Below are 288,358 nucleotides of genomic sequence, written 5' to 3'. Positions count from 1 at the left end.
GTTCTTAGTTTTATTTTTATTCTTCATTTATTTTTGTTAAAGCTGATTTACAATGTGGTGCCAATTTCTGCTGTACAGCACAGTGACCCAGTCATATCTATATATACATTCTTTTTCTCATACTATCTTCCATCGTGTTCTTTCTCAAGAGATTGTATGTAGTTCCCTGTGCTGTACAGCAGGACCTCATTGCTTATCCATCCTAAACATTGTAGTTTGCATCTACTAACCCCAAACTCCCCATCCATCCCACTCCCTCCTCCCTCCTCCTTGGAGACCACAAGTCTGTTCTCTCTTTTTTTCCAGTGGTCACTGAATCTTGCTTTTAGCAGGCAGATTCCATCCAGAGATGGCTCCATGTCAGTGACTCTCAGAGTGGCTCCAAGGCTGGCAGCAGCCACATCGATTGCAAAGCTACATTCCTCTCTCAGCTGATGAGTCTTATTTTTTATTTTACTTTTCTTAAAGCAGATATCAGCAGCTTAGCCCCCAAGAAGCCCAGGCTGCATCAGTGGTCTGGGAAAGGATTCGCTGGGCGCCGTGTTTCCCTCAGTTCCCTCTGGGAGCCCAGGCTGCACCCAGCCTGACCTGGCAAGGGGTCTCCCATTCACTGTCAGCACTTGGGGCAAGGCTTCCCTGCTTCCTCCGTCTTTGGGACACACTGTTGGCAGCCTGCCTTTGGGCAATGCCAAGGCACATGCTGGCTGGAGCAGCCAGAATCATTGTCTCTCCCACCCCCGAGCAGGCCAGGGCTGTCATTATTCCTGTTTGGCAGACATATTATTTACGAGCTGCTAAACTAGGTTGAAGAATAATAACAGCAGGATAACAGAACTACAGGCTACTGGTTTTGTCTGTGCCCAACTTAAATTAAGCAGTTGCAAAAGATAATTGGAGACATAAAGGCCCAGACGTAGAGTCAGCTTGTAATGTGGCAGGAGAGATTTGTAGTCTTTGTTCACAGAACACATACAAAACTATCCAAGGCTGCCCATAAAATTAGGAGATTCTTGTCACACATGGCTCCCAAAAGTCACTAGAACTACTTTATACACAGCTCGTAGACAAGCAGGTAGACGGTTCTATAAATCTCATAGTAACTGTTGAGTTCTTCTCTTTTTTTCTCTCTCTTTCCTTGGCATGGAGGAGTCTACATGCCCAAATGCAGTGGTTCTAAGGTGGTCTCTAGCATCCACATCATCTGCATTAAAATGCAGATTCTTAGGCTCCACCTCAGATCTCCTGCTGCACCAGGAACTCTGGGAGAGACTCTGCATATATATTTGGCCACAGCATGTGGAATTTCCTGGGCCAGGGATCAAACATGCGCCACAGCAGTCACAATGCCTGATCCTTAACTTGCCGAGTCACCAGGGGACTCTGAGGCTCTGCAATATTTTAACAAGCCCTCCAGGAGATTCTGATCCCCATTCAAGTTTGAGACCCATTTGCAGTAATGTACACAGTGGAGCACCACAATTTCACCTTCCAGGAATTGTGTACATTTTGAATTCAGAACGCGTTAAGTCCTCAGCCAGGCACAGCCCTACCTGGTCTCCACACAGTCTCCTCACACCAGCCTTGAATCTTTCCTCTCCCAGGAACCTCTGTCATCACCTGGGCTCCCAGACCACTGGGTCCTGAATGCTGGCACCATTTATGGCCCCTCCCTCAGCATAGACACCCCCAAAAGATGGATGGAATAGGCAAGCAGTCCCCAACTGATCATTTCCTAATTTTCCCCGATTTTGTGACATAAAGGCCCAGACATAGAGTCAGCTTGTAATGTGGCAGGAGACCTCCACAGAAGGTAGCGTCTGTGGAGGTCATATCAGAAATGTCCCAGCACCATGAAGCTGAGCCCCACTGTATCAGGAAGACCATGGCACTGCTCTCAGGAGCTTTGTCACAGTTACCAGGGCTATACTCTGAAGGAACATCACAACTGACCTATCACATGATGGTGAGCCTCTATGAAACATGCATTTTATTTCTGCCTATTAAAACAGGTGATTAAAGCATTTTTAAATTCATGAACCTTTTAAATGAAGAAGGTAGTAATGGTATCAGTTAATCTGAGGCCAGTTTTTTTTTTTTTTTTGAACCACCTAATAGCTTCCTAAACATCAAGCATTTCCATGAAGCTAGCCAGTTAATTATAGGCTTTATGAGTAAGTGCTTCCACAGACTTCTCAAAGGGATAGCCAGGATCCTTATATAATATAGGGTTGGGATGATCCATATTGGAGCCTGTATGCTCACCCTTTTATCTTGATGCACAAAGGTGACCTGAAGAGGATGCAATGAGGGGTTACATGCTTTGGGGAGCCAACCTGGCTCAAGGATGAGGTAGCCAATTGAATGTTGGGAACGTAGATGCCACCGCTGGCTCTACTCACCATGGGCCACTACAGGGCATGCTCTGATGGTATCTGGTGATATGGTGACACTCCGAAGCCACCCCCTCCTCCCAGGCAGGTGAGTAACATCAAGACTCATCATCTAATAACTTGGCTTGGCTGTTATTACCCCTCTTCAAAGGAGAGTAAGGCCGCAGAGGGCAGACTGTCAGCACGAGGCCTGGAGGCTGGTCCAGCAGCAGCACCTGCAGTGAGGCTATGTGCACACACGCCAGCCTCTCCTCTCCCTGAGCTGCAGCTCAGGATCCCCAAGGTCCCCTCCAGTTTACCAAGTCCCTCTGCTCCCTAAGACTTTCTCATTGAAGACAGATGCTCAGAACCTAAGTGGAAACAGTCAAGGAAGAAATGATCAGGGAGGAAGTGGGGGATGGGAGCTGGACCAGATGGGGGCTCTGCACCCAGGCAGCTGGAGTTGTGCTCACACCCCAGTCACCTGGTTCAGCATAGCACATGTAGCACTTGGGCAAAGATCATGGGCAGGGCCCCCACGTGGTGGTTGAGCTGCTCTTGGCACCTGGCAGCCGGGAGACAGAGGCTCGGGAACTGCCCATGAGTCGACCAGTGTGCTGCCTCTGACACTAGGGGATTACATATGCCTCTGACAACCTGACGGAGCCCAGACCCTCCTCCCAGGAAAAAACACCTGTCCAAGGGTTTCCTGGTCCTTGCATGAAGAACCCTGAGGAGCACAGCTGCTGTCCCTGTGTCAACAGAGGCAGCAGAGGCATCCAGGGAGGGGGAGTAAGCCCAACTGGGAAGCTCAGGGAAGGTGGAAGACCTGAAAGGCTGGGTCTGGCTGGGGCAGAGCTGACAGGACAACCTCAGCCTCTTCATCTCTGGAAATGACCAACATCTATGTGGCAGGGTACAGGTGAGAATCATGCAGGAATAAACACAAAAGCAGCTTAGCATCCACACGACAAATTGAATTTTGATTCCCTTCAGTCTTCCTACCTGGTATGGGGCTTTGGCAGGGCCACTGCAGCCACCCCTCATTCATCAAACATCTGGGAGGCCCCTGACTGCCTACATATGGGTGGTATGGTTGTTGGGCCACAAAGCCAGATCCTGGCCTTCCAGAGGCTTCTGGCTCAGCAGATAGACATAACAGGTAAACTGGTATCCCTCCTAGAAAGAGGAACTGCAGGGCAATCCCTCCAACTGGGACTAACCAAAGACAGCAGGGCCAAGGGCAGGGAGGGTGGAGGGGAAAGGCATGCGGACAGCTGGGCCAGGAACACCTTAGTGAAGCCGTCTCAAGGACAGCAGATTGCCAGCCTGGGTTAGGGCTGAGCACCCACTGGGGTGGGACCCCTCCCCACTTCTCCCTCCCCGCAACTGGCTCCCTCCTGGATCTCCCCAGCCACAGACCTACCAGCCAACATGTCAGTGCAGCAGCCCCCTTAGTTTCCCATCCCCTTCTAGACCAGCCCAGCCCAAGTTACTATAAACCCATGGGCCCTCTGCGCAGAACTGTCCTCACAACACACAACTATAGCTGACCTCCTCCTCCACAAGCCTGTCCCCACCCTGGAGAGAAGGAAGCCACACTCTCCTCCACAACACATTTCTTTCAGCAGAACATCATCCTTATCATCTAAGGCTTTATTTTTACTATTTCATTATTATTATTATTATTATTATTTTTTTTTTGGCTGGGCCCTCAACACAAGGAAGTTCCTGGGTCAGGACTAAACTGGCACCACAGCATTGAGCCGTTGCAGGACACCACCAGATTCTTAACACGCCGGGCCACCAGGGAACTCCCTAAGCCTTTACTTTCCTACTTTAAATTATTAGACACACACACACACACACACACACACACATCCCTTGGGGGTGGATGACAATACATATTTGTCACGCATTATGAAGCAGATACGCAGGACAGATGTAACAGGAACCAGTAAAAGAGTGTGTTCTCAACAGGCTGCAGCAAAATTGCTGCTTCCTAGGCCCAGGCAAGGCAGTGTTCCTCATTCTTTAAGGGGCTCCAGGGTAAGGAGGTTTCTGCAACCAGCTCTGTCCGGCTCAGCCCTTGGCACCTGGTGCACCTTATTTGTCATAGACTGAAGCCTGTTATCTGGCCCTTTCCTCCTGGGACCCACTCTCCCCACAAAGGAAGGCTTGAGACCCAGGACTTCCATGTCCCCACCACTGGTATTACATCAGCGGGGGGGACCCTAACCTACAACGCCTCTTGCTCCAGAAACACCTGCCAGGGTTGGGGGCAGGGGGACATGGGGGTGATGCCTTTCATTGGGTTTGACAGGAAGTTGGAAGAGAAATGACCACCTTGTTACTGACGTGTCCACTGTGATTTTAACCATGGGACTTCAAAATGTCCTGTGGATAGTATATCTGAGCCAACAGTACTCAAGGGCTGATTAATCAGGGTAAATCAACAGCATGACATTTTCCATCCAGCCCACCACGTCTACCTCAATGTCTTACTTTCTATTTACTAGAGACAAGTATCTGCCAGATCAATGTATTTACAATAAATTGATTGTTTTGTCTGCAATTAATTTACAGATTATCTGCAAGTTTTCCTTACAGAAAAACTTTGAGAGACCTCTGGATAAGAAACATCTATTCGAAAGTATACACAATAATTAGTTGCTATGTGATACAAGGATATTTATTTCAATTCCACTTTAATTCTAAGACAAAATGTCCAAGTTCCTCTACTCCTCCACAAGCATCTAATCCTCAGTGGAAATATATACCATGAATATAAGGGATCATAAAATATGATGAAAGGGTGGTAGTGTATCAGTCTCTTAGCTGCCTGTAATGAGAGCTGAAAGAAAAAAGAGCTGAGTGTGAAGGCCACGGGCACCTTCGCATGCAGTTACTCAACCCGCCTTGTAAATACACAGAGCCAAACACACACACTGCCCGACAGGGAGCAATTCCCATGGCTACACTCACGAGGCTGGCAATGCCATTCATACGGGCACCCCTGGAATCTTTCCTTTCAGCCCAGATTATTCAAAAAAGCACGGTGGGGACCAAGATGGAACTCTTAAGAGGTGTTTTGTAGGAAATCAGAGGCAGTCTTCTGGCTGTGTGAGCTTCAACTCTAGAAATAGATACACAAAGTCCTGAGCCTTGCCCTCTCTCGCCAGAATGTGTCTCCTTCCACTGTTGCTCTGTCAGCAGTAGGTCCATTCCTGTTCCATAGAAAACATCAGATGCAAGTGAGAGCGAAGCCACCTGAAGCCAGGACCCGAAGAACCAGATGCTGAGGATGCCCGGCTGCCATGCCTTCACCACCACCGCACAGGCAGGCCACAGCCCCTGAGCCGCTGCAACTCTCAACCCGTGAAAGAAAGGCTTTCCTGCCTGTAAGAAAGGGTTTGGACTGGATTAATTCATTTGAGGAATACTGAGTGAGCGCCCAATGCGTGAAAGGCTTCAGGCCAGGCAGGCTCCATGGGGAGGAGAGATGGCTAAAAGCAGTAGGACCAGCTCTGAGGTGCTCTCCTGATACATAAACAATGTGCTGGACATAGGGAAGTGGGCAAGGGGACCCCAGGAGCTCCACCTCAGTCCCCATCAGCTGCCCTGAGAAGTGAGGGGGGGGTATCTGTCCATGTGCAGCTGTAACCCACCCACAGAGATTCATCAGTGGGCTGGGAGGCTCTGGGCTAGATGTGCACAGACGGTCCCCAGCCTCAGGGGATGTGTACCCCTTCAGAGACTCCTGATGACAGCACTCTCCACATTCGGAGCCCACAACCTCTCTCTGGAAGTCTGCCGTCCTGGTGCCTTGCCCTGCTGATCACACGGGTCCACCTCTGTGAGACCATGGCCGGAAAGGGGGTTGGGGGGCAGGGCAGGGTGAAGGAGGAAGGAAGAGAAAAGGCAATACTGGCAGGAATTAGAGGATGATATCTACCAGAGATTTGGAGCTGGGAACCACTGATGCTGTCATCCACCTGGCAGACAAAGTTGCTGGCTGAGGGCCAAGAGCCACAGGTATCTATGGCTGTGGAAAGCTGATTCTTTCAGCAAATACTGTTGGAGATTCAGGCAAATAAGACCGAGGGTCCATCCTCAAGGAGCTCACTGAGCAATGGATTCACAATGACTTCTTAAGAACACCAGTAATAAACCAGGAAGAAATGAGGTATGGTCCTCTCCAGTGAAACCCTGGATGGGAAACTGATGTAGCCCAGACTCATTTGTTGGGCCTTTTTTTTTTTCCTTTTTGTCTTTTTGCCTTTTCTAGGGCCACACCTGCCACATATGGAGGTTCCCAGGCTAGGGGTCTAATCAGAGCCACAGCTGCCGGCCTACGCAAGAGCCACAGCAACACCAGATCCGAACTGCATCTGCAACCTACACCACAGCTCACAGCAATGCCGGATCCTTAACCCACTGAGCAAGGCCAGGGATCGAACCCGAAACCTCACAGTTCCTAGTTGGATTCATTAACCACTGAGCCACGACGGAAATTCCTATTGGGCTTCTTAAATGATACTGGGAAATACAGCCACCATATTGGGCTATATTTTCCAATGATATTAAGCTATCTTTCTATCCAGGTAAGTCAGGGAAAACAAGCAACCTGAGAACTCAAAAATCAACACCCAAAAGCAACTTGGTGAAGGCTGAGGCCATGACTTGGGCACGCGTATACTTCACTAACGGGTTAAGTGGACGGACATAAGAAAGGGAAAACCTAGAAAGTCTCCAGAGAAACATAAAATGGTCATGTACTGTAAGTCCATGCCCTACAAGTGTCCTTTTTCAGTAAAGAAAACTGAGCAGTGACCTGACCCCAAACTATCAGAGGAAGAAAAGCCCAAGACTAAGCAGCAGGAAAAATATGACTCTGTTTGCCAGATAAAATAGGAAATATCTGCAGCTGGATTACCTCTGCGTCAGTCACAAAGGGTCAGTCTACTCGGCACGTAACCGAGTTTCTCAGCTTCAACTGAGTCCCTTCATCCAAATTAAGCCATCTTGTTTCTGATTCATAAAATACTGTTTCACAGTAAAGTGAGTCACTTCATTACTACCTAATGTAACATAAATTACATTTATATTCATCTACAACAATTTCCTAATTACAAGGAAACAAAGTTCTAAGTGAATTTTAAATTTAAAAAATATTTGTAACAACTACAAACGATGACATGATTTTTTCCTCCAAAGTCATTTCTGCAACAGAAGAGAAATAATCTGCTTTAATCTGATCCCTAACTTCTAATGGTTTATGGGTCTCTAGAATTGATCAATCATTTAGCTTTGGATGCACAGCTGAGATGCAGCAGGAGGCCCTCTGGGCATAGGTAAGTGACAGATGGAAAGGGCACTTCTCAGCACTGGTGGAAGACACTAGTACAGAACAAGAGACCACATACTGCAGCAATGGCACTAGCTCAGGGTTTGATCACACAATTATCCTTTGTAGGACCTTCGGCAAAACATCTGGGTCTTTTCAAATGGGATTGAGCAGGTTAACTGTCACTCAGGAATCAGAGTCTTTCTGAAAGACTAAGAAATACCTCTAGGAGTTCCCTGGTGGCTCAGTGGGTTAAGGATCTGCCATTATCACTGATGTGGCCCGGGTTCAATTCCTGGCCTGAGAAGTACTGCATGCTGCCAAGTGTGGCCGGAAAAAAAAAAAAAATTATCTAAAATGTACCGTGATCTTCGGGAAATGTATTACAAACTTTGAACATGGTTTCTCAGCAGTACATGACAAGTCATGGGCTCCATGGCAGCCATACGCTGTGACATTTACTTTGATTATCTAAGACTTAAGAGACCTTGTAGGTAATGACAGGATAACTAATGATAAAATAATGATGAACTGCCTTTGTATCTTATGAGTCTACATCAACCTAAAAGGCAGTATATAGCAGTGGATATTTACAATCTTTATTGGTAGTTGAGCTAGTATAAATTATAACATCAAAATTTGTAAGACGTGTTAAAAGAACACAAAGTCACACTGTCACATTAATACAAATTGATGATACAAATCCGATTTTCTTTTATCTTTGAAACCCAACTACATGGGATGTGGAAATTTTTTTATCAAGTAGATAATCTGTTTTATCAATAGCTGGTAAGTCATTTTTGTAAATTGTCTTTCAGCTGAAAAAACAATACACTACTTACATCATATTGGAAGAGGAAAGACCTCAAGATTTCCAAGCAATGCAGCTATTTTTCACATTTGAACTCCCTTGCTGATCATTAGGAATAGTTTCAAATGTCCCATTCTTGGCTTTCACTTGTGCCAAACCCCAGACAAGTCTGTAATGAGGTTACAGTTGCAAAACATCGGATTTCTGCATGGGGTGCTAGCTGGCCTGTCCTCCCTTCTTCTTAGCACACCATCATTCATTAGTCTGAGGTCTCTCCTGAATCAAGCTGTGCTTATGATATATAGAGGAAATAGGAAATCAAAGTTATTCTGCTTCTAGTTCTTACAAGCTAATAAACTACCTCAAATTCATTGTTTAACTGAATTTACTGTTCTGTGTGATGCTGTGGTCCAAAACGTTGAGGTGGACACGGCCCCAAAAGGATCAGAGCTGGATCACACTCAAGAATGGGATAGAGGGAGTTCCCATCGTGGCTCTGTGCAAACGAATCTGACTAGCATCCACGAGAACACAGGTTCGATCCCTGGCCTCGCTCAGTGGGTTAAGGAACCAGTGTTGCTGTGAGCTGTGGTGTAGGTCACAGACGTGGCTCAGATCTAGCATTGCTGTGGCTGTGGCTGGAAGCTACAGCTCTGATTCGACCCCTAGCCTGGGAACCTCCATGTGCCGAGGGTGTGGCCCTAAAAAGAAAAAAAAAAAAAAAAAAGTAATAGAATAGCTACAGAGTTTCCTGGTGGCTTAGCAGGTTAAGGATCTAGTGTCACAGCTAGGGTGTGGGCTGCTGCTGTGGCGTGCGTTTAATCCCTGGCCAAGGGAACCTCTGCATGCTGTGAGTGTGGCCAAAAAATAAAAAAGAGAGAGAGAATGGAATAATCTTTTGTTGGTGGGTGTTTGCAGAATGCATTAAAAGGGGTGGGGGGCTTCCTTATCTGATCTAAAATAGTGCTGTTAACTATCTCACCTTCTTACACAATTCCCAATTATCTAAAATGCTGATGAATGAGATTTCTCTTTTTCTTTACCAAATAGCTAGTAAGTATTAAAGTTAAGAGAGACTAGAAATAAAAGACAATTCCAATATATTTTAAATCAGATTTAAGGTTTTGTGTTTTTTTTTTTTAATTCAAATTGACCCAAAGCAAAACTTACATTACAAAGGAAGAACAAAATACATTACGATATAATGCACTAGGAGTTACAGGAAAGCTAAATTTGTGTGCACAGGGCCTCATCCCAACCACATTCTGGGCTGATGAACAATTCTGCAGGAGAGTTAGAATCTCAGTTTTTGTATGGTCCACTCTGGTGATTAAACTACACATTCTTGTCTCTCAGGGTGTGCATCTGACAAAGCAAGCTAGACTCCCTCACGCTCCAGATGTGTACTCTGGCTACTGCCAGAACACTGAATTCTCCAGCGGAAATGCTGTTCCAAGCATGACTGATAATGAATTAAAAAAAAAAACAAAATAGTCAAATCCTCCAAACTAACAAGCACAGATTATTCTGTAGTAAATAGTTTAGAAATATGGGAATTAAATAATCTAAAAAAACTCTTACTCTGCTGTACATTTATAAACACAAATATTTACACACACGCACATACACACACACACACAATCTTCTGTTTTCAAAAGATGAGGTTTGCAGTTCGTTAATGACCATAATCTTTTATGAGCTGGTTTCTTTGGTGTACTTGCCAAATATATTTTCATAAAGGTTTAGTAGTAGGCTTAAATAAATTTCAAAAGAAACATAGAAGGATCAGTGACAAATTTGATACTATTCTGAACATTTCAGTCAAGGTTCTGGAAAAACCAATCCACTAATTTTTCTGAACATACTTGTTCTCATTTTGTGACCACAGAATGCTTCTCTGTCAAACTCAAATGCAGACCTGCACATTCGCCCTGTGTTCCACCATTTACCAATTTTGAGACATTTTAATTATTGTTAAATATGATATGCGATTGGGATTTTATTAACAGCAAAAATAAAACATCCTTTTTAAACTTCCAGATCAAACCTCAAACAATAAATAATGAAATTATACAATTCTTCATTAAATAGAAATTTTGATTCCAAGAAGAATTCTCATAATTTTTTTTCTGAAGTCACAGCAGCAATACAGAACAAAGAATTTACCTTCTTCTGATCTTTTATTTGGAATTCCCTGACAAACTCAATGGCTTGGTTTGGAAACCTCTGAACGGCTGGGGAAAGAAAATCATTTTAAACTAACTGACTAAATTAATAGATACATGAGGAAATAAGCCCTGTGCAAAGATATCATAACATCACTGCTCAGAATGCAGGACCCCACGTGCCTCCCATCTCCACGCCTTCCTGGGCCTGGAGTTGCAGGGAAAAGTAACATTCAATTCATTTCTTGCTATGGCATGTCCCTGGTGCCGAGAAGGTGTATTAGCTCAGACCTGGGTATTGGTTTACAGAATGAGAACACAGCTCAGTTCCTAGCTTCACAGCAGCCTCTCTCTCAGAAGATAACATTTTGTAGATCTTTTTAATGGGGAAAGAGACGACCACCCATCACATTCAGGTTCCAGTTTGGGGTGGTCACAACAGCAGCCACACTCTCAGCAGCTCTCTGCAATGGTCTGCATATCCCATCCATGACCCCCTCCCCCATGCCATCCTCTTTCTGAAGCTGTCTGTTTTGCAGAAACTGGCACCCAGCTCAGGCCCAGCAAACCAGACACTCTGATGCCGCAGCTACTCTGCACTCCCAGGGAACAAACTTTGTGCTTGAGAAAGTATCGCTGCTGGCTCTGAAAAAGGGTAAGCCAGAGTAGACTCCAAATTCTGCTTAGTTGTACTTTTCACGTGAAATATCAAGTTTATAGTTAGTGACTTAAAACTAGAAATTCACATAAGAGAAGCCCTTCATCTTGTAAACTTCTGATAACAAATTTATTACTAGTGTTAAATATTCTGAAATTTCCCAAAGCACTAAGAATAATACTGGGGTATTTTTCAAGTTTCTTCTGAAACTAATATGATGACAAATCAAGCACAGAACTCATTTCCAAGGACAACACCATAGACCCCCTACTGCCTCTGGAACCACTGTTATCGACACTTTATCATATCTCTGGTTACACTGCAAACACCTGCCAATCAACCCAGAACGTAACTGTTTTGAAGAGCTTCACCATGTTTAATCTTAAAATAGATAGGAAATGCTTAATTAGCATATCAGGAATTAACCAGACTTACAAATGTGCACCCACTAGAAATTTTACCCTTTAGAAATTTTATTTTAACTGGAAAGGAAAAAACACCACGAAACCACCCCCAATTATTTAACCATTAAAGCCAAATGATTTAACAATATTTGGGGCTATTTTTAGGAAATACTCTACCACCAGGATCTGAAATTTTCTGCTATAAAGTAAAGTAAAAGACAAAGCTTAAAATAGAAACTGCAATGGACATACTATGGTTCTGCAATTAAAATTAAAGTGGCGGTTCCTGTTCTCACAGGCATCAAAGCCGGTTGTGGAATGAGGAACAATAAGTGAAATAATGGATAAAATACACCAGAAAGAGTATTGCACTAGAGGCACTGTTTTAAAAACAGAATACACTGGCTTTATAAAGTTATTTTCTTTCCCATTAATTTTTTAAAAGCACAATTCAACTAGAGACAGAAAATGAGACCCAACGTCTCTGGGTAGTGTACTACAGTTGTTAAAAAATAAGTTAAAAACAAGAGCACACCAACAGGAAAGCAGAGGTACTGGATTTATGTCATCCGAAAGCTACATTAATTAGGAAAAGAACAGTTTGAAACAGCCAATTTGTACTCATTAAAAATGAATGAGGTGACAGCATTACTTAAAAAATTTCTTAGGGCATTTTTCAGTAGAACCCAGGACCCCCTGGGTGAAACTGTGCCTCCAAACTTTAACAAGTGCTCTGCTGGTTTAAAATATCGTGCCCACCGATGAAACCATAAATCTGGAAAGGGTAAATTCTCCAACCCAAACCCGTTTGTGTCATTTTGAAAAAAACAATTTTTTTTAAATGCAATATTGTATAGAAAGCTTGGACCTCTTAAACTTGGACCAAGAAACCAAATTAAGACCTTCAAGCATGTGGGGTGAGTGTGTGTGTGTGTGTGTGTGTGTGTGTGTGTGTGTGTGTGTGTGTGTGTGTGTGTGTATAAAAATCCCTCCCCTACAATGAAAACCAACCAAACAAAAAAAAAACCTAAAAGTGTATACCTGCTTTCTGACTTCACAGCAAATCAGAAATTGCATAGGATATACTTTGTGCAAGGCAAAAAGCCTTTTAAAGTATCTGGAATATAACTCCTAATCTTGCTCACAGTTCTGTGTATATCAGATATCATCAAATTTGTGTTTTAAGTAGTCTTTCATGACCTTGGCAATTGGTAGTTCATCAAGTAGCTTGAGGTTTTGAAGGCCTATACACTGTCGAATTTTAATTCTGCACAGGTCCTGCAAGTTTCTGGGCTGTCCTAAAGAGACAGAAAAAAGAGAATGTTACAAAGTTGCAAATCACAATATTTAAGGTAGGTTTTTTTAGTTTCTGAAAAGAATAGTTTATTTCGCTGGGAAGTGTCTCTCTGTGGACTTTCTGTGCAAAGGATCAGAGACTCTCACGAGAAGGGCGTGTCCTGGGTCCCTTCTTCGTTGGCACGTCTCACTGAATCCTCTTCCTATCCCTAGGATGGTTAATGTTTTCACCTCCATTTTATGTAGGGACACTAAGGGTCAGGGATTTTAGTTAACTGCTCAATGTCTGATGACCAATTAAAGCTTTCTATTATAAGACTAAAAGCAGTTCTTCTCATTCTAAGCCTGATGCCCTTACTGTTACAATGACAAGGTCCGCCCTTGTCCTTGCCCTTCATAGGTCTTTAATGTGCTGAGGAGCCTTCGGGAGCAGATCACCCCTCTGGGCCTCGGTTCCTCCATCTGAGACGTGAGGGAACTGAGGAGATGCTTTCTAACAGGGCTCCTCTTATCAACTCCCCATCAAGGGCACAGAACACAATCCTGAGGAGCTTTCCCAAACGACGGCTGCCCGCTTGCTCACCAGGATTCTGAACAGCAGAACCTTGGCCGTGGGAGGAGGAAGTAGACTGGGAGGGCGGAGTGGAGGTGGAAAAAGCACCCCAAGCTATTGTGAATCTATGTCTCCTCGAACCTCATATCCTGACCATCTGCCAATAAAAACCTCTGCCATAACCCAACTCAAAAGAATGTAATTTCTTGTACATATGAATATAGTCTTTTATCAAAACAATACAGATGACCACAAACACAAGTGAAAATTCTTTACAACGGTGCCTCAGAAGGATTTGGATTCATATAAATACTACTTTCATATTAAATGGTAACAACACAAGCTAACATATGTTGAATGTGTACTCTGTACCATACAGCCTTATAAGCTCCTGACATATGCTGACTTGTTTAACCCTTTTACGAGGGAAGTGCTTTGATCATCACCTTCATTTTACAGACTGCTTGCATCTCAAGATGAAGTAACATGTTCTAAGTCACGCAGAATGCCTGCTTGAGTGGTTCTCAAACTTCCTGGTCCCCAAACCTCTTTATATTTTACCTTATCAGAAGTTAAAACAAATTTCAGAAATACTTATAAATTCATTTAAAAATAATAAAGATAAACCTATTTATATTAATGTAAATAATGCTGTTATGAAAGTAACTGTATTTTAAAAAATAAATCAAGGGAAAAATGGCATTCTTTCACATTTCTGCAAAGCTTATAAAAGTCTGACTTTACAGAAGATAGCTGAATTCTCATATCCGCTCCTGCATTCAACCTCTTGTGATGAAACACATCATCTAGTGCCTGCAGAAGTCCATTTACTCTCAGGAAAGAAGGAATGTGGAAAAGACAAGCAATGTCTTAGTGTTATTATGGAAATCACTTTGACCTCAATATCCTGAAAGAGTACGGTTAACTCCAGGGGTCCCCAGGTTATACTACTATGCTTAGGACTTTATCCTTTATTTGTTTACTGTTATCACCATTATTCAAAATTGTCTTTTTTTTTGGCTTTGTAGGGTCACACTTGTGGCATATGGAGGTTCCCAGGCAAGGGGTCAAATCGGAGCTATAGCCATCGGCCTACACCACAGCCACAGAAATGCAGGATCCAAGCTGCGCCTGCGACCTACACGACAGCTCAAGGCAACACCGGATCCTTAACTCACTGATCGAGGCCAGGGATGGAACCCAAAACCTCATGGTTACTAGTCAGATTCGTTCCTGCTGCACCACAAAGGGAACACCAAAATTAGGTCATTCTTTATATATGGAAAGGGAACCTTAAAATCCAGACCTCTGCTCAGTAAGGGCTATATGTGCTTTCCAAGGGGTACTTAATACATGGTCTCTTAAGAGACTCAGCTGAAGCTACTGCTTTCTGGCAAAGGTCAGTAAGCTAGGGACACGTGCATATCCACTATGTTTGCACAGGAGTCCATGCACACCCTGGCTGCAGCACACACCCATGAAGCTCCCGGCAAGGTCACTGTGTAGTTCTTCGAGAAAAGGGCCCTTCATTAGGGGAGATGAGGTCAAGCTCCCCATCAGATACTCCAAGCTCTTCTCTACAGTCCTTGACAAGGCTATGATTTTACACTTATTTGGTGATTATTTATTAATGCTTGTCTTCCTCGCATGTTACAAGAGGGCAAAATGCCTGCCAATGTAAAAGCCCAAGGCCTGACACAATAGCCAACAAGTACTAGTTGAACAAATGAGTGCTTAATAGGCTTGTCCTTAAAGGATAAAACAGTCAACTCACTGCAAAACACACCCATGTCAACAGCAAATCATTTTCTAATCTGTTTTGAATTATTTTTCATCACCATTCCTGGGCTACCTTTAGGAAGAGAATAAATTATCACTGTCATTTTTCAATAAATGCTAACAGTATTTGATCTGCAAATAGAAACCAGAATATGAATTAGATTTGATTCTTCTTTTCTTAAAGAATTTGATTTTCCTAATAGATGGCAGATTCTTTTCAAGTATATTATTAATAAAAAGAACGACCACAATGTATTTGGGCAAAAAACAGATGAGATAAAATTGACATGTATGAGTATACACGTGACTTAAATGGAAACACATCATCCCACAATGTGGAAAAATTAGATTACTGGAATTTGCTGAGCTAAGGTAGAAAAAATGGAGACAAAAGGTTCCAACCCGGGGGGCGGGGTAGTCTTCTGATGGTTGTGTTTTATGGCCGATTACACTCTCCAAAAATGAGCATAGTATTCCCTGTGTGCCCTGTGCTCACTTTTACAGTGTGACTGGACACCCCATCATTAAGAGATGGATCTAGGTACCTCTCCTTGAAACTGGGTGGGCTCATGACCAATGTGGAACTCAGAAATCATAGCTTTCACCTGGCTCTTGGAACATTTGCTCTCAGGATACCGCTGTCACGCCATGAAGAAGTCCCCAAGCAGTCTACAAAAGGTAACTGAGGCCACTGCCTGTCAGTCCAGGCTGAGCTCCCAGCCAATGCCCACACCCATGCCAGCCAGCCAGCCATGAACGTGAGCCACTCTCAAAGTGAGGAGGCCCTAGTCAAGCAGTTCCAGGTGACACTGCTTCGGACAGAGCAATAAAAGAATCAACTATTATTCTTTTAAATCACTACATTTTGCAGCATTAGATACCTGAGTGACATTCTGTGATGTGGAAGTATGTTCTTGCCATTAAAAAAAATTTTTTTAAATAGGTGGTTTTGTCACCAGGACCAGGCAGAGGGAAGGTCTTTGAGGAGACTGTTGGTCAGGCCTTAAAGGAGTTTTCTTAAAATGTTACTAGAAGCTAGAGGAAAGGGAAGACTTTTAATATTGGTAAAGTCTGGCAATCCTATCACCAGGGGTAACAGGAGAACAGGAAATGCCCTAAGGATCTAATAAGAAGGCTCCCAGGCTGAATACTGCAAGTGCCACTGGCTCTCCTCATTAGCTATGATAAAATGCAAGAGGGCCAAGATGAGCTAGCAACTTTAATTCAGGGGATGCAGCCACAGATATACTCCCATCCTCAGAAGTTACCTGTGCGTGAGCCTTTCCCAGGGACAAACACACTTTCTATGCCTCAATATTGGAAAGTTTTACTCCATTTGCTACTCCGTTTTATTCTTAAGCAGTGTGTTGTGGCAGTCTTTATTAAACATTAGTTTTAGGAGAATCTGATCTTGTAAAGATGTCTTGACCATGTGTAATTCCTGTTTGCAGAAAGATCTTGAATGGTAAAAGCCAGCAGAGTGGTTAAAAAGCATCAAGTCGGTGTGTGTCTGACTGCTGCCCCAGCACTTTTGATCCGTATGATCTTCTTGAGCTACTTACTTATTATTAGCCTCCTGCCTCAGTGTCCTCATTTATGAACTGAGTATAACACCACCTATAATAGTTCTTACAAGCATAAAAAGAGTTAGTTTTGGTAAAGTGCTTTCAATAGTACCAGGGAGTATTTTGTAAATAAACGTTAGAATAGTCATTTTAAATACTTTACACTGATTTTACATAGGACAATTAATGTTTGCTTCGCCTCAGAAAAGTAGAGGGCTCCTTCTTGGAAGGTGAAGTCTTCATCTTCCTGGCATTAAGATGGTAAGAAAACCAGTTGACTTCTTAATGGTAAAGGAGTAACTGGTAATCTACTCCTGGGAAATGGTCCTGGGCAAATTGATGGAAATCATGTTCTGGGAGTTGCTGCATGGCCTGAAGTAGGCAGAGATGTAAGAACTTTGAATAAAAAGCTGTGCAGTGATAAAGTGAGGGGTGTTATTAATACAACTGCTCCATAAATAGGCAGGCAACTCCTTACCTAGCAGCACTTAGCAAAAAGCAGGCTATAAGGTAAAAAGTAATAAAGACTACTCAGAATGATGACTGTTATTTCTAAGACTATCTAAAGAGCTATTTTTTTTTCAGGAACATCACTCTAGGGATAGAAGTTATGATTCAATGACTATCACATAGTAAATGACTAACTTCTCTGTTTTTGCATGTTTGGGGAACTTTATATAGTGAGTTGGAAGGTACAGGGTTTGTAGGATTCAGTTAACTTTTTTTTTTTGCTGCACCTGTGACAACGCCGGATCCTTAACGTACTGTGCCGCAGGAGAACTCCTAGTTAACTTCTTTTGAGATGAAAGCATGTAGATTTGAGGTCAACTCTTTGAAATCTCATAATAATTTAAAATAAAGGAGTTCCCGTCGTGGCGCAGTGGTTAACGAATCCAACTAGGAACCATGAGGTTGCGGGTTCGGTCCCTGCCCTTGCTCAGTGGGTTAACGATCCGGCGTTGCCGTGAGCTGTGGTGTAGGTTGCAGACGCGGCTCGGATCCCATGTTGCTGTGGCTCTGGCGTAGACCGGTGGCTACAGCTCCGATTCAACCCCTAGCCTGGGAACCTCCATATGCCGCGGGAGCGGCCCAAGAAATAGCAACAACAACAACAACAACAAAAAGACAAAAGACAAAAAAAAAAAAAAAATTAAAAAATAAATAAATAAAATAAAGCATAACTTCGCGAAAAAAAAAAGTTATGATTCAGATAGAAGGTCAGGCATACCTCATATTGGTGCTTTGCAGACATTGCATATTTTACAAACTGAAGGTCTGTAGCAACCCTGCAGGTAGCAAGTCCATTGGTGCCATTTTCCCAATAGCATTTGCTCACTTCATGTCTCTGCGTCACATTTTGGTAATTCTTGCAATATTTCAAACTTTTTCGTTATTATTATGTTATTATGGTGATTTTTTTTTTGAAGTTACTATCAACTGCTGAAAGCTCAGTTGATGATTACTATTTTCTAGCAATAAAGTATTTTTAAATTAAGGTACACACACTGGTTTTTTTTAAGACATAATGCTACAGCACACTTGATAGACTACAATAGAGTATAAACATAGCTTTTCTATGCACTGGGAAACCAAGCAATTTGCATGACTCCCTTTACAGCAATATTCACTTTAGTGTGGTGGTCTGGAACAGAAACTGCGGTATCTCCCAGGTGTGCCTGTACTTATTTTCTTGTCAACACATCACTCAAAAGTATTTACTGAGCACCTACTACATACCTAAAAATGCTCTGTCCCAAAGATTAAAGGGGCAAAGGTAAGAAGGAGGCTGCAGCAGATGAAAAGGCAGAGAAAGAGAATGAAGGGAATGAAAGCAGAAAATCAACACACATATTCATGCTGTTTACTAGGCGTTTTGGAAGACTACTCCTTTCCTGTTAAATAGCAATCCTGTCAACAGGATTATAGTAGGGGAGACATGGGGGACATCTCACATGAAAAAGTATAATTTAAGGAATTATAAACACTATGGGGGATGGAGAAACACTACAAGCTATTATTCAGGCTAATGAACTACAATGGGATTACATAACACTTCAAAGGGTTCTTAGTCTTTCCATTTGGTAAAGAAGCCCATCATTAGTAATAATTGGGCTGGTATAAAATAGGAAATCAATTTGCTTTTGAAGGGCTTGGTCTAGTATAAATTACAAAACCAGTGCAGCAGCCCCATTTAGAAAATTAGTTATCCCAAACAACCTCCTTTTGACAGCACTGTCGCTGCATTTCTGATAGGCTAAACTTCTTCATATTGTACCTCTTTATCTTCAGTCAACATCTGGAATGGTCTCCCAATACCTCTTTGTTGTATCTCAGCTACCCAGTTTAAAATTCTACCATAAACACATTTTATTCCTTTTTTGCCCTTGCCTCTGAATTCCCTCCACAGGGACTTCGTATGAAATGCATTAAATTTTACAGAACGAAGGTAGTTGCTCACTCACCCTAAAATAAATATCACGGTATTGCAAAATAAAAGGCTACTTACTCTTAAGACTCAGGCTCCACAGGTATACAAGGTAGGCCTTGTCGACATTTGCCCAGTTGTTACATTTTCTTCACAGGCAAAATGTACAGCTTTGTATAACTTTGACCTGTATTTCCCATTTGCACTAAGCCAAACAAAATACATACTACTTCCTAACAAAGGAGAGCAATCCCTAGAAGCCTACATAAAACACAGAAAGTAATACAAATATTATGGGGAAACTAGAGAATAAAGTAATAAACTGTTCATATCAAAGAACCTTAAAATGTGGTGTAATTTGACTTAAAACTGTGCAACACTTATTTACTTTTAGTACTTGGGATTTTAATACTTGGGACTAAAAAAAAAAAAACCTAGTAAGATTATAATTTATAATGTAGATGTCTAGCAAAACCCCTAATTAGAAGAAAAATCAATAATCAAAAAAATAACCTTAGTTAAAATGTGTTACGCAAACTAATTTTTTAAAGTTACACTAACGCAATTTTGGTAAGTCACACTAAAAGGCGGGGGGGGGGGGATCAAAGAAATTGATTTAAGGAGCCTTTGAAAAGAACACAGGAGTAAGGGACCTGATGTAGAGAGGTTGTTTTCTGTGACCATCTGCTTACATAACTGCCACTGCACTGGATTTAGCTGAGAAAGCCACTTTCTCAAAACTTCACTTTCTCAAAATCTTTGAGTCATGATTTATATTCTTACTTAAAGTGTGAAACTTTGTAGCTAAAATATACTATGTGACTCTATTACTCTAATTTAAATGAAAACATATTTCACTTACTGCAGTGTTTATAAAATAGCATTTTTTTTTTTGCCTTTTCTAGGGCCGCTCCCACGGCATATGGATGTTCCCAGGCTAGGGGTCAAATCAGAGCTGTAGCCGCCGGCCCACGCCAGAGCCACAGCCACGCGTAGTGCAACCTACACCACAGCTCATGGCAACACCGGATGCTTAACCCACTGAGCAAGGCCAGGGACTGAACCCGCAACCTCCTGGTCCCTAGTCAGATTCGTTAACCACTGAGCCATGACAGGAACTCCCTAAAATAGCATTTTTAAATGCCTGTAACTAATGTTCTACAAAACAACAATCTTAAGTACTTGACAGATTATGTCTCCACAAAGCAGTTTACATAACTCATTCCTATGTGCCTAATCTCTCCCCTCCTTTTTGGGGGGGGGGGGGCGCACACCTGCAGCATATGGAAGTTCCCAGGCTAAGGGTCAAATGAGAGCTAGAGCTGCTGGCTTATGCCATAGCCATGGCAAAGCCAGATCCAGGTGGCATCTACAACCTACACCACAGTTCATGGCAACGCCAGATCCTTAACCCACTGAGCAAGGCCAGGGATTGAACCCGCATCCTCATGGATACTAGTCAGGTTCTTAACCCACTGAGCCACAATGGGAACTCCCCTAATTTTTTTCTCTTTGAAATATGAGCCCTTTATTTTTAAAGTCCTTTTACTAATTAATCATTTAATTGTTTAAAAGTTTTTAAATAAAATATTTAAAAATTATATTGAAACTTAAATTATTAAAGTTATTTAAAATTTAAACAACTCCTTTTATTAATTCCTTAAAACATACAAATTGAAATACAACCCAGTATACAACTGCCTTTTATATATATCACTGAAGCAACTGAGTGGTTACTTCAAGTCTTTGAAAAGCATCTACTAGAAACACATTTCACTGCGTTAACTCAGACTCCTTGGATATTAAACACAAACCCAATTGGCATAGTCTCTGCCTTAAGAATAATTTATACAAGAACTTGCCATGCTATGTGAAAATAAAAATAAAAAATAAGGTGGTTAGTGAACAAAGTGCTTAATTTACTTGAGAACTCCTGGGCACCTGTGATGTGCTACTGTGCAGGGTGAACCTCGGAAACTGGGATCCACGCCGTTTACCTCCAGAATATGTGACAGAATGACAATTTTATAGACACACTTCAGGAATCACTGATCTCTACAAATCCCAAGTAGTAAATATGCTGGCACAGGCCAAACAGTAATTTAAAACATTCCATTTTATCCATAGACTGAAACTGCAAAGATATGTTAGAGACATATCAATTCTAAAACACGAGACTAACGGTGTCCTCAAAATTCTGGATGTAGAAATTGTACATATATCACCATGTCTCAACTTTTTAGTTTTAGGACCTCTCTACACTCTTAAAATTGGATGGCCTCAAAGAATTTCTGTGTATGTGTTTTATATCTATCTATGTTTACAATATCTAGAAGTTAAAACTAGCGATTTTAAATTTATGCATTGATTCACTGAAAAATAATAAGTTCATCGCCAGTTGAAATAAATTTTTATGGGAATAAAAAGCTGCTTTCCAAAACAAGAAAGATTCCATGAGAAGAGTGTCATTGGTTTATATCTTTGAAATATCTCTTCAGAAAAGACACCTGGATTCAGAGAGCTGTTTCTGCAAACCACCTGTTGTAATAATATGCTGTCCTGACTGAGATCGCTGAAGGAAATCCAGACTTACATATGTAATTGGGAAAGGAGAGGATATTTTAATGGCCTTTTTAGATAATTGTGGATCTTTTCTAATACTTCACCAAAACTCAACAAGTGGTATTTTTTTTTTTTTAAGGTTAGATGCAGTATTGAATCTAAAACCAAATCAATGAACTTTTTGTATTCTTCTCACATTAAAATCCACTGGTCTGTAGTTATTGTTGTAGTGCAAAGGGTCGGTGGCATTTCTTCAGTGCTGGGGCTCAGGTTTGATCCCTGGCCCAGCACAGTGGGTTAAGGATCCGGCATTGCTACAGCTGCAGTGTAGGTTGCAACTGCAGCTCGGATATAATCCCTGGCCTGGGAACTCCATATGCCATGAGGTGGCCAAAAAAATTAAAAAAAAAAAAATACATAAAATCAATTGGTCTCTCTCTGCCCTTAGATCTCTTACCAATGTATGACTTTGTGACATTATGCATTAGTCATTTGGAAAACACCAGTTACCTAGGTTATGCAGATCTTCCAAACGCTGACCCAATTCACTATATGATATCAAAAAATCACTTTTTTAAATATCTCTATTGATCTGAGGAAAGTCTTCACATATTGGGAAACTATCACTGTCCCAGTGGCAAATATAAGCTTTTCAAAATTTTAATTTTCACTTGAAAGCTCAAATTTTATGACTTACCATAAAATTGTTTTCCTTAGGGTGACAAGTGAACTTTATTCATTTTTAAGAAAATGTCTGTCTGGAGTTCCCGTCGTGGCGCAGTGGTTAACGAATCCAACTAGGAACCATGAGGTTGCGGGTTCGGTCCCTGCCCTTGCTCAGTGGGTTAACGATCCGGCGTTGCCATGAGCTGTGGTGTAGGTTGCAGACTCAGCTCGGATCCCACGTTGCTGTGGCTCTGGCGTAGGCCAGTGGCTACAGCTCCGATTCAACACCTAGCCTGGGAACCTCCATAAGCCGTGGGAGCGGCCCAAAGAAATAGCAAAAAGACAAACAAAAAAAAAAAAAAAAAAAAAAAGAAAATGTCTGCCAAATACCAAAGACTAAATAGCTATAGTTTGTTAGTCCATCTTTCAGGTAAAAATGGTGTTCTGTCAAAAAAAAGCTGCTGATTCAGCTTACACAAATCACCAAAGTACTTTTCCTCAATTCAAATTGCAGCACTTTGGTACATAGGAAGAATACTTTCAATTTCCATTCCACAGAATATTAAAAAGGTACATACTCAAACAGATAAGATGAAAAAAATTAAACAGGAGGACTTCCTATCGTGGCACAGCAGAAACGAATCCAACTAGGAACCATGAGGTGGCAGGTTCGATCCCTGGCCTCGCTCAGTGGGTTAAGGATCCAGTGTTGCCGTGAGCTGTGGTGTAGGTTGCAGGCACGGCTCAGATCTGGCATTGCTGTGGCTGTGGCTGTGGCTGTGGCTGGTGGCTATAGCTCCAATTCGACCCCTAGCCTGGGAACCTCCACATGCCACAGTGTAGCCCTAAAAAAGACAAAAAAAAAAAAAAAAAAAATTAAATCAAAGCTATCCCTAAGCGGAACTGGAACATGCTTTACTGAGACTGCCCTGTGGTAAAGGGTACAACTATTAGTACACAGTGGGCCACTGCCTTGAATCCTGCTGAAGTGTCTGACCCATCACCACTCTGACACCATTGGTGCAAAAAGTCGGTGCGGTGAAAAAGGCAAATAACATCTTCACATCACGATGAAATTAGGTTTGACCTCATGGGTACATAAAACTGTCTTGAGGACCCTCAAGAGTCCACACGGTTCTCCATGAATCCAAAGATAAAAGAAAATCACAAGCAGTAGGATATTCCCCCTTTAAGAGTGGGTACTGGCAAACATTTTTTAAATGACTACAGTCTAATTCCCCCATTTTTCAGAGGAGGAAACAGATACCAGAGGCAGGTGGAGGCTAAGCGCCTTGCACGAATATTAGGCAAGTCAGATACGAGGTCAAGAGCCCACTAGCTGCCCTCTCCACCACTAGATTAGCTGATTTAACAGCACCCACAACACAGGCACAGCTGGGAAGTCTTCAGACAATGTAAAGGAGATGGTGCCTCTGAATCCAAGTGGGTAGAATGCTACTCAGCCCAAGGGACCATGGATAGGATGTTTTTCACATTGTAAGTAAAAAAATGACAAAAATCATGAATACACTTCTGGTTTCAGCTCCAACATATAAAGGACCTGAAGTCATCACTCCACGCCCTACGAGAAGAATAAGCTTAACAAACTCAAAATCAATGACTTAGGCCCATCAATAAACTAACACTGCAGGCAAAACCTCCACCACAAAATCTGGAGTGAAAAACAAACTGAGAATCACAGCTGAAATCTGTGCACCTGGAGCAGAAGCTACTGGAGCCATAAACTGGTAGGAATGGTAATTTTGCTAACTGCCAAGAGCTGAGTGTGGACTAGCCTGGGAGTGAGAGCCATGGTTTTATGAAGCCACCATAAGTTCTCAGTTTGACTTTCTGGAACCCCACCAGGTTCTCACAGTGAAAAGCCAATAAAGACCCTTTTATGGCTCACCCTCATGGGGGAGGGTGAGAATATCCACCTGACAGACACCCAGAGACTACCCAGAGACTTCCTAACAAAGGCCTGTTCTCAAGGCGAAGAGACTTTACTGAAGTCTTAACCCACCCAGAGAATAAACATTTCTCTGACTCCAGCCACCACAGCCCTGCTATCTCACCAAAGTGTGAGTGTTCAAGGTGGAAGGTAGGGCAGGGAAGAGGGCAAAAGTGCTTCCTCTTGGAATTTCTCTTTCTTAAAAGATTTTCATATTCTGAATAACTCTTTAAGGAAATCTACATAGTGGGGCAGGGAAATGATAAGGGACAAAGAGCAGTAGATTACCATCTGATCACTCTGGGGGACATCCATTATCCTTTAGCCCTTTCCTCCGGGTAAGCTTTATTTATGAAATAGTTGCACTTCTTTGAACAACATTTTCTTGTGCTCACCCTCTTCTTGTGCATAAATGTTCTCTTTTGAATCAGGAAGCTTTCCTACAATTTCCTGCTCTTTATTTTCAGCTAGAGGATTTTAGCCCATTCTTATATGCCAGAGCTTCCATGATCCTCTTAGTTCCATCATTGCGTTCATGCAAACGCTACCGACAAATTATTCTACTTAACTAACTGCATGCCTTTGCAGGACCCTCAGAGTGTATCTCCAATAGACCACCATCAAAGGACCTCCATCATTCTCCATCAATGGACATACATCAATGGACTTCCATCAAAGGATATCCATCATCCTCTATCAAGGGACCTCTATCGTCCTCCATCAAGGGACCTCCATCATCCTTCATCAAGGGAGCTCCATCAAGAGACCTCCATTAGAATGCCCACTGCTATCTGCTCTCACCACCACTTCTGTCGTCAGTCATGTCTTCACTGTTCTCTCTGTTGATGTCCCTTTAGTTTATACTCTTTTTTTCAAGTAAAAGAACTAAAAAAACAAAAACTGGCTTCTCTAAGCAGAAACACCTTTCATTCTCCAAGGTGATCCTCATTCTCCAGGTATGACCATGGCTCCTACTGGCTGCATTTATTGTTCCAGGGCACAAATGAGCTGCTCCTTCAGCTGACTGGCTTTCTGGAGGAGACCACATTGAGCTCTGGCTATTTTAGAAGAGGTTTCTAGAAGTCTCTCTGTAGAGTAAGAACAGCTCTTTGAGGCTTCTCCCTCTGCTTGAGATCAACAAAGCATCCACAGATACCACTTTAAAGCTAAGCCACTTGACCTGCTGTGTTTTTACGGAAAGTTTTTACGGCAGTTTTTCTAAAAAGCCACAGTAGCTTTTAGATTCTAGGATGATGACTATCTTGAGCTCTTCCAATTTAAATAATTTGCTAGGCCCGGGGTAAAGATGACCAAGTGGCATTTCTGCTGTCCTCACAGCTCAGAGGTCTGAGTTCTCAGGTGCAAATCCACACACTCTGTGCCTGGAGAGCTGCGGGGTTTGCTGGGCAGCATCAGAGACCAGGAGGCGCTCCGAGATTTGACTTGATGCACCCTGCACCACCCAACCTTCTTTCACTCTGGTTTTTAAGAGACAGCCAGGACAGAGCTCCAAAGAGCATCTGCTACAGTCAGTCCTCCTAGCACAGAATTATTCACTAAGAAAAGAAAATCTAAGAAATAATACACAGGTGAATCAGAAGCACTTAATCTGCTTTTGATAGAAAACAGCACTGATGGCAGAGTCAAGAAGTAACAAATTAGACTGCAGCATCTGAAGACAAAGGATAACCTCCAAGGACAGCCTTCCAAGGACAGATGGTGCCTCATTTCTGAAAAGCACCCCAACCAAGTCTGCTCAGCCACTATCCTTTATGGAAGCAATCAGCCAACCCACACTTACTGAGGACCTACTAGGTGCATGGCTCTGCTCTATATGTAGTGAAGAACTCAAACACAAAGAGGCAGTCACATCCATTTTTCTATCTGCCCTAATTTTAAAGGTACATGTGGAGTTCCTTGGTGGCACAGTGCGTTAAGAATAAGGCATTGTTAACTGCTGTGGCTCTAGTTGCTGCTGTGGTGCAGGTTCAATCCCTGGCCTGGTAACTTCCACATGCCCTGGGCACAATGGGAAGGGGAGAGAAGGGAAATAATACAACACACGCGTCGCTACACATGGTGGGTTGGACACTTCCTGGCTTAAAAAAAAGTGCCTGTTTGCACAAAAACAGGTCAGTTACAATGTCCTGTGTGGGCCAGGGACAGTGGCACTATATTTTCCACTGATAGTTAATTTTTTCCTTACAACAATTGCTACAACCCTTACAACCCTTAACCTGCATTACTCAGATATGTAAGTAAATAACACTGCTGTTCCATTTCATGTGTCCCACACTGTAATGAAGTAGAAAAGCAACAATAAAATATGAGCAAGAGCTTAGCCATAGAGCGCAAATTCTAGCTCACTTTCATAGCTATGGATGCCAATATCCAAAATCCTCCTTCTAATTCCTCAATCTTAATTCCACAAAAGCCTGGAAATACTATGCTTATGAATAGCAGGAAGTGCCTTGTTCTAACATCGATCTTTGTTAATTTAAAAAATTCTCCTGTTTCTTTTTCTCCATTTCTTCTCTCACCCCACCCTATCTACTCTCATTACTTCTAGTAACACAACTGTTTTTTTATGAAATCTTGTGATGTGGAGCCTTCTTTTCATTTTACTTACCAGGTAGGGCTAACAGGAATCATTCATGTCTGGCCATTTTAAGTTGTAAAACACCTTAAGCTCCTCAGAAGATGCAATTGAAAAAAAAAAAAAAGTAGTAATAGTAATAATTAAATTACATACTTGTGACTTCCTGTAAGAAATCCAAACACGGTCGACTACTTCCAGAAATGCTTATTGAAACAGCCAGTGGGGTCTGTCCTTCATAGTTCCTTGTGTTCGTGTCCGCTCCATAATTATATAACATCCGCGCACAAAGCACGTCATCCCTAAGGGCAGACAGATGTAATGGCGTCTGTCCATCTTCTAAGCGACCCAAGTTTGTGTCTGCTCCTCTTTGAAGGAACATTCGGCAATAAGAGTGATTGCTTTTGATCACAGCGTATCGCAACAGGAAACCGTTCTGAATGTCGATATTGGCATTGTGGTCCAGGAGGATCTTCACACAGCTCGACCTCTCCCGGATAATGGCAAGCTGAAGCGGTGTTGTGCCTTTATCACTGAGTGGGTCGACCTCAGCCTTGAACTCCAGGAGGAGTCGGACGAATGAGTCCCTACCATAGTGGGCTGCCACATGCAGGGGGGTCCAGCCATCATTGCTTTTGGCATTAATGATGTCGCTCCTGTATTCGGATTCCAACATGAGGCGTGCAATCCGGGCCCGGCCATGCATGGCTGCGTAGTGAAGAGCAGTGAAGCCTCCGATTAAGTCCTTCACTGTGGGATCAGCTAGAGTGAGAACCAAATGGAAAAACATTAGCAGACTCTGTGACAAAGCAATGAACTCTGCCATGGGATGGCACATCTTAGCCGACTCTTGTTCGAAATGTGAAATGATGAAACAGTATAATGAATACCACGTACTTCTCAGCTTAACCCAAGCAGAGTTTTAATGGAAAATAAATTTTACTAGAGAGTTATCAAAGCTGGGTTAACAGGATGAACATGACTTACAAAGTGTTTAGAAGATGTACACAAAAAACAGAGTCCAGATCACCACATCCCTTCTCTTTGCTAATTGAACCAACTGCCCTTGGCTTCCCAACTCCCTCATCTCTGTACTGTTTCATGCTTCTCTTCTGTTTTGAACTTTTTATTTTATTTTCTCTTGTGCTTCTTCTTGGTCTTAAAGAGAAGCATGTGTAGCAACATCTGCTGCTCTAAATTACGGATGTACTGCGGTCTGGCAGACTGTGTTGTTTTAGGCTGTATTAGTTTAAAAAAAAAAAGTTTTTCTGTGGTCTGTAAAAATTCCAAAGCTTGTAAGATATATGCTAAGTGATCTTGATAAATTATGTTTTCATAAGATAAAAGTCTATTCTGAATTCTTCATTTTACAAGAATCTTGGTAAGAGTTAAGCAGCACACATTGTGTGAAAAGTTGGGAGAAACCTCAGCACTGTGTAAATATTATTTTCTAAAACACTTTCAAAACTCTCTCCTAAATTGACAGATCTCTTGAAGAAAGAAAAGAAATAAAAGAGAGAAAGAAACAAAAATGATTTATCAGCTATGTTACTCCTCAAGTCACAGAAATTTTGTCACCTGCCCCCAATCTTTCCTGAAGCCAGGGGTCAGTTCTGCACACAACTCATCCTACTGGCCTTCCTGAGCAGGGGCAGAAAAGGGGGAAGAACCCTCAGAGGATGCAGGTCACTTCCTGGAGGCCAGCAATTCCATGTGAAGATAACTGGGCAGACCTAACTACCTAGGATTAAAATGCTTTCTCCTGGAGTTCCCATCATGGTGCAGCAGAAATGAATCCTACTAGGAACCATGAGGTTGCAGGTTAGATCCCTGGCCTTGCTCATCGGGTTAAGGATCCGGCGTTGCCATGAGCTGTGATGTAGGTCACAGACACGGCTTGGCTCTGGTGTTGCTGTGGCTGTGGTGTAGGCCAGCAGCTACAGCTCCTATTAGACCCCTAGCCTGGGAACCTCCATATGCCACAGGTGCACCCCTAAAAAGACAAAAATAAAATACAATAAAATGCTTTCTTCTCATAAGAGTCATCCTTAATTTTTCATTTGTTCATAAAAAAAAAATTCATGCATGTTCTACAAACAAACAAATGAGACGCCTCCAAAATTATATGATCAAACACTCATGGACTATTTAGTACAGTGTTGCTTAGTTCTAAAACATTTTATGAAATCAAATTTTATGAAGTCTGCTCTCTTAGCAAAACCTATGAGGCATAAAACTATATGTAAAATAGTAATAAAACTGTGGAGAATACAAATTTCAATTAAGATGTAGTTGAAACAAACCTGTAAAAAGTTAACACTTTTTTAGGTAAGCTGTATCAGTTGAATTTCTAAAATCATTTAATATAAACTTACATTACACAGTAGCAATATTAATTTTATCTGCTTAAAGAAAATCAGGGTATCACATCTGCACTGGTCTTCAACTAAAAGAAAAATATACAGCACATATTCACTATGTGACAAAAAAAAAAAAAAATAGGCAAGAACATTTAAACAAAGCACACTGCTGCCACCTACTGGCAAGGCATAAACATGAGCTACTAATATTCCCATTTTGACAGACGCTGCTCAGATACCACATTTACCTAAAAGTAGACTAATTAAACACAGGCATGGCATCTAAAAGACATCTATTCAAACGAAACTGCAAATCTTGCCAAGACAGCATTTCTAATCTATATATGACCAATCAACTGCTTTCCAGACATTCTCTCTTAATCTGCTAGTGAAATTTAAGAATACCTTCTTCTCCTACCTTTCATCCACTGGGGGTGCCTTTAAAGGTGTCAGTAAGCAGTCTGTGTGCATCCTACACTCATTCTATTTGATAGTAAAATTAAAATTATGTTACATGAAATTGCACTTGCATCTTTGGTTTTCCACTTTAGGCCCTTTTTAGATTCTACTTACATCTGGATGCTCTACTGAGCTAGGAAAAACAAAGATTTAACAAATAAAGCATGGTCTAAGTTTAAAATGCATTAACCGAGTACACACGGGAAACACAGTACAGAAGGAAGACTGTCGGTTAACAACACATAAAATCTGTATAGTTACTTTCCTTGAGGAATTAACAAAGGGGAAACACAAGTAAAGATGAAAAAATTATTAATTTAAAAATTATTATTAGCCAATGCAATAAGAAAAAGATCTTACTTATAATAGTAGCAAAACACCTAGATATAAATTCTGTCAGGATCACACAAGGCACATGAGTCCTTGTTTGACTGAACTGTCGTCACTTCACCTGTTGTCTGCTCAAATTCCTTCATCAGGAACCCCCTCCTGAACTCTAACATGGTAGCCCCGTCAACCTCATTAACTTCATCCACTTTGGCGAGCTTTCTCCCCCTAGGTGCAACCTATTTAATACAAATTGTAGCAGTTTCAAAAAACTCATTTAAATCTATTGAAAAGTTTGAAAGTATATAAATAAAAGCAAAGAAACATTCTATAACAATGTGGTTTCTTTCTTTCCGATGGCTTTTTTGAGGTACAATAAAACTGACCCATTTTAAGGGTACAGGTTGATGATCTTGGATAAATTGTATAGAGCCATGTAACTACTGCCATGGTCAAAATATTTCCATCCATCTCAAAAAGTTCCTTCCCGCCTCTTTCTAGTCAATTTTCTGCCCAGACTCTGGGCCTCAGGCAACCACTAATGTTTGGTCTTTCTAGAATTTCATATAAGTGGAATCATACAGCGTATGTAGGATTTTGCGTTTGACTTATTTCACCCATCATGATGTTTTTGAAATTGATCCACATTACTGTTCATCAGAAAGTTCATCCTTTTACACTGCTGAACAGTATTCCATAGTATGAGTTTACAACTATTTATTTATATAGTCCCTAGCATATGGACAAAGGGTTATCCCCAGTTTGAGGCTATAATGAATAAGGCTACTGTGAATATTCATATACAAGTCTGTTGGTGGATACATTTTCATTTCACTTGGGAAAATATCTAGGAGAGAACTGCTGGGTCGATGTGCATTTAACTTCCTAAAAAAGTGCCAAACTGTTTTTAGTAAGTGACTATAAAAGATTACATTCCCACCAGCAGTATATGAAAATTCCAAATGTTCCACATCTTCACTAATATTTGTTATCAGTAATTTGAATTTTAACCAATTCTGAGTACAAAGTGGTAACTGACTGGGATTTTAACTTACATTTCCCTGATGACTAGTGATACCAGGCTTATTCATACGTTTTCTTTTGTGAAGTGTCTGTTGAAACCATTTACCCATTCTCATTGTATTGTTTTCTCATTATTGAGTTTAAAACTTAATTGTGTACATACTGGACACAAGCCCTTTTGTCAGATACATTTTGTAAATATTTTCTCCTAATTTATTGCTTGCCTTTTCATTTTCTCTACTGTGTCTTCTGAAGAGTAAAAGTTTTATATTTTGATCAAGTTTTCAATTTTTCCTTCTATGGTTTGTGCTTTTTGTGTCCTGCTTAAGGAACCTTTGCCCAATGCAACATCACATAGATTTTGTTTTCTTCTAGAAGTTTTATACTTTTAACTCTTTGACTTAGGGCAATGATCCATTGCTAGCTGATTCTATGTACAGCATGAGATCAAGTCAAGGTTCATTATTTTCCATATAAATATCCAGTTGTTCCTGCACAATCTGTTTAAAAGACTCTTTTCCTCAATGATTTATCCTGCTGCCTTTGCCAAAAATCAATTTACAAGTGTGGGTCTATTTCTGAACTCTATTCTGTTCCACTGATCTAAAGGTATATACATACACCAATACCAGATTGTCTTGATTACTGCAGCATTATTGTAGGTTTTTATAAGAGGTGGTATACAACTTCAAACCTCCTTTAAAATTGTTTTGGCCAACAAATTTTAGAACTAACAAACCAATTTCTTCAAACAAGCCTGCTAGAAGCTTGACTGGAACTCTACCAACGCTAAACATGTAAATCTCTAAAATTATCTAAATAATGTTTATTCTTCCAAACCATGAACACAGAATACCTATTTATTTAGGTGTTCTTTAATTTCCCTCAGCAATGTTTTGTACTTTTGAGTGTTCAAGTATTGCACACCAGTAGTTACTTTTATTACTATATTTTGAGTTTTGATGCTATCATAATGAATTGTTTTCACATTTTCCAAATGTAAACTGCTGGTATAGAGAAATAAAATTGAATTTCACCTATTTTCCTGTGTATTCATAACCTAAACTCACTTTTTAGTTCTAGCACCTTTTTTTGCTTACGATTTTCTAAAACCACAATTATGTTCTCTGCAAATAAAGACAGCTTTACTTCTACCTTTCCAATTTTAGTACTCTTACTTGAACAACAGAACGCTGAATAAATGTAGTAAATGCATACACCCTTGTCTAGTTCCTGATCTTAGAGGGAAAGCGTTTAGCAGTTCACCATTTACTATGATGTAAGTTATAGTTTTTTACAGGGTATGTAAGTTCTCTTCTGCTTCTGGTCTGCTGAAAGTCTTTATAATGAATGTGTATATTATATTGCCACATGCACTTTCTGCATCAACTGAGTAATCATTTGGTATTTACTTTTATTCTATTAATAAGGTAAATTACTCATCAGGTTGATTTTTCAGATGTTAAACCTTGTATTCCTGGGATAAACACTTGGCCTTGAAGTAATATCCTTTTTTATATAACAATGGAAGGCATTTTACAGTATCTTAAGGATTTTTCTATCTACTGCCATGAGAGATACTGGTCTGTGGTTTTCATTTCTTGCAGTGTCTGCATTTAATTTGAAACTTTATATAACAAGTTTCAAAGTATTTCCTCAAAGAGCAAGAGCAGTGTTGTTATTGTTTATTCCTTTAATATTTGAAATAATTCAACAGAGATGGCAGCTGGGCCTGAAGGGTATTTTTAGTGGAAACTTTTAATTATACAAAGAAGTATTTCTTATATTTAAGGCTATTAAATTGTTCTTTTTTCCTTGGATCAGTTTTAGCAGTCTGTGCTTTCAAGGAATCTGTCCATTTCTTCTAAATGACAGAAAGGTGTTCATTACATTCCTTACTATCCTTTTAACATCTATAGGATCATTTTTTTCCATACCTGATATTGGTTATGCGTCTTTTCTCTTGTTTTCATCATCAGTCTAGCTAGAGATTTACCAATTGTTGATCTTTTCAAAGAACCAGCTTTTTCTTGTTTCATCAATTTTCTCCATTCTCAATTCTGCTGATTTCTTCTATTATTTCATTCCTATTTTTACTTTTGCTTTAATTTTAGCAGTATATAGAAACTGCTCCCATATAGCCTCCTTTCCTCTCCCTTCCTTTGTGCTATTACTGCCATATATATTACATCTTTATATAAGTCCAACAACAGTTTTACAATTATTATTTTATGTTGTTGTCTATTAGGAGATGAAAAGGAGGAAAACATATTTATATTGTCTATGACAGGATTCTCAGGTGGCCCCTCCCATAATCCCTGCCTCTTCATGTTCATGCCATGAGTATGAGCAGGATCCATGACTTCCTTCTAACCGAGAGAATCTGGCCAAGGTGATGGGATAACACTGCTGAGGTTACAGTATGACACATGAGACTCTATCATGCTAGCAGACACATGACAGCAGCTCTCCTTGCTGCCTTGAGGAGCTAAGGAGCCTTGGTGGGAAAGGCTCCTGCAGGGACAAGAATCTGCAGGTTATCTCTAGGAATACAGCCAACCTCCAGCCAATAGCCAACAAGAAGCTGAGGCCCTCAGTCCTGTACACTCATGGGAATTAATCTGCTAACCACCTGAGTGAGCCCAGAAGCAGATTCTTCTCCAGTCAAACCCACAGATGAAAACAGTCTGGCCAACACCTTACAATTGTGAGGTAATAAATATGTGTTGTATTAAATTGTTTGTGTAATCTGTATTGTTGAACAGCAAAAGAAAATGAATACACTGTTTTTTTACACACATAAGTACCTTTACCAGGGCTCTCTATTTGTTCTGTGAATTTGGATTACACATGGTCCTTTTCTTTCAGCCCAAAAGACTTCTTTTAGTACGTCTTACTGTAAGGTAGGTCTGAGAGCAATAAATTCCATGCATTCATCTGGAGATATATTTATATTGCCTTCATTTTTGATGGACAGTTTTGTTGGATATAAAAATTCTTGGTTGATGTTTGTTTTCAGCAATTAGAAGATGTCATCTCACTGCTTTCTGGCCACTATTTATTCTTAATGAGAAATCAGCTGTTAATCTTATCATGAAGGATCCACTATATATGAGTCACCTCTCTAGGTGCTTTCAAGATTTTCCCTTTGTTTTATTAGCTTTCCACAGTTTGACTATTATGTCTCTTAGATGAATGTATCCTACCTGGAGTTCACTGAACTGCTCAGATGTATAGTCTGGAAGTTTTCAACAACCATGGGAAATTTTTGGCCTTTCTTCAATTTTTTTTTTTTTTTTTTTTTCCTGTCCCTTTCTTTCTCTCCCCTCTCCTTTCTGGCTCCCATTAGAAATCATGCATAGTTGGTATGTTCAATAACATTGCTTAACCACAACCTCTAACCAGTTACTGGTCAAACGTAAATTATTTTGGCCATAAGATGTCCCAGGTATCTTGGTGTTGTTGATATTTTAGAAGTTCTTTTTTCTACATATTCCTCAGACTGGATAATGCTTGCTGATAAATGTTCAAGGTCACCAATTCCTTCTTCCAGCTCAAATCTGCTATTAAGCAATGAATTCTTCATTTTAGTTATTGAGCTTTCAACTGTAAATTTTCCACTTATATATAAATACATATTCTCATTTATATATATTAAAATATGTATGTATTCTCTATTGATCTCTCTTTGATGCCTCATCATCACATGGTTTTGTTTAACTTTTTGAACATGGTTTTCTTAGTTCTTTGCATGCATTTATAATAGCTTTTCTTAAGTTTCACTAAGTCTAACATCTGGGTCCCTTCAGAGACACTTTCTATTAGCTCACTCTATTTCCTGTGTAGGAGAAATATGTTCCAATTTCTTAGTATGTCTCATGATTTTACTAAGAATTACAGATTTTAGATTATATGATAGTAACCCTGGATTTTGATCCTCACCTCTTCCAGGTGGGCTGCTCTTGCAATCTGCTTTAATGAACTGCCTAGACTAATTCTACAGTCTGTCTCCCTTGCATATGCAGCCATTTAAGTCTCTGCTCAGTTGTTATTATTAAAGCCTGGCTTCTGGAGGCTGCTCCAAGGAATAACATGTTTGGCCAAGATAACTTATGTTTGACCAATGACTGGTCAAAGGTCATGCTAACACATTTTCAGCCAACAAGGTTTCCATGCTTTGCCAAGGAGATCTGCAAATAGGTTAAGACACACCTTTAATAATCAGGTAATTTACAAGTATGTCCCACCTCTCATTTTCTGACCTCATGTTGAGTCAGGGATGAGTCCTCTCTGGTCTTTCTTAGGCATGCATATGCCCCCTAAATTCCCAGAAATAGGTAGGTAGCAGCTTATCAAAGCCCACATAGCTGTCTCATTTGCCAGATCTCCTTTTAAATGTGTGGCTGCTCTGCTGCTTGCCCCAACCAGTATCACAGCCTTGGTCAAGCAATTGTGCTGCTGACCTTTCTAGATTGTTTGTCACCTAAGTCAAGACCATGGTTATTTTCAACAATGCTCCAGTCATGGGGCATTTTCCACTAGGCTCCAAAATCAGGTCAGTCCCTTCCAGTGGCAAGGATGATTCCAGTCTTCATGATAATGTTTCACAGAGATTGTTAAGCAGTTAAGTGGGAACAGCCACTTTGGGCTCAATTTCTTCTTTTTCAAGTTTCTTAAGATAAAAACTTTAAATGATTTAAGATCATTCTTCTTTTCTACTCAAACAATTAAAGCTGTAAGTTCCTCTCTAAGCACTGCTCTAGTATACCCCACAAATTTTGATAAATTGTATTTTTACTATAATTCAATTCAAAATCTGCTTGATTTCCAAACATCTGAGGCTATCCTAGATATCTTATTTTTGTTGATTTCTAGTAGAATTCTATTGCAGTTAGGGAACATACCCTTAAGATTTCAGCCTTTTTAAATTTACAAACACTTACTTTATTGCCACTATGTGATTTATCCTAGTGTCCATATCATGCACACATAAAAAGAATGTATATTCTCAAGTATTGGGTTCAATTTTCAACATGTTTGACAATGTTTTTCAGATTTTCTCCAATTATTGACTTTTAAAAATCTAGTTGTTCTATCAATTGCTGACAGATGTTAAAATATCAAACATTCAAGACTGTGAAACTGTCCATTTCTCCCTTTAATTGTCAGTTTCTTGCTCACATATTTTGAAGCTCTCTTTCCTGGTGTATGCACATTTTATGATTGTTACTCCTCTTAATGAGCCACCCCATCTGTCAATGTGAAATGTCTCTTTTTTGTTCTAGTAAGTCTATGTCTTGAAATCTATTTCATATGATATTAATGTAGCCACTTGGGCCTTCACATGCTTGCCATTTGTGTGCTATATCGCCTTCCATTCACCAACTTTCAATGTACCTATACCTTTATACTTAAAAGTATATCTTTGGAGGTAGCACATAACTGAGTTTTGTCTGTATACCTTTCTGATAACTTCTAGCTTTTATTTGGAAAGTTTAGTCCACTAATATTTAATGTAACTATTCATATAGTTGAGTTCAGATTTACCATCTTATTGTTTTCCACCTGTCTCCTTTCTTGTTCCTCTTCTTCCCTTTACTAACCAACCCCCCCCCCCCCTTTGGTACTATTAGAACATTTTTTTGGCATTCCATTTGACTACTTAGTTATACTTCCTTGTATTATCCTTTTCTTTATAGGTTTCTCCAAAGATTGGAATATATACACTAACCTGGTCAAAAATATTACCAGTATTTGTATAGAGGTTACAATATGTTTCCCACTTGCTTAAAAGCTCAAGTACTTTTGGACATTATAAAGTCCAAAAAGCAAGAAAATCAGAATTTTACAAAATATATGTATAAGCATTGTACTCTATTTGCTATTTATATGATTACTCTCTTAAAAGTCTCAGAAAGCATCAAATGTAATTAGCCAAGTTACACAGGCACAGGCACTGCTTGGAGGCCTTAAAAAAACAACAAAACAAACAAAAAACAGTTATGCATTGTGCCATTAAGTATTATCATAGAAAGAAAAAGCAAAAGTGATGGAGGAAAAAAAATCTAGATTAAAAACCTAAAACTTGACCAATAATTCACCACAGAACAAAGAGCTGGAAAGCCAGATAGTACAATATTCCCAAAGATTCCCCCCAAGAAATACTACTTTTTCATTAATGAAAAACTGAAAATTTAGGAAAGCAGTAAGGCAAAAAACAGCATTCCCTAATACTACTGTCAACATTGATAACAAGCTTTCAACTTCCTCTCTATACACTTTTAAAACTATACATAACTGGGGAGTTCCCACCGTGGTGCAGCAGAAATGAATCTGACTAGGAACCATGAGGTTGTGGGTTCGATCCCTGGCCTCACTCAGTGGGTTAAGGATATAGCGTTGCCGTGAGCTGTGGTGTAGGTGCAGACGTGGCTCGGATCTGGCGTTGCTGTGGCTCTGGCGTAGGACAGCAGCTGTAGCTCCAATTAGACCCCTAGTCTGGGAACCTCCACACGCTGTGGGTGCGGCCCTAAAAAGACAAAAAACAAAAAAAAACTATACATAATTGTAATCATAGTCTAATTACTTAACTCTTCCTCTATATTTGGGCACTGAAAATACCTCTATCTAAAAAATTATATATAATAAGGGGTAAAATTTCATACAGAAAAGAAATGCTGCACTTAAGACTGCTTCCTTGGAATAAATTAATAGAAGTAAGTTTATTGGCAAAGAGATTCCCCATTTCTAAGGATCTAACACATACTACTAAACTTCCCACAAGTGCTTTCATAAATTTCTACCATCAATGTCCTTGTTCCATCACATTTGGGATTACCATGTGCAAAATCTTTCACTTCCGAAAAGCTAAAAATAAATTCTCACCATTCTGCTATGGATTCCCTTGATTAATCCCTTATCTCTCTTATTTGTTTTCTTGTTTCACCAAGAGGATTTTACCTACTGTACCAAGAAGAGACCTGAGATTCTTTTCTCAGGTTCCTCTGAGGATCAGCTTTATGGATTTAACTTCTACAGTTTCAAGTCACTGTCCTCCAGGTCAGTCTGCATAAACAAAGAATCTGAAGATAAATAAACACACCAGCTAATGTAGAGTCTCTTAATGTTACTTTTCTTGCAATGTCCAGTATGGTCTTTGAATTTTCAGAAAAATTTGAAATGGGAAAAAGAATATAATAATAATTGTGGATTTTTTTTTTAATTCCCATTCTCATAGTAGAGATTCTTCTTCTAAACTCCAACAGCAAGCTAACCTGGTCAGAAAGACTACAAGGATTTGGACGGGGTGCTATTAATATTATATGCATCACATTGTGTTTAGAAACACTAATATTTTTGGACATTATAAAACCCTAAGTTTTCATCATTTTGAAGCAGGATGTTTGGAAGTAAAGCAGTAAAAACATATGTATCTGCACAAGGCAACATTTTATATCTGTGAGGTGTAAGTTGGTGGCTACTGGTCACATGTGGCTACTGAGCATGTGAAACATGACCAGTGTGACTGCAGAACTGAGTTTTTTGTTTAATTCTAATGTAAACACAAGCATACCTCATTTTATTGCACTACAGAGATACTAACTGTATCTTTTACAAATTGAGAGTCTGTGAGAACCCTGCCTTGAGCAAGTCTATCAGTGCCATTTTCCAACAGCATTTGCTCACTTCATGTCTCTGTATCACATTTGGATAATTCTCCAAATATTTCAAACTTTTTTATATTATATGTGTTATGCTGATCAATGACCTATGCTATTACTATTTTAACCACAAGTACGCCCATAAGAAAGGAAACTTAATCAATAAAAATTTGTGTCCTGATGGCTCCACCTACCGGCAGTCCCCTACCTCTCTTGCTCTCCTTGGGCTTTCCAATTCTCTGAGACACAACAATGTTGAAATAAGCCCAGTTAATAACCCTACAATGTCTTTAACTGTTCAAATGAAGAGTCCCATGCTTCTTACTTTAACAAAAGCTAGAGAAGATGAAACTTAGTGAGAAAGGCATGTTGAAAACTGAGATAGGCCAAAAGCTAGGTTTCTTGTGCAGAATAGCTAGCCAAGTTGTGAATGCAAAGAAAAAGCTCTTGAAGGAAAGGAAAAGTGCTCTCCAGTGAACACAGGAATAAAAAAGCAGAATGGCTTTATTATTGATATGGAGAAAGTTTTAGTGATCTGTATAGAAGATCAAACCAGCCACAACATGGCCTTTAGCCAAAGCCTAATTCAGAGTAAGGCCCTAACTCTCTTCAGTTCTACAAAGGCTGAGGTAGGTGAAGAAACTTCAGAAGAAAAGTATGAAACCAGCTGAGGTTGATTCATGAGGTTTCAGGAAAGAAGCCAGCTCCATAATATCAAAAAGCAAAGCAAAGCACCCAATGATGGGTAGAAGCTGTAGCATGTTATCCGGAAAACCTAGCTAAGATCATTAATGAGGGTGGCTACATGAAACAACAATGTTTTGATGTGATGGCAACAGCCTTAGATTGGAAAAAGATACTACCTAGGACTCTCATAGCTACAGAAGAGAAGTCAGTGCCTGACTTCAAAACTGCCAAGGACAGGCTGCCTCTCTTGTTAAGGTCTAATGCAGCTGGTGACTTTAAGTTGAGGCCAGTGCTTATTTACCATTTCCAAACTCTTAGGGCCCTTAAGAATTATGCTAAATCTATTTTGCCTGTGCTCTATAAATGGAACAGAAAAGCCTGGATGACAGCACATTTCTTTATAACATGGTTTACTGAACCTATGAAACCCACGGATGAGACCTAATGTTCAAAAGATTCCTTTCAAAATATTTCTGCCCATTGACAGTGCCCCTGATAGAACCCTGATGGAAATGGACAATGAGATGAATGTTGTTTTCATGCCTGCTAACACAATATCCATTCTGCAGCCCACAGATCAAGAAGTCATTTCAACTATGAAGTCTTATTATTGAAGAAATACATTTCCTAAAGCTATGGCTGCCATAGATTATGATTCCTCTAACAGATTTGGGCAAAGCAAATTGAAAGCTTTTTCTAAAGGATTCACCACTCTATACACCACTAAGAACATCTGTGATTCATGGGAAGAGGTCAAAATATCAATATTCACGAGAGCTTAGAAGAAGTCAATCCCAATCTTCATCTTCATTCTGAGGTTCAAGACGTCAGTGCAGAAAGTAACTGCAGATTACTTAGCAAGAGAACTAGAATGAGAAGTGGAGCCTGAAGATATGACTGAATTACTTCAATCTCATGATAAAACTTTAACAGATGAGGAGTTGATTCTTATGGATGAGCAAAGAAAATCGTTTCTTGGGATGGAATCTACTACTGGTAAAGATGCTGTGTAGGCTGTTGACATGACAACAAAGAGTTAAGAATATGACATCAACTTAGTTGACAAAGCAGCAGCAAGGTTTGATAGAGGTGACTCCAATTCTGAAAGCACTTCTGCTGTGGGTAAAATGCTAGCAAACGCATCACATGTTACAGAGAAATCATTCATGAAAGGAAGAGTCTATTGATGTGACAAATATCCATTTTTGTCATATTTCAAGAAATTGCCACAGCCACTGCACTCTTCAACAACCCCCACAATAATTAGTCAGCAACTATCCACACAAGGCAAGACCCTCCACCAGCAAAAAGATTATGACTCACTAAAAGCTCAATGATGGTTAGCAACTTTTTAGCAATAAAGCTTTCTTTTTTTTTGCTTTTTAGGGCAACACTCGCAGCATATGGAGATAGGCTAGGGATCTAACTAGAGCTAGAGCCACCAGCCTACGCCACAGCCACAGCCACAGCAACACCAGACCCGAGCTGCATCTGCGACCTACACCACAGCTCACAGCAACTCCAGATCTTTAACCCACTGAGCAAGGCCAGGGATGGAACCTGCCTCATGGTTCCTAGTCGGATTCACTTCCGCTGTACCATGACAGGAACTCAAGCAACAAAGTATTTTTAATTAATGTACGTACGTTGTTTCTTTAGACATAATGCTACTTCACATTTCCTAGACTACAGTGTAGGGCAAACATAACTTTTATATGCACTGGGAAACCAAAAATTTCATGTGACTCCCTCTGTGGCGCTGTCTGCTTTATCGTGGTGGTTTGGAACTGAACCCACAGTATCTCTGAGGTTCGCCTGCTGCCCCCGTGCTACAGACAGCACAGGTTTAGAGTAAACTAAGAGAGCCTCCCTTTTTTTCCTTTTGGAATATAGACTGTATTAGCGATTTAAGTCAAACGTGCTCATTTTCTCAAAGAAACTGGATTTCTCCCATAGCAGCAGCACATATGGCTTCACACAGCTGTTCCCCAACCAGGCTTCCTCTGTGGTCACACGGCAGCCACCACAGCAGTCACAGTCCACCTCTTAAATCTGAGTGTTGATGATTCTGTGTGATCCCTCATTGGTGGTTTGACTGTGAAGGTGTACAGATTTAACTGAAAGATCTGATCCTTTAATGTCCTTGAGATTAAAAATTCCTGGTAGGGTAGGTGACTTATACTAAATATCTATGTTTTCTCTTTTTCCTTTAAATTGCTTTGGCTAACTTTCCCATGCTCATTCAGTAAATGACAATTCTTTTCATCCTGATCCTCAACCCCCAAGCCTCAGTTATTCTTGATTTCCTTCACTCTCACCTCACAGCCAATCTATCAGCACATTTTGTCTCCACTTTCAAAACAGATCCAGAATCCGACCACACATCCATTGCTATTGTGCAGACCATGCAGCAAGGATCTCACCTGGATTGTGCCAAAACTTCCAGGCAGCTTCTCCTAGCTCTTCTCTGCTCCTCCATGATCTGTCCTGAGTCCTCAGGGTAGCCAGAGTGCACCCTTAAGTAAGTTTGCATCGCTCCTCAGTTGAGGGGTAGTCAACGGCTCCCCATTCTCTCAGAATAAAGTCCAAAGCCTTTTCTGCATCTTCTGGGAGCTACAGAACATGAGCTGACTCTCTTTACTGAGGTGTGCCCCCTCTCCTATCATTCTGTGCCAGCTACGGTCTTTCTGGCTTTTTCTAGAAAGTACTAAGCATGTTCCTAGAGTTTTTACAGCACTTGCTATTTCCTTCTCTTTAATGCTTTTCTCCCAGATGGTCGCACGGTTTGGTCTTCATTTCTTTCAGGCCTCAGAGCTAACATGTCACATTAGAGGTCTTCCCTGAACACTTCATTTACAACAGAAGCCTGTACTTCTTTATCCCTTCTCTGTTTCTTTCTTCTTCACCACCTGATACTGTATGTTTACTGTCAATTTCTTCCATTTAGAAATGTAAGTGCCACCACAGCAGGACTTTGTTACTGTATTCCCAGTACTCAGAACAGTGCCTGGCACATAGGAGGTGCTCAAGAAATGGGGTACAGATGAGACTGCTGTCCTGACCAGGCAAAAGGGCCTGAGGTCCTGGGCCCCCTTGCTAAATAAGCTCACATACAGTAATCAGTGAGCTTTCCAAAGCACACATCTGTTTCTCTCACTCCTGTCAAGTGGCTCACGACTGTCCCCAGAAAAAAATGGATAGGCCCCAATCACACTGAATTTTTTTCGTTTTCTAAAACCAAGTATGTTCCTCTTCTTCTTCAACCCTTTTCTCAGTGTCTTCTGTGTCCTTTCAGCATCTTTCCAGAGCCCCATACCTGCCTCCCTCTTCAAGACCTCAAAGCAAACCATGCTTCCCTATCAAGCCTTCCTTGCCACTCCCGCCAACTCCATCCCGCCAAGAGTGGGTGCTAATCTGTGCATAGTGCTCAGCTCACTCTGTTGGACTGCATTGTTTTCTGACAGAATTATGATTAAGACAATGGCTTTGGATCCTCGCTCGAAGATTTATGAGGTGAATGACCTTGAGCAAATTACTTACCATTGTGTGGCTCAGTTTTCTCAGTGGAAAAAGATACTACTTATCCTCATAGAGCAGTTGTGAGGAATTAGGCTTATACTAAATGCTCAACTAATCTTGGCCATAAATCTGCCCACCCACTAGACTATGAAGTGCCAGAAGGCCAGCACAATGCTCATGTCTGTACTTCAGGGCCTGGCCAGAGCCTGGCTTATCTTAGGTGCTCAACAAGTACTTTCTGAATAAATATACAAATAAGTGACTGCTGGCTACTTCATTCTCATCTAACTATCTACATGAATTCTCTCTACATCCTGCACAGAGGTGGGAGAGGGAACAGCAAGGGGGTAAGGAAAGCGAACCTTTGTTTTTTGCGCATTTCTTCACTCACCATCCTGTATCTGAATCTCTGACTTCATTGCATCTTAATGTCCATCACAAAATATGCTTATTAACAGGAGGGGACAACCTCACTTGAAGTTTAGAAACTCTTAAAGAAACTGTGGTTTACAGAAAAGAGCAGGCATGATGAATTCAGGTACTTTTCTAATCCCATCATAAGCTGATCTATTTTCAATCAGTATTTTCAAGTTAAAAAAGGGGGGGGGGATTAGCCTTGTCTCTCTAAGGCTAGGGAACAATTACCCTAAATAACTGGTGATGGTTTCCTATTTTTCTCTCTCCCTCTCTCTCTGAGAACAGGACAAAAGTGAGTTCTATCCTCATGAAGACTAACTAGGGACACAGACATCAAATAGAATACTACAAAGATAATTATGCTTGCGAAAGAAACTACAATACAGAGGTATAGAGCACAATAAAATCATATGATGAAGGATCTGACCAAGTCCGGATGGTGAGGGGCAACTTCCAGGAGGAAGGGGTGGGGGGAGGTGAGGGAGAAGCAGGTATGAGCAAGGCAGAGGCGGAAGCAGCAGTGAGTGCCTGACCCAGGCGGGTCCTGGGCAGGCACCTCTGAGCTCAGCGACTATGAAAGAATACAGAGGGGCTATGGCTCAAAGATGAAGCTAGAAAGATGTCCCAGAGGAGTGGATGCTACAGGGCCATGTAAGTCACATTAAGGACTGAATATTACCCCAAGGGTGATGGGAAGCCACCCATGGGCTATAAAAGGAAGTATTTTAATTCTCACTTTGAACAGATGACTTCATTTAGAGACTGGCTGGGAGGGGGCAGGACTGGAAGCAGGGAAGGCAGAGACATCATGACAGTCCTGGTGAGGAACGAACTTTCTGTGCCCAAAGGTGGGGCATGCCTCCAACGAAAGGGAGTGGAAGGATCTGACAACCATTCAGGAGGAGGGATTCTAGATTTTTGATACAACAGTAGTAAGCTGTGGTGCTATTTACTACAAAAGAACACAGTCAAAGCAGCAGCTCATACTGTGCTGTGAACCCCAAGCATGGAAAGGCTGACCAGGTAGCTGGGTATCCTGTTCTGGAGACTGAAAGCCAGGCCTAGACTAAACACAAAGCACGTGGAAGCATTACACATGGCCAAGGCAAGCAGAGGTTTCCTCTCCTACTAATGGTTCCTAAATGATATATGATGGGCTATTAAAAAATACTCCCTAAATCTCTTATTCTTGTAGGGTAAAGAAGCACATAAAAGGTGCTATATAATAAATGAAAGTCTTCTGCAAAATATGTAATTTTGTTGTTTTAAAATTTTATATGGAAATGTAAAGTGCTAAGGCTAGCCAAGACATCCTTAAAGAATGAGAGGATACATGCTCCCCCAGATATTAAAACTTATTGGAGAACAATTTACAACAATATTATACCAGCAGACAACAGAACTGATGGAGCCATGCATATATAAATATTGTGTATCTGAGTTGGTATGACAGAGCAATAAGGAAAGAAGGGATGGCTGAGGTTACCTTTATGTATGAAATAGCCACCCACCTCATGTTACACACAACCAATTCTGGATAAAGTCCTAAATACCACAAGACTTTTTAGAAGAAAACACAGGCAAATAATGACCCTGTGGTATGATGTACCAGATACAAAAAGCACAAGCCATAAGCCAAAAGAAAAATACAATTCACCTACATTAAAACGCAGACTTCTGTCCCCCAAACAAACACAGCAAGAATGTGAAAAAGCTGCAAACTGGAAGACTGTAGCAACATATATAAACAGCTCCTACAAGTGGTAAGAAAAAGACAAGCCAAGCAGTTTAGTCTTGCAATGCTTTGCTATTCATATATCATTGGGGGGGGGGGGGCAAAAAAAAAAAAAAGAGGCAAGCAGATCACCCAGAGGAAGTGCAAAGCACCTAGTGATACACGCCTGGGCATCCTCCCACCCCATAAGGACAGAGCCATCAACAGCCTTCTTTAAAGGACAATTTGTCAATGTCCATCAAAAACAAACAAACAAAATTAACATCCCTTTGAAGGGGTAACTGTATCACTGAACTCCTAGGAATTATCCAAGAGATAAACTCTCATCTGTAAAAAGATCAGTCAAGGATTCTCTATAATTCTGTTTGAAGAAGCAGGAAAATGAAAAATCAGAATGTCCAACGACAGGGAATAAATTTAAATAAATCACACCCATAAAATGGAATTTGAGATACAGTCATGAACTATCACTTAGCTAGTGTTTTGTGAAAAAAAAAGAAAATCCAGATGTAGAGCAGACCACGGACAAAAGGGAAGCAGGCTAGAAGAAGGATGGAAAAAAATCACACACTTCTAGCACAAACCATGGCTGCAGGGACAGTGACCGCCTCCAGGAAGGAGCTGAGGCTGGAATCCAAGGGGCAGCGGCTCCCCTCACTGAACAGTCTGCACCATCCCCTTATGCTCTGTTTCTGACCACACTCATTTGTGCATGGATTACCTTCTCAACACACTATCTCCTGTGGAGAAAACTGCAGCCACTCTCAAAAAATACAAAGGATGGTTTAAATAAACAGTCATCCATACTAATAAAGCCTATATCCAGCAGTTGTAAAGAAGACAGTAAATCCATATGTATTATTATTGAAAAGGGACAAGGTTTCTTTTTCATGTAACGAAAAGGTTTCAAAACTGGTTCTGGCGATGCATGCTCAACTCTGAATATGCAAAAAGAGGACACTTTAAATGAACTGTAAAGTATGTGAATTCTATCTCAATAAAAGATGTTAAAAATATCTACACATACATACACACACATACACACACACACACACACACACACACACAGAGAAAGGGGGAGAGGGTGAAGATATAGGGTTCAGCAAACTGGGGCCCTGAGACCAAACCTGGCATGCCATTGGTTTTTATGAATAAAGTTTTATCAGCACACTGCCACACTCATTGGTTCACATTAAATAAGGCTGCCTTCATACCACAAGGGCAGAGTAGTTAATGACAGAAACAGGGAGGATTCGCAAAGTCTAAGATACTTAACTATCTGGCTTTTTACAGAAAAAGTTTGCTAACCACTGATATTAAGAAAATCTTAAGTTATATAGCTGAGCAAAAAAATAACACTTGCAGAATAATATGGTCAGCATGATTTCATTTATATTCTAAAACTGCATATCACACAGAAAGACATATTTTCTATGGGTACATAAGGAAATGATCTAGAAAGATAAGGACCAAGCCAAACTCACACCCATGGGTTACTTCTGGGCAGGGGTAGGCAGATAAGGACTGGGAGCTGGCCAAAGGGGATTTGGGCATTATTTGTAATTTATTTGAAAATGTGTATTATTTGAAGAAGACAAGTTCATGTATTACCAGAGTAATGGAACATTAAAAAAAAATGTTTTACAAGCAAGGCTGGCACAAGTAGAAAGTAACATGATGAGGTGGAATTAAAAAACATGAGTTCTTATCTTGGTCTTAATTTTACTGAACATTGCCGGAATTTTAAGTATTCTGATCTGACACCCACCTATGAGTTTTTTTCAGGTCTTTCTCCTGGTATTCTTCTTGGTTTCCCCCTCCTTACCTTCAGGGCTGAGGTTTTCAAGCTTCAAGGTGAACCGAGGTGTGAGCAAGGGAAGACCCACACCTCACTACACACACTACAAAGGAGCGCAGGTCAGCGAATGGCAAGGTCCTGTCCACAGCCAACTATTTCGGGGCATGCTTCCTATTTCAGGGTCATTCAGATGTGTGCTGATTCCTGATCTCAGGACTAGCGGACTTCTATGTTTTCTGTACTTCAAGTTAAGTTTGCAATTAAGCTGGACTAGTCTTGATAAAGTACACTTTAGAAATGAAACTAAATGATTGTTAATAAGCAATCCAGGCCCTAGAATGGTACATAATGGAACCTGAGTCCCAACCAGGATGTTTTACACCTTAATTTACAAGAATAATATGAGTACAAATGATAAAATACACTTGTTCATCTTTAAGAAAATAAATTAAATGGATACCCAACTGGAGAAAAAAGTAAATTAGTTTAAGATAATGATTAGTTATTATTAATTATGGGAGGGGATTGTTTTTCAAGGCAAAAATATAAAATGTGAAGTGCATTTTTCAAACTGTATATATTTAACACAAAATTAGACCTCTGATAACCAATCTTATAGGATACCTAGAAACCATGTACAATTCTGGAAAAGCCAAGTATTCTAAACAGCAATAAAAGCACCTAAATTTTTTTTTTTAAGTGATAGAGTCAAAAGATAGGGTGTCATTACAGCCACGATATTTAAAGGGGCCTGCACGTGCCCTGTCTGCTTGAGCAATTCTAACAGGGGAAACTTGAGCAACACTCTAATTACCAATACCACAGCCACTTCTGCTTCTGAAACGAAGCAATTGGACAACCTGAAGAAAGGCTGCTTTTAGTTGAATAATCTGGGAAAATCTGGCTGTACATAAACTAGAATTATAGGAGGAAAAAAGCATATTAACAAGTTTTTTAGACAATTTGGTTTCAAACAAAACTCAACATGATGATAATCTTCACAAAGGAGAGAGAATAAGAAATTGAGTATGAATAAGAAGTATTAAAAATTGTATAAATATGCACACTTATATTTTAAACTAAACAGAATTTCATTTTAAGTTTCTTCTTAGGGAAAAAAAGATTTTGCTCCTAGTACACTCACCTCCATGTTCTAGAAATACTCGAACACATCTTTCCTTTCCTCTTGCTGCAGAGAAATGAAGCAGGGTCCAGCCATTAGCATCCCGGCCATTGGGGGAATAGCCTTGTTCTAACATCTTTCGTACTGTGTGGACATCCCCGGCAGCCACTGCAGCCTGGATCTGCAACTCTTCCTGAAGTTCAGGGTTCCTTCGACAATGGTGGTGTAACATCCTAGCTGAGTCCACTTTTTACAAAGGATTCATTAGGTTACAGGGATCAGCCTTGAAGGGTAGGGAGAATATATAATAAAAAGGAGAATTTAGAATACTTAACCACTGATAGTGTACTCATTAAATATCACAGAACTTTCCACTGCTAAATCATGTAAACCCTAGTGGCAACAGTTCATATTAGTACAATTAATTAACATGTATCTGTTATAACCAAAACTTTCAGGCATTTCTCTAAGATTATACAAGATTTCAAAAAGAGAGTGAGGCATAAAGTGCTAAATAGCCAAAAACAGAATACGTCTTCTACGGCTTTTTGTAAACACAAAGATCAATGAACACCACATTTATTTTAGATAAAATGGAAGGTGATTCTGGGCAGCTAAAGATGGAGACAAGAGAGGAAGCAAGTGAGCACTTGTCTTAGGGGTTCAGGTTGACCTGATGCACACACAGAGGAAATTCAAATTATAAACCTTTCAAGGACTCTACCACTATCAGTGAGCAGATATCGAGTATCAATTGGACAATTCGTAGACTAGGAAGACGAAAGAACTTCAACCCATGGGAAGCTGTTTAAAATTCTTAAAAAAGCAAAAAAACTTTAGGTTGAGGAGTTCCCGTCATGGCGCAGTGGTTAACAAATCCGACTAGGAACCATGAGGTTGCGGGTTTGATCCCTGCCCTTGCTCAGTGGGTTAAGGATCCGGTGTTGCCGTGAGCTGTGGTGTAGGTTGCATACGCGGCTTGGATCCCAAGTTGCTGTGGCTCTGGCCTAGGCTGGTGGCTATGGCTCAGATTAGACCCCTAGCCTGGGAATCTCCATATGTCGAGGAAACGGCCCTTGAAAAGGCAAAAAGACAAAAAAAAAAAAAAAGGGAAAAAAAAAAAAAAAACCATAACACTTTAGGTTGGTACCCTCAAGTATTTGAACAATATTTTATTTTTAGCCCCAAGGGCGGGGGGAGTGGGAAGGCTTTAATTAGAGAAAAGTTTGTAGATTATATTTCCTTTCCTTTTGTTTTTATCTGTTTGTCTTTCTATCCTCCCCCACTTTATGTGATCCGGTACATGATTTACTACTCTTTTACTGCCTCACTTTCCTAGTTTCAGTTTTCCAAAAGTTTTATTCTACAAATAATCAACAGCAAGATCATACAAAATGTTTAAAACTAATGAAATCTAATCAACCTGTTGATTAGTCACATAAAAAAAAAGCATACTGAATTCCCACACTAATAAGTCACAAAAGAGGTGTGTACCCAAACACAATATAAAATGAGATCTCCTTCACACAAAAAGGAAAAGTCCAAAATGAACTAGTGAAAAGTTACATTTTATATATAAAAAAACTTTTTTAGTGCATGTTTAAGCTTTGAAATACATACAGAAGCTTAAACTAACATGCTTCTAGGTAGCCACTCCATCTGGGCCAACTTTAAGGAACAGTTTAAACTCACCTCCTAATTAGTAGCTTCCACTTCTAAAAATAAAAAAAAAAAAATTATGTGAAAGTCCTTTAAAGACATTCTGGTCCCATATGTAGGTTAGACATCTTGGGATAATCTTGTTACCAATAATAATTTACCTTGTAAAACTTCTTGTCAAAGACTGCACAAAGGTCAACTTAAGCCTCTATCTTAGGTCATATTATCACAGCTTAATGGTATAGTCAAATATCCTACCTTGTTTTATACACAGAAAATAGTTATTAACAAACTCCTAATTATCAGTACTAAGTAATATAATTTAAATCAGGCTACTGCTACAAAGAGCTATTTCCTCAGAGAAAATTGGGAAATGAGAAAATTTCCTGGCAATTTGTTTTCTTAATAAACATGATTTCTCCTTACTCTCCACTTAATTACTTTTTCAACTGACACTAAAATTAAGTCTCTTGTCTTAGAAATTTTAAAACCAAGAATCCTCTTGGAGTGGTTTTTGCTCGATTTTAACATTGTAAGGGAAAATGAAGATCATTAGAAGGAATTAACAGAAACTACTACCATATACTAAAACAACCATCTTTAACAATTTTTTTTTTAATGAGATGATTACATTGGCACTTAAACAAGGTATACCGTCCAAGAAAAAAAGATTCAAACAATATCAAAACAAACCTGGATTTTCTTTTAGCAAGTGCTGTATTTAGTGATCTGAAGAAGAAAAATAAAAGCTAACTGGGTTCTCCCCTAGCACAGCACAGATGACCCGTGACCCTCACTTACCTTACAGAAGAATGCCCCTTCTCCTGATACATAGATTGCCTAATAACCATTGTGCACATACAGCATCGTGAGCAGGGGGTTCAGAGTGTGTGCAGATTCTGGTGGCAATGAGCTCTTTCCAAACCTAAAAACGCATGAAATAACAATCATCAGAACTGCCCCCCACAAAATAAAGAACTATAGCTGTTTGAATCGTCTGCCTTCTGAAGAGCTTAGAGTACTTTACAACATACTTATAGAGCAAAGAAAAGAACTCACATCAATTCTTAGAGAAAATGATCTCAATACCTACATTAATCTCCAAGATAGTACAGGATATGTTTTATTTTCAGGAAGTTTTTTTCTAAAAACACAGTTTTTTGTTTTTATCTAATGAATAAAGAAAATAACAAATCACACGTTTAGAATTTGGATGTAAACATAAATTCTTTTTGCTCTACTCAAAACATACTTTCAGAACTAAACTCCTTTTTTTTTTTCTGAATGGCTGCACCCACAGCAATATGGAAGTTTCAGGCCAGGGACTAAATCTGAGCTGCAACTGCAGCTTACGCCACAGCCACAGCAACGTCAGATCCTTTAACTCACTGCACCAAGCTGGAGATTGAACCCACACCTGCAGCCAGCTTTATGTCTTATTAAATGCTGGTTCTTCATATATGCAAAAGGTATCATGTTAATAATTTTGAAATTTTTATTTATTTATGCATACACCAAACCAGGTAAAAGATTAACAATAGTTTTGCCAGGTTGTCCATATGGAATTCTGAAAAAGTTCTCTACAACTAAAAAAGATCTTTCTCCATGTCAATTAAATACTAGATCTGTGAATTCCATCAAAGTTAAGAAAACATGAAAAGTAACTTCCACACATCACACCAAAAAACCTTCTAGGAATTACTCACTCGGAGAACTGTCACCCCACCCCAGTGGGGTGGGTATGCTAAGGCCTCTATCACTTAAACAAGGAAAGGCCAGGCTGCCTGGCAATGTGATGAGCTATGGGGAAAGTGGCTGTCACAGGTGGTGGCAGCAGCAGGAACAGAGGTTTCAAACAATCCAAATTAGTAGTTTACTTTGACCCTTTCCTCTTTCTACACCTTATTTTTTTCCTTGTTAGACTTCTTCAAGGAAGGCCAAAGACTTCGCCAACATGCCCCTGGAAGTAAATATCTGGTTTACAACTCTGCCTATCACTTTCTAAATAAATCATCGAGGCATGATCAAAACGACTCGTACATGGCAAGCTGTAAAAAATGCAGAACTATCCTTACAGAAATGGCTGATTCTAAGGCTGGGGCAGGAAATATACAAGATGAGCCTGGAGCATTTTGCAATGCCAAAAAGGAAGGAAGTGCTCCAAGAAAAATGCAATGATGGGGTATATCAAAAGGACACAGGAGCCAACTAAAAGAGCTCTCAGTAGCCAAGATGGAACAACTAGGATGACAAGATAAAAATACTATTGGATTCTAACCCAAAGAATAGAATAAATATCAGTAAGTCTATATTGGTACAAATAACTGATTAGATAAACAAAAGAGGAAGAAAAAACAAATCTCCCGTGCAGAATTCTAAATAATTTGTGTAGATTCTCCCCCTCAAGGAGGTGGAACCAACTCCCCTCTCCTTAATTGCGACTTCCTTCCAAAGAGGACAGTATGGTGGGGCGTGGGAGGGAAGAGCCACTTTACAGAGGGAAACTTGCTTCAGCCAGGTGGTCACGGCCAATACCAAGAGTGCCAAGCCATGCTGTTAGTCTGATGTGATTCGAATGGCAATTTACCTCTGTGATCTTTCTTCCCAGAACCCCAGTCTAAAACTTAGGAAAATAGCAGACTAATTTCAACTGAGGGATTCTACAAAATACCTGACCAGTATCCTTCAAAATGTCAAGGTCATCAAAAACAAGGAAACAAAGAAGTCTAAGAGACTGTGACAGCCAAGAGGAACGCAAGGAGACAGGATGACTAAATGGAATGTGATGTCCTGGATAGTACCCTAGAACAGAAAAAAAGACATTCAGTAAAAGCTAAAGAAATTGGAAGACAGTACCAGGTTTTAGTTAATAAGAAGGTTCGTTACTGGCTCATTATTGGTGGCAAATGTGTCTGTTACTATAAGATGCTAATTAGGGGAGGTGAATGTGGGATATAGGGGAATTCTGTATTATCTCTGCATCGTTTCCATAAATCTAAAACTCCACTGAAATAAAAAAATGCAAATCAACAACGAGCCTCTGGCATGTCCACAGAGGAACATGTGATTATTTTCCACATGAGCTATACCTTCGTTTCAAGAATGAATGCCACTGGATACCTGATTTTTAATAAGTCATCCTTGGCACCCCACCTCCCAAGAAAGGGGAGATTACCCTCCAAGGTCTCAAACCTTTAAGAATCCTCATTCTTGTTGTGGTGGCCGTTCACATACCCAGTGCCACTTCCATGCAGGCAGTGGGAGTGATGGGGAGGACTTGTGAGGTGGTGTTCAGAAGGATATGAAACGGTATTAGTTTATTAAGAACTTCAAGAAAAGCTTTGTGTTAACAGTCAAAGTGACTCAATTATTTCTGTCAGAAGGATGCACAGGAGTTCTCTGGTGGCCTAGCCGTTAAGTATCTGGCATTGTCACTGCTATGGCTTGAGTCACTGCTGTTGTGCAGGTTTGATTCATGTCCTGGGAACTTCTGCACGCCACAGGTGCGGCCATAAAATAAAATAACATAAAAAAGAAAGCTGCACAAATAATGGTAACTTGTGATCATCTCACATGGGCTGTTTCAATCAGATAAATGAAAGTCTGAATGCCTGGCATGTGTGTGGTATGCTGGCAGGCTTCGGCCACTGGCATTACTCCTGCATACAACTTTACTAGAGTTCTGCATACTTCAAATGAATCAAATCATCCTATAATGGTTAAGATCACTTTTCTCTGTTCTGACAATACCAAACACTGTAAATAACAACCATAGATTTAAGCCAAAAAGAGCACTCTTTATGTTTTGGTGTTTATGGGAAAAACCGCATGGACACACACACCAGGCATACATGATCCCTGTTAGCTGCACAGCTTAAATTAGGAAAGACAATGACTTATTACCAAAATGTCCTAATAGTCCAAAGCATCAGACTAATAATTAATTTTATGGTGGTGTAATTTTATGAGAGATTGCACAATAGAGTATGACCATCTGCATGTGTATAGAGGGAAAAAGACCACTGAACTTAGAAAGTAAATATAATATCCACTGGTAAAGGTACCTATTAAAAACTACAGAGGAAGTCCAGAGAAGAGAATGGAAAAAAGTCTATTTCCCCTCAAGAAATGCAAGTTTGAAAATGTGATAGTTCATGGAAATCACCAATAAAATAAAAGAATATGGCAAAGGAAGCAGTTTTCTAAGTAAACATATGTACAATGCAAAGTTGGCTCAGAATGACTAAAACTCTGAGGGTGCAGTCTTTAGAAATTCCATTTTAGGTTTCAGTCAGAAAAAAGAAAAACATACTAACAAGGAAGACTTCAGAATTATACATCTAAATGAGCTGCTTCCCCAATATATATCACTTTTATATAAGATTTTACTGGCCAATGTTGATAGCGTGTTTAAATTTTACGAATTCATCTTTTCTACTCTACATGGGGTCAAAAGAAAACAATCTAGGCCTCCAAGGTTTTATACTGTTGACCATATTAGAAACTATAAATTCAGGAATTAAAACATTGCCATCTAATTTCCATAGAGATGCCAAGTGAACCTCATTAAGTTAAAACAAAAGCTTCTTGCTTCACATAATTAAAAGAAATCTATATTCATAATGAATAAAAGTTATAAAACAAAATATATTTAAGACCTGTTTAAAATTATGTAAGTTTCACCAAACTTGCCCTATGTCCCCAGTTTCCTTTGGCACAAATGATTACTCATTAATGGCTTTTTGAATATTATTTCCACTAAAAGGCCACACTTTTTTTGATGAAGTGATTCAAATCTGAACTGTGCTCTCAGACTTCACACACACTAGAAACAAGATAACAGTTTGCTCCTGAGAAAAAGAAATAGGCATTTCTTTGCAGAATAAACAGAGATACAGGCTGGAAAGGAACTAAAATCAACTCCAAGGATACTGGCTCTGAGAAAACCAAAAACCCCAATAGCTCACAAGTCCTAAAAGGGACTCTGGATGCAGAAACAATACCAGGACCAAAGCGTGCCACCTGGATGAGGAGGCTGATGAGGTCTTCTTGTGTGACCAAGAGCCTGGGACCCAAAATAAGGTAAAACTGTCTTCTAATATCACTCAAGATAGCAGCACAGTGTTTATATTCCCAAACAAGTAAGGATGTTCACATTCTCTCCAAGGTACTGGGGCTCTGTACAACATAAAGATCTATTATCATGCAGAACTTGTCTGTAAGTCTCCTAAGCTCCAGCAGAAAGACCAACGATTTTCATGAAACATGGACAAGGCAAGAAAGGCAATTTTGTAATTCACTTACCCAGACCCAACTCAAAGCTTAAATCACAATAATTATAAATGATGAAGTCTTGCCAATCTTTCTCTTATTAACCCATGTCTGGCTTTACCATCTTAGCAGCCTCATATCAGTACCTAGAAAGTCTATGAGAAAGGAGATAAGCTTTCCACGTAGGGTGTACCTTCTGTTGAGAATGAACTGAAAGGCTTGAAGTCAAGTATTAGAAACTGCCTGACTTTAAACTCTTGGGGGATAGTACACACTTCTGTATTACCTAAGCTAAAAGTGAACAAGATAAAGATATTGTCTGTGTCATAATATAATTGTGAATGGCATCATTTTAGGTATGAAGAAAGTAAGTATTGGCCATAACATACTCAAAATACATCATTTCAACCAAAACTGGTGATTCTCCCAATGCGATTATAAACCTTACTTGGTTACCAAATAAATCAGGTGTTTTCTGATTTTTTTTTCTTTCAAAACCATGTGACTGATAATAGAATTACCACAAAGTTAGCTACCAGACTGAAAAAGATTAACTAACTGGCCATGTTGGTAAGAAAGTACTCATATATTTTAAACATTTGACATAATCTAGACCAAATACTCTCAATCATGCTAATATTAGGAGCAGATGTGGACAATTTACATACATTCCCTACTCTCAGAAAAACCATTAAAAGCTGAGAGGGTCAATGAAATACATTTAAGCAATGAAAATGAACTGATTGGAAACCAGAGGGAAGCAGTGTTTTCTCAGCACAGATGATAACACCTCTCAGAAAATGAAAACATGCTAAAGTTCAACTTAAAGCAGAAAAATATTTAACTGAAAAGACCTGAATAGAAAATACATAATTCCTTTTTACTTTAAAAACATACTTCCAGTATTTCAGCATTTTTTAAAAAGTTCCAAAGTAATCATTAGGCATTTCTCTGGTGATTCATATATTTCAATAATAAAAATCGCCTTCTGCCTAGCATTTACTGAAATGAAGTGGACCCTACATACACATGCAAAGGGTGCCCTAAATGTTCACCAGGAAACAGTCCTTGGTAGATTCTGATTCTAAATCCCATTTGGTAGCAGACACCCTCCTTTTGCTGTCCATTGCTGGGTTTCAAGAAGATACAAACCCTCAGGGCCCCTTAAAAGTATCTTTAGCTGTACCTTGACAATTAGAAGAATCAGGAAAGACATTAATTTCTTTTACTAGAAGGCAGAAAGTCCACCTGAACAGAGTAAGGCAAAGATTTCCTAACTTCTGCTATTTTAAGTACTTCTTTGTACCTAAAATTCCCTAAACAATCTGAGACATTAAAATAACTCTGAGATTAACAAGTCACTTTATACTCCTGTTATTGGATGCTAGAGAAGTTATTCACTTGGCTAATTTCTGAATTAACTCCTACATAATTTCCCTGATTATACCCCCTCTTCAGGATTTACATGAATGTCCTAAACTTACCTTTAGCTCATTTTCAAAGACAGCAACAAAATACAGCAGCAGAAATCTGATCACATGAATTAGATGCCTACATTTCAATCTAACCAATTCTCTGTAAGGATTTTGAAATGAGAAATCTTATGAAGAGTGCAAAAATAAAACCCTAGATTCTAAATACACCAAAACAGTCTTTGGTTTTTAAATTCCTGAGTGTCAAATGATTAACAAGATACTGCATAAAGTTTTATAAGTTCTAGGAAACCCAAAATATAACAAATACGGTTGATCTTTTTATAAGAATTTCAGAGCCCATCCACATCTGTCACAAGAAATACACAAAAGAGTTAATTATACATAAGTGCTTCAGAAGGGAGTATTGCTTTCGTACTATTCATACTACTTAGGTACACAGATTCATTTTTTCTAGAAAAAAAATTGGCATTATTTTCTGAAACTCTTAAGTTTCAAGTTATTACTGTATCTTCCTCTACCTAAACCTTCACCAGTTAGATAACTCAAAAGACTTTCTGGTAGAGGTAGAGAAAAGGTTATAGGAAAGTATACAGGGAAAGCAGAAAATTGTAGTTTAATTAAAAAGCAGAGTCATTCAGAATTAACAAGCAATTAACCAGGAATTGAGGAATTCCTATGAGAGTAAGAGGGGCAGGGAAACCACAAAAAGGTCTCAAAGTCTCTGAGCAGGGTACACGGTTCAGTGTACCGAAAGAAAATGCAAAACACGAAAACACTGTGCAGAGCAAAAGGGATAAAATACGTTCCTGGGAAAAAGAAGTTATTAAAATGTTAAAGATCAGGGCATAGGCAGTGTTTCTGGTTTTGCCTGGAAACTGGGGGCCAGGAAAGGGTTGCATTCCCAGGTAACCATCCCGAAAATAAAGCACTGCTTAATGAGGTAGGGGCCAAGAATAAACAATGGGGGAGGGGAGGAGTGGCTTATTACCTTTATGGAGGATGCTGGTCAGAGGCTCTCTGCTGCTTCTCTGGTGGTAGACCCTTCCTGCCCTCTCGCCTCCTCAAGCCAGCTCAAACCTGGAGATCAGAAAGCAGAAAGCTGTGCAGAGCCCCGGGGCGAGGAGGAGGGGGATCTGAGGAGGGGAGAGCAGAGGAAGAGAGTGGTAAAGGCAGGCAGGAAGAAGCAGGGATTCTCCTCCCTCCCAGGCCAGCCCCCTTCCCCTCCGGGAGGTAACTGACTTTACCTGTCTCCTCAGCTGCTGCTTCTCTTCCTCCTTTCAGCCTCCTCCACACTCACCAACTTCTCCATTGAAGAAACAGCCCAGGCAGGGCCGGACGCGGCTGTTCCTGGTCCTCCTCGGTGCCTCACGGCCCCAGTCCGGCCAGCATCCACACAGCCGAGCCGACCTGAGGCGGCGGTGCTGGCCGCCGGGCAGCCTCGGGGCAGGGGTGCAGGGAGGAAGTCCCGGCTCGGGTGGGGGGGCAGTCCCGGTCTGAAGGCTCAGAGCAGGGGGCTGCCGCGCTCCGGGCCGGAGGCTCCCAGCCACTGGGGGGCACAGGAGGTCTCGGGGCAGCGAGGTCCCGGGTCATACAGGGTCCCAAGTGCCAGCCGCGGGGGCTCCAGGCAGGGGGCTTTCGGGATGCACTTTGCACTGGGCCACCCCCGCCCCCTCCCTCCAGCACTTTGGGGTCACTGGGATGGGACCAAGCCTTCAGCAGCCAATCAGCGGCCGCACTGGAGCCTGAGCCCGGAGCCGTAAACCAGGTCCGGAGTGGGTGGGGGTGGGGGGTGGGGACAACTTGGTTGGTTGGTTGCTTCCTTCTCTCCTCCTACCCCCAGCAGCCCCCACCCCTTGCCTGCCGTAAAGCCGCCTGCGCATTCGCGACAGTTAGGGGAGGCGTGCCGATTGGGGCTAGGACTCCTCTCGGATTGGCCTCACTCACTTCCCCTTCTGAGGCTTCCAATGCTCCGCCCCTGGCGGAGGGACTCCAGGCGGTTGCTAAGAAACGCGGTGCGCCGCACAGGGCCTCTGCGCATGCGGGAGAAGGCAACGCCGGGTTCTCTCCGCGAACTACGGTGGCCCGGAAGGGGCCGGTGCTCACGCGAATGGCGGTGCGGAGTCAGGGTGGCTCGAGCTGGTTCCCTGCAGGTAATTGGCAGCGGCCGCTAACTTTGGCGGCGCGGGAGGCGTGTGTGCGACCTACTGAGAGGCTGTCTCTGGGCTTAGGCTTAGGCTTAGAAAGGCGGCAGTCTCCAGGAGGCGAGGAGAGGGGAGCCTTGTCCCACCGCCCTCTTCAGCGCTTCTCAGACGCGGGTGCCGGGCCTTGGCAGGTCTTTCGGCCCCCGGGGCTCCGTTAGTTCCCAGGATGGCGTTCCTCGCCTGGCGAAGAAAGAGAGTCCTGTGGGCTGGCGGTGTCGCTTCAAGGGTTTGCCTGGAAGGGTGAAGTCCCTCAGGAATTCCTGTGGCTGAAAGGGAGAGAGGGGAAAATACGGGAGATGGCCATGTTTATTAAGTGCTTCTTTTCATTGAGCAGGTATTTACCGACCGGGCACTGTTGTAGCCGTTAGGGAGACCTCGGTGAACGAGGTAGATGCAATCACTCATCATCGTGGAGTTTTCACTTTACCAAGGGAGACTGACAAACACGAAACTATTTATCAGGTAGAGATAGGCTATGTAAAGGGAAGCGGAATGGGGTGGAGATTGGCTAAGATGTGATGGCTGTTTTGATAATAAAGGTCCCTGAGAATGTGGCATTTGAATAGTGATCTGAATGAGGAGATGCCAGCCATGCCAAGATCCGGGGTCGGGTGGGTTGGGGAGGATTTTGCAGGCGGAGACATCAAAAGTGCAAAACCTCTGATGCTAGAATAACTTTTGCTGTGGACAGAAACTGCAAGAAAGAGAACCAGGTAGTCCAGCATCATAGGAGGGATAATGGTTTGTGGTGAAGTTGGGGTTGATGGTGAAGCGGCGCGACAGTCTCCAGATCTTGTAGGACCTTGTAGCGGGTGGTAAGGTGGTAGAAAAATGATCATAACTCTATGTTTTGAAAAGATCACTGGCTGCTGGAGAAAGCTGTAGCTGAGAGTGGGGTTATAGAAAGACTGTTGTGATAGTCCAGGCAAGAGTTGACTTTGTTTTAAACTAAGTCACCCAATTCACCAGACCTTTGGCTACCATCAGTGTCCTCAAAGAAAGGCCTAATTATATAAAGGAGGTACTATTTCAACATATCAACTCCTTTTATGTAACTAAAATATACTAAGATGTTTTGTGGCAGGTGGCGGGGGAAGTCACTGAAAACACTTTAAAAAGGGCCCTGGTATTTTCTTTTTCATTATCATTCATTCATTATCATTCATTCACCAAGAACTCTCATTTTGGTGTCTTCTACATGAGCTGCCTGTTGGCTTAGGTGGGCAACCCCGGCTCAGTCCTGCCCAGGGAAGATCATAGTCAAATGTGGGGAAACCAAACTAGAAAGTAGTTACAGACAATGCAGTGAGACAAACACTGCAGTATAGGGTGAGAGAGCACTTGGCAGGGCCCTCTAATCCTGACTTGGATGTGTGGAAGGCTTCCCAGACTGGAGGTTTCCAAGTTGAAGGTTGAAAGAGTGGGAGGGGGAAAGGTTGAGTGTGATTTAGAAAGACTGAGCTAAGCAAAGCTTGGGGGTCCTACAGTGCAGGGTTTCTGAGGCCCTCAGAGGAAGCCTGGAGCTTAGTTTGTGAGGCATAGAGTTGAGAGGATCCCAAGGGTCAGACACTGAAGGGCCTGCTAAGTCATGTTCAGGGGGTTAGACTTTATCCTAATGAAAGTGGAGATGTTTGTAGGAAGGAGCTGGATTAGGGTGGACCAAGAAACAACCACTTAGCCAGGACTCTGTGGCAGTTGTCCTAGGAGGAAGTGGTATGCTGTAATAGTGATGGTGAGGATGGAGAGAAATAAGGTAAGGAAGGGTCTGGCGAGATAGTCAGGTTTCTTGCTTATAAGACAGGAGATACGGGTGCCATAAACTGAGAGCGCAGGTTTGAGAAGCCACAGAAAGAGTTGAGCTTCTACAGAAGATGCTGTGGAAATTCCAAGTGGCACCCTCCACTGACGTTTAGATACTTGACCATGGAGCCCAAAAGAGAGTGAAACTCAAACTGTGGGTTCTGGGGTTGTTAGCATGGAAATATTAATTAAAGACAGTGAGAGTCCATGAAGTTGCTCTAAGTAGAGAGAGGATATAGAGGGCTGAATCCTTCAAGGTCCTGACATTTAGGAGACTGTAGTTGGCTCTCTGTATTCATGGTATCCGTGCCCATGGATTCAACCAACCTCGAATCAAACATATTTGTAAAAAGAAAAACGTTCCAGGAGTTCCTGCTGTGGTGCAGTGGGTTAAAGGATCCGGCATTGCATAGGTCGCACCTGAAGCTCAAATTCAACCCCTGGCCCAGGAACTTCCTCAAGTGTAGCCATTTAAAGGAAGAAAGAGAGAGAGAGAGGGAGAAAGGGAGGGAAAGGAAAGTATTCCAGAAATTTCTAAAAAGCAAAACTCAAATTTGTCACTAGCACAGCAACTATTTACTTAGCATTTACATTGTATTAGGTATTGTAAGTAAGCTAGAGTTGATTTAAAGTATGGGGAGGATGTGCTTACTTTACATGCAGAAACAGTGCCATTTGATAGAAGAGACTTGGGCATCCACAGATTTTGGTATCAGGAGAGGTCCTAGAATCAGTCTCTTACCCAGAGATGACCATGAGAGGAGGAGGGTCCAGCAAAAGTGTCTTTGAGAAGGAACCTCCAGAAAGGAAGAAGGAACTCCAAGGGTAAAGGACTTGGCAAGGATTAGTGTGTGTTTAGGAAAAGACAAAACTATTTTTAATGGAAGGACCACACAGTTATTATCTGTGTGAACCTGTGCCTGTTTCCCTTTAAAGAATATGGCCAGCAATTCTACTGATAAAATTGTAAGCAGAGGCCCCTTTTAAGGAAAAAAGTTAGACTTGCAGGGGGAGAGGAATGAAAAGATGGCTTATAAAGTGAGAACCCTCATGCAGGATAGAGAGGGCATTGAAATAGCCGGCATTGATAATCAAATTAATATTCACATCTGGCGAGCCCTAACATTCCCTTGCTCTGTGTAAGGCTTTTCAGAAAATACAAATGCTTAAAAGAACACCCTTGCTAAATATTTACCTAGATTAGGGAAAAAAAAAAAAAAGTTCTGTTTTATTAAGACGCAGGCTGCAAATTATACAAGAGAAGTTTTTAATCACTTCTGGTGGTTTCTTTAAATCAAATGCATCCAGAAAGTAGAGTATCTAACTGTACATTCAAACAAATATATGCCAAACTCTGCAAGCAGTTTCCAAAGGGTTTTCAACAAGAATCTGAAACACTGATGCTCTATTTGGAGGTAACTCTTCCTAAAGTAAGTGTTTTTAAAAGCTCCCACATATTTGTGGATGTACAATTTCCAATTTTTAAAAAAATCAGCTACTTTATTCTGTTATATTTCTCAGCAATCATATTTCATAATTTTGAATTTCTAAATTTCTCTTTCTCAAAGTATGTAGCTGAATTGTAATTAGAAACCAGTTACATCCAGGCATATTAAATGGTATTATATATCAGCAACTCCTGATATTTTATTCTGCCATGATTTATTACAAAAACAAAATAACATCACAGAAAGTTTGGAAGACAACTTATAAAGACCTCAGTACAACTACCACCTTTAATTTTGCACATTCCTTTTTGTCTTCAAACATTTCACATAGTTCCAACAACACTTGTGCTGTGAATTTCTAGACTTTACCTGTACATTCTGTCTGAAGTAATTACTACTTCCTTCTTAGGAACCTGAATTGATACCTGATATCTCTACTATTGGGTTCTGGAATTGCATAGAGGCTTTTGGAATCATCTAATCTGGTGATTTTCAAGTTTTCTTAGCTGTGGAACTCCATAGTAAAAAGATCTATTGTAAGTGGTATCTTGTATAAATATAATTTATAAGTTCAGCTTTCTAACATTTAGTGATTATAGAGTCAGGAAATCTTGAATTCCAAAAAGAAGGAATAAAGATGTAAATGATTATGGAGAACATGTTCAGTTTTACAGCAGCCTCATCACCAATGCAGTTCAGATAGTGTTTGCTAAATGCTGCTTCAACTAAGACATGAAGGTCTGTAAGTTTCCTAATGAGAAGCTGGTGTCTGAGTTGTGTCCTAATTCCCAGCTCTTCCATTGCTCTGGCCATTTATTTTTCACTTGAAATCTTTTGTTCAGGTTGCAACAATTTTTAAGATTACTGAGAGATGTAGTTATATCACCACCAGGGAACATTGTATTACCACACTTTGACAGAATGTGCTACTAAACAATTCTAAACTACTTTATTGGTACTATCAAATTTGACAATTTTTAAATTTATAACTTTTCGCTGATTTAAAAACAGTTTAGATTGCACATCGTTTTTTAACAAGTTAAAATTGATTAGATGTCACCAGACATACGTCATTTATCCTTCCTTTAGGTGATACCGCATTCACACAAATGGAAACACTAATTTTATAACATATAAATAAGGTAATTCAGGATCAATATTTATGATGTTTTAGTTCATAAAACCGTGAGTCAACTAGAATAGAGTTTATACCCCTCGAAGAGGCCTTGATGGTTAGAAAAATGCTCAGCATTCCCCCGCAGCAACTCTGACTAACTAGGTGCCCAGGACGCAGGGATTCAGTGTGACTGAGATCAGAAAGCACTGTGCGGGAGGCTGTGTCTCAGCCCTTAAAGCACTGGCGGTGGGGATGGTAGTGGCCTTTAAAGCATGCCGTGGTGGGGGTGCTGGTGGTGGAGAGAATGAGCAGCTTATGCACAGGATGACACCAGACACCATTCTCAGGAGAGCTGGGGGAATGGGGGAGGATTGGGACCTGGGTTGTGTAAACAAGGCCATCAGGCATGCAGTCCCATCATCTGTCTGCCTTTTAGCCTAACCTTGGTCAGCGGGACCTGGGAGGAAAGGGGGGTGGGGCTGGATAGAGAATCCACTTTAGACTTTGGCCCCACAGTCCCAGCAAAACAATGCTGAAGAAAGGAAGCTAACTACTGGCTCTCGGGCTTGCTTGTACCCCTGATCCTGCTAATTTAAAGAATTTTTTTCCCCTAAGGGTAGTTTTAATTTGCACTGTATTGTGACTTCATTGTGTGTAGCTTGAGCACATTGTTGTGTGTGGAATTCAGTAAAGGCTGAATGAGCTCCAAACACCAGCCCTGCTGTGGATATTACTGTATTCACAGGTTTTGACAAGAAATGGTTATTGTATTTTAAAATTCAGTTGTTAAAATTACACAGCAGTTAGAAAAACTTTGAGATCAAAAAAGTACTAAAATCAACTTTGGAACTGATTTTAGGATTATTTTAGATATACACACTGCTAATTAACCCTAAATGGATGAAGTTAATCTCTGAGCACTTGACTGAAACAGAATATTCAGCCATGAACACATTAAGTAAATATTTATTAATCTCTCCTGGGAAGAGGTGATGAATCAGACACCTCTTAAGGCATTACACTCTAGGTAAGAGACTTACACATCATTACACAGATAATTTAAAGTACAATTATGAAGTCTCTTAACAAATAACAACTTCGTGTTGGAATACCCTTTCTTAATCAGACGAGAAGTAAATCTGAGACTTTGGGAAAAGAAAAAAAAGAAAAAAGTACAGTTGTGACACATTCCGTAAGACCAGTGGTTCCTGGAGACAAGAGTATCTAAAGAGGACCTAATCTTGCTGGAGAAAGTCATGTTAGTTTCAGGTGAACAGCGTAAGAGTTTCCATGTTTGTAGATACCGCAGAATGATCATCCCAGTAAGTCTAATTAACACAAGTTTTTTTCTTTTCCTGAGAACTTTTAAGATCTACTCCCTTAGCAACTTTCAAATGGACAATACAGTATTATTAACTATAGTCACCAGGTGGGACATTACATCTATGGCTTATTTCTTTTATAACTGGAAGATTATACCTTTTGACCACCATCACTCATTTTGCCCACACTCCACCCCTGGCCTCTAGCAAGCACCAGTCTGTTCTTTGTATCCATGAATTTGGGTTTTTAGATTTCATGTATCAGTGAGATCTTGTAAGTTGTCTTTAACTTTTTTCACTTAGCATCAATGCCCTCAAGGTCCATGCATCCATGTTGTCACAAGTGACAAGATTTGGCGGGTTTCTTTTTTATGGCTAAAAAAAAAATCTATAGATAGAGACCCTTAGGTTGCTTCCATGTCTTGACTATTGTGAATAATGCTGCAGTGAACACAGGGGTGTACATATCTTTTCAAGTTAGTGTTTTCATTTCCTTTGGATAAATACCCAGAAGTGGAATTGCTGGATCATATGAAAGTTTTATTTTTAATTTTTTGAGGGCCCTCAATACTGTTTTCCATAATGGCTACACCAATTTACATTTCCACCAACAGCACAGGAGGGTTCCCTTTTTTCCACATCCTCACCAACACTTGTTATTTCTTGTCTTTTTGATAAATAGCCAATCTAATAGGTATGAAGTGGTATCTCACTGTGGTTTTTGACTTGCATTTTCCTGATGATTAATGATTATCTTTTCATATACCTATTGGCCCCCTGTATGTCTTCTTTGGAAAGATGTTTATTCAGATCTTCTGTCAATTTTTTATTAATCAGTTTTTTGTTTAAGTTTTTTAAAATTTTTCATTTGTTTTGCTAATAATTTATATGAGTTATTTTATATATTTTGGCTATTAACCCCTTATCAGATATGTGGTTTACAAATATTTTCTCCCATTTTGTAGGCTGCCTTTGCATTTTGCTGCTTGTTTCCTTTACTGTGCAATATATTGAAACAACCTAAGTGTACACTGATGGATAAATGGATAAAGAAAATAACAAGAACATCAAGTTCATAGATACAGAGAACAGGTTGGTGTTTGGTAGAGACTGGGGGACTGGGGAGAGCAAATGAGTTAAAGGGATAAAAAGTTAAGCTTCTCATTATAAAATAAATAAGTCCTGGAGATATTATTATACAACATAGTGATTATGGCTAATAAGAGAGCAGGTCTTAAAAGTTCCCATCACCAAAAAAAATTTTGAAACTATGATAACAGATGTTAACTGGATTTATTGCAGTGGTTATTTTGCTATGTATATATAGAGAAGGTCATTACATTGTACACCTGAAACTAATGTTATATAGCCATTATACCTCAATTAAAAGAAGAATCTGGTCACCAGTGTCTTCTATTTATGCCTTTCTTGCCACCCCCTTAAAAAATGGAGGAGGAGCATTGTTTTTTTCTCAAAATAAATCATGTTCATTCATGTTTTAACCAGTTTGATACCATAAATAGAAGTGTAAAGGAAGTATGATGTCATTTTAACAGGGCCAGCTGGGGCACAGCAAACACTGACAGGTGTGCACTGGGGATTATTATGGAGACAATCACATTTAACTTAACCCTCCCAATGTCATTATGCCCCTTGAGCATGGAAGGGGACGGAGGCTTAGATGGTAGCTCGCTCCAAATTGGCCCTGATGTGGTAGAAACATGTGACTCTTGATCCCAGATCCCGAGCAGAAAAACACTTTTTCAGTATGGCCTTAATCATACATTTTAATTCTTTTTATTTATTTTTTATTTTATTCAAACTCTATTACAGTTTTCTGGGCTTGGCCTTTTTTCTTTTTTTGTTTTTGTTTTTGTTTTGGCTGTGCCTGCAGCATGTGGAAGTTTCTGGGCTAGGGATCAAACTTGAGCCACATCGGTGACAATGCTGGACGTTGTCATGACAATGCTCATTCTTAACCTGATGAGCCACCAGGGAACGCTACGTTTTCTATGTTTTAAGTCTTTATCTCTGACTTAATTTTCAGGCTTTTTCGTCATGCTTTAAAAACAAAAAAAAACATCCTGACCTGTATTGGAGTCCTGACAACAAGAGAGTTTAATAGAAGGACAATTTATAGATTTGAGGCAGGGTTTTAGCAGTAACCTGGAAACTTGTTAGAAATAAGAATTGGGAGCCCCACCCCAGAACTACTGTATCCGTCACTCCTGGGGTAAGGCCTGCAGTCTGCTTTTACATGCGTTTCACGTGATTCTGAGGCAGCTAAAATCTGTTTTAAGGAAATGAGCAATGGATGATGTATCCTGGGGCCTGCTAACTGCCAGTACCTGCTCTAGGCCTGAAGGTAAGTGGAAGGAGCAGTTCCTAGAACTGGAAAGAACTGCTTGCCTTTCTCCCTCCCTCTCCTCACTCCCAGTCTCAGAGGCCCTGAGGAACAGGAGGAGTAGAACTAGCAGGGACCAGCAGGGAGAAGGAGGGTTCCTTATGTTCCAGTGCTGTCACTTGGGCAGGGAGATGCTCTTGAAATCAGAGTTAACCAGCCAAGATGGCCCTGGTGGTAGACAAGGATGAGGGAAACCTGTCCTTTCAGCCTTTCCTAACCTTGGCCCTGCCGTCCAGTCCTCCCCTCTCCCTACTCCACCCCCATTCCAGCCCCAACTTTCTGTGAGCCTAACTAGACCCATTTTAATTTTTGGACAAAGCAAATGCCTTCTTACTTGGGAGGAACTGAAATCTTAGAAGCAGGCTTTGTTTAGAGTGCCTCAACTTCTGTCCCAAGAATCACAACTTTCTCATTAAAGGAGAAAGAGATTAAGGCTGTGGTCAGATTTGAACCTTTTGTTGCATTAGGCCACAGCCAAATATTGAGATTCTTGTCACTTAGCACACTGTTAGCTTTTCATAGAAAACCAATTTTTTACTTTTTATATTGACCATGAAATATTTTTCTGTATTCTGAGTTTAATGTAGAGGTTATATAAAGAAAACTTCCTGAAAGAAGTGTCTTTTTTTTTTTTTTTTTTACATACAAATGAGGAGTAAATTACTAGCCACTTGGGTTTTTTTATATATATAATTTTTAAATTAAGTTATGGGAGAATGTTTTCTAATGAATAGGCTATACACTTAAAAGTTCTACCTGTTTCCTAGGAATATTCTTTTTTCTTTTTTGGCCGCCCCATTGTCATATGGCGTTTCCAGGCCAGGGCTCAGGTCTGAGCTACAGTTGCCACTTAAGCCACAGCTGTGGCAATACTGAATCCTTAACCCACTGTGCTGGGAAGGGGAATCGAACCTGTGTCCCATCACTCCCAAGATGCTACTGATCCCATTGTGCCACAGCATAAACTCCAGGAATATTTTTTAAAGAAGTATTTTTAAAACATTTTTAAACAGTATTCTCAGTTTTCAGTTTAGAAATTTTTAAAATCAAAGTTCTGATATGTTCACACTTTCTCTATGCCTTTTTTTTTTTTTTTTTCTTTTTAGGGCCACACCTACAGCATATAGGTTCCCTGGCTATGGGTCGAAGAGAGCTACAGCCATTGGCCTGCGCCAAAGCCACAGCAACGCCAGATCCAAGCCGTGTCTGTGACCTACACCACAGGTTTTAATTTGCATTTCACTAATGGCTAATATGGTTGAACATCTTTTTATGTCCTTACTTGTATATCCTCTTTAGTGAACATATCTGTTCATGTCTTTAGCCCATTTCCTAATTGAATTATTAACATTATTTTAATGTTGAGTTTTGGGAGTTCTTTATATATTCGAGATTCTGGTCCATTGTCAAATATTTTCCCTCAGTCGGTAGCTTGTCTTTTTATCCTTTTGTAGGGTCTTTCATGGAGCAAAAGTGTTGCATTTTGTTGAGGTCCAGTTTATCAGTTTTTACTTTTATGGACTGTGCTTTTTGGGCCAAGTCTAAGAACTCTGCCTAACCTTAGATCCCAAAGATTTCCCCTGCTTTCTTTTTTTAAAAGCTTAATTGTTAAGTACTAAGCCCGTGATCCATCTTGAATTAACTGTTGTAAAAGGTTGAAATTATTTTAAATGACATTAAATCAAGGTCTTAGTCACTCATATTTTATACTGCCTTTAAATTATTGGTGAACTGATATCAAAGTATGATCAGCGGATCATTTGGCTTTTCACCCTGGGTTTGATGTCACTACTAAAAGTAAGTTAATGTAAAAATCCATCAAATTGGGCATACTGATGAATGCTTCAACCTTTGGTTGCTGAATATCTTTTGAAAAAAATCAGTCTTAGTTTGTACTGGGAAGTTGCATAGTTGGGAAGTTGTATAGTAATTAACTCTGATTTTAGAGTTTATGCAGCACTTAGAAATACTAATCTGAGGATTAGTATTCTCTTTGACAGTATTATGGGAGTATATATAAAAACTTAAAGATTAGGGTGTGTGAGTTAGGAAGTTTACTGGAGAGCTGATACTCAGTCATTGTTCTGAAGCAACAGAGGAAATTTGAGGAGAAGCTCAGGCTCTTAAATTAGACTTTCTGGGTTCAGATTCTGCCTGTGCCACTTACCTGGCTCTGTAACTATCTCTTTGCGCCTGAGTTTTTTTTTATTGTAAAATGGGTATGGTGACTAAGTACCCACCTCTTTCAGTTGTGAAACTATTACTTAAAACAGTTTCTAATACATAATGGACACTAAACAAAATTTAGCAATTATTATTCCTAAATCATCAATATATGTAAAGATGGGTGGAAAGTATATTTTGTATATTAAGACACACATGGTTCTGTTAGGATTTGACTGCAAAATTCCAATAGTTTATTGCCTTCAAACAATAAAAGAGAGTCTTCAAACAAGTTTTGTGCTTGTAATGGGCACTCCCTTGGGTTCCCTGATTCGGGAGTTCACTCTTCTCTGCCAGGAGGCGTTTGCTGAAAAACTTCTGAGAAGCACTGCTCATTCGCTTGTCCTAATTAAGTCTCCTAATATTTGTGCCCTTTCCAGGCTAGACATAGCTCACTCGTTTATCCCCAGTAGCTGGCTCCACAGCCTCTCAGCATTCTGAACATCCTTCCCCAGACACTTTGCTTTGTTGGCGTCTCTTAAGAGCGTGATGTTCCAGGCATATGCCTTCCTCCAGACCAGCTCGGAACCTTGTAGCAGCCCCTGCAGGAAAAAGTGTGGTTGGTTAATCCCCTAGTCCATCTTTTCAGGGTCTGTCCTTGTCTTTAGTGCTGTAATTGCTTTAAAACAACACCTGCATTGCTCAGTTCTCAGTGGGCTGCGTTAGACATTTGTTTCAATGCAGTCTTCTTTGGCATTACTATCTTAAAAAAAACCTTGTAATTAGGAATGGGATATGTTAAGTTGAAGCAGCTTAGCACCAATTGTCTTCATTCATTTGTTATCTGACATTTGTAACCCCTAGTTGATGCTTTTGTTTTTTCCTCTGTCTGTAAAGCATCATTTTGACTCTGTATCTTAAAGTTGATAACTTTTCAATCTGCTCTCTCACAACTACTCTTATCAAGATCCTGTGTCCTACCATGATAGAAAATAGCCCATCCTCCTCGCCATCCCTTCTTCCCCTATGCTTGTTTGTTTATTTATTTATTGGCATTAAATTTAGTTTTGTATGCTGAAATGATTGGACCATTTGAAATGGCCCTTTTTGTAGGTTGAAAATGATTGAAATAGCAATTTTATTGTCATTTGTGTTAAATTTTAAGGATTTAAGATTTATGGAAATATTAGTATTTTCAGTAATATTGAAATAAAAATAATTACAGAGTTGAGCATATGATACTAATTAAAACCCAATTAGGTTTTCTGATTAGTTTTAAAATAAAAAGTATTGGAAGTTCCCATTGTGGCTCAGCTGTAATGAACCCGACTAGTAACCATGAGAATGCAGGTTTGATCCCCGGCCTTGCTCAGTGGGTTAAGGATTCTGCGTTGCCTTGAGCTACCACGGCTTGGATCTGGTATTGATGTGGCTATGGCGTAGGCCAGCAGCTACAGCTTCAATTCAACCCCTAACCTGGGAATTTCCATGTGCTGTGGGTATGGCCCTAAAAAGACCAAAAAAAAAAAAAAAAGTATTGTCATAGATTATTTTATATATTAAAGTGTTGGTAGTTTTATTGGGAAGAAATATTGTAACAATGTAAAGTAAAATAAGTACAGTGGAATTAGTCCAATTTCTGATGTGTGGCAGACAAAATATACCAAACAATTAAGGAGATGATTTTATTCAAGCTGTTGCAGCAGGGAGAATTTATTAATGGAAATCTCTCAAAGAAGGAAAATGTGAGGTTTTATAAAACCAGGTAGTTAGTAAGGGTGAAAGTTGTTCCTATCTGGAAATATGGTCAACTCTCTTAGAACACAGAAGGCTGGGTGCTTAACTATGGCTGCTTTCTGGGAGCACAGGGCTCAGGTAAATTTTAACACTGTCTGATGGAACACGGTTTCCGATACTTAGTTATGTTCATAAATCATGTGAGATAGACACCCCAGTGTGAAGATGGAAGTCACTGAAAACAGAAGTTTCATTCATGACTCTAAATTAAAATCGTAGTTTCCTTAGTATTTATTTCTGCACTAGAGGACTAAAACAGGTCAGCTTTGTCTTGTAGGAGTGACCAGGAATAGGAATTCCTCAGAGGCTAAGCAGAGGGAAGAAACCAGGAGAGGGAGGTTGGAAAACCAAGGGCAGGCCAGTGGGCGCTATAGTAAGAGTGAGACCCATGTAAGCGACAGCCTCCCTCAGAGGCCTCTTGTGAGGAGGGAAGGAAGTTCAAGATGGGCATCTATAAATGAGTCAGGATAGGGGAGGGAAGTCCATGGATTTTGTTAAAGGAGAAATTTTAAGAGGACAAAATTATAACACATATAAAATGAACATGTTTTAGTGATTTTATTTAATTCATTAACTAATGAAAGAACTAGGCAAATGTCACAACCATTTTAAAGGAAAAGCTGAGGAGCTGAGAATTTATATAAAGGAATGTTGAAAGCAACACTGTCTTTTCCCACTGCAGAGAGGGCTGCCCCCATCCTCCACCACCAGATAATTATTTGCATTGCTATTAGTTACTTATTTACCCAGGTGCAGACTAGCTCAAAGCCAGTAAAAAGACCAAGCGCCATGGCTCCACTATTCCATTAAAAGGACAGATACTCAGTCATCTCTTTTGCTTGCCCCAAAGTCTTACATTTTTCCTAGCTATGCTTACTCTATGATAACTACATGCGTCCTCTGTCCGTTTATATAACTGATTCCTTCTATCAGTTAATTGCCCATGTTCTCTGCTTTAAAAGCCATATCTGATCCTAAATGTCCTTTCCTCTCTCCCCATTCTTTCTGATCTCCATCAGGTCAGAGGAGCCTGGGGCAACCAGAATGTCTAAATTTACATCCTGCTACAAATACAGTCAGCTCACACTTGGATTGCTTTTGCTTAACATCTTGTCTTTTTTCTTAGGATGACATTTTTATTATTTTATTTTTTTCCTTCTTGGCCACCCTGAAGCAAATGGAATTCCCAGGCCAGGGATTAGATCCAAGCTGCAGCTGTGGCAACGCCGGCTCCTTAACCCACTGTGCCACGCCGGGGATCAAACCTGCATCCAGCACTCCCAAGACACTGCCAATCCCTTTGTGCCACAACGGGAACTCTTAATACATAATTTTTTAATGTTATAAATGATGACCAAGGTTTCTTTTTATTTTTATAAAATTTTAACTTGCGGATTGATCAACAATAACCATAATAGTTTGACTACATAGCAGTCTAATTTTAGGTTTTCTATAAGTTAAAGGTGAAAGTTAATGAATTTGGGTTATTAGCACATTGGTTCTCAACCTGGATGATTTTGTCCCCCATGGGAGTGCTACTGGCAGCTAGTAGGTAGAGGCCAGTAATGCCACTAAGCTTCCTACAGTGCACAAGACAGCTCTCTCACAGCAGAGTTACCCAGTTCCTACTGTTAATAGTGCCAAGGTTGAGAAACCCTGACAGCCCATTGAGAAATGTTAGGGAAAGCTGAAGTCTCTGCTGTGATAAAATTAAAAATAATTTTATGCCTGAAATCTATATGAAAATTGTACATTTTGTTTTTATGGTTTTAAAATGAGGTTCTCATTACCAATTCTCCATTCTTAGAAATTAAGCAATCAGTATTACCTTTAACTCGAGAGACCAAATGATTAAGTAGAAACAGATGTCTTTTCCTTGTAATATAGTGTATATTACATATACACATATAATTTTAAATTTTTATTTTTCCTATTTTAGGTTTTAATGAAGAAACATCTTAGTCATTGCAGTTCTAACATTAATATTTACAATTTGGAGTTGTCAACATTCTTACAAGATATATTTTGGCAATCAAAATGAAAGCTTTCTTTGAAGTTTTAGAACAGTTGTACAATAAGGTACTTCTCGGAGCCACCCTGGAAAATGACAGCCATGATTATACCTTTTATCTCAACCCAGCATCTTCAGATCAAGATTGCTCCAGAACCACCTCTTCAGACTGCTCAAACACACTTGAAGTTCAGTGCAAGCATCAGCCATCCTCTGTCCATTTGGCTACCCTTTCTGTAGCAAAGGAGACTGTAGCACCTCTGTGTTTGAAGAGACCCTCTCAGATGAGCAGTACCCGAGAAATAGTGCTCCTTCAGTTAACAGTGATCAGAGTGATGATAACCAGAATATTGTCTGTTGAAACAGAATTGCATGCAAAGGAGAAATACAGAGATATAATTAAACTTCTTTTACAGTCATCTGACATCGATTCTAAATTAGTAAGCCCATTTGCTTTCTGTGTGTTTTTTTTTTTTAAGATCTAGATTTTTAAAATAAAAATTTTAAAACACCAACAGTAGATAAACTTACTTGTTTTCCTATAGACATGTATGTTCCAAAACTCGGATAAATTATTATCTCACATGGCTGCAAAGTGCCTTGCACTACTTCTGTATTTCCAATTGAAAGAAAAGGTAAGATAAGTAACCAAATTATTATTTCTTTTATAGTTTGTTTAAAATTGCTTTCTGGCATTCAATTTTTTATCAGTAAAATCTTTGCTTACATAATAACATGTAAATCCACAAAAGTATAAGAATAGAATAATATGATTGCTTATATGAATAATATGAATAATATGATGGCTTATATGAAGGATTAGAATCTTAGATATGTTGTAAATCATTGCAAATCAGATTCATAGCCCAAAAGGTGCTTTCAGGTCAGAGAGTCCATAACTATTTAGATTCTCAAAGGAGTAGGTGGGCCTCCTTCCTCCCCCCAAAAAAAAAGGTTTAGGAATGCCTGCAATGGACTAGGAGGATTTTCACAGGTTTAATTTATAAATAAATTTTAAGAATGGTCTTAAGCATAATGAAACACATGAACAAATTAAAGTTCCCTTGTAGTACAGCAGGGTAAGGATCTGGCTTTGTCACTGCTCTGGCTCAGGTCACCACTGGCTCAGGTCAACCTCCTAAACCAAAAACTTCCACATGATAAAGCCATGGCCAAAGAAATATAAACAAATTATCAGATTTTTTTCTTATCTCTGAATTAGTTAAATCTAATTCTTTCAGCTATAGTTTCTTGTTCCTGTCTTAAAATAAGTTTTTCTTTCTGAATACAAAAAGACTAAAAAATTACATATCATTCCAGCCACCAGAAGTAATAACCACTGCTAATATTTTCCTGATCCCTTTTGATCTTTTATATCAATGACATTTTGAATTTCTTTTTTTTTCTTTTTACAGCCTCTCGTGCGGCATATGGAAGTTCCCAGGCTAGAGGTCAAATCGGAGGGGCAGCTGCCACCCTACACCACAGCCACAGCAGCAGTGGATCCACATCTGCAACCTACACCACAGCTTACAGCAATGCCAAATCCTTAACCCACCTGCAGCCTCATAGAGACAATGTCAGGTCCTTAACCTGCTAAGCCACAATGAGAACTTGAATTTCTTGACTTAAAGAATATTAGGATATTTCTGTCCTTGTTTTACCAAGTATTATCATAGTATTTTTTTTGCAATGGATTAAATAATGTTGTATAGAGTAGTATTGTGTATAATAGGTGTATTATGTATAATTATAAAGAAAATATTGCATTATAACTTACTAATTTAAAATTTTTTCTCACTTGCAGGTAACATTAAGTAATTCCTGGATTTCTTTTTGCCAGAAAAATCTTTCTGAATATTCTGAAAGTGATGAAGTAGTTTACAGTCTCTGGATTCTAACTGCTGTAATAAAAGAAATCTTTAGAGATACATGTTCACAAAAAACAGGTACAAATCATGTTCCCCCATAAATAGTTGTTATTATCTTACTTGCAATGCACATTATATAGTGAAGAGTAAAATTTACAACATCTGCTCTGTTTTGACATATGAAAAACTAAAGAATCCCACCCCTTTTTTTTTTTTTTTTGGTCTTTTTAGGGCCACACCAATGGCATGTGGAGGTTCCCAGGCTAGGGGTCGAATCAGAGCTGTAGCTGCCAGCCTGCACCACAGCCACAACAACACCAGATCCAAGCCTCATCTGATCTACACCACAGCTCACGGCAATGCTGGATCCTTAACCCCCTGAGCGAGGCCAGGGATCTAACCTGCGTCCTCGTGGATACTAGTCAGATTTGTTTCCTCTGAGCCTCGACAGGAACTCCCTCCCACCCCATTTTTTTTTTTTTTTTTTGTCTTTTTGCTATTTCTTGGGCCGCCCCTGCGGCATATGGAGGTTCCCAGGCTAGGGGTCGAATCGGAGCCATAGCCACCGGCCTACGCCAGAGCCACAGCAACGCGGGATCAGAGCCGCGTCTGTAACCTACACCACAGCTCACGGAAACGCCGGATCGTTAACCCACTGAGCAAGGGCAGGGACCGAACCCGAAACCTCATGGTTCCTAGTCAGATTCGTTAACCACTGCGCCACAACGGGAACTCCCACCCCATATTTTTTGATTGAGGTTCTCCCTTTTTTTTTTTCTCTTTTTGTCTGCTCCACAGCATATGGAGTTTCCAGGCCAGGGATCAGATCTGAGCCACAGTTGTGATCTCTGCCACCACTGTGGCAATACCAAATCCTTAACCCACTGTACAAAGCCGGGCATCTAACCTGCGTCCCAGTGCTCCAGAGCTCCAGTGACACCCCAATCCTGTTGCACCACAGTGAGAACTCCAAGGATACCTTTTTAAAAGAAAAGTAATGTAAATCTTCACTATTATTAAAAATTGAAGGAGTTCCCAATGTGGTTCAGTGGATTAAGAACCCAGCAGAGTGTCCATGAGGATGAAGGTTCAATCCCTGGCCTCTCTCAGTAGGTTATGGATCCGGTGTTGACACAAGCAGGTGTAGGTCACATATGGCTTGGATCCACCATTGCTATGGCTGAGGCATAGGTCAGCAGCTGCAGCTCCAATTCCACCCCTAGCCCAGGAACTACTATATGCCGCAGATGTGGCCATAAAAAGAAAAAAATTGAAATTCAAGCTTTTCATTTTTCTATAGCCTTCACATGTTATTGATATTTGTAAAGTGGGTGTTGACCATGGTTATTAGCCCTTAGTCTGTGTATCTTCATTTGTTCATGTTAAAGGTAAGCAAGCCAGTCCATTTTTTTGTCTTATAAAGTGATAAAGTAAATAATGTTATATAGAGTAGTATTGTGTATAATAGGCATATAATAATTATAACAATTGAATTTTACAATTGTGTTTTAAGAATCCTTTTTTCCCTGTTGTTTATAATTACTGTTTTTATAATTGCAGAAATTCTAAAGCAGTTCCTGACTCCTTTTGACACTATTTTTGAAGTCTTTTACAATTCCTTGTTTTCTCAGCATTTTGAAAATCACCAAGATACTTCTAAACTAATAAACAGCTTGATATGTTTCTTGGAATTGCTTGAACTTCTTATAGCCTCCAGAATCCACCTAAAATTACATTTCATTTGCCAGAGGATTTTATTTTTGAAACCTTCCTGTGTGTTAGATGTTATTACCTGGCCTGTTCAGGCTTTTGTCAAAAGGAAGTTCATCATATTCATCAAAAAGTGCCTTCTCTGCAAAATGGGTGAAGATGTTTGTCAGGGATCTGTCCCTGCCTTCATGCCGCCAGATCATCATTTCGATGTGGATATGTTGGCTTTGGCTGATGCTGTTCTGCAAGCTGTGGATTTGGGCTTATTGAGGACATTGTCTGTCCATGGAAAACCTTCCTGCTTTGGAGGTGATGAAGTCCAGCCTGGATGTGAGCATGTCCCTGGTCCAGATCATGTGATGCTTAGAGCAGCAAGCCTACTTATCATTAGATCCTTGGAAATCAAGTTTCAAAATTGTGCTTCAGCAAAAGAAATGAAAGGTAATTCTCTGAACTCCTTTTATATAAAAAGTAATGGGTAGTTATTTATTGAAGTAGAATTATTCATAATTATCAAATCTCAGGATTATAATTTGATGTATTATTCTAGTTATAATTTATTAAATTTTCTTCAAAAAAAAGAAAGAACTAGAATTACTATAAGGAAAGGAGTCTCTTTTATGGGCTAAACTGAATTTGTATAGTAAAGTGAATGACTGGTTAAAAAAAGATACTATTGAGTCATTTCTAAGTAAGCAATGTATATCGATTCATATTCAGACATTTATGGTATATTTGTATTTTTCTTCTAAAAATTAGTATATTCACTAATGTAGATTATTGATACTTAAGCATTGAATTAAAACTAATGTGTCAGAAGTTATATTGATGAAGAAATTGTCATATAATATCTCCAGGATGTTAATTCAGAGTCTAAAGATGGCAGCCATTTAAAATATGATACTCAGTGTAGGTGTTGGAGAAGACATGTCCTCCTTTTCATTTCAGAAGAATGAATAGTAAATGTCTCTAAACAAGCAGCATATAGTTTCAGTGAAAGGTTTGAATTGTAAGCAGTGACTTCCCTGAATTGCTTTGGAAAACATTTAGTTTGTAATAACCACATATAAAATGTAATTCTGTGCAATTATAATTTACAACACTAGATGGTGTGTGTTATATAATTCAAATTTTAAATTGCAGTTAAAACTCCTCAAAATCTTTCTGAGCTGTGTTTAATAGTAGTACTATCTTTTAATACTTTAAACAAAAATTTTTTTTCTGTTCTTTTGAAGGCAAATTATTTTTGTTTAATTGCATTGTTACCTCTAGTAACAAACACTGTAGCATTCAGTGAAGGGATTTCTTTTATCTACTACTCATTCATTTATATGCTTTTAGCAAGAATTCATGTAATTTCTATTTCTCAGAAATAGTTATTTGGCATTGTGGCAAATAGATGATACTGTTATACATTTTATCCTACTGAGTGGATCACTTTTTTTCTCTGAAGCTCAGTTTCCTATTTACAAAGTAGAGATGATCCCTAACTCACAAACTTTTTGAAAGTGTGAATTATGATAATGCACTTTAAAGCACTTTAGATATTATACAATTTCCTTTTATATATAGGCAAATTACTAATGCATTCATACACTTTGCCTGCTTTTTGAAATTTGCATTTTTTGAAGTTGATTTACAGAGGTTCATGTTTGAGTTACTGACCTTCTTAAAGCCTCACCTTCAGCCCTCTCTGCGGTCATACAATCTTTGTGAGTGGTTGCCTAGGGTCTTCATAGAACAAGACGATGACATGCTAGAGGCTGCCAAAGCATCAATGGGTGTCTACCTAAAGTTGACCAGGTTCGTATATTTTAAAGTAATTATACTAACTACATGCCAGGAAGGCAGCAAACATTTTTAATAATGTGTTGTGCATACTATTTACTTTCCATCATTAGGGGGAAAAAAATCCCTAACAGTCTTGTGGTTTCCTTATAAGTTCCAGTTCCTCTCTTTAACCCTCCCCTACATGAAAATAGATTATATTTGAGCTCTCATTATGAAAACTTGGCTGACTAGGCAGATCTAGAGATTAGAGCTAGGCTGAGATTAGACAACATGGGTTCTGCTTGAGTCTCCATTTTTTGCTTTACCTGTATAACCAGGGGTAATTTAATATACTTGTCTAAATCTTAATTTAATTGATGTTTCCAATCTCTTTTCACCTTTAAGACTAACTTTTCTGTATTTAAGTTCTGTAAGGTGAATATTGCCTTTGTAAAAATGAATATAGTTTTATAAGTCAGGGAGCTGTTCTAAATTTTCATTTTAATATACAGTTGAACTGGGGCTGACAACATCTTGAGGCAAATATCTGAAATTGATTGTGGAGTTATGTTACTGATGACATTTTATATTTGTACTATTTCTGTTTTATCAAAACAGCTGTACTTGGGTCATGTCGTCTTGTGGCAGATGTCTGTAATTGGTTATGAAGTTAATAACTGATGACCTTTAACACTATTTCTGCTCCTGCTTTATTAAAACCTTGAAGTATTTGCTTTATTTCCATTTCTTTCTTGGCTTCAGAGAAAGGGATTTCTTACTGATGGTCGTCGGTGCAGTGCTGTGTTGCCAGTTCCTACTTGTATTATGACACTGCTGGCAGTGACTGCTTTCAGACTATAAGTGTTTGGGGCCAATATTCAAAAGGTTCTAATCAAGAACACAATTCCTGCATGTGATTTTAATTAGGCTCAGAAACAGTAAAATACAAATTCAGTCTGAAGGCACATGCCTATTAGAACCTATCTTAGTTGTACTGAAAGCTAACTTCTTACTCCTCGGGAAAGAGGAAGCCACTGAATTAAATTCATTTTGTATGTGAACGTCTAACTTTCTTGAGTTTTGTATGCTCACAGAGGCATGTGCTCATGTCATTTGTGTGTTTTGGGTTTTTTTAGTGTAATAGTATTAGTTAAGATTGGTTGGATGTAAATGATAGAAACTAACGTAAACTAGTCTAAGCAAAAAAAAAAAAAAGGAATCTATTGGCTCTAAATTGGGAATTCTAAGGGGTCAAGTTGGCATCAGGTGTAACTGTATATATAGATACTCAAAATCATGTCTTTGATTATTTCTCTTTGTTTCTATCTTACAGCTCTGAGTTCATGCTCAGGCAGGGTCACCAACAGTGCCAGGCTTACAGCAACCTTACAGTGATAATCTTCAGTAGTTTTAGCACTAGTCCCAGGGAAGATCTGCTTAGCCTGCTTGGGTCACAGATTCCTGTTGGAATCACAGTGGCCAGGAGCATGGGTGCTCTGATTGGTCAGTCTGGGTCACACACCTACCCCTGGTGAGGCAAGTGTGGAAGGAAAGGAAAGAGGTTAGGCCCCAGCCCCACCTCACCATATGGAATGAGGTACCTGTAGAAAGGAGAAGAGTCAGGAAGACTTTTTGTTGGGCAGATAAAAACTAAAACTACCAAACCAATGGATTTTGTTTATTTCATTGAATCAGATTTATATAGAGTTTGTGGAGGAGATTGGTTTGAATTTTTTTTCTTTTTAAAATAATGCATAAATTAAAAAGTATTATGATAGGAGAATCTGTGGTATGTGATTTATATCTGTCAAAACTAATTTTTGTGAAGAGTCATTAATCCGGGGACTCTGTTATCTTTGTTTTCAGAGAATGCGAAGCTACAGAAAGTTTGACCCAAGAAAAAGAAATGTGGAACCATCACACACATGAAAATGGCTATAATCCACACTGTATTTTTTTATTCTTATTAAAAAATATTGGATTTGATTCTACAGTTCTTCTTGATTTTTTGATTTCATCAGAAACCTGTTTTCTCGAATATTTTGTCAGATATTTAAAATTATTGCAAAAAGACTGGGATAATTTTTTCACCATTTGCAAGTACTTTGATGTAGCAGAGTCTAAAGATAACATAAATATTTGTTATCACACCTTCTCACTTGTCCAAGACAGAAGCAGCAACCAGAGGGAACCTAGTCCTTTGGCTGCTCTCAGTAGTCACAGAAATACTTGTGCTCGGGTCTTCTGGGCTTCTGATGCTTCTTCAGAACCACTGAAGCAGGCTGCGATGTCCAGCAAGGCCCACACCACGCTCCAGGATAATAGTCTGTCTCCACCCCAAGCTCCTCAGAGTCTGGTAGATTATGACAGCTCTGATGATTCTGAAGACGAATCCACAAACCAGCCTTTAACAAACAGTGGACTAACATCTTTACACCAAGAAGCAATGAAGAAAATTCAGGACACAGTTGGAACAAGTAGGGATAAAAAAGAATTTAGCCTGGAGCCTCAGTCAAGGCTTCTGGTTCCCAAAGAATTTGATACTCCCTCCCCTGTTGATTGTGACATGACCCCAAATAACACTGCCTCTGAGGTGGAACTGTCTTACAAAACAGTAAAGTGCTTTGAAGAACTACAAGGTGCCATTTACCGTTTGCAGAAGAGACATCTATTTCCATATAATCCCACAGCACTCTTGAAGTTGTTAAAACACATTGAGACAATATATAATAAAAGTATGAACTCTTTGTAAAACAGTGACTTTATTTCTAGGAACTGTTTTTCCCTAATATAATTTTGCTATAAGATAATAGTAAAACAACAACAACCTCAAAAGTGTCTCCTAAACCATGCCTTTCTTTGTAGCCTTTTGGAAGCAGCCTGGTGACTGAAAAAGACACATCAAATGACAGGTCACTTGATACAGTTGTACAGCACTTGAAAATTTATGGTTAGTTCAAACTTAAACAACTTTGAGATAGTCAATGTATCAATTTGCTAGGGCCAGTAAAACAAATTAGGACAAACTTCATGGCTTAAAGCAACAGAGGTTTGTTCTCCCACAGTTCTGGAGGCTAGAAGTTGAAAACCAGGGTGGCAGCAAGGCCTTGCTTCCTCTCAAGGCACTAGGGGAGAATTTTCCCTGCTTCTTCCTGGCTTCTAGCCATGGCTGGCAATCCTTGGTACTTTGTAATTTGTAGCTGTATCAATCCAATCTCTTTTTCTGTTCTCACATGACATTTTCCCTGTGTGTCTATCCCTATCCAGTTTCCCTCTTATAAGGACACCAGTCATTGGATTAGGGCCCACTCTCATCCACTATGTGACCCCATTTTAGCTTAATTATATCAGCAAGGACTCTATCTCCAAAGAAGTTCACATTCACAGGTTCTTGGTAGACATGAATTTAGGGAGGGACACCATTTAAGCCAGTACAGTTATTTCCCTCTGAGGTATTTACCATATCTGACATGGTAAGTAAAACCAACTTAAAATACTGGCAGTTTTTTAAAGAGAGCTAATTAGCTCTCTGTGCATATATGTGGTCTGACCATGAGTCTATTGTTCAGAAAGATTTTTTTAATAGGTAATTTTCCTATTTAAAATTGTGATGTGGGATAATTAAGTTCTGTCTTTTTGAGAGGAGGCAATAAATTGAAGATTTCATGTCATTACAGACAACCTCACTTTATTCTGTTTCACAGATACTGCATTTTTATAAATTGAAGGTTTGTGGCAATTCTGTGTCACTCAAGTCTGCTGGTGCCATTTTTACAACAGTATTTGCTCAGTTTGTGTCTGTCACATTTCAGTAATTGCAATATTTCAAACTTTGTTATAAAACTTAAATGGATGAGCAAAGAAAGCAGTTTTTTTCTCAATGAATTTTATTACTTTTATAGTTGTACAATGATCATCACAACTCAGTTTTATAGCATTTCCATCCCAAAACCCCAGCCCATCTTCCCACCCCCAAACTCTCTCCTTTGGAAAACATAAGGTTTTCAAAGTCTGTGAGTCAGTATCTGTTCAAAGAAAGTTTATTGTGTCCTTTTTTAGATTCCACATGTAAGTGATAGCATATGACTTTGGTGTCTCACTGTCTGACAACTTAGCATGACAATTTCTAAATCCATCCCTGTTGCTGCAAATGCCATTATTTCGTTCCTTTTTATTCCATTGTGTATATGTACCACATCGTCTTTATTCGTTCTTCTGTTGATGGACATTTAGGTTGTTTCCATGTCTTGGCTATTGTATATAGTATGCAATGGACTTTGGAGTACATGTATCTTTTCAAGTCATGGTTTTCTTTGGATAGATGCCCCAGAATGCGATTGCTGGATCAAATGGTAATTCTATTTTTAGTTTTCTGAGGAATCTCCATCCTGTTTTCCATAGTGGTTGCACCAATTTAATTCCTACCAACAGTGTAATAGGGTTCCCTTTTCTCCACACCCTTTCCAGCATTTATTGTTTGTAGACTTTCTGATGACAGCCATTCTGGCCAGGATAAGGTGGTACTTCATGGTAGTTCCGATTTGCATTTCTCTAATAATGAGTGATACTGAACATCTTTTCATGTGTTTTTTGGCCATCTGTGTTTTCTTTGGAGAATTGTCTGTTTAGATCCTCTGCCCATTTTTTGATGGGGTTGTTTGTTTTTTTAGTATTGAGCTGCAGGAGGTGTTTATAAATTTTGGAGATTAATCCCTTGTCAGTCATTTCATTTGCAAATATTTTCTCTGATTCTGTGGGCTGTCTTTTTTGTTTAGGATTTCCTTTGCTGTGCAGAAACTTTTAAGTTTAATTAAGTGCATCTATTTATTTTTGTTTTTATTGTCACTACTCTAGGGGCTGGATCTGAGAAGATATTGCTGTGTTTTATGTCAGAGAATGTTCGGCCTAAGTTTTCCTGTAAGTGTTTCATAGTATTCGGTCTTATGTTTAGGTCTTTAATCCATTTTGAGTTTATTTTTGTGTATGGTATTAGGAATTGTTCTAATTTCATTCTTTTACATGTAGCTGTCCAGTTTTCCCAGCACAACTTATTGAAGGGACTGTCTTTTCTACATTGTATATTCTTGCTTCCTTTGTCACAGATTAGTTGACTGTAGGTGCATGGGTTTAATTCTGGCCTCTCTATCCTGTTCCACTGATCTATATCTCTGTCTTTATGCCAGTACCATACTGTTTCAATGGCTGTAGCTTTGTAGTATAGTCTGAAGTCAAGGAGCCTGATTCCTCCAGCTCCATTTTTCTTTCTCAGGATGGCTTTGGCTATTCTGGGTCTTTTGTGCTTCCAAACAAATTCTAATATATTTTGTTCTAGTTCTGTGAAAAATGTCCTTGGTAATTTGATAGGGATTGCACTGCCTCTGTAGATTGCCTTGTGTAGTATAGTCATTTTGATAATATTGATTCTTCTAATCCAGGAGCATGGTATGTCTTTCCATCTGTTTGTGTCATCTTTGATTTCTTTCATCAGTGTCTTATAGTTTTCAGAGTACAAGTATTTTGTTTCTTTAGGTAGAGTTATTTCTAAGTATTTTATTCCTTTTGATGTGATGGTAAATGGGATTGTTTCCCTAATTTCTCTCTGATCTTTTATTTTTAATATATAGAAATCAATCAATTTCTGTGTATTAATTTGGTATCCTGTAACTTGCCAAATTCACTGATGAGCTCTAACAGTTTTCTGGTAGTGTCTCTAGGATTTTCTAGGTATAGTATCATGTCATCTGCAAATAGTGATAGTTTTACTTCTTCCTTTCCAATTTGGATTCCTTTTATTTCTTTTTCTTCTCTGATTGCCCTGGCTAGGACTTCCAAAACTATGTTGAATAGTAGTGGCGAGAGTGGTCATCCTTGTCTTGTTCCTGATCTCATAAGGAATTCTTTCAGCTTTTCACCATTGAAATGATGTTAGCTGTGGGTTTGTTGTATATGGCCTTTACTATGTTGAGGTAGGTCCCCTCTGTGCCCACTTTCTGGAGGGTTTTTATCAGAAATGGATGTTGGATTATGTCAAAAGCTTTTTCTGCATCTATTGAGAGGATCATATGGTTTTTATTCTTCAGTTAAGGTGGTGTATCACACTGATTGATTTGCAGATGTTGAAGAATGCTTTCATCCATGGGATAAATCCCACTTGATCATGATGTACAATACTTTTAATGTACTGTTGGATTCAGTTTGCTAGTATTTTGTTGATGATATTTGCATATATGTTCATCAGTCATACTGGCCTTTAATTTTCTTTTTTTTTTTTGTGGTATCTTTGTCAGGTTTTGGTATCAGAGTGATAGTGGCCTCATAGAATGAGTTTGGGAGTGTTCCTTCCTCTGCAATTTTTTGAAATAGTTTCAGAAGGATATGTGTTAGCTCTTCTTTACATGTTTGATAGAGTTCTCCTGTGAAGCCTTCTGGTCATGGACTTTTGTTTGTTGGAAGTTTTTAAATCACAGTTTCAATTTCAGTACTTGTGATTGGTCCATATATCTTTTCTATTTAGTCTTGGTTTAGTCTTGGAAGGCTGTACTTTTCAAAGAATTTGTCCATTTCATCTAAGTTGCCTATTTTATTGGCATATGGTTGCTTGTAGTTGTTTCTTATGATCCTTTTTATTTCTGGAATGTCCATTGTAACTTCTTTTTCATTTCTAATTATATTTGAGTTCTCTTTTTTTCTTGATAAGTCTGGCTAAGAGTTTATCAATTTTGTTGATCTTTTCAAAGAACCAGCTTTTAGTTTCATTGATCTTTTCTAAGGTTTTCTTCATTTCTATTTCATTTCTTTCTGCTCTGATTTTTATTATTCACTTTCTTCTGCTGACTTTAGGTCTTATCTGTTCTCTCTGTAGTTGCTTTATATGTAAAGTTAGGTTATTTGAGCTTTTTCTTGTTAACTGAGGTAGGCTTGTATTGTTATTAACTTCCCTCTTAGACCTGTTTCTGCTGCATCCCATAGGTTTTGGATTGTTATATCTTTGTTTGCTTCTGGGTAGTTTTAATTTCCTCTTTGATTTCTTCAGTGATCCATTGGTGGTACACAGTCTCCACGTGTTTGTGATTTTTGCAGTTTTTTTCTTGTTTATTTCCAGTCATACAGCATTGTGGTCAGAAAAAATGCTTGATATTATTTCAATTTTCTTAAATTACCAAGGCTTGATTTGTGGCCCAAAATATGGTCAATCTTAGAGAATGTTCCATGTGCACTTGAGAAGAATGTGTATTCTGCTGCTTTTGGGTGGATGTTCTATAAATATATATTAAGTCCATATGGTCTAATGCGTCATTTACAGCCTGTGTTTCCTTGCTGATTTTCTGTCTGGATGATTTATCCTTTGCTGTTTAATTGGGGTGTTAAAGGCCCCTGCTATTATTGTGTTATTGTCAATTTCTCCTTTTAAGGTTGTTAGCAGTTGCCTTATATATTGAGGTGATCCTACGTTGGGTGCATATATATTTACAATTGTTATATCTTCTTGGATTGATCCTTTGATCATTATGTAATGTCCTTTGTCTCTCTCTCTTTTTTTCTTTTTTTTTTTTTTTTTTTGGCTCTGTAGGGCTGCACCCACGGCATATGGAGGTTCCTAGGCTAGGGGTCCAATCGCAGTTACAGCTGCCGGCCTGCACCACAGCCATAGCAACATCAGATCCAAGCTGCATCTGCAAACTACACCACAGCTCATGGCAATGCCAGATCCTTAACCCACTGAGCAAGGCCAGGGATGGAACCAGCAACCTCATGTTCCCAGTCAGATTCGTTTCTGTTGTGCTACAACAGGAACTCCTCTTTGTCTCTTATAATGTTCTTTAAGGTTTATTTTGTCTGGTATGAGTATTGCTACTCCAGCTTTCTTTTGATTCCCATTTGCATGGAATATTTTCTTCCATCCTCTCACTTTCAATTTGTATGTGTTACCATAAGTGAGGGGTCTTGAAAACAGCATATATATTGGTCTTATTTTTGTATCCATTCACCCAGTCTATGTCTTTTGGTTGGAGCATTTAATCCACTTACATTTAAGGTAGTTATTGATATATATGTTCTTATTGGCATTTCTTGAGCTTTTGGAACTGGTTTTGTTGGTCTTTTTTCTTCCCTTCTCTTATTCTTTTCTCTGGTGGTTTGCTGACTATCTTTAGTGTTGTATTTGAGTTGCTTTTTTTTATTTGTTTATGTATCTATTGTAGATTTTTGGTTTGCAGTTACCCTGAAGTTTTGATATAGGAGTCTGTCTGTCTGTCTGTCTCTCTATGTATATATATACATACACAAGATTGTTTGAAGTTGTTGGTCTCTTAATTGCAACGGCATCTCCAGTGTCCTGCATTTGTATTCTCCTCATGATTTCTGATTTTGGTAGCATATTTGTGTGTGGGAGATTTCATACCTTTATGTATGTCTTTACCGGTGAGCCTTGTCATTTGTAATATTTTTATTTTTATTTTGGCCTTTTCTTTTCTACCTAGAGAAGTTCCTTTAGTATTTGTTGTAAAGCTGTTTTAGTGGGGCTGAATTCTCTTAGCTTTTGCTTGTCTGTAAAGCTTTTGATTTCTCCTTCAAAGGTGAATGAGAGCCTTGATGGGTAGAGTAATCTTTGTTGGAGTTTTTTTGTTTGTTTGTTTGTTTGTTTGTTTTTTCCCCTTTCATCACCTTAAGTATATCATACCACTCCCTTCTGGACTACATGCAGAGTTTCTGCTAAGAAATATTCTGATAACCTTTTATCAGGTTTACTTTGTATGTTATTTGTTTCTTTTCCCTAGCTGCTTTCAATATTTTCTCTTTGTCTTTAATTTTGGTCAGTTTGATGTGGGGCTCAGAACTCTCACTCCCGTAGGTGAGTCTCTGTGATAGTTACTTTCCAGTCTGTGGGCTTCCCACCCCATGGGTATGGGGTTGCTTATATAGCATAATCACCCCTCCTACCATCTTGATGTGGCCTCCTCTTTGTCCTCTGGACTAGGATATCTTTTTTTATAGTTTTCAGTCTATTTGATTGAAGGTTGTTTAGCAGTTGGTTGTCATTTTGTGGCTTTTATGAGAGAAGGTGAGCTCCATTCCTTCTACTCTGCCATCTTAATTCCATCTCCTGTTAATGTCAAAAGTGGTTTCTTAAGATGGAATCTGGTCCCAGTGAAGATGCTGTGAAGATAACTGAAATGACAAAGGATTTAGAATATGACATAAACTTAGTTGATAAAGCAGCAGCATGGATTGAGAGGATTGACTCCAGCTTTGAAAGCAATCCTACTATGAGTAAACTCCTGTCAAATCCATCATATACTGCAGAGAAACTATTTGTGAAAGGAAGAGTCAATCATTGTGGCAAACTTCATCATTTCATTTTAAGAAATGGTCACAGCCACCCCAGTCTTCAGCCACCACCACTCGGATCAATCAGCAGCCGTCAGCATTGAGGCAAATCCTCCATCAGCAAAAGAATTACTACTCACTGAAGGCCGAGATTTAGCATTCTTTAGCAATGAAGAAGAAGGTATATGCATTGTTTTTTAGGCATAATGACATTGCACACTTAATAGATTACAGTACAGTATAAACATAACTTTTTCTTTTTGGCTGCACCTGTGGCACATGGAAGTTCCCAGGCCAGGAATCAAACACACATCACAGCAGTGACCCAAGCCACAGCTTAATGTATTGTGACATTGTCAGATCCTTAATCTACTGTGCCACTAGGGAACTCCAAGACGTAAATTTTACAAGCCCTGGAAAACCAAGCCATTTGCACAACTCATTTGATTGTGATGTTGGCTTTATTGTTGTGGTATGGAACCAAACCCACAGTATCTCCTAGGTCTGCCTGTGATGGATTTCTATATAATGAAAGCATAACTGTATTGCACTGGTTAGTCTGTCATTAAGGAAATCTGAAGTGTTGTCCTTCTTAAGATTTATTTATTTATTTATTTATTTATTTATTTTTTGCTATTTTAGGGCCACAGCTGTGGCATGTGGAAGTTCTCAGGCTAGGGATTGAATCAGAGCTACAGTTGCCAGCCTAAGTCACAGCCACACCAGCACAGGATCCGAGCCATGTCTGAAACCTACACCACAGCTCACAGCAATACTGGGACCCTTAACCCACTGAATGAGGCTAGGGATCAAACCTGCATCCTCATGGATACTAGTTGGGTTCTTAACCACTGAGCCATGAAGAGAACTCCCTTAAGATATTTTTTAAATGATTATTTTATAGAGAAATATAAGGAGACAGAACCTACTAGACATTAAAGTATATTTTAAGGCTGTGTTGATCAAAACTAGTATTCATTCAGGTAGAGATGGGAAGATCATTGGAAATAAATAGAGACTGATAAAGTAACAATGAGGTGCTAATGTTAAGCAAGTGTAGTTGCAGAGGCCAAAAAGATATGTGACAGAGTTGGGAGTATATATTGGGGCAACTAGTACATAAATAAAGAACTTATGAATGGATGCATTTATAAACCATAATGGGAAAGAACATTAAAATATATGTATTTTAATATGTATAGCTGAGTCACTTTGCTATATAGCAAAAGTTAATACAACATTGTAAATCAACCATCCTTCAATAAAATTTTTTTTAATATATATTCAAAGATTTTCAGAGTTCCTATTGTGGCTCAGCAGTTAGCAAACCCAGCTAGCATCCATGAGGGTACAGGTTCGATCCCTGGCCTTGCTTAGTGGGTTAAGGATCCGGTGTTGCCCTGAGCTGTGGTATAGGTCACAAATGTGGCTTGGGTCCTGTGTTGCTGTGGCTGTGGGGTAGGCCAGCAGCTTCAGCTCTGACTGGACCCCTAGCCTGGGAACCTCCATATGCTATGGGTGCAGCCCTAAAAAGACAAAAAAAAAAAAAAATTTCAATGCCACATTTTTATAAAAGTGAAAGACTAGAAATACCTGGTTAAATAAGTCATAATGTATATACTCAGTGGAATACTATATACTTGTAGAAAGAGTGAGCTATATTCATATTTATGGATATGAAACAAGTATAGTAACAAACAAAAGTGAATATACTGGGCTTCCATTTGCTTAAGAAAAGAAGGTAGGGAAGGAAAAATACACACATATTTATATATATTTTTTTGTTTATAAAGTATTTATGTAAGAACATAAAATACAAATAATGGCTGCCTTGGGAAACAGATCTGATAAGGAAAGAAAAAACCAAACTTGCTTTTTTACGTACCTAAAGGTACATGAATGTTAAATCCATTAAAAGTCATGCTTACAAGGTATGTTTTTGACCTGTGATTCTCTATAAGGATAATAAGGAACCATCAGCCCTTATTATATTTAAAATGAGGAAAAGGTAGAGTTCCTGTTGTGGCTCAGTGGTAACCCAACTAGTATCCATGAGGAGGTGGGTTCAATCCCTGGCCCCACTCACTGGGTTAAGGATCCAACATTGGCCTGAGCTGTGGCGTAGGTTGCAGACTCGGCCCAGATCCTGTGTTGCTGAGGCTGTGGCGTAGGCTGGCATCTGCAACTCCCATTTGACCCCTAGCCTGGGAATTTCCATATCTCACAGGTGAGGCCCTAAAAAGACAAAAATATAAATAAATAAATAAAATGAATATAAATAAATAAATAAATTATATGTATGCTAAGTGTTGGTATTGCAGAGACCTTACTTAGGTAACTAACCCTTAGGTGTAAGCCAATTTGTCCCCTACTCACTGAAGACCTACTGTTGGTGAAGGTGGCTAACAGCTGTATGATAACTTTCCTTGCCCGTTCAGATTATCCAAGAGTTGTTCTGAGTTAATCCATAAAGGAACACAAAACTAGTGGTATTTGCAGGATGAGTTCCCAATCTGTAACCCCACCTCTTTTCCAAGTAAAAAAAAGCATATGTGCATTCCAGTGAGCACAGAGTGTCAGGAATCTAATTTATTCCTTTAATTGAAAATATAGCAGATTCATCAGAATACATATAAAAGTATCCAATTTGATTAACTTTCACAAATAACATACCTATGAAACCAGTTCCAGATCAAGAAAAAACATCACTGGCACCCAGGAGTCCCCATGGATCCCCCTCTGGTCACTGTCTACCAGTAAAGGTAACTATACTCAAAGTTAAGACAACATAGATTAATTTTGCCTAGTTTTGTCTTTTATATAAATGAAATAGAGCATGTATTCTTTTGTATCTGGCTTCTTCAACATTTGGGAGCATGTTTTAATTTATGTTTAAAATAACTGCCAAGGAGCTGCATTTCAGCTATTATTAGTAAGGAGGTACTTGGGACTCCTCAGAATTTTCTCTGGCACTCCCAAGTGTGCTAGGATGGTGCAACTGACAAAATGGTTGAAACAAAATAGAGACTCAAACAGGTTATGCTGGGCCTTGTGCAACTGGCCCCAACCTGTTTCTCTAGCCTTACCCGTAGTTCTCTCCCACCCACTGTCTCAGGAGCACCATCTTTTGCCTTCCATATTCCATTCGTCAAGCTCCATCTTAAATGTTGGGTCTGTCAAGTTTTCTTCATCTGTTTTGAACCCTGAGATAGTCTATGTTTTGTGTTTTCCTCACTGCTCTTGCCTGTATTGTAGCATTTGTCACATTATGTTCTAATAATTGGTCAACAGTTTTCATTGCCACAGTCTTTTTACATCCTCCCCGGTGAACAGCATCATGTCTGACCCATTACAATAAATGCACCACAGATGTAGAGTGAATGAGAAGATCGTCTCCAAGGACTGGATAATCTGCCGGGGTAGACCAGTGTGCAGAGACTTAAAACCTTTAAAATGCATACATCTGTCATACTTACTGTATGCCAACTGCTATTCCAAGTGCTTGATAATCCTCACAGTAATATAGAAGGGCAGGCACTTTATGATCCATCTTTTGCAAATGAGATTAACTTGCCCAAGACCCCTCAGCTGGTAAAGTGGCGGAGCCAAGGTAATGGATCTAGGCAGCCTAGTTCTGACCTTCTTTCCATAACTGCCTGTCCTCAAGCACGTGCGCTATGAAAACTAACATTTTGCAGCCATGGGTATGTATGGGGGGTGGTGTGAAAAGAAGTCACGCTGGCAAGCTGTGCGGGCAGGGGTCACATCATCCAGGGTCTTGTGTGCTCTGCTAAGGCATTTTGACTATTCTGCTGGCAATGGAGAGCCAGTGAGGTTTGGCCCACAGTGGGAACACACCAGCAGCCTATTAAAATTATTTATGGCTTTGTTTTTTAAGTTATTTAACCAACTATGTAATAATGAAGCACAGGTTTTCCTGCAGCTAAACCTTTTTTTTTTTTTTTTTTTTTTGGCCAGGAAGAGAAGAGTTTATTTTCCACTTATAAATTGCTGAGCATTTTTGTTCATTTCTGTAAGATATGAGTAGTATAGCCTACTAGTGTAAAATAAAATTAATTTTTAACCATCAGTTTTCCTGTAAATTGTCATTTATAATTTTTTTTTCTGATTCTGCTCCTTTTTTCTGTAATAAAGTGAAAAAAAAATCCCTTCCTCACTAGATTATTGACAAGTAAATCTCACCTTTGGTGTAATGTAGCTTTCTTTGCTTGAACATAGTATATGCCCTTTTAATTGTGTATCACTTTTAATATGTATAATGACTGGATGATGATATGAAAGGGAAGATGAGTGGTGACCTAGAAAATAAAATTGATTGGCAATATCCTTCCACCTATACGGATGAGTTTTATTATAAACTAATAGTGGAATCAGAGTAACATTTGGGAGTTTTCACAAACAGCCAACTCTCTGAAAGGTCCAAATGGACAAAAAAGCATGTCAGCACACTTTCAAATGGGGACTTGGAAATGGATCTTGAACAGCACTCTGAACTCCCTAGTTCAGCACAGAGAAAGAAGAAACCACCAGGATTCCATCAGAAGTATTTCTTTTAACAGCCCTGTAAAAAGTTTGTTAACAGTATTGTTTATTTTGTCCTTTAACAGCCTGTGATAGAGGGTGGCAAAGGCCCATCTCCAGCAAAGGTATGTCGTCCCAGTTATAGGTCAGTGGTGACATACCCACCGTGGGAGGCTGAGCTCACAAACATAGCAGCATACCATTTGGAATAGTGATCTGCAGAACTCTCCCGCAGTCTCTTGCCCACCCTGGCTTGGCTACTTGGATTTGCAAAGCGGCTAACAACAACAACAAATTCTCTGTAGTATCTAAAGAAAAGTGCTTTAGGACCATCTAAGACCAGGGTTTGAGGTTCCAACTGTACTCTGTGACTTTTAATCTAAACTTTTTGTGTATGAGTTCTTTGGTCTGATCATGTACAGGCAGCAAATAATAAACAAATGGACTTCATGTTATAAACGCAGTCAAAAAGTTTTTCCCTTTAAATAGTTGAAAAGGTCCTTTTTATTGAAGTGTAGCATACATAGTTTTAACCTTAAAATGATTTTTCCTTTAAATTACATATTAATTACATAAATTACATATTTGCCATTTTAGTTTATTCTTTCTTGGTGTTTCCTTTTTTTCTCTTGGATTGCTAAGGGTTGTTAGTAATTTGTATTTATGTCTTATAGTTATTTGCAAACCATACCTACTTTTTAAACTGCACAAATCATTACCTTTTATGCTTTCAAAAAGCATGTTTGAAAATTCCTTTTTCTAATCATCAAAGCTAAGACTGAAGCCATAAGGGTAAATTTCATTATGTGCCATATTTAGTTCACTTTCACTTTCCTGCTCCCTCCAGCTTTCTGGTCATTGTTAATTTCATCTGCCTTCATGAACCAAATTGCTGGTCTCCCCAAATTTGTATATTATATAGCATCTCCAAATTTTATTTTTGCCTTTTACCTTCCATTTTGTTATCACCACTATATTTATTATTTAGTCTTAAGTCTTTTTCATGATGTGTCCAATGAACTAATCTCAATTTTGATTCCTCTTGGCTAATGAATGTTTCCAGGAAGGAAGTCTAGGGTACATCTCTCAGCAATTTTCCTAGGAAGAGGGATATATTTTCTGGCACCTCATACATCAGTCGGAGTGTCTTTTGGTTTCCATTTCTTTTTTCTTTTTTTTTTTTTCTCTCTTCCTTTCTTTTCCTTTTTTTTTTTTTTTTTTTTTTTTTTTTTTTTGGCCAGGGCTTGCAGCACTTCAATGTGATTGAAACCAGGGATTGAAACCAGGCTGCACCGGTGAAAGCACCAGGTCCTAACCACTAGATCACCAGGGAGGTCCCAGGTTGCCATTTCTTTTGTTGACCTGAATGACAACTTGTTTGAAAATAGTTTTTGAATTACAAATTTTCTTAAACCATTGCCCTTTTGCTCTGTTGTTTTCTATCCTTACCTTCAGGAGGAGAAAGCTGAAACCATCCTCATTTGATACTTCCAGATGAACTGACTTTCTCATGGGCATGTCTAAAATAATTTCTTATCCTTCAAATCCAGAAATTTCCTTAAGTTCTATCTAGATCTGGTCCGCTTTTGAGTATTCTTGCATAGAACATGATGAGTCTTATATACAGTCCCAGATATATTTTCTAGGTCCCCTTTTGCCATTCCTTCAGTATTTTTTACATTTCATTTGTCTAATTTCCATGTTTACTTTCTGCTCTTAAAACCTTCATCTATGTTCTTTTTTCTGTATGTTCTGGGAGAATATCTGAATGCTTTCCTTCTTCTTACCTGATTTGATTTTCTCCAATGTCAGTTCAACTGATTATCACCGCCAAAGCAGGTGATTACTTTTCTATGATTTCTATAATTTCTATGATTACTTTTCTACTTTCTTCCAATCTTCTTTCCTCTATTTCTATTCATATATTACCTGCATTCCAACTCCTTTTTTTTTTTCATCCTGAGCTTGATGCCTTGATATCTCTTTATGTTTATTTCATGGAGAGCTTATTAAGACTTAGCACTTAATAAGTCAAAAATTAAGTCAGTTATTATTAAGAACATAATTTTCTAAATTTTTTATATACTCAAGTATAGCTGTCATATTCTGAGTGCTTAATTTTTACCAGAAATTATGCTAAAGACTTTCTAGACTACATTTTTTTTTTCTCAGTTAATTCTCAGGATACCCTGCAAGGAGGAATTATTATCCTTACTTTACTCATGAGGAAAGAGCATTTAAAAAGACTATTAAAAAGCATGGAAAGCCCAAGGTCACACATCCCAAAGTTACACTGAAGAGTCATAATTTAAACCCAGGGCTGTCTGGCTCCAAAGCCTGTCTTCCTCTCTACACTATACTATGTCTTCTGTAAATGATTTTCATAGGTTTATATTTCAATAAAATAGAGGAATAATACTCCCCCTTTTACTGGAGTTTTTCCTTGCCCCATTTTATCTTCTATTTATCAATCTATCTCAAATTTAACCTTGTAATGGGAGATCACTGCAGGCCTGGTTTTATGTAATTATTCTAGAAATTTCATCTTCCCCTCTCCACCCCTCAAGTTGCGAACTCTATAGGCCAGTCACAATATTATCTGCCCCCTGGAGCAGCTGTGCAGTGGAATAGCAGGGGCACTGGGCCGGAATCATGAAAAACCTAGATTCAGACCCCAGCTGTGCTATGTACTGTGCACCCTGGGCCAGTTATTTAGCCCCCGCTCACGTGCCTGTGTTATAAGGTGCACAACAACGTGCAGTCAGTGTGCAGATGAGGAGAAAGGTGGCCCAGGTAAAATACCTGCACTGAAAGCAAGCTGTTGTCACTGCGAGGCAGAGTGGTGGCTTTCGTGGTTCCTCTCAGCCCACCCCAGCGGCCCGCGCCTGGCTTTGAGCGGCCGCGTCCCAGAATGCACCGCTGCGCCGACAACTCGGCGGGCGCGCAACCGGAGCCTCGGCCTTGGGTCGCAAGCAGAGAGAGGTGCGGAGAAGGCTTCGGTCGGGAACCAGGGCGGGGGCGCAGACGAGTGGAACTCACTAACAGAGCGGTGTCAAGTAGGCCTTGCCTGGGTCCCCGTCCTCACACAGGCCCCGAGACGGGGCCCCTGTCCCCGCCAGGCCTTTTCCGAGGTCCCCATTCCTGCCAGGCTTGTCCCGCGTGGTAGTCCTCACAGAGGCCTTGTCCCAGGCCTCTGTCCCCACACGAGCCTTCTTGTTCCCACACAGGCTGAGACCAGGCCGTGGCCCCGCAAGGCCTTGCCCAGGGTCCTTGTCCCAGCCAGGCCAAGGCACATCCCAGTCTGAGCTCCGCCCCTCTTGCTGCAGCCCCTGCCAAGTCGGTTAGGTGAGTCCCAGGGCCATACAGTCAAGTGGTTTTGCATCTTTGCCTTTGCCTTCATGCCTTGTGAATTGCTGGGTTGGCTTCTCTTCTCTGGACAGTTACCCCGCTAGGGTGAATAGAGGTTTAGCCCATATTTCTGCTTAGTTCGAGGTAAAAGAGCCCTGGAGACTGAGCTGGAAGTGGACTAAAGTCCTGGTCATGATTCCACAGGCACTCTGGCCTTTGTGCCTCTGGCCAGGACTTCTTTCTGAGTGGGCGTTATACTTCTCAAGTGAAAGTTATTATTTTTATGGGACTTTAAACAAACTCTAACAATACCCTTTTATTTACTATAAAACTCAACAAAATGTATCAAGGGCCCAGTACCTGCTCAGTCCCAGGCTAAGAGCTAGGTGCTGGGACCTCAGAGCTAAAAGAGGCACCCATCCTTTTCCTGGTAGTCATAGTTTGGAGGCATAAATCACCCTCTGACAGTTGATACCCCAATTTTTCTTTTGCTCCATCAGAAAATGTCTTTAAAGCAATTGGAATGGAGGGGGGGATCTACAACTGCATAGTTGTAGAAGTTGTGGAGTTGTAGAAAGGGTAAGGCAATCCAATTAGGTTGGTTTGGGCCCTGTAAATTGTGCCTCATCATCCATGAATGGGTCAGTAAACCATCTTAGTAGGTCCAGACCAGCATTTTTTGAAAAAGATTAGACTAAAATAGACAATAGAGTACATCGCAAACTGCATAAGTATTGTTTTGTAAAACTTTGGTTCCAGTTATATATATTTATAGATATATTTGTATAGGTTGTGATATAAAATGTATTTATTGTGAATTACATTTTAAAATTAAATTGCAGGTTTAGATCAGGACAAATATATATATTATATATATATATATATGTAGTACCCTTGCTGTAGTAATAATCTACCTTGATAACAATTGTCTACAAATATTGGAACTATGAAAGAGTCAGTTGGTTGTTCTTCCCTAATTAGCTCCATGTTTTATATTTACATTACACAGTATTAGCATGGCATGTGTTTGGGTATCTGGCCCATGACATTCATAGTAGATCATTGCTGATAAGTAAGGAATGGAATGACAGAATTGCTCCAGTACATGAAATCAGTCCCTCCGGTGGTTGCCGGTTCTGGAGGCCACAGGTCATCATTGTCACTGTGAAAATACGCATGATTTATAGGTTATGTCTGCTGTTGCCATGTGTGAAGATCTTTGCTTTACATTGTCCCCACTGAAACCCAGTGAAGTTTAACAGTTCAAATGTTTTCTGGTCTGTTCTAGTTATGATGTTACTTTCCCTGAAAACTTGGTGCAGAGTATATCTTAGGTCAACATGGTTTTGCTATTGACAGATGTTTTCATTTTCAATTTTGATATGATTTTTAAAAATTTTTAAGGAGTTCCCATTGTGGCTCAGCAGGTTAAGAACCTAACATAGTGTCCACGAGGATGTGGGTTCGATCCCTGGCCTCACTCAGTAGGTTGAGGATCCAGCATTGCTGCAAGCTGTGACGTAGGTCAAAGATGTGGCTTGGATCCAGTGTTGCCATGGCTGTGGCATAGGCCAGCAGCTGCAGCTCCAATTTGACTCCTGGCCCGGAAGCTTCCATATGCTATGGATGCGGCTGTAAAAAGGAAAAAAAAAAAAGAAAAAAACGTTTTTTTTTCCCTGTTTATCTTTTTTTTTAGGGCCTTACCTTTGGCATATGGAAATTCTCAAGCTAGGAGTTGAATCAGAGCTACAGCTGCTGGCTTACACCACAGCCACAGCAACGCCAGATCTGAGCCTTGTCTGTGACCTATGCCACAGCTCATGGCAATGCCAGATCCTTAACTCACTGAGTGAGGCCAGAGATTGAACCCATATCCTCATGGATACTAGTCAGGTTCATTTCTGCTGAGCCACACATGAACTCATAAATTTTTAAAGTAAAATTTAAAGTTCTTAATGCTTACTGTAATAATTATTTTTATATTTGTATTTATTGAATGATTGATTTTGATTTTAAGGATTTAAATAACTAAAGGTTTGGACTACAGTTGTTAAAAATAATTTCCCAGCATACAGTTTTCCTCTAATATTTAGGCCATACATTTAATTGTAAATGGCTAGTATTTTATTTTGTAAATGGGCTTTTCAGAGGGTTTAACATGTTCAATCAAACTATTTTTATTTTAACCATACTTATTGGTGTAGTAACTGCTATGATAGGAACTCCATAAATGTATGAATGGATATTATAATTAGAAATTATTCATGTAAATATTTGGTGATACATATTTTAAGTAAAACAAGTTTGATACTTGGCTTCTTTTCAGAGAAACTAATATTTGGCAGATTTATTCCAGAGAAATTATAAGGCATCCATTTGAAAAGATGTAAGTGAATAGGAATCATCCAGTCCTATAGGACACTTTCAAATAGCACCCAACAGTGAAACAAATTATGTGACATCTGAATTTCTAATTCAAAACCAGCCTAATGCAAAAGAAGTTTTTATAAAAGGCATTATTTTTCCTCATTTGAGGTTTCAGTAGAAGCCAGTGAGGGGCATTTTATAATCAGCTTGGCATGTGTTGTCATTTTACATATATTCCTTTAGTATCTTCCAAAGTGTGGGACCCCAGCAGTCATTGTGTAGTTCATTTGGTCTATGGATAGGGTCCCACAGAGAGGGAATGAAGGACTGGCAACATTCAGGGAACGTGCTTGCTGTTTCCAGCCACAGCCAAAGCTTGAGACTCTAAGCAACTAGAAGGCAGGGACCATAGCTGCCTTGTTCACTGTGATTTCCTATTTTCAGGCATATAGGAGGTGCTCAAAAAATAATTGTTGAAGGAATGAAAATACCATGGAAGGAGGAAGAGCAGCAGCAGAAGGTACAGAAAGCTTAAAACAGGGGGAAAGAGTGTTATCAGATCCCGAACTAATATTTATTGAGTGTCTCCTATGAACCTGGTAGTGTTTCTGGGGTGAGATCTGGGTTCATGTGTTGTTTATAGCCTAGGGGAGACAAGGCCCATGCTTGCATGTGTATGTGTACATACATACACACACTCTAATCAAGTTGTGTTACAGAAGGATTTTGTGCTGGACTGTTCAAGAATGGGGCTGCATGTAAAATGGGGCTAATGGTGCGATTTCGATAATAAGTGTAAAGAGGAAGAGAAAGGTTGATTCATGTTGATCTAAGAGGCAGTTTCCCAGACGAAATGGGTAGAGCTTGGATAAGGAGGGATCACAGGTGGGCTCAGCTCAGGGGAGATCAGTAATGGGGGGCAATGGAGAGTCAAATGGGATAGCCTTGTTGGGGATTATATTTTGGAGGAGAGAACAGGAAATGAAGAGTCATGGAAGTTTAGATTTAATGTAACCAGCGTAAAGAAGCCATTAAGTTCTGGAGCAAGCAAGTAATTGATGAGGTCTGTGTTTTGAGATTACTTGTAGTGGCAATCAGGAAGGCAACCTCAGGGACCAGAATGGGCCAGGAAACAGCCCCCAAGACTGGAATTTCAGCACCACTTTCAGCCACACCAGGATGTTGGGGTCACTGTGGATATTTTAGTGGCAGAAACACAACCGATGGAGGGAAGTGTGTTTGGTTTAAAGCTTCACCTTAAGGAGGGTCTGGAAATGACCAAAGGGTGACCAGGCCTGTTCAACAGCCACAAGCCCACACATGCTCACTCTCAGACTCAAGTTTAGTCTTTGTTTCTAATGCCCTGTGGAGTAATTAAGTCCTTTGTTAACAAGGAGGCAGTAGTCTGAGTTCTTGCTCTTGGGAATGGGTCTTAGTTGCTGACATCATGACATTTAGTCCAGCTTTTATTTTTCATAGAGCACTCCATCCTGCCTTTTAAAAAAATTACTCCCAAGAATTCACAAGCTGAAGAGATGTGCCTGTCTTTGGGGGTCTCATGTTAGCCATTCACATCTTCTCCCACTTCTTTATTGGCAGGAGGCATGTGGGGTGTGGGGTAGGAGGGAGAATAGGCGTAACAGGGAAAAGGTGGACAGTAAGCTCCTTGAGGCAGGGACCTTGTCTTCATCTTGCACTTCAGACAGCATATATGATACGTGCGTTGGATGAATGATGGCTGGATGGATAAGAGGCATTTTGTTTCCTCATTGTCTTGTCACACTTAACATGGTATTGATGGCCCCAATATTTATTCACACACTTTCTTTACCTCCTATTTCTTACCTATTTAGTGCTGATGCAACTCATAAAGTACATGGAATATTTACTTAGATGCCCAGAGCACTGTTGGTTAAAGGGAGCAGAGATGTTAAAGCTACTGAGTTAAGTCTTCACAAACTGAGGCAATCATGGAATTAATGATTTTGAGGATGAAAAGTGTAGCTGTCTACTTCAGTCTATTTTCTGATGCCATACTATGTAGTCTGAACTCCTCATTTAAAATGCATGGCTTATGCTCGAGTGCATGAAGGATATGAAATAGTAAATGTTTGAAGTCCAACTCCCCCATGTCCCAATTTGTACCTGTGTAGAACATATAAATATACCCATACCACATATGCATATGTTTCCCTCTGCACCTTGTGTAATAGGCTTTATGGATGCTTCTGCTTATCTGTGTGAGTGCACATCTGTATCAGTTTGGACATTCATGCTATATTCTTATTCCTGAGATTCTTAGCTCCTTCAAAAGACATGACGTGATGTGCCTGGCACATAGTATGAACCCAATAAATACCTGTTGAATGACTTAACGAATAAATACTATGTTCAGAGAATGCTAATGGGTGCTACTTAGAGACTTGATACAGTCATTAGTCTCAATATTTCATTGAAGAAATTAAGTCTATGTATAAGAAATAAAGTCCACTAGAAATTAATATGGGGATAAAGCCTATAGATTAAATAAATTAATAATAATAATTATAATCATAGCTAACATTCAGAGTGCTTACTCTATGCCAGGTACTCTTGGAGTCACATAGCCAGTAAAAATAAGATCACATAGTGGGGACTGGGGTTTAGCAACACAAACTTTATGGAAGAGGCGAGTTGAGATTATGGCCCCATCCCTGAGGCCACACCTGAAGCCAGGGGCTGAATGTGAAGTCTATTTGGCTGACCCTGGCTGTGGGTGGTGAATGAAGCCATTGAGAGTCAGCTCACCTGGCGATGAGCGACCTAGCAGGCACACAGTGCCACAACCTCCCCAGAGTGTGCCAGGCAGATTCTGAAAGTCCTTTGTTTCAAGTATGCTGTGTGTGAGAGACTTAGGTCTTCAAGGGAAGACTCTCCCTGTCTCTCAACAAACTTGAAGTAGAACTGGCCATCTTGACATGCCAACAGCAACTTTCAATTTTGAAAGAGGAGGAAGAGATGGTTGTAAACAGCTAAATAAACTGAATATACTCTCTCAGCACTGAATGTCCACTCTGCCAAGAACTGTTCTGACTCCTGAGGACTTGGCAGCAAACAAGGCAGATGGAAGTTCTGGTCCTCATGGAGCTGACATTCTAATGGGGGGACAGCCAGTAAACAAGTAAACTGATTTACTGGCTGAGAGTATTAGTGAGGAATAACCTGGGGAAACAAAGCAGAAGACGGGATAGAGCTTTTGGGAAGGGAGGTTGCTATGAGTTCAAGCTCGTTCTGCTCACTGTCTTAACAGGTCCATAAATCAGGAGACAAGTTGTTGGGGCAAGGAATAATAGCTTTATTCTGAAAGCCAGCAGACCAAGAAGGCAGCAGACTAGTGTCTCAAAGAACCATTTTATATTAATCAGAATTTAGACTTCTTTTATATTAAAAAGGGAGTGCTGTGGTTGATTGTTGCAAACTTCTTGGTGTCAGAATCCTTTGTTCTTGCAGCTGTTCATATAGGTCTGGTCATGATATTCCTGTAAACTTACAATAAGACAAATGTTAATCTCTGTTCTGCAATTTTCTGTCTCCATATGAATGGAACCTGTTATAAACTTAAAGGCCTTGAGAATGGGCTATCCTGTATATTTCAAGCTATAGGCAACATTCTTTTCCAAAGGTCCAGAGCCAGCGTGACTAAACACAGGCAACAGCACAGAGGTTAAAGGAAAGGAACCCATCCAACATGGAGTCGGATTTGTTCTTCCCTACTACAATCCCCCACTGTCAAAGCCCTTCCAAAATCTTGAGGCAGTGACTCTTCTGGCTACTTCCTGCTGAATAAGGGTGATGAGGGGGTGATTGTGGAATGGAGCCAATTAGCCTTGGGCAAGGAATATTCTTTAAAATTTTTAGTAAGTGGTACAGTTCTCTTTCTTTATCTACAACTGAGACAGTCATGGGATTAAACCTGATGAAATTCCTTCTACAGTGGAATTTTTACCTCAATACTTATTCTTTTTGAAGAACAATATTTTAAGGGTTCACAAACCCATTGCTCTCTAGGCCTCTCGGGAGCTGGGTCATTTTCTGATGGCAGTGGGGCTACTGTGTGATGAATCCGTGGCTTTACTCTGGCTAACTTGACAGATGAATGTGTGGTAATACCACATGTGGTCCTGTCCACCTCGCAGTCAACTGGTTGCTCAGGTGCTTATTCTCTCCAGGTTTTAAGGAGGACTCGGTCTCTGGGCTGGAAAGGATGTAAGGCTACCTCAGTTCGGGGGGCAGATCTGTTGGAGGCAAACTCATGAACAGAGGGTAGTTTAGTGCCCAGAGTTTTAACATAACTGGCAACAGCTAGATCTTTCAGAGCATTTATAGATTTCCCCCTGCCCAGGCAGATACCTGGAATGGCCTACCATACAGTATTTCAAAGGAGCTTAATTTAAGCCTGCTTCTGGGAGCCACTCTGACCAATAGCAGGGCAACCAGAATGGCCTTATATCAAGTTAAATTAGTCTCTTGACAGAGTTTAGCAATGCTCCTCTTTAATGTATCATTCATTTTCCCAGTCTTTCATGTTGATTGTGGTCTCCAGGATGAATTCAGCTTCCAATTAATTTGCAGTGATGTAGACACTTGTTGGGTTATGTTTGAGATAAAAGCAGACCTGTTATTACTTTGAAGGGTGTTAGGTAGTCCAAACTGGAGGATAATTTCCTTAAGGAGGGCTTTATCCACTTCGGAGGCTTTTTCTGTCGAAGTGGGCTATGTCTCCAACCATCCTGAAAAAGCATCCACAAACACCAGCAAGTATCTGAAACTTCCTGCAACTTGAGGCATTCAAGTAAGGTCTGTCTGCCTGTCCTTGGTAGGGCAGGTTCCTCTGTGTTGGGCCCCCATCTGGAGGTCTGACAGCATTCTCTGGGTTATTTTTAGCACAAATACTGCAATTTTGAGGGACTCACTGGATGGCCCTTTGTAGGGTAAGCCCCATTATATATTTTTGAATTTATTGCAAGGTGGCATCTCTCCTGTAAGGGGTACTATTATGAGTGTGCTGCAGCACAAGGTCCGAGAGGGCCTAAAGGATCAAAACTATTCCTTGTGTACTGCATTTCTAGCCAGGTAGGGTATGGTCAAGAGTGAATCTCTACTCTTTGGCCCTCTCCTTGTCCTTTTCTGAATATACTGGCTGCTATTTTGACAAGTCAGTCTGTGGGAGAAGTGACCCTACATGATCCCTTCCTTTGCTGCTTTCTTTGCAGCTTGGTCAGCTAACCAGTTATCCATTATTATATGAGTTTCACCCTTTTGGTGGCCTGGGAAGTGCATTATGTCCACTTTTGAGGGCTTATGGACTGCTTCCAATAGTGACAGGATTTCAGAAGCCTGCCTTTATTGTTTGAAATGAGGAGCCCCCTTTCTTTCCAGATTACTCCATGAGCATGCACCATGGAGAATGCAGCGAGAGTCTGTGTATATATTTACTCACTTCCCTTAGGTGAGTAGCAGGGCTCTTGTCAGAGCAATGATTCCTGACTTCCGAGCTGAGCTCCCCAGAGGCAGGGCTTTAGCTTCAGCAGTCCTTTCAAGGATTACCACCATATACCCAGCATGTCGCCTGCCTTGGTCCATGAAGCAGCTTCCATTGGTAAACGTTTCCATTACCGGCTTAGCCAAGGGCTGGTCCATTAAGCCAGTGTTCTGGAGAACACCAGCTTGATGACATAGGCAGTCAGGCTCTGGGGATTGTGCAGCGTCAATCAGGGGCAGTGTGGCTGGATTCAGGACTGAAGTGACCTAAAGTCTTATGTAAGAGAATGGTTGGGACTTTCCCATTCTCCCAGAAGTCAGCCAGTGGCCCCCTTTTTGTCCATTAATGGAGGGGCATACACAGTGGTGGGCTGCCCCAGGGTTAACTTCTCAGCTTCCTGAAGTATGTCACAAGTAGCAGCTACAGCTCGAAGGCAAGGGGGCCATCCATTAACAGTCTGTTCTAGTTGTTTTGAGAAGTAGGCAAAGAGTCAAGGAATATTCTCCAGAGCTTGAATTAATACCTTGGGACGTATGCTTTGTCTCTCATGGACAGACAGTTTGTAAGGTTTCTTTAAGTCTGGTGGTCGCAAAGCCGGGACTGAGACTAAATCTGTGTTTTTTGTTTCAAAGGCTATTTGGCACTTTTTAGTCCAAGTGAGAGGCTTAAGTTCCCTTAAAAGCCTCATAGAGGGCCTTTACTATGAGCCCATAGTTGGAGATCCAAATCTGACAGAATCCTGCCATTCCCAGAAACCCCCTCAGTTGTCTGTGGCTCTTGGGTGTTCCCAAACCTACAATTGCCTGTTTTCTACCAGGCAAAAGCCCCCACTGTTCTTTGAAAAGGACAAACTGAGATATGAGACTTGTTGCTTACATACTTGGGCCTTTTTATGGGTGACCTTATAGACAAAAGTAGTTCAGGGTTCTGATGGTATCTCATAGACATTTATCATATGTAGGGCTCACTATGAACAAATCATTCACATACTGGAATAAAAATCCTTCATCTAATATTAAGTTTCTAAGGGCCCTGGCCAGCATTTCCCCAAACAAGGTAGGGGGATTCTTAAATCCTTGAGATAGGATTGTCTGGCAATACTCTTGAACTACCTGTGTTTCTGGGTCTTTCCATTCAAAAGCAAACAACTGCTGTGATTCTTCTGCAATAGGAATGCAGAAAAAAAGCTTCTTTCAAGTCCAAAACTGAGAACCAACTGTATTGCCCTGGAATACTTATGAGAATATATGGAGTAGGAACCACATGGTGCAAGTCTTGGCCTATTTCATTAATAGCACTTGAAGTTTGGACAAAGGGATACTCTGCTGAGTGACTTTTTGACCAGAGAATTGGGGTGTTGTTTGAGGACCTGCAAAGTTTAATCAATTCTGTTTTCAAAAACTTTGTGAGAATTGGCTGAATTCCCTTTTGGGCCTTTTGCCTCAGAGGATGTTGTTTTAGATTAGGTGACCCAGAGTCCTTTTTAAAAGGAATTCATAGTGGCGTTCTCTGGGGTGCCATCAGCCCACACTTCTGGCATTACTTTTTCACAACCCTGGTGGGAGTAGAGGAAGCTCTGTCTCCTTTGCCAGGGCACCTGTGAGCACCATGTGTAGGCTTAAAGCATCATGCTCTGGTGGGACCCGACCCTGATGTCAAGCTATTCTAGTGAAAAAGTTAGTTGAACATTTATTTTTATTTTTTATTTTTATTTTTAATTTAATTTAATTTAATTTAATTTAATTAATTTATTTTTTTTTTTTTTTGCCCTTTTGCCTTTTCTATGGCCGCTCCTGTAGCATGTGGAGATTCCCAGGCTAGGGGTCCAATCTGAGCTGTAGCCGCTGGCCTACGCCAGAGCCACAGCAGCGTGGGATCCGAGCCGCGTCTGCAACCTACACCACAGCTCACGGCAACACCAGATCCTTAACCCACTGAGCAAGGCCAGGGATCGAACCTGCGACCTCATGGTTCCTAGTCAAATTCGTTAACCACTGCGCCACGACGGGAACTCCAGTTGAATATTTAATTTCCAAAGAAAATCTTGGCCCAGAAGAGGGCTTAGATATGCTGGCATACATAAGGAACGATATTTCAGGGTAAGGTCCCCTAATTGGTATTCTAGAGGTTGTAAGAAAAAATGACTTTGTACTTCAGAAACTCCTGCAACCAGGATGGACTGGGATATTTTCCATGCCACCTTGGTGTTTACCACAGAGTATGTTACACCCATATCTATCAGAGAGTCCATCAACTTGTCCCCCACTGTTAGAGTTACCTGGGACTTCTGTGGGGAAATTGGAATTGGGCACCTCAGGTCCAAGAGAACCTCTGGGCCTCTTCCTTCCTCATCAAAGTGTCCCTCTCTTTCTACCTCATGAGAGGCTCCTGTCTTTTATTGATTTTTTTTCCTTTTTCTTTAGCCTAGGGCAATCTTTTTTCCAATGCCCTTCCTCCTTACAGTAAGTACCTTGTTCCCTCCCCTTTGGTAGCTTACCTCTTTTCAGATTATTCACCTTCCGGGAATCCAGTGCTGCTGCCAGAAAAGTGGCATTCCGGAGTTCCCGTCGTGGCGCAGTGGTTAACGAATCCGACTAGGAACCATGAGGTTGCGGGTTCGGTCCCCGGCCTTGCTCAGTGGGTTAACGATCCGGCGTTGCCATGAGCTGTGGTGTAGGTTGCAGACGCGGCTCGGATCCCACGTTGCTGTGGCTCTGGCGTAGGCCAGTGGCTCCAGCTCCGATTCGACCCCTAGCCTGGGAACCTCCATATGCCACGGGAGCGACCCAAAGAAATAGCAAAAAAAAAAAAAAAAAAAAAAAAGGAAAAGTGGCATTCCTTCTTGCATCCTCTTCTGTTGTTTCCTGTTGTTGAACCGTTTAAATGTGCAATATCTACTAATTGAGAAGGGTTCGTTCTAAATGCACTGTCTAACTTTTATAATTTTCTTCTTGTATCTGGGACACTCGGCCCAATGAAAGTCGTGTTTACCATTCTTATATTTTCAGGGGCCTCAAGGTCTATGTCAGTATAGCACCTATAAGCTTGATAAATTCTTTCTAGAAACTCTGATGAATCCTCATTGGGTTTTATTTTTTTTTTATTCAATATACTTTCTTTTTTATTATTACTCAATGAACTTATTACATTTATAGTTGTACAATGATCATCACAATCCAATTTTACAGGATTTCTAACACATGACCCCAGCGGAATCCTCATTGGGTTTTTGGTGTATCTCCTGAATTTTGTTTAAGCTCTTTTGCCTATTAACCCCCTTTCAAAGACCTGCTAACATACACTTTCTCTAATGCCCTAGGTGTGGCCTATCTCCATTATTAGGATCCCAGTCAGGCTCAGCAGTGGGAACTGCCAGATTTGCTTCTGGGGTTCCATCTGGATCTGCTAGATGAAGCTGTTGCGCTTCCTCTCTAGCCTTGTCAGTGACCATCCTCCTTTTATCCTCAATAAGCATCATGTTTATAAGAATGTGAATGTCCACCCAGGAGGGATGGTGAGAGGCAAAGATAGAAGTGCAGAGTTCAGTCATGTGGTATAGGTCCCCTTGGTAAGCAGAGTTAGGTTTTTTTCCAGTTAATCTTATCTAAAGTTGAGAATGGCTTGTGCATCTGTAGAAACCTAGCTGGTTGGATTTCCCGTCGTGGCTCAGTGGAAACGAATCCGACTAGGAACCATGAGGTTGTGAGTTCAATCCCTGGCCTCACTCAGTGGGTTACGGGTCTGGCATTGCTGGTCACAGACATGGCTCGGATCCTGCATTGCTGTGGCTGTGGCGTAGGCTGGCAACTGTACCTCTGATCGGACCCCTGGCCTGGGAACCTCCAAATGCCACAGGTTGTGGCCCTAAAAAGCAAAATTAAAAAAAGAAAAGGAAAAAAAAAAAAAAGGAAATCTAGCTGGTTGCCAGTTGCCTTAAGGCCTCCTATGGGATATCAGCACAAGGGAAATTTCCCTGCTCTGAAAGTGGCTGCTGGTCACTTTGGGTCCTCCGTCAGGTCTGAGATGGTGATACTAAACAAGGCCCCTATGCTCCAGGGATTAATATAGAAACTTCTAAGTGATCCCTGTAAGTAGGGGAAACAGGATGCAGTGGAAGGAGTGAATATGTTGGTGGCATGGAGGCAGCTGGAACAACTGCTGGTGCAGTCTGCTTAGCTAGTGGGGGAGCTGGATCAGCCTGAGCAGAGGTTAAATTTTGAAATAGCATGTCCTCACTCTTATGTTTTCTCTCTCCCTCTTGTAGAACATATTTTTTTCTTGGTTTCCTTTCAGACTGCTATACCATAAGGCAGCAGCCATCAAACTTTACTTCTTGATGCAATAACATAAATGCTTCTACCTATGGAATCTCACCATTTTTACCTATTCTTTCACAAAACAATTCTAATTGCAAGATTGTATAATAATTAAATGAGCTATTCAGGGGCCCTCACTCTCCTAATCCTAACATGTATTGGGGCCATATGCTATTACAATAGAATATCATCCCTTTCTTAGTCATAGGCCTACAGCTTTATTTTGCCTTTTCATTTAAGATATGTCCCAAAGGGCTTTCCTTAGGGACAGATGGAATATTTCCCATATTTATAAGTTTAAGAACAACAAAACACAAAAAGTACAAACAAATTCCAGTACCAAAAGCACAAATTCCATCATGAATGAATGCAAAATAGAAACAAACAACCTGGTTCACAAACTGCCTAAAGTCCAACAACAATTACCCTCTCCAACAGGGTACCCCAATCAAATGTAAAACAAATCGGTTTTTCCTTAGAGGAGAAGTTCTGAGCAGGGGAAATGTTCCTGGTTGTACACACTGAAGCAACTCACCCTACTGCAAAGGGCGAGTCCCATTGACTGCAGAAGTCTGTCAATTCCTTGCTCCAACTGCCAAGTGCTGGGGCATCATGTGCCACTTCAAGGAAATTTGAAGGGAAAATTCTCAGGCAAAATGGTCCTTGCAGCTGCTAGAGCCTTACCTGAAAATTCCCCAGCCAGGGCTGGCTGGCCACAAGCAGCAAGGATCCTGGGGGACTTAAAAATTTGCTGTCGGACTCATTGTGCTCACTGCAGGACAGGCCATTAAATTGGCAGACTAGTTGTTGGGGCAAGGAATAGCACTTTATTCTGAAAAATAGCAGACTGAGAAGACGGCAGACTAGTGTCTCCAAGAACCATCTTACCTGTTACTTCAAGCATCTTTTATACTAAAAAGAGAAGGGTGGTGGTTGGTTGTTGCAAACGGTGTAGAAATCCTTTGTTCTTGCAGCTGTTCACACAGGTCAGGTCATAATGTTCCTATAAACCTCCAATAAGACAAATGTTAGTTTCTGTTCTGCAAATTTTTATCTCCATATGAATGGAAAAGTGTTACATTCTTAAAGATCAGAGCCTTGAGAATAGGCTATCCTGTATATTTCAAGCTATGGACAATGTTTGTTTGTTTGTTTTTTCTTACTAACAGTGAAGAGCCAGCATGACTAAGCACAGGCAGTAGAACAGATCTAATATGGAGTCAGATTTGTTCTTCATTATTATAAGAACATTCAAGTATTAGTGCAAGAGGGCCATTAGTTCTGATGATGTCTGTCTTCAGTTTCCTTACTTTCATACAAAGTAGCTTCTCAAATCATCTGCCAGGGATCCTTGCAACACTGAGCTAGGGCAAGTGTGGATGGTGGTGGGTGGGGTAAGGGAGACACAATTCACTTTCTATAGTCTATAGTTTAATGTGAGGATTTAAGTGAATCATGGGGATGGGACTGTTTTATGTCAGTAAGATGTACTCTGCATATTCAATCAGTGTAGGTATTTGTGAAGACATTTATTTGTTCCATTATATCACATAGGAGTTCTCCCACATACCTGTTTAAAGAACACTCAGTTTAGTTGCATTTTGAATTAACATTTCTATATGTGAGCAAATTTTTGCATTTGAAAAATCTGTGAAAATGATGAGATGAAACATTACAAAGTAACGGAGTTTGTTGATAGTAAAAGCTCAGAAAATTGGATTGGTTAGGTTAAGGTCCATATGGCCAAAACTGTATCCATTGAGTTTCTTGGAAGGGATTCTCTTCTTTGAGGAGAAAAGCAGGTCAATTCTATTAAACTTTATTTTCTTCTCCAGAAAATTAGGTTAAGGATTAGTTTCACATATAACATGCAGCTTAGAATATCAGAAGCTGCTCTGCTTCCCTTCCCTCCATGTCCACACACTGTGCAACTGTGTACCCTGGCTCCTGGCTAGCAAAGCTGGGGGCACCGTGTCTAGTTCTTTGCTTTCTGCTGGGCCCCATAGCCCATTTTTCTGTGTCCTGCTTCCTCTGTTTTCCTCTTGTGAGTTTCTAAGTGGCCTTCTAGGATCTTGATTGGATTTGCCCGGGCCACTCTCCTCTGATCCCTCAGCCCTCTTTTACTCTCTGAAATAGCGTTTATACTCTTAAATTTAGTAGCATTTAGTGACAAGATAGCTCTGTGTGTAAAATTCCTCAGTTGTGTAATATACTCCCTACTGCTCCCCTTGAAACCTCTCCACAATTATCATGCTTCACTGCCTACATTTAATTGTTAGAGGTAATAATCGCTTTTTAAAATGCAATGAATCATTAAGATTTAAATCAGTGACATTAATATCTGTTAATGGAGATTCAAATATATAAAACTGAGTTAATGCCTTAGCCCCTAAAGTTTCTTCATAAAATGAAACTGTGAAGTATTACCTAGACCTGACATCCACATATGCATAATGGTGTGTCATGCTTTCCCCAGGTTCTCTCTTTTCTGTTAGCAATGACCTGATACATTTATCATGAGGCACAAGTGAGAAAGAAGGAAAAAACAGAGAAAAAGAAAGGCATTACCTTAGCAGCCCTAGAAAGAACCCCGCTTGTATTTATTTATCTTCCTCAGAGGAGTTGTACCCAGATACATGAGGCTCACGTGTAGTTGCACAGGCTTGGGTCACAACCAGCAAATCTCCGGAATCCTTCACCATCATCCTTCCAGCTGTTGCCCCCTGTTGCATAGTCTTTTCATCTGTCCCTGGCAAAGGCAGAACTACAACTTGATTTTGATTCAAGAAATACAGCAGATGATAATGGGATTCTTTTGATGATAGAGAAGGTATTGAGCTATGTATAAATACTTCATATTTGATTTGAACATTGTATCTTATCATTAGATGACATGTGTTTAGTTATACAAGTGACAAAAAATGCAGTTCTACAATAATCTTTTGGCTTGTTTAGTTCTGAGAAAGGGAATCCAGGGAGAGTTCAGGGGTGCCCTCTTCCCTAGGTATCTGCAGAGTGAAATTGAGTGTTGGATGCCTGCATTTTGGGGTGTTAACTATTGACAAGTTTTGAACAGCTCAGCACTGTGCTAAGCTGAGGATAAGTAAGGCATGTCCCAGAGGGCTGCCCAGTGTAGTGGGGAAGCTGATACAAGACCAGTTGAGTTATAATAGTGGAGTAAGTGTCGTGATATAGGCATAAACACAAAACAGGGAGGGCTGAGAGCTGCAGGACTTGGCAGGGAAGTCACACTTTTGTCACTTAAAGAGCAGCCACTGGAAGGGCATGGGTACTGCCTATTTGTTTTGCCTGAAAAGTAGTGGGAAGAGGCAAGAGAGATTCTGGAGAAGTAGGTTTCTCTTGTGCTAAGGAGTTTCATAGGAATAGGTGGTTGGGAGAGCTATATCAGCAGGGCAGAGACATGATAGAGAAAAAAATTTAATTAGGAAGGTGATGTTACCAAGTCAAAGCTTATACTGCTCATTGCACAACAGGCCGATATATTGAGATACGAGTTGGGGAATGGTGAGTTGATTCAGAAAACCAGCCAGCTGAGAAGATGATGGGCTAGTGTCCCAAAGAACCATCTTTCCTGAGTTAGAATTCAGGCTTCTTTTATACTAAAAGGCAAGGGCGTAGGGCTGGTTGCCCTGAATCTCTTGCTGCCAGAATCCTTTGTTATCACTGGTATCCACCTAGGTCTACTCACAATGTTCCTATAAACCTCTAACAAGACAAACATTATTCTCTGTCCTGCAACTTTGTAATCTATGTATGAATGGAAGAGAGTAATACCTTTAAAGATCAGAGCCTTGAGAATGAACTATCCTGCATATTTCAGGCTGTAGGCAACATTCTTAATTTGTAGCAAAAGCAATACAATACAAAGGTTAAAGTAAAAGGAACAGGTCCAGTATGAAATCAGATTTGTTTTTCCCTGTGAGAATAGGTTAGGTGGCAGTTGGAGGGCAGCAGGCTAGAAATGGACAGTGTTGAGGGGTATTTCTGCATAGTCTCCTGGCAAGATCTGATGTTGGTGGGTCTGAACCATAACCTATGCATTTAGCACCCACTCTGCTGGATGTTCACCCACCTGTTAGATGAGCTTAAAATTTATGAACTCTAAGAGAAAAAAACAAAGTCTGGGAAGAGAAAACCAAACTACGCAGAATTGAGTGAGTGAGTATTGAGTGAAAGAGTCTTGACCAGTCTTCCTTCTTTGAACTAAATTCATCAGTGAAATTTGAGCAACTGGAGTTTCAAAGAATTTGAAACTGGCCTTTCCTCTTCTCTGCCTGTAGTGAATTTTTAATGTGCTGTCACCTATTACGCTGACAGAAGAAGAAAGCTGTCTTTTAGCAGTTGAAGTCAGCCAATGGGAAGAGCTTCAAATCAGGCTTTCAGAGGAGGCGGCGCTGCCCAGACCTCCTGGGAGGCAAGATTCAGCTTATAGGGGGCAGGAATCAACTTGCTGAAGCTTTCATACTTATTAAAGCGTCTTGGAATAATCCACACCTGCACTGCTTTCATCTTCAGGCAAGAGAAAGTGAAAATGGCCCCAAAAGGTGCAACATCTGAAATAAACACTGTAAAATGTAGGCATGCTTGCCTTTGAAATTGAGGCACCTCAAGCGGAAACAGCGTTTATATCCTGCTATGAACAGGTTCATCTTTTCTTGTCTGTGATGATTGTTCTTTGAGACAAACACAAATAAAAACAAAGCGAATCACATTTAACTATTCTAAAAAGAAAAGATGACCTGATTATTATTTTGGAGCTCATTTCATGGTTCAAAAAAGGGATTTTTTTTCAATTGCTAGGAAACAGGCAGAAAAATTGCATTTCTGAGACTGATGCTTCCTCAATGAAGAGTCTTATGGCATGGTAATGGAGGTGGTGACTTAACAAAGAGACCTGCTGAATTCCAGGCTTCTGGAGAGGACTGTGGCTGTCAGAGTAGCTTGGGTGATAGTACAGGGCTGACAGCAGTGTTTCAGGTCTCTCTCCGCCACCTCAACCCCTTCCTTTTAATACAAAGAGCAAGACTGTCCTGTTCAATAGTTGACTAATGACTTTGTGCACTGAAATGCAATGATGATGAAGCAATTAATGCATCTGTGACTCTGTGTCTGACTGAACTCCAGTTTTCTTCATTCCAAGTGGTGAAACAGGAAACAACATCCCATCAGGAAAAACCTGAAGGTGTCATCCAGTAGCTGTGCCTCACGTCACTGTTTGCCCTCAGTCAGAAATCTTGACTTGCAACTTTAGAGGGTGGGTCTCTTAAAGAATCTCGGAGCTTACACAGAGATGAGGCGTGTTGCTCTCTGATGAGAAAGAAGCTGGCTGGAGTGCTGGAGTCTGACTGTTCTTCACAAGCAAGCGCCCCTTGTGTGGACTGAAGTTTCAGAAAGGTAGGCACCAACTTGTTGCTATTGTTACTATTTGAAAACCCTCCAAACCAAGTTGGCCTTGACTCTGTGTGTGGGTGGGGGGAGAGGGAGGGAGAGAGAGAAGGAGGGAGAGTGGGAGAAAGAGAGGGAGAGAGAGGGAAGGAATGAGAGGAAGAGAGAGAGGGAGGGAGAGAGTGAGAGGAAGAGAGAGAGGGAGCAAGAGAGAGAGAGAGAGAGAGAAGTGATCAAAATATTAACATTTGGCTTGATGTTGTGGGAGAGATAGAGGAAAGAGAGATTCAAAGCCCTACACTTGGTGACTTTTACTTTACCAAGTAGTAGTGGAGAGAACACGTTGAATCCAAACTTCTACTTCTGACTGTATTGCTTACTCTTTGGCAAGTTCAAGCTGATCCATTGAAGGGATGGGGAGAGTTGTTCAGAGAGGGAAATCCTGTGAGGCCAAATGCTCAGTCAGCACAGCTTGGTTTGTTAGGGAAGCCTTGACTCAAGCTGAAGCGAAAAGGGTAACCACCGACCTCTGGGAGGCATGGCAAAGGCCATTTCAGACCATTTCAAATGTCTTAAATTGAAACAAGGCAGAACTGCTCATCTCACAGTGACAAGCTTTTCTAAGCTGGTTCTGTCTTGAGGGGGATAGACATTAGCTGATTGGTTCTAAAACTACCATTTTTGTGCAGAAAAATGCGACGAAACTTTGTTTCACTAACCCATGTTTAGTGAAGATGTTCTTTTAAGCCATTTATTTCCTGAAAAGCCTTATATAGAGCAAGGGACTCACCAGGTGATGATATTAATTTATTCATACTACTCAAGGTCCTTCTCTACTATGAGTTAAGGGTTCAGACTTTAAACAGTGCTTTTCATTCCTTTCCCCTATAAGCCTGTTTTTTTTTTTTTTTTTTTTTTTTTTTTTTTTTTTTTTTTTGTCTTTTGTTGTTGTTGTTGTTGTTGCTATTTCTTGGACCGCTCCTGCGGCATATGGAGGTTCCCAGGCTAGGGGTCGAATCGGAGCTGTAGCCACCGGCCTACGCCAGAGCCACAGCAACATGGGATCCGAGCCGCATCTGCAACCTACACCACAGCTCACGGCAACGCCGGATCGTTAACCCACTGAGCAAGGGCAGGGACCGAACCCGCAACCTCATGGTTCCTAGTCGGATTCGTTAACCACTGCGCCACGACGGGAACTCCAAGCCTGGTTTTTAAAGGGGGTTTCTGCTTAAAATTTCATCAGTAGAATTGCTAAACATAGGGACAGATTCTTTAAGGGGAAAATAGGCATATGTATACAGATAATAATTGCATAGTCTTCCCATTAAACACATTTCTCTCTTTTCTAAAAGGAATCACATAAATTTATATGTTTGAAAATAATTCTGGAGTAGCAATAATCTACATTTATTGAGTCCTTGCTGTGGATATATGCACTTCCTATTTAATTCAATGAGATAGGACTCATATATTATGCTCTTTTCAGATAAGGAAGTTTAGCATCAGTAAGATTTATAGCAGTGTAACAGGGAAGGGAGAAAGCCAGCACTCTCTTGCCTTTTTGCACACAAAGATATAAATATGGTCAGAGCCTTCTGTATTGCTGTTCTATTCCATCAATCCTTTACAGAGTCCTTGTCATATGGAGGAGTTTCTGAATCCATGATAATATGAGAATATGTTAAATTTGGTATCTTATAGTGGAAGATCAAGAGTCAGTCTATAATTTGCTTCTACTGTTGATGTGAAGGCATGATAAAGTGGACTGAACATGGCCTAGAAAGGCAAAGAGAGCTAGATTTGAATCCCTGCTTCCTAGTTATTAGTCATGTGACTTAGGCAAATCAGTTATTCTTCAAACCTCAGTTTCTTTATTTATAAGCTAATTATTATAATGTACATCACAGGGTACTGTTTGTTGTAAGAAATAGAGAGATAAGGTGTGCAAAGTGCCTTCTGCATGAGTAAAAAATGGGAGGCTTTCAATCAGTAGTAGTTGTTGTTTTGGCGTGCTAGATCCTATTCTGGGCGCAAGGGTATCAGCAGCGAACAACCAAGGCAAGACCCTGCCCTCCTGGACTGAGTGGTGGTTGTTTATCATACCACCATGTGACTTTGAAAACCGCATTGTGATTATTTAGGTCCTTTATGGTGGATACCATCCAGTTTTGAAATGACCTCTGAGGCAGTGAAAGTCCTGTGCTAAGATTCCCCTGAAGCATAGTAAAATCAGACAAAAAGCAAGAACATCAGATGCTTCTTTTACAAAAGTTAGTTTGTAGTGCTAGTCATTGCATAATTAGAGGTCAAGAAAGACATATTTTTATGTGCACATTCCGCCCCCCGCCCCAACACACATATGAGTTCATCTGAGTTTTCCTGGGCCCCCAAAGCCATAGCTAGAGCACTGATGGCAGGATGCATGTGGGAGGAAGGTCTGGCTCCAAGAACTCCTGGAACACAGAGTGTAGTATGGCAGCCATTCATTTGCTTTGGTTCCCAGGCCATCTGCTGAAGAGGCTTGGACTTTCCAAGGCCTCTCCACGTGAATTTCGGGATGCAGTACAAAGATTGAGCTGGAGATAATATACCTTTACCAAGACAAATTTGGGACAAGAGTGATTGATTTATTTACTGGCTACAAGCCTAGAGTCAAATTTACCAAGTAGGTCAGCTGGCATCAGGAGTGGTGCTTTGGCGTTTGAATCAAGATGAACTACAGATGACAGCAGAGAGGTAGGGATGTGGGGAGCTCCCTCTAGAATCAAATATGGTTGTATTCTTCTTCTTCCTGGAAACACCTGCATACCCAGTACCACTAGCCTTACTGGTCTTACATCCCGCCTCCCACCAAGTTTGTTTTTTACTTAGTTGCTAGACCCAGAGTGATTAAATAAATTTTTGTGTCAGCCCAGATGGACCATACAATTGGCACAATGAAAGAAGACATTCTAAAGGAGCAGGGCATGCTTTCCTAAGCCCAGTGCAATAATCAGTCTCATCATTTTATGGGTCATGCTATATATATTGCCTAGGATTTTGTCTTGTAGCAAGGATTTTAAATAATGAAAATAAAAACTAATTTAAAATCCCTAATTAAAATAAATTGGGGTTTAGGTATAAAAATTCTCAAATGGCTAGTGAATGGAGAGATTAAGAACCTTTGACCTTATGCAGCACTGTAACAGCCCAAATCCTCCCCAGGGTTTTCTATTGATGGTGGACAGATGTTCGATTGCAAATGGACTTCAGGACTCACTGTGTTTTTAAAACAGTTAAATTATTTCCAAATTTCATTATTATCAGAACTTAGAGGCTGAGGAAGCCCATTATCAAATCCAAGAGAGCTGTGGGAAAGGTGGTTTGACCTTAGGACACATTTCTCCTTTCCCAAGTAGGAAGAAATCCTTAAGAATTTCTCAGTGTCTGTCTACATGCTGGTCAAATGTAAAGTTAAGGGGTTAGGGTTCTTTTTTCTTTTTATAGTCATACCCATGGCCTATGGAAGTTCCCAGGCAGGGATTGAATATGAGCCACAGCTGCAACCTACACCACAGCTGCAGTAACACCAGATCCTTTAACCCACTGTGCCAGGCTAGGCCAGGGATCAAACCCGAACTGCTACAGTCAGATTCCTAAGCCACTGCCCCACAGTGGGAACTCCTGAGTTCTTTTCAAATAACCATTTCCTCTTTATTTTTTTGCCTACCTGCTTGCTGGAAAGTCTGTGGAGGGTGTTTGTGTAGCTCCTAAAGGGTGCAAACTGAGGAGACCAGAGGCCTGGCACATAGCTGGCATTCAGTTCACAGAAGTTCCAAGTCAATGGAAAGTTTTCTTTTTATTGTTTCCTGAATTATATCTTCAGGAAATACCAGGAAACTAAGATGTTTAACCAAAACTTCCAAATAACCTCTGCTCGGGATTGGTATACACACACACACACAGACACATACACATATAGATGCACAACATAGGCGTACATCCACCACACACACACAGACACATTCCACATAGACACACAGACATACATACACACTACACAGACAAACATAGACACCACACAGACACATACCACACACACAGACATGTACACATAAACAGACACAACCACATAGATGTACCACCACACACATGTACATATACACACTACACAGACACACAGCACACATGTTCATGTGCACAATATAAAAACAAAATTCAGAGATACATACTTTCTAAGTATGCAGCAAAGATTAGTTCTTCTGTTGTAGATTGTGCTGCCTTCTTCCATGTAACGTGTGGTCACTGGGCCTGAAGAAGGGAGAAGTGGAAGCAGTTTTCCAGATTTTTTAAAAACTGAGATATAATTGACATGTTAGTTTCAGGTGTTGTTATATAATAATTCAATAATGTATATATTGTGAAATAATCACCAAGTGTAATTCTCATTAATGAGAAATGGTAATATTCACAGCTAATACATATATTTAGGTTATCTGGAGAGATAAAATATTACATTAAGGGACTTGAAATCATTTTTATTTACATTTCCATGTTCTAAATTAATTATTGAGAAAACTCAGATACTATAATCCATTTGTTCTTTAGAGTACTTGTGTGCGGAAGCAAAGCCTGTTTCTTTTATTTTGATTCATTTGCCATATTTGAGCAGTCAGTAAATGCTTGTTGGTTAGATTAATACTGACACAAGATGAACAATAATCATTTCAAGATTTAAGCAAAAATTCTGAGAGTATTTTCTTTAATAATGAAGATTTTTGACATCATTTAATAACTAAATTGGCTTCAGTTTCTTCCCCTCAAATTTTGTTTTTGTTTCTTGTTTGACAGCTTTAAAACTTTAAAAACATAAAATATGCTGACACTGAACAAATCTCAAACTGTTCAGATGAGCAGTTTTCATTTGTGATATCCCCATGACAGGTTCCCTCTCGCATCTGACCTTTGGGTCCGTGTTATAGGGTCTTGTAATGAGCTCCTTGTTAAAATCACTATAGCTGGCTTTTCCTGACTTGTTTCCAACAGAGATCTGCTTTCTGTGTAATTCTGGTCTATAACCAGTTGTGGAAGAGGAAAACTTCAGGACGTTACTAGATGATGACTGTAAAATAATATTTAAGTTGTATTTTCCTAAGTAATTGTTTCACAGATTATACAGTTGCTGTGGTTTTCAAACTATTTTGATAACCACTGATTGTAAATACTTTTTAAATCTCCACTTAGGTCACACACACACACTAAGTGGAATAAAAGTTTCACAAAATAATACTTGATAAGCATTGATTCCATCTAACATTCCGCTCAATGAAATTTTTTGTCATGACTTACTAATTTTGTAGCTGGTAGTGTCATTCTCAATATTGGCTGAAGGAATCTATTTGGAAACTTTAAAAATTAACACTGAGGCCAAAAGCACAATAGACCAATGATATGGATTAGAGATTCCAGAAATAATCCTCCATTTTACATATCAGACACAATACATTTACTCCAATACACATTGGGCCCTTGATTTATGACAATGTATGACACTATAAGGAAAGAATGACCTTTTGAATATCCATATGGAAAAGAATGAATTTTGTTTCTAACCTCAAAATGATATAGATCTAAATATCAATATGGATGTGACAGGTAAAACATTATAACTCTTTGATCTGTCTTGTTCAGTATGGTAGCTGCCAGCCACATGTGGCTATTAAGTCCCTGAAATGTGAATAGTCCAAAAGAGATATGCTTTAAGTTTAAAACATACACCAGATTTCAAAAACTCACTATAGACAAAGAATGCAAAATATCTCAATAATTTTTACATTCATCACATGTTGAAATGATAATATTTTGGGTATATTGAGATAAATAAAATATATTCTATTTTGTCATCTAGAATAATGTTGTCCAATGGAAAAATAGTGGCAGCCAAATATGTAATTTAAAATTTTCTATTAGCAACATTTTAAAAAGTAAAAAGAAATAGTAAAATTAATTTAAATATATTTTATTTAAAATGTCCTACTACTTTTCTATTGGACAACATCATTCTAGATGACAAAATAGAATATATTAATGCCCCTGGGCAGTGATTTCTTAAGGCACAAAAAGTCCTAGTATACTAAAAATATCCATAAATTGAGCTATGTTAAAACAAAGGACTTCTTTCCATCAAAGTATACCGTTAAAATGGTGAAAGTTAGGCTGCAAAGTGGAGAAGACGTTTGCCGTATATATAACCAACAAGGTGTCAGATCCAGAACCAATAAACACATCCAATTAAAAAGATGACCAACATGGTAGAAGAATGAGCAAGAGATTTGAACAGGTACTTTACAAAAGAGCATTCCAAATGGCCAGGAAATAGGAAGCATACTCAACTTTATTAGTTATTAGGGAATACATACTAAAATCACAATGAAATACAACTACACAACCACCAGAGAGGCTAAAATGTAAAAGACAGACAATTAGAAGTATTTTCTAGGATGTATAATACTGCAGCTGGATTATAGTACTGTGGTACTACATAACTGATATAGGGGTGTAATGGTACAACAGCTGTGGAAAACTATTCAATACTATCTATTAAACCTATATTCTTGTTTCTCCTCAGATCATATAAATATTTTGCCTTTTTCTAAAGATTTCAGTGGATAAAGTTCTCTCTTGGCATATCAGGTTAAGTATCCAGCATTGTCACTGCAGTGGCTTGAGTCACTGCTATGGTGCGAGTCCAGTCCCTGGCCCTACTTTCATGGTTTGTCACTTTGCTGTTTGAATGCAGTAGTTTAAAACGTATGTTTGTTAAGCATCAAAAAACAATACTGATGCCAGGTCAGCACCTCTGGAGAGCCTGATTTAACTGATCCAGATAAGGAAAGGGCATGGCTTAAAATCTCTCCCAGGTAATTCTCACGTAGAGCCAGGCTAAAAAAATCTCTGTCAGGTAATTCCCATGTGGAGCCAGGGTTGAGGACCAGTGCACAACAGGTTCATAACTGGCCATTTGAAAAGCTATGTGCTGTGATATAACCATAGTCATTATGCCAGGCTGTGCTTGGCCCTTGTTATCTTTACTCAGGTTATGCTGATAAATCTTAGAGACATAAGGAGTCACCAAATTAAATGCCTTAGAAAGCTAGTCAGATAACTGAGATTAGCTGTGGGTCAACCTAGTGAACATATGCCCTACTGGAGGCCTGAAACTCCTGTGATTTCCAGAACTTCTGATTTTCAAGTGAAGCTGCAAATCTGGATTTTAACGTGAATCTTAAATGTTGGCTTGAGTTGTTTTAAAGCGCTATGCAGGTTAAACAAAGCTGAGTGGTAGGCTAGATTTGACAAGCACAACATTCTACCATTGATTATAACTCTGACTTGAAATTTTAGAGTTAGAAGGAAACTTATGGCTTAATTGTTTATTCTATTAATTGATTTTCCCCTTTCTTCTGCTGCAGGAATGTTGTGAAAGTAAACCCAACACTTTAATATGTACACACACACGCACATATACACACATATACATATATACAGTACTTGAGGTCCTTGGTAGTAAGCTATCATATACAATCAGGGTAGTTATCATTATTTAAGTGTTATTTTATTTTACCTCTATTGTGCTTTCTGAATTGTGATCTTTGAAAATTACATCTGTAACTTGAAAGTTTATTATATGGTATTGTTTTTCATGTTCTGGGGATGAGTGGACAAAGAAATACTATAGATTTATATTCTTTTCTCTTCGAAAGTGGAGGTGTTGAGTGAAAGTTTGACTTGACAGCCTGCATGGTGAGGAATCCCACACTCATGGCTGGTATTTGCCTTCTGTACTCTGGTCTCACCCCCACCTCTCTCATTCCCATCCCCCCAAAGGCCAGTGCTGCTCCAATCAGAAGGAAGGGAGTTGGCTCTGTCTGCTGGGTTACAGCTTCCAATCTCTCACCTGTAAGAGACGAACTCCCAAGTCACATTTCTTCAAACATGTCGAAAATGACAATCAAATATGATCATGTGTATGGTGAAGAGATATTCACAAAGCATATTTATAGATACTGACTTAATGAAATCTAGTGATGTAAAGAGAAGTAGCACTTTTACCCTGAATGCCTGAATTTGAGTATTGGGCTCAAGAGTATTGGGCTCTTTGTTGCCTTTAGGAAGTCACTTTATCCCACTAAACTTCTTTTTTCACCAGTAAATTGGGGATATTGATAATCATCATTGCAGTGAGGATTCAGTGAGTGAATGTCTTTAAATGAATCTTTGTTATTTTTATAGTTGTTAGTTATAATTTTAATCATATAATTAATTTCTGTAAATGTGGAAAAAAATGGTGTTATTATTCCTGATTTTCAGTTGCAAGACCAGATGTCAGGGCCACTGGTGATCTGGTACCCACCTTTCATGCTTCCCTGGCATGGCTTTGCCCCACTTCCCAACTATCCCAGTGTAACCAGTTCTCAGTGGGTCAGTAGAGGACTCAGAAAGTGTTCATGACCAAAACCTGTAATTTTCTATACATTCTTACCAAAAGTTTGCTAAACACAAAACTGGTGGATCACAAATGCATCTCCCTTGCCTACTTTCTAGCCAGATGAGAGTAAGCAGCGAAGAGGTTGGTGCTAGTTTGGAGGCCCTGGAAGCATCAGTGAGCCAGAGGGAATGACTCCTTCCTGCTGAGCAAGAAGGCATTCTCTCTCAGAAGAAGTGGTTCAGCTGGACAGTCAAGAGTTTTATGAGGGTGCTTCCAGCTCCTCTGGTGGTTGCACAGCCCGAACAAATCCTTGGCTTTCAGAACTCTAGCAACTTCTGGATCTACTCTGTGGCCTGTGGACAGACCCACCCCTAGCAATGGAGGGGCCCAGGACAAGAGTACATATGGAGGCATCGGGCCTGCAACCTGGCCCCCTCTCTCCTCCCAGCCTGCGTCCTATCCTGCTCAGCTAGGAGCCTGGTGCACATGTGTGCAGAGCTCTGGTATAGGTGTCTTCTCCCCTCTCCGAAGTATCCTTCTGGCCATTTCTCAGACCTAAGGGTACCCTGTGCTGTCACTTTTAGGAGGACAGACCATACAGTAGGCTCTGAGCTGCTTGGGGAGGGAATCCTAGGGTCCTTGGTACCCCTAGCAAGACTAGGAAGGGTGCGTGGTGTGGGTGAGCACATACCATGGGCCTGTAGACTCTACATCCTATGGGAAAGAGGTGTGGCCAAAGGAAGGCCGAGGGTCAGGGGGGTCTTTTAAAATAAGGCCAAGGTCCAGGGATGGGGCTGCTCCTGGGCATCAAGTTCAATGCCCTTGATACATAACCGATCATTAATGGTGTCACTGACTAATGACAGTGACAAAGGCTGGGCGGTTTCAGAATTGCTGTGAAATATGCAAATGAGACTCCTACCACCACACCCCATAAATGTCCACCTAACAGCATGGCAAAGGTGAAATTCCTTGGATTTCATAAAGTGGCAGATGAGTAACATTCCCATCCTGGTAAACTAACAGGAAGAAAGATTTACTGAGAAACAGTTCACTTGGCAGGAAGAGAAGCACTCCAGGCTCTCACTCCTCCTAAACAAGAGGACTTCATTGAGGCATAGTTCTCAGTCTCTGCATATATTTTAAGAGAATTAACGAAGGCTTAGAGCAGTGTCTCTTGTATGTGATTCACACAATAGTTACACCCCGGATATTTGGAGTTGCACATCATATTCTTTTGTTTCCTTTCAGAGCATCCTTTTCTTTTAGATCAATCTTAAGACATTTATAATTAAATTTCACTAATGTGAATGACACAGAGAAACTCCAGATCCCCTCCTACATCACGGGGAGCCAGCAGCCTGCTCTGTGGTTCAGCCCAACTCTAACTCCATCATGCCCTGTCCTCTCGGTTCATTCACAGTCCTGCTTCACTGAATCAGGCTGGTCACTCATGCTAGCACTCTGCCAACTGTGTGTTTTGACAGAAAAAAATTTGAGGAAATATATGATAAGTCTTAGTTTAAAGAACAAGACATTTTAAAAAGAAACCATAGACCCCCAAATGAAAATCAGAGGAGTAGCCTGCAAATCACACTGGCACATATTGGACCAACACCTGCCACCCTCAACTCCTCAGGGAAGAACGAGTTGGCACTGTGTCTGATGGGGCAGTAGGAAACCCTGCCTTTAAACATTTCATAAGCATATATTAAAAAATATTGAAATTGGAGGCTTGCTTCATCAGTGTGCCCTACTAACCCCAAGTCCTTCCCTAAAAGTAACTTGTCTCCTCCTCGTCTGTGAGACATGTGTTCCAGAATCCTTCTTGATTAAGATTTGGCTTCAGGAGCTCCCGTCGTGGCGCAGTGGTTAACGAATCCGACTAGGAACCATGAGGTTGCGGGTTCAGTCCCAGCCCTTGCTCAGTGGGTTAACGATCCGGCGTTGCCGTGAGATGTGGTGTAGGTTGCAGACGCGGCTCGGATCCCGCGTTGCTGTGGCTCTGGCGTAGGCTGGTGGCTACAGCTCCAATTCAACCCCTAGCCTGGGAACCTCCATATGCTGCGGGAGCGGCCCAAGAAATAGCAACAACAACAACAACAACAACAAAAAAGACAAAAAAAAAGACAAAAAAAAAAAAAAAAGATTTGGCTTCACACCCTCCTGTAGGTCTCATTCTCTTTCATAAAAGATTCCTTTGATGACACTGCCCACAATGGGTACCATGATGTAAGAAATGTACCATGATCCTGTCACAAGGAAGTGAATTACACTGTCAAGCTCCCTCACAAACACTTGGTCTGAGTAACCTCAACACTGATCAGAGTATTGGAGGAAATCAGTGAATGATGGCAGACCTTGTGTCACTTGAAAGTCCACAGTGCCGTTGATGAGGAAATGTAACTAGTGACCGCAGTGCTAACACCTGCAGCTTACCAAGTACTTCCTCTACGCCAAGCATTACACAACAGGTGTTAGCAGTATGTGCATTAGCATCGTTTAATAGGGGAGCAGACAAAGAATCAGAGAGAATGAGTTGTCCAAGACCACTTAGCTATTAAGTAACAGGTCTGGCCCTGGAATCCAGGATGTCTGATTCTACAGCCAAGGTTCTTTCCTTGAAAGACTTTTTGAAAGCTTTCTGAAAGACAGTAAGATACCTGAGGAGATGCATGAAGCACTGCATTCTTTTCTTTTCTTTTCTTTTTTAATTCGTGGATTACAGGTTTGTGATTTGTATGGTGGTCTTCCTGACTCGTTTGATCTCAGGCTAAGAGAGGGGGAGGAGCAGTGCATAGGAGGTCTCTGCTGGCCCCCAGCCAATTCTCCAGTCTCTCCAATGGGAACACTTGAGACAGAATCAGGGCCTTGCCCTGGGCTCCTCTCTGAGTCACCAGCAGCCAGGTTCCCAACTCCCTTGCTTTTGCCTACACCACTCACTTGTGCCTGAGACTAATAACAGCATAATTTGTGAAGCAAGATGTGTGAGTCACCAGGCAAGGGAGGAGAGCTCACAAGGAAAGACTTGGTGGAGAGGAGCAAAGTACTTAACAGCAATTGGAAAGAAAGTGCTGAGATGATATTAAGTGCATTAGAATTTCTTTACATTGCAACACCACTGCCTGATTAACCAGCTATTAATTTACATTTTATTTGTTCGTTTGTTTATTTATTTTTGCTTTTTAGGGCTGTACCTGCAGCATATGGAAGTTCCCAGGCTAGGGGTTGAATCGGAGCTACAGCACTGGCCTACACCACAGCCACAGCAATGCCAGATCCAAGCCACGTCTGCAGCTGACACCACAGCTTATAGCAATGCCAGATGCTTAACCCACTGGGTGACGCCACAGATCGAACTTGTATTCTCATGGAGGCTAATCCGGTTGTTTCAGCTGAGCCATGACAGGAACTTCTGGCTATTAATTTACATTTTAGACTTCCAAAATTAACTGAAAGGGAGTTCTCTTGTGGTGCAGTGGGTTAAGGATCTGCCATCGACACTGCAGAAGCTTGAGTTGTTGCTGAGGCATGGGTTCTGTCCTTGGCCCAAAAACTTCCACCTGCCACAGGCACAGCTACGGGAAAAAAAAAAAGACAGAAAGGGGGAAATGAATTTCTACCTTTGAAGGCAGAATTATCAATTCTGTGTAACTTTCTCATAGATTTTTTTCCCAATTGTCTTGGACTCCTTTTCTTTGTACCCTATGATTTGCATTCTTCTAAGACTTATCTGCTCTGTAACTTTACATTCTTCAGATTTCAGTCATACCTGTTTTTCTGTGAGCTCCTGTTCCTATTACCAGCCTAAGTAAACTTCCTCAGTCACTTACCTTTCTCTTGGTCCTGAGCTGGCCTTTGGCAGTCTTTATCAATTAACAACCTAGGTGGAGATGAACCAGACACCTGATAAAGATGAAGAGACATCCAAGAGAATTACTTTTTGATGAATACTATCTCCTTAAATGGTTTTTTCTGTGTTATCTTTATTACCTCCAGAATCTAAAGTCAGTTTATAGATAGATCTCAATAGCCTGTCTTACTATTGACCAAGGAAGCACATTTAAAATTTTCAGTTACCTGTTTGTGTGTGTAAAAAAGCTGTGATAAGTTTTACATAGGTAACAAACCTGCTTATTCAAATCAGCTATTAGTTTATGAAACATTAACTTTAAAAAATTAGCTCTTAAAAATGTATTAATGTGAAGTAAATCACTTTAACAACACCTTTTAGTCATGGGAAGCTGAATGTATATTGGGAAAACAGTAATTTAAAAATTTTGGAGTTCCTGTTGTGGCACAGAGGAAATTAATTTGACTGGTATTCAAGAGGATGCATATTCAATCCCTGGCCTCACTCAGTGGTCTGGGGGTCCTGCATTGCTGTGGCTGTGGTGTAGGTTGGCAGCTGTAACTCCAAGGAAGTTCTCTAGCCTGAGAACTTCCTTATGCTGTGGGTGCAGCCCTAAAAAAAAAAAAAAAAAGACAAAAAAAACCCCAAAAAACAAAAAATCTTAAACACCCAGAATTTTACCATCTCGATTATTTTTTCATGTTTCCTTCTAGTTTTTGTTTTTGCATGCATGGTCGCACACATATGTATGTGTATAAAATTAAATTATTATGTGAGATCATATACCATCATATGATCATAGTATAGATATATAATTTTGAATTTTCTTTTTTAAACATGTTATAAACTCTTTTCATGTTGATAAATTAATAATAATAATTTTCAGAATTAGCTGAGTATTATTACATAGAGTTAACATTTCAAAATGTACTGAAACATTCCAGATTTTGTCTTTTGTCTTTTTTTTTTTTTTTTTTTTTTTTTTTTTGTCTTTTTAGGGCAGCACCCATGGCACGGTATATGGAGATTCCCAGGCTAGGGGTCTTATTGGAGCTACAGCTGCTGGCCTATGCCACAGCCACAGCAATGCCAGATCCGAGCCGCATCTGTGACCTATACCACAGCTCACAGCAATGCTGGATCCTTAACCCACTGAGCAAGGCCAGGGATCGAACCCATAACCTCATGGTTCCTAGTCGGATTCGTTTCTGCTGTGCCATGATGGGAACTCCTAAAACATTCCAGATTTTAAAAAACCATTACAAACACTGAAGTATCATTTATTAACTATAGTTTAAAAATTTTTTTGTCCAGTTTTACATGTATTTCTAAGCTTGAACATTTTAGTGACTTCTAAAATTTATTATCCAGAGTTCCCTTTGTGGCTCAGCAGAGTAAGAACCCATCTATGACCATCCATGAGGATGCAGGTTCAATCCCTGGCCTTGCAGGGGGTTAAGGATCCGGCATTGCTACAGGCTACAGTGTAGTCGAGGATGCAGCTTGGATCTGGTGTTGCTGTGGCTGTGGCATAGGCTTGCAGCTACAGCTCCAATTCATCCTCTAGCCTGGGAACTTCCATATGCTGCAGGTGTGGCCCTAAAAAGCAAAAAAAAAAAAAAAAAAAAAAAAAAAAAATTTAATGCTTTAAAAATAGAGTTTATTTTTCCTTTACATGTAAATGATATATATGATACCTTTATAGCATAGTTAGCACTGAATATTATTTTTAAATAACATCTTCTAATTTAATAGGTGTGAATTATAGAACTTTAGGACCTGAAAATTTGTTTATTTCCTTAGAAGGGTAACATAGTATATTATAGCTTGACTCTAATTTAGCATCTAACAAACATATAATAGTGATTTACAAATATGTACTTACTTTGTCATTTTAACAACCTCATCAGAGTGGTACAATTATTATCTCCATTTTGTAGGGGAAACTGACGTTAAGTTATGAGTCCTGGGTCACATTGGTAGTTAAGTGTCAGAACCAAGCTTTAGACTTGGGCAGTCTGGCTCCAGAGTTCACGTGCTTGACCACTATGTTATACTGGCTTCCCTAGTAACCTACTGAGTACATACCCTTTGTACACTTTCTGTGTGCCAATGTATGGGTGCTATTGTGAGCAAAACAAGGGTAATCCTTGGCCTTGTGGATCTTGAAATCTGGGGAGGGAGCCCGACTTGAATCAAATATATATATACATATATATGATTACAAATATATATATATAATTACAAACTTGATACATATTATAAAGAAAGAGAAGGAGGGGTGGCAGCATCTTAGTAGGACTTCGTTTAGCTATAGGAAGGCTGAGGGCACAGGGAGTGGAAAGTCTTAGTGAAGATCCTAGAGACACTTAAGCTGAGACTCGAAGGACAAAGAGGAGAGAGTGAGGTGAAGCTGGGTGAAAAGAGCATTCTAGGCAGAAGGGGTTATCTGTGCATAGACCCCCAAGGCTAAAGAGGCCTTTGCCTTTTGCTCTAAGGGTCTGAGAGCTGACCTGGCTTGCTTGTGAGATCACAAAGTGAGGGGACAGGAGCTCAAGTTGTTTTGGACAGCAAGCCTCCGGCAGAGGCATCCCAAGTGGGTTTCTTCTGCACACAGCAGCAAATTGTGACTGCCTATGCTTTTCTAAGAGTTGAACTTCACTGGCTCATTGTTTGAGTTTTTAGGAAGGAGATATTTAAGTTAGGAACCTAGATCAAGCGACATTGTGAAGTTTTACTACAGAGCCAAGAGAAACACTCCTGAAGAGAGCAGCACCAGGAGGGAGCCCTGGCTTGAGAGAGAACATGGCCCCATACAGATGCCCATTGCCTAGTTGGCATTTTAGGGTCTTATTAGTATTGCTAGAAACAGTTCCTTTATGTTTATTAACAATGAAAAAGTTTCGTCCCAGTAGAAGGTGATAGAAGTGTCACCCAGGAGAAGTGTCGCTCATGGCGACATTAACCTATGTTTTGGAATCAGTGAAAGCAAAAACACTGAAGCACATCTTCCTGAAATCTCAAGTCAGCTTTTAATCTGTAAGAAAACTTTATACACAGTATTAAAGGGGGAAAATTAGGAGGCTCTTCCTTCTAATTTCAATTTTCAGAGGCCTTTTTACTTGCTCAGAATAGCTTTTGTTAGTATTAGAGTAAGCACCTAAAGTTGGTTGGACTTTTCCATCAGATCAGTCAGGATTAGAGAACGAAGGAGGGGCTGCTAGGAAGAACTTTTAAAGAGTATAGGAACCACAGCTATGGGCAGCAGTCACCACCCCTGGGGCTGAGACAGGACATGAGCAGGAGACCCCCAGAGCTGCTGTGCAGACCTTAATGGAGAGAGATGGCACAAAGGAGTTACTGTGGAACCAGAAGTGGCTGGAAACCACCTCCAGGAACTAGTGGGAAATCTGCCCTCTAGTGTGCTGGGAAGAGCTGTTCACTGGGAAGTTTTTTGTGGTGACACTGCCACACAACTCCCCAAGAAGGTGCTGGTGGAATCTGCTGACTGCTCGGGGCTTCTGGAGCCTTCAATAGGACCAGACCAGAGCAAAAAGCAGAACTCCTTCCTCCTGTAATGTCTCTCCACCATCTGCTACTGACACAGCTCTGGGGCCAGTTGGCTGAGGGAAATAGGTAAAGGGACAAAGCTCCCTTCATAGAGCAGGCAAGCAGGGCAAATTTGGGGCTAAGAGGCAATAATTGATTAACTGGCACAACTTCCACAAGATGTTTATAGGCAGCCAAATACTTAGGACGTTCCTCATCGGGCAAAGCATTAATGGAAACCTAGGTTCCCCAAAGACTTGTTATGAAAGAAGTCCCTTGACTCCTTTTTTAAATTCAGTTGCAGGAGATAGATAGATAGATAGATAGATAGATAGATAGATAGATAGATAGATAGATAGATAGAAGTCTTAGATCTGTATAATATTATCGATTTGTCCTATATAAGTCCTAAATATGTCTTTTGTATTGCAAATACTGCAAATACTTTCTTCCAGTCTGTAGCTTACATTTTTACTCTCTTAATGGTATTTTTTTGATGAGCAGATGTCTCCAGATTTTATAATCTCCCTAGAAGCAACATGTAGTTCTTATTTGCTTCCCCTTTATATTCTTCCCTATATATTAATAAAGCTATAGTCTAAGGTGTTATAACAAAAAGGACCCAGAATTCAGTGACTTGTGTTCAGAAGTTTATTTCTCTTGCATGTATGTAACAGTCCAGATATGGGTGGACCAGGGCTAATGTGCCAGTTGGCTTCAAAGCTTGCTCCATTTCTAACATCCCCATTTCCAGCTGTCAGGAAGAACGACAGAGAGAAACCAGGACACGCAGCTTAGTCTTTAGGGAGATTACCCAAGTCAGTCCCACTCCTGCATCATTGACCCAGACACAGTCAAGCACGGCCACATCTAGCCCTGCTGGAGGGAGGCTGGGAAATGTTATCTCACGTGGCAGTGCAGCCACATATCCAGGTTAAACTTGGGAGTGGGTTCGGGGTCTGTAACTAAAAGCAGCATGAATGGATACATAGGATATCCTGATGTTCTCCCCTCAGGGACATCTTTGAGGCAATACCATGTTTTTGTTACAGAATCTCTGAATTTTTCTTTTTAGTCTCTAAGTCTGTTTTGAATTTCTTCAAAGCTTTAAATTGATAGAATTATAAAATTCAGTATGAGAGAATTAAAGTTGTTTTTATCTTGTAAGTTAATTACTTCTTTCTTTCTTTACCTAAAATAGATGGGTTTTTTCCCCTTCTCTTCAGTTTTCTAAAGCTGTAAGCCCAGGCATTTATAAGCTTTTTATGCAGTAACTTAGTCATAATAAATATCCTTCAGAGTTAAGTTGCTCTATCATTTGCATTGTCTTACCCATTTGAAATGGCATAGCTTAAAATGCTTTTAGAATTGGAATTTACAGCTGGCTCAGTCTTTACACTGTTCCCAGGAAGCAAGCAGCTGCTAATGTTTTCCTTTCTGTTTTATCTTAAAGGCATAAACCAGTTCTGTGGCTGAGTTAGTATGGTTAGTTCCAAAGAAAACACACCTAGACTATATGTAGATAATCATGTTTACCTGACCCCCTGCACCAAATTTTAAAAATTGTTTGGCAACTAATAAATATGAAGTTGTTTGTAGATAATTAAATTAGATAATCATTTTTGGCCATAGTGTCACTCCTTGATTGTTCAAAACTCCATTCCAGCCTCAGTAAGCTTTCCATCCATTCATTCAACAAATACCTGTTTAGTGTCTACTGTGTAGCAAACTGAGTATACAGTGGTGAATGAGCCAAACAAGGTCTTTACTCTTCTGGAGCTAACTTTCGCTTTGCCAGAGAACACTGGTCCGGCTATAATCCAGCTGGCCACCCTGTCTCCAAAACTCTCACCAACTCTCACATCCTCCAACCACAGTACTACTCAGAGATTGTGAACATTAATTCAGGGTGTCTTTCCTTCACTTCATTGCTCAGGAATATACCTTTACTTCTGCTTAACTTGTCTTCCTAACTCCCCATTTGTCATTACTCCCCTCATCTGCAGAGTAATCGTCTAAGCTGATGTGGGGTTTATGGTAGGGACTGGATGGATAGTTACCAGAAGACATCCAAAGCCTCTGCCTGACTTGGCGTTCTTACCTCAGCAAAAGTTCAAATACCACATTTTTTAAGTACTTTACAAAAATGTTGCTCCAAATAGTGATAAACTTGTAACCCAGATGATTTCATTTCTTTAGTGCTAAGGTCACATTCAATGGTATGTATCAGAGAAAGTGGCTCAACAGGCTTCTTTCACTCTGCTGGTTTCTGTATCCATGAGGTCAGAAAGTAATGAGTCATAAAAGTTTGCGTTAGTTAGATTGTCTTCCTGCAAACTACTGGCAGCAGGAGTTGAAGCTAGGGTTTAAAATTCCCACAATGTTAGGTGGGAAAACATAGCTAGGCTCTGGTGTCACCTCTAGTACTGAACTTCCCCAAATTAAAAAGAGATAAAAATAGGAATACAAATATTTCCTATTTTAAAAAATAGCTTCAGATTTTTTATATAAGCTAAAATTGTATTTCCTTCAGATACTTTTTTAAATTGCAGTAACTAGAAAATATACAAAGGTTGGGAAAAAGGGACTTTGAGTAGCTGATGAGAAAAGGGAAGGAGAATGGCCAAGGAGTAAATGAATACATTTGCTTTAAGAAAACACCAAGCAGGGACTGAAGAATTGTCAATGCAGTTGACAACTTTCATTTGTCAGAAAGGCCTGGAGTTCAGCCAAATGAATCAAGATGAGAGATGGGCTGTGAGTTTAATGCGGGAATCAGTGAGCTTCTCGGACCATTCAAAAATCACTGAGTCATGGGCAGGATCCCCGAATGACAGATTCATTGTTGCAGATGCTCAGGTTTTTTTGTTTTGTTTTGCTTTTTGTTTTTTAGCTGAAACTTGTGGGGTTTTAAAAACTCAGGTATCTCTCCATCTCAGTATTTTCTTTTTTTTTTTTTTTTTTTTTTGTCTTTTTGCTATTTCTTGGGCCGCTCCCGCGGCACATGGAGGTTCCCAGGCTAGGGGTCCAATCGGAGCTGTAACCACTGGCCTATACCAGAGCCACAGCAACGCAGGATCCGAGCCGCGTCTGCAACCTACACCACAGCTCACGGCAACGCCGGATCGTTAACCCACTGAGCAAGGGCAGGGACCGAACCCGCAACCCCATGGTACCTAGTCGGATTCGTTAACCACTGCGCCACGACGGGAACTCCTCAATATTTTCTAATTCTCTTTCCATCTGGGGACTGTTTAAACATTGCAGTACTTCATTAACACAGCGTACTTGTACTATTTCATTCACTGTATCATAATGTTTGTCATCCACCAAGCATCTTTCTAAGGCTATGTCAGAGAGGCTAGCACCTCTTTTACATTGAACAACCAAAAAAAACCTTTTGGGTAGTGACTGCATGCTACTGTCAGATTTGAAACTTAGGCAGAGCAGGAGCAAAAATGGGAGAGAAAGAAAGGAAAAGACACAAATGAGTACCCATTGTGGGCAAAAGGAGATCCGAGGCTAAACGGAGGGAGAGACTGACAGGTGCTGCAGCAGGTGCTGCAGCTGCTGACCCCTCCTCAGTTATTCAAGAGAGTTCCTGCCTCTCCACTTCAACTTTAGAAGGAAATCCTGCTAAATTGAAGATTCAGACAGCTCCTGAAGGAGGGTGGGGAAAAGGTAATGTTTATGGGTCAGCACTCTTGATTGTGGGCAGTGGAATCCACCGCTTTCCTACTATCTTAAAGCAAAGGCTTCCCTGGAAGTGCTTCAGAGCACCAAAAGAAGGGTGGTAGGCCAGACCTGGGCCACAGTAGAAATCAAGAGATTGAGGCCATGAGGAAGGCCAAAAGGCTGAGAGATGACACCTGTCTTCTCAGCAGCAGCCCCCTAGGTAGCACCTGCTGCTGCTTGTCCATGTCTGCTTCAGGGTCAAATCCTGAGTGAAGCGTCCATTTGGCTAAGCCTTGGCCAGCCCAGGCCAACTGCCAGCAGATGGAGGAGTCTGCCCTGGCTTTCACAGTGGGGAAGGCATTGCCTGACCCCATAAACAGTGGTGATTTCCTTGCTATTCTGAGGGCTGGAGTCTGGGCTGCCTCTGCAATGGCAAGTCCTTACACTAGGATCAAGGAAAGGTGAGTAGAGAGGGTGCCAGAAAACATAGAACAGGTTTGTGGCTTTATGACAGCTACTAAGAAGATGTGAGACTGTGGCCTGCTTCTTGCTACTGGACTAAAAGGGAGAAAGGACGGAGGAGAGTGCCAGGCCGAGTCCTCTCTCTCCTCAGCCCTAGGTCTCACCTTGAGAGCAAGGGTGGTCGAGAGGCTGGGTGGAGGGATAGGCTGGCTTAGCAAAGCCCACTGAGCTAAAACGTTGGCTTCTGGATGTCTATGGAACATCCACGGGCTGGCATCTGGGAGAGCCCCTTTCTCCTTCTGGGGAGTTAGTCTGTTTTTACTTTTTAAAGCATGCAATTTTTTTTTTCTCTCACAAAGTCATTAACTTTAAAATCATACTGAAGTCTGAGTCTGGATCTAGTCTTTCCTTCATTTATTTTCACAATCTTGACTCAGGTGAATTTGGGAGAATAAACTTCATCCCCTTAAATGAATAATAGGAAGCTTTAGCATAAAGTTCAGGCTGAGCCATGGATTTAAAGATATAAATGTTGAAAGGGGATGACGATGATACTTTTAAACTTTTTTTTTTTTTTTTTTTAGCCATAGCTCATATACAACTCACCCATTTAAAGCATGCAATTTAATATTTTTGAGTATATTCACAGAGTTGTGCAGCAACACCCACATTCAATTTATGAACATTTTCATCAGCCCCCCAAAAAAACCCTGTACATATTAGCAGTCACTCCCTATTTCCCCTCCACACCTCCTTGTACACCCTAAGGAGCTGCTAACCTACTCTCTGTCTCCAAGTATTTGCCAATTCTGGACACTTCACATGAATGGCATCAAATAGTATGTGCTTCTTTCATGTAGCATGTTTCCAGAGCCATCTCTGAGCTTGGCTCTGCTGCTTCAAAAGAGCATGAATCCTTTCAGTTCTCTTGAGTACATACCTAGGAGTGGAGTTGTTGGGTCATATGGTACTTCAATGCTTAACATGATGAAGAACTGCCAGACTGTTCTCCACAGCAGCTGCACCATTTTACTTCCCTTCAAGCAATGTATGAGGGTTCCAGTTTCTCTGCATCCTGCCATCACTGTTGTCTTTTTGATTATAGCCATCTTAATGTGCATGAAGTATACCTCTGGTTTTATTCCTTATTTGCATTTCCTTTGTGGCTAATGATGTTGAGCATTTTCTTATGCACTTATTGCCATTTGTATATCTTCTTGGGTGAAATGTCTGTTCAAATCCTTGGCTCATTTTAAAATTAGGTTATTTGCCCTTTTATTATTGAGTTGTGGGAGTCCTTCATGTATTCTAAGTATAATTCCCTTATCAGATATACAATTTTCAAATATTTCCTCCTATTCTGCGGGTTGTCTTTTAGGGTTTTTTTGATGTTATCCATTGAAACACAAAAGCTTTTCTTTTTTTCTTTTTTCATTTTTTGTCTGTACCTGTTGCATATGGAAGTTCCTTGGCTAGGGGTCGACTCAGAGCTGCAGCTGGGGCCTATACCACAGTCACAGCAGCACTAGATCTGAGCTTCGTCTTCAACCTACACCACAGTTTGGGGCCATGCTGGATCCTTTACCCACCGAGCCACAACAGGAACTCCCAGAAGCTTTTCATTTTGATGAAGTCATTTATCAATTTTTTATTTCGTGGTTTGTGCTTTGGGTGTTGTGTGTAAGAAGACTTTGCTTAACCCAAGGTCATGAAGATTTTCTCCTATGTAATCTTTTAAGAGTGTTATTTTAGCTCTTATATTTAGGTCTGTGCTTCATTTTGAATTAATTTTTGTGTATCATGTGAAGAAGAGATTCTTAACTCTTTTGAAGCAGCAATAATTGGTGTTTGGTGGCAGCACATAAAGGATGAATAAATAATGTAGATTTTTTTTCTCAATTTGAACTACATTTTCCATAGGGCCACCCTAAACTTCTGAAGTCTTTCTCTCTCCCTTTATATGTTTTTGGTTGTTGATTATTAAAGTTACTATGGCTTTCAAAAGATCCTGTTTCATTGTTTGCATGTGATGCATAAGAATATTATTTAGCATGGCAACCCCAAAATAAGCATTATAAGCTATTTAGTTATATTTCACACTGAACAAAATAATCTGCACTGCCTGGAGTTGCAGTTTAGGTGTGAGCAGACAGTTTTGTATAATTATTATAATAATATCAAAACTAACTTACTGCCATTGCTGTTTGTTCCCTGAATTCTAGTCTTTTAAATCTGGAGCCAATAAAGTAGTGAGCATGCTGAGGCCAGCTTTTAGGAAGAAACATCTTTGCCCTTGCAGAAGTACCTCCTTCTCTTGCAGTGAGAAACACAGGGCTGGTACAAGGTTTTTCCATTACAGGAGAGCCTCCCATGGCCTGGGCTCGTTTCTGAGATCTTACCAAGTTTGAATTTTAGCTGTAGTTTCACTCAAAGACTTGCACCTGCTCTGGTCCTGAGTGTATATCTGCTGTGCTCTTTGCTGCAGATTTCCTCTCTTCATTCCCTCTCTGGTCAGTTATGTCAAGCAGGCTTGAATCCTCACCTTCCTTACCGAAATATGTTCATTCTTCCTTCCTAACAACTCTTTTATCAGTTCTCTCTACCTTCTCCCGAGTACAGGTCTGTGTCATTCTAGCCTAACTTGTAAGCTTCCTTAATTCTAGGGTCACCTCTTTCCTCCCTTAGTCCCAAAACCTCGTAGACGGAAAGTATTCAGTAACTCTGGATGACCTTTAATCCACCACATTTGCACAATTTCACTACTGTATTAATGGTGCTTACCCTCCCCCAGGGTAGAACCATATTAAAATCATTAATACGTGAAAAAGAAGGTATCTGTTCTCCCTTTCCACACAAGCCTTGCAGGGGTGGCTGCAACTGGTTTCCTGCCACTTTGGGTACACATATCTCTGAGCAGCAAATGAGAGATGAGGCACAGTGGGGAGACCTCACCAGGGCTCAGTTCTAGATTTGGGTGTGGATTTTTCTGAAGAATATTGAGGTCCGCACGCTGGAATTCCTCTTCACCTCTGAGCGAGTATTCCTGCACTCTCGGGTCCTTGGTTCCATCCCACCAGACTTGTTCTTTGACCTGCAGTCCCCCGAGTTTTCTGCTTGCCCCTCCATCTTACCTCTTTCATGGCCTCCCTTTGATCTCTACCCAGTTTGGATCTCATGCTTAATCTCATAAATGGCCTTGCTGTCAGCACATATGGATCCCCACTGCCACTGCTCTCTTGGCTTCCCATTTCTGGCATTATCTACTGCTTAAGTCTCCTAATAGCTCACCAGTCATTCTGTCTCCTGATATGTACTCTACACCACTGCCAGAAGGAAAGCAGTCACATAGTACCTGGCCGGGGGTTCTAGAGGCTGGGTAGGAGGCTTATGTCTGCCCGGAGGGGACATCATACTCTAATTGGCACAAGGAAACTACCTTGGCTCACAGTGGACCTGGCTGCCCAAGAGACCTCTCTAAAGTACCTAATCATTTCATTCCTTTGCATACACTCCTAGCTAAGTCCCAAGCTCCTTAGCACGGGTGGCATACTCTCTGTGACCAAGTCGAACATTTACCAGCCTTGTGACCTGAGTCATCATATAATTTATTACCCAAACTTGGACACTTCTAAAAGGAAGGGGCACTAGTAATTATGCCAGGACAGTAAACTGAGACTTCATGCACCTGTGTGCAAACCCACCATCCATCACATTGGACTGTTGCACTGTGCTGGAACCAAATTGCTGGTCATGTGCCACGACACTGTGTTATTTACAAATTAAGACTTTTTGTAGATTAATTTGACCACCCTGCCGTGAATCTGAGGACATTTTTACTTCTTTCTCTGATTAACTATTAAATGATAAAATCAGGATTTCCCTGGTGTCTCAGTGGGTTAAGGATCCAGTGTTGCCACTGCTGTGGCTTGGGTCACTGCTATGCTGTGGGTTCTGTCCCTGGCCTAGGAACTTCCACATGCCATGGGTGCAGCCAAACCCCCTCCCCTCAAAACAGAAAAAAAAGGGATGAGATCAGAACACCCTTAAGGTCAAAATATTAAGATTAAAATTGTCATAGCCTAAACATGAGATTGGAACGTCTAAATGTTCTTCTGTGCTTCTGGTTACTTGTTCAGTGTACTTTCTCTCGAACGTCTAAATGTTCTTCTGTGCTTCTGGTTACTTGTTCAATGTACTTTCTCTCCTTAAAACTTCTCTTTCCTATTTCCCATTTTCCTGCCTTTCTCTGGTTTATTTCCACTATTGTTGAAATCCATCTCAAGGATCATTTGTTCCAGTGACCTTTCCCTGGGTTCAGTGCTGATCCTCTTGTTCCCAAGCACCCTCTTTGTATGTAAATTGTACCTTCATTGTACGTAAAAAAGGCACATTAGAGTCATGTTCAGGCCTACCCTGTCCACAGAGTATAAAGGTCCTTAAGGCAAGAATGCTGTCTTTTTAATATTGGTGCCTATCATAGTGCTTGACAAATAATAGAATATCAGTAGATACTTGTTGATTTGAACTAATTTGAATTCTTTATAGTAATACAACGTTAATTATGCTTGTCCTTTATCGCCTAGAGAAGTTTCAGGATACTAGTGAAGGTTTATACATACTAGTGGAAGTTTATACATACTTTTATGAGGTTGGCCTTTAGCATGTTGAAGTTGTATAGATTATTGTTGAATTATTTTTATACGATAGAATCATATAAGAGGAAGATACATACCCATAATATTAACGTATGTTGTGCCAGGACTGTGAACAGTAGTATGTTAAATTTCAGTTTGCCATGCCACAGCCAAAATTGTTCTGAGAGTGTTGGCAGAGTAATTCTCATTTAGTTCAATAAAGAGCCATGAAGCCAATTAAATAACAGTACTCTGTTCTTGCCCTTTGTTCAAAATTCTCTGGTTTAGGTGTTTCGAGTAAAATTGTCAACGTGTCTCATACATGTTTTAAGTATTTGTTTTATAAATGTAATGTATTCTTTTTCCATCTCTCTAGAATGTTTCAGACATTTAAAGAATGGTTTTGGTTGGAAAGATTCTGGCTTCCTCCAACAATAAAATGGTCAGATCTTGAAGATCATGATGGACTCATCTTTGTGAAACCCTCTCATTTATATATGACCATTCCATATGCTTTGGGCTTGATGATTATCAGATATTTCTTTGAAAAGTAAGTAGTATTTGTATGTCTTTTTTTCCCATTCCTCTTCTTTGCCCCACCTCAGAATAAAGAATCCTGGTTAATTCCTAAAAACTCTATTCAAAGGTTGCCACTAATAGGCTACAGATTCTTGGGAGAGTTCATAAAATCACATGCACATTAAATGTTGTCTAGAAACTGAACAAATAAAAATTAGAAATACAATCTCCTCAAGTACATTAGTTTTACAGTGAAGAAAATTGAGATCAGAGAGGTTAAGGACCTCAGAGCTTATCAGCATCAATGACAGTAGAAGAACCCAGTCCATCCACTAGGTACCACATTGTCTGACAATGGATATGCATCCCCATGCCCTCTGTCAGCAGTACTAGGAGTCTCTATGACCAGGGGTGCATTATCATTTTAGAATGCCTATAAAATAGCAAAAATGGCTCGTTAAAGACCAAATGTAGTATTGCTTTATAGCATAGTTTATTTTAAAGGTTTATTGAAAGTTTTAATAGCGGGCCTTCATTCCAAAGTATAAGGAAATCAAAGAAGAAAATATCAATTTGCTTTCTCAGAAAAGCAAACTTCTTTTCTCTTTCTTAATTTAATTGAAATAGATATTACGTCCAACCTTTTCATTAAAACTGTTCTAGTGTTATGATAACAGAAGATAAATGTTCATCTATAATCTCTGTAGTTTATCTCTATTTCAAAAAACTGTTATTATCACGTTAATTTTTTGGAGCAAAAAAAATGTTCAAATGTCTAGAGTTGGAAAAACTTAAGACAGAATCTGATAAAGATCATTTCGTCCAAGACTAACTGTAATGCAGAGCATATGTTTATAACTATTTGTAGGGTCCTTATCTCAACAGTTAGTTTGACCAACTCTGTTTCATGGATTCTCCAAAAGGTTTTTGTACAAATAACAACTTTACTTGGCCAACGATATACTATTGCTATTGGGAGGAAAAGAAAGCCCCTTGATACCATTAAACTCTAGCCAAGAACATTTGAAAATGTTCTTCCTCTTTGACAGTTAATTCTACTTTTTACTCATATGTTTGGATTTGTCAAAGAATATATAAATAAAGAAGAATTTTGCCACTGTACTTCCAAATTAGCAAATTACTCTGCTTTCCTGAAATACTTCTTTTGCATTGTGTCTGGTGATCTTTGAATCTGGCATCCAGGTCCTCTACTTATTTGCACTGCACATTTCCTACTTTTTGGTGGACAGCTCCACTTTTTACATTTTGATCAGACAGTGAAATAGGAAAATTTTTTGGTTGCCAAAGCAGCACAGCTGTGGAGGACCAACTTGTTATGTCCTGGTTGTGGCCTCTCCAACAATAATCAGGAAGGGATTCAATCCTCTTTTAATTCCTAGGACCATCCTTGCTTCTTTTTAATGGATTAAGTATAAGTCTATATAACATCTTTCGTACCTCCTTGTAAAGTTAAATCCCATTAACTCTTTCGTAGCTTTTTGCATCCCAGGATGCTACAGAAAAGTGTGGTTGCTCCACTAATCTCGTCTCTCTCTCTCTCTTTTTTTCATATCTCTTTTAATGCAATAGAAGGAGGGAAAATTTAACTGGGAGAGAGAGCCTGCTTTTTGGATTATAAGTTTATATTTTTTTAAAGGGCTTATATATTATTTGCATTAGATTAAACCACTCAGATCATAAATAAAATGTTATTTACACTTTGCATTTGAATAGAAACTTATAGTTTAAGAAGTACATCAAATAATAAATGGTGTGATCTTAGTTAAGAAAATGAGAAATAAGTGACCTGGCCACAGTCACATGGTTAGAATGTAAGAAGTAGATCTGGGACCTGAACCCATGTGTTATGATACTAGGTTCAGGATTGTTGGGTTTTTATTTTCCCCTGTATCAGCACTTCTTGGATTTTCACAGTGAAATATTCCTGATGGCAAAAGAGAGTAAATTAACATCCTTTGGAAATGTAGGAGACGTGGCATAAGGGGCTAATAGCAAATGTGAACCTTTCAGAACTATCTTAAAAATTTGTGTAAATTTGACATCATGTTTCAGCTATCCTAAGATATATTTATCATCAGAAAGCTTCCTTCCTTTGGCCTGGACTGTTTGTGTTATGCCTCCTCATTCTAGTAAGGGACCAGAGGTTGTGATTTTACTGGCCTATTTCTGTCCTTGAGTCCTAGCTAAGCACCATTTCAGGCAAGGAGGTAAGTAAGGTCCCTTCCTAGAAGGGAGTGGAGAGACAGAATGGGTAAAGAACAAACAAGTAGATCACTTGAAAGTGACTGACACTGGCTTTGTATTTAGAATTTCTTTCCTTGCAAATTTTAGTTTGTGCTTTATGTTTCGATTTTGCGGGGGCAGGGGTATCTAGAATAACAATTTCTAACAGGTATATCCAGACTCTTCTATACATTCTTTTTTGTGTCTGAAGTATGATTTAGGGGGAACTTAAGCTACTCAAATTTAAGCACTCAATGGAATAAGCATTATGGTCCCAGAAAAGTCCAGGGCAGGAGTGAGTAGTAAAATCAGAAGATAATCTTTTTTCTTTTACTTAATGATACAATGAATAGATTCCTCCCTCTATCATTTCCACTGAGCAGCATGAGGGCCTGACAGGAGCTTTAAGGAGTTGAAAAATTATCGTTATTAACTGTCTTCAACAGAAACAGCCTTAAAGTACCTACATTGGACTTAAGTGTTATCGGAGACTTGCATTGCCTCAGATATTTTGTTCTCCCCTTATAAAACCCTCTGATTAAACACTGGTCAAAGAGTCTTTCAATTCTTAGGAACTGGGAATCAGTAGGTTATTGTTTCTGTTTAAACTTCACATGCTTAATATCTGCTTAACATTGCCTTCTTTTATCTATGAAAGAATATTGAGGGATTTCCCACTGTGGTGCAGTGGGTTAAGAATTCAACTGCAGCAGCTCAGGTCACCGCAGAGGCGTGGGTTTGATCCCTGGCTCAGCACAGTAGGTTAAAGGATCCAGCATTGCCATAGCTGTAGCTTATACTTAATCCCTGGCCTGGGAACTTCCATATGCTGTGGGCACAGCCATTAAAAAGGAAAAAAAAAAAAAAAGAAAAAAAAATGTGGTGGGAAGTGCTCTGAGATTCCTAGGCTCTTGGCTCATAGGTAACCAATGCAGCACAGAGCGAAGCAGGAGCTACAGGGGCTGTCTGTGTGTCTGAATGAGGCCAGTTGAGAGCTCAGTTCTGTAATAGTGGCAAAGACTCATTCTCTGATATTAACCTCATTTTGAACCATTTATGTGGGGGCAGAAGGTCACATTCTCTTTTCTTCTTCTTGGACCTTTTCCTACTATTCCATATCAATAAAATGAACATTCAGGTAAGTTGTCTCTAAGGTCCTTCTAAAGCTAAGGCTGATTTCCCTCTTCTTTTCAGTTCAGTTTATCAAACATATGTTGTGCTGCTTTATTCTTTCCTTTTTAAAGTACGTTTTTAATTAAGTACCTATTCATATTTATTTATACTCATATAAGATGAAGTGTTTAATTTTATAGATTTATTTGAAAAGAAAGGTTAATGCTGAATAGAAACTGTATTTCTATACTTTCTCTGTTTTACTGAAAAGGTAGTTTCTGTCCTTGAAGCCTAAACATGTTAAGAAATAGGACCCTATTTCTGTTTCTTCTTTAAATTAATGATTTGGCTGTAGATGTGTTCCTCACATCAACAAATATGCTCTGGATATATACTTTTATCCATTGTGTATACTTCTCTCTCACGTGACCCTCTTGAGAGGAATATTATGCTTAATTTGGATTTGAGATTGGTTGTATTCCCTTACCAAATAAATTGCCTTTCCTTAATCCTGCTTTGCTTTTTCAATTTTTGCTAATTTCCTCATTTCTAGCATTTGAGGAGATAGCATTGAGTGAGTATGATTGAGGACACTGCCATATGAAACCATTTTGTATTTATGTTATCCTACTAGTAAAAGCAATGAGTGTTTTCTTCAATAAAAATTTTCAACTTCTAGGTTAGATAAATGACCCAATTCTATTATTTATCCAAAACCCTGTCAAATATATTTTTTGAGACTTTGTTAGTCTTTAAGATCATCTTAGTTTTTATTTTATTTGGAACTTTTATGCAATGGAGGAATTAATCAATTTATCCTGAATCCTAACATGCTGTCTTTGGTTTGTATTAGATATTTTGATTGATTGACTTAATTGCATTAACTTTTTCATTAATTATCTTTTATCCTCATTTTCTAGTCCTGTTCCCATTTCTGCTGTATATTTTTAATGGCTTTTTGTTTGTATGACCCAGTAAAATGTGAATATAAACATAAAGTGCATGTATTATTGGTTGACATAAACAGTATGGTGATAAGACTTTCTTCCATTTCTTCTTTTTTTTAAAAAAATATAGCACTGTGCTTTATGATCTAGCTACATTGCTCTGTGTACATCTGGTGCATAATTAGTTTGTTTTTATATGTCTCTGAAATGTATGGGCCGTTTCCAGGAGAACTAAGGCCATCTGGAATTTGGATTGGCTTATACATTTTATCAGAGTATTTTATGAAAAATGTATTCAACTCTATGGTTGTAAAAATGAATTTAAGGGCTAAATGATCATTTATAACTAAAAATTTCAGCATTTAATTAAACACAGAAACATCTAAGTCAGTGCTAGAATAATCTGACCTGGCAGACAATAGAGTCTTTGTTAGAACTGAAGGAAGAAATAGGGACATATCATGAGTTTTAAAAATCAGCCTTACCGAGCTATGATTTACAAACAAGAAAGTTCATCCAAAATTTGATGCATGTTGACAAGTGTATACAGTCATGTAACCATCACCACAATTATGATGCAGATTTCCATCGGCTGAAAAACTCCTCTGTACCCTGTTTGGTTAATCATTTTCCTACCTGCTTCTTCTTTGCAATCACTGAAATGCTTTCTGTTAGTATAATTTTGCCTTTTCTAGGATTTCCTATAAATAGAATGATATAGATTATAGTCTTTTGTGTATGATTTCTTTCACTTAGCATAATGCTTTTGAGTTTTTTTTTTTGTTATATGTCTCAGTGATTACTTGTCATAGCTGAGTAGTCTTTTAAGATGTTGACATACTACAATTTATTACCCTTTAACCAGTTGATGGAAATTTTGGTTGTTTACATTTTTTGTCTATTACTAATAAAGCTTTTATGAACATTTGAGTAGAAGAATTTTAGTGGGTTTATGCTTTTATTTTTCTGGATAAATTGCTAAAATGTTTGTTCTTCAAAAGATGTTGTTAATGTATGTATATCTATACAACAGGGTATTACTCAGCAATAGAAAGGAATGAACTCCAAATGCATTCATGTATATGGATAGATATCAAACAACATTAAACTTAGTGGAAGAAGCCAGGCACAAGCAACCACATCTTATATGAATCCATTCTGTTAAATATCTAAAAAAGGCACAACTGTAAAGACACAAAGTAGATTAGTGATTGTGGCAGGATTGACAGGGAATAGGGATTAAAGTAAATATGCATGAGGTATTATATTGGGATGATGAAAATATTCTAAAGCTGACTCATGGTGATGACTGTACAACTTGGTAAATATCCTGAAAGAATCACTTGAAAATAGTCTACTTGAAAATGGTAAATTGTATGATATATTAAAAATGTAGTAATAATTATTTTAAAAAGATGTCAATAAAATGAAAATATAAGACAGACTAGAAGAAAATTTATATGTTCAAAACATATGGCAGGGACTTAAATTCAGAATATATATTTAAAAACTGTCATAATTCAATAATAAAGAAATAACTTGATTTTAAAAGTAGACAAAAGATTTTAGTGAAAACTTCACCAAGAAGGTATACACATAAAAAGTAGACAGGGAAAAAGATGTTCAACATTATTGGTCATTAGCAAAATGAAAATTAAAACCACTATGCATTAGAAGATAACAAAAATGTCATAGAAAGGGCATCTGAAAATTCTCTCCTTCTTCATAAAATCAGAAAACTAGAAAAAATTGTCAAAATCAACTTTTCAGAATTAACCAAAGACTTGCAGCTATCCAGATTGTTATTTAAGAAAAATAGCTGACTATTGGAAAGAGCAGCAAGCTTTGTGGCATTTTAATTTGCTCTATCTATCCTTTCTTTTTCTCCTCAGTGATAACCTTGAAAAACCAACAACACCCAGTTTCAGTGGAATCCAGTAGCCTGGCAGCCACTGAAGGAAGCCAAACAGAGCTGGAGCAGAAGAGAGTTCAAAGCACCATTCCCAGAAAATTGTCATTATCTGCCCTGTCTGGTAGTTCTCCGGAAGGGTGCTATTCGCAGGCTCTCTTTATTTGCCTTTTCCCTTGAGGAGGGAAGAAGGGGTAGCTGTCTAAAATGTTTAGAGGCAATTGATTAACTTTGAAACTGCCTGAAGTAGTAGATAGCAATTGGGGCAAACAATAAAGTAACCAAAAAGCTTTTCTTTTTAAAGGATAAGCTGGGAAATAAGATGTCCATAGGGGGTTCTGAAGAGCTCTGACATATTCTTGGAAGTTAGAAGGCCAACTTGAATTTGTAGAGCTTTGGACATGCCCAGGGCCATTCACATGCTCAAGAAAGATCTGAGTAGGCCTTAACCTGTCACCCCTAGATGGCCATGAACCTTTGTGCAAACAGAAAGTGAAGCCTAATGTAGAGTTGTCAACTGCCTGGCTGAGTGTTGAGGGTGTGCCCCAAAATGTACACAGAGCCCCTTAGCAAACACTGGGAGACTTACTGGTTCCAGGTATTTAAGGAAATATGTCTAATTATTAAGAGACTACTAAAAGCAAATCTAGAGACTTTAGTGCCCACACATGACAAAGAATACAGACTTTAAAGATCAGTTCAAAAAAACAAACAAATGGACAGCAAAAACAGCAAGCTCTGGGGGAGGGGATAATATGATTTCCAGAGTTGTCACATTACATTATTTAACATGTCCATTTTGCAACAAAAAATTATGAGAGATGCAAGACATACACAGGAAAAAAAAAAACACATACACAGGAAAAAACAGCAATCAATAGAAAGTGTCCCTTGCAAAGCCTTAGATGTTGGACCTATTAGAAAAAAACTTTAAGTAAGCTATTTTAAATGTGTTCAAATAGATAGAGAAAACCATGCTTAAAAACTAAGGAAAGAACAGTGTTAACCATTCAACAACAATGATTGTAGACTTCAATAAAGAGATAAAAATTTTAGGAGGTCCCATCATGGCTTAGTGGTAATGAACCCAACTAGTATCCATGAGAATGTGGGTTTAATCCCTGGCCTTGCTCAGCGGGTTAAGGATCTGGCATTGCTGTGAGCTGTGGTGCAGGTCACAGACATGGCTCAGATCTGGGTATTGCTGTGGCTGTAGTATAGGCCAGCGGCTACAGCTCTTATTTGACCCCTTGAACTTCCGTATGCTGCAGGTGCAGCCTTAAAAAGACTATATATATATATATTAATTTTTTATTATAAAAAGAAATTAAATAGAAATTTAATATATATACATATATATATATTAATTTTTTTATTATAAAAAGAAATTAAATAGAAATTTGGGACTCGAGAGGTAAAATAACATCAAAAATTCACTGGAGGGCTTTCACAGCATATTTGACCAGGCAGTAGAAAGAGTCAGCATGAGGAACAGAAAAAAAAAAAATGTAGAAAAATGAAGAGCCTCAGAGACCTGTGGGACACCATTAAGCATAGCAAGATATGCATAATGGGAATTCCAGAAGAAGCGGGGAAAATGAATAGGATAGAAAATATTTGAAGATATAAGTGGCTAAAAAATTCCCCAAATTTTATGACAAGCATCAATCTGTACATCCAAGAAGCTAAACAAACTTCTAGTAGGATAAACTTCAAGAGATCCATATCTACAAGCATCATGAGCAAACTGTTAAAAGACAAAGAGAGAATCTTGAAAGGAAGAATCAAGAGAATCTTGACAGCAAGAGAGGAGCATCTCAACACATAAAAGGGATCCTCAATAAGATTGAGTTGATTTCTCATCAGCAACTGTGGAGGCCAAAGATAATGTGAGGACAAATAAAGGAAAGAAAAAAACCATCTACCAAGCAAAACTATCCTTCTAAATGAAAGAGAAATTAAGATATTCCCAGATAAACAAAAACTGGAAGAATTTGTTGCCAATACCTATCCTATGAGAAATACTAAAGGGAGTCCTTCTAACTGAAATTAGAGGACAAAGGCAATAACTTGAATCCATGTGAAGAATTAAAGAGCACCAGTAAAGTTACTTACATAAGAAATAAAAAGAAAATGTAAATTCATTTTTGTTTGTAACACATTTTTCTCCTGATTTAATAGGTAACTGCATAAAATAATAATTTTAAATTTATGTTGATGAGAACACAATTTGTAAATATGTAATTTATAGGACAGTAATAGCACAGAGAGGGGAGGTAATGGAGTTTTTGAATAATGCTGATATAATTTTGGTATTAATCTGAACTAGGAAGTTATAAATTAAGATGTTAATTGTAATCCCTAGGTAATCCCTAAATCGCTAAGAAGATAACTTTTTAAAATAGTAAAAAGAAAGAGAGAATTAAAAAGGTACATTATAAAATATCTGCTTAATTCAGAAGATAGTAATGGAAGAATAGAGAAACAAAAAAGGCATAAGATATATAAAAACAAGTAGCAAAAGAGCAGGTATAAATCTTGTCTTATCAGTAATTAATGCAATTTACGTTAAAATGTAAATGGATTAAGTACTCCAACTAAAAGGTGTAGATAGGGAAATATATCATCCAACTATATAGTTTTTACAGGAGATGTACATTAGTTTCAAAGACATAAATTAATTGAAAGTAAAAGGATGGGAAAATATATACCAGCAAAAGAGGGTAACCAAAAGAAAGCTAGAGTAGCTATACTAATACCAGACAACTTAGTCTTTAAAAGCCTTTAAATTATTACTAGAGACAAAGGATATTTTATACTAATAAAGGGTAAATCTATCAAGAAGATGTAACAATTTTAAACATATATAACTACCAACATAGTCCCAAAATACTTAAAGCAAAAACTAACAGAACTGAGGCGAGAAATTGACCATTCAACAACAATGATTGTAGACTTCAACACCAACTTGCAATAATGGAAAGAACAAGTAGCAGTAAATCAACAAGGAAACAGAAGACTTGATCAGCACTATAAATAAACTAGATCTAATAGACATCTATAAAGAACACCACCAATAATCACAGAATATGGATTCTTCTCATGTGTACAGGGAACATTCAGATCATGTGTTAGCCCCTAAAACAAGTCTCAACAAATGTGAGAAGACTGAAATAATAGAAAATATGTTTTCTGACCACAATGAAGTGAAATCAGAAGTCAGTAACAGAAGTAAATTGAGAAATTAGCAGATATGTGGAAATTAAACAGCATACTTTAAATTACCAATGGGTCAGAGGACAAATCACAAAGTAATCACTTGAAATGAATGAAAAAGCACCATACCAAAACTTAGGAGATTCAGTAAAAGCAGTGGTTAGTGGGAAATTTATAGCTATAAACACCTATATTTAAAAAGAAGAAAGATCTCAAATCAATCTCTACCTTAAGGAACTACGGGGGAAAAAGCAAACTAAAACTAAAACAAGCTGAAGTTAGGAAGTAATAAAAATTAGAGCATAGAATCAAAAACCCCTACTTATCCAATTGAATTGCTAAAATTAAAAAGGCTGGAAATACCTTCTACTGGCAGGGATATGGAATAAGTGGAACTCTGGCACATCATTGGTGGGAAGGTAAAATGATATAGCCACTTTAGGAAACAATTTGCCAGTTTCTTTTTTATTTATTTATTTAGTCTTTTTAGGGCCGCACCCACGGCATATGGAGGTTCCCAGGCTAGGGGTAGAATTGGAGCTACAGCTGCCAGCCTACACCACAGACACAGCAACACCAGATCCGAGCCGCATCTGCAATCTACACCACAGCTCATGGCAACATCAGATCCTTAACCCACTGAGCAAGGCCAGGAATCAACCCCACAACCTCATGGTTCCTAGTCAGATTTGTTGCCAGTTTCTTATAAAGTTAAATGTATACTTGCCATACTACCCATCAATCCTATTTCTAGATATTTACCTAAGAGTCATGCCTTTTTTTTTCCCCCGTAAGTTAGAATTTCAAATAGGGCCATAGTAATTTCTCTAAGATAATATCACCAAATAAAACTTCTAATAACAAAACTCTTATTTGTTTTAACCCCTGGTAATCTTAAAAATGAAACTCTACGTGGAATGGTTTATCCTAGTTCCTGGATCTTGTGTATACACATTTACACAGGATGGATTTTAGAACTGTGCAGGTACAGTTGACCCTTGAACCACAACGGTTTGAACTGCAGGCTCCACTTATAAGCAGATTTTTCTCAGTAGTAAACACTCTGGAACTAGATTACAGTTGGTTGTTTCCACAGATGCAGAACATGGAGGAGCCGCATATGTGGGGACTGACTATAAGTTCTATAAGGAGGATTTTTGATTGCTCTGCTGAAGGTTGACACCCCAACCACTGTGATGTTAAAGAATCAGCTGTATTTTGGTTTTTTAAGTTAATGCTTGTATAAAAGTTCTCACATTTTGCTCTCTTTGAACTCTGTAAGGCAGATACTGGCTGTAGGTAGCCCAATGATTGATCTTTCATTTGGAATCTAAAGTTATAGCTTGAGTTTTCTGATGACGTTGTGGATTCACTCTGAGATTTCAAACTTACTTCTGTTCTTATTTTTGCAGATTTATTGCTTCACCTCTAGCAAAAACATTTGGCATTAAAGAACAAGTGCAAAAGATTACACCGAATACCACCTTAGAGAAGTTTTTCAAACAGTCCACAAGGCACCCATCTCAAGTAAGTACAAATTCTTTGTTTTTGGATTTAAAAATCTCCTTTCTTAATGATTCTTTCAGTCATCTGTGGCTTACCTCATCTGAACAAGAATTCTGTTCCAGTTGAGCAGCAAATGATTTGATTCATTTGGATTTTTTTCTCCATTGATAGGTTATACAACATTATAAGCATAACATAAAGTGACAGATATATATTATAATATAAAATAACAAATGTTACTAATTGAGCTCTTGCGTTCGATTATAGTATTGAATACTAACAACCAATGCCATAATTTGGGTATTAAGATCAAAGTTTAACTTTTAATGGTGGAATATATACTAAGTATACCAATGAAAAAAGATCCTTGTTAAGGCAAAGTAGCCCATATCTGACACTTTTGATGACTGAGGCACTGTCAGTATATGCTACACACCCTATGAAAGTATCTGTTGGGTGGTTTTCATAAGCAGGACACTATTTTATCCAGGGCCTCAAAATACTCCGAAACATACTGTGCCCCCGCCCACTCCCCAGAGATGGAACTATCAGGAGAGTCACAATACTCTTCTCAACATGAGATGTACTTGATGAACTGTTGTAGTGCACTGTGTGTTTACATACCATAGAAAAATGTTTTAACCTAATAGTTGTAAAAAAAAAATAGTGTCCAGACAGGTTTAATTTCATTGTATATCCATATTTAAATGAGAGATGAGATAAGAACTTCTCTAAAAAAGTGTCACGCCCGCTGCAATGAACACAGATAGCTCTCACCGGTAATTTTGAAAGTTGAGGGTATATGCTAACACAGCTTTAGGATAGATGGATTTTTTTTTGTGGGGGTGGGAGGGGGAACACATGCAGCACATGAAAGTTTCCAGGATCGGGGTTGAATTGGAGCTGCAGCTACCAGCCACAGCCACAGCAATGCCAGATCCAAGCTGCATCTGTGACCTCCACCAATAGCTCACGGCAACGCCGGATCCTTAACCCACTAAGCAAGGCCAGGGATTGTACCCACATCCTCATAGACACTCATTGGGTTTGTAATCTGCTAAATCACAATGGGAACTCCTGGATAGATGGATTTTTAAGTTCCCGAACTTATCTGCTCAATTCACTTGCTTCTGTGATCCTTTCTATCATTGGTCTGATGGGCTCCCTGCACAAAGACACCATGTTGAGATATAACCACATAGCACTAGGCATTGGGCCCAGAATTATTCATGGCTAGCCAGCACTGTCTCTAACTTGTTCTGCCCTCATCTTCTGTATTTGCATTTTTTTTTATAAAATGAGGACAGTCTAATAAGCCATCTCCACATGTTCTTTATGTCTACGTGCTCTAAAAGACTGCAGTCATCTAAATACTCTTGTTACCACTGGTGATAGTAATACCTCAAAACCATTATACATTTTGCAGAGAGGAAATTATTTAACTGTGTTTGTGAAAGGTTAGGATTCCTTCAGAGAGTCCTTACTATCCTTCTCTGTTTCTATCTGAGACTATGTAACCTTGGTAATACCTTGTATAAGATGTGAGGAACAGTTCTAGCTATCAGTTACTTGCTCTGCTTGTTGTAGCAAGAGCTTCTTTTCAGCTTTTCAGAATATTTAAAAATACATAGAAAATTCAGCTATTACCAAGTTTGCCTGCTTTGGAGAGAAAATAGCCATGTGACAGTTAAAGAAAAACTAAGAAAAGCTGAAAGAGAATTAGCAATTAGGTCATCTTTCCTTTTTGGAAATAATGAGGAAACTAAGGCTCAAGAGAGGAAATGAACTGTCGAAGGTCATGCAGGTAATTAACGGCTGAATCTAAAGCTGGACCATAGCCCATGGTTCCCTGTCCTGTGCTGTTTCTACTGTGAATAGAATGTTAAACATCTGTGAATAGAATGTTAAAAATGTATCTCAAAGGCTGGAGCTGTATTTGCAAGTAACTGTTGTAACTCACTTGACAGTACAGTATGGCTTAGTATAGATATAATTTGGACATTTGCATAAGATAAAAGAAGAAATGTTATATATCAACCCCAGAGCATTAGAAAGTTTAATCTACTAAACCATGAAGATGAAGAAACATAGTTAAGACAGCTAATTTATATTGTTCACAGATTATAAAATTGAGGCAATATTTGTATAACAGATCAAGAGGACAAGTTGGCCAGTAAAATACCCACAGATTAAAGGTACTAGAATTTAGAAACATAGGCTATAGTAGAAGAAAACAAAATTTATGACTTAATAGAGATTTCAGATATGCAGCCCAGAATAATACCTCCACACATTAACTTGGCCAATGTCACATAGATAGATAGCACTTTACTTAATGTATAGCTGAAGCAGCACATGCTGCTGGGAGGAGTCAAAAACTTTGTGCTCATTCAGGGGATGGGTGTTAGCTATAACAAAGTATTCCAGACCTGTAACAGCAGGACACTGCAGTATAAGGGGGTACGTAACCCCTGACTTATTAAAACACTCAAGGACACAGATCTGAGGAGGCTTCTTCAGCTGCTATTGCTGCATCAACAAAACCAGAAACACTTAGTGTGTGTAGTGTCAGTCTGTGGCTGGTTAGCACAGCTGGGTGTAACGTGGTAATTGATGAGATCCAAAACACCAGACTCGTGAACCACTGGGGAAAGTTCTGAGCTGTGATTTTGCACATGTCTTTTGTGACTGTGTATGTGTGGTGGCATGTCCACTATTCGTGTGTGTGTGTGTATGTGTGTGTGTGTCTATATGTGGATCTCAACAATAGCTTCAAAATATCCTAAGAGGGAACCATGATAACAAACCAACAGCCTTGGCCCACAGATCGATTTTCCTGCTATTGGTAAAATGAAGTAACAGCACAAAGCGTTATCTAGTCCTTTTCCTCATCAAAAACACAGTGATCTCTGATGCAGAACAAATGAGTGTGCAGTTCTGGAGGAGAGCTAGAGAAAACTTGGCACCATAAGACGGACACAAAGCAGGTCTTGCGGGCCTAGGGACATTCCAGTTTGCTAGATTCTCTCTAGATACACTCAAACATTTCACTCAAACGTTTTCAGAGCAAAAAGCTCTCTAGTCCAGTTTATTTTACAGGTAAGACATGTGAGAGCCAAAGGGTTGAGTGTGGTTTCTGCATGGAGGAGCCAAACCTTGTGGCCGCATTCAGGGCCCCTTCTTTCCATCACACTGCTGCTCCCTGAGGTTCTTCACTCTCTGCAGTGTCTACCTGAAAATATATATACTGAGGATAGACATATGTGAAGTCAGACAGATTAACCACTCTGCCTCAGCTTTCCCTCAGTTTTATGCTATTTTATTTTTCTCATAGTAAAGCTAAGAGTAAACTGAAATATTTCTTGTATTCAACATTGGAAAACAAAAGGTCATTAGGACTGGTATCTCAAAAAAAATTGCAGAGCTTATTTCCTTGTGGAAGTGAAAAATACTGTAGGTTTAACATATAAAACACGCTTGTGTTGAAAGAATACAACTTAAAATCCCACCATGAAGTAGAACTGGTCCACCTGGTCATTGTTTCCTGTCTGGCCCTGGGAGAACTTCAGATTTGTGACCTTTGAGCTAATCCATCATTGATATTGTTTTCAATTTTAAATCATAACCTACAGCTTCTGCTTCCCAGAAGAGAAACAATCGTTATAATTATAGTCTGCAATCCTTATTTTTTATGACTGGAATTATTTCAGATTAGTTTGAAATAGGATGTACATCTGATTAAATGTGAAAGTTCTGGATCTGTTAGAAAGATCATGTGAAATAACAGAAACAGCAAAAGCCTAAGTTCTTATCCTCACTTTGCTTCTAGTTTTAGGTCTTGGACAAGTTATTACAAGTATCAAGGTCCCATTTTCCTCATAGGAAAAAATGAAGAGATTTGGCTTGATTGACGTATTAAACTGTACTTCTCTACCTGAAACCTGGGGGGCCCTAAATAAAACCAACTAAGGGAGCCACACAGGCAACTTGAACATATGGGTTGCCTCCAACTTTGGGAGAGTCAGCATTCTGGGAACTAACATTCTCTCTGTTTGAGGGTGTGTGTATGTGATTCCACATGCAGAAGAGGTGAATGCACTGGCTCAAGGTCTAATGCAGCATCTCCACTCCAGCGCACAAGCTCTTGTAACCCAGTCTCACTGCTTTCTGATACCTGCCAGCCTGACTCTGCTGATATGCACTCAATTCACTTGTTTTATCCCCTTTCAGACTGATATTTATGGACTGGCAAAGAAGTGTAACTTGACAGAGCGCCAGGTTGAAAGATGGTTTAGGAGTCGGCGGAATCAAGAGAGGCCTTCCAGGATGAAGAAATTCCAGGAAGCTTGGTAAGGATAGTAAAGCTTTTGAAATGGTATCATTTTATATGGAGCAGAATAGTCACCTAAGAAAGAATCCTGAGTTTGCAGCAGAAGAAGGGTTTGAACCCACTCTGTCATCTACCATCAGGAGCTTTATGCTAGCCATTCATCTGCCTTTTGTGCTCCACTTTCCTTCTCTGTGAAACGAGGTAAGATCTGAACTCTCTCAGGTGAACAGGAGATGTTATGCACTTATCTTGAAGTCTAGAAAGATCATAAACATGTCAGAACTGGTGTTTATCTTTTCTAGGGTAGATCTTGGCCCTAGCTCACCAGGCTGTCACGTGTTTCCACTCACATTATAGCTATTCTGACATTGTAAGAGCAGAGAATTCTGAGAGGTACTGTCCTCCTCTCTCAGCCCCCCACCTTACCCCACCCCCGCCTGGGGACTGGGCAGTCAGTTCCTCTAGTTTCCCTGCTGCTTTAGCAGGGGTCAGGTAGCCACATAGGATTTTTTTCTGGGACTGGCTACTTCAAATACATTTGGAGGGCTGTGAGACTATATCACACTTATTTTTGGTTTCATTTCAACTCTGCTTTTTTTTTTTTTTTTCTCTCCTGCAGAGCATTACAGTACTTTAGGTCACTCCCTTGGCGGCAAAAACTGACACCTGTGCCCAGAAGAGAGACTAGGTCATTGTACCTACTTTGTTCCCCTTCTTTACATCCAGACACACATTAGTTGGGTTATGTTTGATGCCACATTCTACATGCCAGTAGTGTTCCTTTTTTGCCTGTTTTCTTAAGGTCCTCACATTGACTGGTGACTTTCACCAGATTTTTTTTGGAGGGGGGGGATGAATAATTTTTCTCAGATTTAATTTAACACATTTCCTAATATTCTTTTAAGTAACTGATAAATTATTTTGTTTTGCTTTTTTGCTGTAAGACATGTGAAAATGTGAGGTAAAAAGTTTTCCTGAGTGTGTTCTTTGAAAAACAAAAAAGATTCAAAATGAAATAAGTACTTCACAAGTGATAAACCCACTTGTCATTGGCATCTCCCTTTATAGTCTCCCACTAATTTTTTTTAAATTTTTAAACCTTTGTTTATTTGCATTTTAAAAAAGATTATGTTTCACAAGATATTTTTGTTTTGTAGAAATAGATAGGGAGCTGATGTAAGACTCTCAAATAAAGAAACCAAGCCTGTGGAAGACTGTTAATGACTTCCTTTAACTTAACCATACATTGCCGAGTACTGTCATCTAGCTGTGAAACTGCCGTTTAGAGGCTCAGACCAAGTTTTCACAGTGTCTCGAAATAAACATTTCTCATCCCAGGCTTCCATTGCCTGACTCCTGACTCCTTTGCCACCATGGCTAGGGGTGTATGCCCTGGTTTCTTTTCTGTTTATGAGTTTTAGCCCTTGAGGGACTGGTTAATATTTTGTTATCATTATGTCAGCTTGGCCAGAGTGAATCTTTCTGGACCATCATCACAAAACACAACATAACACAAAAATAAAGCAGATCTGGCTTCACATTACATCTTCCTGTTTTCCTGCTTTCCTGCTTCCTTCCTTCCTCCTTTCCTTTCTTTTTCTTACCTTAAATAAAGTCCCCATGCAGGGCTGACAGAACCTCTGAGCTGAATCACACTCCAGTGAAATTTTTGGTTCTCTCTTATACATCATAGTGCTTTATAGTTTGTCAGTGATCTTGGTCTGATCCTTGTAGCAACAGTATGAAGCACTCAGGGGAGATGGAGCTGACCAGGTTTAAGAAATGAGAAGCTACTCACCATCTAGTTTAAGGAACTTGCTCAAGGTCTCCAGGCTGTTGGGGGCTTGGATCTTCTGACTCCTTTTTGGACACTTTTTTGCTCCATAGTACTGCCCCACTACCAATACTGACCTCTTAGAAACAGGCAACCCTCTAGGTCAAGTACTGGGCCAGAAGGGCCCAATGGTGGGAATCCATCTGTCAGGGAGCCCACAGAAAGCCAGCCACAGAATCCAGACTAGGGGACGGACTTCCGAGTTGTATTTATCAATCAGCCAGGTGATGCAGAGGGTTATGCTGACCATCAAAACAAAATATCTTGTGAAACATAATCTTTTTAAAATGCAAATAAACAAAGGTTTATAAAGTTTAAAAAAATTTATTGGGAAACTATAAAGGGAGATGCCATTGACAAGTGGGTTTATCATTTGTGAAATACTTCATTTGGAAACTTTTTTGCTATTTTTTCAAAGAACACACACTAAGGGAAACTTTTTACCTCGCATTTTCACATGTCTTACAGTAAAAAAACAAAACAAAATAATTTATCAGTTACTTAAAAGAATATTAGGAAATGCGATAAATAAAACCTAAGAAAAATTAAAATAAAATTGAAGCTTTATCTTATTCTTTAGCAATGTTGCAAATTTCTTATAAGTCAGATAACTGTTATAAGTTATTATGGACTGACTACGTAAAGTAAAACAAAATACCAAGCTGTTTAATTGCATGGGGACTGCACTTGATTCCCTTGGCTATGGGATGTACTACAGGAATCCTGGTAAGAGATACCTAGCCCCCAAGCACTTTAGAAATCTCAGGAAACTTATTTCCCAACATGGAACTCTTGCTCACTAACAGGCAGAAACCCCTCCCCCCATACTTTCAGGATGGATTAGTCTCTGAATACTAAATTCATTGTATTGTTTCCTTAGTTATTTTCTTTAAGGATGACCCGTAAGCTCTATTTCACAGCATTCATGATTTTAATCCATACCAAATCCCTTATTTTTATGTATTTATTTTTGTCTTTTTAGGGCCGTACCTGAGGCATATGGGAGTTGGGACCCCAGGCTAGGGGTCAGATCAGAGTTACAGCTTCCAGCCTACACCGTAGCCACAGCAACGTGTGATCTGAGCCATGTCTGTGACCTACGCCATAGCTCCTTAACTCACTGAATAAGGCCGGGGGTCAAACCCACATCTTCGTGGATACCAGTTGGGTTTGTTATTGCTGAGTCACAACAGGAACTCCGTGAATCCTTTATTTTTTAAATCAAATTATTGATTAGATGATCACTTTTCTTTTTAAAATAAAGGTTTCCATTTAGCAATGAGAAATTTAATAAAAATACCAGGTACTTTCCCAGTGCCTGGTGCCCACCACCTGCTCCATCCAGCCTCCATTGTCAAGTCCCTATCTATCTTGCCAGCGTTTCTCACATCTCCTGAGTCCCCTTTGTCCAGCTTCTCTTTAATCTCACCTGGCAGTCTCATCTTTCAACATCACCATGTAAGTCTCATCAGTTTCTGAAATTTTTTCCAGGACTTCTTTTCCCCTATCAATTTATGTTTTGCTCAGCCAATTCCCAGGAAAGAAGGATGTTTTACTGCCTTAGGTTCATCAGAAGCAAGGAAGACAGCATTACCAAGAACGTCATCATTCATCTCGGGTTTGTGAGGCACAGCAGTACCCAAACTTTTTGGTTCTTTGTTCTCTTAAAAATGACTACAGCCCCCAAAGAGCATAAGCGTGTATGTGTTATACCTACTGATATTTACTGTACTAGAAATTAAAAATGATCAAAGCGTAAGACCACACAAGCACACCTTCCATTAGCTGCATGTCACAAGACATGCAGCCTCTGGGAAGTGCCACTGCACACTAGAGAGAGAATGAGAATGGAAGAGGCAAATAAGAGCAAGATCAAGATGGCAGAGGAGTAGGATGTGGTGCTCGCCCTATCCTACAAACACATTAAAAAAAAAAATCTACACGTAAAGTGACTCACACAGAATATCTACTAAACACTGGCAGAAGACCTCAGACCTCCAAAAAGGGCAAGAAACCCTTCACATAACTGGATAGAAAGAAAGGAGAAAAAGAGAGATGAGGAAAAAAGGAATCAAGATGGGACCAGCACTCCTGAGAGGAAGCTGTGGAAGAGGAAAGGAATCTGCACATTGGGAGGCCACCTAACTGACAGGAAGATAAACTGGGATGGAGGGGGCACCTCAAAGCCTCAGAGAAAAGCCCAACAGCCAGTCTGAGGAGGGCAAAGCAGAGAGAAAGCCTCACAGACCATCTGTACTGCTGCCCAGGAAACCACAGCCTGGGACACTTGTACTGGGGCTGGGTGCTAAGGCTCCAGCTTCAGAGGTCAGTTCTAGAGAGATGACTAGGGATGACTGTGTGGAAACAGCCCAAAGGGGCTGGGTAGCAGTGCACCACAGCCTAGGAAGTACAGGAGGGGGCCTGGGTCCACCAGTGAAGCAAAGTGCCATTGTTGGGGAGTGCAGTGGGGAGGATGCAGGATCACCATAGGAACAACTTTGTCTGCACAAGTGCAGGCTTTTAGGTGGTGGGTACCTCTTATATGGGCTATGGGGGCAGGTACAAACCACTGCAGCCATCTTGGACTCCTGAGGTGAGCATGGCTCACCACCACTAAGGGTCCTATGAACAGGTACTGCCTGTGGCCCCAGTCACCTCAGGGATCACCCCTGCAGGGAGCCCTGCAACTAAGCACCACCTGTTGCTCCCACCTCCCTAGGGAGACACCTTTCCTCCCATTGCTGCTGCCAAGGGCACTGGGCACTGCCCACACCTACCTGAGGGTTATTGCCACTGCCCAGAGCCCTGCAATCAGGGGAAGCCCATGCCACCTCCCCATTCGTCCTAACTACTGACAAGGGCCTAGCAACCAGGTACTGCCTACAGGTGCTACCCATTGTCCCCACCTCCCTAGAAGCACATGTAGGCCAGATGCCTTCACACACCCAGTCATGATAGCCTGCACACAACTGAGGAAAGAGATAGCAAGCATCCAAACCAAAAGCAGCCCTTGTGCCAAAAATAAGGCCTCACAAGATACACAGGGATGCTTCTGCATATAAATTGCCCTCCAAGGCTACAGTAGAGAGGAGTTCCCACTGTGGTGCAGTGGAAGCAAATAAGACTAATATCCATGAAGATTCAGGTATAATTCCTGGCCTTGCTTAGCAGGTCAGGGATCCAGTGTTGCCATGAGCTGTGATGTAGGTCACAAACGTGGCTCAGATCCTGCATCACTGTGGTTGTGGTGTAGGCTATCAGCCATAACTCCGATTCAACCCCTAGCCTGGGAACTTCCATATGCCATGGATGCACCCCTAAAAAACAAAACAAAGCAAAACAAAAGAAGACTACAGTAGATGAGTATTTCCCCTAAACTCACAGAATAAGAAAAATATAAGCAAAATGAAGACGAGCAAGAACCATTCCCAATTAAAAGAACAGGAGAATTCCCCTGAAGGAACAAACAGTTAAATAGACATCAAGTTCAAAAAGGAGGTAATGAAAATACTGAATGAATTAATAATGGGTGTCAACAGTAATGCAGATCACTTTAAAAAGGAACTAGAAACTATAAGAAAGAGCCAAGAAAAATTAGAAAATTCGTTTGCAGAGATGAAATCTGAGTTAAAGGCATTGAACAGCAGAATGAATAATGCAGGGGAATGAATAAGTGACTTGGAAAATAGAATAATGGAAATCACCCAATCAGGAGAACAGACAGAAAACCAAATTAAAAAAAAAAGAAAGAAAGAAAGAAAGAAAGCAAGTATAAGAGATCTATGGGATAATATAAGGAGTGCCAATCTACATAAAATAGGGATTCCAGAAGGAGAAGAAAAAGAAAAGGGTGTTGAAAATATATTTGGAAAAATTATGGCTGAAAACTTTCCAAATCTAAAGAAGGAGGCAGATGTCCATATACAGGAAGCACAGGGGTCCTCAAATAAGTTGAACCTAAACAGACCTGTAATAAGATGTATTATAATAAAATTGGCAATAGTTAAAAGATATGGAAAATATTCTAAAGGCATCAAGAGAAAAATGATGAGTTAATTATGAGGGAACCTCCATACATTTTCCAGCTGACTTCTATACAGAAACACTACAGTCCAGAAGGGAGTGGCAAGATACATTCAAAGTTCTAAAAGTGGAAACATTTGCAACCTGGAATATCGTGAGATAGGAGTTCCTGTCATGGCTCAGTGGTAAAAAACCCAAATAGGATCCATGAGGATGTGGGTTAGATCCATGGCCTCACTCATTGTGATAAGGATCTGGCATTCCTGTGAACTGTGGTGTAGGTCACAGACTCAGCTTGGATCCTGTGTTATTGTGGCATAGGCTGGCATCTGTAGCTCTGATTCAACCGCTAGCCTGGGAACTTCCATATGCCGCAGGTGTAGCCCTAAAAAGCAAAACATGAAAATACCGTAAGTCAAATGACAAAACACAATCATACAAAATGTATGGGATGCCACAAAAGCATTCCTTAAAGGGAAGTTCATTGCAATAGAGGCCTTCTTCAAAAAAGAAGAAAAATCTCAAATTAATAACTTAACCTATCATCTAAAAGAATTAGGAAGAGAAGAACAAACAAAACCTAAAGTCAACAGAAGAAAGGAAATCATAAAGATCAGAGAGGAAATCAATAAAATAGATTAAAAAAACAACAGAAAAAAATCAATAAAACCAAGAGCTGGTTCTTTGCGAAGGTAAACCTTCTGGCAAGACTCACCAAGAAGTAGAGAGAGAGAATCCAAATAAACAAAATAAGTAATGAAAAAGAATACATCTCAATGGATACTACAGAAATACAAAAAAAAAGTAAGACAATACTATGAACAATTATATGCCAACAAATTTGACAACCTAGAAGAAGCAGACAACTTTCTAGAAACATACGGCCCACCAAAACTGAATCAAGAAGAAATAGATCATTTGAACAGGCCAATCACTAGAAGTAAAATTAAACAGGTAATTAAAAACTCCCTAGGGAAAAAAAAAACAACTCCCTAGAAACAAAAGTCCATGACTAGATGGCTTCACAGGCAAATTCCACCATACATACAAAGAAGAACTAATACTCATCCTTCTTAATCTTCAATTCCAGTACTCTGATGCCACCATCATAGTAATACCAAAACCAGACAAAGTTACTACCCAAAAAGAAAATTATAGACCAATATCTTTGATGAATGTAGACACAAGAATTCTCAACAAAATTTTTGCCAACCAAATCCAACAACATATAAAAAAGAGCATACACCATGACCAAGTGGGGTTCATCCCAAGTTCACAAGGATGGTTCAACATATGTAAATCAATCAACATCATACACTGCATTAACAAAAATCAAAAATCACATGACCATCTCAATAGATGCAGAAAAAGCATTTGACAAATTCCAACATCCATTCATGATAAAAACTCTTACCAGAGTGGGTATAGAGGGAACATACATACCTTAACGTAATAAAAGACAAACCATAGCCAATACAGTACTCAACTGAGAAAAGCTGAAAGCCTTCCCACTAAAATCTGGAATGAGACAAGGATGTCCACTCTTACCACTTTTATTCAAGATAGTATTGAAAGTCCTAGCCATAGCAATCAGATAAACAGAAGAAATAAAAGGTAACCAGGTTGAAAAGAGAAGAGGTAAAATTGTCCCTCTAAGATGATATACTATGTATAGAAAACCCTAAGGACTCTGCACAAAAACTGCTTGAAGTGATTAATGAATTCAGCACAGTAGCAGGATACAAGATTAACATAGTTTGCATTTCTGTATACTAGCAATGAAATATTGGAATAAAAAAAGAACAATATTCTTTAAAATCACACCCTCCAAAATTTAATACGTAGGAATAAACTTGACTGAGGAGGTAAAAGACTTATACACTGAGAATTTTAAAACATTAAAGAAGGAAATTAAAGAGGATTCAAAGAAATGGAAAGATATCCCATGCTCCTGGATTGGAAGAGGTAATATGATAAAAAGGCCATACTGCCCAAAGTAATCTATAGATTTAATGCAATCCTGATCAAATTACCCATGACATTTTTCAGAGAACTAGAACAAATAATCATAAAAGACCCAGAATTACCAAGCGATTCTGAGGGGAAAACAAAAAATAAAACAAGCAGGAGGTGTAAGTCTCCCAGACTTCAGACAATATTACAAAGCTACAATAATCAAGACAGTGTGGTACTGTTACAAAAACAGCCATACAGACCAGGGGAACAGAATAGAGAACCTATAAATAAACCCGGACATCTATGGTCAGTTAATCTTTGACAATGGAGGCAAGAATATAAAATGGGAAAAAGACAGTCTCTTCACAAGTGGTGCTGGGAAAATAGGACAGCTGCATGTAAATCCATGAAACTAGAACTCACCATCACACCATACCCAAAAACAAATTCAAAATGGCTTAAAGACTTAAACATAAGACATGACACTATAACACTCTTAGAAGAGAACATAGGCAAAACATTCTCTAACATTAAATGTATAAATGTTTTCTTAGGTCAGTCTCCCAAGGCAATAGAAATAAAAACAGAAATTAACCAGTGGGACCTAATCAAACTGGAAGCTTTTACACAGCAAAGGAAAAAGAAAAAGACAAGCTACAGATTGGGAGAAAATAGTTGCAAATGATACAACCAACAGGGGCTTAATTTCCATAACATACAAATAACTCATACAACTCAACAACAGAAAAACAACCCAGTCAAAAAATGGGCAGAAGACCAAAGGAGACATTTCTCCATAGAAGACAAACAAATGGCCAGTAGGCACATGAAAAAATGCTCAACATCACTAATTATTAGATAAGTGCAAATCAAAACTACAATGAGGTTCCTCTTCACACCAGTCAGAATGGCCATCATTAGTAAGTCTACAAAGAGCAAATGCTGGAGAGGGTGTGGAGAAAGGAAATCCTCCTACACTGATGGTGGGAATATAAATTGGTACAACCCTTATGGAAATCAGCATGGAGGTTCCTCAAAAAACTAAATATAGAACTACCATATGATCCCACAGTCCCACTCCTGAACATATAACTAAACAAAATTACAGTTCAAAAAGATATACACACCCCTATGTTCATAGCAGCACTATTCACAATAGCCAAGACATGGAAACAACCTAAATGTCCATCAATAGATGAATGGTTTAAGAATATCTGGTACATATATACAATGGAATACTGCTCAGCCGTAAAAAAGAACGAAATAATGCCACTTGCAGAAACACGGATGCATCAGAAAGAGAGAAACAAATACCATATTTATATGTGGAGTCTATATATGATGGAGTCATTTATGTGTGGAATCTAAAATATGGCACAAATAAGACCATGAACAGACTAATGGACACAGATAGCAGACTTGTGGTTGCCAAGTGTGAGGTGGGGAGGGAAGGGGAGGGACTGTGAGTTTGGGATTAGTAGATGTGAACTATTAAATTTAGAACAGATAAACAGGCCCTACTGTATAGTGCAGGGAACTATACCCAGTCTCTTGGGATAGGACATAATGGAAGATAATATAAAACAAGGAATGTATATATATACATATATATATATATGTATATATATACATATATATATGACTGGGTCACTTTGCTGTACAGCAGAAACTAGAACAACATTGTAAATCAACTGTGCATACATATATATGTATATATGTTTGTGTGTGTATATATGTGTGTGTGTGTATGTGTGTGTGTTTCAGTACTATTGTGAAAGTGCTTGTCCAGGAGGATGGGAAACTTGAATTCTACTTTGGCTGGTTGTTACTGTCCAGCCCTGGGTGTGGTGTGTCATCTTTCTCAACCTCAGCATGCCTTAGTATTCATCTTATCTACCTCCTAGGGTTGTTGTGAGAACCAAGCAACAAGCCATAAAAAGGGGCTAATTATAGTACCCACTTCATAAGCTTATTGTAGAAAAGAAAAGGTGACATCACACAAGTGTGCTTAGCACAGTTCCTGTCACAGGGTCAGAAGGTCAATATGTGCTTGGGAAACAAGTAATATGAGATGTGCCACCTAGGTTTATGGCTTCCTTTGGGGCTGACAGGTCTTATCTCTTTGTGCTTCCTGTTTGGCCACAATAATCAAGGACCAAGGGAATGCTCTCTGCATCTAAGTGTAGGGCTTTGTTGGACTATCTATAAATAAAACAAGTTCGAAAGGTCTCAATCGGCTCACTTTATAAAATGCCCTTTGAGTGTTTTTATGGTTCCATTTTTTTGAATAGTTGAACCCTACTTTTTTTTTTCCTCTGCGAAAACAAACCATGAAGAAAAATTGTTGTCTAGCTTGGAGGCAGTGATAATGTTCGGGAAACACCCCTGGATTCAGAATCCAAAGACCTGCACCTCTCCCCCAGCTGTGTCATAGCTCAGCTGTGAGCTGAGGAACAGCCCAGCCCAGAGGAGCATGGCTATTCATCTACAAAGCGGGACTAGGCCTATGTTCCTCCTTCTTATTTAGCTTACAGGCATGCTGAGGAAAGCACTATGAGGCATTACACAATGTAAGGAACAAGTGTTATTTTTAATATTATTGTTGCCTCAGCAGTCATTAAGTAAAATAGCAGTGCCTTTTTAGAAATCTTTATATTTTGCAAAGTCTTAAACATATAGAAAAGTAGAAAGACTACTTTAAAGAACTGAGTATGGTTTGTCTCCATCACCAGCTTTAATAATTATCAGCTCAAGGCAAAGCTGTGTCATCTCTGCCTCTGTTTACTTCTCTCCCTTATCACAGATTGTTTTTCATGTTGTATGTGATTAGTTTTTTTCTTTCAGTTTTATTGGGATATATTGTACATATAGCACTGTATAAATTTAAGAAATACAGCATAATGACTTATAAATACTGTGAAGTGATTACCACAAGTGTAGTTAACATACATCTCTTACAGATACAGAAAGGAAAAAAAAAATTTTTCTTGTGAGGAGAACTTTTAGGAATTACTCTTGTAGTGACTCTCAAATATAACACTCAACATTGTTAACTGTAGTCACCATGCCGTATGTCACATCCCCTGGACTTATTTATTTTATAACTAGAAGTTTGTACCTTTTGACCACCTTCATCCACTTATTATTGAAGATCACTTTTGAAGCAAATATCAGATATATGATTTTCATTTTATCTGTTAAAGATAAGGACTTTTTTTTTTTGGCCACACCTATGGCATGCGGAAGTTCGTGGGCCAGGAATTGAACCTTCTTCACAGCAGTGACAATGCCAAATCCTCAACCCCTAGGCCACCAGGCAACTCCCAAGGACAATTTAAATATAATTGTATCATACTTAAAAAATGTATTTACTAACAGCAGATATTCAATCAGTGTTCAGATTTCATTGATTGCCTTACAGTTTTCTTTGCAGTTTGTGTATTTGAATCAGAATCTAAATAAGACCTATGCATTACAGTTGGTCTTTTAAGTCTCTTAATTTGTATAGGTCTTTCTCCATACCTGAGAAAAAGACATTCTTCCAAAATCTGCTTTTTGGAAACATGTCTAAAGTCTGACCACACAGAAACCTTTTCTCTGGGAATTAAATTGGTATAAAATGAGTGATTAGGTAATACTAATATCAAACTGTCATTTATCATGTGTCAGGAACTAGACTAGGCATATTCATAATAACAATACCTATTATTTATTGTTGCTTACTTCATACCAGATATTAGCATCAATAGTTTTCAAAAATTATTTTCAATATTTTTTACATTTTTTTGGTCTTTTTAGGACCACACCCGCAGCATATGGAGGTATCCAGGCTAGGGGTTGAACTGGACTATGGCTGCTGGCCTACACCACAGCCACGGCAACGCAGGATCCGAGCCGTGTCTGCGACCTACACAGCAGCTCACAGCAATGCTGGATCCTTAACCGCTGAGTGAGTCCAGGGATCAAACCTGCATCCTCATGGTTTCTGCTGAGCCACGATGGGAACTCCCCTTTTTACATTTTGCGGTAAGTTTTGCTATTCCTATTTCTATTTTATTAATGAAGAAATTAAGGCTCCCTGAGTTAAGTGACTTACCTGAACTTGTACCCTCTAACAAGTGGCAGAATCAGGATGTCAACTTAGATTTTTCCGACTCTAAAATGTGCATTCTTTCCACATCATTACACCACGTGTTTTTATCCTCAGATGTCAATTGCCTTTACAAGATTTTCTTTCTTTTGGCAGCTGGCGATTTGCATTTTACTTAATGATTTCTGTTGCTGGAATTGCATTTCTTTATGATGTAAGTTGTCTTTCTGATATCTTTGATTGGAATTTGTCTTTAATTTTTAAAATTCCTGCTGTGAATTCCTTGGGGTATAATAGTTTCAATAAGATAACCAGCTTTTAAACCTCTCCTCATTCTGATGCAGAGAAATAGCAACTTAAGTCTGTCTTTCAAAGCCTTCATGAAGCTTTGCCTTTGTAAAATTAATTTTTAAACCTGATTTCTTCCTGTCTCCACTCATGCAACCCATGCACTCACTAAACTGGATCACTGACAATCCACTGAATGTACCTGGTACATCTGCACTTTAGGAGCTTAGCATATTTTACTCCTTTGCCAGAAATGTCTTGCCCTTCCAAAATTTCTCTACCTGTCAAATTCCATCCAGTCCCATATTGAAGGTCACTTGTTTACAAAGACTGTCATTACTTGCCCATCAGAAATCAAATCTCTTCTTAGCATATTCCCTTTGAATTGTCTGTTTAAATATTATTAAATAATTGCCTCATTAAGTGATGTATAATCTTAATAGTAAATTGTTCACAGAAAAAAGATAACTTCCTTTTAGAGATGTCTCTCAAGATTCTTTCAAGGTTTCTCTTGAGATATTTTATTGCTATGGAAGCAGTAATCTAATTGGTTCAGGCATAATTTTATTAGGAGAGGCACTTGTTTGAAATAATTTCCTCTGTGAGACAGGACTGTTAATCGGTCCCAGCTTCACTAGGAACCATGCATGTCACAGTGTGGTGTTTAGGAACATGTTTAGGACCACGGAGGGGCAATAAGAATGAGAGGAAAGTGCGTGTTACTGTGCACATGTCCCTTCCGTGCCCGGGAGGGCTTATCTCTGCTGAAATCAGCCTTTGACTCTGACAAACTTTTCTTTCTCTTGGTTGGTTGTTGTTTCAGAAACCTTGGGCATATGACCTGTGGGAGGTTTGGAATGGCTACCCCAGACAGGTAAGTCCCTCTGCTGTCATCCTTAACCTGCTTCAGCAGGGAGCCCCTGGGCCCCACCCACCTGCCACCTGGAGTTAGGTCTGAGTCCTTTCCTACTTCCTCTACCAGAGCTTACTCATCCTTGTTCTTTACTCATCACTTGTCTCATTCCTTTACTTTGTGGTCAATATAATTATGTATTTGAGTTTACATTTACCATCTTCCTGTTTATTTTGTACTGGTACCACCTGTTGTATTTGCTTTTTTTTTTTTTTTTTCCCGCCTTTTTCAGCTGCACCCACAGCACATGGACAATCCTGGTCCAGGGGTTGAATCCAAAACGCATCTGTGACCTAGGCCACAGCTGAGGCAATGCCAGATCCTTAACCCACTGCTCCAGGCCAGGGATCAAACCTTTGCCACCTCAGAGATAATGCCAGATCCTTACCCCACTACACCACAGTGGGAACTCCCTACATTTCCTTTTCTGGTACTCTCTTCTTTTTAATGGAACAGTGAAGTTTTAAAAAATTATTCTATTTCTTCCTTTATATTAGCTTTTCAGTTATACATGTTTTTATTCTTTTAGAAATTATCCTAGCGATTACCATACACATCCTTCAATTACTAGAGTCTAATACAAATTAATGTTCTTACTTCCTTCCAGTCATTAAAAGGTCATCAGACTGTTCCTATCCCCTCGTTCAAATGTTTAAAGCCCTACAGGTCACTGTTATAATTGATGTGTAAGTCAGTCAAATTGCCCTTTCCATACTGTTCCTGGCGTCTGTATTTCCATACTTCCTTCCAGGATTATGATCCTTCTGGCTGAAGAAGCCCCTTTGTTTTGCTTGTCTGGAAATGTTAACATTTTACCTTCTTTTTTAAAAGTTATTTTTGTGAGGCATAGAACTCTAGGTTAGTAGTTATTTTCCTTCAGCACTTTAAAGAAATCATCCCACTGTCTTCTGGATCTCCTTAGTTTCTTTAAGAATTCAGTTGTCCATTTTATATTTTGCTTCTTTGAACAGTGTCTTTTTTCTCTGATTTTAAAATTTTGTATTCATCTTTCAGCAGTTTTAATATAATATGCATAAAAGTGGTTTTGCTTTGAATTTATCTTGCTTATTGTCCATAGTACTTCTTGAATCTGTGGCTTGATGTCTTCAGTCTGTTTTGGAAAATTCTTAACCATTGCATTTGTTCTTTTCTCTCTCCTCTCTCTTTTTGCAATTCCAATCACGAGTGTGATGATGTGCCAGACTTTTACACTATGTCCTATAGCTCTCTTATGCTTTTTCTAATATTTTCCATCCTCTTGCCTCACTGCTTCAATCTACTGGGATACGTATCACTTGTGTTTCTGCATGTCATATGAGGTGAAACAGGACTGACTTTTGTTTCATACTGTCTTTTCAAGGATGTTTGTGTGACAGAGAACCTTGGAAGGTAAAGATAGTGTCTCCTCTGGAACAAAGGATATGCACATTACTATCCAGTAGGAAAGATTGAGGTTCCCTGGCTCAGGGTTCCTCCCTGGTTACAAAACACACTTCATGTGCAGGTGTTACCTGATCCTCTTCGCTTAACCAGGGAAATTGGGATGAGAGAACTGGCCCAAATAGTGATACTCTGGCAACTGTACAAGTGAACAGTAAACTATCCTTTATCTCTGACCCAAGAATCTCATATCTCCTACAGCATTCATGAAACTGTGGCAAGCTAACTTACAAGTAGGGTAACATCTCAGACCCTCCACAGTTCTGGATATTTTCCACTTTCATGTCCACCAGTTCACTAGTACTTTTTTCAGCAGTACTACTCTTAAACATATTGCTAATCTGATCTTAAACACATCTTTTGTGTTCTCAACTTTAGTTATTGTACTTTTAAGTTGTCAAATTTTCACTTATTTATTTTTTATGGATTCCAGTTTTGTACTGAAAATTCACATCATTTAAAAACTCATAAGTTTTATTATTATCATTAATTTGCTTTTTAGGGCTACATTTGTGGCATATGGAGGTTCCCAGGCTAGGGGTCAAATTGGAGTTGCAGCCGCTGGCCTACAGCACAGCCATATCAACCCCAGATCCAAGCTGTGTCTGCAACCTACGCCATAGCTCACGGCAGCACTGGATCCTTAACCCCCTGAGCGAGGCCAGGGATTGAACCCGTGTCCTCATGGATCCTAGTTAGGTTTGTTAACTGCTAAGCCATGAAGGGAACTCCCTCATAGGTTTTTAAAGTTATTTTAAATCAAATATCTAGATTACCTGGTGGATCTGTTCTCTTTCTTATTCCTGTCTCCTTGTGCTTGATAGCATTTGATTGAATGACAGGCATTACATATGAAAAGTTATGCTTAGAAATGATATTATCCACCTCCTGAGAGGACTGACTTTCACTTGTATTAAGCAGTTAGAGTAGAGATAACCTTAAATTACATCTGTGATTGAGCTCATTTTAGGTGGACTCTAGCCTTTGTGAGGGCAGGTTTCTTTATAACTCACCCATATTCCTAGTGCACTCTCCTACAGTGATTTTAAATAAAAGATTATAGTATCTACCAGGACTCTTTTCGCCTGGCTGGCACAGAACACCAGTTTGCTTCCTAGCACTGTGTGATTGCCGAAAGTCCTTCTTCTTCTACTTAGTCTCTGGGCTCTGGAGTACTCATAAACTCTTATAAACTGGCAAATGCAGACTTTATGATATATCTAGGTGTGGTTTGCTCTGAATTTATCCTGCATACAGTCTGTAGTACTTCTTGAATTGAGAATGCATTGTAAATAAAGGATTCCATTTAATGCATTTTTCTTCTCTCTGAAATCTTGGCCTCACAGGTTCTGGATGCCTTGGTGTTCTCTGATGTCTTCAAACTGATATTTCTTTCTGTATTTATCCAATTTTTAGGAGTTCTCACTAGGAGGGTTAGTCTCATTCAGGCTTGTTTGTCATAGAATAAAGCAGAAACTCTATTTCATTCTTTTATGGCCTTATCAAGGAAGATGAGTTGAACAGGAAAATATTCCTTTCAACATGCTAGCCTTACTCTTCACTTCTCATGTGTATGAGTTATCTGCTGGTGTATAACAAATCATCCTCAAAACTTAACGCCTTAAAATAACCACCATTTATCTGCCCATGATTTGGGTTAGCAATCTGTGTGGGGCTCAGCCAAGCAGTTCTGTTCTGTGTGGTGTCATCTGAGTTCATTCATGCATCTTCAGTCAGTTGACAGGCCAGCTAGGGGATAGCACATGTCTCTGGAGCCCTCATTCATATTTTTGGCAGTGGACCCTTGATTCTCTATTTTGTGGCCTCCAGCAGGATAGCTCAGCTCTCTTACTTGGTGCTTATGAAGTCTCTGATTGAATCATATTTGCTATGTCCCCTTGACCAAAGCCCAAGATCAAGTTCCTGGTCATGTGGGAGGAGACGGTTTAGGGACATGACTATGAAGAGGTGAGATTCACTGAGGGCATTAAGTTTACAACCCGTCACACCAAGTAATATAATGCTTAGCTAAAATAAGTACACTGCCCCCTACTGTAAAATTATTTTTAAACATTCTAGCTGTGGAAATTTCATTCTCTCTCTCTTTTTTTTTTTTTTTGGAGACATTTTTAGAGTACTTAAATAATTGTATACATTTTATTATTGTTCCATTTTATAATGGGATACTTTGGATCATCAGCTTGTCACCAGAAAAGAGATTAGGACATCAGATTTGAGTAATATTCAGGCAAAATTAATACAAGGTATTTTCTGGAACCAGCTGAACAGCTTTTCCACTATTCTGAAGTAAAGATTTTTGAGGGTTTTTTTTTTCTAATTTTACTCTCAATCAACTAAAAGAATGCAGTTACACCTATTGTAGTTCTATTAAATTTTAAACAAATACGTAACTTGATTTTGGAATTCTTGTCTCCCTTTTTAGAAATAAAATGCCTCAAAATATTGTCTCTGATTCTTTCTCAGAAGTTGAAATCTAAAGCACTATTGGGAGAATTTTGTGGAATATAAATAGGTATAAACAATATTTTTATCCTTAAAATGACTTGTTTATATGTTAATGGTAAAGAAGTGAATACTTTTGTTTTTCTCAGCCCTTGCTGCCATCCCAGTACTGGTACTACATTTTGGAGATGAGTTTTTATTGGTCTCTCTTATTTAGCCTTGGCTCTGATATCAAGAGGAAGGTAAGTATCTTATTTATAAAGCCACTTTATCCATTTTTTTCCAAAAATTTTTATTCTTCTACCCCAAATCCTAATCTTCAAATTGAATATTTGTGTGTGTTTAGTTCTAGTTTACGGCTTTTTTTTTTTTTTTTTTTTTTTTTTTTTTTTTTTTTTTTTTTGCTTTTTATAGCACATAGGATAGTGCAGATGTGCTCATGCTTTGGTGCCTTGGTAAGTATTTGTAGTGAAACAGTATAGAAACTTAATTTGGAAGGTCCATTCTTGTTCCATAAGAGCTTTCCTTTATGTGTCAGTTTCTTTCTTGGTTTGGGAATTTAGTGTTCTTCAGTGCAAAGAAGAAAAGTGCTAGTAGTCTTAATTCTACAACCACATCTTTTAGTTATTTATAAACCACTTTATATAAATCTTTTGATGTATTCAATGACTTGGAAAACAGTTTTTCCTTAATTCATCCAAGATCCTTGTTAGGAAACATTGCTTCAGGCACTATTAGCTTTACTTTATTTACAGAGAAACTGAGTCTCTGGCATCCTAAATGCCTCCCCTGAGGGCACAAAGTGAGTTATTTTAGGAACTGTTTGGTTGGTTGGTTGTTAGTGACTCCTGTTTGCTGGTAAGAAAATCCTGTTAGATACTCAGTGCAATCACAGGTTTCATCATATACATTAGCAGTACAGACCAAATGAAAGATGCTTTTGCATATGCTACTCTATAAAAGGTCAGTTTGTAGCAAAATTTGATAAATGAAATTAAGTTGAATTCAGTATTAAGGAGATAAAACCAAGTTGGCTTGACTAAATGATGTTTGAGTGAGTGGTAGTGTACGTTATTCATTACTAAAGGGCCCAGTCATCTGCACTCAGCTGGAAATCTTAAACTTATAGAGTAAAGCATAAGAACAAACTATGGAAAAATCTGATAGAAAGTGAAACTGACAGCACTTAGGGCCTGAACCTAGCCAGAACACAGGTAGGGACTTCAAAGCACAGGCTGGGACTCAAACCCAGCTTAAACCCAGATTGGGACTTGAACTCACGTTTTAAATTAGCATTCACCCAATGTCAGGACTTACTGAAGTTAAGAAATAATAGGCAAGAAATAGATCTATTAGGATGCTGTGAGAAGTGCAAGCAGGAAGGCAAGGAAGCTCTGCCTGAGGACCCAGTGGGCTATAGTTTTATCATCCAAGGGGAATGGGGCTTGGAAAAGACCGCCTCTTCCTTTCTGGGAGTAGTAGCTCCTCCTTGGTATTGGTAAGGTGTGTGTTCAGATTAGCAGAAGGGCAGTCCTCAAACTCCTGCCCATGGTCTGAATCTGAATGCAGGCCTCTTCCCATCCCCCACCCAATGACCTGAGGCAGTTCTCATGCTTCCACTAGTGAGCAAGCCTGCCTTGTTCTGATGGCTTTTTTGAGCAATTTATTAATTTACAGTGATCTCCCAAAGTCCACTAGATTTCCCTATCTATGATCCTTTATTGGGACTTCTACAACTACCTCTGCCTCCTCCATCCCTATCAAAAGGATCTCTTTTTTCAGAAAACTTAATAAAGCTAGAAATTAACCCTTATTAACTTTAAGCAAAGACTATATTAAATTTCAATTGAAAGAGTCATTTTTCTCAAGGGATAAAATTGAACATAATCATTATTTATAAGGCCTTCATAGTTATACTCAGTAGATTGATCCTATAATGATCCTGTCTTTTTTCCACTTTTGATCTTTTGATGTTTTTTCAGTGGTTGGTTTCTCTTTTATTATATACAGGTGCATTGGGTATCTTTTCAAAAGTTAAATGTAGATGTATATCATATATTTGTAAATACATATCTTCAGAGACATGAAACAGTTAGGAGTTGGGTAAAGCATAGGCTCTGGAGTTAGATTGCCTAAGTTTGGATCTCTGGCTTTATTAGTCAGTAACTTCTCAAACTAGCTGGTTGTCTTCCCTATATCCTCGTCTTTCAAGTGAAGCTAAAAGTAGTCCTGTATCCTCTGATTGTGAGGATTCAACAAATTAATCCATACAAAGCACTTTCTGTTGTGCAGTAAGTACTCAGTAAATTGGGCTGTTATTATTATCACATTTGCTCTTTTATTTTGGCTACAAGGAAACTGAAATCTTTAAGCGTTTTTAAACATTTTAATCATGATAGTCACATACCATACAGTTCATCTGTGTAAAGTGCATACTGCAGTGGTTTTGAGTATTTTCACAGAATTCTGCAGTCATCACCATGGTTCACCTCAAATAGAAATTCTGTACCTTTAGCAGTCACTCCCCATTTCTCCTAACCTCCACAGCCCTGGGCAACTGCTAATCTACTTTCTGTCTTTATGGATTTGCCTCTTCTGGATATTTCATATAAATGGAATTGTATAATATGTGGTTTTTTGTATCTGGCTTCTTTCACTTAGCATAATGTTTTCAAGGTTCATCCGTGTTATAGCCTGTTTCTGTGCTTTGTTCCTTTTTTTTGATGAATAATATTCCATTATATGGATATACTACATTTTGTTTATCCATTTAGCAATTGATGGATATTTGGGATGTTTCCATACTTTTGGATATTATGAATAATGCTACTATGAGCATTGGTGTATAAATTTCTGCAGGAACCTATATTTTTATTTTTCTCAGGTATGTATTTTTATTTCTCACCTAGGAGTAGAATTGCTGGGCTATGTAGGAATTCTGTGTATCAACTTTTGGACTGTTTAACAAAGCAGCCATGCCATTTTACATTCCTACAAGCAATGTGTAAGAGTTCCAATTTCTCCACATCCTAGCCAACACTTGTTACTGTCTTTTTTTTATTATAGCTATCCTAGTGGATGTGAATTATATTTGCTAATATAGTTATTCCACTTTCATTTGTTAGTTATTTCATATGCAGTAACTCTTATTTTGATGAATGTATAGTTTAATTATATCTGTCTTGGAGAATCCAGTGTAAATGTACACATATATCTTGTTTGTGTGTGTGTGTGCATGTGCATATATCCAGTGTAGGGCAGTGGGAAGAACAGCAGATATTTAGGTCTTAGATGTTTATATACTATCTCAGATATTTAATACTACCTCAAAGTTAAGTGATTTCATCCATGAGGATAACACTTGTTCTATCTGCCTCACAAGGATTGTGTTTAATAATTAAAGTGAAGGCATTTTACAAATTTCAAAATATGCCAGTGACAGTTATTAGTTCTTATATTATTGTTATTATTATTATTATCTCTTTCAGTGATTGGAAAATAAATGCATTTGCATAATGATTTCCATTTCCCCTCATTATGTAGGATTTTCTAGCTCATGTCATCCACCACCTGGCTGCTATTAGTTTGATGAGCTTCTCTTGGTGTGCTAATTATATTCGCAGTGGGACCCTCGTCATGGTCGTACACGACGTGGCCGACATGTGGCTGGAGGTAAATGTTGCCATTAAAAAGCTAAATAACAATACCATGTCCTGGGTTTCTGTGACTCCTCACAGGAAGAATTGTCTGTGAGCAATTTAGCAGAGCTCTCTATCCTGAAAACACCCAAAGTCTGCAGATGTCTCTAGGTCCCAAGACCCTTCAAGCTCAAAGAAAGGAAAGCTTTCAGTTTTTAGTTTCTAAGCTTCTTTCTCCATAGTCCTCATGAGAGAGGTTACTTTGTGAGATTCCACTTATGCAAGTTGCATGCAGATAGCAGCTTAGGAAGTAAGCTGAGGTATCTGAAGGAGGAATGAACTCTAATTTTTTACAAGGAAAACTTGGCCTATGGCGTGGTAGATTTTTAATGTTGGGCGGCACCATATATTCCCTCAAGCCAAAGCTAAATAGCACTGAATGCTTGCACTGCCCTGCAAGGATCCTCCTCCAGCTTTAAGGAATGAAAGCTGATGTTTATTTAAATGACATTTAGTTTCTAAGGAAGGGATGTTTCAGAGCAGGGGACATTAAAACAAGACTCTTCCTAGTCCTGAGCCACACAAAATATGAGGAACAAAGCAAAATTAGGATTGTTTTTTGTATATGTTTCTGTCATGTATTGTTTCCTGTTTGCCCTGAGGCAGTGAGTCCTTCAAAGGGCCAGCTTTTCTGCTGTAGTTTTCTCAGAGCCACTTAGTTCATCATTTAGATACCCATGTGTAATGCAGCTGGGGAAATGGTGCAAGCCCATTTACATTCAGGATTGCCTCTTAAAGGGCTGATAATTGAATGTAAGTTGATATGGAAGAAATTTAATTTAACTTAATAGGACTTTTATTCTTCTGGATCAGGGTTCAGCAAACTTTTTGGTAAAGAGTCAGGTATTGAATCTAGCTTTATGGGCCTCATAGGATTTCTTATCATATACTCTTTTTTAGTCCTCTTATCTTTTCTCTTACACCCCTTTAAACATGTAAAAACCATTCTTACCATTCTTAACTCAGGGCTGCCCAGCTTTAGCCCATAGGCTGAACCATAATTTGCCAAATCCTGCTCTAGACATAACCAGAGTCATTCGAAGCCATTTCAAAGCAACTGGCTACTGTTAAAAATATTAGCTGTGTACAGAATTTTGTTTCTTGTATGTAGTTGTAATTAGACATATAAATCACATTCAAAAGGTCAAGGTTATTATATGTGCTTCAAGGCAGCAAATGGCTTAGGAAAAGAAGGATTGTGCCAGTTTTTCCATGTGTTGCTTTCTGCATGTAGCCATCTCTGTTACAATTACCTCCTTCTCTGATCATCTCAGGAGCCCTGCTTGAAAATTAAGACCACATTGGCCATGACTTAAAAATTTTATGCTACTCTATACTTCTGTTTCAATTGCCTTTGGTGTGGCTTTACCATAAAAACAGCTTCCTTGTGTTACTAAAAGGGGGAGTTAGAATTTGGGGCTGGAAATAAGCACTGTGTTGTCCCTGCCCACCCTGTCACTGACATGACAGAGCTCCCATGTCTCATGTTGTGGACAAATCACTTAATATTTTGTTTTCTATCACCAGCTATAACATGAGAAGTCATATCCAGCCCTTAGGGATTTAGAGAAATTTAGCTCATTACTGTTTGAAAATATTCTAATGTCCTTAAGGTTAAAAAAAGAAGAAGAAGAAGAAGAAAATTGAAATGTCAGGAGTTCCTGCTGTGGCACAACAGTATCAGTGGCATCTTTGCAGTGCCAGAATACAGGTTTGATCCCTGACCCAGCCCGGTGGGTTAGAGGATCCAAGGTTGCCACAGCTGCAGCATAGGTCACAACTGTGGCTTGGATCTAATCTGTGGCCTGGAAACCCCATATGCTGTGGGGTGGGCAAAATAGAAAAAAAGGAAAAAAAAAAAAGAAATGTCAATCTTGGGTCCCTTAATGGGTAAACTGTGAGAACAGCTTCATGCTGTTAATGGTCATAAATCAGTCTTAATTTACAAGTCAGGCTCTAACCTGAGGTTCAGTGAGCAAGGCCAGTACCTTCCATCAGTGTTGGGAGAGACAGCAATAAAGAGTGGCACTAGGCCTGTTTTGATCATCTCCAGGAGGGCCTAGTCTACAGATTCCTCCACTAGTTTGTTCTAGTGTTTGTCCTCTCAGTCAGGTTCTAATTGAACCCAGACATGGTACAACTGTTGCCCCAGACCTTCCTAAAGATGAAGATTATTAACCTTTCATGTCCTCAAGATAGTTCCTGGGTCACCTCTTAGCTATTTCTTTGCAAGGAAGAGAAGCCTCAGCATCTACAATTCCTGCTCATAGGCAGCCTTGTACCTTATTTGTACATCTTTGTGACCCTCTCTAGTTTTCTGCCTCCTCAATTTTGGATCCAGGACCCAACACTTTAACAGTATCTTGACTGATACCTAGCAAAGGAGAGGAGTTACTGTCTGATATCCATCTTTGCACAGCCCAGAATAGGCTGCATGTACATTTACCTAAAGGAGTGCTATGTTGCCTTCACAAGTGGACTGTCTTCATGCCTATGCACATCTCTACCCACCCTGACCTGCCTCTGCCCCTTCAACTAGCTCCCTACTCTGTTCCATGCCCTCTAAACTCCTGGCCTTTCTCCCCATACCCAAGTCCTGCCCATCTAGCATGCTAGTCTTCTAGCTCAGCATTGGAGGCTCTTCCCTTGTGGGCCCCTGCCAGCCCCATAGTCTGATCATATCCTTGCCTCATGGTAAATATGGGAAAGTATGGAAAATACAATGTAAACCATTCCCAAAGTATAACATTCTGCCTCTCTTATTCTAGACAGGCCTTGAGCTTCCTGGGTGATTTCACTTCTAAAAATGGCAGGCCTAGGCCGCATTCCCTAGGGGCATGGTCTACATGCAGCAACTCCTGCCCACCTCTCACTTCCAACTCCAGGCATCCTCCCACTCAGCCTTGGGCTCCACTGAATAATGCATGAGAGAATCCACATTAATTGCTAATACCACATTAAACAACAACTTCTGTAATTCTTTTTACTCAAGATGAATGCTAGCATAAAATGAGTTGGGAAAATTAAGTGCTTGAAACTTTATTTCAACCAGGACAAGGCCCTAAAGTTTGGGTCCAACTCTACCTCTTATATGTCGTCTGCCTTAAAGTCGCTGCCTTGGTTGCACTGTGCCAGCCCAGCCCAGGACCACACTCACATCCCAGCCTTTCTTCAGTCCAGCTCTCCTCCCACTTACATGGAAGAATTCAGCCAATACCCAGATAAAATGTGTGCTAAAGTTACTTGTGCTAATGTGTAGTGCTTGTGAGAGACAGGAGTAATATTACAGTCATTCTAACTATTTTTTAAACATCATATTACGGAAAATTCCAAACATATGACAAGATAAAGAGAAGGGTATAATGGGCCCAATGGACCCATCATCCAGCTTCAACAGTTGTTGATACTGCCAATGGCGTTTCATCTATTTCCCACCCATAGCCCACCCCCGACCAAGATTTCACAAATCCCACACATCATTTCATTTATAAGTATTTTAATTCAAAAATTGTATACTAACATCACCCTATCTGATTGCAATTTCTTTCTTGTTTCCCAGTCTGCTAAGATGTTTTCTTATGCTGGGTGGAAGAAGACCTGTAACATCTTATTTTTCATCTTCTCCGTCATATTTTTCATCAGCCGCCTCGTCATTTTTCCCTTCTGGTGAGTAGACAGGTGCTATGTGTGCCTTTGATCATTGTCTCAAGGTAGCCTTACATGTCGCTCAGGTCAGAGTGTTGCCCTTTCCTTTTTACACTGATCTCTAGCTATTTGTGCCACATTCAGTTGGAAAGAAGAATGTGAAGGGGCTGTTTTTATAGATAGTTAAAATCACACCTTCCAAGGTGGAAAGGCTTGTTACAAAGGGAGATGAAGAATGTGTGACCCGACAGGAAGCAGCAGCTCTTACTCTGTGTCTTATTTCATGAATGTGGATCTTTGTGATTAGGAGCTTTTTCAGGTATTCAGTGCAATGTCCTTGGCCAATTATCATCTCTTTAAAAGAGAAGCAAGGAGTTCCCTTGTGATACAGCAGGTTAAGGATCCAGTGTTTGTCACTGTAGTGGCTCAGGTCACTACTGTGGCATAAGTTTGATCCCTGTGGGTGCAGCCAAAAATAAATAAATAAACACAAATAAAGGAGAGGCAGGTTTTTTTCTTTTGCTAAAGTTACAATAGTTACAACCACCATCAGTTGAACCCCAGACACTGGATTAGGCCCTTTATACATCTTGGCACCAGTCTACCCAACAAGTGGTAAAGATAGGTCTCATTGCTTCCACTTCCCAGATGGAGAAACTGATGTTCATTTCACTCTTCATGATTACTTGTCCCTACAGTGGTTTGGATGTTCATTTAGTATTGATCAGGTCTTGGTCAGTCTGTTGATTTTATTTAGCCAAGGGCTGGCAGCTTAGAACCTATATTGTGTCTCCACTGACAATCATTCCTTTAGCAAGTATGATATTCCATGTGTTGATTGACAGAAAAGGAAAATGTGAGGAAGATTTTGATGGTTTTGAAAGAACAGCTTAAAACTCTCTATAGTTTGGGGTTGGTCTAGGGCTCTCAGATCCTCTTAACAGAAAACCTGGTGCTATTGGAGGTCCCAGGTTCCAGAGGAAAGAGATGGAGACCCAGGCTGTAGGTCCTAGAGGATGGGCAGCACCCTTGACTAGCACCCAGGTAAGTCTGGGCAGGGGGTCAAAGGGTGCTGCCCTCCCAGTAATAGCTAGCTGCATTCTTTAACCCAGCACTGGGTGTCATGATTAGATGTGTTCTCTGGAGAGGAACAGTAGAGCACCATGATTAATTTCACAGAAGCAAAACAGTCCTGGCTCCACACTTACTACCTGTGTGATCTTGACAGGTTAGATCCTTTCACAGTGCCTCAGTTTTCTCATCTGCAAAGGGACTATCATGAGGCTTAACTGAAGTCATACATATGAAATAGCTTAGAACATAGTAAGGACTCAATAAATACTGTCCACTGTTACCACTAAAATTATTAATGAGTCTCTGAGAACTCAGAGTTTAATCTAGAATCAAGTCTGAAATGCATGTTTGAGATCCCCTTTTTGGTTGATGACTCAAATTACCATCACTTTTGCTTTGGTGGATCAAGTATGTTTGTGAAATTATAATATTGTGCAGTAACAATTATCTTTAGAATAAGTATTGCTTTGCAATTGAGTTCTAGCTCTTCCGTGTGACTCTCAGGTGATCTCAATCCAGCATCTGCCCATTGGTGACACTTACTTTTTTCCACAGGCACCACATGCTCGAGTTATCTAGAGCTGTATAACAAAAGTTCTGAAAAGTTTAGTGGGTTAAGGCAGTGGTGAGCAAACTTCTTCTATAAAAGAGCATAGGATAACTATTTTAGGCTCTAAGGGCCATATTTGGTCTCTGTTGAATATTTCACTTTGTTTTGTTTTGTTCTGTTTCTTTTATAAGCCTTTAACAATGTACCAGACCCAGCTTAACGCACTGGCTGTAGAAAAACAGGCTGCAGGCCAGATGTTACCAACAGGTCATAGTTTGTAGGCTCTCTCTTAAAACAACAACATTTATTGATTATTGTTAACTTTTATGGTTCTGGGAGTTGACTGGCCTCATCTACATGGTTTTCACTCATATGGTTATAGTCATATGGTAGGTGCGCGGTCAGATGGTGGCCAGAGTTGGGATTTTTCTGAAGGCTTCCTCACTCACGTGGTTGAGGTAACACACATGGAGTGAGCTGTTTGACGCTGATTTTTGGTGGGACCTGGGCTAGGCCTCTCAGCTGGAATGCATGCCCCTGCCCCTCCAGGGGCCCGACCTCCTCACAGCACAGCAGCTGGATAGCAGGATGAGCTGCTCCAGAGAGAGCTTCACAGACGCTTTGTCTCCTTTTATAACCCGACTTCAGAAGTCACAGCATGTCACTTCCAGCCTCATTTTCTTCATTGGGTCCAGGTCACTGAGGGCAGCTCATATTTAAGGGAAGGAAAATTAGACTTCACTTCCTGATGGGAGTAGTTTCAAAGAATTTTGTGGGCATATTTTCGAAGCACACACCATGAAAGCTCTCAGTCCAGGGAAATCTCTGAGAAGCTTGGACCTGCAGCAAATAGAAGTTCCTAGGCTAGGGGTCGAATCAGAGCTACAGTTGCCGGCCTCCACCCCAATCACAGCAACGCAGGGTCCAAGCTGCATCTGTGACCTGCACTGTAGCTCACAGCAACGCCAGATCCTTAGCCCACTGAGCGAGGCCAGGGTTCCAACTCACTCCCATCCTCATGGATACTAGTCCAGTTCATTTTGGCTGTGCCACCATGGGAACTCCATGCTGTGGCTGACTTCTCATTCGGCCATGAAGGGCACTCGCCTCAGGTCTTTCCATGATATCTCAAATCAACAGACAGACCAACAGTCTAACCTTGGGTTGGGGGTCAGTGATTGAAGGTGGTGTATTACTTTCTCCCACACCCTCGACTTTAAAAACCCTGTTTAAGAATTGATTCTTTTGCCAGCATTTCTGGATTTCAAAGAGAATTAGTTACATGCATTTGGCATTTTCCTGACCTTGATACTTTGCTGAATTCGCCAGCCCACTGCAGAGGCCAGCCAGCACCACTGTTTGCTGTCTTCAGAGAGTTGGGCTGCAAATAACGTATTAACAGACTGGATTGTCAACATTTTTTGTGTGTAAAAATTTTTCAGTGTTGATGTTACTGATCCTCACTGTTTAGAAGGTTAAAGAAACGTCACCAAGCTATTGGAAGTTTGAGAGATGGGTTTTCCATGGTTTTTGAAAGAATCTGCTGCAGTGTATTACTCTGGCTTAAACAGCCTGAATATGTTACACAACCATCCTTTGGTGCCAAAGAGGAAAAGGCAGTTCCTTGTTATTAGTCTGGCTTCAACCTTCTGTCTAAAACTTGTAACTCTGCAGACTCACTTTTCAAGATATTCATTAGTTCAGATTTGTTGGGAATTCACCATGAACCAAACAACACGCAGACAACAGGCCCATTTCAGGACTCTGGCATTTTGGAAGTGTTGTGGGAGGCAGTTTGAAATCTAGTTGCTCTGTTCTTCTCAAGTGCTTTTATTGCACATTTTGTGGTGAGATGAAAGGTTGGGTGGGGAGAAAGTTGACTAGGGTTGTGCCCATCTGAAATCTCTCCGAAGCTTGAGTGAAAGGACAGGAGTTTTCCATTACACCTGTCTTCCCCTTTCTTCTCCTTTCCCCTCTGCCTCAAGCAGATTCGCTTTCCCCTCATGAGTTTCCTTTTGTGTTCCTACAACTATGGCCCGTCTTCTCTCCTCTTGCTCTTTCCAGGGATCGTATTTAGCTGATTCTCATTGTCAGCTGGATTTAATTACCTTGATTTTCTAAACATTGTTACTGTCAACATTGGGTAGAAATTCCAATTGGCATTGGCCAAACTGCTTTAATCTAATTGCCTGGTTACCCTATTTATTTGCCTTTTTTTTTCAAAAGCATTTAGATCTCAGGCTTATGTTTTTTTCACATTGTATTCCTAACTATTGTATTAAAACAGTGGCTTCTATTTTTGTGAATTATTGGCTATAACAATCTACTCGAATGTTGTACAGATACCACCTGAGAGTCATTAGGCTAGAAAGACCCTCCCAAGATCAGGTAGTCAGCTCCCTTGACTCCTGAAAGTTTCTTCCATAAATAAAAAGAGCAGATAATGATTTAGTCCAGGATGTTGATTTGAAAGGAAGACATTGTCTCAGCTAAGGTTTTCAGTGGCAGTGCTGGCTTATCACTTCATTCTTGAACCCCTTACCCACAGAGATTGTGAGGGTTCCACAGGTGAGGGAGATGCAGTGCCCAGACTGCAGGAAGGGGTTCACGATGGCAGTAGAGGAGAGGTCTGTGTCCACCACTTTATTCGTATATTTAAAGAATGTTAATACTGACCTGTGGTTTTTGGATATTCCAAAAAGACAAAATAAAACATTTCCAACTGTGAATAATACTCAAATAAAATCTTCCCTACCCTCAAGCGTACATATGCTGGTGGTGACTTTGTTGTCCACACAACTAGTTCACAGGACTTTGGACTTCATCTTTTGATGATCCAGGCCTCACTGGTCTAGAAAAATGGTACTCTGAGAACCTCATGTGAATGAAAATTTTGTGGGCAAGGTGACCATGCGAATCCTTGCAGTGGCTATCAGAGAGAGGGCAGTTTAGGAGAAGACAAGGCTGAAGGCACCCAGCTGTGCTCAGCTGATGTTCCCAGAGAGCAACAAGAGTGAGGACAGGATGGCTGTACCTCTCCTTGTAAGGCCTGGGGCCTCAGTTCTAAAAGGTGAGGTAGGGGCAGAGCAGGGGTCTGATGAGGCCAGGTGGGCTTCCATGCCCTCCTGGGGTGGCACACTGACCTTCCCACAGTCACTAGAGGAGAGGAGGGGCTGCCCCATGCCAGGTGGCTCCTTGAAGCTGGGGCTCCTCCCTTGAGCTGCCGCTGCAGATGCTTATCTGGCACCAGACTCTCCAGTCACACAGCTTGTGGAAGAGAAACCACTACAGGTGTCTGCTCAGCGTCTGTTCCACAACGAGCCCTCAAATGAGCCCCCCTCTTCACGTCATACACTCGGCACTTCTGTTGCTGCTTATGAACTGATGGACAGCTGCAGCGATCCAGAGTTCTAGAGCCAGGGACCTGGTTCATAAGGTAGTCCAACCCCTTTATTCACTTCCTTGTTTGCAGATAATTTCAAGCTTACAGGATAATTTCAAGTATATCACAGAGAACTCTTAACTATTCCCTTTACCCAGATTTACCAGTTAGCATTTCCCCATTTGCTTCACCATTTTTTTTTTTTTTGGTCTCTCTGGCAATCCCCCCCCCCTTTTTTTTTTCTATTTTGGCCACACCCATGGCATGTAGACGGTCCCAGGCCAGAGTCTGAACCCAGGCCACCTAAACTGCTAGAGTGACAACACCAAATCCTTAATCTGCTGAGCCACATGAGAACTCCTTTTTCTCCTTTGTATTTCTCATTCTTTTTCTCTCTCAACACACTGTGAGAGAGAAACACACACACACACACAAGGTCATATATACACACATTTTTTTCCTGAACCATATGAAAGTTGCAATCAGAGTTCCCTGGTGGCCCAGCAGTTAAGGACCTGGCATTGTCACTTCTGTGGCTCAGATTTGATCCCCAGTCTGGGAATGTCCACATGCTGTGTGCACATCCAAAAACAAAAAGATGCAACCATTATGTCCTTTTAATCCTAAATACTTAAGTGTATATTCCCTAAGGACAAGGACATTCTTGTATAGAATCACAGTGCAGTTATCAATTTCAGGAAAGGTAGCAGTCTACCATCCATGTTTCTGTTTTGTCGACTGATGCAATAATGCCTTTCATTGCTTTTTTCTCTCACTATGGGATCTGGCTCAGGATCACATTCTTCATTCAGTTGTCATCCACCTGGAATAGGTACCCCTTTTTGCCTTTCGTGTCATAGACATTGTTGAAGTGTTGCAGCCCTGTTTGTTTCTCATGTGAGAAGTTGAGATAGTCCCAGGATTGCACAGCTAGTTATGAAAGAATCAAGATCAGAAACAGGACATTTGAAACACAAAATAGATATGTTCCAATTAAGTTAATAAATTTGATAATTAAGAGCAGGCATCATTGCCTTACTTGAGTATTAAGTTTTCTCCAACTATATGATCACTTTGAAATATAAGACAACTCTAAAATGTAAGGTGGGCAGCTTTGTACCTGTAGAACCATTATTTGTTAATCCTGAAAAGGTTTAATAGTTGCGCCTATGATTAGCAAGAAAAAAAGACCCTTAACTTTTCCTAGAAAAATACAACTTTTAGTGGCTTCCTTATCAGGCCCAGCAAAACCAATTGCTTTTTACACTAACAATGTAATTTTTTTTCAAACCTTGAAAACTCCAGTGATTGAGAGAGTGAAGATGGGAAACAAAACCCAAAGCAGGGAAGAGGCTGAGCTTGGCGTCCATGGGCACAGTACTAGTGTATCTGTTTGGACAGATTCAAGGCCAGTGTATAGAGCAGTGCTGTCCTGGGCATTGAGAAGTATTGTCTATGAAAAAGGAAATTCCACAGGCCCAAAGGTAAATGTGCACTTATTGGTGTGTCCATACGTGTGTCTGCACACTTGATACATGCGTATTTGGGCCAAAATTGAGGAAGGTGGATGTGTTTTGGGTTTCTTCTTCCCATTCTTCTTTTAGCAAAGGAGGAGAAGTTGAAGTTGAGAGATTGGACTATCTTTAGTGAGGACATTGAGACCCATAGAAAGAGGCGGCCCCATAACTGCTGTTCCCAGGATCATGACAACATCTCCCTTCTGAACCCTCTGCACTTCATAGTCATCCCATCCCCCTGTCTTCCCATTGCCCCAGAGTCTGCTCCCCTCCCCCACTAAGCAGAAAATCCAGCCACCTTAGCAGCAGCCTCTCTCAGTAGAGGATTGCCCTCCCCATGTCATTAACTCAGCCCCACCATGTAGGAGAGGAGGTGATGGTGCAAAGTGGCCTCAGCACAGTGCTAGTAACAGTCACGTTACACTACCATTTTTGAGTGCTGACTGTGTGTAAGCTCTTCCCATTTGTCAACTCATTTAATCCTCACAAGAGCCTGCTGAGGTGAGTGCTATTTTACTTTTATAGAAGAAACTGAAGGCCAGAGAAGCTGTGGAACTTGCTGAATACCACAGGGAGACCATGCCCCAAATATGGTGGGTTTCAGTGCCCACACCACTGGCCTCTTCTCTCTGCGTGGAAATGACAGTCTCTTCCGTTTCCAGAACTCTGACTCTGGGTTTCTTTGGAACCTCTCAGTCAGAGAGGTGGGGTTAGTTCCACCCAAGGAATGGGAGGTTGTACAGGTTACCAGGCAGAAAGTAGTGGCCTCAGCCCTGGAGCCCAGCTCTGATGATGCTAGGCCAGAGCTATTCCTCTCATTTCTAAAACCAGCAGAGCTTCCCAAAGCTCTTATAAGGAAGACCATGCCCCTGACCTTGATTTTCAAGGCCAACAGGAAATGGCTACATTCACCCTCCAGCTTCATCTTACACCACCTTCCCCTGCCCCTCCTCTCCCTGAAGCCACACTGGTCTTCTTTGAGCCCTTGAATTTTCCATGATGCCTCCACCTGAGGACTTTCTACATGTCACTCCCTCAACATGTACAAAGCATTCTCTTCTGGGTCACCTAAGGGGAAGAGGGAAATCTGCTCAGTCAGAACTCTGCAATGTGCTCCTTGTCCTTTTCTTTCTTTGCTTGGACCACAGTGAGCTTAATTATACGTTTAGATAATTATTTACATTTTCTGGTAGAGCATGTAAAGGAGATATTTTTGAATAGGTTCCTTTTTTAATTTTGACCCTGACAAATTCCCAGTAAAGGACCTAGCATGGGGCCAGGCCTTGAACCAAGCGATTGGAAGATACAGAGATGAAGGCCCTCATAGCTGCTGCCTTTGGAAAGCTTGCTAGATAATGAGAGTCAACACAGACAACAGCTTTTACTGCAAGGCAGGATGAATCAGCCAAATGTTCTAAAGAAGGTGGTAGCAAAACAGCCTAGAGGAAAGTTATAAATTCAGAGGTGATCAGAATAGCACAGATATTTTGTTATAGAGGGATCTATGTTTTTATAGATGAAAAGAGCTTCAGTTGAAAAGAGGAAGGGTGTTCTAGGCTGAGAGAACAGCCTAGAACAGAATAGCCTAGGACAGAATAAGGCACACAACTGCTTAAAGACATGGCAAAATTAGAATGGCAAATAGGCTTTGTGTATACTATTTCTTTTAATCTCTGTGGATGCATGTATCACAGTGTAAGTCCTTCTGGTTCAGGAATTTCAATCTCTTTTACTCATTGCTATATTTCTGGCTCCCACAAAGTGCCTATTAGCACTTTGGTAAGAGCTTAATAATGTTTATTGAATGAATAAAATCATTTCTTCGATTTTACAATTGGGAATATGCACAGAGAAGTGATTCCAGGTTACATAGAGCCAGGATTTTTAGTGATAGAGCCACAATTTTAAGAAAATAGTGGAAAATTTGTTTTATAATGTTGGAGGTGAAAAAGACCTTTTATAGCATAACATGGTAACTAGCTTTAAAGGAAATAATTGATAAATTTGGTTACAAAAATATTTTAAAAATTAATTTGCCTAGAAAAATCATAAACGGTTATAAGAATCAGACAGTGTAATGCTATTTAACATGATTTTTTTTAAAAAAAGTTATCCTTAATATATAAAGAGCATTTAGGAGTCAGCAGAAAAATTAAACATCCCAATGGGAAAATGGACAAATACCATGAAGAAGCAGTTTACAAAAATATAAATTACAATAACAAAAAACTCATATATATCTTCACAAGAAATAAAAATGTAACTGTAAACAATGTGATGTTGATTTAGGTAGAAGCTGACAAAATACAATGTTGGGAAAGATCTGAGGAAGCAGATAGTCTCATACACTGGATGCAGATTGGGGGGAGTTCCTGTTGTGGCTCAGTGGCAATGAACCCAACGAGTATCCATGAGGTTGCGAGTTCAATCCCTGGCCTCGCTCAGTGGGTTAAGGATCCAGCATTGCTGTGAGCTGTGGTGTAGGTCACAGACATGGCTCAGATCCTGCATCGCTGTGGCTGTGGCCGAGGCCGGCAGCTGAAGCTCCAGTTTGACCCCAGCCTGGGAACTTTCATATGCTGTGGGTACGGCTCTTTCTAAAAAGCCAAAAAAAAAAAAAGAAAAAAAAGTACAAATTGGTACGATCTTGCTGAAAAGCTGTCTAGCAATACATTCCAAAATGTAAAATGAATATATGCTTTGATTCAAGATTTTAGCTATTCTAAGGAAAAATCAGTTTTATCAAAATGTATTTACAAGTAATTCTCACAGTGTTCTTTATAATGTGAAAATTCAGAAGCAACTTAAATGTCTATCAATGAGAGATTAGTTAAATAAATTATGATATCTATAAATGGATTTCTGTGTAGCTATTACATAGAATGGTATACAGTAGGGGTTGGCAAACTATGGCTCACCAGCCAAATACAGATTACCATTTTGTTAATAAAATTTTATTGGCACACACCCACACGCATTAACTGATATGTTGTCTATAGCTAGTTTCACACTACAAAGACCAGTTGAGCCATTGCAACAGAGACCAAATGGCCCAGAGTCCTGCAATATTTACTGTCTATCCCTGTAAAAAGTGTTTGGTGACCCTGTGATTTATAATATTCATTGAAATGGAAAGCTCTCTGTACCATATGACTGAATGATAAAAGCAGGGCACACAATCATAAGCATAGTGTGATCTCTGTTATATAGAATCGTGTGGTAATGGAGAAGAGGGAAAAAAAACCTTAAAATGTGTTTTTAGGAAAGATAAATTATGTTATCAGATATCATTGTACTAGGTTACTTGTGAGTTGTGAGATTTTAAGTGTTTTTATTTAAGTCCTTTATATTTTTCCGTAATTCCTAAGTTTCTAAAATTTACGTAAGTAAAATGGGTAAATGACTCTTATTTTTGTTATATTGAGTTCAGAGTTCATATCACTGCTTTTTAAATAAAGATCTTGAACTAATAACTCACAAAAGAAGAAACAGAGCTACTAAGCAGACTTGAAAGGAAACTGTCAAAAGTTGCAAATAGTGCAAGTTGAAATTGTTTTGTTTTTTAAATTTTAAACTCATTTGATACTGGTTGAGGGTTCAATGAAACTCTTTTTACACAAAGTGCTAGTGGCCTCATAAACTATTACAGTTTTGGAAAATAATCTGGCAAAGTCTTAATAGCTTTTAATATAATCTTGACTTTATATACTTTTAATGTACACCTTGGAACAATATCTCACATTTAGGGATATACATTTCTAAAGAAATAACCTGTGATTTGGGAAAAACTATATACATCGTTTTTCAAATGATGTAAAATGTTTTTGATTTAAAGCTAAATGGAATTGGAACATAAAATCCCACAAGTGCTACTTTTATTACAGTGGCCAAAATCTCTGCAGGATACCAGCAAGTGCTGCTGAGGGTGAGCAACAACTGGCATTCTCATACATTACTGGTAGGGATGCAAAACAGGCACTCAGAAAACAGGTTTTCAGTTCCTTATAAACACACAGTTGCAGGGTGATACCCAACAGTCCCCCTCTTTGTATTTACCCTTGAGAAATGAAAACTTATGTGCACACAAAAACCTGTTCAAAAATATTTATAGCAGTTCTGTCCATAACTGTCAAAAACTGGAAACAACACAAACATTCTCTGATGGGTACATCCACACAACGGAATAGCACTCAGTGATTAAAAAAAGGCACATACTGTTGAAACGCACAAGCACTTGCACGACTCTCAAAGGCTCTATGCTGAGTGAAAGAAAGCATCTCAAAAGCTGCACACTGTATGATTCCATTTATATGGCCTTTATGACAAGGCAAAATTAAAGGGACGGAGAATAGGTAAGCGATCGCCAAGTGTTAGGCCTGGAGAGAGGGTGTGACTATAAAGGGATAGCACAGGGGCTTGGGGGTGATGGAGCTGTGTAACCATTATTGTGGGGGTAGCTACACAAAGTATGCATATGTTGTAACTCTGAACTGCACAGCAAAATTCAATCGATTTTACTATGTAGTAATTTAAAAAATGAAGCTAAAATAAATGTATATATAGGAAAAAGCTAGAAGATAATACACAAAAATAACAGTGTTATTTGTTTAAAATGGTGATTTTTATGGGCAACTTTTAAATTTTTCCAATTTTATAAGAATAAATTATTTTTATAATTTGAATATACTTACAAACAAACCTATCCAGAAAGTCTAAAATCATAGTAGTGTGTGAAGTTGGGGAGAAAACAGAAAGCCTTCATACTGCAATGGTATCTGAAGGCATGGTGCATCCCGGTCATTGAAGGAAGCTCAGTTGTATCCAGGAGCATATGAAGTTAATATGGTATTCAACTCACTCTAGAAAGTAGAAGTAGATGTTTCTTCAAAGAACTCTTTTATTCAAAAAATGTGCTCTTGTAGAATTGCTCATTCACTTTTGATGCCAAATAAATGAGATGGTGTCAGAAGGCAGTAATCGCCCCCATGTAGACATTATCTCGTGTTCTCCCATCCCAGGAAGGTGAGTGGGGCTAGTGAATGCTCTTTGCAGAGAGGAAACCGAGGTAGAGAAACATTGGTGTGTAGGCAGTGTGGCAATAAAAATTCCATTTGCTTTAACGGTTCTCCCAGGAGGCAGACTGTATTTTTTGCGACTTGCCAGTGATGGTATAAAAAGTAAGATTATCACATTGTTTTCTCTTGAGACTTCCCTGGACATCCCTAGAAATGAAATAAATGTTGTATGCCTTGGGAGAAAAAGTATTTGTTCTCTTACTGAAAATTCATAAGGACTCTGACTGTAATGAAATACTCTCACCTGTTTGGTTTTTCAGGATTTTATATTGCACGCTGATTCTACCTCTGCACTACCTCGAGCCTTTCTTTTCATACATCTTCCTCAACCTACAGCTCATGATCCTGCAAGTCCTTCATCTTTACTGGGGTTACTTCATCCTGAAGATGCTCAAAAGATGTATATTCACGAAGGTAAGAGTTGTCTAAATCTTATTGCTCTTCACAAATAGATTTCATTGCCAGATTGAAGGTGAAGCCCAAATGGTGGTACATTCTAGTTAATTTATAGTAAACCGGAATTTTTCTGGATTTAATCATTTTTGATAAAAATTCCGCCAAAATGTAGCTAGATTTTTCATTAAGTAGATCTCTAAGATTCTCTTAAGAAAATGCTTTTATTAGAGGACAATTTTTTAAATATTTTTATCCAAAAATTGATTTCTGCTTCTTAAAGGATGTCCTAATTGAGTCTACATGTGCTCCAGTTTGAGATGATAGTGGGTACTGTTTCAGATCCTTAGTTTACCTTTGCTGAATATCCAGTTTGCTCTCCCCCTGAGCTTTCTCCTCCCCTCTGAAATTTTGCCCATCATTTGGCTATAGCTTTTTCTGAAAACATCTTCTCTAACAAATTAATACATTTTAGACGATAGAGGGTTTTTTTTTTCTTTTATATTTAGTTTTAGGCTTTAATTTCAGAACAAGGAGGGGGAATGCTTCAGAAATGACTAAGACATAATCATTGCCTTTGGGGAAACATCCCAGCATCTAGTGGGAAACTATTCCACCTACTAGCAATTGCATATATTGTACCGAACGTCCTGTGCTGAAGCGAGGTCCCAGAAACTTGCTGTGAGAGACAGAAGAGAAATTAGTTGATTCAAGGGAACCAGGGAAAGTTTCTTTGAATAGATGGAACTTGACTGGAGTCTTTTTTTTTTGTCTTTTTGTCTGTTGTTGTTGTTGCTATTTCTTGGGCCGCTCCTGCGGTATATGGAGGTTCCCAGGCTAGGGGTTGAATCAGAGCTGTAGCCACTGGCCTACGCCAGAGCCACAGCAACGCGGGATCTGAGCCGTGTCTGCGACCTACACCACATCTCACGGCAACGCCAGATCGTTAACCCACTGAGCAAGGGCAGGGACCGAACCCGCAACCTCATGGTTCCTAGTCGGATTTGTTAACCATTGCGCCACGACGGGAACTCCTTGACCGGAGTCTTTAAGGGCAAGTTTAAAAAAAAAAAAAAAATTGGATCAGAGCTCCTTCCTTGCCTGGAAAGGGAGTTTTAATTAAGAATCAGCCAAGGTGAAAGTCACAGGTGGCCCACTTTTGGGTGTTACCTAATCCTTGTATAACACAGCATTGTATCATGATCAGAATGAGTGATTTATATGTAACAGGTAAGCTGGTAATTTATCTGCTAAGCTCATTTTTTGACGAACGTTCTTATTAATTCATTTTCCTGCTTCAGTAACTGTGTCTCAAAGACCATTGAAGAATTGATAAATAAAGTGGACATTGCCATAATTGACCTCTAGATATTCTAGATCTAGACAGAGGTATAGGAAATTGGGCTACATCTGCATTAATCTCAAACCTAATCCTGAAAGGTTTTTTTTTTTTTAATCTTTTTTTAAACTAGATTACTGACTTAAACTTGTTTTCCTCAGAGTGGATTCTTTCCTTTGAAGCTAGAGTGCCAAAAAACTCTTTCAAGCTTTCACTGAATGGTTCTAGTTTGTTAATATCTTAAATAGTTTTGCTGTGATCTCTGCAAAAGTTATTTTATCTCTAAGTCTTGGATACAACTAAAGTGACTGAGATAAGGTTAAGAATACGATCCATTAGACAATTTGCACATCCAGGGGTGGATGGAAGAAAGGTCACTGAGCTGAGTCTGTCCCACTATTGGGTCAAGCCTTCCTGGAGCCCCAGGCAGAAACTGTTCCCTTATGGGCTGGTGAGTGACAATAATTACAGGCTTGGATGGGATCCAGGTAGGGCAAAATTTGGAAACCAGAAGATCCTCTTGTTTGATTTTTGTATTTCTGATCTCTAATGGGTTGTACCAAGCCTGATTAAAAACCCAGCAGGTTGGGGAGCCGTGGACAGGAATTCCTCATTTCTCATGCCGTACTTTGGAAAAGCTGTTTTCAATTGCAATTTGACAGCAGCAGTGGAGGCCCCCGCGGCCCTAATCCTTGCAGTCCGTATGACTTCAGCTGGCTTGCATGTGCACTCTGTTTTCCACAGCAGTGGCAAATCTGGCTGTGAAATCAGCTTCTTCCTCCAAAGCCATAAAGCCGCCTTTTAAAGAATGCTATTTGGAGGCATAGTTGCATTGCAAAGGGGAGAGGGATGAGGCAGGAGTTGAAATTTTTAGAAACAACTAACAATACAGTTTTCAGTTCTATTTAGTAAATATTTAGCATTTAATAACACACCACAATTGTTACTAAGGGGACCAACCGATGATATTTAAAAAATAAGAGTTGCAGAGGTTAGTAGGCCTCCAAAAAAATTTTTTTTAAATCTTATATGAGAGATTAAGAATTTGTCGTTTCAAGTTCTTTATGCCTGGCAGGCCCCTGATAAGTAATTTTGAATATGCAAGTGAATAATTAATTTGGGGAAGAAACCACACTGTTTTGAATGGAAAGTTACAAAATAATTTATTAGTCTATTTATGGTCTCCATAAATTTGCATGGTAAACAGAAAAGACAAAAGTGATTATACTTCTTAAAAATAGTGATTTTTCAAAGTATTCACATCTTATTTTCCCTAAGCTATAGGACTGTTGCAAGCATATGATGAACAAGGACCTTCAACCATTTGTTTCTGTTATTGTATATCTTAAAATAACAGCATCTCTGTAATTTCAGGACACTAACATACACACACCATGGTTAGCAGGCAGCTTGCTTCTTGAGAACAAGAGTTGGCACTGAAACTTAACTGGTTCCTATAAAATAGATGACTTCTTGATCCACACATCACAGCCCACAGATCACATCGGGAAGTATGATGGGCTGATACTTCCAACTTGTCATTCTCTTTGCAAACATGAAAAGTGCTTTCAGAGGAAGTTAGAAGAAGTATAACATGCTTTTGTTTAATAGTACTTAGGAGAACTTGATCATCCTTAAGTTCTTATTTTTTCCTTTCTAAATATACTGGATGCTGGCCAACTTGAGCATGTCTCTGTGACATCTCAGACTGGTGCCTCGCCAAGACCTTGGGGAGGAGCTGCAGCACGCAGCCCTTACAGCCAGGCTGGAGAAGCCAGCCCCTTGGCAATTGGCCCTGCCATCTGCTCTCCACAGGCAGTGTCTCTTTAGTTCACAGAATGACACTGCATACACGCTGAACTGCTTTAAAGGAAAGAACCTTCTGATAAATGTGAGGAAACTGAGGCCTCAACCAGATTCACACATTAATTTCTTGGCAAAGCCAAGACTAGAAGAACTTAAGTCTCTTAAATTGTAATACTTCGCCTTTTCAGATTATTCTTTATGCAGGGAAGAAAATGAATAACCAGAATATTAATTTAAAACACTTGTATAGGAGTTCCCGCTGTGTGCAGCGGAAACGAATCTGACTAGGAAACATGAGTTTGCGGGTTTGATGCCTGGCCTTGCTCAGTGGGTTAAGGATCTGGCGTTGCCATGAGCTGTGGTGTGGGTCGCAGACACGGCTCGGATCCCACGTTGCTGTGGCTCTGGCGTAGGCTGGCAGCTGCAGCTCTGATTAGATCCCTAGCCTGGGAATCTCCATATGCCGCAAGTGTGGCCCTAAAAAGCATAAAAAATAAAATAAAATACTTGTACAGTGTAAAAAATAATGAGTACAGAAACAAATTGAGTAATCAAGATGGTAGAATAAAACACAACACAGATCCTTTAACTCATTTTTTTAACTTTCTAAAAACATAAGAAAATGTTTTATAACTATTTTTTTGTGTGGTCTTTTTGCCATTTCTTGGGCTGCTCCCACGGCATATGGAGGTTCCCAGGCTAGGGGTCCAATTGGAGCTGTAGCCTCCAGCCTACGCCAGAGCCACAGCAACGTGGGATCCGAGCCGCATCTGGGACCTACACCACAGCTCAGGGCAACACCGGATACTTAACCCACTAAGGGAGGCCAGGGATGGAATCCGCAACCTCATGGTTCCTAGTCAGATTCGTTAACCATTGAGCCATGATGGGAACTCCTTTATAACTATTTTTTAAAAATATTTTCATTTTTAGTAATTTTTACTTCCTGGTAAAGCAATTAGGGTGATAGCCAAAGCTACAGGCTCTGTACTCACATCTTAGCTCTCCCGTTTATGGCTGTATAATAGTACTAGGCATATTATTTCTATTCAGAGCCTCAGTTTCCTCACCTGTAAAATGGGGCTAATGATATTAGTGCCTGCTTTATAGGCTAAAACTCTTAGAACAGTGTCTAGCACACAGTAAGCACATGATAAATGTTAGCTGCCATTATCATTGTCACTGTTAACTGCTTACTCGGGTTCCTTGTGCCAAATCACAGAGACCTGTGAGTTCAAGGAGGCTGGCAGTTTGCTAGCCCTCTCTTCCTTTTACTTAGATGAGGCTGCTGCAGCTGATGTCAGGTGTCAGACTCCTTGACTTCTAGCAACAGCAATTGTAGTTTCCTAAGCTATCTTCTACCAGGGACTTTTCACAACTCACGTTTCTAAATGATCCTTTTTGACACACTCTTTCAGAGATCAGTGTGTTAGAGAAAAAATACAAAATTTGTAACTTCCAAGAAGCCTTCAAGTCTCTTTTGTTAGTAGGTAATAGTGGATATAAAAACTGCCCTTTGCTGAACAAACATTATAAAAATATCACGAAGACCGATCATTGAAATAGAGTGTTGTAACAAAAATGCTATTAGTTTAGATCTCCATATTTCTGAATATTTATGTAGATTAACTAGTTTAATATCTGTTCAAGAAACATCAGTGGGATTTGTAAATTTGTAATGATAACAAAAATAACTTTGCAAAGTTGCTAGGCTCAAAGAATTTCAAATTTGAATATTCTTCTACACTACACATTCAGCCAAGCCACAAAATAAAGAATCCCGTGGGATTTGAGCTGGAAGAGACCACTAAATGTCTGCCAGGACAGCTGGATCCTCCTCGAGGCCTTGCCACTGCAGCTTACCACTCTCATCCACAGAGATGGTGGCCTCTCTTGTGCGGAAGGACAGAGGGCTGAGTGAGGAAGGCACAGCTTACCCAAGGTCATACAGGAGTAGGGCTTCTGAGGCTAATCATGTGCTCTCTGCCTTCCTGGAACAGTGTGTGTGTGTGTTTAGTGTGGCTTATGTGCACTTCCCACAACTTCATAGCCTTATCATTGACTTTGCTTGGTCATCTTGCAAGTAGTCAATCAATTCCAGCTCTTCATAGAGGATGCTCTTTAGGAAATTTCATTGAGGGTATTCCCATTAGGGGATTTTTTTTTTCTGGTTTAAACCAGTCATAAAACTTGTTCGTTTGTTTGTTTTAAGTAAACCCAGAAGTGTAGAGTACTTTAAAGAATTCAAAATATACTAGGCAACCATCTGAATGGTTGAGATAATAAAAGAGAAAATGTATGATGAGTGAGAGGCAGGCCCATGAGTAAACTGGCTTCTTCTCAGCTCTGTGCTCTTGCTTTGTCCTTGACTGGGACGTCCTGTAATAGGCAGCAGGGCACCATGGTGGTTACTTGGGAGAAGAGCCAGCCTCACATACACCATCACCATGGAAGGAGGGGCTCACCTGCCAGGAGGGGAAACGGAGGCCCAAGTGAGTTAGGTCTGGAACCACAGCACCCTTCTGAGTTAATACCTCTTCTCTTTACTGGATACCCTCACCTGGTCACTTCCTTATTCTGGCTGGTCAGCATCCTTTCCTAGCTAGTTGGAAATTCTTCTATTGTTTTTTGCTACAGTGTTTCTTCTTTGTGTCCAGGATAGTCACTGCACTTCCCACACCCAGATGCTGCAACACATCTTTCTGTGGCTGATGACAACAGAGTGTCTTTTCAGGTTTTTTTTTTTTTTTTTTTTTTTTTTTTTTGTCTTTTTAGGGCTGCACCAGCGGCATATGGAGGTTCCCAGGCTAGGGGTCTAATCTGAGCTACCGCTGCCAGCCTACACCATAGCCACAGCAACTCCAGATCCGAGCCGCATCTGTGACCTACACCACAGCTCACAGCAATGCTGGATCCTTAACCCATTGAGTGAGGCCAGGGATCGAACCTGCATCCTCATGGTTCCTAGTTGGATTCGTTTCCACTGCGCCACAATGGAAACTCCCCTCTTTTCAGTTCTTAATTCCAAGCACACTGACCTCTGATGGAGAAGGATTATAGTAGGATTTTCAGTAAGTACAATAAGAATCTGTTTCCATTTTCTTCAGTCTACCCTCTGTTCCTGTGGAATCATGGAAAGCAGCTGGGTGGGGCCTGTTCCCTCTGGGAGATTTCAGCACTGGGGGTATGTTTAAAAGTGGCGAGCCCCCTCCCCTGCAACTTCCTGAATTATGCAATTATCTGGTGACTTTCCACACTTATTTGATCACATTTTGGCTCCTTTTGCACGTACTCTTCAATTTCTTGTCTTCTGTGTTTTTTAACAATGGTTTTCAAGATACTGTTCTTGGAGGTACTGGACTAGCTGGGTCATTTGGTGGACAAGAGGTTAACTGGAGCTGTGGTGGAATGGAGGGGCTTGTCCACGGAAGCATTTTTGAGGATAGTGATGATACTTAAATCCTGCCTTTCTTTTCTCTGTCCCAAATGTTGACCTGATGTTCCCCTGATCGTATATTGCTGAGGCTGAAAAGGAAGGTCTGCCATGGGGGAGACTGACATAGTGACAGTTTTCAGTTAGTTTTCAGTGAGCGTTTTTCCACAGGTAGGTGTATATTCCACGTCTCCGTGGGGGAAGGTGAGTTCCGTGTCTTTCTACTTTGCCATCGTGATTTGAGTCTCCACTCTGTTTTCTAATTAGAGTTGATAACCACCCTACCTTCCTTACAAGGTTGTTGTCAGGATAAAATGCTATGATATAAACTAAATTACTCTTTCAACTGTGAGGTGTGCAGAAATATATGGTAGTGTTATAATCATAGAACCAAATATTCCACAGTTTCCAAGTCAGTCTCAATCCCAGTTATATTTTCCTGTCCCCTCCACCCCTACCCTACTCCCAGGAAACTCTTTTCTCTCATCCTGTGTGTCCTTTTTGAGCTGTGGAAAATAGATTACTGAGCCCTTGCCCACCTACTGAGCCCTTGTCCAAACACGTTGCTTAAGTGTCTGGTGAGAAACCCTACCACTTGCAGGTTTCTGGGGTAGAAATGAGTGATTGAGCCCAAGCTGAGCCCCTGGAGGCTGCCCTATGAAGGGGTTTGGGGTCAGGTCTGGCCCTTCCAAGAGATTCAGAAAGCAGTTGCAGGCAAGTGCTGGAGGTGGCAGGTCTGGTTGACTCCCAGGCCTCATCTACTCTCTGTCATCACCAGTGGAAAGAGGTAGCTCTCCTGGCTCTCAGTCTCCATAGGGGGCCCTGGCAGTCAGCTCTCCTCTCTTCCCCAGGAGAGATATGCATTCCAGAGGTATCTTTGGAATCAGCAGGCCTGTCTCTGGCTCAGGGCTTTTCACTATTGGCATGAGAGAAATCCTGGGCCAGGTAATTGTTGGTTGTTGGGGCTGTCCTGAGCACTGTAGGATGTTTAACATCATCCCTGGCCTCTACTCACCAGATGCTAGTGGCGCTTTCACCCTAGTTATGACAACCAAAAATGTCTCTAGATGTTGCCGAATGATCCCAGGTAAAAATCTCCATGACTGGGAGTTCCCGTCGTGGCTTAGTAGTAACGAATCTGACTAGCATCCATGAGGACACAGGATCGATCCCTGGCCTCGCTCAGCAGGTTAAGGATCCAACATCCACCTGAGCTGTGGTGTAGGTCGCAGACGCAGCTTGGATCTGACATTGCTGTGGCTGTGGTGTGGGCCAGTGTCTACAGCTCCAATTAGACCCCTTGCCTGGGAACATCCATATGCCGCAGGTTCAGCCCCCCCGCCAAAAAAAAATCACCATGACTAGGAATCACTGTCTATGTCCTTTTCCCCTTTCTATAGAGTAAATCATATTTTCTTACTCAAACACAGAAACAAGATTGTTTATAGATGTTTCAAAGGCTTTTATTGCTTTATTTATTTATTTATCTACTTATCTACTTACTCCTGTCCTTTGTGTTATTGTCCTCATGCATTTTAATTGTATATAATAATGTATATTTATATGAAAATACTATATTGCTTTTTTGCATTAAGCAGTTATTTTCTAGAGTGAAAAAAAAATTTAATATCTTTGTATTTTCCTACATATATATAATTTCCGGTTCTCCTCATTCCTTTGTGTCAATACAGGTATCCAGCTGGTATCATTTTTTTGTTTGTTTGTTTATTTTTTTCCCAGGTAGATTTTCATTTCTTGTAGTATAGGTCTCTTGGTGATTAATTATCTAGCTTTCGTTTGTCTGAAAAAGTTTATTTTTTACCCTTTTTCCTTTTCTTTTTCTTTATCTTTTTCCCTTTCTTTTACTACTTTGAAGTTGCTATTCCATTATCTTCTGGGTTACATACTTTCTGGTGAGATGTTGCTATCTTATTATCTTTGTTTTTTATTTTATTTATATTGGAATATAGTTGCTTTACAATGTTGTATTAGTTTAAGGTGTACAGCAAAGTGATTGAGTTATACACATATATTCATCCTTTTTCAGATTATTTTCCCATGTAGGTTATCACAGAATATTGAGTAGAGTCTCCTGTGCTATACACTGTGTGCTCGTTGGTTATCTATTTTGTACAGAGTAGTGTGTACATGTTAAATCCTAAGCTCTTAATTTATCCCTTCCCCTTGTGCCTCCCATTTGGTAACTATAAGCTTGTTTTTAAAATCTGCGAGTCTATTTCTGTTTTGTAAATAAGTTTATTTGTATCACTTTTTTAGATTCCACATATAACTGATATGATATGATACTTATCTTTCTCTTACTTCTCTTACATACTCTTAGTATGATAATCTCTATGTCCATCCATTTTGCTGAAAATGGCACTGTTTCATTCTTATTCATGACTAATATTCCATTGTGTATATGTAGCACTCTTTATCTGTTCCTCTGTCAATGGAGCTACCTTATTATCTTTGTTACTCTAAATAATGTGTCTTTATTCTGGCTGCTTTGGGGATTTTTCTCTTTAGCACTGATTTTCAGTGATTATGACATATCCTTGTGTGCTTTTATGATTGGTGTTTATTGAGCTTCTTGAATCTGTGTGGTTTATAAATTTTCATTGAGTTCAGTTTTCAATGACATTTCAAAGTTTCCTCTGTCATTCTTTTTCTGTCTTCTTCTGGGACTTCAATTACTACTTCTTTGACCCACAAATCTTTGATGCTATATATTCAATTTCAGTCTTTTTATGTCTGATCTGTTTCCTTTTTAATAGTTTCTATAGCTACATCTTTTAAGATATTTTATCTCCTATTTTGCTGTGTCTAATCAACACTTAAGCCTATCTAGTGTGTTTTTTAATTTCAAATATTGTGTTTTTCATCCATAAAATTACATTTTTTTATATCTTCCATTTCTTTCACTTTATTCATGATTTTCTCTACCTCCTTGAATGTATGGAACATATTTATAATAATTATTTTAGCATCTTTGTTGGATAATTCTGTAATCTCTGATAGTTCTGGATCTGTTTCTATTTGTTGAATTTTTTCCAAATTATATACCATATTTTCTAACTTCTTTGCAAATCTGGTAATTTTTTATTGGATGCCAGACATTTTGAGTTTTACTGTATTGGATGCTGGATATTGTTGTATTCTTTTAAATAGTGTTTTTGTACGCAGTACGGCTAGTGTGTTTTGATTTTGAATGAAGTTAAGTTACTTGTAATAAGTCTGCTCCTTTCTGAGCCTACTTTGAAGCTTTGTGAAGATAAGACCAGAGTAGATTTTAGTCCATGGCTATTAAGTGGAGTTTTTCTTAGTAGTCCCTTTGCTGCCCATGTACTAAGAGCTCTTTCCACTATGGCTGGTGGGAAGACAACACATGGTCAGCCCAGTGTGAGCTCCAGGGGTTATTTTTCCGACTCCCTTCTGGTACGTCTTGGCTTGGCCTCCAGGACTTTCCTCATGCACATGCACAGATCAGTACTCAGCCAAAGACCGAAGAGGACCACACTGCAGATCTGTGGAGTGATCTCTCTCCATAGGTCCTTCCTTGCCAGCATTCTGCCCCACAAATTCTAGCTTCCTTGGTTTGGTGAACTCCAGTCTGTTTCCTCAGTTCAGTGACACCAATGGGCCCCATTTGGGGTCTTTGCTTTGCTTTAGCATAGGAACTTCCTCTAGCAGTAACTAGGGCAATTGAAAGTCTTCCTGCTTTCATTTCCCTTTTCTCAGGAATCAATATTGAGCTGCTTATTGAACAGTGTCCAAAAACTATTGTTTCATATGTTTTATCCAGTTTTCTATTTGCTTAACATGCTAGAACAATCTAGTCCCTATTTTTCCATAATAGCCAAAAGCAGAAGTCATGGTATTTTATTTTCTAAATAATAATAGTTAATGTGCTTACTGAAATGTTTTATTTTTAAAATAAGTACAACTGTTAGATGATTCCTTCTTTTCAACTGATTTTTCCCTCTAGGCTAGTGCTGTCCAATTAAAATATAGAGCCACATACATAATTTTAAGTTATCTAGTTGTGTAATTAAAAACTAATAAAAACAGATAAAATTATTTAATAATATATTCTATTTAACACAATATAAGGAAAATATTATCGTTTCAGTTTTGCCCATTGAATATTTTGCCTGGTATATATTTTAATCAGTGAAGAATTATAATTATTATTTAAGGCTAATATAGTGACTCAGCAATCATTAAAAGAAATTGCTAATGAGATGTTTTTCATTCTTTCTTTTCATACCAAGTCCTTGAAATTCAGTGTGTATTTTACACTTCAGCATATCTTAATTTGGACTGACCACATTTCAGAAGGCGTACACAGCAAACAGCTGGCTGTTGCCTTGGGTACTTTAGTTCCTGGCTCTAACTAACAGTTCTGCTTCTTGTCCATTGCACACAGGACAGGTGGTGGGATATGTTCCTGTGTGTGGCTTGTTCCATTGGGCCCTGGTGTTGTACTCTGTGGTAACATGCTGGCTGTGCCTGCTACCCTTTCTTTCCCCTCAGGAAAGCTTTCTAGGAGTTCCCTGGTGACTCAACAGGTTAAGGGTCCGGCATGGTCACTGCTGTGGCTGGGTTTGCTCCCTGGTCTGGAACTTCTGTATGCCATGGGTGCAGCCAAAGAGAAAAAAAGAAAGCTTTCCAGTTTGTGAGTAAGGGAGTGCCAAGACCATCTCAGCAGGATGGGGCTGAAGAACAGGTGCTGTGGAACTTAAGCCAAAAAAATTAACATAAAATAAGACACAGAGACATTTATCTTAAGTTAAGGTGGGAACCGGGGGATTCAAGGTCTCAGGGACCAAGAGCCCTGCCTGAAGAAACTACACTGCTTTTATTGTGCTCTTGAGGATTATGTCAAGTGAAAAGGGGATTGTAGGTGCAGGATATAGGGTTTGTTTTTTTTTTAATACGTTCTTTTATTATTTTATTTTTTTTTATTTTTATTTTTTAAAGAATTTATTTATTTATTTATTTAGTCTTTTTGCTATTTCTTTGGGCCGCTCCCGCGGCATATGGAGGTTCCCAGGCTAGGGGTCCAATCGGAGCTGTAGCCACTGGCCTACGCCAGAGCCATAGCAACGCGGGATCTGAGCCGCGTCTGCAACCTACACCACAGCTCTCGGCAACGCCAGATCCTTAACTCCCTGAGCAACGGCAGGGACCGAACCCGCAACCTCATGGTTCCTAGTTGGATTCGTTAACCACTGCGCCACGACGGGAACTCCCCATCACCTGTACTTAAGCTTAAGTCATTTACCATCACCTGTTTCTCAAGCAGGAAGACGGGACAAAGCAAGGAAGGACAAGATGGAGTTTTTAGCAAAGAGGCTAAGAAAATATTATAAAAACATGTCTTGCAATAAGGGAGGGTGAAACTCTTCTCGGGATTCTTTTTTTTTTTTTTTTTTAAGCAATACTTTGTTTTATTTTTCTTTCTTTCTTACAGAATCTTTTTCCTTCTTTCCCTTGCTCCTCTCTTCTGTATATACCTGGTTCTACCCTACCAGCTCTGCTTCTCCAAGGCTGACACTTCCTTTCTTGCACACTTTGGGGCCCCTTCACTTAGCAAGGACAAGGAACTACCAGGTCTTTTATGGCTTTACTTTCTCTTTCTGTAGGTGACTTTACCTCTGCTTCTTTTAAGTCCTGTACTCCCACCCTGCTTGTTTTTCCAGCCTCCCTTTCTCCACTTATCCAGCTACAAGCTTGCGGGCTGTGGGAGCTCACTGCAATTTATAAATTTTTTTTCTTCTTGTAAATAAGTGAAAATTGAAGGCATATGTCCATGTTGATTCTATAGTTGTTTTGAGAGTGAGGGAGAAATTTGGAATCAGGCTGCTGTTGTTCTTCAAACCAGAAGTCCTCAAGTAAATCATTTGCAAACTTAGGTACTTAAAGTGTTTTTAATAACAGACTTCTTACTACAAACCTTGCAAGTATTCTTGTTAATGCCTCAGTTATGGGAGCTGCACAGGGCAGTACAGAAGCACATGGTAGCGCTTGACATCAACCATCATGCCCTACCCCTCCCCCCGCCCCTGCCCCCATTACTCTGTATTACCGCAGCCAGACAGTCCTGGTCCTCTCAACGTACCTCCTAAGGTGTGCAGTAGGATCCTTTTGCCTGATCACCCTCTTGTTTTGTTTTATCCAGATTCTCCTTTAAATAAGCACTGGTTTCTAGATATTATCTGACTAAAACAAAGTCAAGCAGGTCTGATGTCTCTTTCTGTGGAAACTATGCTGCCATCCATGCACTCTAGTTTTGCAATGAATTGCTGGTAGTTCACATTACTTTGTTAATTCATATTGAGCTTAAAATTGATTTAAACCTCTAAGTCTTTTTCACATGACCCAAACCATATTTCCTCTGATAATTGTCTAGCCATGATCGTGACTTTTGTAGAAGTTACAGTCCTTCTAGTTAAACTTCATTTTGCTTGATCAGCTTATTATTTGAGCCTTTTATTTAAGAATGGGAAAACATGACATTTGGTGATAAGTGCTTAAATGTTTCAGAAGACCTTTTGTCTAAGTGGCCTATTAAAGGCATTCAGGATTATTCCATATAATCCAGTTCATGAAAAAAAGGCATTTTTTTGCTTGATATATATATATTTCATCATGGGAGGATTGTAATCACATTTAAGATGAATGCAGAATAAGGTATACTGCTCACACCCAGAAGAAGATCTCTCAAGATTTCCAGTTTTTATTTTGAGTTAGCCTCTTAGCAGATACTGGCTATGTTGACTACAGCTATTTGACTAGAATGATCTGTGGAGCTTTAAAAAAATACTCACAGCCAGGTCTTAATTCAGACCAATTAAATCAGAATCCACAGGGACTCGACCCAGACATAGGAATTTTGTTTGTGTTTTCGTTTTTTTCTTCTGGACCCACAGCATATGGAGGTTCCCGGGCCAGCGAGCCAGAGCTGTGACCTATGCCATAGCAGCAGCAATGCCAGATCCTTAACCTACTGATCTAGGCTGGGGATCCAACCGGTGCCACCATAGAGACAAGCCAGATCATTAACCACAGTGGGAACTCCCAAAACATAGGTCTTTTTGACAGTCTTCTTCTTCCCCCATCATAAGTGATTCTACTTTGTCTCTCCAGTTGGGAGCTACTAGATCAGGTGGGAAGACCCGGCTGCATGTGTGCTTGTGTGTCCTCTTCACTCTGCGTGAGTGCCCATGGACATCTCACTGACTGCTGGGTCGGCTTGCCAGAAAGCCCACATCTGTAGAGTTTATTGACATGGCCGAAGCAAGTCCTCTCGCTGTGCAAATTTTAACAAATATAGTAGACTTCATGTTCTATGCTGAAAAATCTTTATAAATAAAAAGTCAGACTGTAGAAACAAGCACCAAGCACTTTGAGATTCTTTCCTTTATAGAAAAACAGAACTCTTTAGATAGTACATTTCTCTGAAGAATTAAAGATATGAGTCGTTTTACAAGATGGCTTACTAGGTATTTTAAATAGCCGTCTATTACTTAATGTGAGACATACTGGTAATTTTATACTGCCTTTCTGGACTAAAAGGCTCATGACATACAGAGTTAAGGAAGTCAAAATTGTTTGAAATTATGGGATTTTAAAATCCGAAAGACTTTTAGGCAATGCTCTGCTCCAACTTCTTCTTTTTTAAGAAAGCCACAATCTGGAGAGGGTCTGTGGCCTCACCATCCACCTGTGACCACAGTTGGTACCTGATGGTCCTCCAGGGCATTTCCCAGAACTGGTTAGACATGCAACCTTTCAGGCCCCATTAGAGACCTTCTGATGAGAGTTGGCATTCTATCAAGAACCCTAGGTAGGGAGTTCCCGTCGTGGTGCAGTGGTTAACGAATCTGACTAGGAACCATGAGGTTGCGGGTTCGATCCCTGCCCTTGCTCAGTGGGTTAACGATCCGGCGTTTCCGTGAGCTGTGGTGTAGGTCACAGACGCGGCTAGGATCCCACGTTGCTGTGGCTCTGGCGTAGGCCGGTGGCTACAGTTCCAATTCGACCCCTAGCCTGGGAACCTCCATATGCCGTGGGAGCGGCCCAAGAAATAGCAAAAAGACAAAAAAAAAAAAAAAAAGAACCCTAGGTGATTCGTGTGCACATTAAAATTTGAGAAGCAATGGTCTAGAGATAAACAGGAAATGTCCATGTGTAGCCAGGTTTCAGGGAATCCAATTTAAATTTAATGCAACTCCTTTGAGGGAAAAAAATAAGGAAAAACTCAGCTTTTTTTCTGTGACCTTGTCAACTTGGATAATAAGAACTAATATAACAAAAAGGAATGTATTTTGATAGTAGTTCAGAAAATTGAACTCTTTGACTGAATGCACTTCTCTTTTTTTTCATACAGTTAAAGCTAAAAGTTTGCTTTCAAAACAGCATAAATGCTTATTATATTGTTCTTTGTTTCCTTGCCAACTGTGGTTTTAGATGTGGAGCTGTTCAAAAAGCAGTGGGATGCGATGAGTCATTCATGACCTCCTGGGCTTTTGACATTACTGTAAAGCCACAGATTCCAAGCACAATGTGTAGTTAGAGCATTTCAAAAGCACAGCTCTGCAATTTCATTGAGGCCGTGGTTGCACAGGTCATTCCCAGAATATATGGAAATGCCATGGCAGAGATTATTCAAAACTTTATCCTGTTAGCATTAGTGTGTTTTTTCACATTGTCAAAGTTTATTTTGTTCGATAATCCTTGCAGTAATTTTTGAGGACCGAAGACCAGAGCCAGCTACTTACTTTCACTAATAGGCAAATCATGATTAATTGATAACAATATATGTATAGTGAAATCTTAAAATATAGGGGGAAATTACACACACACACACACACAAAATAAAGCTGAAAGCATCATCAGGGCTTGACTTTAAATTAATTGTACTTTTTTTTGGTGGATATGAAAGTGGTAAGCTGTATATTGATAGAGGGATGCTGCTTGTATTACACACAGGGTACAATGCAGGGCAGTGGCTGTGGATGGGACTATGTTTTCATAAGATACACACAGGATAGTGAAGGGTCTTGGTGCCATGTCATCTGAGAATCAACTGAAGAGAATGAGAAGATTTAGGTTGAAGAGGGGTTAACGTCAACATTTGAAGGACATATACATATGCCTCTTAGGAGGCAGACTTTGGCACCATATGAAAAAAAAAGCAGGTAACAAATTACTAAAATGTACAAGCAGGAGAATATAAATCTTTTACTCTGTTTTTTTTGTTTGTTTGTTTTTAAAGACATATCAGCATCAAATAGAAACTAGATTAAATGATCTTAAAATCCCTCCAAACCTAGAGGCCTTTGGGCACTGTTCTTTTTTATGTGATAACCCCTCTGTGTCTCAGATGCCTCCACTCCATTTGAAGCCATTGGTGTTTCTCTCCACAGCCCTCTAAGTGCTCCACCTCTGACCACCCTGGATTCTTTACAACTGTTTCCAATTAGCAACAGAGAACACTGTTGTGTATGAACCAGTTTACCCAGGGAGCAGTCTCTTTCTGAGGGTAGACACCTTGTCTGTGTTTGTCACTGATATGTGCTCAGTGCTTGGAACAGTGGCTTCCGTTTGGACTTAGCAGAAACTTGGAACTTCTGACAATGGTCTTTTAAATCCATAATTAGGCTAGGCTCCATCTTTTTTACCATGTTTTAGCTGCACTGGCCTTTCTGATCCCTGAGCACGCCATTCACATCCGGGGCCTTTGCACATGCGGTGTCTTCTTGAAATGTCCTTTACTTTCTGCGACCACTCTTTCTTAACCTTCGTGTTACAACCTTTGAATTCCATTTCCTTAACATGGCCTTCCTTCCTCCTCATCTAATTGAGATCCCCAATTTACATATCATGGTATTCTCTACTTCATAACACTTATAAATGTGTGGTTATATATTTATGTGCTCGGTCCCCTAGGGTTTCGCTCTTTCAGCAGAGTCTAAGTTATTTGAAGACAGAGACCATCATGGCCCCTCTGTCTTACACAGTGCACCTGGGCTCAAGAAATACCTTTTGTTTTTTTTTTTGTTTTTTTTTTTTGAATTTTTTTTTTTTTTTGTCTTTTTTTGTTGTTGTTGTTATTGTTGCTATTTCTTGGGCCGCTCCCGCGGCATATGGAGGTTCCCAGGCCAGGGGTTGAATCGGAGCTGTAGCGACCGGCCTATGCCAGAGCCACAGCAAAGCAGGATCTGAGCCTCGTCTGCAACCTACACCACAGCTCACGGCAACGCTGGATCGTTAACCCACTGAGCAAGGGCAGGGATGGAACCCGCAACCTCATGGTTCCTAGTCGAATTCGTTAACCACTGCGCCACGACGGGAACTCCAAGAAATACCTTTTGAATTGGCGGTTCTCATCTGGGGCAGTTTTGCCTCCCAGGGACATTTGGTAATCTCTAGAGACACTTTTGGTGGTCACAACGCTGACATCTAGGTGCACAGAGTCCAGGAATACTTACTACTAACCCTCCTGCAGTGGGTAGAACAGTCCCCAAGGAATTAGCTGGGGAACTAGTCCCCAAGGAGTTAGTGTCGGGAGCATCCAGGCTGAGATCCCTAGAGTGAATGCTAAGACCTCTCTCTTTTGATTGGTTTCACTTTGTGGATGGTGTTGATCCCAAATTATTAATTGCTTTCTTTACCTGGCAGTGTCATCTTGTACAGAGAGAAGTTAGGTTTATGGAAGAACAGCCAAACACACTGTTTCTTGAGGAGCCGAGTTCTCCATGATTAACTAGTCAGCCTTTCTTCAGATGTAAATATTGGCAGTTTAAAGTCACTCAAGTGATAATCACAAATAGCTGGCAGCCATTTCCTTTAGAAATAAGACAGTTGCATTTGGAAAGTTCTCATGGATAGAATGAGACTAGCTAATTGTTCAGTGTAACTGAGAGGAAATGAGGACTTTGGTGCAGGACACATGACACTTTTCTGTTACTTCATGGCTTTGTGCCACGTGGACTGGGAAGGGCACTCCGGGTAAGGCAGCTTGGACTGTGCTGGACATTAGTTCCTCGTTCATTTTAATTCACTTAGTGACTGGTTTCTCTCTGGTCACTTTTCACCTCTTTAATCTCGCTGAATGCTAGGCCTAAACCAGCAAAACCACTCGCATCCTGGAGGCAGCTAGGTCTCACCTCCTGCCCTGTGCACACGCCTTTCTCTCCCAGGGGCTGCACAGCTCTGCATGGCTTCTCATCTCTAGTTCAAGCCCCAGCATTTTTGAGGCAGTCTTCCAAGGTTGCTACTTAGGGAAACATTCCATTCAGCTCTGTAGTCAGCCTAGGACACCACTTCCCAGCTTCCTCCCCTAAGGCACACTGATATTTGTACAGTACCGGGGTAGACTGACAGGGTCCCAAAGCAGGAGGAGATTGGGGCTCTGCTGGTTGCCTCAAGGCCTGAGAGGGTCAGTATATCAGCATATCTTTTAATCCTTTCCTGGAAGTCCCAGTATAGAACAGACCTCACTATACTATGGCTACTCACTGATGAGCCAGGTATGTATTTCCTTTTGAAAGTGGGCTGGTAGATTGGAGTTGTCGAAGAGAAAGTCATATTTTATCTATCCCTAGAGAAGGGCAGGCAAGATATTTTTAAATTTTCCTTATTCAGAAATCTTGCCGACAGTAGCCTCATTTTTTTCTAGCACACTTTAGCCAATGTTTCTCAAATTGTGGGTTGCAAAGCATTAATACATTGCCAACTCATTTTCCTAGATCATTTTTTAAAATGAAATAGCATAGAATAAAACGCATCAGTGTTTTCTCACCCTCTGAGTGCCCTGTCTGTCTCTCCAAGTATTCATGCAGACAACTCCAGCAGGGCTTTGTAGAGCACTGGGTTCAAGATACCTAAGCTTAATTATATCAGGGTTTTCATCCTGTCTGCCTCTTGTTGCTGTGTGGGCTTGCCAAAGTAACTTAACCCCTCTGAGCTTCATTTTACTCTCTTTTAAAGTCAACAAAATGAGCCCTATAGCCTAGGGTTGCTGGGAGGAGGAAGTGGTATTATTCAGACTATGCTTAGTTCAGTGCCTGGCACATGGGCACTTATGCAGTAGGGATGTTTGTAGCAGCTTCATTTATAATTGCCAAAACTAAAAAGCAATGAAGATGTCCTCCAGTAGGTGGGTAGGTACATAAACTGTGGTACCTGTATTCACAATGGAATGTTCTCCAACAATAAAAAGAAATGAGCTATTAAACCATGAAAAGACTTGGAGGAATCTTACATGCTTATTACTAAGTGAAAGAAGTTAATCTTAAAAGGCTAAATACTAGATGATTCCAACTACATGACATTATGGAAAAGACAAAACTGTGACAGTAAAAGGTCCATGATTGCCAGGGTTTGGGAGGGAGAGAGGGATGAGCAGGCAGAGCACAGAAGATTTTTAGGGCAGTGAAAAAAAAAAAAACCTTTAAGAATGTCATTGCTGTTACCATTATATTATAGATCACATGTACAAGATGAACTTGAATATAATGTGAGGTTTTATTAATATTTGAATTCCATTTAGTTCTCGATTTACATTAGTTCTCAAGTTTATATAATGTGTAAACACTTCTGCATCCACCTAACAAACTGTGACCACCAGGAAATCCTGTCTGAACCTGATACATCATCTAGGGCAGGGTCTTCCATCCTGTTCCCACACCCCCTTCACTAACCTGAAATTAAACTCCTAGGTGATATTGTTCACCTATACGCATAATTCCAAAAAGCAGTATAATGCCACAACTGTGATAAAAGAGAAATGAGATGGAAGACACTCTGATAGCTGTGCATTTCACGTGTAACACACGCACGTAGCCTCTCTGGAGGGTGAACTGAAGCTGACAGGTGCTGCACCTGCTTGTGTGAGACTCACCCTGAGTGGCAGCTGCTACCAACGCTAACCAGACGCCACCAATAGACTTGCTCTCAGTGGCATGGCTCTCTTAAACTGTGAAGTTCTGAACAAAACGAAGTAGTCTTCCTTTATGTGCATAGTTGCATTCCTGTCAAGTGGAGGATATATTAAAGCCATGCAAGAATTCCTGTGCTTGAATGTAAAATGGAATTAGGTTCTAGGCTTGGATAATTTAAGATGCAGGTCTGACAAGACGTTTGGGTTCACGTACATTGTAGGACGGCCAGCACCTCTATAGTCAGTGCTCAATGAAAGTCAGTAGCACTCCTCAGCCTTTGTGACCATCAGGATGTCATACATTTCCAAAAGCCTCTGTGTGGTCCAGGACCTCTTCCAAGAGGTGAGGGTGCTGGAGGACATGGCTTTGGGTGATGGGGAGCATCCTCCAGAATGAGTTTGTTTCTGAGCTAAAGCAGCACTTCAGGTCCTGGAGAAATAGGTAGAACAATGCTAGTATGCCTTTCTGGAGAGAAACTAGTTTCTTTGTTCTGATTCAAATTTCCCCTTGTTCTATACAAAAATCTTTTGAGGACTAGAAAGGAAACCCAGAGGCACCGTCCACGAAAGCAAACATCAGCCAAGCATAGCCCTCCTCTGAAAGCTCTCTCTGCAGGGGTTCACTCTGATCCCGGCTCCCATAAAATCTTGGGAAGGTTGCCTTTCTCTGTTGCATCTGATGAGATGCCAAGTTTATTCCTAGTGTTTTCAGTGAGCCTTGTTTATTTTAAGACCCTTTCTGTGTTGTGGAGAAGAGCAGATCGTACAGAAAAGAGCCCATGAAGTTACGTTTCTGTGATTAAGACAGCATAGTGGGTTGTTGTTTAACCCATGTTTGCATGAAGATTGTACACAAGAAGGCATTTGGTTACATACACCTGAGAATCTCCAGAGGTGGTCAGTTTCAGTCTGCAAGTCACAGAAGGGAAAAATAACTCTTCTGATTATGGATGTCATCTTAAAAATTGATGTATGAGGAAGCAGCCTCCACCTCCCGTATTTTTCTTCTTTTCTAGGCTGGGTTTAATAAAGATATCTGTGAATGGGCTCAGAGGGTAAGGGGTGAGGGTCATGTCCAGCATGGACCCTGGACAGAGCTTGAGTCCTAGTACTGTTCTAACATTTCATACCATCTTCATTTTTTGCAATGAAGTCTGATCTGCAGTGATTCCATTTATAGGGACAGAGTTATTCCTCAGGGACAATGTTATTCTTCTAGGAGTTTCCCTCACAAAACTTTCAAAACACCTTGAAGAGGAGAAACATAATTAAGAACTGTCCTAAAAGAGTTCCTGCATAAAGAAAATAGCAAACATTTTATTCCTAATAATAAAAATATCCTGACAACCAAAATGTGAACAGCACTTTACTTAGCAAATGTTTATTGGGAAAATCATAGTGTTTGCTTTCTAAAAAAGAAGTACTTCTAATTTGAGTCTTTTTTATTTATTTATTTATTTATTTTTATTTGCCGCTCCTGCGGAATGCAGAAGTTTCCAGGCTAGGAATCAAACCCATGCCACAGCAGTGACAATGCCGAATCCTTAACCACTAGACCATCAAGAGAACTCCCTAAGTTTTATTTTTAAGCTTATCATCAGTAACATTTATTTTTTCTGTTGGTGTACAGTTCTATGAATTTTAACACAAGTGTAGATTTGTGTAGCCATCACTGTAATCTGGATACAGAACAACTCTGTCATCTCCAGTAAATCCTTCCTGGGCAGCAGCATATCTGTTCCCCATCCCTATAGTTTAGTCTTTTCAAGAATGTGATGAAATGACATTAGTATATTATGTAGTAGGTGACCTTTTGAAACTTTTTTCACTCAACACATAATGCCTCTGAGATTCATTCTACTTCTTATAAATGTTGATAGTTTGCCCCTATTTATTGGTAAGTAGTATTTCATTTCATAGTATGGATGTATCATGACTTACTCATTTCCTTGTTGAACATTTGGGTTGCTTCCAATTTTTTTTTGTAGGGTCGCTTCCAATTTTTGACAGTTATGAGTAGAGCTTTTATAAACATTTTTTATAAACGTGTGTGTGTGTTAACATAAATGTTCATTTCTCTAGGGTAGGTACTCAGGAGTGGGGTTGCTAAGACATACAGTATGTGTATGTTTAACTTTATAAGTAACTGTCAAACTATTTGCCACAGTGTCTGTACCATTTTGCAGTTCCATCAGCAATGTATTAGAGTTCCTTCTGGTCACTCTGCATCCTTGTAAGCACTTTTTATATGCAGTATTTTTTTTTTTTTGTCTTTTGTTGTTGTTGTTGTTGTTGTTGCTATTTCTTGGGCCGCTCCCGTGGCATATGGAGATTCCCAGGCTAGGGGTTGAATCGGAGCTGTAGCCACCAGCCTACGCCAGAGCCACAGCAACGCGGGATCCGAGCTGCGTCTGCAACCTACACCACAGCTCACCACAACGCCGGATCATTAACCCACTGAGCAAGGGCAGGGATGGAACCCGCAACCTCATGGTTCCTAGTCGGATTCGTTAACCACTGCGCCACGACGGGAACTCCTATATGCAGTATTTTTAATGTTAGCTATTCTAATGGGTTTTTGGTTGTATATCATTATGATTTTAATTTGCATCTTCCTAATCGCTGATGATGCTGAACATCTTTTTGTGTTTATTTGACATCCTGTATCCTCCTAGAAGTGTCTGTTTTTATATATTTTCTCATTTTAAACTTAGTTTTTCTTATTGTTGAGTTTTAAGAATTCTTTATTATACATATAAGTTGGATATGGGATTTGCAAATATTGTCTCCCAGTTTGCAACTTATGTTTTTATTCTATAAATAGTATCTTTCATAGAACAAAAGTGTTTCATTTTGATGCAGTCCAGTTTACCATTTTTTATGGAAGATTTTTTTTGTGCTGTGTCTAAGAACTCGTCACTCGGAGTTCCTGTCATGGTGCAGTGGAAATGAATCCAACTAGGAACCATGAGGTTGCAGGTTTGTTCCCTGGCCTCGCTCAGTGGGTTAAGGATCCGGCATTGCCATGAGCTGTGGTGGAAGTTGCAGATGTGGCTCGGATCCTGCGTTGCTGCGGCTATGGTGTAGACCGGCACCAAAAAAAAAAAAAAAAAAAAAAAAACCTCATCGCTCAACCTGTTTGTGTGTTTTCTTTTAAAAGTTCTATAGTTTTATATTTTACATTTAGATCTATGATCCATTTTTTGTCAACATTTGTATAAATGACATCTAAGTCAAAATTTCCTTTTTTGCCTATGGATTTCTAATTGCTTCAGTACCATTTGTTGAAGAGACTATTCTTTTTCCACTGAATTGCTTTTGCACCATTGTCAAAACTCCATTGCCATGTTTGTGTGGGTCTATTTCTAGATTCTCTACTCTGTTCCATTGATCTATGTGTTTACCCCTTTGCTACTACCACCTGGTCTTTCTTTTTAGTTTTATTGAAGTACAGTTGATTTACAATGTTGTGTTAATTTCTGCTATACAGAAAAATGATTCAGTTATACACATATGTATTCTTTTTCATATTCTTTTCTGTTATAGTTCATCACAGGATATTAAATATATTTCCCTGTGTTATACAATAGGGACCTTTTTGTTTATCCATCCTAATATATAATAGTTTGCTTTGGCTAATCCCAAACTTCCAATTCTTCCCTCCCTCATTCCCTTTCCCCTTGTCAATCACAAGTCTGTTCTCTATATCTGTGAGTCTGTTTCTGTTTCATAGATATGTTCATTTGTGTTATAATATGCTCATTTGTGTGTGATTACTGTAACATTATAGTAAGTTTTAAAACTGGGTAGTTTGAGTTTTCCAATTTTATTCTTTTTTTCAGAACTGCTTTAGCTATTCTAGTGCTTTGCCTCTCCAGATATCTGAACACTTGTGATGAAACGTTATGGAGGAAAATGTGAGAAAAAGAATGTATATGTGTATAACTGGGTCACATTGCTGTACATCAGAAATGGACAGAACATTGTAAATCTACCATAATAAAAATTTTTAATATAAAAATTAAAAAGTTATAAAAATTTTAAGAATAAATTTTAGAATCAGCCATACTGTGTAAGAAATCTTGCTAAGATTTTCATTGGTATTTTGTGGAATCTATAAATCAATTTGGAGATAATTAACATTTTTATTATATTTAAAGTTCCCAGCCATGAACATAGCATGTCTTTTTAGTTATTTGTATCTTTGATGTCTTTCATCATAGTTTTTACAGATCTGCAGGTTTTACATGCAGATCGTATACATGCTTTGCTATATTTGTACCTAAGTCTTTTATTTTTTGATATTATTGTAAATGTTACTGATTTTTAAATTTCAGTTTTAGTTGGACATTGCTAGTCCTGTTAGTTTACTATGGTTGCCATAACAAACTACCACAAACTTGCTGACTAATATAACTGAAATTTATTTTCTTACAGTTCTAGATGATAGAAGTCTATAATCAATTTTGAGCAGAAGTCAAAGTGTGGCAGCTCTGTGTTCCGTTCACACAAGGGGGAGAATCTGTTCTTGCCTCCTTGCCTTCTAGCTATATCACTCTAGACTATACCTGTGTCTTCATATTGCCTCTCCTCTCTGTTGAATCCATTCTGCCTCTCTTATAAAGACATGTGTGGAAGTTCCCTTCTTGTCTCAGCAGTTAACGAACCTGACTGGTATCCATAGGATGTGGGTTCCATCCCTGGCCTTGCTCAGTGGGTTGGGGATCCAGTGTTGCCGTGAGTTGTGGTGTAGGTCGAAGATGTGTCTTGGATCCTATGATGCTGTGGCTGTGGAATAGGCCAGCAATTTGTTCCCAAGCCTGGGAACTTCCATGCTGCAAGTGCGGCTAAAAAAAAAAAAAAAAAAAAAAAAAAGACACGTGTAATGACATTTAGAGACCACCTGGATAATCCATGATAATCTCCAGTCTTAAAATCCTTAATTTAATCACATCTGCAAAAATTTCACCTTGTAAGGTAACAGGGATTAGGGATCTAATTTTTTTTTTTTTTTTTTGTCTTTTTTGTCTTTTTTGCCATTTCTTGGGCAGCTCCCGTGGCACATGGAGGTTCCCAGGCTAGGGGTTGAATTGCAGCTGTAGCCACCGGCCTACGCCAGAGCCACAGCAACACGGGATCCAAGCCTTGTCTGCAACCTACACCACAGCTCACGGCAACGCCGGATCGTTAACCCACTGAGCAAGGCCAGGGATTGAACCCACAACCTCATGGTTCCCAGTCAGATTCGTTAACCACTGAGTCACTATGGGAACACCTCAAATTTTTTTTTTAGTAGAGTAAGGATTATTTATTTGTCTTTTGTCTTTTTTAGGGCCACATCCAAGGTATATGGAGGTTCCCAGGCTAGGGGTCAAATCAGAGTGGTAGCTTCTGGCCTACACCACAGCCACAGCATTGCAGGATCTGAGCCACGTCTCTGACCTACACCACAGCCTATGGCAACAGCAGATCCTTAACCCACTGAACAAGACCAGGGATTGAACCTGTGTCCTCATGGGTACCAGTCATGTTCATTAACCACTGAGCCAGGGTGGGAACTCCAGGGACCTAATATTTTTAAAGGACATTTTCTAGCATACTACATTAGTGTTTAGAAATTAAGATTTTGTGTTTGGTGGTGGGGTGGGGGTGAGGAGAGAGAGAATGATTTTCTGTTTTGACCTTTTATCCTGCAGCCTTAGTGCTAAATTCATATGTCAGTTCTAGGAATTTTTGTTGATTCTTTGGGGTTTTCTACATAGATAATTATGTCATCTGCAAATGGAGACACCTCTATTTCTTTCTTTTCAATCTATATGATTTTATTTCTTTTTCTTGCCTTATTACATTGACTGGGATTTCCAATACAGTGCAAATAGGAGTGGTGAGAATGGGTATACTTATCTTATTCCTAATCTTAGGGGGAAAGTGTTCAGTCATTCACCACTAAGTGTGATGCTAGAGTCTATTCCTTCTTTGCTGAGAATTTTTAAAAATTTCTTATCATGGGGGTTCTTGTCATGGTGTAGCAGAAAGAAATCCTACCAGGAACCAGGAGGTTGCAGGCATAATCCCTGGCCTCGCTCAGTGGGTTAAGGATCCAGCTTGCTTTGAGCTGTGGTGTGGGCCAGCAGCTATAGCTCTGATTGGACCCCCCCAGCCTGGGAACCTCCCTATGCTGCCAGTGTGGCCCTAAAAAGAAAAAATAAAAATAAAAATAAAAAATAAATTTCTTATCATGAATGGGTGTTGAATTTTATCATGTGATTTTTCTGCATCACTTAATTATCTATTTTTCCCTTCTTTAGATTATTAGTATGATGGATTATATTCATTGATTTCCAAATATTGAACCAGCTTTGCATTACTAGGATAAAACCCACTTTATCATGGTGTATTATTTTTTAATACATTGCTGGGGTTTTCTTTGATTTGGAATATTTTGCTAAGGATTTAAATATCTATGTTCACTAAAGATAATTGGTCTGTAGTTGTCTTTTCTTATACTGTCCTTTGGTATTAGGGTAATTCTGACCTCATAAAATAAATTGGGATGTGTTCCCTCTTCTATTTTTCTGGAAGAGGTTGTGGAGATTTGTGTTATTTCTTCTTTATTATTTCATAGAATTTGCTGGTGCAACTGACTGTGCTTAATGATATTCTTTTTCAGAAGATTTTAAACTACATACTTAATTTTCTCATAGTTTTAAGACTATTCATGTTCTGTTTTCAAGTTCATCAATTTCTTATCTCTGTTTTTTCCTTCCTTTGTTTGCTTTGGGCTTATTTTGCTTTACTTTTTTCCCCCTATTTTCTTAAGGTGGAATATGAGACTTTTCTTCTTTTCTAATACAAATATTTAATGCTATAAATTCTTTTTAAGCACTATTTTAACTACATTGAACAAATTTTGATATGTTATATTTTCATTTTAGCTCAGAATATTTTCTAGTATTCCTTCACACTTATCTATGCTTTGATCCATTGATTATTATGTGTGTTGTTTAATTTCCAAGTGTTTTGAGATTTTCCTATTTTTTTTATATTGATTTCTAGTTTAATTCCATTAGGACCTGAAACATACTTTGCATAATTTCAATTCTTTAAAGTTTGTCTTATGATCCATGATATGTTCCATCTTGGTGAATGGTTGTGTGGACATTGATTAGGTTTTCTCTGAAGGGAGCCATACCTCTAAAATGGGCCCTTTACTTATTCACTCAAGAGGCATTCTGGAAGGTGCTCACTCACAGCCCATTGTTTCCTTTGTCTAGAACCTCAAGGATGTGAGGAGTGATGATGAGGATGAGTATGAAGAGGAAGTGGAGGAGGAGATGGAGGAAGAAGCCATCAAAAGCCAAGAGAGAGACTGTCTGAAGAACGGCCTTGAGGCCAACAGGGACCTCATTCCCAACGGTCAGCATAGCCATTAGCTTGAAGCCTACGGACACAGTGTGCTGCCAAGGCTGCTGGAAGCAGAAGTGCTCTCGCCTCCATGGCTGTGGCCCCAGGACCCAGAGGGCCACAGACTCCACCCTTCCCCTCTCTCTCACCACCATCTTCCCCCTCCTAAGATGTATTTAACAAAACATTGTTCGTTTGTGTTAAAATGTTAAATATAAGCATCCCCATGTTAAATATAAGCAAAATAAGCCCAAAGCAAACAAAGGAAGGAAAAAACAGAGATAAGAAATTGATGAACTTGAAAGCAGAACATGAATACTCTTAAAACTATGAGAAAATTAAATATGTAGTTTATATAAGCAGTTAGGACTCAGGTTGGTCAAAGATTTCAGATTCCTCCAGAGAACCTTCCAGTTCTGCTTGTGCCCATTCCTACACCAGAGATGTTGGAGCTCACTTTGTTGTTGCCTTCCCCTTCCCACCTTGTCTGTCCTCAGGATGCTTTGAGACGTGCTGAGTCAACCCACTTTCCCTAGGTGTGCTTGGCCACAGAGAGTAGCTCATTTCCCAGAAATGAGCTAGAGGTGACAATGGGACAGTGGCAGCAGGACAAACCAGGGGCCACGCTTCCAGCACTCAGGAGCCCCTTTCAGGGGCCGTGTGTAAATTTCCACATCCTGTGTCTCATCTCTTCATTGGGAATAGTGCCTGCCTGCCCTGCCTCTCATGGGGCTGGAGTAAGGAGCAGATGAGATGATGGAAGTGACTGTGCACACTGTCAGCTGTGGTGTCCCTGTCACCCGACCCTCTTTGCACTGTGATTCCCCTGTCCAGCCCTGTTTAGGAGAGAAGCCTGATGAGACTTGGCACTGAATGGGCCTGAACGAAAGGCACAGTCTTAAAAAATTCCTTAAATGTGTCTGTAGACACCTGAAATACAGAAAACCAGAAAGCTGTTTCCACTCTCTCTGATAACTGCTTATTTGTTTGCCCCTCGAAGGTAACTCTCAAATCTTCTGTGTTCTCCTCTGCAGGCCCCATGGCCAAGGGGAAGGAGTTTTGTCCTGTTCCTTCTTATTTTTTGCTGGTCTCTCATTTATTTCCTCCCTAAAAGGGAAGCTCCCTGCTGTGGCCCTGAGCCTCTCCCTCAGGCCAGCAGAGCCACCCAGTATGTCAAAGGGTCCATCCTGGGCCTCTCTGAGGGAGCTGGGTCCAGGCCAGCCTGTTCATGAGCCATGGTCTTCTGGAAGCCGAGCCTCTGGGCTGTGGCATGCATCTGCACTGCTGACCAAAGACCTTGGAAATAGAAAGAGATGCTACTGGCCAAGCAGCCCAACCAGACTGCATAACAGTAAAGCAGAACAAAACCGAGGGCTGGAAAGTAGCCCCAAGAAATGTCCAAGGCCAGGTCCCTGAATCGGTGTCAGCTCTTGGGGCTGCCTGCCTCTCTGGGAGGGCAGGTAGGGGCTAGTGGGTCAGTCGCCAACTCTGGGCCCCACAGGGGCACATCTGAGGCCAAGTGCAGAGCAAACCTCAAAGGCATCTCAGGTTTCTGCTGACTGAGGAGAGGCAGACCCTGGCAGAGGCAGAGCCTGAGCAGAATACACAGCCTTCCCCCTGCCCCCACCCCAGTCTCTTGTATTTTTGGGTCACATTTTGCACCTTCATCTTGTTTTGCTCAGGGCCTGTATTATAAAGCCAAGTAATTGAGAGCTATGACCATGGGGACCAGTGAAGCCCATGCAGGTTTCACTGACAGGGCTGCAGCCCCTGGAGCACAAAGGGCACTGCACACGGTAAAGGTGTCTGCCTTTTTTTGGTTTTCAGTAGAAAGGTGTTTTTAAAACCTTCAGGCTAAACAAAAACGAAAAACTTGAGAATTCTTTCCCAACAAAGTCTCTTGTTGAGATTTATTAGAACAACAGAAAAATATGTCAAGTTTCTCTGCATAATATTTGCTTTTATGAGTACAATAACATGTATTATATGTATAATGTTATAAATCTCAAATGCCTCCACTCACTTTAGGCATAGCTGTTGAATTATTATTAATATTATATTATTATTATTTTTATTTTTGGTGGAAGATAATACTAAGATATTATTTTTTATGTTTCCAGTTAGTGGACTATTTTTTTCCTTGATTTCTTTTGGTCTTGTCTCTGTGCCAAATATCTTCTTGCTTGAGGTAGAACATTGTTTAGTTGCTACTTTATCTTCCAGTTCTTTCTTCTTATTTGAACACTGAAGGTAAAATTGATATGCCAATGTCGACTCTCTGTGATAACAGCTAGAAGCACTAAACTACCTCCTAAAAGGTAAATATGCATTTTTGGTAACATCTCTTAGGGCTTTTTTGGTTAATTTTAAGGGAGACCTCTCTATAGGAAAAAAGGGCTCATGCTATACACCAGATGACTTTATAAAAATGTAGCCCACCATGCCACCAATATTATTGTAATGCTAATGACATACAATAAAACAAAGACAGAGCCCAGCATGTATGGTGATTGAGTAGATTCAACACACATGTTGCTTGGCTTCTTAGTGGTCACTGCTGGTCTTACTGAGTGATGGAAACGTTTGCCAGTCCTCCTGACACATGAGGACCAGATACCAGACAAGGAGGGGTAGCAGGTTGGACCTTACTGGGGTGAGCCTCTTGGCTGTGCATAGGGTAGATAGGTAGACACCTGTGGTCTGGAAGCCAACCTGGATCACAGCAGCTGGGCCCTGTAGCAAGAGGCACTGAAAGGTGCCAAACAAAGGGAGTCATCCCAGAGGTGTTTCCTCAGCCACCTTTTCCGCACCAACCATTAAGAAGTGGAGGGGGAAATAGGGCCTACTGGTGATTCAACTGGCTGTCCATCAGAATATTGATGGACACCTATTGAGCTTAAAAATACACCTTTTGCCTGTTGCCTGCTCCACATGTTGCTTTGGTACCTCTGGGGTGAGAAAAAGAAATCTGCATTTTAACCAAGTCCAAGTGCTTCTGAAGAGTGGTCAGGACTCCATGTGACTCCACCTGGCTTTTCTCCTATTAGCAGTTTTATATGCTAATAGATAAGAATATACAATGATACAGAATATTTACTCCAAAATAAATCCAAATAAAGTAGTAAGGGAGGAAAGGAAACATGAGAACAGTCAAGACAAATAGAAGACATTTGTAAGAGTTTTATGCTGGTTACAATGGCAGTGCTAAGTAGCAAATCCAAATTTATCAGGAATCACATCCAATATAAAAACAAATGTCAGTTTGGATTTCTCAAAATCCAAACTATATTCTGCTTATAAGAGATATGCTATAAATGTAAGCAAAAAAATGTTGACAGTAAAAGAAGGGAGAAAGGTGTACCCTGCAAACTCTATCCCTAAAAGCTGACATAGCTATTCTGAAATCAGACGAAGGCAAGAAAAACTAGTAGATGTAAGAGGAATGTGTCATAACAGTGAAAGGAATCAGTCCACCAGGAAAATATTTAAAAATTAAATCTGTACACACTGCTTAATATACCTTTAAATATATAAAGAAAAATTTTATAGAATTAAACAGAGTAACAAAGTCATAATCATGTTTGGGTGTTTTAAACACACCTTTCAGTATCTGATAGAATACACAGACCAAAAAGCAATAAGAATATAGAAGATCTGAACAATGAAATGAACAAAATTGACCCAGTCGGCATATGTAGAACACTGTACCCAACAACTGTAGGCATGCATTCTTTTCAGGTGCACATGAACATTTACTCAAATTGACCACTTGACAGGCCTTAAGACAAATCCCAGAACATGTCAAAGGTTTTAAATCATATAGTGTATGACTACTGATCGCAGTGAAATAGATTAGAAATCTATAGAAAAAAGATAAATAGAAAAAGCACATATTCTTAAATTAAGCAATGCACTTCTAAGTAAGCTATAGAGCAGAGAAGAAATCACAAAGGAAATAAAACATTTTAAACTGAATTATAATAAAATGTATGTGGGATTAACTAGTGACAAATTTAAAGGAAGATTTGTTAAAAGTTTTATAAGTAAAGAATGTTGATGCAAGTCAATTATCTAAATGTCTAAAAAAAAGGAATTAATAAAATAGGAAACATATAATAGAGAGTATAAAAAACCCAGAAGTATGTTCTTTAAAAGAAAAAAAATTAAAGAATCCTGGAACACTTATCAAGAAAGACATAAATAACCAGTGTTAGGAATGAAAAGAGTCTGTCTATAGATCAACAGACATTGAACAATTAATAGGAGACTATTATGAGCAAATATCAATGGATTTGAAAACGGAAATGAAATGTGTAATTTCGTAGAAAAAATACAACTTGTCAAATGGGCACAAGAAGAAACAGATGTCTAAATAGTCCTCTATACAAAACAATTATATCTGAAATTTTAAAATCCCCTCCCTCCAGAAAAAGTCTTTAGGCCCAGATGTCTTATTCAGTAAATTCTTCCAATATTTAAGGAAGAATTAACACACATATTACACAAACTCTTCCAGAAGCAAAAGGAAGGAACGCCTCCACACTTGTTTTACAAGGCCAACATAATCTTGGTCCTAAACTCTAACATGAGTATTTGGAGACAGATGCCCAACAATCAGCTAAGTCATTCATAAACTTAGGTGCAAATCTTCTAAACAAAAGCAAACTGAATTCAAGAATATGAAAAGAAGATAGTACGTGACAAACAAGCTGGGTTTATTTTAGGAGCTTGTAGTTGATTTACTATTTGAAAAGCAATATTATTCATCATTTTAAAGAATAAAAGAAAAAGCCAAACCTTCAAAAGCCTTAGATAAAATCCAACACCCATTAATTAAAAAAAAAAAAAAAACAAACCTCACAGAAAAGTAGGAAGTAATTTCCTTTACCTGATAAATAGCATCCTCAAAATGTGTAAAGCCAGTATCATATGATTCCCTAATGGTGAACTATTGAAAGATTTATGGGATTATCACCAAGATAGCTGTATCTACTATCTTCACACATGCACATCATCCTGAATATGCTCAACATTATATTTCTCATCCTATTCAATATACTATTTAACAAATAAAAATTAGAAGGCTCAAAAGGATGATGTAGAAACTATTACTATTATAAATGTAAATGCAAAAAAAAATCTCCAATCCCACATGTTTTGTGTGTGTGTGCTGGTGTGTGTGTGTGTAAATTTATACAAAAATGTCAAGGATAAAAATCTTAGAACAAAGATAATTTTAGGAACAAAGTGAGAGGATTCATTCTACTAATTACTAAGACATTATAAAAAAAGAAAAAGTAAAGCAGTATGAAATTGGTACAAGAGTAGACAAATAAAACCATAAAATTGTATAAGGCCCAGAAACATACTCATGCATATATGGATACACGGTTATCTTTAAGGATAAATATTAAACTTGACCCTTGCTTAACACCATATGCAAAACAAATTCCAGATTTTTTGCACACCTAAATGTGAAAAGTAAAATAATAAATCTTCCAGAGGGAAACATAAGACATCTTTATAACCTTAAGATAGGCCAAGAGTTCTTAGACAAAACATAAAGCATTATCTACAAAGAAATATATTAATGAATCAAATTGAATGATAATAAAGACCTTTTATTTCTCAGAAGACACTATTAAGAGGCATTCCTGCTGTGGTGCAATGGCATTTTAGGAGCACTGGGACACAGGTTTGATCCCCAGCCCAGACGGTGGGTTAAAGGTCCAGCATTGCTGCAGTTGGCCCAGGAACTCCATATGCCTCAGGGCAGCCAAAAAAACCCCGAAAAACAAAAACAAAAAAAATGACACCATTAAGAGTAAAAAAGCAAGCCATGGAGTGGGAGAAAATATTGGCAACACCTATAACTCATATCCAAAGTATATAATGAAGTCCTATCCACTACCCCCAGAAATACAACTCAATTTTTTTAAAAATGAGCAAGGCACTTAACCATCACTTTACAAAACACCATATCTAAATGTCTAATAAACATAAGAAAAGGTGCTCAATCTCATTAGCCATTAGAAAGACACATAGTACAGAGTGGCAGTCACTTCGAACAATGGGAACTCACACACTGTTGGAGGGCTGTGAGCAGTTATAACCCCCTTGAAAAATGATATGTCATCATTTCCTAAAGTTGTATGTATGCACATATGATAACCCAGCAATTTCACTCCTAGGTATATATCAGAAAGTCATGCAGAAGAACATCAAAAGAATGCACATGAATGTTCATATCAACAACGTTTATAACAGTCCAAAAGGACACTTCCCAAATGTCCATCAAGGGTAGAAAGAATCCTTGTGGTCTATTTATACCACAAGATACTCTATAGTAATGAAAACAAACAATCTTAGAATCTTAGAATAATATCGTTTCCTCTTACAAGCTTAATTTTTTTTTTTTTTTTTTTTTTTTTTTTTGTCTTTTTGCCATTTCTTGGGCCGCTCCTGCGGCATATGGAGGTTCCCAGGCTAGGGGAGGTTCCCAGGCTAGGAGCCATAGCTGTTGGCCTACGCCGGAGCCACAGCAACTCGGGATCTGAGCCGCGTCTGCAACCTACACCACAGCTCACTGAAACGCGGGATCCTTAACCCACTGAGCAAGGCCAGGGATTGAACCCGCAACCTCATGGTTCCTAGTCGGATTCATTAACCACTGCGCCACGACGGGAACTCCACAAACTTAATGTTTTACAAAAGAATCTAATGGAAAATGAATACCACTTTATGTTTCCATTTTTTATAAAGTTCAAAAACAGACAAGCCAATCCATGATGGTAAAAGTTGGTAGTGGTTACCTTTGTGGAGAGGAAAGAGACTGCGGATGGAGCTTCAGGTGCTGGTGATGTTGTGTTTCTTGACTAGGGTGTGTTCAATGTCATAAATCATCAAATTTTACACTTAGGATTTGTATGTGGTTCTGTATGTATATTATAATTTTTTAAAATATTGTTAAAATGAAAAAGAAAAAGTTAGCTACTTTCAAGTCCTTACCTTTCTAATACAATTGATGTCACAGTCTCTTCTTTTTTGATACAAACTTTTAATACCAAAAGTATCTTTAAGATAGACATAAAAGCACATATTCTCGCTTTGGTACCGTCCCTATTGGCATTTAAAATAATAGCAATAAGAGTAATACATGTCCGTAGTGGAGTTCGCTGGTGGCCCGGGGGTTAATGACCAGACTTGTCATTGCTGTGGCTCAGGTCACTGCCGTGGTGTAATTTTGATCCTTAGCCAGGCAACTTCCACATGCTGTGGATGTGTGCAAAAAAAACCCACATGCACAGAGTTAGAGCGTTCAAATTATGCAAAAATAATGTAAACATGTAGAAATGAAAAGAGAAGAGCTTTCTGCGAAGGAAACACTCTTAACGCTCATTGGGACTCCACCCAGAAACATTCTTATGCCTCTTTTAGCTTGAATCTGTTGTGGAATGCCAGCTCCCCAAACGTCCCCAGTGCAGCCCCTTTCTGAGACAGACATGAGCTGATTGCCTGTGGCAGCAAGACAGAGCCCCTAGAGAGGTTTGGCAGTGCTCTGTGAGGGAAGGGCAAGGTTGGATTGTTTTTGAGAATTTGAAGTTTGTTTTATGGGTCTTTCAATGCCAAGACTTAATTAGGGTCAGCTAAGATAAAACAGTTAAGGACTGGAGGAGGTAGCAAGGGCAAGATTTTTAGGCAAGGGGTTCAGAGTCCTAAGGTTCTTAGGCAGTAAACTATCTGTGGATGTTTTCTATTGAGGAGTTGATGGGACTTGAGAGAAGGTTCTAAAATAAACAATTATTTGCTGGCAAAAGTCTTCTGTAGTAGTAAAGTTGCATTAAGGAAGACATTGAAACAGTCAGGTCATGCAAACGGGGACAGTGAGCTATGTTGAGGTAGGTGGATTGGGTTCTCAGTATACACCTGTGTTATCTATGTACATACTTCATGCTACCTTCATCCATTTGAATTCTGCTCTGATGGTTGGGGAAATGAAAACACAGAAGCACCTTCTGAGTATGCCCCTGGGACTGTGAACACCCAGAGTGGGCAACTTTAATTTGCACTAAGGTTCCACATAATTTATTGGCAGCACTATATAACTAAAAGATTTTAGTGCAGATTTTCACACTGATCTGCTCCTTGCTTTTTTCTCAACAATGCACTGTCAAGATCTTTCCATATCAGCACATATAGCTCTCCTAAATTTTTGTAAGAACTTCCCAGTAATCCTTAGAAATTGACCATCAAGTATTTAACCAGCCTCTTTGGACACTTGGATTGCTTCTAGGTTTTAGCTCTTATGATATTGCCATGTACATCTTTGGGAGGAAATAGCTAATTCCAGTTGCTGGTTTAAAAATCCCTACTCTATTACTTTGTAACCTTGAGAAAGTCTCTTAATCTCCTCACCTTCAGTTTATTCATCTGTAAAACAGGCACAGAACCTTCTTTATTATGTCATTTTGAGGATTAAATGAGATGATCCACGCAAACTTCACACAGTAACCACTCAATAAATGTCAATTCTTCTTATTGTTCATAATTCCCATTGGGTAAGTTTCTACTAGTGGGATTTCTGGGTCAAGACACATGCAGTTTTCATTTTAACAGATACAGATTGCCTTCCAAAAAATGTGTACAAATTTAAGTCCTACTGCCAATGTTTGAGAGTAGCCATCTTTGTGAAATAAGAATCATCAGTCTTCGACCTTTTCTCCAGTCTGAAAGTTTCAGTATCTCACTGTTGTTTTGACTTGCATCTCTTTAACATGAATGAGATGGAACATTTGTCTTTCTTTTATTTGTGTACCAATTTTTCTATTGGGATAGTGTTCTTTTCCTTAGATTTATATGAGCTCACTCTAAATTAAGGAGATTGGCTTCCTTTCTATCGTCAGTAATACAAAATTTTCTACTTGCCTTTCATCTTATGATTTTATATGTAGAATTTGGGGGGAAGCGCATACGTAGATTTTTATTTTTTTTCTGTAGTAAAATATATCAGTCTTTCCGCTAACAGTCTCTGGTGTCTGCTTCCTGCTTGGAAAGTCTTCCCTAAACAAAATTATATGTAAAAGTCATTCATGCTTCTTTTTACAGCTTCCATGGATTCACCGATTCTCTGTTCCAGCTGGCATTTATTTTGATGTAAGAAGTAAGATGGGAAGGGATTTTATTTTTTTAATGGTTTGATGGTTGTCCCTCAAGGCATTTATTGAATTCTATTTTTTCTTGGGTTTAAAATGCTCCCTTAAACTCCCACATATGCTTTGTGCCTCTGGCCCCTGTGCACTTTCCATGCTGCTTTACTGACATGCTTATCCTATACTATCCTGTTTCAATTTGAGTAACTTTATAATAGGTTTTAATATGATTGTGTCAGTGACCCATCTTTACTCTTTGATTTACAAATTTCACTGGCCCATCTACATTTTTATTTTATTTCCACCCTTTCTTTTATTACAAACTAGAAGCTCGATGATGATTCTAGAGTTTTTTGGCCAGGTGTCCCCCCAAATCCTGATGGTATGCTATTTTGAGATTGTTTTGAATTTTGGTTTTTTTTGCTTTTTTTTTTTTTAGGCCCTCACCCATGGCATACGGAGGTTCCCAGGCTAGGGGTCCAATTGGAGCTACAGCTGTTGGCCTATGCCATAGCCACAGCAATGCCAGATCCGAGCCGCATCTGCGACCTACACCACAGCTCATGGCAACACCAGATCCACTACTGAGCAAGACCAGGGATGGAACCCGCAACCTTGTGGTTCCTAGTCGGATTCATTTCTGTTGAGCCATGACAGGAACTCCTGTTTTGAATTTGTAATTAATTTAGGGGGATTCAATTACTGCTTTGAGTCTTCCTATCAAGAGTAATGGGTATGTTCCTATTCAATTAAATCCTCTTTTATGTCTTTCAGTAGAATTGGGAGATTTTGTTTACATAGAGCCTAAGCATTTCCTTTAATATTTATACCAAGGTAATGTATTTATTATTATTATTGAAAATATGATCTTTACTTCCCTTACATATAAAGGCATATATATATATATATATATATATATATATATATATACACACACACATATATAAAATCAGTAGTTTTATATATGTAATATTGTATATAATACTTAGAAAAGCCACTGATTTTTGTGTTTTTGTATGTTATTTGGGTAACCTTGCACTCCATTCATGATTCTAGTAGGCTTTCAGCTCTTCCTAAAAATCAGGAGTAGGTGTGGGTGTGACTTGCAATAGTAAGAATAGTTTTTCACTATTGGACTAGCCTGGGATTTAGGAAGCCAACTCCTCTTGGTCAACGTGTGTTATTTGTTAATTTACTGATAAATATTTTGCCAATATTTTGATGAATATTTTTGCATGGATTTTATAAAAATATTTTTCTAGTTTTCTATTTTGTGTTCTAAATGTTTTTTTGCATAAATATTGTGCAAAGTTGATAAAGAGAAATTTGGAGGATTCTTTCTTTTCTGTTCTCTTTTACTTTACTGTTTTACTAATTGTTTATTTTGTTTGCTCTGAGCATTACATCATACATACATAATTTATCACGGGTGTTGACATTTTACGAGTTCAAGTGAAGTGTGAGAATCTCATTCCCCTCTGTGTCCCTTTACCATCCTCAGTTTACAACTGTTTTAAATATTTTTCTTTCTTTCTTTTTTTTTTTTAAGGGCCGCACCTGCAGCACATGAAAGTCCCCAGGCTAGGGGTCGAATCAGTGCTACAGCTGAGACCTATGCCACAGCCACAGCAACGCCAGATCCTAGCCAGGTCTGTGATATACACTACAGCTCATGGCAACGCTGGATCCTCAACCCACTGAGCGAGGCCAGGGATCAAACCTGAATCCTCATAGATACTAGTCAGGTTTGTTACGGCTGAGCCACAATGGGAACTCCCTAAATATTTCTTCTATATACTTTGAGAATCACATTACATGGTGTTAGATTTTTTGCTTAAATCCTCAAACATATCTGAGAAAAACTAAACAGAGAGGGATCCATTGTATTTACCCATTTTGTTACTCTTTTCACTGTTTTCCTTCCTGGAGTTCTAAGATTCTTTTATTATGTCCCACTTCCTTTTTTTTTTTTTTTTTTTCCTTTCATCTCACCGAGTTATGTGGAGAGCTTTCTTGTCCTTTCAGGTGTTTGAAGTTTTCTGCTACTGCTTAGTAGGTGTTCTGGAGGGCTGTTCCATTCGTCGATGTATTTTTGATGTATTAGTGAGAGGAGGTGAGTTCCAAGTCTTACTACCCCATCATCCTGATTGGTGCTCCCCTTCACCTGCTGATGAGCATTTGGGTTGTTTCTAGGTTGTTTGTAATTTGGCTATTACAAATAAAACTGTTCATGATCACTCATTTACAACTCTTTGTGTTATAGCAGGCAGATAGCTAAATAAGAGCAGAGAAAGGGGGGCACGGCCAGGTGGCAGGAAACAATCTTGTAAACAACAGGAGTCCTTGGGCACATAAAGAAAAGCAGGAACCTCTGGACTAACATGAAACCACACATTGTGGGGTGACAAGTGTCCTGGAGGTAGACAAAGAAAAGTGGGAAAATATGGGAAATTTCAGTGTCCAAATGTAACTTTTTGCTCATTGCACCCTCATTACAGTAAAATTAGCCTTGCAGATAAGAAGTTCCCATCATGTCCCAATACCATGACACTTCCAATCAAGGTTAAATAAGGACAGAAATCCCTCCTCCCCACCTGAAGATAGAGCTTGGATGAAAATATGACCCTAAACCTCTCCCTCCTCAGTGAATGGTCCACCCATTCATTTCTACAGTCCACGTAGCCGGCTCTTTATTATGTCTTTCTGTTTCAAGGAGTCCCTGTTGATATTTTGGGGGGTGAGTGTTGATAATATTTTCTTATTTCCTTTACCTAAGAGTGTTTTGATTTTCTCTGCATTTCTGATGGTGGGGTAGTAGGACTTGTCAGAATTATAGAATAAATAACTCTATAGCTAAATAAGTATCAAATTATAGTTATTTTCTTTTGGCACTTGAAAACTGTTGTGTCATTTTCTTCTGGTCTTCATGGTTCCTGATGAGAAATCTTCTGTGATTTAAATTACTTATCCCCTATTGGTAGGTATTATTTGTCTTGCTGCCTTAAAATTTTTTCCTTTGTCTTAGTTTTTTAAAGTTTGATTATAAAATGTATCAATATTAATTTCTTTGGGTTTATCCTATATTGTGTTTGCTCAGATTCTTACATATGTAGGTTTATGTTGTTTACTGAATTTGAATGCTCATTATTTGAAGGCTCTTTCAGCCCCTCCCTTTGTCTTGTCCTTGAATTCTTTCTGCAACAAGACAAGAACCTACTCTCTGGTAATGTATGGACAAATACTTTCAGTATCGAAGAGCAGAATGGCTGAATATATGTATATTAATTTCCAAGGAAACTGCCAAGGATGGCAACATAGGAGGCTCTTGATCATATGTCCTCTCATGGATGCACCAAATCCAGAGCCACACACAGACCAATTCCCTCTGAAAGAAATCCACAAACTAGCTGAGACTCCTGTGCATTGGGTGAGCAAGATCAAAATGGATGGGAGAGGCTGAGACATGTTCTTACCATGAACTCCACCCCTGGTACAGCAACATACAGTTTCAAGGGAACTCACAAGTCCCACCTTCTCCCGAGAAATGAGTTTGGACCCACCATCTAGCACCCCAACTTTGAAGATTTCCACCTTCAAAGAGCCCCAAACACCTAGCCCTGAAAGCCAACAGGACTTGCATCCCAACCCACAAGACTAAAGCAAACCAAGAAATAGTTCTAAACAGGCTAGAAAGGACCCTCCAGGGCTCAGCACAGAGGGAGCAGACAGAAATACCCATCTCCAGTCTTTCCCTAAAAGAGGTCATTTGCATGCTTCAAAAGGTACTGTTTGTGTGTCTGTCAGGGTTCTAACTTAGCATGCATCCAGGGGCTGACTGTGATCCTCTGAGGAGACTTGCGGGGGCTGGTGAATTCTGTGTCTGTGCTCTCTCTCTCTGGCACACTCCAGGTCACCAGTGTCTTCCTGGAAGGAACTTGGGCACATGTCTCATGACCTGGCTTTTGTAGCTGCCCCCCAGGAAATGCATCCCTTGATCACCTAGCTCTGGTGATCAGTGCGGCTTGCATTTCTGGTCCCACAGGACTGTAGCAAACAAAGAAATAAATCTTACTCAGCTCATTCCCCAGGGCTCAGTGCTCGTTTCCCTGAAAGAACTTTTGCGTACTTTAAGAGCTGCTGCTTAAGAATCCAGCTTCCAAACAGCCTGCATCAGAAGGACATGAGTGGATTTGTCTTTTCAACAATGGGGATGCTTGAAGACTATGGACACACAGCTCTATGGCAGGCTGAGACCTCAGGGGCACAGCCTGGGAAGGGGAAGAACCAAGATATTGGGAAAGGGTACAGCTAGAAATACCTTAGTAGTAGCCCTGATGGAACAAGTTAACAGCTAGACTGAAAAATCAATGTTCAAGAGTGTAGTGAATTTGGACTTGTTTGGCAATATCAGAACAAGGGACTTGTTGGGTGAGCAGGAATGGAGGGCAGCAGGAATTTCCAGACGGGGCCATTCCTGGAGTCAGGCAGGAATGGCCTTGTGTGGCCAGGGCACCCATGCGAACAGACCCTGCCAGAGCCCTGGAACCTGGGAGGGGCCTGCAGACCCCACGGGGAGAGGTTGGCAAGATTAACTCAGGGGAACAGGATACTGGCCAAGTCGCTGAATGTGGGGCTAGGATCCAGGCTCAACATGGAAAGAGCAAAAGATAAACCAGAAAAAATAGGCCTTTGCAGGAGGGAGGGAGCTGGGGCCAGCGTTTCACACCAATTCTGGTTCAGGAGGACAGAATTGATGCTGCATGCCCCCTGCTGGAAAGGATGTGCATCTCATTTGCTCCCAGGATGGAGGACTGTTTGCATCAAAAAGTGAACTTAGTCTCAAAGAGGTTGTCCTGTAGAATCCCGTGGTACCCTCTCTCCTCATCCCCTACCAACACCTAGTAATATTTAGGGCACCTGTTCCACCTACACACGGATCAGGTTTACACTTCAGTCTTGGCACCTGGGCTCATCAATTACTGGTTCAAGAAATCTCTGAGTGGGGAGGATTAAGGAAGGTCACATTTGGCCCAAGTGCCTGCAGTCCTCTTTGTGCTCTGCCCACTCTGTGTCTTTAGCCCTGTATTTCTGAGTTTCGCATTTGAACAGTGTGTCTCTTGGCAAAGTCTGTGCTCCTCTTGGGACTGTCTTGCTATCATTAACAGCAATAGTACTGGTCATGAGAATGGCAACCAGCATCCAAGCTTGGGCAGGGGCGGTGGATCAGAGAGAGGCCAAGAGAGGCAGCATCACTGACCTGCTGGGGGTTATTTCCACACAATGCAATCAGAAAAGATCGTGCCTGCCAGAGCGGAGCTGTTCACAAAAAACAGTGGACAAGCTGAAAAGTTGAAGAGATTTCTCATCCATGAGTGCAGCAAACAGTTTTAACCCCCAGACAAGGAAGAGGGGTTCCTTCATCTCAGACTCAGACTGCCACTGCCACCTGTAGGGCTTTCCTTTGCTTGTTTATCTTGCTTTTAATCCTCCCTGACCCCCAGCCCTTTCTCCTCCATCTGTAAGATGGGATTAATCCTCGCCCTTGCACAAAATGAAGACCAGGCAATTACTGTGTTAAGATGAAGTGTGATCATAGCAGATAATAATGATTTCCTCTTTTAAGCATTATTTCCTATTATGGGAAACTGTGCATAACATACAGTTTACCATTTTAGCCATTTTAAGCGTACAGTTCAGTGGCATTAAGTACATTCACCTTGTCATGTGATCATCATGAGCTTTCCATCTCCAGAGCTTTTTCGTCTTCTCCAGTGGAAACTTACACACTGATGCCTCACTCCCCCTCCCTCAGCCCCTAGTAACCACTATTCTCCCCTCTGTTTCTATAAATATGACCACTCTAGGTACCTCATATAATGGAATCATACAATATCTGTCTCTTTGTGACTGACTTATATTATTTAGTTTAATGTCTTCCTTCAGATATATACCTGGAAGTGTAATTGCTCGATCTTATGGTAGTTCCGCTAAAATTTTTTTTGGTGCATAGTGGCTGCACCAATTTAGATTCCCTCCAAAGGTGTTCAGGGTTTCCTTTCCACCACAGCCTTGCCCACACTTGTTTCCTCTTATCTGTTTGGTAACAGGACTCTTAACAGGTGTGGTAGGTGGTTCCTAACATAATCGTTTCCTAATTTGGGATGTAGTAAAAATCTTCTCTAAGCCAAGCATTTTTTGTGCAGAGGGCGGGGGGGGGGAATTGATAGTTGGTTTTGATTTGCATTTCCCTGGTGACTAGTGATCTTGAGAACCTTTCAGATACATGGTTTCCAAATATTTTCTCCCATTCCATAGGTAGCCTTTTCATTTTGTTGATAGTTTGCTTTGCTGTGCAGAAACTCTTAGATTTGATACAGACCCATTTGCTGATTTTTGCTTTGCTGCTTGTGCTTTTGTTGTCCTCCAAAAAATCACTGCCAAGACCAATGTTAAGGTGCTTTTCCCCTATGTATTCTTCTCTGAGTTTTACAGTTTCAAGTTTTACATTTGTCTTTGATCTATTCCAAGCTGACTTTTGTGAGTGGGGGTCAGAGAGGGTCCAATTTCATTTTTTTGGCATGTGGCTGTATACTTTTCCCACCGCCACTTACCAAAGAGACTATCCTTTATTCTTGAGCATTCTTGGCTCACTTGTCAAATATTACTTGACTAGATACATGTGGGTTTATTTTGGAGCTCTATTAGCCATTTATCTAATGGTGGTCATTCAGGTCTTGCTTTTTTTTTTTTTTTTTTCTTTCCCCTAAATAATTCAGAGTGGTGAACATTCTAGAATATTGCCAGTTCATTTGTGGTAGTTAGCCAGAAGTGGAACAGCAGAATTGTAGGGTGTGTACAGTATTGTTCTTCAAAGTGGCTATGCCAATTCGCACTCCCTCCCATGGGCAGGACAATGTCCTCTCCAATTCTTGATATTTCCAAGTGCTTCAGTTCGGACAGGCTGGAAGATGAAATGGTATCCTGCTCTTGCTTCAGTTTGCATGCCCTTGCGGACTACTGAGCATCAAGTAGACTCCTGATGGCAGAAGGAATTGTTCCCGCAAGGTAGTGGGGCTGCTACTCCTGGCTTTTAGTAACCAGCCTTTGAGGTGGCTCTTTGCCCAACAAATCTTCACCAAAAAGCTCTCCATGATTTCTTGTGCCACCAGAAGAGGCTGCTGAACCTTCAGTCAGCTGAGGCTGCTTTCAAGGGGAGGGGGAAAAAAACCCAAACTAGGCCATGAGCAAGCTGCATGAGGTTTCCAGGAACTAGGTGTCTGGTGGTGGGTGGCAGCCCCTGGAGCAGTGGAGGGTGCGGTGGACAGAGCAGAAAAGGATTCCACTAGCAGCACCCTAGGGGACACACAGACTAGCAAGTTTGCAGTAGTGAGAGTGATGGGCTTTACTGAGAATCAGTGACACAGCCCACTACCAGGGTTAATGAAATGTCAGGAAAGCTGAACAGTGCTCACTTCTGGATTCCTGTCGATAACATGTAACCCTGGGGTGCATTTTAGATTCTGAGAGGCCCTAAGCAGAGTCCAAGAGGAGTGCTGTTGCCCCTCTGCCTTGAAAAAACGGAAACAGGCAGGACAGGCAAGCAGGGAGGGGGAGGGGAAGAGACATGAGAATGGTTACACCTCAGTTAATTTTGTTTTGTTTTGTTTTTCTTCCAGAACTTGCTCAGTTATGAATGATTCATTCTGTTGCAGAAAGACTTGGGTTCAAGTTCAGTCTTTGCTACTTTGTGTCCCAGTTTCCTAACCTGTAAAACTGGGCTAATATTCCTTCCTACGTGCCATGGAGGGCTCTTGCCGTGGAGAGAACAGCCCCGTCCGCAAGCCAGGAGCCACATTCTAGCTCTTGCTGGGATACAAACCCACTGGCTAACTCAGCAAGCTCCTTATGCTCACTCTCGCCCCCTCAGTGTCTAAGTCTGTAAGAGTGTGTGATCTCGCCTGTGCCACCAGCTTCCGTGCAGATAAAGATGACAGGAGGTGTGAAGGATTTGCATAAACACCTCTCCCTTGGAAGTGGCTAGCCATCCCGTGCAAAGTTGCGCACCTAGAGCAAGAAAGTGCCCAGCTACAGACAACCCAAATTGGTTTTACTTTAGATGCAGAGAAAATATACTTTTATGGATGATATCTGTTGGCTAGGATTTCTGGACTGTCTTTTTGGGAAGCTGAGCAGCAGGGTTTGAGAGGGTTACAAAAATGGGGACAAACTTTGAAGACCAGTCAGGTGTCCTGGGTCCTCCTCAACAGCGCGGCTCCAGACGGCTCCCTTGCGCCACCTGGTGCCCCCTCCCCGCCACTGCCCAGAAACCACGTGTAAGAAAATTCTTACAACCTAACTACGCACCCTGGTTTAGACCCTTCTTAGCCAATAGAGAAGGGGGAGGCGGGGTAAAGCAAAGCGAGAGTCCTATCATCTCCAGCTTTCCGAGGAGAAGGCGGGGCTTGGGATTTACCACGTTGGGTTTGTCCGCAGCGCTAATTACTTTTTCCAAAGGCTGGAGGGCTTCACTCCGGCTGGCGCCGCCGCCTCGCGCGCTCCTGTTCCGCCGCGACCGTCAAGGGGGGCTGCTCCTCCCAAGTACCATGTGTGACGGCGCCCTGCTGCCTCCCCTTGTCCTGCCCTTGCTGCTGCTGCTGGTTTGGGGACTGGACTCGGGTGCAGGTAACGCTCCCTCTACTCCCGCCCCTTAGCTCGTGCTTCTCGCGGCCACCTTCCTTCTGCCCTCCCGAGGCATCTTGGCGGCCTCCGCCTGCCGGCGTGGCCGGGATCCGGCGGCCGACAGCTGACAGCTCCCGGGTCCAGGGGGCGCGGGCCGCGGCCGGAAGACTGGGCTCCAGGCGGCTCCCGGGCGGTCGCGCCGCCGCCAGTTCTCCGGACGCCGATGCGGCGGCCGTATTCCCGGAGGTGCTCGGGTAGCCCAGCCGGAGACCTTTCCAGGGTGGCGCGGGGTCTGGGGAGAGGCGCTGAGTGGCATGGAGGTGCCTGGGCGAGATAAGGAAAGAGAGCAACGGCTCGGGGCCGTGTTGTCTCTGGGCTGGCGCGGGATGCCCAGCGCTGGACCTCGCGCTCGGTGGGCGGGCGGCGGGGCGGCCGGGCCCCGGCGCGCTGACGCGTCTCCTCTCTTACAGCGGTCGGCGACGCGGCGGCCGACGTGGAGGTGGTGCTCCCGCGGCGGGTGCGCCCAGACGCCGTGCACCTGCCGCAGCTGCCTGGCGCCCCAGGGCCGCGAAGACGTCGGCGACCCCGCGCGCCCCCCGCCGCCCCGCGTGCCCGGCCTGGCGAGCGCGCCCTGCTGCTGCACCTGCCGGCCTTCGGGCGCGACCTGTACCTGCAGCTGCGTCGCGACCTCCGCTTTCTGTCCGGCGGTTTCGAGGTGGAGGAGGCTGGCGAAGCAGGGCGCCGTGGACGCCCCGCCGAACTGTGCTTCTACTCGGGCCGCGTGCTGGGCCACCCCGGCTCCCTCGTCTCGCTCAGCACTTGCGGCGGCGGCCTGGTACTGCCCGCACCCCCTTGGGGTCTGCCTGGCGATCCCTCGCAGAGTTGGGAAGGGGAATAGGGGGAACGGGGGCGGGGGAAGGCGTCTGGGATGGGGGTGGGGCCACCAGGGATGCTCTGCTGCTCGCGGGAGGGAACCCCTCCTACCTCTTCCCGCCCACCCTTTTTCTCCACCTCTTCCCTCCCCCACCTTCCGGAGGGTCTGTGAACGGAGGCTGCGGGAGGGGAAGGGTCTGATTATCCAGTGCCTTCCGATGGCTGCTAAGCCTCAGCAGTGTGCCTGGCCAGGACCCATGTGGTGTTGCTGGGAGGGAGATAAGCGTAGCTCGCCCAGGGAGCTCAGGTCTAGCAGAGATGAAAGCTGTCTAGCCACTAGACTTAGGCTGCACTTGGCCCGAGTGTGGACTGAACGTTATTTGCATCTGCACAGATGTTTGTGCGTGTCTTGGGGAACACCTATATATGTAGATCTCATCTATTCTTGAACATGGGCTTGGGGTCTTAAGCATTCACCTCTTTCTGTCATTTTGAATCTAACAGTCCACTAACTTGCTCTTCTTAGTTGAAAAGTGAGAACCAGGAGAGGGAGGTCTCCATTCTTCTTCCCCTTATACCACAAACAGGCATTTGTCTGGCACCCACCCTTAGCCAGGCCTGAGGGATGCTTACATTGGTGATGAGACCCTTTCTTTCCTGGACCCCAGATGCTCCCTTGGTGTGGCAGTACTCCCCCACCCCTTCTGCCTTGCTGCACTCTGAGGCACCTGTGACAGGGCTCTGAAGGGTAGAGGAAGCTCTTGTGCACCTCTGCCCTACCTGTGCTCACACCGGCTCACTTGGCGACACTGGTGCCCAGACAAACCCTTCTCATTGTGCCCCAGAGGAAGGCACACAGCTGGCAGATGTGCTGCATGCACCCTGCAAAGCCTGGGATGGGTTCAGAGCCTGTTTCTCTTATCTTCCAGGGAAAGTGATCTCTGATATCCTTTTGTGTCTGTATTTCCCTGACGCAAGAAATTGCTTCCCCCACCTCCGCCTTATCTTGCTCTGACATTTAGAGTTCCCTAGCTGTTACCCACATAGTATGTAACTAGTTGGTGTGAATCTGCAGCAAAGCAGAAAACCTGGGGGTCCAAGTCTTTATAGGAGATTTCTGCTCTTAGCAGTGTAAGGGAACCTGGGGCAGGGGGTGGGGGGGGGGGTGATTCCTAAGAATTGGCCTTTGCCAGTTCCCCTGTCAGGACTTTTTGAGTCCTGATCAGAATGTGATCTCTTTTTGCTGGGCTGGGAGAAATTGGCTTCTTCGGTTAAACAAGGAAAATGGGTTGCAGAGGGGGGCCTGGTGGCAGCTAGTATGGAACAGGGGCTGAGAATGTGGGCTGTGGGTGAGGAGGCTTAAGTAGGAGTGAGAAAGGCTCAGATCACCATAGGGCTCGGGTCAAGGCTGCCTCATGTTCTGGGAGGGACTGGAAGGCCCACATCATTTTTCCTGTTTTTGCCAAAGTGTTTAAAGTCTAGGTCACATCACTGTACTGAACATGGAAACATCTGAATCCCATTTGCTGCGGTTTAGTGAGTTTCTGTAGAGGTCAGAGTTTATACCTCTTGGTGTAAAGTTTCCAGCGAGGAGCTATCTGCAAAGGGGCCGAGGGTGGAAATCTGGATAACATTGATTTAAGTCCTTACAGAGTGAGTGCTGGGCCCTCTCACAGATGGCATCTGAGTCAGAGGTTTCACTTCAGTCTCCCTTGTTTTCAGGAAGACTGTCCTTCCCTTCGGCACCATGTGAGGGCGCTGTGCTTTAGTTAAAGGAACCCGGCCAAGAGGCTGTGTTCGGCATGTGCCAGCTGCCGGTGGACCTCTAAGACTTTAGACTTTAAATTCCTGCTTGAGCAGACACTTCTGTTGTTTAGTCTGTCTTGTTCATCCTGTTCGTGTAAGCTGGACATTGGACACTTTCCTAAGTACATCTTCTAGGGGAGCGGCAGAGGGCCTGGAGGATAGAGACAGGTGACTTGGAATGGACCCCATGGTGGCAAGGTGGTCCTGCCTTTGTAGAAAAGAAAGCAACAGGAATGGGAGCTAACCAGGTTTGCATCCCACTCCACCTTGCTTTGATTTGGATTCTCAGATGTGCTTGAGATAGTTCAGCTGGGTGGTAATGGTGGGTGAGCCCCCCTTGACCAGACTGGAAGCACAGTGGAGATGTGGCATGTGTGTTGTGTGTTTTTGAGGACAGGTTCAAACACAAGGTGTGTTTGGGGTAGGGGGAACCGGGTCTGGTAGATGAATTTTGGTGCTCAGAGATGGAAACCTTCCAGAGCCTCCTTGTACCTTAAGACCATGCAGAGCAGGGGTTGGCAAACTTTCTATGACGGACTAAGTAGTAAATATTTCAGACTTTGGAGGCCGTATGATCTCTGTCCCACCTTCTTGGCTGTGCCCTTTTGGTGCAAAAGCAGCCACAGAAGGTAAAGAAACAGATAGACATTTATGTGTTCAATAATTTTATTCTGATGTTGGGTAGGAATTAAATCCTGCTGCATCTAACATCTCTAGAGAGGAGTTCCTATTGTGGCTCAGTGGTAATGAGCCTGACTAGTATCCATAAGGACGGGGCTTAGATCCCTGGCCTTGCTCAGTGGGTTAAGGAACTGGCATTGCTGTGAGCTGTGGTGTAGGTTGCCGACACGGCCTGGATCCCGCCTTGCTGTGGCTGTGGCATAGGCCGGCAGCGGCAGCTCTGATTTGACCCCTAGCCTGGGAACTTCCATTTGCCACAGGTGCAGCCCTAAAAAGACAAAACAAACAACGCCCCCAAAAAAATCAAAAACATCTCCAGTGCAGCTTAGTGAGGAGTGTTGCCTGCGGGGGCTGTTCCCTGCTGTCTGGGACCTGTGCTGCCTTTCTCCAGAGACATTTGGTATCTGTTTAAAGGAGATGCATAATTAGATCATTACTTGTTTATGGGGCAGGAAAGTAAATCTCCTGTTCCATTTTGCACCCCCCCTTTGACAGTGGGCAGAAGGGTGGGAGTGTGGTACTGTTCCTCTCTGTGTCTTTTCTCGAAAAGCTGTGCAGGCTGCATTTTGTGGATCTTCAGAGCCCACGGGCTCAAGTATTAATTGTTTTCTGTTTATGCATCTTCATTCTATTTACATTTCAGAGACTCCTTAGATATAACGTAGGTTTTTGGGAGAGTTTCATAACTGTATAACTTCAGAGCAGTGAACTTGGGGCATGTGAGAAAGGTATTTCTCCTCCCAGAGGATTTATGTGAGCTTGCATTCACTGCCTCATGTTAATGGGCCCAGGTCATGGATGGAGGGCCACCAGAATTGGAATAAACTTAAGGGTAAAATTCACCAGGATAGGGAGAAATGGTGGAACTTCAGAGCTAGAATGTGCTGCCTGTCTGAAATGAGTGGTTGGAGGGCTGATTTCATCCCCACACATGAGGAGGGACAGGCAGTGATGGGGTGGCCCCTGCTGCTGGGTCTGGCCTGCTGAGCAAGGGCCAGTCTTGTTTCAAGAATTCTGAGCTCAGGGGAGTCTTCTGCCCAGAATCTGTCCATCTATCCTTGACTGAGGCTGGTGGGGGTGCGCCGTGGGTGAGATCTTGGGGCCAGACAGGACACCCAGGAGAGCTCTGAGCTGTGGGATGTCAAGAAGCCATGCCTAGGAGGTCCCGTCATGGCTCAGTGGTAACGAACCTGACTAGTATCCATGAGGACGTGGGTTTGACCCCTGGCCTCACTCATTTGGTTAAGGATCTGGTGTTGCTGTGTTGCTGTGGCTGTGGTGTAGGCTGGCAGCTGTAGCTCTGATTCGACCCCTAGCCTGGGAACCTCCATATGCTGCAGGTGTGCCCCTTGAAAGGCCAAAAAAAAAAAAAAAGCTGTGCTCATTTTCGAGGCCACCCCTGAGGGACAGAGAGATGAGCAGGCATGGGCCTAGTGTGCCTTCTCCTCGGGGTGCTTACTGTGGTTCCTCTCACCCAGGCTGCTCAAAGGGGGACCTGATGGCCCAGCCACCCAACTGCAGTGCTGGGCAGCCATTGTGGGCCCAACATCCATGCAGCTCCTTGCAGTTTTCCACTCGTAGCTCTTCCTCCCTGTCTGCCCAGGCACTTTTGCAGGAATGCTCACCCTTCCCGTGGAGGAAGAGGTGTCGTCCATAGAAGAATGGTGGTGGTGGGGTGCCGAGGTCAGCAGTCAGTGAGCAGGTGGCTTAGAAGAGTTGAGGGGACCCTGTTCCCCAGAGGGCAGCCTGATTTCAGTGATGGAGGAGCAAGTGTGGGAGGTTGCTGCCCCTCCCCTTTAGTTACCCAGCTATCTTTTCATGGACCACAGAATTGCTCAGCTTTTTAATACAGCATCACTTGATCGCGTCCAACTGAGTAGGAGTTAGTTTTGGCAAAAAGCATGTGGTATGGAGGTTTTTTGGAAGGGAGGAACTAGATCGGGCCATGTTATTACCCATCATATTGGTGCAGGTGTGGGGAAGGTGCACAGTCCTCAGTCATTCATCCATTAATATTACTGAAGAATGTATCAGGCACAGCATACATATATTTGGAAAATGCAAAGGACATTTTTCTTTTTTTGGAGCTTGGTAAAAAGCAGCAGTTGCGTGGATGTTAAGGAAAACAAGAAGGGAAAAGACAGTTGTGAAATGTGAGGGGGGAGGAATGAAACGGCAGGGCTCGGAGCAGAGAGTTCTGAGACCTCCCCCGCCACATCCTCTGGAAGGACGCTCACTCTGCTTCACGTTGACTTTCTACACCCGCCGCTGTTTGCACCAGGCTACCAGTGGCCGTCACCTAGGATCTGTAGCCCTGCCTAGTTACGTACCTAGGGTGCATGACTAGATTTTCCCATCTGAATTTTTATTAGGTTGGCAACATTTTTACAAGAAAAGGAAGCACAGGATGGGTTGATAAACTGAAGTCATTCCTAGATGGATCACCTTTGAGGAGCTTGTTTGCTGAGCATCTAGGTGCTGCAGCTGCCTGACCTTGGCTGTGTGACGGGGTATGTTTCTGTAGCCAGCACCTTGAAGGGAAGCGCTTGGAGTCGGCGGCTAACATTTCCCGATGCGTGTGTCTGCACCTGGCATATGTGCGGCCACACTCCTGCTCTTAGCAGGTGAGGCTGCATCCATTCGGGCTTGTGACCTTGAGTGAGACACTTAACCTCCTTCAAACCTCCCTGACTGGTCATACGGGGGGGGGGGGGGTCCAATGTCAACTTTGTGTGGCTATTGGGAGAATAAAGTCAGATAAAGTCTGACATCATTTAGGGGGAGCTTGGTGCTTTAAGGCATTGAAGACACCTGTCTTCTCTCAGCTCCCAGGCCTGTCCCAGGCTTTTCCAGTTATAAATCAACCAATCCATCACTGTTGTTACTAAACGAACAGTTAACACACCTGCAACGTGTGGGACCCTCTGGTCTGCTCCTATTGAGCCTCAAGAGAAACACGGTACGGGCCTATCTCAGAAGGCAGTCTAGGTTCTTCTGGGAAGGAAGGTGTGCCCGAAGGTAGCTGGGGTGGCTCTGGGGTCCCATGGGGTAAGGTGGCCCTTCTGGGGGGAATGAGGAAGAGGATTGGAGCTAACGGGGGTTGGCCTCTGGTTCTCAGTGGGAGGAGTGTGGCCACACCTCCAAGGCCAGGTCCTTCCCAGGTAAGGGGGCCTGTGAGCTGGCTGTGGGCTGGAGGTGGGGGATGAACTGAACGGACAGGTGTGTAGATGCCAACCTGAAGCACCAAGAAATTATCCCAGGCAGTGGTTCTGAGCCTTGAGCTGGCATCACAGATCCCTGTGGGATCTGATGCCCTAATTGCTGGGCCTAATCTCCCTGGCTTCTGATCCAGTCAGTCTCTGGGTGGGCTTTCGAGACTGACTTTCTGACAGGTTTCCAGTTGCTGTGGCTGCTGCTGGTCTGGGACCACATTTTGAGGATCGCTGGCCTAGAGGCAGTTGGGGGCGGGGGTCTGACTATTGACTGGGGAGGCCGTGTTGAGAGCAATGTGGGGAGGACCAGAGCAGGGTCCCAAAGAGGTGTTGACAGTCTGTGATTATTTAGGGATTGGAAGCAGGGGAGAATCCACAGTCTTGGGGGCTGACTTGGGAACGAGACCAAGGATATGTCATCAGGGGTTTGACATTTGCAGAGGAAGCAGCAGGACTTTGAAAGGGGGACTCTGGATGATGCCCTGGAGGGGGCTGTGGGTCCCTCATGGAGAATGGGGAGCCCCTCACACCATCTGGGTCTGGGATGCTTCTGTCATGGGAGGGGTCCCGGCCACTCAGACTCTGCTGAGACACCCCCGCCCCAAGAAAGTTGGAGGCAGGTGGGAGGCAGTCCCGGGAATGATCTTCCTTCATGGAAGTAAGGGTTGCTCTCAACAGAAAGTAGACTCCTAACCGTTCCCTCTCTCCCCTCTCAAACTACCTGTGCTAACTCATGGACAGAGAGAAGGTGACCAAAGACCCACTCCAGATGCCCAAGGGGCTGCAGCCTCCTGAGGAAGAGGCTTGCGGGGGCTCCCTGGGCACTGAAATTCCAGCAGGGTCTTGGTAAGATGGGGCAAGGCCCACAGTCCTGAGACAGGTCCCTTCAGACCAAGGACAGAGCAGCAGACCATCCCAGCAGCTACAGATTTTCTTTATCTTAAAAGCATTCTCCACATTATTCTGAGTAGTCCTGCTGATATTAGGAAGTGATACAAACCTTTCTGACCTTCCCAAATTTTCTAGCTGCTGAAAGACCTAGTCTTGCCTCCGGGGTGGGGTTTGGGGTTAACAACCCGTTTATAACATAACGCTGTCTTAAAGTGGCAGGGAAACCTTTCAAAGCAAGCTTCTAGAACAAAGTGAATTGAAAGGGAACCACTCAGAACTGTCATGCTATCAGGTTACACCTGATACATTTGATTTGACCCCAACTTCTTGAGTTGGATACCAAATCTTAGAAGATGTAAGAGTTCTCTTTTAAGAGCACCATTTCATTGAGGATTACTGTTCCCTTTAAAACCAGGTGGCCTGACGGCTTCCAGGCCTGTCTGCCACAGGCATCTGTTCCCCACAGTTCTGCCTCTTCAGATAGGTTTGCAGCCCATCTGGATCGAATGTAACCTGAGACTCATCACGGCCTTTTCTCCTGGCCCTTTGTGGGTCAGGGAGGCCTTGGAAGAGCATTTCTGTGCCTGATGCTCAGCATAGATGGTGACCAAAGGAGTAGTACAAACCCAGGCAGCCCTGCACAGCTGGGGGCCAAAGGGCAGTGATGGGCTGGAAGCCAGGGCAGAGCCTCACAGTCTGAGGTCCGGGAGGGCACTCCAAATCTAGGGTCCCTCCAGACATCCAGATACAGGCAGGAAGGAGGTGGCTAGGGTATCTGACATCCAGTTAAAAGCTGAGAAATTGGGGAGTTCCTGTCGTGGCTCAGTAGTTAACTTATCCAACTAGGAACCACGAGGCTGTGGGTTCGATCTCTGGCCTTGCTCAGTGGGTTAAGGATCCGCCGTTGCCATGAGCTGTGGTGTAGGTTGCAGACACGGCTTAGATCCCATGTTGCTGTGGCTGTGGTGTAGACCAGGGCTACGGCTCCGATTAGACCCCTAGCCTGGGAATGTCCATATGCTGCGGGTGCAGCCCTAAAAAAGGCAAAAAGACAAAAACAAAACAAAAACAACAACAACAACAACAAAAAAACCGAAACTGGGGAAATTGGCTCTCCATCCCCGTCTACACATCGAAAGCTCCTGGTGAGCTTTTAAAAAGTGTCCGTGCCTGAGTTTCACTAGCATTCACAGGGCTGCTAATTCACTTGGCCTGGACTGGAGCCTGGGCCTCAGGAGTTTGCCGAGCGTGCCAGTGACTCCAGTGTGCAGCCAAGGGTAAGAGCCACTGGGCTAGTGCCTTCTACTCCAACCCAGTCCTATCCCTTCCAGTCTGTTCCATTGCAGTCCAGTTTATCTACAGTTTCTTGAGCAACTATTATGTGGCAGACATTGGGAAAATGAGGCATAATTCCGATCCCGCCTCAGAGCAACTAACTGCTTATTTGGTTGTGACAGACACCCTACAGCCCTGGGGGTAATGGGCTGGAACATAAAGTGCCAGGAAAGGTTTTTGTTTTTGTTTTTCTTTTTTTTTTTTTTTTTTGCTTGGAGGGAGGAGGAAGTTCAGGAGGGCTGACAAGTTTTTATCCTGGGCTGAGATTGCACGTGTGCGTGTGTGTGCACGCGCGCGTTGAGACAAGCTGCACTTTTCAACAGAACTTTTTATCACGGGTGCATTTTATCACTGTGATGACAGGCTGAGTGTTAGGGAAGCTTCAAGGTGCCAAGTGACAGTGACAGTGGACCGAGACTGAGGGAGGGGCAGGGTGAGGTCCTTCCTAGTGCTGGCTCCCCAGGCTGTGCCCAGCCCCTCCCTCCCAGGTCCTAGTCCTGGCCACAGGCCTGCTCGGAAGTCAGGTCCTAGGAGGGCAAGTGGCTGCCGGGTGGAGTACAGGCCATTGATCCATTTTCTTTCCTGAGTGGAAGGAAACCAGCATGTGGGTCCCTCCAAAAAGGACCTAAAGCAGAACACTCCCCCAAGGGGCTGGACCTTGCTTTGCCACCAAGGTGAGATTCTCCCTACTTTGTGTCACCTTAGAGCTTCCTGCTAATTGGCCTTTTACCCTGCGGTTTGTGCATACAAACACTAGGCTGAATGAAAGAGAACTGGCTTTGAAAGTGCTAGGGGGCCTTTGATCTTCCTCATCTCCAGCATTTCAGGAAGACCCTGGCCCCTTGTCCTCCAGGGGACAGGGACCTCCTTCTGTGTGGGCAACAACACCTCCCACCCCTGGACTGGGCTGCATCTGCCAACTTGATTTCAGCTGTTCAGCTGTGGGCATTTCCACTGATGGTTATTGAGGGCTTCTGCACTGAGCCCTGGTGGGGATCTGCAGAGTCCCCCACAGCCACCCTCTGCCTCCACTTCTTCCATCTCCCCAAGGTATCGCAGTGAACAAACCCAAGTTTCAACTTCAAAGACGAAGGGAGAAAGCCATGCTTTCCAGCAGGTCATGCAGTGCCCCTTTAAGACAGTTTTATTTGGGCAGTAAAATCTGAGTTGTTCTTGGCAGAAGTTCTGATGAAATGGAAACCTTGAAATCTGCTTAGACCAGTGAGTATGATCTCACCCCATAGGCAATCTGATTAGCTGATCTGACTTATTTGCAAAGAGGATTGGTACCCATGCATCAAAAGGTAGAGGGGTCTAAGTCGTTTGGTTTGACTGAACTCTGTACCTGAGACCAGAGGAGCAGCTGTGCTGTGGTGGAGAGCAGTGCTTCAAAAAGTGTGGTCCTCAGGCCTTCGGCGTCAGGATCACCCGGGACATGTCAGGAATGCAGGTTCTGGGGGAACCTCTAAGGCCTCCAGGTGATTCTGATGCACCCTGGAGTTTGAGAACCACTGGTCCAGTATGTCATGGCTTTTATTTCTTTAATTATTATTTATTTGCTTTTTTTGGGCTGCACCTGCAGCATTTGGAAGTTCCTGGGCTAGGGGTCAAATCGGAGCTGCAGCTGCTGGCCTACACCACAGCCACAGCAATGCTGGATCTGAGCTCCATCTGTGGCCTACACCACAGCTCATGGCAGTGCCGGATCCTTAACCCACTAAGTGAGGTCAGGGATTGAACCCGCATCCTCATGGTTATTAGTCTGGTTCATTACCTCTGAGCCACAAGGGGAACTCCTGTCATGGCTTTTAGAAACAGAGTTGGAGAGAAGACCGGGTGTTGGTGATAGCCTAAGAGAGGTGGGCCCAAGCTCCTGAGTCTGTGCTAGTGCAGGTGGTCCTGAGATGCACCTGGAGCAGGGCCATGGCCACAGGGCCTAGTGTGCAAGCACAGATCATCCCCAGCTGTGGCTCAGCTGGTTCCTTGTGGGAAGTTTACCTGGTTTTGTTGATGGATCAGAAGGGAAGCTAGTGGTAGATTTAGAATTGTTACTCTCTTAAAGTGACAAATGAAAAAATCCCAGTCCTTAAACTTTCCATTCAGTTTACAAATCATGCTCTACTTACAATCTAGGAAGTTTCTGCAATCCTTTTTAAGGGGCCTTGGATAATATTTGATCCCATTTGCAAATCTGGTGTTTAACCATGTTTAAACTTTTAAAACCATGTTTAGAAATTTGATGTATTCAATTTCATTTGCAAGTTCTTTTGTTGTCTGATTAAACAATAAACCCTTTGAACCCTAACCAACCAACCAACTAAACAAAAAACCCTTTGCAAGTACTTCTTACAAATGACGAGTTCCTAGTCTTACATAGATGGGGAATCTTAAGTTCTCTTATGTATTCTGATGCTGCTTATAAGCCTAATAAGACCTTAACATCACAGGTCTAAGCCGTGGATTCACTTTAAATTAGAATCACAAATTTAATCCATTAGATACTCTGCCAAGTTTTCTTCAGCACTGAAAAAAATGTGTAAATCTCCAATCACAGAACTATTAACATTACAGGTTTAACTTTGTTCTCTCTATTTAGTTCTAAATATTCCCCAGGGGGAGTTCCCACTGTGGCTCAGTGGAAATGAATCCAACTAGCATCTATGAGGATGCAGGTTTGATCCTTGGCCTTGCTCAGTGGCTTGGGGATCTGGTGTTGCTGTGGGCTGCAGCTCTGATTTGACCGCTAGCCTGGGAACTTCCATATGCTGAAGGTATGGCCCTAAAAAGCAAAAGAATGAAAAAAAAAAAAAGATATAAATATTTGCCAGGGATAAGATAGACATATTTTCCTATTAAGTATATAGTTGTCATTCATTTCCAGTGCTTTGGGGGGTACCTCTTGAGGTGAACTTTTAGGAGATGATTTAAAATTTTTTTTTTTGTTAATTAATACTAAAGTAATACATATTTGAATGTAAACCCAGAAAATGGGTGCTGTTGCACACCTCTCACCCCCTGCCTCCTGTCATATGACCCCCCCCCAACACAACTGCTGGATGGGACATTTCACGTCACACTGTAGCTCACTCTTGGGCTCAGTACGTTGGTGCAGAGAAAAAGCCCAGGCACCTGAACCAGGCCATCACTGGGTGGCCTTCCCGTGCTCTGGTTGCTGGGGTCATGGCAGGCACGAAGGAAGGGGGCTGACACCCGTTTTCCTCTCTCTGGGCAGGTTGGACTCATCCAGCTTGGGCAGGAGCAGGTGCTAATCCAGCCCCTCAACAGTTCCCAGGGACAGGAGCATCTGATCAGGCGCAGATGGTCCTTGACGCCCAGCCCCTCAGCCGAGGCCCAGATGCCGGGGCAGCCCTGCAAGGTCCTCACAGGTGAGTCTGGGAACCAACCTAACTGACTCATGGCGCATGCCTGTTTGGTACTGTTGTACGTCCCCAGACCATCCTTCATTGGCATGTCCCCAAGTGTGCTGAAGTCGTGTGAGCAAGACCATATCTTTCGATTTATTTCTTGTTTTTTTAGGGCCCGCACCCACAGCATATGGAAGTTAGCAGGCTAGGGGTCAGGCGAATTGGAGCCATAGCCGCCAGCCTATGCCACAGCCACACCTCTGAGACAAGATGCATCCGTGACCTATGCTGCAGCTTGTGGCAATGCCGGATCCTTAACCCACTGATCGAGGCCAGGGATTGAACTCGCATCCTCATGTTTAGGAGTCAGGTTCTTAACCCAGTGAGCCAAAACAGGAACTCGACTTTTTAAATTGCCCGTAAGGCCACTTTCTTTGCTTTTCTCTCTGTGTTAATGGCAGTGTTTCATGTGTAGTGGCCCTTTGAAACAAGTATTTCTGGAAAGAACCCAGGTCTTTTTTGTGTAGTATCTCAGATTTATAGACCAGGAGCAAGTTGAGGCCTGACTGACATTAATGGCTTGTGATTATCAAGCCCAGGGTTGGTGGTGGATCTGACGTGAGAATTCCTTCCCCTGGCCCCCTAGCCAGAGCTGTTCTTATACTGTGGTCCTTGGTCCAGGTCTGGACTGCACTCATTAGAGTCGCCTGGGGGACCAAGGAAGCATTGGGGCCAAAGTGTGACCCCTGAGCTAGCAGCATCACCTGGGAATCTGTTAGATCTGCAGGTTCTTAGCACTCCCCCCATCCCACTACCTCCTGAATTAGGAACCATGGGGGTGGGTCCAGAAATCAGTAGCTTTGAGGCTGTCCAGGTAAATCTGATCCTGCTTAAGTGTGAGAGCCACTATTTAAAAAATGCCGTGTACCAGCTGGTCCCCCCACATCCTGACCTAATTGATCTGGGGAATGACTTGGGTATGTTTTGAAAGGTGGTTCTAATAAGCAGCTTGGCTGAGAACCCAAGGTTCTTATATTCTGTGCCTTTCTTTGAGCCACCTGGGGATTATCTGTTAGGTGTTTCAGGACATTTCATGGTGTGGTGTCACAGGCAGTCAGCCTGTGAGTGTCCCTGGGTGAAGATAATAGCCTCCTGCTCATACGTGGCACTTCCTCCCTGGAGAGCAGAGGCCCCATGGCTGAGCTTTGGGAGATGTGCTTTTGTAGTTTAAAGACTTATCGTTGACACAAATATCTAGGCTTAGTGTTCCAATGACCTTGGAAGTAAATTATCTGACTCTCCTGTAGACCAGGATTTTTTTTTTTTTTTTTAAGGTTTTGGGGTTTTTTTGGCTGCACTTGTGGCACATAGAAGTTCCCAGGCCAGGGGCTGAACCCACACCATAGCAGCAACCCGAGCCACTGTGGTGACAACACCAAGATCCTTAACCCGCTGCGCCACGAGAGAACTCCCTGATCTGCTTTTAAAATAAATGGCTATTGGGAGTTCCTGTTGTGGCTCAGTGGTAATAAACCCAACTAGTATCCATGAGAATGAGGGTTTGATCCCTGGCCTTGCCAGTGGGTTAAGGATCCGGCATTGCCATGAACTGTAGTGTAGTTCACAGATGCAGCTCAGATCCCACATTGCTGTGGCATAGGCTGGCAGCTGTAGCTCGCATTTGACCACTAGCCTAGGAATCTCCATGTGCTGCAGGTGCAGCCATAAAAATACAAAAAAAAAAAAAAAAAAAAGTAAATAGCTATTGGTCATTTTAAATCCTTGTGCATTTCCAGAGGTTCTCAGCCCTGGCTGTCCATTGCCATCCCCTGGGGAGTTTTATCAGCTAGTCATGCCCAGTTCCTACTCCCAGAGAGGTGTCTTTATTGGTCTGGGTGCAGCTTGGGCATCTGGCGATTAAAAACCTTCCCCATTTAAAGCCTCCGATGTTCAGCTGGCACTGAGAACTGCTGCGCTAAGAAGTTTTAAACATGAGTCATAGCACCCGTGGGCCGGGGGAAGTGGGTTTTCTCAGGTGAGAAGCACCAAACAGGGCCACACAGTGAAACCCAAGGGCAAATATGTTTTGTTCTCACTTTGGTTCATCAGCTGCTAGTCAGTGACCAGAAACCCAGGGTGCTTAAGGATGATATCATGGAATATTTGCCTAATTACCAGCTGCCATCCTCTTTAGGGACGTGATACCAGGGATTGCTGACAAAATGATAAATTGTTCTTGTGTTTGCATTTTTGTCCCTAAGGCTGGTTGGGAGGCACAGACTGTTTTGCCTTTAGTGAAGGGAATAAAATGAACAAAACCAGGGCAGGGAAGATATGATGGAAATTAAGTTACAACAAGAGATGGAGTTCCAGTTGTGGCGCAGCGGAAACAAATCCGACTAGGAACCATGAGGTTGTGGGTTTGAACCCTGGCCTCGCTCAGTGGGTTAAGGATCCGGCGTTGCTGTGAGCTGTGGTGGAGTTCACAGACGCAGCTTGGATCTGGTGTTGCTGTGCCTCTGGCGTAGGCTGGTGGCTACAGCTCCGATTAGGCCCCTAGCCTGGGAACCTCCATATGCTGCGGGTGCAGCCCTAAAAAGAAAAAAGATGACAAAAAAAAAAAAAAAAAAAATACAAGAGCCATGCAAAGCTGCAGAGAGTAATTTCCGAATTTGCTTAGAGAAAAATCTCTTCCTGGCCCCCAAGTCTCATGTCACTGTGCTCTGCCATGTGAGAGCATCTCCTGTATTTAAGGTGGTGCCACCTCGGGCTCTGTCTTGGGTAGGAGCACAGATGTAGGAGAAGAATGTACATTTCACTTCTGGGCTTGCTCTGTGTGAAATGTTCCATCAACTTTGTTGAGAAAGACAATGGGCCTTCTAAGGCTTAGCTAAGAAGCAGTCATTCAGGACTCATCTAGTTTGGATTAACTTTCAAACATTGGGGGTTTGGAAATTGGGAAAATTAATTTACTGGGATACCAGCAAAATAAGTTTCCAAAGAAATTAATCAGATGAATCCAAGATTTCCCATGGGAACATGTTCTTTATGGCTGAACGTGGCAGCCATAGGTGTCATTGTGCCTTATCATTGATCTTGTATCACCCCAACCTTGGATGCAGCCTGGAGGTAGCCAGCTGGCTCCTGCAGGTGAGGGGGTGTCCGGCAACTCTTCCCCCTCCATGAAGCACTCAGTTTACCTGCAAGTTGAGTCTGGGTAAGCTGCCTTGTTCTCTAGGGACTGGCACAGTCAGAGCCACCTGGGTAATACAGAGGCTTCATTTCTGGCAATCTTCAGGGCTTCCAGAGAGGGGACAGGCAGATCCTGTTTTCTTTATAGCTTCTTACTTTAGGACCTTATAAACTAACTCGTCAAATATCACTCTAACTTGGAACTTGGCATGAAAATATGGAGCCTATGAGCCTGAGCCGCCTTTTCTTTTTTTTTTTCCCCTTTCCTTTCCTTCTTTCTTTTCTCCTTCCTTCCTTGTTTCTTTTTTGGTGAACATGAGTTTTTGAAGATATTTTTGGCTAGTCCCAACAACCAAAAATGGTACTTTGGATATTTCGAAATGTTTCTTGACTTTTTGAGTGGTTATTGTGACTTCAAAACTTTTTGTCTGCTATGCCTATTTCAGTTTCTCTGTTCAGATTCAGTTTAGAATCTTCCCACTAGCACATTCATGGTTTTTAGTAACAATTTGAATATCTTCTCCTCCTCTCTGATAGACATAACATAGTGGATGATAGAAGTAGATTGTAAAATAATAAGGCTAGTTTGCTGTGGGACACTGTCAGAATAGGAATCCTGCAGTGTTTTAAGTGGCAGTGGGTTCTTTAGAATAAAAATATGCCATTCAGCAATGGTGCCTGGGTAGTTGTTGATATCTACTTTATAGTTTAAGTTCAGTTATGATTGTTTAAAAATTTTGTTGCAGTTATTTTGTAGTATTGTTTGTTTCGTTTATAAGCATTCTAAAATTAATTTTAGTATTTAAAGGAAACTGTAATGATTCTGAAATGGTGTATTGCCAACTTAGGCAAGAGTTTACATGTATAATACTATCTGTACATACTCTGTAATAAATAATTGGTTCGGACTTGTGCTCATGTCAATTAAGATTCCTTTGGTTGGAAATGACAGAAATCAAACTGACTTAAACACTAAAGCCATCACTGCTAGGGGCTCCTGGAACCGAGGAGCAGAGTGGGACCTTGGACCTCAGGTTATCCTTGGCCACAGTGATGCTTTGTCTGCAGCTGGCTTCTCTCCTGGTGATAAGGAGGCAGCTGGGCTGAGGAGAGAAACTCTTTTGTCTAATCAGGAGAGGGGGTGGCTTGACTTGGATCATGACTTTAATTCCTTTCAATTCACCACTGGTTTCAAATGTCTGGAGGCAAGAGTGCCAGCGCTTAGCTCGGTCCCACATAGGTAAGGAGATACCACTCTACTTTCCATCCTTGTCCTGACTTCCTAGATGTCAAGAAAAAGCCTGGCAGAGCAGCTTCAGGGCGCCTCTAATCCAGGGCTAATCCATCATTCTGGCTCAGTGGTTCCATCTTACTTCATGAGCTCCTCCCTCAGATGCCAATTAACTCCTCATGCCACCGGTGCCCCCGGGGAGAAACATAGCTACTGGTCTTTGCTCGCTTAGGAAGGGCTCAGTTCCTCTGAAATTTGGTTCTTTTAAACTTCCTTGAGACCTCAGGTCTCCAGTGGGTAAAGCAAAATATGATTTCTTAGTTTATCCAGTGTTTTTTGTTGTTTTAATGGGAGTGATGATCTTCCATGTTCTTCTGCATCTTAAGTGGAAGAAGAACTCAAAAGAAATGGAATTAAATTTATACTTTTTTTTTTTTGTCTTTTTGCCTTTTCTAGGGCTGCTTCCCGTGCCATGTGGAGGTTCCCAGGCTAGGGGTCTAATTGGAGCTATAGCCGCCTGCCTACACCACAGCTCACAGCAATGTTGGATCCTCAACTTATTGAGTGAGGCCAGGGATCGAACCTGCAACCTCATGGTTCCTAGTCGGATTTGTTAACCACTGCACCATGACGGGAACTCCATACTTTGGGTTTTTTTATGTTAATATTTTAAGTATTTATTTACATATAAAAATATTAACTCCAGGAGTTCCTGTTGTGGCTCAGCAGGTTAAGAACCTGACATAGTGTCCATGAGGGTGTGGGTTTGATCCCTGGCCTCGCTCAGTGGGTTAAGGATCTGGCATTCCCACAGGCTGCAGCATTGGTCACAGATGCAGCTCAGATCCAGTGTTGCTGTGGCTGTGGCGTAGTCCTCAGCTGCAGCTCCAATTTGACCACTGGCCTGGGAACTTCCATGTGTAAGAGTAGCCATAAAAAAAAATGAAGTCCAAATATAGACCCCAATATTTTGAGAATTATTATTCCAGGAGAAAGAGAAAGAATGATGCTAGAGACCCAGCTCTGTCTCCCTTGGATGTGACCCCTGAAGAGTCCCATGACATCAACGCACCTCTCTGTTAGTTTGCCGGGGCTGCTGGAACAAATGACCACAGACCCCAGCAGCTTGAAGAACATGCATGTACTTGCTCACAGTTCTGGAATCTAGAGGTCTGAGATCAAGGTGTTGGCAGGGTTGGTTTCTCTTGAGGCCTCTCTTTTTGGCTTGTAGACGGCTGTCTTTTCCTTGTGTCTTCTCATGGTCTTACCTCTGCACTTGTCTGTGTCCCAATCACATCTTCTTAGGAGGACACCAGATTAGATTAGGGCCCATCCTAATGACCCCATTTTCACTGAATTACCTACCTCTTCAAACATGGTCACATTCAAAGGTACTAAGGGTTAGAGGACACAGATCAGCCCATGTTTTCTCCCCTGCAACGTTGATATGATGATGCTGATTTTGTCTGCTTCTCAGGGTTATTGCTGAAGAACATAGAGGTGAGAGGGTGACATTACCACTTCCAGCCACCTTGCTGGAGGGATGTTTGTAGGAACACTTACAAATACCTGAAAGGCAAAAACAAATGTCAAGGAAATTAGAAATAGACTGTATAAAGGGACCCTCTCTATAAGAATAAATGTCATTGTTGGCTGGTTGACATCTATTCACAGTTTTTTCCTGTGTAAGTAAATATGAAAGGAGCGGTGTAACCTCAGGCAAGTTAGAAAGAACTGGGCGACTGAGCTTTGGCTTCATCTGCAGCTGGTAAAATCATCTTCCTTTGGGGGGTTTTGTGAGTTTTTGTTTGTTTGTTTTTTTTGTTTTTCATTTTGCTTTTTTTAGGGCCGCGGCATATGGAGGTTCCAAGGCTAGGGGTTGAATTGGAGCTATAGCTGCTGGCCTACGCCACAGCCACAGCTGTAGCAATGCCAGATCCAAGCTGGGTCTGCGACCTACACCACAGCTCACAGCAACTCCGGATCCTTAACCCACTAAGCAAGGCCAGGGTTCGAACCTGCAACCTCATGGTTCCTAGTCAGATTTGTTTCCATTGAGCCACAACGAAACTGGTTATAACTATGATTTGTATCCCCATTCTTTATTATCAGGGCACCACCTCAGTGTCCTTGTTCTGTATTAAGTGGGAAAGAGAGAAACCCTGAGCTGAAAGCTACAAATTCTCATTATACTTAAATCTGTCATTCTTGCCTCTTGCAGTGTGATCAGGGAATCTTAGTGATTCTAGACTGGAAGTTACCCTTGGAGGTCACATGCTTACGTTTTCCCTCTCGTTTTTGTTTATTCAGTCATCATGTATTCATTGACCCTTAGACAGTGAACATACTGTGTTGAGCCTGACACAGCCTGGTCCCTGCCTCCAGGAACCTCATGGTTTGGTGGGTGAGATAGACAGTAAAGAAGTAAACATAAGTAGCCAGTATAAATTATTATTAGTTGTAAAACATGTAAAACAAGGGAGGAGAAAGCACGAAACAAAAACTGAAGGTCCACATACCTAGCATTCAGACTTAATCCATGTTAAGATAAGGTCACATCTTCTTCAGAACTTTTAATTTTTTTGGAGAGAAATTAAGATTTATGGATATGACTAAATATGTTGCTGCAGTACCCTTATCCCTCTAGCTTATTCCCTGGAAGAAACCAGCATCCTAATTTGGTGCGAATCTTTCCTATCCATGTTTTTTTAAAACTATTATAAGATTTGTGGTATATAGTCACAAATTGCATGTTGCATTGTTTTGTGTATTTTAAATTTTTCATAATTCTTCACACTGTGCAGTTTGCTTTTATCAGTTACAATAATGTTTTTCAAGTTTACCTATGTTAATAAATGCAAATCTGGATCATTTTAATTGTAGAGGTTTGTCTAATTCATTAGTCTTTTGAAAGCACTAACTTTGGTTTTATATTCTTTATTGCTTTGTATTTCCTACTTCTTTCTTTAATTTCTATTGTAATTATTCCTCAGTTTTTTTACAGTGTCTAGATTTCATCCTGTTGCTTTTCCCTAAATTTTTGAATAGAATACTTAGCTCATTAAACTTTGCTCCTGATTTTTTTTTTTTTAATGACTGCACTGCAGTGTATGGAAATTTGCAGGCCAAGGATTGAATCTGAGCCATAGCCGCGGCAACACTGGATCTTTTAGCTTTCTGCGCTGAACTGGGGATTGAACTCATGCCTCCATAGCAATCCGAGCTGCTGTAGTCAGATTCTTAGCCCACTGTGCCATAGCAGGAACTCCTTAATTTTCAGTGTATATATTTAAGGCTATACATTTCACTACATGCATACTTTTAACTGCATATAAATTTTGATTTGTAGTATTTCCTGTATCAAATTCTAAATATTCTCCAAGTTCCATAATAATTTTTTTTTTTATGGGGGCAGTACAGTGTAGATACTTAAGAATTTATGGACAGGCTTACTGGGTTTGAATTCCTGCCTCTATCACTTACTAGCTTGAAAGACCTTGAGTAATTTATTTCATCTTTTTGTGACTAAATTTATTTTTTCATTTTTTTAAAGTTTTATTAAATATCTTTATTTGTAAAAATGGTGATGATAATTGCATGTACTTCATAGAATTATTAAGATGATTAGATAAATTAATATGTAATGCACTTTACAACAATGTGTGGTACAAAACAGTCTATTATTTATTATCATTGCAGCTATACGTTTTTGAATTTTTGTAATTTTTACCCTGTGTTTTTGCCATCTTTGAAAAATGATTTATAGGAGAGTTCCCATTGTGGCTTAGCAGTAATGAACCCAGCTAGTATCCATGAGGATGCCAATTTGTTTTTTGCCGTTGCTCAGTGGGTTAAAGGATCTGGCATTGCTATGTGTCAACTTTGGCATAGGTTGCAGATGTGGCTCAGATCCTGCATTGCTGTGGCTGTGGCATAGGCTGACAGCTACAGCTCTGATTTGACCTGCCTGGGAACTTCCATGTGTCACAGTTATGATCCTAAAAAGACAAAAAAAAAAAAAAAAGATTTATAGTTCTCTGTTTAGTGATTAAAGAATTTGATTGAGATAAAGTTTTCCATTTGGTTCTTTTTTATAGTTTCATCATCTCTTGAGATTTCCTATTTGTTCATTCATCAAGAGCATATTTTCCTTTAAGTCTTTAGGCATGATGGTGATAGTTGGTTTAAAATTATTACCTCTATTCCAACAGCTGGTTGTCTTGGGATTTTTTTCTCCACTCATATCTTTTCTCTTCAAAATGGATCACGTATTCCTAGTTACTCACATGTCAAGTAATTTTGGGATATGTCCTGGATGTAAAGGTAATGTAAATTAGATTCTATTCCTCTGGAGTATTTTAACTGACTCTTAATTTTGTTGGACTGCAAAGTTTACCTCTTAGGCAGCATCTCAAATCTCAATTCTGTTCTTTTATCCTCAGCTAGAGTCTGTTCCATATAGGGATTATTTAAAGATTGTGATATAATTGATATACAGAATTTGGGACTCCCTTCTTTACATCTGTTCTTTTTTTTTTGTCTTTTGTCTTTTTAGGGCTACACCCATGGCATATGGAGATTCCCAGGCTAGGGGTCTAATGAGGCTGTTGCTGCCAGCCTGTGCCAGAGCCACAGCAATGCCAGATCTGAGCTGCGTCTGCAACCTACACCACAGTTCTCAGCAGCGCTGGATCCTTAACCCACTGAGTGAGGCCAGGAGTTGAACCTGCAACTTCATGGTTCCTAGTTGGATTCTTTTCTGCTGTGCCAAGATGGGAACTCCATCTGCTTTTTATAATATGTCCCCAGTTGCTTTTTTTTTTTGCCTGGAATTCTGTCCTTTGGTTCCTTAGGCCTGAGGACTGCAGGCTTCCTCTTGGAATATAAGCCACACTTATAGCACTGACTAGGCCTGCCTTAAGCTCCTGTCCTGTTCTTTCCTTTCAAGCATTGACTCTCCACCCAAACCTTCCTGAATTGGTTTACTTTCCTGTAATCAGGTCACTGGATTTTTGCATTTTGTTTAAGTTCACAGTTGTTCTGCGCAGGAGGTTTAGGTCTGTTAGAGGTTTGTTGACCATGCTGCACTCCATATAATATTCTTTGGTAATGGTTGCGATTTGCGGTGTGGTTTAGAACACAGGCTTTTTTGCTTTAATAAATGTTTTATGTGTAAATTAAAAGAATGCATACACTTTAATTGTTGTGAACAGCATTTATATATGTTCATTCAAATTTTGGTGTTGTGATGCCAAAATCATTCATATCTTCATTATTTTTGGCTTGCTTGACTTGCTTTGTTTTATTTTTTGCTTTTTTTTAGGCACACATCCATGGCATATGGAAGTTCCCAGGCCAAGGGTTGAATCAGAGGGACAGCTGCTGGCCTACACCACAGCAATGTGGGATCCGAGCTGCGTCTGTGACCTACACCACAGCTCACAGCAACACTGGATCCTTAACCCACTGAGCGATGCCAGGGATCCAGCCTGCATCCTCATGGATACTAGTCAGACTCATTTCCACTGCAGCACAAGGGGAACTCCTTGATGTGTTTTTTTTTTTTTTTTTTTTTGTCTTTCTTTATTTTTGGGGGTGGGGTGCATCCATGGCATATGGAGTTTCCAAGACTAGGGGTCAAATTGGATCTGTAGCTGCTGGCCTACGCCACAGCCATAGCAACGCAGGATCCAAACTGCCTGCGACCTAAACCACAGCTCACAGCAACCCACAGAGAAAGGCCAGGGATCCAACCCTCATCCTCATGGATATTAGTTAGGTTCCTTAACCACTGAGCCATGTGGGATCTCCTCCTTGACTTGTTATAATTAGAGATATATTAAAAGTCTCATAACAATTGTGGTTTGGCTTATTTCACCTTTTAATTCTATCAATTTTTGCTGCATAGGTTATAAGGCAGTATTATTTATTGTATACAGGTCAAGGAGCCTTATTCTTGGTGAATTATTTCTCATTATCCTGTAATAGGCCATTTTTAAACTCCTGGTAAAGGTTTTGGCCTTCTAGCTATTTTCACCTAATATTAGTTTTGCCAGTTATTTTTTATTTTGGTCAGTGTTTGCCTGATTTTTCTTTTTCCTTAGCTTTATTTTCAATCCTTTTCTATATTAATGTTTTATATAGTTTCTTAAAAGTATTATGTATCTAAATTTTGAAAAATATCCAGTTCAAGAATATCTGTCTTTTCATGGGCAAGATTAATATTTTTATAATTTTTGTATGGTGTTACTGATATAATTACATTTATTTCTACCATCTTATATTTTGTTTTCCATTAATAATACCATGCTTTTTCTTTGTATCTATTTATTTTTGTTGTTTTTCTTTCCATTGGTTCCACTAACTTTTCTTTATTCCCCCTTTTTTCTTCCACTGTAAGTTTTACAATCTATTCGGTTTTTGTTTTTGTTGTTGTTACATTAAATTTAAAAAAAAATGTGTTAAGGACATCTAAAAGTATCAGGTGTCTTTCATTCATAATACATGACCCTTCAAGTGCTTTAGCTTTCACTTTCCATGTTATTTTTGTCTATTAATTTAATTATATATTTTTATCCCTTCCCATTTAATCATCATCATTATATATTCTCACAGTTAAAAGGACTTAAGTTTATATATTTACCAACTTATTTGCTCAGTATGACTTTTCAGAATGGACTTCTCTGTGTTTAATGTCCTTCTTAAAGAATGTTTTAAGAACATTTTTAAAGAAGTTCCTTTATCACATTGGGTTTTTTTGTTTGTTTTTTGCTTTTTAGGGCCACACCTGTGGCATATGGAAGTTCCCAGGCTAGGGGTTGACCTGGAGCTGCAGCTGCTGGCCTACGCCACAGCAATACCAGATCTAAGCAATGCAGGATCTGCAACCTACACCAGAGCTCATGGCAACACCGGATCCTTAACCCACTGAGCGATGCCAGGGATCCAGCCTGCATCCTCATGGATACTAGTCAGGTTTGCTGAGCCACAATGGGAATTTCCACTTTGGTTATTTTTGACATAATTATTTTAGGCCTTTTTAAAAATTATTCTACCATCTGAATTCCTTGGGGTCCTGATCTTCCTGTGTGTATTTGCTCATTCTTTTATTTGAGGTGGTTTTCTTATGTGGACTGTAATTTTACATTGTGGCTGATGGGTCCCCTCCTCCCCCAGCCTGCAGCACCTGTGCTTTGGGCTTTGGAAAAACCTCACTGAGTAATTTCACATGCCTTTCTCTCTGATGCCCCAGAACCTTTCCACAAGTCCAAATATGATTTCTGCTGCAGTGTTTTTCTCGGGAAGTCTATACTCTAAGAGTGATGCATATTTGTGTGTGTAGCACAGGCTGGGGGATTTGCGCTGGAGACTTACTGACTTTCTGAATTCCCCTGGCATTCAGAGCTCTGAACAGAGGCAGATTCTGTTGTACTTCCCTGTGCCTATGGTTGGAATTGCCCCATCAGATCTCTTATCTTGCTGTGGCAGATAACACTGGTCCTTCACTCTTTGGGTCAGCCTTTGGGCCTTGGGTCTGCTGGGCTCTCAGATCAGTCACCTACTGTTCCAGGTATGACATTTCTCATTGTATCAGCCATCCTTGATGACAAGGACCTTCCAGAGAGATCTAGCTCAGGGATCCTGCCTGCCTACCCCTGGGGGCTGCATAGGGTGTTTCCCTGCTGCTCACTGAATCCAACCACACCACTCTCTCTTGCGGCTTCAACCCCTGCCCCTCATCTCAAGGGCACTCCTTCCCCAAATGCTCTTCTTTTAGGAAGCCAAGATTCCAGAAACTCTGTCCAGAATGGTAGCTGTGCTTAGACGTCTTCTGCCTTGGGCCCTACAAAATGCTCTCAGCAAAGGAACACAAAGTCTACCCATAAGCAACAGCATAAGGAAAAAACCTAATTAATACTTCAGTAAATCAACGCACCAAGGTCACCTATTGCTGCTTTCATTGACCTCGAGTACGAGTACTATCTCCTTTTCCCAGGTGGTCTGGAGAAAATAGGCAATTTGATCTCAAATTCCATAGGATGGATCTTGAGTTTGTTCCCTTGGGCCATAGGGGGCAGCCGTCATGCTCCTGGCAATGTTTCTTAGGCACCTGTGGCATTTGCCCACCACCTTATCTAGAGGGAGCTGGCACAGATGCTGGCAGTTGAAAGACCAGGGGATTGGGCTCACCTGTCCCCTTGAGGCTGGGAACCCACACCCCCATCTTGTGGCTACCAGTGACAGGGGGCGGGCATGTGTGAGATCACTGGTAAGTGTTTCTGCGACTTCAGAGTCTTCCTTGTGCCTTGCAAGTGCTCAGGAATAATTACTTCTATATTTGCCATTGTCTTCCAGGCTTAATTCTCACAAGCTTTCAGGGGAACCTCTGATCCTGCCATTTGCTTCATCCAAACCATGTATTTATCCAAGTGCCTTTGATCTCATTTTTATTTCTTTTTAAGACAGGTGACCGAGGAAATTTTTGAATTCTCTTTTGGTGTGTTTGAATGAGTAGGGGAGATGCATTAATCACTCTTTGGGAAGAATAAAATTATTGTTATTATCATCATTCCCTGAGGCTGAATGACTGTGGTCGTTGAGCCTGTGAAGTGCTGTAAAGTGGACACGGCCTGCCTGTGTGTCCTGGCCGGGGCCCTGCCAGCAGTGGGCAGGGTCTAACTCTGCTTTCTGGGCTACAGATGTCTTGAAGTCAGCTCATCTCCTTATTCCTGTGTTTCCTCATCCAGAAAAGAGAGGCATTACTTTACTCCATAGTTTTACTTCACCAGGTTGCTGACAGTTAAATGAACTAATGCGGATGGGGTTTCGTGAAGTAGAAAGTATTATTAAAATGTGGGAGTTCCCGTCGTGGCGCAGTGGTTAACGAATCCGACTAGGAACCATGAGGTTGCGGGTTCGGTCCCTGCCCTTGCTCAGTGGGTTAACGATCCGGCGTTGCCGTGAGCTGTGGTGTAGGTTGCAGACGCGGCTCGGATCCCGCGTTGCTGTGGCCCTGGCGTAGGCCGGTGGCTACAGCTCCGGTTCAACCCCTAGCCTGGGAACCTCCATATGCCGCAGGAGCGGCCCAAGAAATAGCAAAAAAAAAAAAAAAAATGTAAGGTGTTGGAGTTCCCGTTGTGGCTCAGCAGGCTAAGAACCCAGCTAGTTTCCAGGAGGATGTGGGTTCATTCCCTGGCCTCGCTCAGTGGGTTAAGGATCTGGTGTTGCTGTGAGCTGTGGTGTAGGTCGCGGATGCAGCTCAGATATTGCATTGCTGTGGCTGTGGTGTAGGCTGGCAGCTACAGCTCCAAATTGACCCCTAGCCTTAACCTCCTTTTAGGTACAGCCCTAAAAAGAAAAACAAAAAGTGAGGTGTCATCTCTGTATAAGGCCCATGGAATGGGTTCCCTAAAGCCAAGCCTGAGCAGAGGACTTGGGCAGGTAGTTTAGTGTAGGGAGGGGTTCCAGGGAGCAGGAAGGAGGGACAGGGAAGAGCAGAATCCAGTGGAAAATCCAGTGGAAGGTGAGTGTGTCCAAGGTTGTTGCTGTGGGTAACAGGGGTATCTTTCCTGTGTCAGGAACTCTGAGAATGGACGCTTCCAGAGCAGTCCTGAGGATGCAGATGATGGGGAGCTGGAGTATTATCCAGCGGTGCTTGTCTCCCAGATTTCTGGGCTGCTCTTGCATAGGCCAAGGGGGTATTTAGGCCTGAGAGCCTGCAGAAAAGGAAAAGCCAAGGTCCTGTGCTTGGGGAAGGCTTGAGATGGCAGCAGAAAGTGGGGTGATATGAAACACTGAAGGGAGGGTCCCAGAGAAGGATCCTGGCTGGAGGCAGCTCCCAGTTTTAGGCATCCCTGGTCTAATTGTTAAAAATATTAGTGTAAGAAAACATGTTACCTTCTAAAAGTTCCTAGATATTCAGTTTGAATAAATTCTTTCTGCATGAACAATGAATTGGTCTATGATAAATCCCTTTCTGTCTTTCCTTCCTCTAATAAAACAATTAGTTATTCAGCAAAAGTAGCTCTGAGCTCCCTAAAGGAGTGGATAGAGCACTGCAGATGCAGGCGCCTGGTGGCCTGGTGACCTGGAGAGGGCCACCTGGAAGGGACTGTCTCTTGTGGGGGTGGTGTGGGGGGGGCATCCACCTCTGCTCTTGTGGTTCCCTCTGAAGGCTGTCTTTCTGGGTTCTCTCTTGCTGGAGAATCAGGAAAAATGGGTAAAGCAGGCCTGGGGGCAGTGTTGGAATGAACCTTTATGTAAATGTTAATTTTATTCTATATGCTCAGTGACTCTGTGTGTGTTTTCTCTAAATTGGCTTGAGTATATTTTATTTTCAGGTCTCTGTATTTAAACTTATAAAATGCCCTCGTATTCAAGGCAGTACTTTATTGACTCGGCCAGTGTTTGTTTAATACTGTGTGTCAGGCCCAGTCCCTGGCATGGGCTTCCTGCGGTCATCCAGAAGTAAAGGTCCCCGTTCTCACGGAGCTAGCATTCCAGGGGGTGAGTGCCAACACATGGGTTGAAAGCCGATTACTGGTCTCATTCTGGGTGGGCCCCAGGGAAGACGGTCCCCAGTGCCCCCATCACCCCTTCCTCCCAGACCAGCCTGTGGGCTGGTTGGAAGGACTTTCTGATTCCCAGTGGAGTTTGCTGGGCAGGGTGGACAGAGGAGAGACTGGCCGTGAGAACCCAGTCCCTGGCTTGGCTGCTGTGACTCTGCAGTGTGAAGCAGGGGTGTCTGAACACGGGGTGGGGGTTTTCTGGGTGGCTTCTTGCTCTTGCACTTGGAACCGGGTGCAGGGATGCAAGTCCCCCTTCCTGCACTGCTGCTGCCTGCTGGCCTTCGGCACAGCCTCCAGCATCTTCTCACCATTCTCTGCTTTCCCTTTTCCTCTGGGGCCAGGTGGGCTCAGTGGTACTGGGGTGGCCCCCTCAGAACCCGCCTGTGGGTCTCGACTGTATCTTTAGGTGTCACAGAAGTATCGCCAGTGGGGACTCTGGCGTGGTGGACCCATTCCCTCTTTCTTCCTTTGCTCCCCACCCCAGCCTCCAGATGTTGATGCTTCTCAGGTACACTTGTGTTGGCTGCTGCTCTTTTTCCTCTTTTGGGGTCCTTACCTGAATCACCCCCTTGCTGAATCCTCAGGCTCTGTTGCCATCCCTCGTCTTCCCCCATTCCACCTACACATTTCCAGTGGCCGGCTGGGGTGGCTGCCTGCTCCCCATAATTTGGTGTTTCTGGACCCAATCCTTGTGTGATGATACCCACCTCCAACAGCCCAACATCAACATTCTGACCCAGTTTTCCAGTCACCCAGACTCAAAATTACCTATTTGCTCTCTTGTCCTTATATTTTTGACCTCTCCCCCATCTTTTTGTTGGCTTCTTCCTTGATGTCATTGCAAAGAGCTGTATTAGTCCCCCAGTTCACCAGGTGTTAACATTTCCCCCACTTCTCTGTGGTTTGCTTTCTCACACTCACCCTCTCACTCCTCTGACCTCCTTCCAACCTCCCCAACCCTTTCTCCCTCCACACACTTTTTTTTTTTTCTGAAGCACGTGAGTAATTTGCTGGCATCATATTCCTTTTATCTATAATTATATTCATTTATATTTTTTAAGACCTCTTATGTTTATTAAACCCAGGATATGAAACAACGACTCGGTATTGTTGCCTAATGTACCATTGTTGCCTAATGTACCATTCATATTCAAGTTTTGCCAGTGGTCTCAGTAATGTCTTCTGAAGCTTTCTTTTCTTGGTCCAGAATCCAATCTAGAATCATACATTGCATTTAGTTGTTAGGTCTCCTTAATCCTCCCACCCCTACCCTGATCCAGATCAATTACTTAGAATTTTCCTCTCTGATCATCACATTTCTTCAGAAACACAAGGACGGTCTAGTTATTTGGTAGGTGGTCTCTACCTTTGGTTTTTTGCCTGCTGTTTCTTCATGATGGATATAGGTTACACATTTGACTCACAGGATCTCTTGCACTGATGTATGGACGTGCAGTCATCAAAATAAACCACAGTCCACATGTGTTCTGAAAAGTAAAGGACTAAGGTTTCATAGCAATAAATAGGAAAAGTAGTAAATGCTTTAATGCCTAGCTGAGTATTATTAACCCTTATTTTAGCACTCTTGCTGCTGGTCTGCACGGGAATACTGCAGAAGTGATGCTGTGTTCTTCCCAGTGCCTCTTCTCAGGAAGCACGTGCTGCCAGCCTGTCTCACTGGCGCTTGGTTCAGGTTGTGATCCACTACTTAATCTGTTGTAAAGTCATTCTCTTTCCTTACGTAATTAACAAGTAATTTGTTGGATATTCTGAGCAAGTATAATATCCTGTTCTTCCTTAAACTTGCACTCACTAGTTTCAGCATCTCTCAATTTTCAGCAGACTCAATTTTTATTGTGCTGGCTCCAACATGGTATGTTTCTAACTTCATTATTTCCTCCACGTTTTTAATTGGTGTTCTGCAAAGAGAGCTTTCCCCTTTTCCCCATTTATTTATATGTGTGTGGGATTGTACATTCTTATTTTACTCCATGGATACCAATTTATTTACTTATTTCTTTTGATACTCATAATAAAGTCTCAGATTTGGCCTTTGTGAGAGTAATTTTGAAAATCAGATATGGGTATTAGATTTTCTAAAGGCTTTTGCAGCACTGTGGAGATATGCATGTCACCAGTCTTTTCAGCTAGATTAATAGCATATATTATATAAATGGATTCCCTACTATTACACCAACCTTGCATTCCTGGTATAAATCTCACTTGGTTGTGGTGCATTATTTCCTTAAAGTGATATTGCATTCTAATGTTTTGCTTAGGCTTTTTGCACCCATATTCATATGTGATGTTGGTCTATAATTTTCTTTTTTGTGTATATACTTTCAGTTATCAAAGTTATACTAGCTTTCAAAAAAAGGTGTGGACATTTTCCTTGTTTTCAGTGCTCTGGAACACTTTATGAATCATCGGGGCTGTCTGGTCTGTGAAGGTTTGGTAGAATTGCCTGTGGAACCATCTCAGCCTATTTGTGTGTGTGTGTGTGTGTGTGTCTAGTTCCTTTGTAACTTTCTCTGTTTCCTCTATAAAAATAGGCCTGTTTAAGTTTTATATTACTAATGGGATCAATTTTAGTAAATTGTATTTTTTTCTGGCAAATTTCATGTAAGTTTTTAAATTTAAGTGCAGAGAGATAAGCCCCCTTGATATATTATATAATTATTATTTAGTGTGGAGAAAACTAGATTGCAGATTCCTAGGTCACAAGGCCTTGTGTATATTGAGGGTCTATGCTGGCATGTGGGACTGTACAGAGTGACCTTTTTGTGTCTATCTTTACTGCTCTTGAAAATCCATTTTGTTTTCGGAGGCCCAACTTGGGTGTCACCTATTCCAGGAAGTCCACCCTCATTGCCTCACTTAGTTTCTAGAATCCCAAGGTGCTTTGTCTGCATTCCCAATATCCCATTTATCCCTCTCTGCTATTTGCTGTTTTGTGGCTAAGGTACTCTGAGTGGAGGGCAAGATGCTCCTAAGGCAGCTGTCACAAATTACCCCACGCTTCGTGGCTTAAACCAACACAAATGTGTCATCTTACAGTTCTGGAGGGCAGAAGTCTGAAATGGGTTTTATTGGCCAAAAGTCAAGATGGTAGTGAGCCTTCATACCTCTGGAGGCTCCAGGGGAGGAGCCTTTTCCTGGCCTTTTCCAGCCTCTCAAGGTTCCTGTATACCTTGGCTCTCAGACCCTTCCTCCATCCTCAGAGCCAGTGTGGGCATGGAGCCTGTCTCACATGGCACCGCTCTGACAGGTCTCTTCTGTGGGCACAGTTCTTTCTGCCTCTTGGGGAAAGAACATGAGTGACTGGATCAGGCCACCTGGATCATCCAGGATCACCCCCACTGCAAGCCCCGTAACTTAATCACACCTACAGGCCCTCTTACCATGTGCCTTAACGTGTTCACAGGGTGCAGGGGATTAGGATCTGGACCTCTTTGGGGGCTGTCATTCAGTGTAGCACAATTGTTGTTCTATTATCTCTCCGCAGCCTAAGCAGTGGCACCACATTCACCAGTAGTCCTTCTTTTCCGCTTTCAGTTATCTTTTGGACATGTTCTGCATGAGAACACAGAAAATTCACTCTAGGCTGAGAGGACATTCGGCCTCTTCTTGAGTATTCCCATTACTTGATTGAGAAAGAAAGTCTCAAACTTAAGCATGGAGGCCAAAAAGGAAAGGACACCATGATATTTTCTCGTGTGTGTGTCTGAATCCTTTTCCCACACACAGTCCCACCAGGCAGGGGAACTGGAAGCAAGCCGTGCTGTCTTTTCCCAGTTCTCTCCTGTACTCTTATGCAACACACACACACACACACACACACACACGTGCACACACACACACACACGCCCTACTTTTGAGTAACTGCAAGCAGAGAAGGCCTCCAGCTTAAATAGGAAAATCTGCCTCCAGCTGCAGACGGATCAAGAATGCATAGTTTATTATTTAAAGTCCACGCTGGCTGGGGCTGTCCAGGTGGCTCAGGGAAGCTCCTGGCAGCTGGTCCACGCCTGAGGCTGGAGGAGGGAGGGTGGCCCCTAGAAGCCACGGGCCAGGGGGCTGAGCTTGCACAGGGCCGAGGAGGGGCTGCCTTGGGGTTCCAGGGGCGGTGGGGGGTGGAGATCGAGGCCCCTGCCAACTCCCGCAGAAATGTCTGATTTTTGAATCAGCAGCCTTCCTGTTCCCTGTGAGGGAGAGAGCAGGAGAGAACGTGTGGCTGTGTAAAGGAGCGCCCGGCCTCCCTCCCAGCAGGAGGACCCGGGCCAGGAAGTCCGACACCCAGAAAGGGAAGGGGAACAGACACTCTGTTTGGAGGGACTGTTTGGTTTTTTTTTTTTTTTTTTTAAAGAATGACTTTAGGGTTGCATTTTTTTTCCCCCCGTCTACAGAAAGGTCTAGCCTTTTCAGTGTACTCCTTTCTCATGGAAAAGCCCAGAAAAAGAAAGTCTCATCAGGACATCTGCTGCCCAGTTTTCTTGGGTGTTTTCCAGCCACGAATGCAGTGGGTTCATTTTGCACAGCCTTCTTTTCAAAGCAACGGGCAATTGCTTGTGCACGACCAGACAGGGAATTTGCCTGCTGGAGCCGGTATGGGGTTGCATAAACTGCCTTCGGGCTGAAGGAGCGCGTACCTTTCTCAATCCATTAGCAAGTCATAGATCAAACTCCCTGTCACTGAGTTTGGACAGAGCTGGACAGTGAACTGGAGGGGAAAAGCCCAAGAAAGCTGGGCATGTTCCCGCCCAGTTGAGCAGAAAATATCAGGCATTATTGGTGGTCGGTGATGGTGGCGCGGAGGCAGCCTGGGACCAGCTGTGAAGGGCCAGAGCCCCCAGGACAGGCCTTGCCCACATCTGCTGTGGGTGTGGATGCTCCCACCCCTGTGCTTGAGGATATTCAGGGTTTGAGGAGGTGACAAGGGGCTTTTCTTCTCTCCAAGGAGACAGATATTATTTAAAGACAGAGCTTACAGGCTAGAGTTCTGAGGATCCTTTAGGGAGCCCATGCTTAGCCTCTGGGCTCTCAAAAAGGAAGCAAGCATACTTTATGTCAGCATTTAAAGAAGTACAACTTTCTCCCAGAAAATAAACTGTTATCTGTCACTGCCAAGGTGGCTGCTGCTTTTCTGATTCTGCTTTTAGGGGAGCAGAGACTGTCTTTGGTTCCAGAGTCTGTCTCTCACTTCCAGCCTTGATACACAGGTGCTGGTTCCCTGGGTGGGGCTGGGCATTGAGAGCAGGGGCACTGAGCGTGTGGGTTTTCTGCCTGCTATATCCCGAAGGGTGTCGTCTGAGTCACATTTGAACTGTTGGCTTCCTTCTGGAGCAGCAGTTAATCATCTGGTTGGTGTGGAGTCTTCTGAGCAGCATCAAGGCAGAGGCCCTCAGTTAATTTGTTAGGGGCCTTGTTGGCTGGTCTGTGCATTTAAAAACTGCCTTCTTCATTATAAATATGCATTTCCTGGCAGCGGCAGATGTCTCCCTGTTCCGTGATATAAGCATCCACATTCCAAATCCGAAGGGGAAACACGTCCCTATCCAGCAGGCTCTCTGCCCCTGAATCTGCCCCCGTTTCCTCTCCCTGAGGCCCTTCCCCGAACCTGCTCCCAGAAGGGTCTTGGGTCCCTCATGTCCCATGTGAAGACGGAGACCCTTCACTTGCTCACCTGGAGACTCCAAGGCACAGCACAGTTCCTCTTGCCTCTGGTCCTGCCCCATGAATCCCTGAGGAAGTCCCCTGGAGATGCACCAAGAGCCTTTCCTCTCCCTCTGTGTTCACATCATCCTGTGAGTCCCAGGCCCTCACTGGGCTGGTGGTGGATGGCAGGCAGGGGGTGGGGGGTGTGGAGAAAGAGCTCCCAGAAATGGCTGATCTACCCAGACTCTGGGCCCTGCGGCCCAGGGTGGAATGGGGGGATGAGGCTCTGAGAGGATGGGGCAAGGGAGTGAGGTAGCCTGGGAATGCTGCTGGGCTGAGTGGACTGCAGGGAAGATCATTCCAGAGAAGGGGGGAAGCTTGTGTTCTCTGTCCCTTCGTAGACTGTCGTGTGCCTGTCACCTACTAGGGCTCAGCAGTCTCGTGGTGGCTAGGGTGGTGAGTGCAGCGCCCAGAGTCAGGCAAGCCTGACCTTGAGGCCTGGCTCAGAACGCCCACGTCCTGCATGACCTTGAGGTGCCGCCACTCCTCCAGGCCCCTGGCTCCTCCTGACATTGGTGCAGAGGCTCTATCCTAGGGCATGGTCGCCGACAGACAGCATGGGGCAGCAGCAGCACAGGACAGTTCTGTTGGAGTGCCGCTTCCAGCTGTGGTGTACAATGGGGATCATCATCTGATAGAAAATGTAGCTTTTGCCAAGCAAGGGACTGGTGTGTTGTGAAAAATCAGTGTTCCCCAGCAAAATGTCCCGCTTGTCGCTAAGGCCAGGAAATTGCTAGACTTGAGGACACAGTGGCTTGGGATAGAACAAGAACGGGGACGCACAGCCCTGAATCCAGTGTGGCTTCTTGCCTCATCTGACCACGGTTATATGCCCAGGCAGATGAGACTTGTCCCTATGTCCTAGGGGAGGCCGTTCTGCTGCCCCATTAGGCTCCAGGGGGGATTGCACAGTGGATTATCCAGTGGAGGGAGTTAGCTGGGAGGGGAAGCCAGAGCAAAGTTGGATAGCTAAGCCAGGGATTCTGTTTTCCTTTCCCATGACTTTTTTTTTCTTCTTCATGATTCCAGTGCTGACAGTACAGACTTCTTGAAGATATTCCAGTTTCAACCATATTAAAGAGTAGTTACTTGGAATTCTGATACACCAGTAACTACCTAAAAAGGGAAAGTATTTAGCAATAGCAAAAAAAAAAAAAAAAAAAAAAAAAAAAAGAAGGAAACTGTTCAAGTTGCAGTGCGAATGTAACTCTGATTTACTTACAGCCAGTGTGAATGACGTGGGCACTTTTTTCAGGAAGCCGAGGCTTCGCGCAGCATTGAATGATGGCTCTGGCCGCTTGCTTTGTCTTGGGGGATGCTGAGATTTACAACTGTCATCTTCCGCTTTGTTCCCTTCCAGTGGGCTGTGACAAGAAGCCCATAGCAGCCTATGTTCCAGACAACTGAACATCATTTCTGGCTGCCAGATGAAATAAAATGTTTGAAAATAACTTTTCCACAAGGCTCTACTATAAAATACTTTGTGAGGTTTGTGGGGTGTGTGTATGTGTAAATTGTCTGTGTATGTGGAGAAAAAAAATAGAGATTGTTCTCCTCCAGGGTGTAATGTTTTTGGTAATACATGTCACTGAAACATTGTTTAATAGGTGAGAGTTTTGCAAAGTGAACGAAATTTTAAATGAAGTATGTGAACTTATCATTTTAAAGGAATCTGGGGTGAATCCTTTCTGTAAAAGGGATAGGTTTTTGGCAGGATATGGACCAGCTTCTCAGAATGTGTTTCTGTATTTTTCATAAAAATGCGTAACTGTTCATCTAGATCAGATTATGGTTCTGGGGCCCTCTTCCAAGGGCAGGTGTACATGGCTGGGTGCCAGATTTAACCAGTAGCTGGAAAGAAAAAAAAAAAAAAAAAAAAAAAAAAAGCTCCTGTGAGGTCTGTCAGGTAGTATGAGCTTCAGTTGTGACTGGACCCAGGAATTTTTTAGTAATATAGATGGAACTTTGTTGCTTTCTCCTGCCACCTGGTGCCTCTGTTTCCTTCTCTCTTGACAGTAGCAAATTGTGTGGTTCTCAGGAACTCAGGCACATCAGACTTCATAGGATGACATACACAGGCCTGCTTGGGTCATATGCTCATCCCTGGATCAGTCTGAAGAGCGGTGTTTGTTCTTTTGTCCACATAACGTGGTCAGCGTATGGCAGTAGGGTGGGCTGCTGATAGAAGCCATACTGATTTTGTGTGGGTCCCAAGTGGCAAGGAGACATTCTATTGTCATGATGGGTCAAAGCTACAGGAGCCACTTAAGGTGGTGTACATCATGTACGAATCTCTGCCGTCTCCTGAGCAGACTCCTGGAGTGGCCTTTGCCCAGGTGTGTCTGTAATGTGCTGCTTAGTCCCTGACACCTTGTCCATTATCTTGAAGACAGTGGAAAAAAGAAGTCATGTTCAAGGTGGGGCCTGTGCTTAGATGAGAGGCCATTCTGAGGGTAATGCTTTAGACCTGTACTCTTGCAGGATGCCCAGGTGCATAAGCCCAGGTTGGCTCAGGTGGTGAAGGTAGGTGCTTTGGACTTTGGAAGCATAGTAGGATGGATGAGTTGCTAACTAGACCAGCATGGGGCAAAATCAGCAAATTACTGGTTTTACCTCAGTTGATATCTCTGTGTAACAAATTACTCCAAAGCTTAGTGGCCTGCAACTGCCATTTAATATGCTCGCAGATTCTGCGGGTTGGGAATTCAGGCCCAAGAGATAAGAGGACCTAGCTTATCTCTGCTCCATAGTATCTGAATATCATTTGTGAAGAGCTGAGGTCTGGAGGTTGGAGTGATCTGGAAAGTCCTTCACTCACATGTCTGGAACTGGGGGTGAAAAGATTTGAAGATGGAATTACTGGCTGCTAGTTCTTGTGTGTATCACAGTTTATTCCTTCTTATTGCTGAGTAGTGTTCCATTACCTGCATAATCCAGTTTGTTGATCTGGTCACCTGTTGATCACCTGTCTGGTCACCTGTTTCTAGTTTTTTGGCTATAACAAGTCAAGTTACTGTGAATACTTGTGTTAAGAGTCTTTTTATGGACTTAAAAAAATTCTGGATAACTATGGCATCGAAGAATGGTTGGATCATAAAGTAGGTGTATGTTCACCTTTGTAAGACACTACCAAGCTGTGTTCCAGAGGAGTTATGCCATGTTATTTCCATCAGTGCTATGTGAGATTTCCAGTTCCTTCACATCTTTGCAACACTTGGGATAGATGGTCTTTTTATGTTCAGTCATTCCAGTGGGTTTCTAGCAGCATCTCATGTGATTGTAGCATAGTTCTTCTTTGGGAACATGTCTGCATAAGTATTTGCCTATTTTTTATTATTGTTGAATTTGGGGAGTTCTTTGGATATTCTGCATGCAAGTCATTTATCAGATAAATGTTTGGTATATATTTTATATATGTATATATATTTAGCTCATACAGTTTTTTTTCTTTTATTTTTATAGATTTTAATTTAATTAATTTATTTAATTTTCTCTTTCAGCTGTACCTGCAGCATATGGAATTTCCCAGGCCAGGGATTGAACTGGCACCTCCACAGAGACAAGCCAGATCATTAACCCCCTGCACCACATCAGGAACTCTTGGTAGATTTTAAAATGAAAGCCTTTAAAATATAGCTTATATACCATATAGTTCACTCACTTAAAGTGTACAATTCAGTATATGCATAGAGTTTTGCAACCATAACCATAACTAATTTTAGAACATTTCTTCATTCCAAAAAGAAACTCTGTATCACTGTCACTCCCCATTACCCTCAAATCCCTCAGTCCTAGCAAACTAGTCTACTTCTGTCTTTATGGATTTTCTGTTCTGTATATTTCATATAAATGGAATCATACAATTTATGGTCCTTTGAGACAGGCTTCTTTCATTTATGATAATATTTTCAAAGTTTTATCTATGTTGTAACATGTATTAGTACTTCATTTTTATTGCCAAATATTATTCCTTTATGTGGATATACCATGTTTTGTTTATCCATTCATCAGTTGCTGGACATTTGAGTTGTTTAAACATTTAGGCTATTATGAATAATGCTGCTATGAACATTCATGTACCAAGTTATTGTGTGGGTGTATGTTTTTATTTCTCTTGGGTATATGCATAGGAGTGGAATTGCTGGGTCATGTGGTAACTCTTCATTTAAACTTTTTTATTTTATTTTTATTATATTTTATTTTATTTTATGTTATGTTATTTTTACTTTTTGGCTTTTTGTCTTTTCAGGGCTGCACCCACGGCATATGGAGGTTCCCAGGCTAGGGGTCTAATTGGATCTATAGCTGTCAGCCTACGCCACAGCAACATGGGATCCGAGCCGCATCTGTGACCTACACCACAGCTCATGGCAACGCTGGATCCTTATCCCATTGAGTGAGGCCAGGGATTGAACCTGAATCCTTATGGATCCTAGTCGGGTTTGTTAACCCCTGAGCCATGACAGTAACTCCTGAATATAAATTTTTGAGGAGCTGCCAGACTGTTTTCCAGTGGCTTCACCATTTTACATTTCCACTGCAATGTGTGAGAGTTCTATTTTTTTCATTCTTTGGCATCTTTTTGATTATAGCTTATCTAGTGAGTATGAAATGGTATCTCATTGTGGTTTTGATTTGCATTTTTGCTGATGTGTAATGATGTGTAGCATCTTTTCATGTGCTAATTGACTATTTACATATCTTCTTTGAAGAACTGTCTCTTCAGATCCTTTGGAACATTTAGAAAATTGTATTGTCTGAATATTTTTGAGTTGTAGGAGTTCTTTATGTATTCCAATACAAGTATTGTATTAGATACTTTTGATTATCACTATTTGTCCTGGTTATGTTCTATAAAGTTGCAGTGAACACTGAATTACCAGATGCTGAACATTGCTCCTAGGGGACATATAAGGCTAGGTTCCTGTGAAGAGGCTTTGGTCACATTTTCATCAACCAGTACATATGTTACTTTGTTTTAGGTATGTTTCTGTTTAAAGATACCTTGTTTAATATACATTGACCTCATGGACAACATATAGCTATAGCTCATGTCCGAATGAAGTTTATCTGTAAGGCAGATCCCAGTCATTCTGCACTTAGGAACCTTCGGTAGCTCCACCCTTGGGGGCCCTTTGAAATAACGAAATTGGAAGGCAGAGTGTTGCTGTATGATCTCAGCTGGGAAGGTGCATGTTGGGTAACTCAGTTTTTTTTGCCACTCTACACATGTCAGTGAATGACTATGAAAGTTTTATAAATACTGACTTGGGGGTTGCTTACACATTTTAGCAAATAGGTGAATTTGCAAATATGGAATATATAAATAATGAAAATGACTTATTTGATTTACAATTCTATCCTTTCTTTCTACATTCTTTTTTTTTGCTTTATTTTAGGGCTGCTCCCACGGCATATGGAGATTCCCAGGCTAGGGGTCCAATCGAGCTACAGCTGCCAGCCTACACCACAGCCACACCAGATCTGAGCCATGTCTGCAGCCTACACCACAGCTCACAGCAAAGTCGGATCCTTAACCCACTGAGCAAGGCTAGGGATTGAACCTGCAACCTCATGGTTCCTCGTTGGATTTGTTCCTGCTGAGGCACGACGGGAACTCCTCTTTCTACATTCTTGATGGTATCCTTTGAAGCTCCCAAATTTAATTTTGAGAAAGTCAAATCTAGCTAGTTTCTCTTTGCTTTGTTTGGTATCATATCTAAGAAACCATTACCTGATCCAAGGTTCCAAAGATTTACATTTATATTTGGTAGTTTAGCTTTTACAATTAGGTTTTCTCAGTTAATTTTTATATACGATGTGAGGGAGGAGTCTGGCTTCATTCTCTCACATGTTGGTGTCCAGATCCCAGCACCACTTCTTGAAGAGACTATTCTTTCCCCATTCAGTGGTCTGGAACTTTTGTCAAAATTAATTGCCCAAATGTATAGGTTTATTTTTGGACTCTCTTCTGTTGATCTGTATGACCATCCTTATGCCAGTACCACAAGGTCTTGATCACTTTAGGTGCATAGTAATATATAAGACTCAAAACTGGGAGGTGCGAGTCATCCAACTTTTTTTTTTTTTTTTTTTTTTTTGGTTATCCTAGGTCCCTTGAATTTCCATATGAATTTTAGAATTAGCTTTTCAATCTCTGTAAAGAAGCCAGGTGGCATTTTGATAGGGATTGCATTAAATCTGTAGATCAGTTTGGGAGGTATTGCCGTCTTAACAAGATATTAAGTCTTCTTACTTGTGTAAACATGTGCATTTATTTAGGTATTCTTTAATTTCTTTCAACAATGAAATCTTATAGTTTTCAGAGTATAAGATTTTTACTTTTTCTGTTAAATTTATTTTAAGAATTTTATTCTTTTTGAGGCCAATGTAAATAATTGCTCCTTAATTCCATTTCTGGTTTGTTTATTGCTACTCTAGACATTTAACTGATTTTTGTTGACTGATCTTCCATCCTTCAAATCTTGCTGAACTCATTAATACAAAGAGTTGTAGTGGATTCCTGAGAAGTGTCTATATACCAGTTTTTCCCATCTGTAAAAAGAGATAGTTTACTTCTTCCTTTTCAATCTGGGTGTCTTTTCTTTCTTTCTTTTTTTTTTTTATTGCCTAATTGCTCTGGATAGAACCTTCAACACAATGCTGAATAGAAATGGCAAGAATACCTTTTATTTCTTTTTCTTGTCTTATTGCTGTGGCTAGGACTTCAAATAGTATACTGAATAAAAGTGGTGGTAGTGGGCATACTTGTCTTGTTTCAGATTTTAGTGGGAAGGCTTTTAGCTTTTTTCCTTCGAGTATTATATTGGCCTTGGGTTTGTCATAAATAGCTTTAATTATGTTGAGATATGTTCTCTCTATACCCACTTTGGTAAGAGTTTTTGTCATGAATGGATGTTGAATTTTGCCAAATGATTTATCTGCATCTTTTGAGATGATCATGTGGTTTTTGACTTTTCTTTTGTTAATGTGGTATACGACATTGATTAATTTTCATATGTTGAGCCATCACTTACATGTAGAATCTAAAATACAGCACAAATGAACCTATCAACAAAACAGAAACAGACTCAAAGTCATAGAGAACAGACTTGGGGTTGCCAAGGAGGAAGGAGGGAGAAGGATAGACGGGGAGTTTGTGGTGAGCAGATAGTGAACTATTACATTTAGTCTTTTTGTCTTTTTTTTGTTGTTGTTGTTGTTGTTTGTTGTTGTTGTTATTGCTATCTCTTGGGCTGCTTCCGCGGCATATGGAGGTTCCCAGGCTAGGGGTTGAATCGGAGCTGTAGCTACCGGCCTACGCCAGAGCCACAGCAACGCGGGATCCGAGCCGAGTCTGCAACCTACACCACAGCTCACGGCAACGCCGGATCGTTAACCCACTGAGCAAGGGCAGGGACCGAACCCGCGACCTCATGGTTCCTAGTCGGATTCCTTAACCACTGCGCCACGACGGGAACTCCGAACTATTACATTTAGAATGGGTAAACAACAAGGTCCTACTGTATAGCATAGGAGACCATATCCAATATCCTGGGATAGACCATGATGGAAAATAATATTAAAAAAGAGGAAGTTCCTGTTGTGGCTCAGAGGTAATGAGCCCACTGAGGATCCATGAGGATGTGGATTTGCTCGGTGGGTTAAGGATTGGGTGTTGCAGTGAGCTGTAGTGTAGGTCGCAGACGCAGCTCAGATCCCATGTTGCTGTGGCTGTCACTGTGGCATAGGTGGGAAGCTGCAGCTCCAGTTTGACCCCTAGCCAGGGAACCTCCATATGTCACAGGTATGGTCCTAAAAAGCAAAAAAATAAAAAATAATAATAAAAGCAGTTAAATAAACTGTGTGTGTGTGTGTATATATATGTATATGTATGATTGAGTTACTTTGCTGTATAGCAGAAATTGGCACAACATTGTAAATCAACTATACTTTAATAAAAATATATTAAATGATAAAAAATAAGAGAAATGGCAAGAAACTACATCCTTTTCTTGTTCCTGGTCTTAGGAGGAAAGGATTCAGTGTTTCACCATTGAGTATGATGCTCATTGTGTGTTTTTTTGGTAGATACTCTTTTTCAGGTCGAAGACATTTTCTTTATTCCTAGTTTATTGAGTGTTTTTTTTTTTAATCATGAAAGGGTGTTCAATTTTGTCAAATTTTTTTTGCATCTGTTGAGATGGTCACATGGTTTTTGTCCTTTTTGATATTACATTTTTTGATTTTTGGATGTTAAATCAATCTTGAACTCCTGGGAAAAATCCCAGTTTGTCATGGTTTTATATTGCCTTTTACGTATTGCTTGAATCAGTTTGCTGGTATTTTGTTGAGGATATTTACATTCATGTTTTTAAGAGATAATGGTCTGTAGTATTTTTGTCTTGTGATGTCTTTGTTTAGTTTTGATTTTAGGGTAATACCTCATAGAACGAGTTTCAAAGTGGCCCCTCATATTTTTTGGTAGAGTGTGTGAAGAATTGGTATTAATTTCTGTTTAAACATTTGATAGAATTTGCTGCTAAACCATCTTTGTCTGGCTTTTCTCTGTGGGTGGTTTTAAAATTAGTAATTCAAACTCTTTACTTAAAATAGATCCCTTCAGAATATATATTTCTCCTTGAGCCAGTTTTTGTAGTTTGTGTCTTTCCAGGAATTTGTCCATTTCATCGATGTTATCTAATTTGTTGGCATATGTTATTCATAGTATTCCTTTTTAATCTTTTTTATTTCTGTAAGATAAGTGGTAATGTTCCCTCTTTCATACTTGATTTGTGTTTTTTTTTTAAACTCTCTCTGGGCCATTGTAGCTAAATGTTGTTAATTTTGTTGTTCTTTTTAAGGAACTAACTTTCAGTTTAGTTGATTTTCTCTATTTTTCTAATGTCTGTTTCATTAATTTTTTCCTAATTATTATTTTCTTCTTTTTGCCTTCTTTGGATTTTGTTTGCTTTTTTTTTTTTCCCAGTGTCTTAAGGTAAAAGATTAAGTTACTGACTTGAAGTCTCTAAGCATTTTTGTTTAATTATCTATTTCTTCCTTTAATTTTTTTTTTACTTCGCATATTATGTTGCCCTGCTATGTGCACATAAGTTTATAGTTGTTTCATCTCCCTGATGAGTTATCTTTTTTCATTAATAACATCTACTTTATCTCCAATAACATTTTATGTTTTTTGTTTTTTTTGTCTTTTTTTGTCTTTTCTAGGGCCACACCCATGGCATGTGGAGGTTCCCAGGCTAGGGGTCTAATCAGAGCTGTAGCCTCCGGCCTATGCCACAGCCACAGCAATGCCAGATCCAAGCTGTGTCTGCAACCTACACTACAGCTCATGGCAATGCCAGATCCTTAACCCACCGAGCAAAGCCAGGGATCGAACCCGCAACCTCATGGTTCCTAGTCAGATTAATTAACCACTGAGCCATGATGGGAACTCCACATTTTATGTTTTAATATCTATTTTTTTCTGATATTAATATAGCCACTCCCAAGAGTTCCCTGGTGGTCTAGTGGTTAGGACTCAGTGCTTTCACCACTACAGCCCAGGTTCAGTCTCTTGCCTGGAAACTGAGATTCTACACAAAGCCAATGTACACCACTGCCAAAAATATATATGTATACATATAGCCACTCCACCTATCTATCTTTTCTTTTTTTGCTTTTTAGGGCTGCACTTGTGGCATATGGAAGCTCCCAGGCTAAGGGTTGAATCGAAGCTGCAGCTGCTGGCCTACACCACAGCCACAGCAATGCCAGATCCGAGCTGTGTCTGCGAACTACAGCACAGCTCATGGCAATGCCAGATCCTTAGCCCACTGAACGAGGCCAGGGATTGAACGTGCATCCTCATGGATACTTGTTAGGTTCGTTACCACTGAGCCACTACAGGAACTCCTACTCCAGCTTTCTTATGGTTGCTATTTGCATGATATCTTTATTCCATTCCTTTACTTTCAGCCTGCTTGATCATTAAATATAAGGTGTGTCTGTTGTCTACAGCATATGATTAGATTTTCTAAATCTCTTCTGCCTATCTCAGTTGGTTAATCCATACACATCTAATGTTATCATTGATATAGTTGGATTTATGTCTGCCATTTAAGTTATTGTTTTCTATGTCTGTCGTCTTTTTTGTTCCTCTGTTCTTCCTTTTCTGCTTTATTTTTTTGTTAAGTGAGTATTTTCTAGTGCAACATTTTAATGCTTTTAATTATTATATCTCTATATATTCTTTGAAGTGTTTTCCTAATGATTATTATAAAAATGACCATATTACCTCTTTACTTAGCAGCATCTACTTCAGATTTACTAACCTAACTCTATGAGATAAAAAAATGTTACTCCCATGTAGTTCTATTCACTTCCCCCTTTCGTGAACTGTTATTGTTTATAAATATATATATCATAATACATATTTTATATTTATAGATTTTATACATACCACAAACCCAACAATATATTGTTCCTACTGTAATTATCTTAATTTATGTAATTTTTACTTTATATAATTTTATATGTATTAAAGATGCTAAGGAAGGAAAGTCAGGCAAGTTTATAGAGTTTGTTATGTCAATCTTCCTTTTCACCATTTCTGGGTCTCTTCATTTCTTCTCATGGATATGAGTTACCATCTTGTATCATTTTCCTACCCAAGACAACTTTGCTCACACCCATCTCTTCTGTGCTGTTATTGTCAAACACATATTTTTCTCTATGTGAAAGACTTGACAGTACAACTATGTAAATAATGTCTTATACAATTCCTTTTAAAATCAGTTAAGAGAAAAAGGGGAAGTAATATGCAATTATACTGTATCTTAAAAACACATATTTAATTTTTTTGTATATGTATGTGTGTGGACTTGAATTATCACCTGGGGTCACTTGCTTTCAGTCTGAATAACTTCCTTTAGTATTTCTTGCAAGGAGTATCTGCTAGGAACAAATTCTCTCAGTTATTGCTTATCACATATTATCTTTATTTCACATTTGTTTTTGAAGGATAGTTTTGTTGAAGATAAGATTGTTGGTTGACAGTTCTTTATTTCACCTATGTCATCCTACTGTCTCTGGCCTTTATTGTTTCTGATGAGAAGTCAGCCATTAACCTTTTCGGGAATTCCTTGGACATGACGAGACATTTTTCTTTTACTGCTTTCAAGATTTTCTTTTTCTTTGGCTTTAAGCATTTTTATAATATGCCTGGGTGTGGATCTCTTTGCATTTATTCTGCTTGGAGTCGGGTGTTTTGGATGTGTAGATTCATGTTTTTAGTCATATTTAGGGATTTTACAGCCATTTCTTCAATTTTTTTTTTCTGTTCATTTTCTCTTCCTCCTCTCCTTCCCATTGCATATGTTAGTGTGCTTAATGCTATTTCACACTCTTCTGAGGCTCTGTTCATTTCCCCCTTTTCTTCAGATTGTATAAGAGATCACCCATAGGCTTGAATTTTCCACACTTTATTTCAAATAATGTCAGTCCTTTGGGGGAGAGTGTAGAAGCCCTTTGTTTTTATGAACTACCTCTGTCCCAGGGAAAAAAATCTCTGAGCAACTACTCTGGACAGTAAGCAGGGTTGGTCACCTCTGGTCTTCTCAGCTTGCCTCTCCTGACATGGAATATCTGCCCTACGAGCAAGCTCATATGAGGGTGTTTGATGTCCCCAGTATTTTCCAGGGTTAGACCCTCTTTCTTATGAGTGGGGGCTGGGTGAAGGAATGGAATCTTAAACTTTTGGACGTATTTGTCAGGAAATTAGACGTTTCAATTTGGACTTGGCGGGGATGAGCAATGATGGTGGCCTGGCTCTCCTGGTAAAGTACCATATTCCTTGATTGGCAGCTGAGGGGAAAGGGATCCCTGCTTCTTTGCCACATTCACCTGGAGCTTCCATCAAGCTGAGCTAGGATGGGAAGGAATGAGTAGTGGCCTAAATGTCAGTTTTTACTCTTGTCCTAGAGGTGAAACACACATAGCAGCTCATGGACTGAGAGAGGAAAGTGGGCAGTTTGGAAACAACAGTTGTTGTCAGATTGGCTCTTCTGTGCTTTGGCAGGAACGCTAACCCCTAGAAATCTTGGTTTAGCTTGCTGGCGGCAATGAAGTTATGAAGGTGATGACTCAATTTAGGCAGCATTGAAGTGGATCTTCTGGAAGTACAGCCTATGATCTAAGATTCCTTGAAGACTTCTCAAAGCAAGAGAGGCCCATTGTTTGGTGTGAGAAGGAATGTGGGCTTTCTCTAATGATGATCAGGGTAACTGGCCCTGAAAGGGGGAATTCCAGAAAGGTGATCAATTGGGGTCATTCCCAGAGCTGGGAAACAGGTTGGTTATGGCCATAGCAGCTGACCTCTGGATTTCCCTGGCTGGACTTTCATCTTCTCTCAGGCAGTATCCAGGCAGGGAGTGGGTTGACCTGTGATAGGACTAGGGCCATAAGTGGTGGGCTCATGGAGCTGTTGGTGGCCTGTCCAAAGCTCCTGCTGGACATGTGTAGGCAGATAGGATTTCAATTGAAGGAGCATCCAGGGCTGATCTGAGACCACCTGCTGTGAGTAATCAGGATTCTCCGGTGGCAGAATTGGCCATGTCAGGTTGCTCACTGGACTGGTGAGGTTATGTTGGTCTGCTCTTAAAGGCTTCTAGAGCAGGAAATCAGTGTGATAGGTCTGGTTTCTGGAGATGCAGGTAACTGGAATCATATCAGACAAAGAAATTGACCATGTGCCTCATGCAGGAAGGTGTCCTCTTGCAACAGGATGGCCCATGGGCCACTTGGTCGGAGCCAGTTCTTGTGCAGTGGATGGGTGGCTCAGATATGCCAGGATCAGAGCAGGTGAGCCTGGCTCAGAAAGGGAATCCAATAAATATGGGGGAAAGGACATGAAGGTAGGGGAGGGAGGGCATGAAGGGGCTGCCTTGTCTCCAAAAGATAGGGCAGAGCAATCATAAAGAGAGTACACGAGACCCCTCTGAACATCCGGAGCTGATCCAGTGGCCTCTCAGCTCCCAACATGGTGTCAGTGTCTGAAATTGCCAGGTAGGAGTGTTGTCTCTCAGGAATTGAATGCTAAAGCTGTTGGACTTAATGGCTCACTGAGCTTGTAAAGGCTGTGCTGCAGAGCTTCGGACAGTCTGAATGAGTTTATTATAGGAGACCATGCAGTGCTGACCGATTTAAAATAAATCACCGAGAATGTGATGATGCATTCAGATTAGAAGGCCTTAGAAATGCTCTCTTATTAATCCCTGGATGACAAGGGCGCTTGGGACATTGCAAAGCATGCTTGGAGCACAGCCTCGAGTTCCACCCCACCACTAGCAAGCAGTCCTTCCACTCAAACCCATATGAAGAAAGAGAAAGGCAAAGTACATTTAGAGAAACGAAGGACATGGGCAATCTGGTGTCAGAATCAGAGAGGACTTTCCACCAATTATAGGGAACAGTGGGACTGGAATGGTAAGGGTAGTCAATGGCCTTTGCAGAGTGACCCAATCCTACCTGACTTACCTAACAGAGCAAGAAGTATTTTCCCATTTCTTGTTTGTCCTTGGCTTTGAATTTCAGAAGATTTGTGATACTTAGGAAACTGCTCGGCTGCCCTCTTGGTTTGGCCATTGCTTTGTAGCCATTCTGCAGTGAACTCCAGGGCAGCCCTGTGGTGGCGTGTGTGGCAGGCACCTGGTATTGAGCATTGCCCAGTGGACATAAGGAGGCCTGTAGATCCCTATTTAAGTGTCCAATTGGTTCAGAATGTATAGTACCACTGCTGGGGAGGTGCAGGGTCCCACCACAGCCTGGCAGATGCCTATTGGACATCATACTTGTCCGCCTCCCCTCTCGCAGCAGGTCTGGGATGGGATGCTGACCCTTGTGATCAAGGGAGACCTGTTCACCCAAGTCTTGGTACTGGCTTTAGGTAGACTTCTCCTCGTTGGAATTTGAGTACATTGAGAAAACCTACCTGAGGGCCTGAGTTCAAATACTGCAGCCTGTAAGGGAAAAGATATGCAGAGAAAAGGATATCTTTGGAAAACATTGATTTCAGGACCAGAATAAATTTTAGAAAACTGGTGTCCTAATGGGATATAAGAAGATAGGGCTTTCCTATGGAGAACAGTATGGCGTTTCCTTAAAAAACTAAAAACAGAGCTGCTGTATGATCCGGCAATCCCAATCCTGGGTATATATGCAAAAAAAGATGAAAAGCCTAATTTGAAAAGATACATGCACTCCAATCTTCATAGGAGTACTGTTTACAATAGCCAAGTCATGGAAGCAACCTAAGTGTCTATTGGCAGAGGAATGGAAAAAGATGATGTGGTACATATACACAATGGAATATTAGCCATAAAAAAGAATGAAATAATGCCATTTGCAGCAACATGGATGCAACTAGAGATTCTCGTGCGGAGTGAAGTAAGTCAGGGAAAGACAAATATTATATATCACCTATATGTGGAATCTGAAAAATAATACAAATGAACTTATTTACAAAACAGAAACAAACTCAAAGACAGAAAACAAACTTAAGGTTACCAAAGGGGAAGGGTGGGGAGGGATAAATTAGGACTTATTGGATTAGCAGATGCAAACTACTAGATATAAAATAGATAAGAAACAAGGATTTACTGTATATCACAGGGAACTGTGTTCAATATCTTGTAATAACCCATAATGGAAAATAATCTAAAAATACAGATATATAACTGAATCACTTTCCTGTACACCTGATACTAATACTGTATTGTAAATCAATCATACTTCAATTAAAAAAAAGAACATTTGGACCAAAACATATTTCAGAGGTCATAAAAGAAAAAGAAGATAGGACTTTAAATAAGCAAATGCTATAAAAACTACAGAAATTGATGAAAAACAATAAACTTAAAAGGAAGCTGGTAAGATAGTGAAAGCTTTAAAACTAATTTGCTGTAGAAGAATTAAAATCTACAAGGGAGGCAGTACAGAATAGAAACTACATCACACATTTGAATTAGTGATGTAGGGAATATATGTGAGACTCTTCTTTGGGAAAAAGGAAGGAATGAAGGGTGTGGTGAGAAAGAAATTGATAGAATTGGGTTACAGAAAATGTAAAACCAATTTAAGAATCTCTAGAGGAGTTCTCATGGATCAGAGGATTAAGGACCTGATGTTGTCTCTGAGGATGCACGCTTGATCCCTGACCTCACCCAGTGGGTTAAGGATCCGGCATTGCCACAATATTATGGATCCAGCGTTACCATGGCTGTGGCGTAGGCTTCCCACCCCTAGCCTGGGAACCTCCATATACAACAGGTGTGACCATAAAAAAAAGTCTCTAGAGAAGGAATCCCTCTGCCCAAGTTAGAATGGGGACATTCATCAAAGATGTATAATGAAGGAAGACTTTCTGAAAGGCTTAAACAATCTCAATTTATCAGATAAAAGGCTTACAGTATTTTTGTCAAAATTTATATACATAGACCCACAGTTATTTATTCTGGCAAAGTTTGTCAAGTAAAAGAGTAACATAAAAAATCTATACCAGTATTAAAGCAGACAAAACAGTTTACTCAAAAGAAATGAAGATCTAGCAGACCTCAGAGGTGTCCATAATCCTAAATCGTGGAGGACAGTGGTTCTAGGACTGCAGTGTTGGGACAAGAAGTGACTGTGCTCTCAGAAGTTGACACTCAGACAAGTTGTTCACATGGGAGGGCCCCTGATGCTTTTAGATATTTAAGAGTTTACAAACTGTACACCTACTTGTCCTGCCCCTAGGAGGGATTTCTTTAAAATCTAATTGCAGTTGATTCTTAGCTGAAGTAAAATTAAGAGATTAGAAATAGTGAAGTCATGAAATAGAGTTGCTGTTAATGGTTGAAACAGGTTTGACGTAGAGTTAAGCCTACCTAATAGATGCATACCCAGTTACAATTGGAATGCAATAATTGAAAAAATTAAGGGAAGATCAAAGACCTAAATGTAATAGCTAAAATGATCATGCTCTTAGAAGAAGATATAGGTATAAATCTTGGATTAGGCAATGATTTCTTAGATATGAGGCCAAAAATGCAGGCGACCAAAGAAAATGTAGGTAAATTGGACTTCATCAGAATTAAAAATTTTTGTGCTTCAAAGGATACCATCAAGAAAGTGAAAAGATAACTCACATAAAGAAAATTTCTCCAAATCATATATGTGGTAAGAGACTTACATCTGGAAAATAACCCGTAATTCAATTATAAAAAGACAACTCAATTAAAAAACAAAGAGCTTGAATAGATAGTTCTCTGAAAAACATACGCTAGTGGCCAATGACCGCATGAAAAGAGGCCCAGGATTATTAGACATCAGGGAAGTGAAAATCAAAACCACAATGCAATACTACTTTTTTTTTTTTTTGGTCTTTTTGCCTTTTCTGGGGCTGCTCCTGAGGCATATGGAGGTTCCCAGGCTAGGGATCTAATCGGAGCTGTAGCCACCGGCCTATGCCAGAGCCTCAGTAACGCGGGATCCAAGCTGCGTCTGCAACCTACACCACAGCTCACGGCAATGCCGGATCCTTAACCCACTGAGCAAGGCCAGGAACTGAACCTCCAACCTCATGGTTCCTAGTCGAATTTGTTAACCACTGCGCCATGACAGGAACTCCTGCAATACTATTTCATACCCACTCAGATGCATAATGAAAAAGATGGACAATGACAAGTGTTGGTGGAAATGTAGCAAAATTGGAACCATCATATGCTCTTGCTAGGAATGTAAAGTGGTACAGCCACTTTGAAAAAGAGCCTGGCAGTTTTTCCAAGGTTTAAGCATGGAGTTACCATATGACCTAGCAATTCCACTCCAAACTATGTACATGGGACAAATTTAAACATTTGTTCATGTAAAAACTTACACATGATTGTCCATAGCAGCATTATTCACAGCAGCCCAAGTATGGAAACAACCCAAATGTCCATCACCTGAGAAATGGAAAACAAAGTGATATTCTATACAATAGAATCTTATATGGCAACAAAAAGGAATGAAGTACTGATACATGCTGGGTAGATGAACCTTGAAAATATTTCTATAAGTGAAAGAAGCCATTCACAAAAGACCACATAGTAAATGATTCTGTTTACATGAAGTATTTATGGAGACAGAAAGTAATTAGTGATTTCCTAGGGTGGGGGTGGTGGAGGGCAGAGAGTAGTGGAAAGTGGTTGCTAATGGGTCTAGAGTTGCATTATGGGTGATAAAAATAGTCTGTAACTGTGGTGATGGCGTGTAACTCAGAGAATATGCCAAATGCTATTGAATTGTGTTCTTAAAATAGGTGAATTGTATGGTATGTGAATCTTTGTACAAAGGAAAAGCCAAAGTTCTACTATGTTCTTGACATGGATAATCAGAAAGCAATATAAAGAGTGTTTCCTGAGATTGTCAAGGTAGCTTTCTGGTAGAATTGCTTCTTCAGTACTGCAGATGATAAACTCAATGGAATATAGCTCACATAGGAAAATAGGGAACTAAAAACATGACAGAAGATCAATCTCTGATGTTTTTATAATAAATACAAAGGCACTGAAACCCTCTATTCAGATGTTCCCGTCGTGGCTCAGCGGTTAACAAACCTGATGAGAATCCATGAGGACGCGTGTTCGATCTCTGATCTCCCTTGGTGGGTTAAGGATCCGGCATTGCCATGAGCTGTAGTGTAGGTCGCAGACGAGGCTTGGATCTCGTGTCGCTGTGGTTCTGGTGTAGGCTGGCGGCTATAGCTTAGGAAACTCCATGCCACGGGTGCAGCCCTAAAAAGACAAATAAATAAATAATAAATAAATAAAAAGAAAACCCCCTATTCAATGACAAAGACTCAGAAATGACACCAAAAATTTAAAAGCATTAGTAAAGAGTAAAACAACAAATACAATTTAAAAGGTGATTGCGTTCCTGTTGTGGCTCAGCGGGTTTAGAACCTGACTAGTGTCCATGAGAATTCAGGTTTGATCCCTGGCCTGGCTCACTGGGTTAAGGATCTGGCATTGCCTCAATCTGCAGCAGATGTGGCGTGGATCCAGTGTTGCTATGGCATAGGCTGGCAGCAGCAGTTCCAGTTCCACCCATAGCCTGGGAACTTCCATAAGCCGCAGGTATGGCCCTAAAAAGAAAAAAAAAAAGGTGACAAAATCACGAACATATTTGTTATAATACTACAGAAGTCTAATATCCTTTCACTTGCTCTTTTGCTTATTTAAAGACTATTTATTTGAATACCTACTATGTGCTGGGCCATAGGTTATGCAGCAATGAATGGATTGTTCCTGTTCTCATTCCTTCATAGTGGAAGAGAATGTTATCAAACCTAGAACAATTAAATAATTTCAAGTGCTCCAAGGAAAAGAATTGTGTACTCTGGTGACTTAGGGGAAGGGGACCAAGGAAAGCCTCTTTGAGGAAGTGACATTTGAGTTGTGAGTAAAAGTTGTGTGGCTGTCTGGAAGAAGAATTTTCCCGATGGAGCTATTGAGGGTAGGAGGTAAGATGCTTGAGTTCATGAAGGTCAGGGTGATTATGTGGTAGCCTCCTACTTGGATTTTAGAGGAAGCCCCAGGACAACGGAGGGAGGCTTCAGGAATTGGAAGTGAGAGGTTCCTACTGAATTTGGAAGTCAGCCTAAGAAAGTTTTCCATCTCCTCTGCTGTTTGACCGGTGTCTCATTCTGGCAGAGCCCCAGGCTACTTTACATGTGGAAGTCCAAGAAATGGCTAACTTGGCCATTAAGGAACCACTTACCTCTTGGTGACCTGGTAGGGACTTTGGAAGGTTGAGCATAGGAGCCCCACTAGGTAAGGGTCTCCATGGCACTGAGAGAACCACAGCCATGCTCAGATGAATGTGCCTTTCTGGGCAGGTCTTTTGGCCCTGGAGCATCCTTGGCATTAGGGATGAGGGTACTTTGGGAAAGGATCATAGTTTGGTGACTGGGTCTAGGCCCAAAGAGGAGTCCCTGAGTTACTTCCCCACCTCTAGGCCTGCAGTGGGTCCTTTGAGCTCTCTCTCCATGTGTTAGGAGACATCTGGGGCTTCTGTGAAAGTCAAGGGGGTCTTCGTTGGAGTGAAGGACTTCTTATCACTGCTCTGCAAATATGTGGGCATTTAATATGTTTGGAAGAACTCCTGACATCTGAACAAAAGTTTTTTTTTTTCCCCCTTCAGCTTCTGAAAAGAGGGCAGAGGATTTTTTTGGATCCTTGCTTGTTCATTGTTCAGAGACTTCATTCTGTCATTGATTTACACATTTGAAAATAGTGACTGAATGCCAGCGACCACCGGGTGCCCTGCTCAGTGTGAGAGAGTCAGAGGGAGAAGGGTAGTCCCCACCCCCACAGCCTACATACTCGGGGCGACGTCCAGCCCTCCACCCAAGCTGTGCCACGTGTAAGGGGAAAGGTGTGGCAGGATGATGCCTTCACCTGTATTTGAGTTTTGTGTTAAAGCAATGAAGTAGAGTTCCTAGTCCAAAGAATGGCCTGGTCTCCTTGCAAAGGTGTCGGACAACCTGAGCTTCTACTTATCAGAGACAGACCATCTGTCAAAATGACCAATACCAGGATCCCTGGGAGGGGATTCCAGGTGCTGAAGAGACAGGTCAATTGATTTCTTTTCAGGCCTTTGTTTGCCCCATCTTGCTCTGGCTGAAACTTGAGCACCTTACTTAATTTCTTCCCCCCAAGCAGCGTGTTTGGGGAATTTTTTTTTACCCCCTGCCATCAATTTAAAAGATAAAACTGTGGAGCTCCAGTAGGCTGTGTGATCTTGCAGCAGTAGAGTAACTGAAAAGCGGTGCTGAAAAGCACGTGATCATTCCAAGTGTTTTCATTTGTTTTCCTGAATTTGCCAAAATATGTCTTGCGGGACCTCCAGGATAATTGTCCTTTCTGGACACACACCAGCCCATGTGAAGGGGTCCTGCCCTGTCTCTGCCCAGTCCACTCTTCTTAAGGCAGCAAAGAAGATGGGTGTCTGCCATGGGCTGAATTGTGTCCCGCCGCCTCCACTCCCATTCCTTTGCTGAAGTCCTGGCCTGCAGCACCTCAGCCTGATCTTGGAGAGACAGCGGTGAGTGATGGCTTAAAGGGAGATCTTAATTCTCTGCTCAGGAACTGAACCTGGGCAGCCTGGATGAAAACCAGGAATCCTAGCCACTAGACTAGCTAGAGGCTGAAAGCAGAATTGCCATGATTCTTGCCCCCTGTTAAAAGCAAGTATGTATCAATGAGGCAAAGACTGTAAAAATAAGTGTAAAGTTTATTGTTAGAAACACAGTACAACATGTAGGAGAGCACAGAAATACAGAGATCTAGCCTGTTTATCTAAGGCAGAGGTAGAGCAGTAATACACACCCAAAGGAGAGCGAGGGTTCGGGTGTTCCCCAGAATGAGGAGCGCGCCAGAGAGGTGATTTAAATTACTTATATAGGACAGCTCTTCTGGGTCCCTGTTGTCCTTTAGCCAGTTATCTTGTTTTGTCTTTCACACCTGACCAGACCCAGGGCCCTCCCCTGATCTTCATGCCATCTTTTGACCAAGATGGATTCCAAAGCAGAGCATGGTGGGAAGGTTGTCCAGACTTATTAAGGCTTGGCACCCCTCTCATTCTGACCCAGAGGGGTCTCTCTGTGCATGTGTAGTTGGGGTCTCCCTGACCCTGAAGATGGGGAGTGCATGACCGCTTTGTTCTGTCCATCTTTGTTCTGTCCAAGCAGGGCTCAGCCCCTTTTTTGATCCTGTCATTACTCTTGTTTAACAAGGTCACAGAAGGCAAGTACCAGTTATTTGCTTTGTCCCTCTTGTTTCTATCTTGAAGCGCAGATAGGTGGCTGGTTGTAAAT

General features: G+C 40.8%; 4 protein-coding genes and 2 long non-coding RNA genes across 30 annotated transcripts in view; 4 read left to right on the top strand and 2 right to left on the bottom strand.

Moving 5' to 3' along the window:
• Window positions 1–4,948, top strand: part of LOC106509040 (uncharacterized) — an 11,510-nt gene extending 6,562 nt beyond the window's left edge. The window contains exon 4 of one of the 2 annotated variants that reach the window (XR_001306245.3): window positions 1–4,948. This exon is cut by the window's left edge and continues 984 nt beyond it. This is a non-coding gene — a long non-coding RNA (uncharacterized LOC106509040). The other variant, XR_014815295.1, reaches the window with a different exon arrangement.
• Window positions 4,949–9,630: 4,682 nt separating this feature from the next.
• On the bottom strand, window positions 9,631–58,299 carry ASB7 (ankyrin repeat and SOCS box containing 7). 5 transcript variants are annotated; one of them, XM_084976061.1, is made up of 7 exons: window positions 57,867–58,299; window positions 57,611–57,755; window positions 50,717–50,840; window positions 49,949–49,971; window positions 48,278–48,539; window positions 27,304–27,909; window positions 9,631–13,052 (listed from the first exon to the last, which is right to left on the bottom strand). In XM_084976061.1, exons 5-7 carry the CDS (start codon window positions 48,486–48,488, stop codon window positions 12,913–12,915), a joined length of 957 nt encoding a protein of 318 aa, XP_084832187.1. In that variant the 5' UTR covers window positions 48,489–48,539; window positions 49,949–49,971; window positions 50,717–50,840; window positions 57,611–57,755; window positions 57,867–58,299; the 3' UTR covers window positions 9,631–12,912. The 5 variants fall into 5 exon arrangements, 4 of the variants coding, with proteins under 4 accessions (XP_084832187.1, XP_005659848.1, XP_013848687.1 ...); XM_005659791.4 differs by having other exon boundaries at window positions 57,611–57,699; XM_013993233.3 differs by lacking the exon at window positions 49,949–49,971.
• On the bottom strand, window positions 34,649–42,824 carry LOC146406424 (uncharacterized). Its single transcript, XR_014815305.1, has 2 exons — window positions 41,264–42,824; window positions 34,649–37,649 (listed from the first exon to the last, which is right to left on the bottom strand). It is a non-coding gene; the product is annotated as an uncharacterized LOC146406424 (long non-coding RNA).
• Window positions 58,300–58,707: 408 nt separating the features above from the next.
• On the top strand, window positions 58,708–80,990 carry LINS1 (lines homolog 1). Of its 7 annotated transcripts, XM_084976034.1 has the most exons (12): window positions 58,708–58,772; window positions 62,481–62,607; window positions 64,048–64,215; window positions 64,315–64,510; window positions 65,476–65,602; window positions 66,558–66,875; window positions 73,015–73,325; window positions 73,431–73,520; window positions 74,693–74,834; window positions 76,317–76,907; window positions 78,098–78,269; window positions 80,103–80,990. In XM_084976034.1, exons 6-12 carry the CDS (start codon window positions 66,821–66,823, stop codon window positions 80,986–80,988), a joined length of 2,247 nt encoding a protein of 748 aa, XP_084832160.1. In that variant the 5' UTR covers window positions 58,708–58,772; window positions 62,481–62,607; window positions 64,048–64,215; window positions 64,315–64,510; window positions 65,476–65,602; window positions 66,558–66,820; the 3' UTR covers window positions 80,989–80,990. The 7 variants fall into 7 exon arrangements, with proteins under 7 accessions (XP_084832160.1, XP_084832155.1, XP_084832168.1 ...); XM_084976029.1 differs by lacking the exons at window positions 62,481–62,607; window positions 64,048–64,215; XM_084976042.1 differs by lacking the exons at window positions 64,048–64,215; window positions 64,315–64,510 and having other exon boundaries at window positions 66,811–66,875.
• A 14,052-nt stretch (window positions 80,991–95,042) lies between these two features.
• CERS3 (ceramide synthase 3) lies at window positions 95,043–219,265 on the top strand. Of its 8 annotated transcripts, none has more exons than XM_085016976.1 (14): window positions 95,043–95,087; window positions 95,333–95,450; window positions 98,265–98,340; window positions 112,819–113,072; window positions 138,083–138,256; window positions 149,067–149,181; window positions 153,391–153,509; window positions 165,550–165,607; window positions 166,505–166,555; window positions 170,647–170,739; window positions 174,041–174,169; window positions 177,755–177,861; window positions 189,699–189,852; window positions 216,636–219,265. In XM_085016976.1, exons 5-14 carry the CDS (start codon window positions 138,084–138,086, stop codon window positions 216,792–216,794), a joined length of 1,158 nt encoding a protein of 385 aa, XP_084873102.1. In that variant the 5' UTR covers window positions 95,043–95,087; window positions 95,333–95,450; window positions 98,265–98,340; window positions 112,819–113,072; window position 138,083; the 3' UTR covers window positions 216,795–219,265. The 8 variants fall into 8 exon arrangements, with proteins under 8 accessions (XP_084873102.1, XP_084873111.1, XP_020954130.1 ...); XM_085016985.1 differs by having other exon boundaries at window positions 95,043–95,161; XM_021098471.2 differs by lacking the exon at window positions 95,333–95,450.
• Window positions 219,266–234,415: 15,150 nt separating this feature from the next.
• ADAMTS17 (ADAM metallopeptidase with thrombospondin type 1 motif 17) overlaps window positions 234,416–288,358 on the top strand; it is a 387,154-nt gene continuing 333,211 nt past the window's right edge. For all 7 annotated transcript variants that reach the window (XM_084975992.1, XM_021098456.2, XM_021098449.2 and 4 more), the window contains exons 1-3: window positions 234,416–234,596; window positions 235,064–235,428; window positions 246,624–246,777. Coding sequence is in view for 6 of the 7 variants with exons in the window: in XM_021098456.2 (XP_020954115.1) it covers window positions 234,518–234,596; window positions 235,064–235,428; window positions 246,624–246,777 (598 nt within the window). In the remaining variant the exon portion in view is untranslated. The remainder of the gene's footprint in view (window positions 234,597–235,063; window positions 235,429–246,623; window positions 246,778–288,358) is intronic.

This window comes from Sus scrofa, chromosome 1 (genome assembly GCF_054392235.1).
Source record: "Sus scrofa isolate SSC_HxYL_T2T_F1_AM1 chromosome 1, Sscrofa_HxYL_maternal_Yorkshire_Landrace_v2.0, whole genome shotgun sequence".
NCBI classification, from domain to species: Eukaryota; Metazoa; Chordata; class Mammalia; order Artiodactyla; family Suidae; genus Sus; species Sus scrofa.
Note: the sequence above shows the minus strand (reverse complement) of the source record. Positions and strands in the feature narration are given on the sequence as shown.

Coding starts and splice junctions, on each gene's coding strand:
- ASB7 (XM_084976061.1), bottom strand. CDS start 48,488: ATGTTACACCACCATTGTCGAAGGAACCCTGAACTTCAGGAAGAGTTG. Junction 27,910..48,277: donor AGTATTTCTAGAACATGGAG/GTGAGTGTACTA, acceptor TTCTCACTCTAG/CTGATCCCACAGTGAAGGAC. Junction 13,053..27,303: donor TTTCTTACAGGAAGTCACAA/GTATGTAATTTA, acceptor CTGTCTCTTTAG/GACAGCCCAGAAACTTGCAG.
- LINS1 (XM_021098482.2), top strand. CDS start 72,912: ATGAAAGCTTTCTTTGAAGTTTTAGAACAGTTGTACAATAAGGTACTT. Junction 73,326..73,430: donor CTGACATCGATTCTAAATTA/GTAAGCCCATTT, acceptor GTTTTCCTATAG/ACATGTATGTTCCAAAACTC. Junction 73,521..74,692: donor ATTTCCAATTGAAAGAAAAG/GTAAGATAAGTA, acceptor TCTCACTTGCAG/GTAACATTAAGTAATTCCTG.
- CERS3 (XM_085016984.1), top strand. CDS start 138,084: ATGTTTCAGACATTTAAAGAATGGTTTTGGTTGGAAAGATTCTGGCTT. Junction 149,182..153,390: donor CCACAAGGCACCCATCTCAA/GTAAGTACAAAT, acceptor ATCCCCTTTCAG/ACTGATATTTATGGACTGGC. Junction 165,608..166,504: donor GAATTGCATTTCTTTATGAT/GTAAGTTGTCTT, acceptor TTGTTGTTTCAG/AAACCTTGGGCATATGACCT.